This window comes from Pangasianodon hypophthalmus, chromosome 17 (assembly GCF_027358585.1).
Source record: "Pangasianodon hypophthalmus isolate fPanHyp1 chromosome 17, fPanHyp1.pri, whole genome shotgun sequence".
Lineage (NCBI taxonomy): Eukaryota > Metazoa > Chordata > Actinopteri > Siluriformes > Pangasiidae > Pangasianodon > Pangasianodon hypophthalmus.
In genome coordinates this window covers 17,377,505-17,665,862 of record NC_069726.1, presented here as the reverse complement: position 1 = coordinate 17,665,862, position 288,358 = coordinate 17,377,505, and the positions used below count along the sequence as shown (strand labels likewise).

General features: G+C 37.9%; 5 protein-coding genes and 2 long non-coding RNA genes across 13 annotated transcripts in view; 4 read left to right on the top strand and 3 right to left on the bottom strand.

Moving 5' to 3' along the window:
* Positions 1–14,657, bottom strand: part of LOC128320981 (uncharacterized) — a 17,854-nt gene extending 3,197 nt beyond the window's left edge. The window contains exon 1 of the long non-coding RNA XR_008304570.1: positions 14,532–14,657. This is a non-coding gene — a long non-coding RNA (uncharacterized LOC128320981). The remainder of the gene's footprint in view (positions 1–14,531) is intronic.
* Positions 14,658–57,230: 42,573 nt separating this feature from the next.
* Positions 57,231–75,400, top strand: grin3a (glutamate receptor, ionotropic, N-methyl-D-aspartate 3A). The gene is made up of 9 exons (XM_026942760.3): positions 57,231–58,466; positions 64,743–65,317; positions 66,440–67,490; positions 67,619–67,764; positions 68,528–68,643; positions 70,516–70,667; positions 70,811–70,969; positions 71,159–71,229; positions 73,786–75,400. The coding sequence occupies exons 1-9, from the start codon at positions 57,756–57,758 to the stop codon at positions 74,138–74,140; spliced, it is 3,336 nt and encodes a 1,111-aa protein (XP_026798561.3). The 5' UTR covers positions 57,231–57,755; the 3' UTR covers positions 74,141–75,400.
* A 3,616-nt stretch (positions 75,401–79,016) lies between these two features.
* Positions 79,017–120,306, bottom strand: plppr1 (phospholipid phosphatase related 1). The gene is made up of 8 exons (XM_026942846.3): positions 120,110–120,306; positions 102,407–102,495; positions 89,597–89,785; positions 85,502–85,634; positions 84,233–84,483; positions 82,601–82,777; positions 82,213–82,344; positions 79,017–79,725 (listed from the first exon to the last, which is right to left on the bottom strand). The coding sequence occupies exons 2-8, from the start codon at positions 102,464–102,466 to the stop codon at positions 79,693–79,695; spliced, it is 975 nt and encodes a 324-aa protein (XP_026798647.1). The 5' UTR covers positions 102,467–102,495; positions 120,110–120,306; the 3' UTR covers positions 79,017–79,692.
* Positions 120,307–167,328: 47,022 nt separating this feature from the next.
* On the top strand, positions 167,329–252,258 carry palm2akap2 (PALM2 and AKAP2 fusion). Of its 6 annotated transcripts, none has more exons than XM_026942714.3 (13): positions 167,329–167,528; positions 176,425–176,470; positions 187,730–187,810; positions 190,840–190,970; positions 202,008–202,122; positions 202,578–202,599; positions 203,301–203,402; positions 204,144–204,860; positions 211,697–211,782; positions 239,029–241,168; positions 244,688–244,881; positions 245,788–245,826; positions 248,609–252,258. In XM_026942714.3, the coding sequence occupies exons 1-13, from the start codon at positions 167,491–167,493 to the stop codon at positions 248,726–248,728; spliced, it is 3,831 nt and encodes a 1,276-aa protein (XP_026798515.1). In that variant the 5' UTR covers positions 167,329–167,490; the 3' UTR covers positions 248,729–252,258. The 6 variants fall into 6 exon arrangements, with proteins under 6 accessions (XP_026798515.1, XP_026798517.1, XP_026798512.1 ...); XM_026942711.3 differs by lacking the exon at positions 167,329–167,528 and adding an exon at positions 176,006–176,311; XM_026942716.3 differs by lacking the exons at positions 167,329–167,528; positions 204,144–204,860 and adding an exon at positions 176,005–176,311.
* A 2,629-nt stretch (positions 252,259–254,887) lies between these two features.
* Positions 254,888–262,796, top strand: LOC113544023 (thymic stromal cotransporter homolog). Its single transcript, XM_026942596.3, has 4 exons — positions 254,888–256,061; positions 258,776–258,859; positions 261,770–261,926; positions 262,044–262,796. The coding sequence occupies exons 1-4, from the start codon at positions 255,077–255,079 to the stop codon at positions 262,090–262,092; spliced, it is 1,275 nt and encodes a 424-aa protein (XP_026798397.2). The 5' UTR covers positions 254,888–255,076; the 3' UTR covers positions 262,093–262,796.
* Positions 262,797–262,931: 135 nt separating this feature from the next.
* Positions 262,932–285,122, bottom strand: snx30 (sorting nexin family member 30). The gene is made up of 9 exons (XM_026942595.3): positions 284,848–285,122; positions 277,170–277,358; positions 275,864–275,974; positions 275,408–275,566; positions 273,856–274,045; positions 272,982–273,181; positions 270,989–271,075; positions 269,471–269,623; positions 262,932–267,340 (listed from the first exon to the last, which is right to left on the bottom strand). Exons 1-9 carry the CDS (start codon positions 284,986–284,988, stop codon positions 267,269–267,271), a joined length of 1,302 nt encoding a protein of 433 aa, XP_026798396.1. The 5' UTR covers positions 284,989–285,122; the 3' UTR covers positions 262,932–267,268.
* On the top strand, positions 285,115–287,034 carry LOC128320884 (uncharacterized). Of its 2 annotated transcripts, none has more exons than XR_008304479.1 (2): positions 285,115–286,205; positions 286,733–287,034. It is a non-coding gene; the product is annotated as an uncharacterized LOC128320884 (long non-coding RNA). The 2 variants fall into 2 exon arrangements; XR_008304480.1 differs by having other exon boundaries at positions 286,405–287,034.
* The last annotated feature ends 1,324 nt before the right edge of the window (positions 287,035–288,358 follow it).

Genomic DNA, 288,358 nt, shown 5'->3' with positions numbered 1-288,358 from the left:
AAACCCAAAGTGCCTGTTTTTTGTTTTGTTTTGGTTTGTTTTTTACTTAAATATGAATCCTACCTATATATCAGGGGAAACACTGGAAACACCTTAATCTTAATTTAGTTCTAATTAAGGAATAATACAGTACTAATTTAAATGTGTCCCTGAATATAAAATGGCCCAAGTCCACATTTAAGAATGTGATCTTATCTGTCAGTTCTGTTTGATTGAAATGAAAATCAAGGCTCTAATTCCACAACATGATGTGTTAGGAACAAAAGATACTGTTTCAAGTAGTTATAATCACTTCAGTTATCAACAATATTTTTTTTTTCAAAGAGCCAGATAGTTAGATTTTCACCAGCATCTTCAAAGTATTAAACTATCAAAAACCAATAAGAGAGATTTCTTTTAATTACTCATATGTGTTACTGCAAATAAATTTTATTGTTTAATTTTCTTCTTAGGTAATGCGCATGCAGTATGATAAATATGATGACACAGTGCGTTGTCAGATTGCCTAGTGTGTATCATTTTATAGATAATATTGCATAATAATGAAAGGAGAAATTCCCTAAAACACATACTTAGGCAATTAGATGATGCAGCAATTCTGTTCCCCACTTTTCTTCCCAAGGTACTGCTGATCCATTTACAGATTAGCTGGAAATCACTGGCTCTTCCTTTAGCAAATTGAAATACTCTAAAGCATAATTGCATTCATTTTCAGGGGGTTTCTACATTGCTAAGCTTCTGTCAATAAGACCTCTATCACCATCCGATTGAATAGCTGACCATAAATATTAGCAACTAAGTTCCTTTAACGTTCAGCAAAACCTGGTGCAAGTGTGTGTGTTAGTGAGGCAAATCAGTTTACTGTGGATTCTTCAAGAAGGCTCTAAATGAATCAGTAGGTCCTGACTGAGGTTAATGGGTGGCTTGCCCAGTCCTTGAAAAAAAAACACTTAAAACATGAAAAAAAGATTTATGTACAAGGTGACTAAATGAAAAATGCCACACAGCTCTGGACTGATTGTATTGACGTTCTGCCATGATCTAGTAGATTTCCAAAATGAAATGATTTCTAAATGATTAATAAAATGTGTAATAAACATGGATGATGCTGTTGTTATACTTTAAATATCAATATCGTAACAAACAAATAGATAAATTAATTGATTTCATTCAATTTGATTTAAAATTAGATAAGCAAAGATTATATTGGATTAAATTTTCAAATAAAAGACATTCATATGCTTTATTATTATTATTATTATTATTATTATTATTATTATTATTATTATTATTATTACTATTATTATTATTATTATGGTATCAGTAATCAATCATCTAATTTTTTTAAGAACATGTTCTGGAAATGTCTGGTTAAGATCTTCAACCTCTTGGGAGCTTAGCAAAGGGGAAAAGCAATTTACTTAAAAGCCTCTGAGTTAACAGTGTCCATGTGCACTGGAATGGATCATTGTCACTGCCTGAAAACGCTCACACAGTGTGTGAGTTGCGATGTGTCAGCACAGGCATATCTCAGCTTTATGACTGCATATGAATGCATGATTGATAACTGTGGACTACATACCAGAGCGATCCATGTGCATGAAAAACTCAGAAACCTTAACATTTACAAAAACGAGACTTCCCAGCAAGCCATTTCCACTAGTTTCCCCGAAGCATCATCATATATATCAAAAAGGACATTCTGAAAAATAATCAAATGGTTCTTTGCCGTGGTCATTTTCCTCTTTTAAAGGCACATCAGTGCAAACAGCTGGGCTGTCTATGGGCTAGGCAGGACACAACAGTGGAACAAAAGGCCTGCATCAATCTTTTCAGACTCCTGCCTTGTGTTTGCTTTCTTCTTCCAGCACCAGAGTTCCATGCTACAGGCCAATCTCTTTATTCTGCTACTTTGCTGATTGCTCATGCCCTCCTTAAGCACCTCCATTCTCCACGGCCCATATATCAGGCGCTAAACTCGAGCAGTCCACTTTGAAGAACACGCAACATTAGTGCTTTGCAAAGAAGTGCTCCTATATAAAGATGCATCTTTCTTCTTGTTGTCTTTTTAACACTCTAAAATGTAATTTAACTTGTTCAAAGTGCTAGAATGTTTTCTTGAGAAACTGACAGATGCAGAGATGTTTAATAATGTGTGGACCAGGCTGATTAACTTGACTGACTTCAGGAAGAATTAAGATGAGTTTTGAGATAAGTTACTGTCCGTAAAATCCAGTAAAATCCGATTAGAGGTGTATTTTAATTAATGCCTTTTGGTTTTCCAGTCACATAAGTCACATACTAAGTTTTACACCAGCACATGGTTGAAATATCTACTACTTCCTGAGTTCAGAACAAAAAGCAATGCCAAAGTGCTTTGGAGGGAAGTGTCAGCAATTAAAATGAAGCAGTGTTGCAAACAGAGCAGCAGCTCAGGCTTGTCAGCCTGCTGGGATCTGCAGTCACATTAATCTGATAGCAAATGCTCCCACATTTTCAGACTTCAGGCTGAGCCATGGCACCTCTACCTCTGCAGTTTAGATGTCAATTATGAGGGGTGGCACCACACGGGAGAGACATTTTTTCAGCCAAAGGTCATTATTGTTATGGCAACCTGAGAGTCTCGCTGTTGTTTTCAATTTCAGTGCATATTAGCTGCGGAGATTTCATTAGCGTAGCGTAGTGGAAATAATATGGCTCTCAAACTCTGCTAAAGACGCTAATATCTATGAAAAAAAGAGAGAGAGTGAGAAAATAGAACTTCCTTGGTAAGCAATGCTAAATGACAATGAATAGGAAATGCCCTGTAACACTGAAACAAGGTTAATTTCCATTAAATTATGCAATATATACTGTATAAACAGGTCTCTAACTTGTATATGGTGAACCTGCTATATACCATGAGACAAGATATACACTATAATATAAACAGAATGACACAGAGTTCACAAGTGGCGCTGCACGAACAGCACATTTTTCCCTTCTTATACACAATAAACAAGATGCATGCTATATTTATTCTGCAGTCTAGGTTTCAAACCAGTCTAACCTCTGACCTCTCTCATCAACACGGCTTTTACGCCTGCAGAACTGTTGCTTACTAGATGGTTTTTGCTTTTTTTTAAGCCAGTAAAATACAGTCTTTTATTATACTGCACTTTAAAAATGCTAGGCATTGGTGGTGTAACACAATGACACTATGTGTATTTGTATTTGGTTAGTGCTCCAACCAAATGTCCATTATATGAATTAGGATTTGGATGTGGCCTAAATGGAAAGTTTTTGTTGTTGTTGTTGTTGTTGTTGTTTTTAATTAAATATGAACCTACCACCATGTCCCCAGAAACACTGGAAATCACTTGATAAATGTCAGCAATCTCAGCATATTGTATGAATTCTGAATTCTCTAACAGTTCCTCAACCTCAGCTACATCACTCCAGTTCATAACTGGTCTCAACTAGAGATGATTTTAATCCAGCTCGCATACTTATTATTTTAGTTTGTACCCACCCATGACATTTTCTTATAAATTTAGTTCTATTTCCCTAAATATAAACAAACTTGAAGCCTACTTTAAACCACCAGGACCCTGACCACGCAGTTACTAAGATACGTTGATGAACGTGATCTTTATATGAGCTTCATATCTGGCAGCTCACTCACGGCCACATGAAAGTAAAAACCTGCCACTTGTACATAGGATCCCATTCCTGATGCATGAATGTAGTTTTTCTAAGAAAAATAAAAAATAAAAATAAAAAATTGCCTCCTATTCATATCTGTATTTGTATCTGTATCATATCTATCATATATCATATCATATCGAATAATGTATTTGTATATCTTTCAAAAAATTTCACAACCTTGTCCATAGGGTTCATATCACAAAAGTTTGCGCACACCTGACCATCACACCCATGTGTGATCCTTCCCCTAACTATTGCCACAAAGTTGGAAGCGCACAATTGTATAGAATGTCTTTATATACCATAAAATTACAATTTCTCTTCCCTGGAACTTAGGAGCCCAACATGTTCCAGCATGAACATTGCCCCTGTGCACAAAACAAGTTCCATGAAGACATGGCCTGCACAGAGCCCTGAGCTTAACACCACTGAACACCTTTGGGATGACTTGAAATACCAACTATGTGCCAAGCCTCCTCTCCTCTAGCTCTCTTCCTGCTCTCTAATGTTCTTGTGGCTGAGTGGGCAAATCCCCACAGCCACGCTCCAAAATCTAGAGGAAAGCCTTCCCAGAAGAGTGGAGGTTATTATAACAGCAGAGGAGGACTAAATCTGGAATGGGATGTTCAACAAGCATATCACCTGACTGTGATGGTCAGGTGTCCACAAACTTTTGGCTATATAGTGTATGTGTTAATGAATTAATCTGGTTTGGACATCTGAGTGTTAATATTTTATATGTAGGGCAAAAGTGCAGAGACAGAGCTGGAATATTTATAGAGTACATCCTGTATATAATTCAAATCTTAAGATAGTTCCAGGATAAAGATACTGGAAGAGAAATTGGCAGACACTCCAAATTCTCAGAATAATGCTCTAAATTATTATTCTTTTCAAGAATGCTTTACCACTGAAGAGTGATATTTACACAGGGATATAAAGCTGCTTCCAGAGAGAGGGGAAGAAATGGTTCCAGACATTACTGGAAAAATCGATTGTGTGTCATATATGTGACAAAAAAAAATCGCTTTGGCTGTCTGTCAAATCTGTCCATCATCTATCAAAGGGTGATCATGCAAACATTGTCTAAATCTCCTCATAAGCTTCTGCCCTGATCTTCACACCGATCTCTCTCTCTCTCTATGTGTATGTATGTGTGTATGTCTCCTATGCCCCTATGAATGCTGCTGATTGACAGCTGTGTGAATATATGAATAAATCTTTTGTTTGCTTCTCATCATATGGATGTAGATTAAGTATGCTGCAGAAGGCTGTTATTTGTGTTGCACAAATAGTATAAATCCTATAGATTTTATCTTGCTGTGGCTACAAGTTAATAATGAAAAGTAAATTCATCAAATCTCTGTCACTATTTAAGTGTTTGATATGATTTGATCCTTAAATTCAAGTGTGTAATTTTTTAAAAATGACAGTCTAGGATTGACTCAATGGTAATTATACAGCATAAATGATGCATGAAAACAATTCATAAAGGTATAAAAAAAGAACTATAAAAAGACGTTGCTCAAGGATAATCTCACAGGCCCAAGAAGGGGGAAAAAATTATCTCACACCCCCATGACGCACTAGTATCTGGCTTCTGTAGATTCTCCTCCTCTCTGGGGACTACGGGCTCTCCTGGGCTGCTGGCCCAAAAGCTTGTTCTGCACAATTATATCCCAGCATTCCTCTGCTGGAGTGGCCCTGTGTCATTTCTCAGTCGTACACAATTACATCCATGCAGCCTTCTAACAAAATGTCTGCTCTCCTTCTTCAATTCCTATAACGCTCAGTTAGCAAAGCTCTTCATCATCCAGGCACAAAACCTCTCCTCTGTGATAGCTGATGGATAGCACAGTATAACAATGTCGTAAACAACCACAACCTATGGGCACGTTCAGAGTTACATTCCTTTCCTGGTAGTTTTACTGTAGTTACTGAATAATCTATAGGTACTACATAATATTATTTGAAGTAATGACTGCAACTATTTCTCATTATAGGACTAATCAGAAAATCCAATCATTATAATCAAATATTCTTAAGAACAGTGAAATATAATTAGGAAAATTAAACCTATTTCTAAACATTTGTAGTAATTTCAGTTTTAATTGTTTTGTTTCAGGGAAACAAAAATCCTGAAAGAAACATAATTACTAAACTTCTAATTAGCAAAAAAAATGTCTAAAACATTGTAATCAGTTTGTAATTGTTTTAAATAATCCTATAATAAAAAATAAGAACAGTTTTCTAATTTTTACATTAACCTCAAATGAATTTAATGTAACCCAACATTACAAGTAAACAGATTTTATAGGAACCATTTAATTAAAAAAAGTCCATCACTAGACGTGAATAATAAGGTGTAATAATAAATCATGATATATAATATGAATAAGTATTTGAAGTTGCATTTAGTAATTAATTTGCTTGTATTTAATTTCATTGCGTATGGTTGATACTGAGCTATTTGGAGTCTGTTTTGCAGATATGCACTCATACATGAAGACTGTTTAAATTCCAATCAGTGTTAATGGAACTCCAGGAATCGAGAAAATGATTTTGTGCATCCTAAGGATCGTTTTCAATCTTGAGGCTCACTGTCATGCAGAGCTATTTAGGTAATTGACCACTTTTTGTCATTATCAGTCCTAGTTAAATAGCAGAGTATTCATTCACATACGCCAGCTACAATTTGTGAAGGTCCAGATACGTAAGATTTCTTGCTTACAAAAGGGTGGATAAACAAATAACATGATTAAATAGAGACAAGAGTTGCAATGCTTCACCAGTAATGATTAGTTCATGGCTATAAACAAGGCATCAATTTGAAATGTTATGTTTTACACTTGCACTTCACATTACCACTTTTGACTACTGCCATCGGATGAGATGAAACATCTGTTCTGAACTTATCTTTCAACATTTGGTTTTCATCAACTTCTTTTAGCAATCCATATCATCACTTCACTAATTAGACCAGAGTGGCTAAGTCTATGAAACTCTCTGAAAAGTCTTCAATTGCTCAATGAGCTACCTTCAGCTAAATAAATGCATCTGATTGGACGCAACAGAGGATCTGCTACAGAATCCACATTGTTTCATGTTTAGAAAAATGTTTAGTCGCTGAACTATGGTCAGGGTCTTTTTTTTTTTTTAATACATCCATTCAGTTCTGCTACAGTATTTTTCAAGTGCTCTATACAACCCACTGCATATAATACTGGCTAGGCTGATGACCCCTGACATACATACATACATACATACATTTGTAATCTGAACCACAATTAATTTTGCTAACTGACGTACAGTATTCCCAATAGCCATTTATACCTGCATATTCTCACAGCAAACCAAAACCAAATGATCACACAGATCCATGCAGCTTATCTGGAACACTAGGACCCAAATAGCCAATACCAGTCCAGATTACAGAGTTATCAGGCCCTAAACAGAGAGTGTGAATTGGCAGAGTATCACTTCACAATCAGAGACACAAAGCAGAGACAGACCCTGAGCGAGTATAAGCTCAGTGGCCACTGTCTCGCCATTGAAAAAGGAAGGCAAAGGCAAACACTGTTGAAACAGAGGTGCAATTTTTTCCACCACTGGGAACTCACACAATATTCATTAATAAAATAACAAAATACCAATCTGCTAATTAATTAACAGAAGATGAGAAATTGAGGATTATCTTGAGAGATGAACATATTGCAGCCTTCACTGCAGAATTTGTCACAGAAAGTCAGAGCCTGAGGGACAGTGAGAGCCCATATCCTACCAACACTCAACTCGATGATTAATCCATTGTAATATTCATTCATTTATTCATCTTCAGTTACCACTTTCTCTTGGTCAGAGTGGTGGATCCAGAGCCTATCCCAGAAACACTGGGTACAAGGCTTGAATACTCAAGGAATACGTACCAGTCCATCACAACATATCATGAATACACATTTGCACACTCATTCACACCAAGGGGCAATTTACCATAGCTAATCCACCTCCCAGTATGCTTCTGGGAGAAAACCAGAGAACCCAGAGGGAACCCTTCTGGGCACAGAGAACATGTGAAACTCAGGAACCTGAGCTCAGGGATTCTGGAGCTGCTGGAGCTGGAGGGGTTTTGATTTTGCATGTAAATATAGAGTTACGTTAAGTAATAGTTTTTCATTTAAATTCACTGCTTGCTTCAGTAGTAAATGTCATTCATTTCAATAAAGCATTGAATATACAATCTAAATATATAATCCAGGGGCAATAAAAAGTGGATTCAATTAAATTACTAACATAAATAACACACCGTCATTACACAGTATTTTTCCATTCTAAAACCCTTAATATGTAAAGGTTTTTAAAGGTAAAAATCCAATGGGATAAACTCCATATTTCCATTAATGACTGCCAGTTTTCTTAAATAAACAATTAGCACTTTATTATTTTACTTTCCCTGATGCTGATCCATGATGCCCTTAGTTTATGTCTTGCAGACCCTCAATGCCGTAGAGGATGTATCTTTAATTATGGGCTAGAAAGTTTTGCACCAAATTGCAGGGTCAGGATAAGGTTTCTTGAAGTTCAATCCTAGTGATAATTATAATTACAAAAGGGTTCTCATGAGGGGAATCTCATTAGCTTGAACTCCAGATAAAACCTGACGAAGGGTTCCTTCTGCAGTCAGGGCATCTTTCATGCGCTTCAACCAATTACCTGTATTAATGTGATTAACAACTGGGATTAAGCACCAATTTACAGAGGCACATTAGCTAATAAATGCATATGGTTATCCATAAGAAATGAAGTGTACATTTTATACTGAGAGATCATGCTGTTAAGCCATTCCAACCCTTCCCATTATTATCAAGATTAGCTGCTTACTATATCTTGAGCTTCTGTGCTAAAGGAATTCAAATTTTGGTATTCACAGGTGGGACTATACTGGAAGTAGGTGAAGTTTTGGACATGCAGCTGTGTAAAAAAAAAGGAAATGTTTTTAACAACTGTCGTCAAGTTGTTTAGTTTGCCATGGAGGCTACACTGTAAATCATGCCGACTGACACTGTTGATCAGGTGGAACATAGGGTTTTTTTTTGTAGAGTGAAGATACACTCAGGGAGCACTTTATTAGGAACACCTATACATCTAATCATTCATGCAATTATTTAAGTCGCCAAACGTTTGGCAGCAGTGCAATGCATAAAATCATGCAGATACAGGCCAGCAGCTTCAGATAATGCTCACATCAACCATCTGAATGGGAAAAAATTGTGATCTCAGTGATTTTGACCATGGCATGATTCGTGGTGCAAGATGGGCTGGTTTGAGTATTTCTATAACTGCTGATCTCCTTGGTTTCTCACACACAACAGTCTCTAGAGTTTACTCAGAATGCTGCAATAAAGAAAAAACATCCAGTGAGTGGCAGTTCTGAGGATGGAAATGCTTTATTGATGAGAGAGGTCAATGGAGAATGGCCAGACTGGTTTGAGGTGACAGAAAGGCTACAGTGACTCAGATAACCTCTCTTTAATGAGCAATTGTAATGAGCAGAAAAGCATCTCAGAATGCACAACACATCGAACCTTGAGGTGGATGGGCTACAACAGCAGAAGACCACATCAGGCTCCACTTCTGTCAGCCAAAAACAGAAAGCTGAGGGTGCTGTGGGCACAGGCTCACCAAAACTGCACAGTTGAAGACTGGAAAAATGTAGCCTGGTCTGATGAATCTCGATTTCTGATGAAGCACACAGATGGTAGGGTCAGAATTTGGCACTAACAGCGTGAATCCATGGACCCAACCTGCCTTGTGTCCAGGCTGGTGGAGGTGGTGTAATGGTGTGGGGAATGTTTTCTTGGCACACTTTGGGCCTGTTAATACCAATCAATCATCGCTTGAATGCCACAGCCTATTTGAGTATTGTTGCTGACCATTTGCATCCCTTCATGGCCACAATTTACATCTTCTAATGGCTACTTCCAGTATGAAATGCACCATGATACTAAGCAGAAGTCATTTCAAACTGGTTTCATGACGTTCAGTGTTCTTCAGTGACCTTCCCGGGCTCAGTAGAACGCCTTAGGGATGTGGTAAAACAGGAGATTTGTAGCATGAAAGTGCATGATGCAAACTGCATGATGCAATCATGTCAAAATGGACCAGAATCTCAAAGGAATGTTTCCAAATTCTTTTGAAATCCATGCCATGAAGAATTGAGGCTGTTCTGAGATCAAAGGGGGGGCCCTACCCAGTATTAGTACAGTGTTCTTAATAAAGACCTTGGTGAGTGCATATTTCTAGAATCTTCAACTGGTAATTTCTAATATTAGTAATAATGGTCATTTATTTAGCATTTTATTCATAGCATAATGCTGCTATGAAACACTATGCATACCATACAGTGCGTCAAAAATAAAGAAATAATTGGAAAATTAGGATAAGGACATGTATAGTATCAGTAAAGATACTCTGTATGAAATCTCCATGACATCACAAGTTTTGACATCAAATTGCCTTTGCAATTTCAGAACTGTTTATGAATGTGTCATGATTATGTCATGAAGGTCCAGTGTAGGTCTTCTCCAGTGGTAAAGCCTTGTGTGTCAGCATGAGCTGAGGAAGTGTGTTTAGTTTATATCTGTGCCTGTAAATGCTTTATTCGTTTCTATTGTTTTTGTAATTATTATAGAAGCCCACCTGGGATTGTCCAAACTGCTTTACTACTCAAGCACTAATCCTTACAAGCAATGCTTTCTCTCTTCCTCTCACCACTTACTTTGATTGATCCATAGGCTTAGAGCAGTTGTTATCTTGCTCTCTTCACTGTTAGCTTCCTCATTAGACAAAGTCAGCCAGTGTCTGGCCTTCGGGAGTGCTGTTTAGGCACTTTGAAATCCCAGTGCAGAGCTGACAGACTTATAATAATTAATGTCACATCTGTGCCACTTGGGTGGCTGGACTGACAAGCGGATCATGGAAGATATATATTGCCATGTCCTCCCTCTGCTGCCTGTTTATTGCGAATAACATCTTACGGGCCTTTTGCTGCAGATGCAGGGACTCATAACAGCGTCCAGGCACATTATACCTTTCGCTCCAGTTCAGTGAAAGTTTTATGACGTGATTATATGTTCAGGGAGCAGGTTGTGTCCTGTTTGAAATCCATCATCTTTCTGCTTTAGGCTACTGACTTGACTTTTACTTCTTTACTTCTCCTAATGCTGGTTCTGCCTTGCTCTAATCTCCTAATGGACGAGGGTTAGCAGTTTTGGCATTGGTTGGGGTTCGACCTGTACACTGGTGTTACATTTTCATTACCACAAGCAATTATTAATGTTAATGATCAGGTTTATGGGTCTTTTCTTCATGACATCAGTATTTCTAGAGCATCTGTAGGAATCCTTTTGGCCTTTACCACTATGCAAATATTAATACAAGGAAACCTCAGTCCTGCAGGAGTGAAAAGTTGCTTTATTCATCAGGTTTTTATGCTGGCTCCATGACAAGCTGCTATACGTAATCTGTGCAATGAAGAGATGGAAAGATTAACAGTCTTGTGATCAATAAAAGGCCATAAATTACAATACAATTAATCAAGCTCTTCCGCCCAAAGACGTGGGCATGTTTGTCAGACTTGCAGACTACATGCATTGATGTACGAGGCATTTAATTAAAATAAAAACAGTAATATTCAGTAATATATAGTCTGTGAGTGACTTCTGTGATATATATTTTTTTTCTAGAACTTTATAGTGATGATACTGCATACAGAACATCCACATCAATCTGTAGAAAGTAATAAAAAGTGTCTCATTTACTGTTTTATGGTTAAATCTATCCATCCATTTTCCATTCATTCATGGACAGCCTGGAGCCTATACCAGGGGACTCGGAGCACAAGGCAGGGGACAACCTGGACGGGGTGCCAACCCATCGCAGGGCACAATCACACACCCATTCATACACTACGGACAATTTAGAGATGCCAATCAGCATATAATGCATGTCTTTGTACTGGAGGAGGAACCCAGAGTACCCGGAGGAAACTTCCAAAGAACAGGGAGAATATGCAAACTCTACGCACACAGGGCGGAGGCGGGAATCAAACCCCCAACCCTACAATATGTGTAGTGGTGTAGTTGAGGCCATATGCATGAACACAGCAATATTTTACCAAGCAATTTGTGTACACTGACTTCTAACAGTTTTGTAATTAAGACTCTTATCTCAGTCAACAAGACTAAGTTTCATACCAACCAAAACCAAGACATAACCAACCCATACTGACCGAAAACAAAACTAGACCATCCCATACCAACTGAGAGCAAAATAAGACCAAGACCATTACCAATGAAAAACAAGACCAGCTCATGTCAGTCAAAAACAAAACAAGACGAAGATTCAGACCAACTGGAACCAAGACAAGACAAAGAACCATACAAATCAAGACAAGACAAGACCAAGACCCATATCAAGCAAGACCAAGACCCATACCAATAAAGACCAAAAAACATACAACCTGAGACCAAGACCAAAAGATATACAAACCAAAACCAAGATATGACCAACACAAATATTAACTGATAAGAAGACATGACCAATATCAAGAACCAAGTACAAGACCAATATCAAGACCACTCACATTTTAGAGACTGTAGCTACATTTTAAAAAATGTATGTAAAAAATAGTAAGTTAAAATTATTTAGCATTGTGGGGAAAAAAGCGAAATTAGCTAGCTGGCTAGGTTGGCAACTTCAAAAATTGCACATTAACATTAGTTATCTATGTTACAGGTTGATGGCTCAGAAAAAGAAAGATAAAAACAGATATCATATGGCAATTAGATAGCTAAGACAAGCTAAATATGTTTGAATATTATTAGAACTAGCATATAATTCTAGCTAATGCAGTAGTTTCTGTAGAAACCCAATATTGTCCGAGCTGTTTCTATGATTGCCTTCCCAAAAATAGATGCAAACAGCTTGTGTATTTTCTCGGTTCTGCTTTTTATGCTTTTTATGGTTTACAAATGAAAAGTGGACAAAGACAAAGGTGGCAAGACCAAAAACTCAAGAAAGCAAAAACTCTGGCCTTGACTTCTGATAATGATTTTGGTCATATTTCAGCCTGAACTATACACCCAAGTATGTAAACTTTTGTCAATATAACATGGAATATGGTTTTTATTATAAACAATGGAGTTTATACAGTGTGTGCATTTTCCAAACATGCTGCAGACTATGATGTAGATGTCAGGATTTATTAGTCTTATTAGGACAGGTTAACTAATAACTTTAATTTTATCCTGGGTACAAGACAGAACAAAAAGAAATGCTGATCAAGCAGTTTTGGTTTGGAGTCAGAATTAAGTAACTTGCAAACTAAATTACTCCATTGATATTTATGCTGAGAGAGCATGTTCTCCTCACTGTGCTAAACTTTGGGCTGGGAAGATTGATTAGTGTTTAAAGAGAATGCACAGATTTGCCATATTCATGTAAGAGTTTTCCATTTACCATTGTGTGTGTTCTTTCAGTTTGTTTTGTTTTAGCCAAGGCTCAGATGGCATGGTATCCACTGCTGTACTGTGTGTGTGTGTGTGTGTGAGTGAGAGAGAGAGAGAAATCTTAGCATTTCTTAAATCTATTGAAAATAATCTAATCTATGTTGAATAATATTTGTAATGCTTCAGGGAATCCTGTAACCCCGCCCCCTCCCCACCCCCAAGCACTCTGTTTATGCTGTACTACATTATAATAATAATAATAAAAAAAATAAAAATAAAAAAAAAAACAAGATGCTACATTTATTCCTGTATTTTACACTGACTCTCAGTTTGAAGACAAAACATTTATTCACCAAAATCTGAGAATTATTGATGCATCACAACCCTAACTTCAGTCTTCAGCTTGTGTTTACTGACATTCAACTGTATTTTACTTTAGGTAATATTCACACATAGCTAGCTGGCTAATTAAGTGCTAGCAAACTAGCTTGCTTTTGTCACAGTAGACTCAGGATGGATTTCAGTAGTCATCAGTAGACCTGTTACAATCTACCATAACAACCACAATTTTGTTTACGAGTAACAGCAAAATTAGCTAGGAAGTTTCTGCGGTTAAAAAAATCCAGTTACGAATATATCCATGAATAATTGATAAATCAGACTTGCTAGGTTCAAGACATTAAGCCTAGTTTGTGAGATCACTTGTCACTCCAAAAAAAAAGTAATGACAAAGATTTGAATAAAAAACTGTGAATTTCTCACTTAACAAATTTAACCCTTATGCCAATCTGTGTCATTTCAATTGAAAATTGCGGGATTATTATTATTACTATTACTATTATTATTATTAATATTGTTGTCGTTGTCATGGTTGTTGTTGTTGTTAAAATAAAGAAAAAGAAGAAGAAGAAGAAAAAGAAGAAGGATCATGCTATTTAAGGGAGAGCCTCTAGCCTTGGTCAAAGTTAACAGGTTTTGGATTCTCCAGATGTTTCTTTTAAATATGTGACAGGAAAATATGAGAGAATTTAACAGAATTTTTAATTATGCTGCCTCAAGCACAATTCCGTCATGCCACAGTGGCATAAATTTCTGTGCCAAAAGACACATATCCTGAAACATTGAGAAGAAACAATGTTGAGTATACATAACATATAAACACAATCATTTGCAGAGAGGATCTATTACTGTTAGGAACAACAGTAAAGTCTATCAGCCGGAGAATTTAGGAGAATATCTGTTAATGATCATTTCCGCCCTTAAATATTTATTCTGTCAAATAATAAGCTCTGTTGCTGGAATATTAAGCTATATAACCCTTGAAAAGTTTAAAGCTACCTTTTAATCAGCATCCTGTTGCATGTGAGAGAGATGAGGTACTGAGAAGGTGAGACTAAAAAAGAACAACAACCACAAAGAAAGTCATTCCGAACTGAATATCTACTGCAACAGGGACAGTGCAGGGTAATGCTCAGAGAAGCATGCAGACTGATTGCATTACAGTTCTGTGTGTGTGTGTGTGTGTCTACTGACAATCAATATTACAGAGAAGGATCTATTCCAATCACCTCCATTACAGAACCAAAACAAATTGAGCAATAAAGCACACAGACGTCATTTTATATTGCACAAAATACAATATCAATTTATATAAGCTTTAGCTTAAATGCTCTCTCTGACTCTGTAAACCAAAAAAAGGAAAGGATAGCAATCCATTTATCCTACATTTGCACATAACATTTATTCCACATTCATATAAACTATTTGCATGCATAACAAAAGAGCTAATTAGATCGGTAGAGGGCATTGTTTATAGGTGAGATTAGATTAGATGTATTGTTTTAGAAAACGTTGCAAAAAGTTAATCATTATTGGAATGAAAACTTAATGATCCTTTCCTTTATATGCAGTCCAACCATGTCTCTTTAGTCCCTCACTCTCTCTATTCTGATATTCCTTTTATAAATATAGTACTTACTATAAACAGAGTTAGGCAAAAATACATCATACACAATTCAAAATACCTAAAATGTACACATATCTAAATAAACTACAAAATAATGTGTGTTATAGAGACGACATGAGCTCAGTACCGCTACTTCAGAAGGTAATCTTGGCAATCTTGGCATTGGGATGATGGGTAATGGAAACTATCCTTCAGGAACAACATATGGGATCAGCACTACTATAAATGATGCAGTCAATCAATGATCTTTTTTTTTCAAAAGTATTACAGTGTCACACATGTTAAACTGTATTATATTTTCTCCTGTGTTTTGGTGTAAAATTAACTTCACTACTTGCACTAATTGCAAAATAGTATTTTGTACAAGTGTGTTATACATTACTAGCACTGGTGAATCAGTAAAAAAAAAAATTGTATTTTTATTTATACCGGCAAGACTATGAACAGGCATCATCTTCCAACACTACTCCCAATATGCTCACTAACCATAAGAAACTGAGACTCCGTGCTTTTAAATTGTTAACTTCCTGCTACTTTGCTACCATACCAACATAATAAGAGTCTCAAGGCAAACAAAGGAACTACAAAACTAGCAACAACAACAAAAAAAACACAAATCTGTAGTGCTATCCAATACAAACCTTACTTTTGAAATTTAAAGCTTATTTCAAGACTACATATTTACATATTTGCAAGTAAACTCAAATACAGCTTCTACAACTGATGTATAAAAAAAAAACCTGGTGTAAATGGGGCACAAAAATAGTTTAGCTACAAATGATCTTGTGAGTAGCTAAAGGTGTCAATAGCAATATAGCTAAGCTAAGCTAAGTAATCTAAATTACATGAGTAAATAGCATGATAAATGAGTGCATAAGTTACCGAATGCCTGGATATGTAACATTTTTTTGTTCACAAGACAAATTTAAACAGTAAAGAAATGGAAAAGTCTGTTGTAGAGGTGTTCAAATTTATATATGCATGAGAAATGTTTTAATATTGGTATTAAAATCATTGAGCAGGCTTTGTAATTTCTACACACACTCCGATGTTTTGGTTTCATTTCCTTTTTGGGAGATTTAAGTCTTAATTGGTGCAACAGATGCCTAGAATTTCCCTGCTGTAATCCGCACACTGAATGTCAAATGTCAATCAAATATCATAAATACTGCCCTAGCATGGACAAACGGAGTCATTATTTTCAACAACTTGAGCTGGGTATTTTATACAGTTTTAGTGCAGCTTGGGCAAATCAATCACAACATGAATATCAATAGCTGAAACTGTACAACCTCTAGCATAACAGTCAGAACCTTGATTTAAATAAAATACATAATACATGATGTCAGGTTCAATCCTGCATACTAAAATCAGCCTGTACTGAATTAAATATTACATCTACTATTGTTAGACAAGTTAGACATAAACAGGCAATGTAACTTCATTCAAACATATAAAAGTAAATTTAAAATATTTGTGTTAATTCAATATTGCAAGCCATTATTAGTCCAACAGTTAAATCAACACCAAGATTTCATTCTACACTCGCAAAGTTGTTTTGTTAATGCTGTGTTTCTAAGAGAGAACTCGACACTGCTAATGTTTATTGAATATTGTAGGAGTTGTACAAAGGAGATATTTCTATAGCACTTTTAACAACAGACAATATCACAAAGCAGTTTTACAGAAACCAGGATGGAGAATTAGATCCCCAATGACCAAGCCAGAAGTGACAATGGCAAAGAAAAACTTTTTGATATGACACAAGGAAGAAACCCTGCATAAGTTACCGAATGCCTGGATATGTAACATTTTCATGTTCACAAGACAAATTTCAAAAAGCATAAACAGTAAAGAAATGGAAAAGTCTGTTGTAGAGGTGTTCAAATTTATATATGCATGAGAATTTTTTTTATATTGGTATTAAAATCATTGAACAGGCTTTGTAATTTCTACACACACTCCGATGTTTTGGTTTCATTTCCTTTTTGGGAGTAAACTCGTCCTCTTCTGGGTGACACTTGATAGTAAGTTTATAAATCATTACAGTATACAGCTGTAGAAGAGTAAAGATGGGGATGAGCACAGGACAGTCTTTATGATTACAGCAGCAGTTCTTAGGTACAAATCTACAGTGCAGTCCAGGTGAAATTATCCACTGAGGCATGAGTGAAACTGGTGTAAATTGGTTTTAGGAAGTTCAAATCTTTAGGGTATCCATGTGGGTAGCCATCGACAGCAGCAGAAGGTGAGTCAGAAGTGTAAAAAGCCCAAATTCAATTCATTGTAATATTGCACAGAGCTATCATGTTTAATCAATACTCTAAAATATTAATACAACCCTGTAGATGCGTTTTCAACAATATCAACATTTTCAAGCCAACATTGTAGGAGTTAATTCACCATTGAAAGCCAAATTGACACTGAAAATGTCCAGTATTTGGTCTCTTATCCATCCAATGTACAGTAATTGTACATTAGTATGACAAACACTGAATAAAAGAGACAAAAGTTAGGGTATTAGGAAGGACAAATTGCATCAAGATTTCTACTGAAAGCCTTAAGCAATGGCTTTGCCTGGATGTGACAACTGATTAGCCCCAAGCAAGTTAAAGTCTTCCCCATACATTTTTTATAGCCTTATCAGGCTTCATTCCCCTGACAGCCCCATTCCATGAAAATACATATTTACAAGGGTAACAACATCATAAATATAACCCTAGGAAATTCCCCTTCAGCTGTACTAATGCTGAATTCAGCTTCTAAGCATTAACTGCCAGCCTCCACCTAATAACTAAACATTAGCATTAGACACAACTGTTATCTGCAATTACTTGCAAGTACTTGCACTTTACTGCATTATGTGTCATCATTACTATTATTTATCAGACTTGCACATTTGCATTTTATCCACTGTATGTATCCACTGCATCATATTGCATGCATCATGCTGCTTATCTCTACCTGTATACTGTTTATTTCAACTTACTGCATCAGAATTCTTATTTATTCTATTTAACTTAATTGCCATTTGCATTACTGGTATGCATCATATTGTTTACTTTTACCTGTACATTGTTAACTCATTGCACCATAATCTTGTTTTAACTCATTTTAACAGATTTGCTATTTGCAGTACTGGTTGGATGCTAAGTGCATTTCGTTGTCTCTGTACTCGTACTCTGACAGTGACAATAAAGTTGAACCTAACCTAACCTAACCTATGAAATATTAGCAGCAAAGAAAATATGTTTTATGAAAATATGTCAAAAATATGTTACACCATGCCTCCACATTTCACTGTTGGAGAAGAATAATTTGGTATTAACACAGTATGTGAAATTTTTTTTTTATTATTATTATTCAAGTATATAGCAAACAAATAGAACCCATTTCCACGTCCAAGCGAACATGCCCAGTGTCAGTATTTCCCACTAATGTGAAAATGCCAAGCTCATGCGACGTGTGCTAGCATTTAAAGATCGTTATCATCACTCAAATTTTGGAATCACTATTCTCAATGATAATTATTATAATGATTTCATTACAGATACGTAGTGGTGTTCATAGAGCTTCAATGCACCTACAGTACATAAGTCCTCCATGAAATGTAACATACATCTAAATAAACATTTATAAAGTTAGTCAGGTGTCGGCTAAAATAAACTGCTTTTATCATTTTTGATGTAAAGTCATATTACCTGACATAGATATTTTTGTAGTCATAATGCTGTATTATAACACTTTCTGGGCTGATTCATATTGTTATAACACAACATGGTTGAATTGTATTATTTTGCATTATTAAGGTGTGCATTATTTTTGCATAACACCACTGATCAGACAGTAGTTCCGGCTGTTACATGACTGATAAGTTTATATTATATATATATATATATATATATATATATATATATATATATATATATATATATATATATATATATATACGTACATATATATATATATTATATGTGCCAATCTAATATGTTATTGTTTCTATAGTAACAGTTCATAGACAGGGACTTGTATTGCTCCATATAATCTAAGTCTATTAGCAAACAGATTTTTAAAGGTGTTGTTTCACAAACAAACGTATAATCTTTGATGTGCATTTTTTTTGTTAGGAGACACAACAACGCCCCAGCGTGAATTATTTCCATATACAATAACACCATGGTCTAGAGTGTGTTATTCCTTACATAACTGACTTTGAAGTCACTATACTTCTGGTGATATGGTAATAATGAGACATACATAGCTTTAGGTTTGCTGGAAAAATTAACAGCCTGGAAAGTGGTAAAACAAAATAATTATGTCAACTTGACATCAGAATTGAGCGTTTATGACAGCTGACGTTTCCTGGGATAAGTCTTTATTAATGTTTATGTATGTTATTATATCAACTGTCATGGAAGGCTCTACAGTAAGGTATTAACCATGACACTAATATGAGCTAGCACCATGCAACTTTACCGGTTTCAAATAATTTGCTTCAAAATGGGAAAAAAGAAGAAGAAAAGGAACAGAGGAAAAACAATGCAATAAATATAATGTACAGCAGTGCAAATGATTCCAAAATGACTGAAAATATCAACAATGATATTAAAATTATTATCCAGCATCACTTGATAAAGCAATGATGCATTTCTCCAACCGGATAATATAAAGAGAAATTACTACACATAGATATCCACAGTATATTATTCATTCGTTTATTCATCTTTAGTAACCACTTTATCCTTGTGGATCCGGCGCCTGTCCCAGGAACACATGGATTTTATGGTCTAGATTATATGTGGCGCTAAATTGTATATGTTTTAATGTATCAAATAATAGGTTAGGAATAATGTGTGACGGATGATTTCAGGTTTGAACAGATATCCACACTTAATGCTTCCCCCTGACAGAGAATAGTTCTTTTTACCAAATCCAAATGCTGAAGCACTGTTATCATACACTGCCCTCATCCAGATTGCATTGTGCTCACTAAGGCTACTGAAAGTGAATCAGTGAAGGGTAAATACAAGCATAACACCTATAAATAACCCTAGAGACCAAACTTAATATAATCTCTGTAATTGCTTTAGTGGTTTATTGTTTACTAGACAATACACTGAGAATTATACTTGCTGATGAAATGATTCAGCTGGAATTTCAATCTATTAGTTCAGGTGCACACTTTATCATTTATTAATCATTATTTTTTAGTCATGATATTGGTCTTTGCAGCACTCATAGTGTGTTCCTAAATTCCAATGTCCCAGATGAGTGTGAATCTGAGAATTTATATCATTTATGATCCAGCACAACCTGTTTCAACCTGTTTCATATTGCAATCCCTGTTGCATAAATCTCCTATACTGAAACACAATCAGTGCCTCATGATGCCAAAGAAATCCCTGCAACTGCTTTAATTACTGCCTGGTTATTGATTCCATCCAACAGGATTTGGCTTGAGCTCTAATTGGTGAACTCAGGGAAGCTAATGCGTCACTGGGCATTGGATTGACTGAACTATCGTGGAAGGCACCCATAAATTGTTGATTTACAACCAACAGGGAAGATAAAAATCACAGTAATAATCTTGAGCAGGTAATTCTTTGGCTGAGGTAAAAGGGATTTCCTCATGTGGCCATTTTGGTTTGGCAAGGTAATCTCAGAGGAAAGGCTTGATGCAAAGCTTTTTGACCAAAGCGACAGCAGGAAAATAGAGTGAGAAGTGTACTCCACTAGGAAATTGAATGAGATATTGGGTATAAGTAATGGAAAAGAAAAAAAAAATTAACACTATACATTGCTGTTCTTAGCACTCACAGTATTTATCAGAAGAGGAGCATTCATAGGCTGATTCAGGTTAATGTTTTCTATATCGAAAACCCTGAATGTTTTCTAAAGCACTAAACATGGAAGCTGCTGCATCACAGACAAAAACCAGAAGCAAATAGGGTGGAAATTTTTGATTTTAAAATTGGAGATGGAGTTTGTTCTTAAAGTTGTGCAGTGCAAAAACACTAATGTTTAATTTGAGACATTGCGACTTTATTACAAACAAGGACAATCAGGTCAACTGGCAGACAGCGGTCTGGATGCAGACGTAGCAAAGCATTTGAACTGAGCAAACTGAGTACTCGAAAAATACTGAAGCAGAGCCAATCAGTGTAGGCTGTGAAAACTGGAGAACCAGGAGGTAACCCATGCAGACATCGGGAGAAGCGATGAAACTCCACACACATAGCAACACAAGCTCAGGATTGAACCCTGTAGCCATGAGGCAGCAACGCTACCCAATGCACCACTGTGCAGCCCACGGCATTTTATTTATATTTAAAAAATATATTGTTTTCTTTCAGAATACGGCATGTAACTGTGGTGCATACTAGTGGAATACTGGGAATAGTGTGAAATGCTTGACACCAAGTGGGATCTACAGCACCATACGTGTAAGCTCGGGTTTCTTTGGTCTCACTCTAGCTCTGCCTTGTCCACATGTCCTCAGCATTAATAAGGACTTAAAGCATTGACAGCTGCAGCCGTGGCTACAACATCTACTACGGCAAAAATCCCAGTTTACAGTAATTAGTAGAATGTGAGATCATTTCACATTTTTTGTTCAATAAAATTATATTTCCACTATGATAATGATACTATCCTTTTAATGGAATTACAGCATATTTGTTGAAGGCCAATCACTACCTAGTTTAACTGATCTTTCTTTTTTGCCAAGCTGTCCCACTTCAGTAACACCTTTATCCTGGAACCCCAACTGTCATCTAAATCTGATGTTATTAATAAAAATCAGTTTCAGCTTCAAATATCCGTATCTGGATTTAAACATGAAGTGGGTGTGGCCTAAACCAGCAAGTTGTTGTTGTTGTTGTTGTGGTCTGTGAATTCATAATTGGTCTCAACTAGAGATGTGCACTGGACTGTTTTTTGTTGTTGTTTTTTTTTTTGTTTGTTTGTTTTTTATTCGTTCACACCGTTATTGTTTCTGTTTCTACCTGTTCACAATATTCTCTAAGGAATTTAGTTGGCTGTACTTCCAAAAATATCAAATACGAACAAACTACTAGCCTAATTTAAACTACTGTCACCCTGATACACACAAGAAAGTAAAAACCTCTCACTTACAGAATGTTTTTACTGCATCCCGTGGGATCCCAACCACGATGCACACCTCTAGTCTCTACCACATGCCCTCTGAACCATTCAGACAAGCTTTCTAAAAAAAATAATTGTATCTGAATTTGAACCTGTTTAGAACACATTAATTGTTCAATCCAAATAATATATTCATATTCGGTTACATCCTTAACATCTATATACACTGTTTATCTTGCATATAAAATTGAGCTATGTTTTGCACCATGTTTAGATTTTCATGGTGCCTGGTTCTCTTTCTTCTAGCCATAGTGTCTTTTCTTACACCTGAGCTCCCCTAAGATTGTGTGCTGTGATTTTGAACCTGTCTTGTCTTTCTAGAGTATAATAAGGAATTTGCCTGTTCAAAATGCCTGTAATCTAAAATTTCATTCACCCATTTTCTGTGCTGCATAGAAGAAAGTCTATGGCCCATAACCTCATTCTGGTGGCAATTAATGATAAATGATATGGCATATGTATGCGGGTCAGAACCAAATTAATTATCATATGAGATGAGACAGAAGCTCAGAACCTCTCTCAAGTATCATCAAAAATAGACCCCAATATAAGAATGTTAATCAATAGGGGATTAAGAATTCAGTTTCTTAATAGTTTTGACTCCTTCTGTCTCAAGGTTCTGAAATGTGCAGTGAATACTCGAAGTCCTACATAGATGTGAGAAGCATGATAATCATACTGCAATAGGTAACTTGTAAGGAATGAACCCAGGAAAAATGTGAGCCAATTTGTTGGATTGAGTTGAAGGAAGACTGCTTCAGAGTTGCATATGCTCCTTGGTTGTCCTCATTGCTCGCTTTCAACAAGAGCATGCTGTTTGTTCACTCAGCAAAATCATAATGCTGTCAGCTGTCCATACTATGCCATCCATCAGGGGAGAAACTGTCCCTATCTAGCAGTGCTGAGCTGTGCTGAATATGAAGAGGCGTAGGTCAACACTTACTTAGAGGTAAGCTCACCTCATTTATTCAATACCACTTTATTTATTCCAAAATTCCCAGCAGCTCTTCCTACACAGTGCTCCATTCCATTTCACCATAACACACTTGAGGGCATAAGAACTGAAAATGTGAACGTTAACAGAATATGGATCATTTTTGAATCAGCAGTGGTCATGAGACATTAAAAAGGTTGTTTATTTGATCTCAGAGCATAGCTGTTGCCACTCTCATTTTTAACAGTTTTTTATTTGAAGGTGAATTGATCATAAAGGTCAATAATGCCTAAATATTTAATGGGCATGAGGACATGGGGGTCAGAGAATTATATCAATTTGTGCATGTATATCACAGGCTAGCAATAATGCTCCAAAAGAATCATCACATCAGAGCATCTCTATAGTAATGACAAATTTATTCCTTTTATACCCCTTTAAAATGTCTACTCCCTATAAAAGCTAACGCTAAAGGGCTTTAAAACAAAAGACCTTGAAGCTCTGTCAGCCATTAGGGAATACTTCAGTTTGAAAGCACATCAATCTTTCTTTTTATTTATTGATGAGCTATCAGAGTAATGCATGTTGTCCCTACAGTGAACACAAAATGCTTGTAAAATAAAATAGAAAATGAGGAAGGAGATAAAAACACAAATTTAAAGGAATAAAGGTCAAATGGAATGGGAAAATTAAAAACTATATGACAGGTATTTTTTTGGTAAATTAATAAAACATCAATAAGATGATTTCTGACCTTAATTTGTTCTTACAAAGTTGGTAGAGAGATGATGGCAGCTATGACTTGTACTGTATATCCAGAGATCATTTTTCTATTAGGGTGCTGCTCCTCAAGGTACTGAGACTGGTGCTTTTTTAGCACCTGACTGTTCCAGTCTAGTGGCTTACATCAAATAGAAAAGGGTAAGTGCTGAAACTGTGTGGTACTGCGTTGGAAAAGAAAAGTCACAGGATTTCACTGTAGTTACAAAATCATAGTAGTTGATGAAATATATTTGAAATATAATTTGTAAGGATTAAGTAGGAAAGTAAACAAGCTATATGTGCTATTGATATATGGCAGTTTGGGGTAAACACATAATAATGCAAAGATATCATGGCTAATTATTACATTAACTTTATTTCCTATTAACCGAGACATCTGTATGGTTTCTTTGGTAATTATATATTTTGGTAACTGTGGGTTTTATTTGATAGAAAATAATCTAGAAATCCGAGTGTCTTATAATATCTGTTACTGTTACGTCCACGTGTGTAACTGCTGAAGTTGCAGACTACAACTGCCATGATCCTCAGCCCCCAAACTCAACACATGACCTCCTGTCAAGCACCTATGCCAGCTCAAAGTCTTCTGATTTCTGATCTGGAACTCACCCGTTTGTAATCACACAACTACTTCTAAAAACCCAGACTGTTATTTTGCAAAGTTTCCCTCCACCACTGTGTCTGTGACTATTCCAAAAATGTGTTGAAAACTGTTTTGACTATAGCCTATAGACTTAGTCTTGTCTGGTTTATGCCTGCATTACAATCACCTGACCACTGGCTTGTCTAATGTCTCAGAGTATCACCTAGCCCTTTGGTTGTCTGCTACACCAGTTTTAATAAAAACAGAAAACTTGCACTTCTGTATATCTGTCAGCTTCATGACAAAACATTTCTGAAAACCAGGACGAAACAGGTTTCAGTGATATCCCAGCAAAAGCAGACAAGCCCTCTCTGCTCATGGCCATGTAGTCGCAAACAGCAAATTTCCATTACCTATGCAACACTATGAAGCCTCTCCTGCCAGCCAGCCTGATGTCAAGATCTTGTGATCTTCCTGGACAACTCTCAGATCTCACCATCTGTTACTGCACGCAAACTTCAGTAACCATGGACAAACAACCGTCCTTCTCACTAAACTGATTTGTGCATTGATTGTTCAGTCCTTTGTCATTTTGAGACTGGACGACTACAAATTGCTCCTGGCAGGTATACCTCAGTGTGCCACCTGACCTCTGCAACTAATCTAGATTGAAGCTGCACGATTTCTTTTCAACCTCCCCACATTCTCCCACTTCACTCCATTACTCCCACCACAGGCTTCTTGTAGCTGCCCGCATCAGATTTAAAACATTAATGCTTGGTTACGATGCCAAAAATTGACCAGCACCCTCCTACCTTAAAGCACATAACACACCCCACATTGGACAACGCTCACTTCGAAAATCGAGTACTGTTTGATTGGACCCACCATCTCCCAGGTACAAGGAAGACATGTATCAAGTGAGCTCTTCCTGTCTGCCTCATGTCTGTGAGTACTGCCTAGCCCCCCAGTTCCTAACTCTGCTAATGAAATATCCCCTGTCCTGCGAATTTTAATGTTTTCCCTCCACTAGGTCTGCTAAAATGTGCAGGACAAGTGGTACTCCAGGATCATGGCTGGGAACCCTGTGGCCAAGCCTTTCGGTTTTATAGCCCAAAACCTGCATTTGAATCTGTCTTTATACTTTATAACTTCATTTGTACTAAACACATTCCAACATTTCATTTGTAGAGTGATCTAGCTGACAAATGTCTAAACTATATGGGTGTAACAAGGTAACTGAAAATGTTCATAAAGGTAAATTAAAACTCTGCTAATGCTGTATAGTTCCTCTAAACCCTGTGATGGTGAGTCATTGGCTGATGCTTCTCCTTTCTGACAACAGTAATAGCACAGTGAAGAGGCCACCCTATCACCCTCATGCCCTGCTGTGCACAATTGTGTTTTATGTTCCCTCAGTGCCTTGTGATGAATACAGGGCACAGGATGCACACACACCGGCACAACTACAAAATCTGGGACTATAATAGCTATTATACAACAGGTAGCACAGCAGGTGGTGTCCTCTATGCCCACTAGCCTCCAGCCACATAGTCCCTGTGTGCACACAATCAATATGACCTTGCTACACAATGAAATTGTTCAAATTACATAGCAACATGCACAGTTGGAATATGAGAATGGAATGACTCCTATATCAGCTCCACTGAGAATTATTTGTTAATAATACTTGATAAAGAGGAAGGAAAATGCAGGCATATAGATGGTATTCAGTAGTCAGTTTCAAAAAGCATAAATTGCCTAATTAATATCTATGAGTTCATCCAACACTGAGGTGGGACTGTCAGGATTCAGATAAGGAAAATGCATGCCCAATTTGGTTTCAAAGCACTGGTCCATATGTTACATCTGACATAAAGTTGAATTATGGTACAGGACATAGATAAATTTGAATCCAAATTTGTGGTTGAACAACTTTAGATTTAGATTCATGGCAAAAGAATTGCATTCCTATACACACAGGGGAAAGCACAAACAGTAGAGGTACAATTTGTTATAGAATGAGCAGTCAAGCTAGACTACAGGTTTTGGCTGTGGCAGTAAAGAAGGTGGATAAATGATTTTAAATGGGTGGATTTGGCTTGATAAAAAGCTAAATCCATCGATTTAAAATCATTTATCCACCTTCTATTCATATTATGAGTATTTTATCAATTATTGTAACTCAAAGTGTGTTCAGTTTTGGTGGTTAAAACAAAAATAATGCCATCAGGAGAAAGGCTTTACATAGCATTAAACCTACTTCAACCTTAATTATAGAAGTGCAATATAATTACATTAATGGCATACTTAGCATCTACTTAACAACTAATTTCTTGTTCTGTATCAAGTTAACTGTAACAGCCAGTTAGTATTAAAGAGCCAATGAGGATTATATGGTCTAGCAATATAAGAAACTAGCATTTTTAAATAATAATAATAATAATAATAATAATAATAACTCAAAGCTATCTGCTTTTTAAATATTAGATTTACAATGTGTTTCTGAGAATGAACCAAGACAGGTCATGCTGCAGAAAATGAAGCAAATCTTGACAGAAAATGCCAACATTCGAAAATCCAAGTCTTCCAAATCGTCATCACACCGTAAGGATGAAATACAACCAGGCTTGAATGACATTATAACAAGACACAGGTGAGGGTTCAGAGCCAAGGCCAGCACTATGTGGTCGAAAGAGGGTTCCACGTGATGCTTTCTGATGTCTAAGAGCTCAGTGGCACTTTTAGAGCAGATTATTCAGCTCAGTTCAAAGAGATGTGATTATGCTCCACTTCAAAAAAAAAAAAAAAAGCACAAGAGGACACAGACTTTACAGATGTTAGAGGAACTGTGCTCAACACATGATGCTGAAAAAGTGCCTTCATAACAAACATTAAGTAATTTCTGTATTCCTGCCTTACTGTGTGTGAGTATTGACTGAACAACATTAATATATATATTTAATCAAGCTTATACATAGTAAAAAAAAAAACTTTTACGACTATTAAACACTATTAAATAGTTATCATTTTACCAGCATTTTCACAGTAGGGTACTTTTTTTCTGCAGTATTTTACTGTTGAACACTGTGCATTGTGGGAAAATCTGTAGCATGTTTACAGCAAATTACTAGAAAATCAAGCGCACTCTAGCTAGCTCAGCTGACAAGTTAGTAAGTGGCTGTTGTACATTGAATTACTGTTAGCAAGCCAGTCCTGCTACTTCACTTCCACTAAAAACTTTTTGAGCTAATGTAGGTTGACCTCTGTTCTTTCACTTGCATAAATAATGAGTTTCTGGGTTTCTAGTTCTAACAAACATCCAGGTTTCAACTTCAGGTCACTAAAAGAACATTCGTCATCATAGTTTCCAAGCCAACTAAATTAGCATTGAAATAAGTATAAATGATATTAAACATGATAGTGTTTGGAAAAAGTTCTAACTGCACATTTTTCAATACAGACAGATTTTGACAGTGGTTGCTATACTATATAATAGAGGTGAGATGTTGTGCAAGGATCAGAGTACAGTAAACAGTTCTGTCACACCCTGTAGTTTCTTAACTGTTAGCTCACCTTGCTTTCAGTGGGATGATCTTAAATTATGTAAATAAGTTTTTATAGCATCGATAAAAGCTTTTCCCCTGTAAACCTGTTTAATTGGAGCAATTATTTGAATACAATACCACTCAGTCTTTCCCTTTGGGTACATTATGTGTAAGGACAAGCCAATAAATTGTTGAGTGAAATAACAGGAGACATAAGGTCAAATAAGGAGATCTCATCTGTTTTGACTTTATAATGATAGAAGAGCAAAGTAACTGAGAGAACTGGACACAGAGGACCTTTAGCTACTAAGAAGCTGGACATAAGTAAGGATCATTTTTTTCTAACGTGACGTGTAAAAATATGACTATTTCCTGTATTTCCTTAAAGGGGATCTAACACTATGGCACTATCTGTACCTGTATCTCTATTTGGATTTAAACTGGGTGCAGTCTAAACCAGAGGGGTGTTTTTTTTTTTTTTTTTAACCCTACCACTGTGATCCTGGAAACACTGGACATATAAAAACAGAGGTAGAAATTTCAGCACTGTCAGCTTGGTGAGTGAATTCTGTCTCTAACAGTTCCTCAACCTCAGCTACATCACTCAAGGTAATAATTAGCTCAACTTGAGATGTGTGCGGGACAGTTTTTTCATCCCACTCGTTATTATTTTTGTTTGTTTGTTTTCTGAAGAATTAAGTTTTTCCAAAAATATAAACTAACTGGTAGCCTAATTTAAACTGCTATGATCCTAACCAGGCACCGACTACGGATGAATGAATGAACGCTGTATATACATTGCTTGTCTAACGAGCATAACATCTGATCACTGGCTGCACTTGCGCCTGCATGAAAGTAAAAACCTCACACTCATGCAACTTTTTTTCTCTATCTGTACAATGGTTCTAAAGGGCTGTAAGTAAGAGCAAATAGTAAAAATACCCTAATTGGTTTTATACAAGGCAGTAATTGAATAATCTGTCATTGGCAGCTTCTAATAATACACAATGGCCACATTTATTAAGGCTGATACAAGGCTAAACAAGGAACTGCATTTTCTGTATAAAAACAGCATTATATTAATGTGACACTTTTCCCATTGCCAGTGTAATCAAGGATTTAAGTGTTTCATTTTGTCAGTAAAGTAAATAACATAATGTTATTTGAGTAGATAACACAATCAGAGCAAACGTTACGCTTGACTTCAAAATCCGAAGTAGTTTCTCTCAACTGTTAACTGGTGAATGCTATCAGCGTTTCTTTCATGCAATTGCACTCTGATCAGTCTAGCCGTACATATATATAAAGAGCTTAAATAAGGAAGAGCACTTAAACCATCAGTCACTGTAAGAAGTGGAAGATGTCTGAAATAACATCAAGGAGGAAAAAACCTAGAGAGGAGGCATTAAGACAAGGTTTTCCTGAGACCAAATTAAAGAAAATGAAAAATGATATTTTTGCAAAATATTTCACTGCAGCTTAATTAAGATAAGCTTTTGGTCATTTTCCACAATTTGCTACAGTATAAGTCTCGCTGCCTCGTCTGTGGGATATGAGCCAGATTCTACTCAGAGCTACTCATCCAGAAATTGTGAACTCAGTTAAAGTTTACTGTGCATTGTATTTCAAATAATGAAATCAATAGCACTGCATTGGGACAGGAAGGCAGTAAAAAGCTAGGGGTCAACAGATTTGCAAAAATCAATACAACGTTCAATTTTATGGGCGTCCGTCAGGTTTCCAATTGTTGAATAAATCTTTTTTTGTCTCAATGGGCAGCTGAGAATAAAAACAGCTTGTAAGCATTTCAAACACTCAGTGGAAACTTGCTTGTGTGTGTCCTGTGGCTCTTGGCAGAGTTGTGTGCATGTCACAATCTGAACAGAATGAGTGTTAAAAGCCTTCCTGTAAGCCAGTGCTGGCCATCCAGAGAGACAGATAAAGAAAGCACATTTTCCCTCATTAACAATGGGGAGAGAAGAAGGAAGAAGCTCCTGCGGATCTTTCCTTCAATTAAAACTGGCTTCATAAAGCCAACTGAATCTCTTGATACCTGCAGTGACCCTCACCACCATTGCCTTTTCTTCAATGAACACATCTGATCCAATTACAGAACAGCCATGTGGCACCTCAGATGTACAAACTCAACTGACCCCTTTATTGTCAACAAGATTTCTACATGATCTATGAGCATTAAATGTCTTTATGCCACAGCACTGTTGAATTCTCTGATATTTTTGATTAATTGTCTAGAACAGCAACTCTGACAGTAGTTCTGGCTGAAATGTAACTTACAGGATTATATCATGCACTCGTTATTGTTTTTTTTACATGGTTTTGGAGATGGCTGTATGTCATTACATGTGTCTTTCTATTAGTGAACAGAGGCATATCTTTATTCTTGGTTAAGCCACAAGCTCAGAAACCGGGGCATACACATGCAGGACTTTTCAAAGACAGACAGATAAAGGGGTATTCATACAAAAAAAGATCAAGGACATACAAACTAGACACAGGGAGCTTAGTAACAGATGCTAACAGTAATAGGATTCGAGCTGGAGAAACCATGAGGTAAAAAGGGAGAGAAATCATGACCACCTGTGGTTAAAAAAGATAGCAATAAACTAATCTTTTAACATTTTTTGAGTTTTTACTCACCCAAATTTCATATTCCTGAGGTTTATTCACCTGGAACAATTTAGAGCTAAGTTATCAGGGATTTTTTCTTAGTTCGTTTGTTTGTTTGTTTTTTTCCCTTGGTTAATATTGATCTATATTCACATTGCACGCAAAAGTGATGCATTCAATTTTTATATAAAAAAAAAAATTTGCCAGAAATGAGACAAAAGAGCTCAGTATCATGTTTGCATTTTAAAATCAATTTAAAATCGACTAGGGTACTGCATGTTAAATCAGAACAGTATATTCAGTATTATACAGCACTGTGCAAAAGCCTTAGGCACCCTATTTTTTTTTTAGTACAAACTTGGCTTTAGATTTTTTATTTTATGACTGTACATTATCGAGTCAATAAAAACATTTTAGATTTCCAAACATTAGTTTTCCAGCACAAAATTAACTGTTACAGAGAAATGTTTGTATGCCAGTAAAGAAAGCAGCAAATTAGGTTAGAGACCTCTTTTCAAACAAAAAACATAATGAAGGCTGCTGGGTTTTGCTGCAGAAATAAGAAGCAAGTGTGACAGTCAAAGTCTCCAGAAGAACTGTGGCTGCTTCTGCAAGATGCTCAGTAACACTTACAGCTCATTTCCTTATAAAACTGCACAAATTGTACCTGAGACTACTTTTTGTTTTTTAAAGCAACAGGATGTTAAACACCAAATACTGACTTTGTTTCAGTTAGTACTGTTTACTGCTCTTTATAGCATTTTTTTAATGTAGAAACATTTAATCTCATTATTTTTGAAGGTATCGTTGCTCTATAGAATTTCTTTGCATGTGCCTAAGTCTTTCGCACAGTACCTATTTAATATTTTATAGTAAAATATTTTATAGTACATAATTTTGGAACTTTTTTTCCCTAACATGCTGTTGGCATCATCCTGATTATGGTAATCTTTTGAAAATGATTTAAGATACAATTTCCTATGGAGTGTTGACATCCTAATCTTTTAATTGCTTATTAAATGACTGTAATTTTTCGAAAAACACATTTGGCTGCTGAATTACATTTAAACGTCTGAAACAAAGAGCAGTGGGGGGAGATCATTTTTAAGAAACTGTGATCTGTGGGACAAGTGAGCAAGCATGTGTGTGTGTGTGTGTGTGTGTGTGTGTGTGTGTGTGTGTGTGTACACAGGTGACAGGCAGGAGAAGGTAGAGGGCAGAGTCTATCAGTGCCCTCCATAATAACCTCATCACCAGTTCCATGTCTGTGCCCACAAACTATCACAGCACTGGAACCAAGCCATCCATCCATCCACAAACTCAGCACTCAAGCATACATTGTTACAGGACATAAATCATTCAGCCATAATTTAGATAGACACTTACTACCTTAAAAAGATTCTTTTAGCATTTATTAGACTCTGAGTTATTCACAACCTGCCAGTCCATGCAATCTGTGCACTATTATTTATTTAACCACATTTAGCAGTATTGAGCTATTAAGCTATTAAGCCTGCCATTCACCCAACTATCATGTTAATGGCCTGGCTTTCTCCTCCAGTCATTATTCCACACCTGCACAACTGAAATATGGAATGCAATATATCAGAGGTAATTGAAGAAACAGAGCTGCTTGCCCAGTAAAAAGTTGTTCATGCTATTCAAAACTGCTGGGGAATACACAAAATAACTGCATAGTATTATAGAAACTGGGCATTTTTCTATCCAAGAAAATAGATTTAAATCTAAATTAGTTCATGGGAGCTTTTACTTTTATTAATTATTACTGGGGATTGTTTTTTTGTTTGTTTTTCTATTAAATGTCTTTAACCTTGTGTTACAGTGAAATTCATAGTGCTATTTTTAATACCATATACATACTGTTAACAGTGAATACAGGGAATGAAACAGTGTGCTATGAGTAAAGTATAAAACACTTCAGGTCCTGCTCTTATAGGAATATAATCATTGATAATAATCAGGGTGGTGTAATGTCTGACACAAAGCAGAAATTCTGTTATCACACTGAAGTTGATTATTTTCCAATACCAGCACATCCAAAAGTGTTTTCGGTTTGTAATACCACAGCAATTCATTTTCCAAAAAAAAAAAAAAATTTTGATTTATTAAAGTATGATACATCGTATGTTTATCTGTTTACAGTTGCATTTAGTGTTCTGGAACATCTGTGAGACAAGTAAGCTCCTGTTGTCATTTATGTTATATCTGCCATAAACAGTGGTTGATGTTAATAAGACAAAAAAAAAAAAGCATAGATTGTCACATTACAGAAAAAGTCCTTCGGCCTCAATAATTTCTCACTGCAGACAAAATACTGATTGTTTATAAAGTGATACTGGACACTGCAAAGTGAGACTGGAGACTCCTTCCATAAATGTTAATAAACATCAACAGAAAACTTCACAATATAAATGATTATACATGTTTCTTTGCTAAATAACATGTTTTTATTGCTATCCTTAGATCATGTAGATCGATCGCCATACCAATGCTTGTGAATTTGCTGTTACTATAAAAAATGATACCATGTTAGAGCAAGTGCATTAATATAAATCTGGAATTTTGATTACAGGCAGGACTAATCTCAGACCTGCTGTTATACAAGATTAATCAATACATTCTGACTAATCAGAATCGAAAATTTAACAGAGCTTTGGTATAATAGAGTCACAGTCAAACATAGTAAGATAGCACAATGCTTTTTTGCAAATTAGGCTCCTTAAATTGTTGTTAGTCCAACATATATATTATACATTAATATTATTTTCCTCTGAACATTAATTGCTATTTATCCAGCACTTTTTGAGGAGCATTAGATGTACATGTAGCTGTGCAATGGAGTGGCAAAGTGGCTCGATGTCTATTTAGGCTGCTCCTCTCTCCAGTCTGTCAATCATGTGGAAATGTCATTTCAGATGAATAGCTCTATCTGACCTTGGGTTAAAACTGCTAAATCTTCTGAATCTGAGGATATAATAGACAATTGTACTCTTCTCCAGACCTGATCCAGGTATAAGTGTGGCTCTTTCTTTAAAAGCCGAGCAAAGATGAAAGCACTTTTTTTGTCAGAGAAAAACCTGTGAGCTATAGAGGAACATCAGATCACCAATAATCACATCTTATTCTGAGCAGATTGGGCTAGATCATAGGTATAAAATGTTAGAAAATCTGGATCTGGATCTTTTTATTATCATTTTTATTTCTTAAATTCCACCTCAGTGACACTGAAGCAACTACACTGATCTCAAATCAATAATCACTCATAATGAAAAAACAGAAAGAGCAATACCTAAACACAAAGGTTGAAGCAAATGCTAGTTCCCAGTAGTGCTACAAACACTAGCCATAAAGTCAGTCAGACAAAAAATATATTTTTTATGTATCTTGATGGATGGAGTTGTGTACACATGGAATTTGGTAATTAGATTGTAGCACTTTGTGTGATCCATGAGCGTACCATCAACAGGCACCCTGATTTCAATATGGTGTTGTAATCAGGCTAGCTATAGAGCCATGGTCCTCAAAATTAAAAAAAAATGTTGTGGTGGAAATCCCAGCCCACAATTATCAACGTTATTACATCTGGGCTCTTATATAGTTATTAACCAGTTTGACATGTCACTTGTATTGAAAGGGTGTAATTCAAACTTCAATAACTCAAAAAAAAACAAGTCCGTGCATAAATATATCGACTTGAATCCAATTACAATTCTAATAATTTTTAAATGTATTCTGTGAGTTGAATGTTTTGGAATGAAAATCAATCAATATCAGCTAAAATATTATTGTGTCCATTTAAATAATGTACTCTATATTTCAGTATACATATAAATTATGTTTATATAATAAATCAAATTTATTTTAAGAACATTTAAAGCTACAGTAATGAAAGGGTAGTATAAAGAAAATTAAATGTGCAGCCATCGCCCTATGCTGACTTTCCCCTTGTCACTGACATTTGTCATGTCACTGTATCAGCCATTATTTTCTCTCTCTCTCTCTCTCTCTCTCTCACACACACACACACACACACACACACACACACACTCAAACACACCTATCACACTCTTCTATTAACAATGTAGGGCAAGAGCACTCTGACTTCAACTTGTCCCAACAATTCACTTCAAACAAATTGTGACTGAAGGCTGAAAGGTTCTCTCAATTTTTATTTCAGTCATGTGTGATTTACAGAGTGGTTCACAAAACCTTATTCAAACTAAAATTATTTATTTCCTATAACCATTACAGATATTTTGGACGCTCCTTATATTTTATAGCCAAAAAAGGCTCTATCTAGCATCCTTAAAAGTTCTTTTCTTTGTCAATTTGAAAGAAACCCCTAAAGGATCTTTCTAATGGCTTTCCTTTTAGAAAAGATCACTCTTTAAAACCCATTCAAAAACGTTTTTGTATGATTTTAGTAAATACTATTAAATGTTAAATGAGTTTTCCAACATGGACCATCATGAACTACTTTAAAATGTGTTGAATCTTTGAAACTACAGACATCAAGTCTTTGTTGTAAGCCAAATAATTGAAATAAATCTAATCAACTTCTAAAAAATAAAAAATAATAAGAAGCGAAACTTAAGTAAAGACAGCATTTACGTTGTACAGAAACTTTTCTTTTGTAAGACATACTGCAAAGATTGGGAGAGGGAAAAGGGGGATATGGCGTAGATAATGGTTGTACCATGCAATGATATAAAAAAAAAAAAGATTGCGAATTGCTGCAAGATTGCTGCGAGATGCTGCAAAGAAATGAGCTCATTTCTGACACAAAGGTTGAGGTTAAGAGGAAAAATGTGTCTCCCTTTTCCAATGGCCAAATTCTTTTGAGCTGAAATCAGTTTCAGGTGATTTTGTGTGTTTTTAAGATGCGCTTGGGCCGAAACTTTTGCTAACACTTGGCAACTGTGGCTCTAAAACATATAGGAGTCTCTAAATCCAGTCCTTCAGCACTGTGCCTGACTTGCATGTTCAAATAAACATGAAGACAGTTCTGTTTTGGTGCTGGCATATACTCATCACTCTGCTTTCAGCAAGCTCACTATTACAAGACAAGGAGTGCCAATTTGTAGGCATGTTATCTTCCCTCAAGTGCCCTTGCCTGAGGCTGGTGTAAACATTCCACAGAAAATGTTTTCATTTTAAAACACTGAAATAATATCTGTCTGTCATTGCAGTGCAATAAATTGCATTACATTTATTTGTTTGACAGGCTCTTTTCATTCAAAGACATAATACAATCCAAGCATCAAGCTGTTATAACTATTAAGTTAGAGCAGTTAGTGCAACAAAAACAATACAATTCAAGTTTTTTTGTGCGTGGTGAAGAGACACGTATTCAGTTCAGAAGTTCATTCCACCACCTGGGTGTCTGTACAAAGAATAGTCTTGATACATGTATTCTTTGTGTCCTGAGGGATGATGGGTTGAGTTGAGTGGCACAAAAGTCTCGAAGGGAATGTGGTGCAGAGCGGGGTTTGATAATCTTTCATCTCTTGTTTCCTTCTAATCTCTTGTTTTATTGTGCGAAAGCAACTAAACGTTATCAAGCAACTAATAATCTCAGTTAAGCCTGAACCCATGCCATGATCTAGTACATATACATATTACATTTAGAAGTCTTCAGATCTAGCCCTATAAAGACTAGAACATGGAGTTAATGTTACATAGAGTAAATTTACCAACTTCTTTATTTTTAGTTAAACACAGTTGGTGTCAATTGATATTTGATGATATATAACCATGTTATCTGTGTATATATGATATGATGATATTTGACTGATATTTCACCATGTTATCTGTTTTATTCTTGGGTCAAAATGACACAGATATAAGCTGTGTAATATAAATATGAAGAGGTATAGCCAATGTTCCCACTAATATTTTTTACTTAACAAAACCTACACTACATAGCCAAAAGTATGCAGATACCTGACCATCCTACCCATATGTGGGCCTTCCCTTAAACTATTGCTACAAAGTTGGAAGCAAGCAATTGTCTAGAATGCCTCTGCATGCTTTAGCATTCAGATTTCCCTTCATTGGAACTAAGAGGCCTAGCTCAATCTCGTTCGAGCATGACAATGCCCTTGTGCACAAAGCAAGCGCCATGAACTCATGGTTTGCCATGGTGTGCTCTGGCTTGCAAAGAGCCCTAACCTCAACCACACTTGGGATGAACTGGAACTCTGACTGCACACTATGCCTTCTTCCCAACATCAGAGCCTTCCCTCTGTAATGGTCTTGTGGCTGAAAGAGCACAAATCCACATTACAGAATCTAGCAGAAACCTGTCCCAAAAGAGTGGAGGCTGTTATCGCAGCAAAGGGGAAACCAAGTTCATATTAATGGCCATGGTTTAGGAATGGGATGTTCAAGATTAGATAGGGGTGTGATGGCCAGGTGCCCACAAATTTTTGGCCATATAGTGTATTTCCATTGGCAGACCTTTCTGCCATTGGAGAAGAAATGCAGCATGAGCCACACTATTTATCATTAGCCGGCTAGCCTCAGAAGACAACTCTTGGCAGCACTTCTATGCTAACAAGACAGGTGATTGTCAGGTGTGTTGAACATTTAACATGGCTTGCTAAGCACACCATTAATGTTGTTTTCAACCTAGGATTACTTGTGGTTGGGAATTCTGAATTTGACATGAATTCCTGACTGGGCTTTCAAAAAAAAAAAAAGAAAAAAAGAAAGAAATACTTAATGAAGTTATGAGAATTAAGTGAAACTATGGCTCGTACAAACAGCACTGCAATCACTTGTCAGTATATTTCAATTGATTAAATTTTTTTATACACATTTTTGATTCACTGTTCTGAATGGATTTACTTTTTTCTGCATGGGAGCATCATCAGAAGTCCAGCTTAGAGGGAACAGTGGGTATAGCATTCATTTATGAAGTCAGTTTGAGTAACAACAGGGTAGTGGTGGATCCAGAGTTTGGAATCACTGGGCTCAAGGCTTGAGAATTCACTCCAGATGAGATGCTAGTCCATCACAGGGCAACAAACACACACAAACGCGCCATGACAATTACCTCATGTTTATTGGTTCCTGTTTATTTGTTTTACAATGTACTGAACTGCACCACTGGTTCTCATTGGGTTGGAAGCCTCAAGTCTATCTACTTCATACCCCTGAAATGGAATTTTTCACCATAGAAACTGAATGCTGTGTACCTTTAAAACTTATTTAAATTACAGCCATTGTTTTATGGTTTAAAGATACACACAAAAGGTACAAAGACAGTACCCTTGAGGTTGGCAGCACAGTGACAACCAAATTAGTACCTTTTTTTGTGAGAACATCACATAATAGGGATGCTGATCTAGGCTCAGAAACAACTTCCTTCAGAGGCTTTGATAATGCAAAAGCTGATTATTTAACAACACTTTTACACCAAGCAATAATAGATCCATATAAGCAAAAACCTGCAGTGTGCAAGTGACAGAACAATCTTTTTTTTTTTTATGAAAATGACCAAGGCCTGGGAACAAAGTGTTTCGTTTAACAAATCTATTTAACAAAGCTATTTTCCTGCATTATTACTATTATTCTCAATATTTTTCTGACTTGAACAACTCTAATCGGTGACCAGGTTATGACTGTGTTAATTCTGAAGGTTTTTTTTTCTAACACCCCTTTCTTACAAAAAAAAACAGCAATGGTTGCTAAATCAGATATTATATGTAATCTTCATGTTGTCTGATGTTGGCTCTTGAACTAATGAAGTAAACTGTATTTTAAATGGAGTGTTGTTGTTATCAGAAATCTCTCTCTATAAGCATGTATTTCTCTTTCCACCACGTTGCCAACCTGATTGAAGCATAGGATAAGATTGGCTTTAAATCAGGGAGACTTAATTAAAAACAGAGATAATTTTGCTGAGACGGTACACACGAACAAGTCAGGTGGCTTTGGAAACCAGTTGGTGATTAGATTACTGTCAACTCTGAATAATTACAACAGCGAATAACTTACTGCTACATGTCTTATACACTAATACACTAATAATCAGTATGCCCAACTCTATCACTTAAAGTACCATTCAAAAATAAGTTCTTAAAGAACTTAAAGTTCGCTATGTGTTTTTACTTCGAGTTTTATCATTTAGGCTTTGGGACTTTTACTGCTTTAAAGAAAATCTTTAACAATATTTATTAATTCAGCATGAACTTTTATCCTAATTGAAAGACAGAATACAACAGGACTGACGAATAAATATAGCTGAAGGTCCAACACTGGCTGTGTGGTAGTGTTGGGTATCCAGCCGTCAGGTCCACTAATACAGAAATGCTTGTGAACTTCCACAATGTGTCTTTTTGCACAGTTAAGCGTGAATAACATTCTTAGTCTATACCACATACCATAGACACTAAGTAAGTGGCAGGAGCTGTCATATTTTTATGCATATATTTTCTTTTGCACATAATTAGGGGGATTTTTATCTGGTTTATTATCTGGGTCATGGCCCTCTGCTACTTGAACACCCATGAGAGGACTTGAATTCACACTCCTTGACTTTGGAGTGCAGTGCATTAAGCATTATCCTGGATGTACTCCAGACAAATCGCCTGAGAGTATTACCAGATCAAGATGTACAACAGTGCTCAATGTAATAACAGCTTATAATAACGGGTCCCATACAAGAAGAAATTTTATACTCTAATATTCTATTAAAGACATTTACTCGTACAACTATTAGGTGTTTTGATACTTCACCAGTACATTTTAGTCAGTCATAGCATATGATTGAGCAAAAGATATTATTATATTATATATATAAGATATTATAAAGATATATCTGCATTCTGTGTTCCCTGATTAAGACAAAACCTCTTGCATGGGAATGCTGTGACAGCTTTAACCACCATTGGAGTGAGAAAATCTCCAGCATATTAGTGAAACCCAAAACAGATTTTTTTTTTTTTCATATGCTCATTTTGTTTCACCAAAATTACATTTTTCAAACATTATCAATTGCTAAGCTATAATATTCATATAAACCTATAAAACTGCATCCCCTCTTTTTGATTGGTGTAAAGCAGGCACACATACAGTATACTGAAGTAGATGACATTTTATGTGTAATGCAGTAGGCAATCTCTAGGGCAGTATGTTTTGTGGAATTTTATTAAAAAGACAAATTGAGTTTGTGATTTTCTGGCATTGTCTTAAAATTTGCTTATGTAAGGAAAAGACAGAGGGATTTTTTTCTCAGATGGATAATAAAGTGCTATGTATTTTTACCAGGAGAGGGAAGATAAATGTAGCAGATACAAGTACAAATAGAAAGCCCTGTCTTAAAAGTAGCTATGAGCACCACATGAATTCAGAGGGGGGTTGTAAACTCTTCCTCTAACATACTTCTCATTCTACACACATGTCCAGTGCAAATATAAAAGACTGCTTTTTTTCTGACAGAGATATTACGACTCAAAGAAAAAGGCATAGTCATCAGAAACTGTGCCACTGGACAGCTGTGACCCAAAGCTGCCATCAGCAGAACAGGGAATTTTATCCAGAATTTGTTTGATGTCCACAGCTCACTTTTATAAACACTCCTTTCATAATTTTAAGACGTAAATGCTGAAATCGTTCCACTCGGTTGTTCCAGCAAGTCTGTGCAGGTTGTTATCAGAGACGTCCATCTGTGAAGCTTACGCACAAGTGATTTGCATCAAATGACTCAGTCCACTGGCTAATCCGACAATTTGCATCCTCTGATTAATACTCTGGAAACAGCTGGCATATTTCAGCAGGTACCTGAGAGCAATCTGACATGAATTTGCATGGGTCGTATGAAATGATTCATCCATTTACAGCTCCCTGCCGTTTAGTTGATGTGTGTATATGCGTGGGCATGTTTTTATATCTTCATGGGCATGACTTTATGGGGACATTCGGCTAGTTCTCACATGGAAAACTGCTTTTTTTATACAATAGCTGTAGCTTAAAAAACAAAAATAAAAAATAAATAAAAGAGCCAAATGATGTCCTTTAAGTTACTGCAGTCAAGGTTACGGTTACGTTTAGGTCTAGCAAAGCATTAAGGATCTTCATTTATTTTTGTTAATGAAAAGTCCTCACGAGTATAGTAAGTCAAATGTGTGTGTGTGTGTGTGTGTGTGTGTGTGTGTGTTTGTGCACTCTATAAATTACCTAATGCTCTGAGGATGTGAGCAATGTTTGGCTTAGCTGACTGTGCTTTCATGGATTTGCTTATACACACACTGAAGGCACTCAGTATCTTCTCCTAACCCCAAAAACTCTGAGTGTTTCATCCTCCGTTTATAACAAAGCCAAGTCTGTGACCTGGAAATAAGGAGCCTGCGCAATATGTCTATTTAAAGAGGGAAGATTGCTTTCCTGCGAAAGATCATTCACAGTTCAGAGATGCTGAAATTACAGAAATATTTCCCAGGTGATCCAGAGCTAGGAACGGTGCTTTAAGAAAATTCCATACCGAATACTTCAATCATGAAAGTTAATGATATAATGATACATGATCTGCGCATGCAGCCTGTTCAGGTTTACATAATAGAAAAGTGTACAAAGAAATATATTTTGTAATAATTACAAGCTGTGTGTTTTATAATGTTACACTGAGGAAGAAGGATCCAGTGGGGAAGAAAAAAAAACATCCAAAAAATGTCTTCTTTTTGAAGATAGTTAGCAATTTTGGCTCAAGTTTGCTGAAGCTAGCTGTTTTGAAACTCAAAATGCAAACAAATACAGCATTTCCATTCAGTTTTTCTATTCAAAATTGTGCCCCAAAAAACTTATACACAAATACTTTGGCTGAGACACAAGCATTTAGACACAGACAACAGATGATAAGCATGTAGAAAAATAGAGATGCCTTCTTGTGTTGTGTTGGATAAATGTGGTGCTCTTTATTATTTTTCAGCTTACAAAGCGATTCTGTGAATCATCACAGAAGCTTAATTTTTTATTTTTTTTCTGAGCTGATACTTAAATTTTATTTAAAAATGACTAATTATGAGATGAACCAAATGTTAGTGTTCAAAATGTAAAAAAAAAAAAATCATTGCACCTTTAAACATATTGATAGCACTTAAAGATGAACTGAAGCAAAAACCTGTAGCTGCTTGAGAAACTGGTCAAACTGGAGGTGTATCAGATACAGGAAATAATATTTATTTCAAAAAAGAGGAAAAGTGATAACAAAACCATGTATTATTACTTTTATACAGCTGACACGATGAGTGGAAGGATGTGACAAGGGTCATTATCTGGAACCTCAACATCCATATATCAGTGCCATTACTGCTCGGCATGTGGATATTACACTGCTAATGTGATATTTTTCCTAGCATAATGTGAATGTTGAATCTGACAGACTTCTTATGATTTGGACATTTCCAATATGAATGAAAACAATTCTTTCTGCTAGACATGTCATAACTTGAGGTAAAATAGAAAGCAGAATGATCATCCTATCTATATATGCATGTGCAGTGAGACAAAATCTTTTGTACCACAGTGCTGGTGTGTTATCAGGTCTGATTAGTCACAAGGTGGTGATTAATTTTCTATAACAGCAGCTTGGTTGGTAGTTCCAGCTGCAAGTTTTAAATTAAAATGCACTCTCTAATTCTACAGTAATAGTTTATTTAACAATTTTGGAAGAAGTCTACAGTGTCAGTGCTTTGTAACAGTCAGTACGTTTTCCACCACAAGAAAGTCTTAAAGGTGGAGGCTTTGTGGTTTCTCAGCAACATGGCAAGTGATATTTTTACTCCAATTTGTAGCAAAACAGCTTGTCTGTTACTGAGAAACTGGAAAGCCCAAAGCCCTCTGTTACTGAATGTTACAAAGCTTCCCCTTTAAGTGCTTAATGAATGTGAAAGTAGTGGACATTGATATGTTGTGGAGAAGTGTTGCGTGGAGGGTCAGAAGAGCTCGCTCTTTTGCGGTGTAGTCAAGACCATTTAACCCCGATTCAACACCTTTTCCATTTTTCTCTCAACATCTGAATTAATTAACAGAGCACTGTGTGAGCTATGAGCCATACTAATGTAGCGATTCCCTGTAGGTCTGCCATTTTAGTACAACTGCAGAGATAGTGGTCAAACTTGTTATGTTGAATATGTTTGTTTGTTTTACTTACTAAAAAGAAAGAAAAGAAAAAGGGAAAAATAATAATAAAATAAAGTACTATTACAATAAAGAAGGAAAGGAAAAAGGGAAAAATAATAATAATAATAATAAAGTACTAGTATATTAGTGCTAACAAAGTCAAAGTCAAAATCAAAGTCAACTTTATTGTCAATTCTGCTATATGTACAGGACACACAGAGGATTGAAATTTCGTTTCCCTCAGACCCATGGTGTGAGAAACCAACATAAGACAAGTAACTAAAAAAAAAGTAAAATAAAATACAATAAAATAAAATAAGATAAAATACAATATGTACACTAGAGACATTCACGGCACATGTGAGTGTGTAGATATTTACATTTTAGTGCAAAACAAGAGAGAGCAGCAGCTGTGGAAGTGGACCTGGTTACACTGTAGTGCAACAGAGAGAGCAGCAGTAGTAAAAGTGGCTTGTGCATTTGTGTGATTTTGTGTGTGTGTGTGTGTGTGTGTGTGTGTGTGTGCGTGTGCGTGCAGTTACAGTTCGGTGACTCTTAGGGCAGAGGGCAGAGAGGGGAGAGCGTTCAGCTTTCTGACAGCCTGGTGGCTGAAGCTGTTCTTCAGTCTTGTGGTTTGGGCCTGGAGGCTGTGAAATCTCACTGGAGATCTCACAAAAACACTGGAGACTCTTTCAATAAATGTTAAATAAATATCTCCTTACACAAATACATTCCTTTAATAATCATTCAACATAGATGTTTTTAAGCCATTTCTTATCAGCCTTAGATTATGTGTTGTGTACACCATGCAAATCCCCGTGAATGAGCTCTTACTATGGATACAATTAGAATAAGTGCATTAATATAAACCTGTAATTTGATGGAACTACTATCAGAACTGCGAGTACAGAAAATTAATCAACACCTTCTGAATAATCAGATTCAAGAATTCAATTGCACTCTGATAGAAGTAAGGCTTAAAAGGGCTTCACTGTAAAACCAGAGATGTGTACCAAACCTAAGCAGAAAGCTAAAAGCCAAAAACCAAATTTGCATTGTGGACATCCAAGCTACAGACATCATAATTAAATGGAGAAGATGAACAGAAACTTTCATTCACTCTCAGTGAACCATCAGTGAGCTGAGCTGGCATCATTAATCTCTCTTTAAAGATGTCTGGACTAAATATAATCATGACCTTTCCAAGTCTCTGGGTGAAACCTAATTAGCGTTTTCTGACTGAGTAATTGAATAAGCACAGTCTAGTGGCTTAACACAAAGCAACAAGAGCAACAATTATTATATTCAACCTTGTTTCATTAATACATCAGGACATATAAACCAAAGAATTTTAATAAGCCAAAGACATTTTATTGAAATTCAGATGAATAGTGAGTCTAAAGAAAAATGCAAACTGCTCATAGATTTACATACAAATTGGCTTATGGAGAATCTTGAATTTGCAGTAATAAGACAGTGTTGAGTGAAAGTGTGATAAACTACCATGATCACCCAAGATCTTTCCCATGGTTCACATAAGCGGGAGGTGACTTTTATGCTTAATTCTTCCCAGTGGGTTTACCGACAGGGATGAGAAGGTCGTGTCAGATTATTGGTGACGTGCATGGGTGCTCCAAGGCAGGCTCTGCTTTGACAAGGTGAAATGAGAATACAATGTGACAGCAAGGCCAATTCTTTTGTTTTTGCTATACACTGAGGACATTTGTGTTTGAGATCAAAAGATTAATATGAGATGATAGATCAGAATTTCAGCTTTCAGCCCTGATTTTTGCCTGTGAAGACGACATTTGTTGTTAAAAAGGATAGACCAACATGAAGACCAGAAAGTTGTCTTTGGGAGAAAAGCCAGCCATTCTGAAGCTGGGAAAAGAGTGAAAATTGGTATACTAAAAACCAGACATTGAACAGGCAAGCCAAGGAAAACAACAGCAGCTGATGACAGGAACATTGTGAGTGTGAAGAAGGACCCAAAAACAACTGTCAGTGACATCAGCAACAACCTCCACAGGGCAGGGGTGAAGGTATCACAACCCACTGTTCAAAGAAGACTTTGAGAGCAGAAATATAGAGGAGCACTCATCAGCAGTAAGAATCAGAAGGCCAGATTGGAATTAGCAAAGAAATGATCCAAACATATGAGCCCATCATTCAAGCACAGTGGAGGTAGTGTCTTGGCTTGGGCTTGCAGGGCTCCTTCTGGAAGAGGTTCACTAATCTTTATTGATGATGTTACTCATGATGGTAGCAGCAGAATGAATTCAGAAGTCTACAGAAATCTGTCTGCCAGTTTACAGACAAATCCATCCATCTAATTGGGAGGAACTTCATCATGCAGCAGGACAATGACCCAAAAACACACTTCCAACACAACAAAGGACTTCATCAGGGGAAAAGGTTTTAGAATGGCCAAGTCAATCCCCAGAAATTAACACAAGTGAGCAGGCATTTCATCTCCTGAAGAGGAGACTGAAGGGAGAACCCCCCAAAACAAAGTGGTCAGATGTGAAGCTTGCAGCACAAAAAAGCCCATGTTCATTAGCATTAAAGTGTTACACTGCATGATGCATTTACGGCATCCTTAGTAACTTCCTGATGAAGGTCATAGAGAGTTACTGGCTACTAGTTTGTTTATACACTGCCTGGCCAAAAAAAAGGTCGCTGTTTGGGTTTAAATAAGCAAATACTTAAGAGCTTATGATTGGATCATTACTGCAGTGATTAATATGTTTCAGCAGGCAACAGTTCTTTTAACCTTAACTGATGCAATGTGTAGCTTCTCATTTCTTAAATAACCATGGCAGATTACGTATCCCATGGTCGTGGAAAAGATGTTACTGAAGGGGAAAATTGTTGGCCTGCATCAAGCAAAGAAAACAACTAAGGAGTTTGCTGAAATCACTGGAACTGGGTTATGAAATGTCCAGTGCATTATTAAAGCCTGGAAGGATATTGGTGAACCGTCAACTTTACAGCAGAAACGTAGTCGGAAAAAAATCTTGAGATCTTTAAAACGCTTGGTGATGTCACATCGTAAAAAAATCTACAGGAGAACTCACGGCTATGTTTAATAGTGAAAGTAAGAGCATTTCCACACGCACAATGTGATGAGAATTTACAGGATTGGGACTAAACAGCTGTATGGCCACAAGAAAACCATTTGTTAGTGAGGCTAATCGGAAAAAATGACTTCAATTTGCTAGGGAGCATAAAGACTGGACTGTGGAGCAATGGAAAAAGGTCATGTGGTCTAATAAAATCAGATTTACCCTATTCCAAAGCAATGGGCATGTCAGGGTAAGAAGGGATTGGCCACCACAGAGTCCTGACCTTAACCCCATTGAAAGTCTTTGGGATGTGCTGGAGAAGACTTTACGGAGCGGTTAGACTCTCCTGTCCTCAATGCAAGATCTCAGCCAAAAATTAATGTAACTCTGGATGGAAATAAACGTTGTGAAGCTTCATATGGTTGTTGAAACAATGCCAGGACGAATGTGTGCCGTAATCAAAGCTAAATGCAGTGCAACAAAATATTAGATTGTGCGACTTTTTTTTTGGCCAGGCAGTGTATATTGGGAAGTAGAACCAATTAAATTTATTAAAAAATATCACAGAGAGGTACAAAAAAATTGTATTGAGAAAAATAATAATAACCTCATGCACATCTCTAGTTGAGATCAAACTTGAGTGACCTCGAGTAGCTGAGGTTGATGAACTGTCAGAGCCATGCTGATTGTGCTGCCATTTCTAGCTCTGGGGATTTTTTCCCTGTGGTTTTCAATGTGTTTCCATGTGTCTTCATTTATGATCTTGAACTGATAATGAACACCATTAGTAAAATATGTATGATATCAATATTTACCTGCCTCTAATAGATGGGGTTGACAGACAGAAAAACAGAGAATTTAAGGAACATAAAGTAAAAGTGTTTAAACTAAATGGCAGAGGTTGCTGCACTTACAGAATTCACACAATATAATTCAATCAACCTGGATGGAGGGCTATTACCCTACAGCTGGCAAACAGCACGAGAATATGTCAGCGTGTTAAAATCTATTTTGGAGTGACATTTGAAATACAGAGGCTGACATTATTGTTTCAGTAGTGAAAATGAAAAAATGTATTAGCTAGCTCACACTGAGCAGACTGAAACAGAAGACCACTGACTGTACTTAATGATCTGTAATGATAATCTGCAACAAATCCTGAAATCCCTTCAGCAGCTTATATATGAGGGGGACCCAAAAATTTCCAGAATTTGAATGTGGTATGTGCACTCGGCATGCACACCTAAACAATTTTACATTGAAGTGCTTAGGCATCTACAGGAAAGCATCAGGAAAAAACATCCGGAGAACTGGTGCACCCTGAACTGGATCTTGCACCACGTCAATGCAGTTGCACACACTGTGTTGTCAATCAAGGATTTTTTAACCAGAAACAATGTGGTTATCGCTTCACATCCACCATATTCGCCAGATCTCACTCCTTGCAACTCCTTTTTGTTCCCATAATTAAAAATGAGATTGAAGGGGAAAAGATTCGCCACTGTGGAAGAAATCCAGAAAAAAACACAGGAGGCTCTAGAAATGATGACAAAAGATGACTACAGGAAATGTTTCCAGAAATGGGAGAAACACTGGGACAAGTGTATCGCATCACAAGGAGAGTAGTTTGAAGGGGATTAAAGGAGAAATGCTGAAAGTTTTATAATGCTAGTTTTTTTTTGTTTTTGCTTTTCCAGGATTTTTTTTTTAGGTCCCCCTTCTTCCAATACACATTTTTAGGTCCCCCTTCTTCCAATACACAGTGTTCAGAAACTAAGCCTCTGAATTAGGTTTAGGGTAATTTCAACATTCACATCCTATCAGAGATAACATTGGAAAAAGCTGAATATTCACAGATTGTAAGGGAAATCTGAATCTGTAAAGAGTATAAACTCACAATAAACACATAAGACAATGCCACAAGACAATACATATGGTACCTTGGTAGGTGGCACAGTGGCCATGGCTGTAACTAGCTGTGAGGACGCAGAGGTCCAGACGCCTGTAGTTTTGGAAGATTTTGTTTTATTTTAACTTCAAATTGCCCAGCTGTCAAATTAAGTATGGAAACAGCAACATCCTGATAATGTAGTGGCTAAATGAAGCTTACTATGCTGAAAAACTTGCTTTCCAAGACTGAAAGGCTTTCAACTGACCAATATTTGTCTGTGTCATGAGGAGGTTTTTTTTTTTTTTTGCCAAGAGACTTAATCAGCCATTACGTTTGGCTGTTTGTTTTTGTTTTGTTTTTATTTAGACTAGTTATAACATTGCTAGCCAAATCAGCTTACGAACTGCAGGAACATTAGTTAGGTTATGCGACAAGCTCTTTAGTTGCATATAAATAAACACTTAATATTAGTTCAATTTTATGTTGTATTGCAGTTGTATTTCAGCTGTAATTTTAAGTTGTTACTTATTAAGAACACATAAGAACAATAACTAAAAGCATGATAAAGTTCATTATTAACTATTGTATGGATGGCATAGTATCCTGTAACATCATTAAGAAGCCAACAGATAATTGAGACTCACTCATTCACTTTCAGTAACTATACACACGTGCACACACACACATTTAAACATAGAGACAATTTATATCAGTCAGTCCACCTACTGACACGTTCTTGGGAGGTGGGAGGACTTCACACAGACAGTAGCCTGAGCTCTGGATCCTACTTGGGAACAGAACATGGAGGCAGCAATACTACCTGCTGCAATTAGGCTGTCTTATAAACCAAGCTATTTATTCAATAAAATGAAATAGTCTAATTTAAGTCAGACCAGTTTATGTAAGAAAGGAAGATTAACACATCAGAGAATAGAAATTAGAAATTGATGTATTTCACAATCTGCATTGTGGTTAACTACGACACATTTCTACAATATAGACCTCATTAAAATTTTGATCCGGGTTATCTAGTATTGTGAAGGGTTGCATGTCCTTCTGGTGTCCACATGGGTTTCCTCCAGGTTGCCCAGTTTCCTCCTACCTCACAAAAACATGCCATCAGGTGGATTGGATACTTAAATCTGTTCCTAGGTGTGAGTGTGTAATGTGCATGGTGCCTTGTGATGGACTGGCGTCTCATCCAGGGTATATTCCTTTCTAGCACTAAGTGTTCCTGGGATAGGGTCACCCTTGAGATCACCCTTGAGTACCAGGTGGCCCTTAACCCTCACCTGCTCAGCTCTAGATACAGAAGAAATGAAAATATTTGTTTAAAATAACTTATTATTTTACCAGTACCACTTTTAAAACCCCAGTGACAAGCTATGATAACCATAAGGTTGGTCATTATTAGTGCAGTAGCAGATGTCTGACCCAGATGTCCAAGTCCAGTGCTGGAAGTCCTCATAACAGTGTCTCATGCGGTCTTGTCTATCTGATCCATCCAGCAAGTAATTATCAAGCTGTTTGTATGTTCAACCAGGTGCCACTGATAAACAGAAAGCACTACACTCTGCATTTCTGTGGCTTAACCAGCTCAGATTTGATTATAGTTCACTAACAACAATCTTATCAGGCTACAAAAAGTAAAACACACTTTATGCGCAAGGTTTAACCCCTTAAACTCATTGGCAGGTGCTGAATTGCTTTCCTTGCTTTTGTAACTACATGCCTTTCCTATTAGTTTCACTGTATTTCCTGAATAATATGCTTTAAGATAAATAACTAAATAATGATGTGAGAGTTTCAGGGATTAACATGAAATATGTTTTAATGTTTGGTCCTTTAGGTTCTCCTACAGTAAGCTTATTGCCTTCTACATTTTTGTCCTTCAATATTTGATGGCCTTCAAATTCATCGGCCAGATCCATTACATTAAAATATGTGTTTGTGTGAATACATATGGGTGTTTATGAAGACATCTTTTCTCCATTAATGCTATGTACAATCTATCGATCCTACTTTCCTTCTTTGCTTTGCTTATGTGCCGAGGTCCAGAATGTCAGCTGAGACACAGGGAGATGTGTCAGGGGAAAGATTACACTTGATGGGCATTTCTACTCTTTACTATGATTTGGAACATCTATTGATGTGTCCCTGGCTGCCTCAAAAAAAAAATCAATTGGAAAGTATGGTGTAAGGAACAAAAAGCAATTACAGGGGGCCAGGAGCTGTATGAACATTTACATTTGCCATACAGGGAATGGTATGTTATTCTAATTAAGATGACAGAGTTGGACCTCTTTAAAGAGCTGAACCTCCATGGGTGGAATTCTTAATGCATCCATCTAACAAATTTCCAAAGGTACGTTATACTGGGTATTTTAGATGCAATGTTGTACATTATGGAAAGCATAACCTTAAATTTTGCATATATGACGGAGATATCTCTCTGTCTGTCTCTGTCAAGCTATGACCCTGCCTCCTTTTGCCCTCTGTACCAACCTGGCCCATCCTGATGCTCTACCTCTGCTTGGAGCTTCCTTCACCTGAATCACTTGCTGCTGTTGAGAATGGCCCCACATGTATAGCCTAAAGATAGCTGTGGATTGAACCATAAGGATACCCTAAAGATTGCTGTGCATGGTCTCACTTGGACAGCCTAAAGATTTCACTGAACTGCACTATCCAGTGGTACCCAGAAGAGGATGGGTTCCCTTTTAAGCCTGGTTCCTCTCAATATTCCTTCTTCTTTTCATTTCTGTTTTTTTTCCTTCCCTCTGGCTTGCTCATTAGGGATCTAACTCTAAATCTATATCTGAATTAAATAGAATTGTGTTGAATCTAGGGATCATGATTTTCTTCAGGGTCATGGTGGAGCCGGAGCCTATCCCAGGAACACTGGGAGTGAGGCGGGGACACACCATGAGTGGGACACCAGTCCATCACACCTACTAGGACGAAACCACTGAACCTGAAGGAAACCCACACAGACACTGGGAGAACATGCAAAACTCCACACAGACAGTAACCCAAGCTCAGGATCAAACCGGGGATCGTGGAGGTATGAGGCAACTTTACCCGCTGTACTGCTGTGCCACCCTTACATGATTTTCTCCACTACTGAATACATCCAATGGTAGCTCAGTTAAGGTTCTGTGCTAGAAACTAGAAGTATTTATGAGGTTCCTGGACCACCAGATAGCCATTATTAGCCCTTATAGCCCATATAATAGCCCTTGCATATGGACCTTATACTTCAGCTGCTACTTTATTCCACCTTACACCTGTATGGTGCTTATGGTGCTTAGATTATAATGTCTGCAAAATGAATAAATGTAAAGTGTCTTAAAAGGACAATGTATTCAAAAAGATGGTATGTAGAACTCATAGCACATCTTGTGTTGTGTCCTATTTACAAAGTAAAACATGTCAGTGTTTTGTTTTGCGCACTAAAGTGCTTGACTAGTGCATTCAGAGCATGCAAATCCCCCAAGATTTGCTTCTTCTGAGCTCTTTACACTTTACACTTTCTTGCACATGTGCACAACATCCAAGGGCATTGTTTACAGAGTTTGTTTACATATTTTACATATTTTTTCTATAGAGATAAGCTCCCTCTCCTCCTTAATAGATTTTGACTAGCTTATTGTTCTCCGCACTGTGTTTCTCACAGTGTATATCCATTACATTTATGTTATCGGTAAATGTTTGTTTTTGCCATTTCTGCTGAAATTTCCCTCTGGATCAATAAAGTATCTATCTATCCATCTATCTATCTATCTATCTATCTATCTATCTATCTATCTATCTTCAAAGACACTGCAATAGAGCACTCTGGTTTATGTATATAAGTGATTAGTCTGTATAAATTGACAGATGTGTCTGTACTGTGTGATGCATATGACACACTTGTGTTGTTTGGAGGATTTTGGCTACTTAGAGTGCAGTTATCTCCCCTAAGACTCGCTAAGTCTTGTTACACTTTTTAAAATGACACAAAATGCTGTCAAAGAAAAAGACAGCCTTGCTTTCCACTCTAGGGACTTACAGACAAGACAAAATAGACATGTCGGGCCTAAGAGAAATGCAGATGTGTATGCGATATGCAGCAACAATTACCTATCTTTAGATGCACATTTTGACTCAACTCATAAAGGGACATAAAGGGATAATGTCTCTGTAACATACATATCACAGGTTAAAAGCAAGCTTGTATATACAGACTCTGGGTCTTTAAGAATTATGTTTTGAATTATGTGACCTTGATAGTAAATTACATGATCAAATGGAAGTTCAGATCTAGTCTAAGACCCCCCGCATGATTTGCAGGACTTTATCACTATCTATAATGCTAACTATATGGTTTTATGCCTTATACCCCTATAGGTAGTGGCCTAGGGAAACCCTTCACACAGTCAAATTTTAACATTTTCTACTAGTTTTGAAAGCTGCATGTTTTCCTGAACTGAAATTGATGTCGTCTTTGAACATATCTCAAGCAGAAGTAAAGTCATATCATTTTAAAAAGAGAAAAAAGGAGAACATTACATTTAAATATTCTGACTCCAGTGAAAGACCTGCCGCCTATCTCTACATTTATAACCTAATCTACTTATGTAAAAACAATGTTACTGCCAAATTGTAAAGAATAATAAGTTTATGATAAGAAATAAGTTCTCACTTTAATTATCAGCATCATCCACTTCAGTCTCTTTCTCATCACTTGAGGTAAAAGTCACTCATGGGGTTTAAACACCAGCCTCCTTGTTGTCTCTTTACTCAAATGATCTCGGTTCACAATAAAATCAGTGGAGAAATAATCACTGATTAGTTCAGTCAGTGAGTAAATTTCTTGTTATTAATGTCTTATGAGGTTATTTAAACACTTAAAAGTTTATCTGCTTTCATCTGTACAGCGTGTGTAAGCGCTCTTCATTGTTTTGATGATGATGTGATGTAGCAAGAGCATCACAGACATTTTGACATTGGACTGAACTATCCAAAAACTGATCAAATCGTGACTCAAACTTAGATAGCAACATTTTAGATATCTTTAAGTAGACTGACTGCATTTACCACTGCATTTGTTAAACTGGCTCCTTATATGATGGGAACTTTTCAGGCAGAAACCAAGGCAAGGTTATAAAGTAGCCCAACTAAAAATGAGTTTTCTTAAAATAGTGGCGTCAGAGTACATTAGTAGAAGAAAAAATCAAAAACAGTTATGTGCAATCTTCTGCACAAATTTTTCTGGCTGTTTTCCAGAATTCAGCCACAGATATAATGTCATATCACTACAATTACAGAGATACAGGGGGTTTAATCGAGGTTGGGACTGGGTCCTTTCAAAAGAAACTTTTCATAAATGCAAGTTTAGTAAGATTCCAAATGAAATTATACATGTACAGGGAGCACACATCTGTTGTGCTTCTTTACAAATTGATTTTTGCCGGTTTAAGACCAAAGGAAAGATATGAATAGTTAGGTTCTTATGTCAGAGACACGATGCCGAGCTTTAAATAAGAGAAAATTAATAAATAAAATGGTTTCAATCAGAAAGCAGCCTCACAGGGAGAATTATTCAAATCTGATGTGTGTAAAAATGAAGAAAGTTGTGTAATCCAGTTGCCCTTGAAGAAGACCTCATAAATGTTAAAAGTATGCAGTTCATATCTTCAGGTGTTTTAATCAGCCATCTTTCAAACTTGTACCTGATTATTCTGAAATGGTGACTATTCGTTTCTTCTTAAACAGTGACTAAAATTACCTTACCATATTGAATGCCTTGAAAATGACATTTCTCTGTTTTATGTTGTATTGTATTCTATTGTATTGTATTCTATTGTATTCTATTCTATTCAAAATTTCACAAGGAATAAAACACAACAGAGTATGCTGTTAGAGGAAAATAACCAATGATGTCATGGTGTGTTGCACTGGTTATTTCCCTATAACTGCACATGATGTCATATAGTGTTTTATTCCTATTACACAACAACAATGTGCAAACAATCACAATTGTAATTTATTAATGACCAACATAATAATTTTTTAACTGTTTATAGTTACATTTAATGTAGAGGAACATCCATGAGACAAGATATATCCTGTTGTCTCTTACATTATAACAGCTATAGACAGTTATTCCCTCACCAGCCTCCCTTTTTTCTCTTTCTTGAAGTTAATAAGACAAAAAAATCATGTTACTGAGAAACCACAAAGTATAAACTCGTCTGTCCTGAAGCCTGTCCTATTGAGGAAAATTTACAGACTGTTACAAAGCACTGAAACTGGAGCGTCCTTCCATAAATGTTAAAAAAAAAAAAGGCTTCTTATAGAAAACTATCAATGATTAGACGTTCCTCTTTGGTAAATAACACCACATTTTTAATCTGTTTATTATTAGTCTTAATACAAGTCCATCATACAAATTCAGTGAATTTACTGTTACTATAGAAATGATAAAATATTAGAACCAGTGCATTAATATTTACACTGTTTGAATTATTGCCAATAATTTTGTGAGAGCCGTTGTTATAGAAAATTAATCAACACCTTCTGACCAATCAAAATTGAGAGACATATGGTATAATCCAAGACACTAGACTGAAAAAGCCTATGGAATAAATTTCAAATTATTTTATTAATGTGACTTCAAAACCTAAAATAGTCTCAGAATAAAAATCTTTCAACCACAGGCAGTGAGCTCACAAAACATCAAACTGATGCACACCCTCCATTGTGCATTGTGCTAGATTTGAGCAGTGGACAGTTCTTGAAGAAAGGGATTGCCTTGACAAACTGTTCATGCCACTTTTCTTTTTAACTCAAAAAATAAGTGACACTGAATCACTGGGAAAGAAAAACAACATCCATTTAGACCAAAAATCAAATGCTCAAGTCTCTCTAAATGCAAAGTTAACTTTTATATGTGTGCTTTGCATTCCGATTAGTGACCTGAAAAAGGTGACAAATGTGCTGACATTTTTATGGACCTGAACAACCCTCTGATACTGCACCTTCAGTAGCTCTGAAAAGGGCTACGTTCTAATTTCTGCTGCCTCATTAAAGTGTATATTTGGACTATGTGGACTGAAAATATATCTGCACAATTTTACATTTATTTAATTGGGATGCAATCCAGCTATGTAGCTAAGAATCTGAGGGTTAAGAGACCGATAATGGCTCTCTGGCAATTCTGGGATTTGAAGTCATTTGTAAAATATTGGGATAGTAAGATCACATTTTTAACACAACAGAATACAGTTTTAATCATCTCTCTTATATTATTGCACTTTAATAGCACTCTAATGGTGCAGAATCATTATCATCTCCTGCGTGAAAACATAACGTTGCTCATCAAGATATTCAGTTCAGATGTGAACAAACATGAACAAACACATTAACACACGCTCCTAGGTGACCGCTGTGAAATGTGAGCATGAGATTAATTGCAGTGGGCTGTCACTAAAAGCCAAGAGGTCAGTAATGGAAACTGCAGCTTTCCATTGATTAAGACTGGCACATTGCTGTTCTCCACACTGCCTAATAAAACGTTCCATCTACTGCCTTAAAACGATCCATGAACCCATTTCACAGTGTATGCACATTAAAAACCAGACGACTAAGCCTATTCTGGTATTCAGCTAAAAGGGTACACATGTCCTGTCATATGTAATCAAATAAATAATGTGATTGTCAGATAAATCCTATGTAGAGAAGAGCACTTTTGCTCATGGTGTAATAGTATACCCATAAGTGTGGCAGTCTGGGAAAACACTTTACATGGTTTCTGATATCGACTATATAGTTCAGAAAATTACAGGCTTTGCTAAACTGAAATTGGTGTCTCTGGTACACATATCTCACCCAGAAATTCATTTCTAGCATTTTAAAATCAGCCAAAAGTGTAAAAGGAGAAATTTGCATTTAAAATTTTCATTCCAGAATTCATTCCATTCCAAATTTGCATTCCAAAATTTTCATTTTCATTACACAACCCATTTATAACCTAATATATTTATGTAAAAAAAAAAAAAAAAACCTGCCAAATTATAAAGTATTATAAGTTTTTTATAAGAAATGAGTTCTCACTTTGATTAACAACATAATCCATGTCAGTTTCTGCCTCATCACTTGAGGTAAAAGTCGCCTGCAGCATTTAAACACAAGCCTCATCATCTTCTCATCACTCAACTGATCTCTGTTCACAAAAACACCAGTGGGGAAATAAACACTAGTTAGTTCAGTCAGTGAGTAAATTTCTTGTCATTAATGTCTCATTGGATTATTTAAACATTTTAAAACTCCATCTGCTGTAATCTGTACAGAGTGTGCAAGTGCTCTTCTCTGTTTTGATGATGACGTGAAGGCGCAGGAGCATCACAGACATTTTGACAACCGATATCTGATTACAAACTGAATTGATCGATGGTCTCTATGGTCAGTTTCATTACCCAAAGGCTGTCCAACGATTTGATCAAAGTGTGATATTCACTGCGTGAGGAAATCATATTTAGCTAGTAAGTTTTAGACATCTTCAGTCAGACTCATTTCCCCAGGAAGAGGCAGATAGCCTAGATAAAGTAACCTAAATAAAGCAGTACTAATTCAATGAGATTAATTCAGTGAGTTATGTTCTGTAGGCTGTTCTTGTTATTAATGTCTTTTTATTAGGTCATTTAATTGTTTGTCCATCTTTATTTGTACAGTGTGTAAGTGCTCTTCTCTGGGTTGATGATGATGTGATGGTGCAGGAGCATCACAGACATTTTGATAGACAGGATCTGATTACAAACTCAACTGTTTAGGCTTAGGTCAGGTTCTAACCTGTAAGTCCTACAACTTGATCCCAGAGTGATATTCATTGTGTGAGGAAATCACATGTAGCTAGTAAGTTTTAGACCTCTTTAGTCAGACTGATTTTCTTTGTGTTTGGTAAAATGGCTCCTAGACAGCCTAGGAGGTTGTAAAGGTAATAAAGTAACCTAATTAAAACATTTCCATGTGTTTTGGTTTTCATAAAGGATATGGGCATGGAGAATCAGAAACTGTCCTTCTGATTAACCCTTTGATCCAATGTGCAAAGCTTCCCTCAGTAAACAAGGACGTGACAGTGTGTTGATTTTTCCAGCAGTGCTGAGGGGAAGCTCTGACTGTGTCGGATATATTTGCGACATGATAATTTGTCCATTAAATTGCATTGGACCATTTGGATGCAGTCATGGCTAGTGTCTGTCACGCCAGTGTAATGATGTGCTGCTGCATTAGTGATGGACAGCGCAGCTTCACGCGCACCTCACTACGGAAAACGGAGCGTAATTGATGAGCTCGCGCGCCGCCTGAGCGTCAGTGAGTCGTGCCTAACCCTGCACCGCTCGAGCTCCGCGGGGGCGTCGACCGCCTCCTGCCTTTAGGGATATTTGGAAAGACTTTGGATTATTCTTTAATCCGCTTTTCCCGTGCGTAAATGCGCGTAAAAAATAGACTGGATCCTATTTTGTGGTTAACATGCAAATATCATGAAAATGCATACAGAGGATGGGAACAGCACGATTATTTCAACTGAAAATTGAAATCTAAGCAATCATAATCCTAATCCTAATCAATACTTTATTCTCAAATTCTTCTGGAGATGAAAAACGGCTGTTTGGAAACGCGTCTCGCGCGCGCGCCGCTCCCGGTCACTCGAGATCCCGCCGATCGCGCGGAGCCAAACTTCCCCGCGTGCTGGACATTACCGGAAGCGCGAGCCAACCGGCGCTGGACGCGGAGCAGGAGACGGGAGCGCGGACGCGGACGCGGACGCCGTCTTTTTCCCGAGCGCGTCGAGAGCAGCAGGCTGCGTTGAGGGATGCCGGCTCCGGGGATTTGGGATGCGCTGGGCAGGTCGGTGCTGCTTCTGTTGCTCGCGCCGGGCGCTTTGGTGCTCATTTTGACGCCCGCGTGCCTCCTCGCGCACCCGCAGCCATGTCAGATCCTGAAGCGGATCGGGCACACGGTGCGAGTCGGAGCTGTGCATCTTCAGCCCCGCGCTGTGACACACAGCTCCCTCAGGAGGAAAGGACTCGAGTGGGACTGGGACGCGGACAGAGAAACGGCCTGGGAACAGCTCGAGTTAGTCAGGAAAAGTGTAAGTGAACAGGGCGCGAGGGCTGTTAGGACTAAAGGCTCTACTACAAAACAACAGAAAGGAGCGAAAAACGTGCACAAACACGTCGAGAGCGCGTTTCTACCCAGAGACTCCATACTCCTGGCCGCGGAGACGCTAAACCGGTTACCGAACCTGTTACCCTACAACCTGTCGCTGGAGATAGTCATAGCTGTGGAAATAGGCCTCGGAGAGCTGCCGGCTTTCTCCTTCTCCTCTTCACCTCCACCTGTGCGTTCCGACCCCATGTCGTTCCTGCAGAGTGTGTGTCACACGGTCGTGGTTCAGGGCGTTTCAGCCATCATGGCGTTTCCTGAGAACAGAGACGAGTTCATCAAGCTGGAGTTCGTGTCCTCCTCGCTGCACATTCCGGTCATCAGCGTCGTTCAGCACGAGTTCAAGCGCCAGAGCCGGGTACGAGTTTCTCTTCCTTCCTCACTAATGCCTAATCCCTAATGCCCTCTTACCTCTTTTGGACACGGCTGAATGTTAACATCCTACAAGCTGAGTATGATATTCTCACGATTTGGTGATATTCAGTAGATCCTGTAGTCCTGGAGCACTCCATGTCCTGTATATTCAACTATTCAGCTAATTACCAGCCCTCTCTGAGTGAAGTGAGTGTCAGGCAGAGGCGAGCCTAGATTATGTGGGGGCCCCAGGCAAATTAAATGCCGGGGCCCTTCTGACAGATTTTTGTTGTTATTATGTCTTCATGTTTCCCAGAGATATAATTATACAATGTACATTTAAAAATAGTAAAAACACATCTAACAGAACATAAAGTGTTTATTTTTTACAGATTCATGGTGTGTTTTACAAATAGGAAATCAAACGTAAGTGAGGAAACAAAATGTCCATCTTCAACTATTTACAGTTCATTGTCACCTTAAAAACGCTGCTTACGAGCCTTAGCTAAAGCGAATGCTGCATTATTTTAAGATGAAAATTTCTGATTATTTAAATGATCAGCCCTCGGGGGCCCTCTTAGCCCTAATTGCCTGCTTTGCTTGCCCTGTAGCTACGCCTCTAGTGTCAGGGAAGGAAAACACTAAAATGTGCAGAGGGTACTCCAGGTACTCCAGGACCAGGGCTGGGAACCTGTAATACAGGGACAGAATAGCACACTGCGATAATATTTCTACACCTCGGGTCATGAAATGTGTTGCAAAATATTAAAACAGTGACACATCCAGATTTATAGACACAGAGTGGCAAAAGGGGGCGGGTAAGAGCACACTAAGGGGTGACACCCTCTAATTAAGTAGTGTATATGCCTTATATATGTTCCTTGGTGCACAATAAATGGCCTTAGTTGATTTATAATTCTTAATACTGAATGAATTTGGTCAAATCACCTACAACACTGCAATGGTTTTCTAAAGCTGGCTTTACACTATGAAAATTTTTGGTTCGAAATTTTTGTTGTCACAGAAGAAAATTGTTCTTTGGTCGCCAGTCTTAGAACACCTAATGTGAGGTATTTACTGGCAGCCAATTTAGTGCCATTACCACCAAAGCAACAAAGTTGCTGGCAGTGCCAGATGTTTTTAGGAAAATCTCTGTGTGAATGCTGCTGTGATGCTCGTCTAAAAGCCACCAATAGGAGGACGGTATAGGAGGACGCAAAACTCAGGAACGGCTACAAACACAGTAGTGGCGATGGTGAAACGTAAACAAAACGTGCTAATTGGCAGAAAAAAAATCCTTTTACCTCTAGCTCACTTTGACAAATGTTTGTGCTTGTGATTGATGACTGTAATCACAGAGTCATCATTGTAGAATTTGACAGAGAACGTTATTGCACAGTCTGGTATAGAATTCAATAGAAGACAAGAATTTATTGGGATCATCTTGTACAGTGTGTCAAGTAATTTTAAATCTTAAAAGACTGCTGAATTCAATAAATCTGTGTAAATTGCATAGGTGTAATAGCCTGTGTCTCTCAGAGATGAGAGTTGGGGTGGGAAGGCGTATTTCGAGGGTGTCAGCTGCCACTCTGTGCCAACCTTTTGGCCACACCTCTGATTAAAAAAAAGTTGCAGTGTTTTACAGTTAAAGACTGGCTTGCATTAATTCATCCATTATTAATTCTGTTTTGGGATCATGCCAGTGCACGATTTATCAAAACACCTGCAAGAAAACTTAAATCTTGCAGGGGAAAAAAAGAAATTATAAGCTTAGTGCTTATTTCATATTGTAGGCCTTTTCAACAGCAGTATTGAAAAGGCCAATATTGCGATATCTATTTGCAAATAATATATTGTACAGTCCTGGTATATGAGCATATAAATAGTATGCATATATTACAGAAGTAGGACTTGATTCATTATGAATGTAGATAATTGTATCTATAAGTGTAAACCTACTATATAATTTACTGTATATAAGTTAAAGGTGACAAAAATGTTTTAATTCACCATACAAGATGTTCACCATATACGCTCTACCAGAATAAATCAGACTTATTGTTGTTCCATAAAAGCACCAGTTGAAAACATTTTCCTCCCTCAAGATCTAAATATTAAATAGAGAAGAATGTTTGATCTAAATGGGTGGCTCATGAATGACTCTCTTATATGTTTCTCATAAATACATCCAGCATGTGATTGTGTAAACCTTCCGAAACCTTCGCTGTGATGGTGGGAATTGTTTGGGGCTGTCAGTCCACATGAACGTAGCACCATCTTCTGGTCAGACAGCTCTGTGTTTACATGTGTTCAGGTGAAAACAAGCCCCGAATTCAATACAATGTCCCAGTGTGCATCCATCAACATCAAACGCCAATTAATCTCTGTCAAGGTTGAGCGACTCTTGTTATTGACCTTTGGCTTTGTCTGGTAGAAATAGTGATGGTCCCTTTTTTCAACTTAGACAGAAGGCAGATAAAGACAAGTGCTGGGTGTCTAGGATAAAGGCTGAGTCAAGATCTGTTTTGTTCCCTTCAGATCTTCCTACTCCAGATGCTTATTCATTCAGCCTATGATGCACAAATATGTGGCTAATTGAATTTATGAAAATCAAGGTCTTCTAAGGAGGTTTGTTATATGAATGGGTGTGCTGGTATACCATGATGAGGAAATATTAAAAAAATATATTCTGGGAAGTGCTGCATGACCGTTGAAATATGTTACAAAAGAAGTCATATTCTAGAAGTTTTCCTAACTAAATCATTTAACCCTACACATTGCTCATGTCACATGTAATTTGTCAAACAACACAGAACATGGCACCTGTGGTGGCAGACCACCCAATTTTTAGGTGAGCAAAAGTATTGGAACAGATAGTCTTAAAGTAAATAACACTTCATTTTTGGTTGCATATCCCATATTCTGCTGTTACCATCAAGAGTTACATCATCAATAAAGAACTGTGAGCCCATTCCAGGAGCAGCCCTGCAAGCCCAAGCCGTGCCACTACCTCCACCGTGCTTGACTGATGAGCTTGTATGTTTTGGATCATGAGCAGATCCTTTCTTTCTCCACACTTTGGCCTTTCCATCACTTTGGTAGAGGTTAATCTTGGATCTCGAACTTTTGTGGCCCATCTCTTTGCAATTTCCAATCTGGCCTTCCAATTCTTACTGCTGTTGAGTGCTTTGCATCTTGTGGTATGGCCTCTATATTTCTGCTTCAAATGGTGGATTGTAATACCTTCACCCCTGCTCTGTGGGGGTTGTGGGTATCACTGACTGATGTTTTTGGGTTTTTCTTCACAGGTCTCACAATATTACAACTGCTGTTGTTTTCCTTGGCTGTTCGAGGTCTGGTTTTTAGTATACCAGTGGTTTCTTTCTTTTTCAGGGCATTCCAAATTGTTGTATTGACTATGCCCAATGCTTGTGCAATGGCTCTGATTGATTTTCCCACTTTTCTCAGCTTTAAAATGGCTTGCTTTTCTCCCATAGACAGCTCTCTGGTCTTCAGGGTTTACCCTTTTTAACAATAAATGCAGTCTTCACAGGTTCTTCCCAGGGCTCCATCCAAGAGTAGACATTCAGAGCTATTTTGTGTAAACAATCAATCGAACAGGGCACACCTGGGCAACAAGAAACACCTGTCAATCATATTTTTGTTCACTTGAAAAATGGGTGGGTTCAAACAAAAGGTGCCATATCTAAGTTGTTTAACACATCTAGATGTAAATGTCAGGAAATGAAAGCTCAAATTCGGATCTATCATCTCAAACACACGTCTCCAGTGTATAGAAAAAACACATGAATTCACCGTGCCGTTCCAATACTTTTAGAGGGGACTGTATATTCCATCTAAATATTGGGGAAAAGGTATCTACATAATGTGCATTTAATGAGGATTGCTACAATTTCATTTTTCCCTTTCTACAAAACAAAAGGATTGTGTGCTGAAGAGACATGTAACCACGAGACATTTTGCAACAGCAACATGAGCAGATGTGATTGGACAGACAAGATTCACCAGATTGTAATATACTGACTTAAGTGAGGAGATAAGTGAGGAGAAGCTTAAGGTGGATATACTCTATAAACCTATAGTATATAGTACAAAATATTTATACTACAATAATAAAAACTGCTCAAACAGCTGTAGTTCTTAAGCCTTAAAGCCTTATTCTTTTCTTTTTTATGGCAATAAAACAACTCACTCTGATTTGCATTTTCTTTTATTTATTTGTCAGACACCTTTATTGACTTTTAAGTGATTTCAAATTGATGAAGAATACAACTAATGTTTAGAGCTAAGCAGCTTAGCAAAGAAAACCTCAGGGATTAAATATTGTATACAACAGCATTGTTGAATTCTTGAATCTGATTGGTCATATGATGATTAATTCATTTTATAATTCTTTTGATTTTATAATGTAATGAAAAACTGGAACTAACTTGCCTCACAGCCATTTTTTACCCTTAAATGTAACTATTGTAATCCATTACCTGGGTTATAACAGCCCCAAAACGGATATCACACCACCCCATCATGGATTATTTTCCTTCAACAGAACAGCCTGTCCTGTTTTATTCCTTACTTATTCAAAGTGAGTCCCTTAGCCTTTGTCTGGCTATGCTGCTTTGAAGAATTTGTACATATCAAACACAAACATCTCTCTAAACTCATGATCAAAGCTGGACTACATGCCATACAGTTTCCTTCTCCATCCTTGGTGTACACTGAATGTTAAATATTCACAGGAAAAGTGTTTATGCAATAAATCATTTAAAAGAAAGGGACACCCACAGATAAAGTCTAGCTCAGAATCATGTAGCTATTCAAAAATTCCGAGTAAACTGTAGGTAGTAATTACAGCTCAGCAGAAAGCTGGATCAGTGGGTACATATCATAATAACTTATAAATAATAAATAATAACTTGTGAAAAAGAAATTTTCATGGATTTATTTCCAAACAAAAGAAGTAGTAAATCTTCTTTTGTTTGAAAAGAAATCCATGCAAATTTCTTTTTCAGCTGGTTATGATTAATGTGTTTTCTGCTGCCACTTAAATTGGTCTGCTAAGCATTTCATCAAGATGCGTCGATGAGGGATTTAGTGAGGTGGCACAAGGTTATTCAATAGTATTATATTGATTAAGCCTCCAGTAGTAGATTAAGATAGACTGACGTTTGTGGATATCATGAAAATTCCAAATATTCCAGTTAATCTTAATGTAATTTATTTGCTCTTTGTTATCTATGTAAGTGTAAGTACAGACAGTGTATCTACAATGTACAGAATCATTTCTGTTGTAAGATAAATAGCAAAGTTCAGGAGAGGGAAAGGGAGGTTATGGAGTGGATAATGGCTGTAGTAGGCAATGATTTAAAAAAAAAAAGGCATTTTACAGATAGTGCTAAACAGTATACAGTAACCTTGGTTAGGGGCTCTTTTCTTGTTCTTTTGGGCAGTTTTTGAGGTGTAGTTTGGCTGCAAATTATGCTGAGACCTGGTAATCGTGGCTGGAAATGACTAAATGTTCCATAGAGGTATTAAGTGTCTTGGAAGCTTAGTTAAATATTACCACATTCTGCATATACATTTATTCATTTGGCAGGCAATTTTCCCCCAAAGACACTTCAAGTTCAGGGCAGCAGTTGTTCTCTGGCAGTGGAACTTCAATTCACAACCTTCTGATCATGACCTCAAAGCCTTAACCACCGAGTTCAGAAAAGCCCTCAGGCCTTTAGACCTTAACAACATTCATACTGACCTTCATATTTAAATTCCAAAAAATACACCATTCAAATACCTACACAGTTGCTCAGTTGAAATGTATTATTACCTTCTGCAGTGGAATATGACAGGCACTTTGAGGTAATTGCTTAGATTTTCTTTGAATAGTGAAAGCATCAACCTATACATAATAAAATGTAATTATGCCTTTTCAATGATAATGAAGACACTGTAAAAATGAGGGATATAAAACTGTTTTCTGTAAAAAGTGTTTTCAGGCAGCCGATGACTATTCACCAATAAAGCATTAAGTGGTTTATGATCATCACTGAACGATTTGGTATACCAGATGCCAGTGCTGATTGGATATGATAATATGATACAAAAAAATGTGTGTCGGAAAAACTGATTTTCACCGAATGGGAGTAATAGGCATTACTATTAGGTCCTGCTGTTGTGTTACACTCCAATGAAAGACACAAGCTACTGTATGTCTGTCTCTTTTGTAGCTCCATTAACTGTTTTCCTCTTCATTCTCACCCGACAGAACTCGCTCCATTTCCAGATGGCCATGCAGAATCCCCAGACTCCTCAGGCAGACTTAATCTACTCTCTCCTTTCCATTAATAATTGGTACGATGTGAGCCTGCTGATGTGCCAGGAGCAGAATATTTCCCAGTTCATCTTTCTGCTTCGCAACAACTCAAAATTTCACCTGGGTTCCATAGTCAACATTTCCACCAACATCAGCAGCAAAAGTGACTTTCAGACATCCCTGCAGAGCCACATGACCTCCATCAAGGACATAACGTCCACCATTGTGACTTTTGGATGTGATATTCGGGACATAAAGAGGATCTTTATAACCATAGCAAAGCTTGGTTTGGTGCTGCCACACTACCACTGGATTATAGGGGACTCACAGAATGTGGAGGTGTTAAGGACCGAGGGGCTTCCAATGGGCCTTATGGCGCATGGGCAAATGAGGCAGCCTGCTCTGGATCACTACAGGGCCGTTGGATCAGCTGCCACTGTGTCTCCAGAGCTGGCTCTTATCCCTGGCATCACAAACTGCATGGTGATTGAGGATAAAAATCTCACCTCAGGAAAATATCTGTCCAGGTAGCATTTTATGCATGCATTCACTTAAATTCCAAGCTTCATCTCCTGCATCATTGAATGTCTATGAATGTATTTTCTCATCTTTAAATCCTACTTTATTGTGTTGTCAGATAAGAGTTAACTTCAGGGGCAGTTCTTCTGAAATACCTTTTAGTACTACTTTAAGCAGGAGGATGGGCAATTTTTCTCTAGCCTTGCTTCAGAAGTAGATTTTCAAGCACATACTTCATAGGGCCATTTTCATATTTATTGAGTTTCCTGTCTTCACATAATTTCAGAATGTTTTTTTTCTCCCAAAAAATTTATGTCATTACATAAGCCTCCTTTTCAGGTCCCTGGAGGACTAGTGGTTAGGCCACAGTACTCTCACCACTGTGGCCAGGGTTCGATTCCCGGACAGGGAACCAACCCCGGCCGCTGGGGTTGTGTGCAACAGTGCACTCTCAGTGCCAGTCCCAAGCCCAGATAAAAAATTGGGGAGGGCTGTGTCAGGAAGGGCATTGGGCATAAAACTGTGCCAAATCAAATACGTGGACCAATGATCTGATGTGGTTACCCCTAATGGGAGCAGCCGAAAGAGGAACAACATAAGGCTCCTTTTCAATCTAATAGAATAGTGTGGCTATATCACTAATGCCATAGAAGCGCGTAACATGAGAGATGTGATGTTTTCTTAAAAACACCTGATTGACATTTTGCTGATGATTGTATTTCTATGCATCTACAAAGGACTATCATCTACATATAAAAGAAAAAGCAACATGGCAGATTTTAAAATTGGCTCTTTCTGGGATAAGCCAAAAGGAGAAAATAACGCTTTCCATCTACAAGACTGTTATCATAGTGATTAGACAGAAAGCTGTCAGGGGCTGTAGGGTATGACACTCTAAAAGGTAGCTGACATGTTCATAGAGCTAGCAAAGCAAAATCGTTTTTCTGAACCAGATATTCTTTTTCAACTGCCAGAGGCAATTTTTAGATACTGAGCTCCATGCTCATTGCAGATTAGACCCCAATGTTGCTCTGACAAAGGTAGAAAACTATAAAACTGAACTAATGTAAAAGAAAGAAAAGACTTAAGACTGAAAAAGACCCTGAAACTGTTGTACAATTGTTCCCCAGGTTCATGGCCAACACATCATTTGATGGGCTAAGTGGATACATTCATGTTCAGGATGGATCTACCATTATCTCCGAAAGCCATCACTTTATTTGGAATCTGCAGCATGATCCATTAGGGAACCCTGCATGGACGCGACTTGGTAGCTGGAAGCAGGGTAAAGTGGTACTGGACTATGGAGTTTGGCCTAGCAAGAAACGTTCACACCCAGGTGGTGATTGGAGGCATTCGTCCAAGTTGCATCTGCGGGTAGTGACACTGGTAGAGCATCCCTTTGTATTCACGCGAGAGGTGGATGACGATGGTCAGTGCCCAGCAGGGCAGCTGTGCCTCGACCCACTCACCAACGACACAGCGCTTCTTGATGCCCTCTTCCATGGCCTGCAGTCTGGCAACAGCACAGTGCCCACCGAGCTCAAGAAGTGCTGCTATGGCTACTGCATAGACCTGCTGGAGAAGCTGGCTGAGGATGTGGGTTTTGACTTCGACCTCTATATTGTAGGAGACGGAAAGTACGGTGCCTACAAGAATGGCCGCTGGACAGGCTTGGTGGGTGACCTGCTGAGTGGCGCCGCACAACTGGCAGTCACTTCATTTAGCATTAACTCAGCTCGCAGTCAGGTTATCGACTTCACCAGTCCCTTCTTCTCCACCAGCCTGGGCATCTTGGTGAGGACAAGAGACACGGCAGCACCCATTGGCGCCTTCATGTGGCCATTACACTGGAGCATGTGGCTGGGCATCTTTGCATCTCTCCATGTTACAGCTGTATTCCTTACCCTGTATGAGTGGAAGAGTCCATTTGGGATGACACCCAAAGGCCGAAACAGGGATCGTGTCTTCTCCTTCTCTTCAGCACTCAATGTTTGCTATGCCATATTATTCGGCAGGACAGCTGCCATCAAACCACCCAAGTGCTGGACAGGCCGCTTTCTAATGAACCTTTGGGCCATATTCTGTCTGTTTTGTCTCTCAACGTACACAGCCAATCTGGCTGCCGTGATGGTGGGGGAAAAGACGTATGAGCAGCTTTCAGGTATACACGACCCCAAGGTAAGACCATCCTAAGTTTCTTTTTCCAGAGTGTTTTATAAATGGCTTAGGGATGGACCCAATTCCTTCCTAATTTGTGGTCATCAAAGTCATTGCTCCTGCTAATGGGAATTATCCTTTCCTTTAAGCTCCATCATCCATCGCAGGGTTTTCGATTCGGAACTGTACGGGAGAGCAGTGCTGAGGATTACGTGAAAAAAAGTTTTCCAGAGATGCATGAATACATGAGGCGATATAATGTTCCTACAACACCTGATGGAATAGACCACCTTAAGTAAGTCATAATCATTACAGAAAAGGACTATAAGTCAAAACCTGAATCTTGCGTTGTCCTGTACTGGGTACTAACTATGTATCTACTAGATAGCAAAGTAGAAATTGAGTTACAGTGATACTTGGCAATGCCATACAGTGCCATTAGGGAACGTCGTATGGATGGAGCTTGGTGGCTAGAAGCAGGGTAAAGTGGTGCTGCACTGGAGTTTGGCCTAGCAAGATAATCAGATAAACCCTTTAATAAACACAGGAATGTACAGACTAGCATCTAGCATCCACAAGCAAATTCAGTTTTCCTGACTGCATCAACTGAATGTGTTCTTAGACCTATGCTCTTTTGATCTCTCACATCCTCTTTTAGGCTTTTCTCGAATCAAGTGTTCCCAAAAATCTGCTAGTATGGATTTTCAAAATCCTTCAAACAGCCGAAGACATAATGGGCTTCAGGATTTTGTAAACAAAATCAAATAAAATGTAGTGCATGCCATTTTCTAAAGTCCAGCTGCAAACCCTGTTTCCAAGATAGCATGCTGTTGAAATAGACTACTACTAGAAACTAAGTTTGTGACATAACTGCCTACCGACATCTTTTTTACATCTTAAACGATATTTGAAAGATTATTTATTCTATGGAACACATTCAAATCAATGCTATGTCCAGGGTAAATACCAAGATATGCTTTTTTGATAATGCACTCTTTCTGACAGAACTGATAATTCATAAATAATGCATAATAGGCATATTTTATTTATCTTTTCAGGGATGATCCTCAAAAACTAGATGCTTTTATTATGGACAAAGCCCTCTTAGACTATGAAGTGTCCATTGATGCTGATTGTAAAACTCTCACGGTGGGGAAACCGTTTGCAATTGAAGGCAAGTTAATCAGTGATTCTTTTATATTATTAAGATACTGAATGAACATCATTATGTATCAAACCACCATATGACAAGAATTGATTTGCGTAGGGGAAATGTCAAGAGGAAAAAATTTCCAAACAAATACCCATAAATGTATAAGGGTATTCTAAAAAGTGGTGCATATACAGGGTTGATAAGGAAATGTTGAAAGTGTTTCTACTTTTACACATGAATGTCTTTCACCTTTAAACTGGACTAAAGGTTACGAATTAATTAAGCAGACACTAAAAATCTGTATCTGAATTTTGTCAGTATTGAAACAAAGAAAAAATGTGTAATTTTCTGTGTTTCTTAAATTACATATTAATTATTTACTAATAATTTATTCATTTTTCTATCGCCTGTTAGCCTTTAATTTATGTAACTAACATGAGAAATATGTCAAATCTATTTATAATACAGAGATACAATTCCACATGCACCATTCTAGTCATAATATAGAATTTTAATAATCTTATTTTGAAATGTTCTTAAAAATATGTTTCAGTCATAGCTCTTTTCAGTTAACAATATACACTGCCTGGCCAAAAAAAAAGTCGCACAATCTAATATTTTGTTGCACTGCATTTAGCTTTGATTACGGCACACATTCGTCCTGGCATTGTTTCAACAACCTTATGCAACTTCACAACATTTACTTCCATCCAGAGTTGCATTAATTTTTGGCTGAGATCTTGCATTGAGGACAGGAGAGTCTAACCGCTCCGTAAAGTCTTCTCCAGCACATCCCAAAGACTTTCAATGGGGTTAAGGTCAGGACTCTGTGGTGGCCAATTCATGTGTGAAAATGATTCCTCATGCTCCCTGAATGACTCTTTCACAAGTTAAGCCTGATGAATCTTAACATTTTCATCCTGGAATATGCCTGTGCTGTCAGGGAAGAAAAAGTCCATTGACGGGATAACCTGGTCATCCAGTACCTTCAGGTGCTCAGCTGACTTCATTTTATTGCCGCACAATGAGGCTGAGCCTCGACCTGACCATCTGAACCCCAGATCATAACACTGCCTCCACAGGCTTGTACAGTAGGCACTACGCATGACGGGTGAATCACTTCATGCATTTCCCTTCTTCCCTTCCATTGTGCATGTGGAAATGCTCTTACTTTCACTATTAAACATAGCCATGAGTTCTCCTGTCGATTTTTTTACGAAGTGACATCACCAAGCGTTTTAAAGATCTCCCATCACCATCATTCAAGATTTTTTTCCGACTACGTTTCTGCTGTAAAGTTGACGGTTCACCAATATCCTTCCAGGCTTCAATAATGCACTGGACATTTCATAACCCAGTTCCAGTGATTTCAGCAAACTCCTTAGTTGTTTTCTTTGCTTGATGCAGGCCAACAGTTTTCCCCTTCAGTAACATCTTTTCCATGACCATGGGATACGTAATCTGCCATGGTTGTTTAAGAAATGAGAAGCTACACACTGCATCAGTTAAGGTTAAAAGAACTGTTGCCAGTTGAAACATGTTAATCACTGCAGTAATGATCCAATCATAGGCTCTTAAGTATTTGCTTATTTAAACCCAAACAGGGACCTTTTTTTTTGGCCAGGCAGTGTATTATACATAGAATTATTGCATAGAGATTTATTATGTGTGGCAACCTGGGAAAACACTTCACATGCTGAAATTTTTTACTGTATATAGTTCTGAAAACCTATTTTGGCAAAAAATAAAAAAATAGCCACAGCAACATCCAACAGGTTTTCCCTGACCACCATGCATGTAGTATTGCTATGTTAGAACATCTACATACTGTATCTATTTCTTGTACTTCTTTTTATATTCATTAAAAACCATTGCAAATAATTGAATTCCCAGGCTATGGCATTGGACTCAAACAGAATTCGCCTCTGACTTCAAATATCTCTGAGCTGGTTAGCCAGTACAAGTCAGATGGATTTATGGACATGCTGCATGATAAGTGGTACAAAGTGGTGCCCTGTGGGAAAAGAAGTTTTGCTGTGACAGAGGTAATGAAATATACATGATATAACAAACCCAGTAGCAATATTTGTCATCCATTTAATCCCTCATTCCATATGATGCTGAATTTATGGGATTTTTTTTTTATCTCTCGGATTTAATCTAATTTGCACTTTGTTCTGATATCTAGACTTTACAGATGGGGATTAAACATTTCTCAGGGTTATTTGTAATGCTGTGCATAGGAGTGACTTTGTCTCTCCTCACCACTATTGCTGAACACGTTGTCCATCGCTGGGTGATACCCAAGATGCAGAACAAGCCACAGTACTGGCTTCATACAAGTCAAGTGAGTCTATCTGTCATCTTTCTGACTGATGACTTCAATCTAATACAATAATACTATAATCTAATTTCATTTCAATGATGTATTAGAGCATTAATGAAAACGTGAGTCAGTTAGAAGTAATTATATTACCGTATTCCCAGTTGCTCTCTGTGTTGTCTTTAATAACACTTAATACAATTGCTTTGTCAGAGATTGCATCGAGCACTTAACCCAAACTTCAATGAAGACAAATTATCAACTGTTGCAAAACCAGAAAAAAGGTAAGAAGCCATTATTACACAGCATGTCCAGAGAGTTCAATAGAAAATCTCAGTGGCTGTAATTACACAGGTACCATAATGGAACAATCTGTTAAAAAAAAAAACTCCATTTATATTTTTGTTACATGGAATCAAGCCAAACTGATGTGCATATGACTCATGCCATTTAGTGTCAAAGGTACCAAAGCAGCCAGAAGATTATGAGTCCAGTCAGTGTTCACAGTAACGGCTCAGTTTTCAAATGCTTTGCTTGTCTTAAATCCCATATCTACTTAATTTCATAATTAGCTCTTTACTATTAGATACAACATCTGTGGTAAATTTAACATAGACTAGAAAAGACAGCTGAGATTCCTACATGCCTTTATAGCGTTAGCGTTGTTCCTGATTTGTTTACATTGATTACTCTCTGTATGTGACAACAATCTCTCGTATTCTTCACATGACTGGGCTATGGGGTATGGGGTTTGGACAGAAGCCCTTTCCCACAAAAAACATTCATGATCAACTAAATCACCCCAAACCATGCGGCAAAAAAGGTCTGCTGAGACCAATTCCAAAAGGAATAATAATTCCATAATTCCAAAAGATATGCTTGGCACAAAAAAAAATCACCAAAAGAACACCATATCCAAGGTGAAGCATGGTGGTGGCAGGATCATGCTTTAGGGCTGCTTTTCTTCAGCCAGAACTGGGGCTTTTCAAGGTGGAGAGAATAATGAATAGCTACAAATAGCAGACAATTTTAATGCAAAGTGCTAGTAAGCTGAAGATGAAAAGGATTTTCAACTTTCAGCATGACAATGACCCAAAAGCATACATCCAAATTAACAAAGGAATGGCTTAACTGAAAGAATATCAGTGTTTGTGAATGACATATCCAGAGCCCAGACCTGAATCCAACTAAAAATCTGTGGGGGTGACCTGAAGCAGGCTGTGCACAGCAGGTGACAGCTCTAGAATGTTTTTGGGAGAAAGAGTGGGAACATATTGCTAAGTCAAAATGTATCATGCTGATAGAGACTCAGTCTTTTTGACTAAGACTCTATCAGCATGATACATTTTGACTTAGCAATATGTTCCCACTCTTTCTCCCAAAAACATTAGCAACTAGGTTATTGTAAGTTTTTTATTTATCTTTTGTATATTCACTGTGAAATTTTTAACAAATACATGTTGAATTCATGCCAGGATCAGTTTGCGCCTTTCCGAAGTACCTGTATATCTGTTTATTAATCTGAATAGATTACTGCTCAAAAGAATTAATAGGTTCATCCTTTTTCAAAAACCAAATATAAGCTGTATAAGCTTGAAGCTTGGCCCTCCTTTCGTCCTCCTTTCACCTTGTTGGGTTCTAGATTCCTAAAATGTTTCCATGAATAATTAAACTCACTACTGTTTTTTTAAAAGTAATATAATAATGAAGTAATTAATTAATAGATAGCCTAATAAATAAATGAATTGATATTTTTCTGTGAATATCTAAGAATATTATATTAATATACCTAAAGGAAAACTTCTATACAAAATGTAATAACTCATGTGAAACTGTCTGAATATCTTTTTATAACATACCAGGAAGAAAAATAAATACTCACTTTCCATTCTGCATATTTGCATACTTTAGTGTATTTGTCAAATTCAACAGCTGCAATCCTGCAACTTGTGGTACCAAGTTGTGTAATGCCTTCAAGAACAGAAAACAATTACGCATCTTTTTTGAAAGAGAATTCAGCATTCAAACATACCACGGTTGTGTTACCAATAATCACAGTTGCAGGTTGGAAAAAAATGTAATATTTTTATGCATCCACCACTAGATGGTGAAGGCATTATGTTTTCGGTTTGTCGGTCCACCCCTGCTTCTGCCTGTCTGTCTGTGCATCCCTCCGAGATTCTTGTTATCTCAAGAATGAGTGGTTAAATGTTTGTAAGATTTTATGGAATAATAACCAGTCGATGATCTGATACAATTTTGGAATTATTCCAAACAGGGTGAAGGTCACAGCAAGCTCAAATGTCCGCATTAGTTGTTCTTCAAATTTATATTTTGCATAAAAATTTGTAACAAGAAGGACTAGACTTGTTGGTGGTCGAGGCATACAGTACCTGTCGAGTTGTGTTCTACATGTTTAGTTTTAGAATTTATTCATAAAGTTTTCTTTAGACCTCATTACTTGAGACAACTTTTAAACAACTTGGTTAAATTGTCTAAAATTGTCTTAAACCTTGCTAGCTAAGTGTGTTTCCCTTATACAGTGAATGTTACACTTTGATCAAGTTGTGGGATAAACTAAGTGCCAGAGCAAAACAGACATAAGCCTAATCAGTTCAGTTTACACTCCATTTACACTTTCGGAGGCAACCAGATTTCAAAATGCTAGACTTTACTTGTAAAATACATGCAAAAGAGAAACATATTTCAGTCTTTGGAACTATTTATAGTAGAAACTCCCAAGATTTCTAACAGGTCAAATTTTTAATATAATAGGTATTTAAGCATAAAGACATGAATTTGGACTTAATCATGCTTTCACCCCTTTGCTCTGTGAAAAGGTGCAACATTGGGAACAACCAGCAAAATCTCTGGAACGTCTGTGAAAGCTCCGTTTGCCCACGTCGTCGCCTTTCCAACCAAGAGGAGCAGCAGAACAATCTGGAGTGTTTACAGTGTAAAGAGCTCCCTCCTCCTCCTCCTGTTCCTCCTCCTCCTCCTCAGCTGAAGAGACAGCTTCCTCTGCAGTCAAATGGGAAAACGGACCTACTGGGCCTGGCACACAACCCCATAGTGCAGGAGCTGACTGACCTGGAGACCCACATTCAGATCATCAAACAGCAGCTGCAGCTGGCCATGAAGAAGAAAAAGGAGCTGGAACAGTACCAGAGAACCAGCATGGCACCCGAGTCCTAGAGAAGTATCTGGTGCTGTTTTTGAAACATCTGTGACTCTGCGAAGTTTTAACAATGGATTATTTTGCTTCCTAATTCGAAGCTCTTCATGTTCCTCTGCACATATTTTTAAAAGAGCATTGTATTTTTCTCTGTTATTTATTTTTCTCTTTTTGAATGCTCTTCTTAGCATTTCTCTGGACCAGTTGTTATAAAGGATGTGAAAGGATGGACAAAGCAGTGAGAAATTTGGATACAAATCCTTTCTCTAAGCTCTAATTTATCTGGAACTGTGTGTGCGCGTGTGTGTGTGTGTGTGTTTGTGAAACTGCAACGGGCAGCGTGACAGTGCAAGGGGAAAAGCGCTCTGTGCATCAGAGCGATAGTTATTTATTTAAGGTGTCAGATTGTGATGTATGATAGCACCTCCGGCATATCAATATAAAGCACTAAACCGTTTTATATAAGGAAGCATGAATGCTGTCTCTCGGGCTGCAACAAGAAGAGTCTTCACCATGAACTGTGAAACGATTCTGAATCTCTTAATTAAAACCAGCTTGGAATACATTAAGATCTCAGAGGCTCAATCCCATCATTCATTTGCACTACACTTGGTCTGGGTGGATTTATTTGGATTCCAAGGTACATTCTGTTGGCAGGTTTTACTAAAGTGAAACACAGAGACCACATACTGTACATTGGGTCATTTTATTTCAGGATTTATGATTTTATATACAAAAGTGATGGTTAAAAGAGATTTAACTAAAATTTCATAACAATTCACGATGTCCCAGATGAAACCGAAATTCTGGCCATACTGTGCAAGCCGAAAAGAACAGTTGGTCATCCATTCCAACGAATTCCATTATTTTTCTAGTTTTACTTGGCTCTTTGTCACTGTCGTTTGTGAATTTTTTCATCAATCCAAAAACTGGCTACAGATGCTAGTAGGTACTGATCTTTAGCAGGTTATTCTGTATTCTGTGTATTGATGGGATTGGGATGGGATTGAGGGGTATTAGACAAGCGACATTAATCTTATAAATATCACTTGTCTAATGCTCTTTGTAGAAAACGTGAGATGCTTCCACATGGCCAGTATTTTTACTGTTGATCTGCTGCTGCTCGAACAGTTGAATATGTAGGTATAGGAGAATAAAGGAAAGAGTGTTTTTAACCACTTTCTAATCATTATTAAGGGTGGCATAGTGGTGCAGCAGGTAGCATTGCTGCCTCACATCTTCAGGATCCCCAGTTGGTATTGTGTGTGCAGAGTTTTGCATTCTCTGTGTCCATGTGGGTTTTCTCAGGATTCTCCTGTTTTCCCCATCTCCCCAAAATATGCTGGTAGGTGGACTGGCTATACTATATTGCCCCTTGTTGTGAATAAGATTGTGAATATATACATTATAGGTTCCCAACCCTGGTCCTGGAGTACCCACTGTCCTGCACATTTTAGTGTTTTCCTGCTCTAACACATGCACTTTCACTCAGGAAGGGATGTTAATTAGCTGATTAGTTGAATCAGGTGTGTTTGATGCAGGACAAGCGGTACTCCAGCATCACAGTTGGGAGCCTGTGTATTACGTAATAACACGTGGCCCAACACAAATTGGTTATATTACGGGAATTAATCACACCATGCAAAATCACAACGTTTGATGCAGAAACCATCTTTTGCATTAAATAACTGGAAACATGGAACGACACAGGAAGTCAAGTGTTATTAGCTGATTTGCATATCTTTTGTAATACAAAAGTCAGATTTCAATCCAAGTAGAGACAAGAAGAGGAAATTAATGGTTGTAGTTAATATCTTATTCAGAATACAATACAGATGCTGGTTGCATAAACAGAGACCTCATCATGCCCTTATGTGGGTCTTCCCCAAACTGTTGCCACAAATTTGGAGCACACGATTGTCTAGAATGTCTCTGTATGCTGTAGATTTAAGATTTCCCTTCAGTGGAACTGTTCCAGCATGACAATGCCCCTGTACACAAATCAAGGTCCATAAAGACATGGTTTGCCAAGGTTGATGTGGAAGAATTTGAGTGGCCCAAGCCCTGAGCTCAGCCTCAGTGAACACCGTGGGATGAATCTGAACACTGACTACACCCCAGGCCTCCTCACTTGACATCAATGCCCAACCTCACTAATGCTCTTATGGCTGAATGGGCACAAATCCCCACAGCCCTGCTCCAATATCAAGTGAAAAGCCTTACCAGAAGAGTGGAGGCTGTTATAACAGCAAAGGGGGACTAAATCTGTGTTAAAGCCCATGATTTTTGGAATATGCACATATAGGTGTGATGGTCAGGTGTCCACATACTTTTGCCCATGTAATGTAGCTAAAACAGATCGCAGCATCTGTGCAATAGACACTGCATAGATTCTCAGTGCCATAACAATCTACTGTATCTATAATACACACTTTCCATTTTAACCCTGTAGTTAAACAGGCATCAGATTGAACTAATCCCCTTGGGTATGTTATAAAAGGTTAAGCTTGAAGGCACAGCAGCACCTCTTGTATGGAGTGTAGTAATATGGAGTGTAACTATCACTGTAAGGACCATAATTTGAAAAGAGGGTGCTTGTTCAACAAACGGTAAGGAACACCCTAGTCAGGTTGCAGAGTTAGTACATGCTCATCTCTCATTCAGTATGTCAGAGTGTCACTTTGCCAAAGTGTGCAGTAAACAACACAATAAGACTGACACACTGAAATTAGCAGTAAAGCCTTTGGGCTACACTGAGCTTTGAGTTGTAAGACTCAGAGTAAACAGAGTTGAGGTTTAAATATTCTCTAAATGTTTGTCTTTATTCTTTATTGCTGGGCCATTTGTAGGGTTTGCAGTAAACAAGTGCAAAAAAATAAAAAGAGAGAGAGAGCACATAAAGTCGTGGTCCTATAGATTCTAGTGAATCATTGTTACCTACATACATCCCACAATGCTTTGCTTAATCACGACTGGTTATATTCAGGGGCGTGGGTTTTCCACTATGTGGTGCCCATGTGGAGGCGTTACATTTGGGCCCTTTTTACATTGTCTTTTCAAAAAAATGTATTTGCACATAGCATATATACTCCCACACTTTAATATCTCATAAACAGTGAGTAGTACAGTGTAGCAGCCTTGTTATGGCTCATAGTACTATACTCTTTACACCGGATTAACATCCAACACTATCATTGCAAAGCAGAAACCTAGCATGACTAGTCATTTACACAGACACAAATAATGTTGTTGGTTTTTTTTTTTTTTTAACCCACTGCAATATTTTGGTTTAGTTAACATGCAACAATGATAGCTGCTATAATACTACTCCTGAACAAACAAATGAATGCCTTTGCTAAGCAAATATTGGTATTTAATTAAGCTACAAGAAGACACACCAATATATAAATTGCACATATTAGCTAACTATTTAGTAGGTGAATTAAACATCCCAAACCATTTGCCTTTGCTAACCTATTTATAGTATTTATGGATAGTTTGCAATTTACCAGAGTTTGGTGTTGAGCAAGGAGACAAGGTGCCAGAAGGATCAGATATTAAAACTACACCTAATAGTGGAACCTTTGCCCTGTACAATTCTTTCTCTTTCCTCTCTCTTCACTTTCAGGCACTCTGATATGTTTGCTAAGTAGACTTCTGGCTTCTGCACTGAACCCAATAACTTCAAATAAACAAAGTGATGTAATTGGCCAAGCCATTAGTGACTTCTAAATCACATGATGAAATTACATGTATCCTATTGGATCTCTACATAGTTGAGAAAACCATATATTAACATTAGCACAAAATAAAGCAATATTTCTTAAGGAAAAAAAAAGACACATCTGGATGTAAAGTTGTGATGCATTAGGAATAATAGAAAAAATGTAATCATGAAGTATATTTATTTGGCTTTCATTGTCTGCTTCTAAAATGTGGAAGGAAGAACTGGAGTGGTTAAATGGTGTAATGTAAGTGTTGGATAATGCCATTATTCACGCTTCCACAGTTAGGAGTAAGCAATTACACACACAGCGGTGGCAGCTGTTTCTAAAAGCAAACCTAAAATTAGTTAATAAGCACCTTTGCGAACTGGACAAATGTTTGGTAAAGCAACAACTGCTAGCTTGTTTACACAACTTTACACTGAGTGTTAATAGACTTACAGGCCATGCTGATGATTAGTCCATGCTGATTACAGGCTTCCATATGATACGATACAATTAGCCTCAGATCAATATGTGAGCAAGTCTGGGCAAGTCTGCTTCTAATTCACAAATGATGATGACGTAGAGAAGGAATATTTGAAGTACGAGTGTCACAGGCAAATCACCGTACTAGCCTGTTTACACATCAGTTTTAAAATATGAACATTTTTATACACTAGTTGTCTGATTTTTGGATAATGATCAATTAATAATCAATTATAATTCAAATATATTTCATAATCAAATATAATTTGTAATAATGTTGCCTGTAAAATGAATGCATCAATCCAAGTCATCCATCTGTTACATCCCTAATCATTACTGTAACTTACTGAAATGCCCTTCAGTAGAATTACTCATCACTTCTTGTGAAAGGAAACCGTGTTCTCATCTCAGCAAAGTTGATGCTGTTGTACAGTGTAGGCAAGTATTATCAGATCCATTTCAATACATTTGAAGAAGGGTTTAAATGACCGTTTTTTTTTTTTCGTTTGTTTTATATCAGAACCATCAGCCCAGAGTCCTTATTGCAACTTTCTGCCGAATTATCTGCATGACAAACATTTACTTAACAAAAGCCAATAAAAATGAAATCCAAGAGGTCTAACACCTGATACCTATAGATACCTAAATGATACCTATTTATGCACAGATATCAACTGTTCTTCAAAAATCAAACAGTCCAAGCTTTCAACTACAGACTATTTATTTGACAGACAAATCAAAAAAATATATTTGGCATTTCAAAAGAAACCTTAAAAGGAAAACAATACACAAGAATGAAACGTCGTCAAATGCCTGTGTACTTTCATGCAGTGGTAATGACACTTTAAAGATGCCATTAGGAAAAAAAACTGCTTTTCACAACTCATTGTGTATCTTTATATTACATCAAAAAAAATAAGAATACCAAAAACATTCCTGGAGAAACAGCAGGCAATGTTGATCAAAATGCTTTATACAGATAAAAATAATACAAAAAAGATGATCTTTGTCAAAAAATTGACAGGAAAAAATAAGAATAAAGTAATTCTTTGTACAAATACCACATAACATCAATAGTTGAGTAACATCATATATAGACTTGATTTGACTTTGTGATGTAGAACATGACGAGGAAAGTGTAACTCCTGATGTGGAATCAGAAAAAAAACAGAAGGATAAGCTACAGCACTGTGTTTTACAAAATGTACAAAACATTTGCCTCTAACTTGGTCCAACATAATACTATTTTCTTTGATTTCTTGTCTTTTTTTTCTTTTTTTTTCTTTTCTTTTTTTTTTTACAGTATGCGACAGTACAAAAACATCTTGTGCCTAGAAGTGTTGAGGTGAAGTGAAGGTGACTCTGTGCCGGCCCCTTAGTCAAGTCACTTCAGTCATGGATGCTGAATGGTTCTGAAAGAAAAAAAAAAAAAAGATTCATGGTGATACACATCAAGGACACAGTTTCATTTGGTGTGGAACATTGCACTAAATTTCTCTTAGATGCTCCCTCGATCCCTGATAATACATCAATCAGAAGAAAAAGAATATGCAATGAGAAGAGAAAGCGATATGTCGTCGTCTTCGACCCCATTTCTTCTTGAATCACCTATTTCATCCATCTTGCTTGTCCTGATAAGAACCACTGACAGTGTGGAAGATGTCCCCCACAGTGCTTACCACACACGTCCAATTCCATTTCACTGGGCATTTCCCGTAACGACCGTTCGCAAACTGCGCTAGGATGACGAGCTTGTGTCCTTCAGCGTTTGTCAAAATTAAAAAGAAATACCGCTGTGTGTGTGAGCAGCGCGGCTGTTTTTCTCACTCGCTCTCAGTACAGCTGTCTGGTTGGATTTCCTCTACTGCATGCGATGGCAACATCAGTTCAGAGAAGAAGGATTATATTTCCTGGTTGTTCATCATAAAAATGGTGGCATCAATGTTTTAAACTGCTGTAGTTTAGCAATTTAGCAGATATACACTAGGGCAGCTGTGCTTTGCAGCAAGATGAATAGCATCATATACTGTGATTTAAACCACAATGCTATTGAACGCTTGATTCTGATTGGTCAGAAGGTATTGACTAATTTTCTATAACAGCAGCTTGAACAGTAGCTCTGGCTGTAAGGTTTATATTAATGTGCTCATTCTAATACGTTATTGTTTCTATAGTAGTAATGTACTCAGGGGCTGGTATGGCAGACATGCCACATAAACAGATTAAAAACATCTGTAATTGTTGATATAGTGAAGTTTTCTCTAAGATGATGTTCATTTAATATTTATAGAAGGAGTCTCATAACAGTCAGAGAAAAAGCTGAAATTTTACATTTCTGACACAGAGGGCTCTGCATTTTCTCTGTTAAACAAGCAGCTGTGTTTTTTTCCTGTCTTATTAACTTCAAGAAATAGGAAAAAAGAGACGCTGATGAAGGAATGACTTTATAGCTGCTATAATGTACGTGATAACAGGAACTAACTTGTTTCGCATTAAAGAACGACACGTCAAATGCTTAATCAGTTTTTAGTTACAGCTAATGTGTAACGTCCAAGAAACATGTTAGTTCGCTATGAACAGTCATTCTCTCACCAGCCTCTCTTTTTTCTCTTAATAGTTATTTTCTTTTTTCTCTTAAAAGTTAATAAAAAACAAAAAACTTTTGTTAAAGCTTGTTACTAAGAAGTGTGCTGTGACTTTTACAAAGTGCTGTAACTGGAGTCTCCTGTGATAAACTTAAACATCTCTGTACAGAAAATTCAACCATATCAACATTCACAAACATTTTTTAAATCTATTTTTGTGGCGCATCCGCCATACGTAAATCACTACTCTAAAAACAATAACGTTTTACAATAGATACAATTTTACAGCCATAGCTACTGTCCAAGCTGCTTTTATAGAAAATTAATCAACACTTTCTGACCAATCAGAATCAAGCACTTTACAGCACTGTGGTTTAAACTGCTGTAGTATAAAGAGGAATAAAACGCTTTGGGGGGACATGCTGTTATTGGCCACATCACACCACCTTGTCACTGATTATTTTGCTATACCAGCATGTCCCAGAGTGTCTTATTTCTTAAGTATTTATCACAATATCAATATTATATATTGACATCACTTATCCCAGCTACAGCATATTTTTGCACAGTAGCAGATGTTCAGACTTATGCATTAACCTAATAATTATAATATGCCCAATGTAATAATAATGTTTTTATGGTAGATGTGCTATCCCAGGAGTTAAGGTTAGCTTGGTGCCAAGAATCCCATAGAATCCCATTACAGTGAACAGAAAAATGAAAGCTACTTAAATAAAAACGTAAGGGAAATACAAGGATTTCGAATTAAATGTTGCTGTGTGACTTCTTAAGTGTGCATACAGCAATGTATTATCCAAGTCTGACAGGGATTAATAGCAGCACTGTCAGCTCAGGAAACAATACAGCACTGACACTTCCTGAAAAACAATCTAAACTAGACTATAACAAATAGCAGCCTGGAGTGCCGTTTTACAGGTAGAATAAGTCTTATGTGAAATAAAATGCATATTACATAATTCAGATGTAGAGCCAAGTATTGATTTAGTTTCACTCTGGCATGAATTTAGGTGGATGAATCTTGTAACCTAGAGCAATTTATTGCATATAAATCCTTCACAACATGACATATGAAACATAATCTCTTAACAAGCATGTCCGATACGCCTCCGCCATGCTCCCTGCTTCAAACAGATCTGGCGTAGCTATCATGAATCATGCCTAGAAGATGAATGTGGAGGAATCAAAACAAGATTCACCCATGCAGGAATAAATAAGACAAATGTTTGTACTGTTACAACATCAATTACACCTCTATTTGTATGAAGATGGTGATGATGGAGATGGAGGCTCTACCTGTGCGCTGAGGGTCTCCAGTGGGCTCTCCACACGGGGGAACGTCATGAGCGGGAGGCCGCGGTATTCCTCCGTCTTCCGTTTGGTAGGAGTCGAGTGAGCACCTTTAAAGTTATTCACCACACACAGTCCCTGCAAAGCGAAACACTGATCAAGTTTTGTCGTGATGCCTGATTCATATTTAACTATTTGGGACATTTGATTTCGGTAATTAACAACAATGATAAATGACTATTCTTTATAATGTCATGTGCAGCATTATAGTTTAAGCAGACACATAAAAGACATTAAACGTTAATCATGACTTTTTGTATTACACAATCATCAGTCAGCTATTCAGAATTGCGACAAGTCTAGTCATGAATTAAGCGTGCACCATCAGACTGACCAAAAACAGAGCGATGGAGGCTCCCAGGATGAAGCCAGCGACGACATCCGAGCAGTGATTACGGTATTCTGACACCCGCTTCAGGCCGGTGAGAAAGGCAGCACACAGCGTCCCCAAACACAGCACAGGCTTTGCCAGACGACTGCTCTTCGTCCTGATTGTGCTCGTGATGTACATCTGAAACACACATTCACGTACACAAGCACGGACACGCAGACACATACACCATGGAGGATTCTCCCTGCTACGTAAATGCATACAGCTTAAAGAGATTATGTTCAATTATGTGGGAGCAAATTAAAAAAAAAAAAAAAAAAAAAAAAAGTATTTCCAGAAGGAGATGCCCAGCACAGCATTTTAATCCAGGTCACGCAGAGTCATTTCTTCTGAATTGTAACTTAAGATTACTGCAGTGCCATGGATTTTCACAGCAGTCTTGCATGCAGGAAATAGAACAGCCTAACACAGATACATCTACCAAACCAACTACTTTATCAATATACAAGCACAAATATTAACATAATACATACAGCTGCATGCAAATTTTCCTTCATCACCCGAAGTAAAAATACAGCGCATGTTAAAATATTAACAGATAAAAAAACTAAGTTTGCATCTAGCTTTCTAAATGTGCAAGAAATATACCCTAATAATATTAAAAAATGGCACATCATACCTTTTATCAATTTGTAGTTATATCCAATGTTATGTAACATCCACAAAACAAGTTTGTTCCTGTTACCTCTTGTTATAACAAGTTATAAATAGTCATTCTCTCACCAGCCTCTCTTTTTATCTCTTGAAGTTAATAAGACAAAAAAAAATGCAGCTTGTCAAGTTACCGAGAAAGCTCAAATGCTGCATTCAACTAGAGGGAACTCATAATTCCCGAACTCCAACCAGGAAAAAAAAAAAAAGAAAAAGAAAAGAAAATGCCCATTCAACTCGAAACTCCTACTCCAGATCTCAGGATAGTGTTGTGTACTCTGAGTTCAGCAAGTGAGGTCAAATCAACATGGCTGCTCACAGTATGACCAGCAAATAAAACAGATCTTCTTACCTTTAAATGAGATATACTGTAAAATACTATACAAATATTTGCTTTAGATCATATAGTCAATATAGATACATATTTGCTTGTTAAATCTATAACACTGATTGTACAGTTTGCTGTTTTGAGGAGGAAAATATACATCAGTCATCAGAGTGAGCTGGCTAGATGTGTTGTCATGTAGGTGTCAGTGTTTTTTTTTTTTTTTTTTTCTCCCCACTTTGTAGCTCAAATGCACTGAAAGTGACATAATTCTGAGCTCTGACTTCCCACTTCCCACTGCCACTGTAGACTCCTTCCGTAAATGTTAAATGTCTTCTTCCAAAAAATGTAACCACACCAACATGTTAAATAACGACACTTTTTAATCCAATTTATTCGTTGTGATAAGTTGTTACTTTAGAAATGATAACTTATTAGAACAAGTGTATTTACATAAACCTTTGATTTGTCTTGTAGCCAGAACTACTGTCAGAGCTGCTGTTTTAGAAAATTAATCAACACCTTCTGATGAATCAGATTCAATAGCTATGAGAGTCTAATGAGCCATATGCCAAAAGGAGGAAACGTGAGACTCTTACAGTGACATAGACGGCTGAGTAGACGCTGAGCGAGGCGTCTTTGGACGGGAAGGACCTCCTGGCTCGCTCCACCACCGCCCGGTTCCCTGTGCAGATGTTGCCGTTGGAGATGAACTGGTGGTTAAGGCGGCACTCGTTGCCTGTGTAATTGGGCTGGCAGACGGTGAGGAAGTACGGTGCCAAGCTGCCCGTCACCACCTGCCCGGCGTTCACAAAGATGTCTGTCGCAAACAGGCCAAACGCAAACACACCTGTGGTGGGAAAACGCCAGCACATTCATTAAGTCTTGCTGTTCTCAATCAGGACTCGAGCAACACAGCCAAACAGATTAGAGATTCTTGGAAGCACATGTGCAGATCTACTGATGGCAAGGCTTTTTTATTCCTCCCTGGATTTTCTCGTTTCATCAGATGGTATTGTCCCACTGGGCAAATTTAAACATGCAACCAAATGTAAGCAGGACTGGCAAGAATCATGCATTGAAGAGAGTCATTAAGAGAGTCATTTCTCTACTCTTTCATTTTTTTGACCTTGTGATGCAAGACATTATCTGCCTTTGCTCCAGCATGAAACTGTATATCGATGAGAGATGTGAGATAATTGGTGGAGCTTCTCGTTGTCTGCATGCTGCCGACGAGCTAGAAGATAGACGACTGATGACTACGACCTCCGAAGAAGGACAGAAATGTAGAGGGGGAGAGCGAAAAGCTCAGCCATTCCCTGTGTCTAGTGAAAAGAATTGAATACAATGGTCCACATCAGTGCAATACCAAGCCTCAGTGGACATCATTACCGGAGTCTCTCCTGAATTATGCACCAGGGTCAAGTAATGCTGTAGGACTAAGCTCTCTCAGCCAGACCCGAGACGGATTTTTTTTTTTTTTTTTTTTTTTTAAAGACGTGAAGCCACATCAAAAACTCCCTATCAATATTCCTCAAGTAGGAGAAAAACAGATATGCCAGAAAACCTTACCAGGATTAAACTCAAGGTCATTTTGTTCTTATTAATATTGATATTTTGGAAACTGGACGTTGAGAATCAGTGATGTTTCGTTAATGGCGCCAGTGTTCATGTTTCCTCATGTAACGTCCACTCATTCTGTAAACCCTGTCAGAACCACGCAGTCCTGCTCACTATTAAAAACCAGAGCAGCGGATAAGGTCATGTATTCCTGTCTTTCCTGCCCTCAGGCTGACCAGTGCTTCTCTGCCTCAGGGCGATTTTTCAAAAGGAGCTCATCAAACAACACCACAAAAGAAGAGGCTCACCGATAAACCTGATGATCCTACGAATGAGTGGATTCAGGTAGCAGCATTCTCCAGTAACAATCATCTTCTCCTGGGCAATGAGAGCCTCTCTTGTGGATTTCATCATGTACATGGAGATCTCACCAATGAAGATCTGCACACCAGTAAGAATAACATGGGCAATTAGTTAAAAAAATAATAATAAATATTTAAATATGTATCTGTGCTTAATGGAGTACTGTAGCAGCTTTCATCATCTCTATGCACAACATCTGTAGAGTACCGGCGATTACCAGAGACAAGATTTTTGACCAGAAACACCTAGAGGACAGTCATTATGGATGAAGTAAAACATGACATGATGTGTGGTTGTAGGGAAATAATCAATGACCAGGTGGTGCAATGTGGCCAGTGTTTTATTCTGCTTATAGCACATTTCAATTTATTAGGAGAAAGACATGCACATTATATCCACTTATAGTTCCATTTAATGTTGTGCAAAGTCTGTAAAACGATTTTATTCCTCTTATCACTTGTGTTACAGCAGTTCTAAAGAGCCGCTCCTTCACCAACGTATCTTCTTCTTCCTCTTAAAGTTAATGACAAAAAAAGCAGGTTGTAATGTTATTGAGAAAATGCAAAGCCCTCTGTCCTGAAGACTGTCAGAAAACTTCAGATTACAGCTTTACCTCTGTCTGGTACAAAGTGCTGACAGTGGAGACTCCTTTTAAAAATGCTAAATGCTGAAAATGTCTCCTCGCAGTAAACTTATTTACAAATGCGTTTATTTGTTATTATCCATTTATCTGGAAGATGTTACTATAAAAACAATGACATATTAAAACAAGAGCATTAATATAAACAGACCACTTAGTATATATCATTAAAATGTGAGCACTAATCGGAGCTGCTGTTATAGAAGATTAATCAACACACTCACCAATCAGTTTAAACATTTTTTTGTACAATACTTAAATGAATTTTTCTGCCAAATAAGCTGTAAACCTGTATATTTTGTCCTTTCATGGATTAGACTAGTTTTTCAGAGGAAAGAATTTGTGAATTTGACTGCACATGGATACGACAAAAGCCACAAAAAAGCACAAGTAAACAGAATTCCTTTTTACTGCGAGGTCTCTCAGGTCTGTCTAATCCTAAATTGAACGTTTGTAACTTCTCAGAATATAGTTGCATATTTTGGATATTTATTCAAAAGACAGTCCTTAGAATTTCATTACAAGTAAGTTTTGTGTAAGCAGGTTTCCAGAAACATTAATTGTACATTTTCGGTAAATGGAGATTAAAGGGAAAATAATACAACAACAACAACAATAAAACAAAATGCTGGAGCATTCCTTTAACCTTATCCCTTAATCTCATGTTGTGTAGATCAAATGTTATTTATTCTAGAAGTGGAGGCATGACAGCTTCCATCGTGTGAATCAAATTTGGTGAATAATCTGATCTGCTTAACAATATTACGCCATTTGTCTTATTCTGTTGTTCTGTGCAGTTAGCCTGCGCTGCCATTTTCTCTAACGTCCTCAGAATTTATTAGATTCTGCTACACTTGTGGGTTTTTTTAGTTTGCTTGTTTGTTTTTTTTTTTTAAATTAAAACTAAACAAGTCACATCAGAATACTGGTCACCAAAAAATTTGGACTGAAAATGTCCAAAGTTGAAAATGTGTATTCAGATGAAAATTTCAACCGATAGCGTTAACCTGTTTTTCCCCCCAAGACATTTCCACTACATAAAATAAAACAAATGCATTAAAGAAAATGTAATACATTAAATAAATTTAACTAGATAATAAACAATAAATAATATATATATATATATATATATATATATACATATATATATATATATATATATACACATATATATATATATATACACATATATATATATATATATATATATACATATATATATATATATATATACATATATATATATATATATATATATATATATATATATATATATATATATATATATATATTTTAAATCTAGCTTGATTTTTTCAGTATCTGTCTACGTTCTAAGAATTTTTCATTTCCGTGCATCACTAACTGAAACTATAGTTTCATCCTTGTTTTTGTCTTACACTTTTGTCATACATTACTTACTACTTGCGCCACTTACACTTATGTAACACTAGCTCCGGAATTTCCTCATATATCGGATTCCCACAAACCAAATATTTCATCTGACTGTGTGTCTCTTTAAACTATTCATAATCAGAATATTTCACCAATATTGGTGAAATATTCTGAAAGTTTATCTGAAAGTTAGGCTGATAAACAAAAAAAAGCTAAGATTTTATAGCCACCATGTTGTGAAAGGAAGAAAGAAGGCCACCTCTTAAGTGCATTTATGCCAAGAGGAATGGAACGGCAAGAAAGTCCGCGCTAGTGGAGAAAGCACCTGCGGGCTCTGCGAGCCAGTCTGGCGTTAACGCATTTTTTACTCCTGAGGGCAGCACACTGTGCTCCTAATGAAAGCTCATTTCATCAGCTCTAGGCTTAACACAGTAAAATAAAAATGTCTCACAGCTCCAATGATGAGGCATACAGTACATACCTTTAGCCAGGATTTTATGCTTTTTGTTAAGGAATGATATAGTTTAAAATTAAGTGGTGACAGTTTTTTTTGGTGACAAGTGCACCAAGGACAAGCTATGGGTATTAGTTATGTAAGAAATAAAACACGACAGGGCCTGCTGTTATAGAAAAATAATCAACAATAAGATGGTATATGTTTTATTTTCATACTACAGCAATTTGCCAATGATTACAATTATTTGATTTATTAAAGAACGATATCATACTTTTCATCTGCTTATCATTACATTTCTGCTATAAACAGTTGTTCCTTCATTAAATACTCAGCCTCTCCTTTTCCCTGACAAGCAGCTTGTTACAGATAAAACTGGAAAGTCCTCTAAAGACTTTCCCGCGGTGGAAAACTTGTAACTGACTGTTACAAAGCACTGACACTGGAGACTCCTTCCATAAATGATAATAAATATCTCCTTATAGAAAGCTTCACCATGTCAACGATTATACATTTTCTTTTCTTTATACTTTTCAAACACGTTTAAATGGTTAAGATTATGTGAGTGCTTGTCCTTGTGAATTAGTTGTCACTATAGAAACATGACCGTATTAACTGCTGTTAGAGAAAAAGAATCACCACTAATCTGAGAATTCAGCAGTGCTGTGGTATAAACAGATACATCAACCTTAGTTACAGCTGTAGTCAGAAAGTTATAAAGGCCAGAATCTAACAATTTACAATGTACAATTGATTACTATAAAATAATCCAATCCAATTTTTTTCAATCCATGTTATTTCAATCCACCTAAAGCAATTAGTCAGTATTGTGCTTAATGTCATGTGATTTGTTCAAAACTGCTTTTGATAACATGTGCAAGAAACATATTACAGACTGTCCAATAAGATAAGAAAAGATAAGATAAGATAAGATAAGATAAGATAAGATAAGATAAGATAAGATAAGATAAGATAAACTTTAATGATCCCACAGTGGGGAAATTCACTTATCACAGCAGCTCACAGACAGTTAAAGTGCAGGAAGAAAGAAAAGGAAGGAAGAAAGAAAAGTTAAAACTATAACTATATATACACCCTTAGGAATAATAAAAGAAATAAAATTATATAAAATTATATAAAATTTATAAAATATTGCACATATGAACATCACAGTAATACGGTGTTGTAAAAAATAAAATTATATAAAATTATAAAGTATTGCACAATGACTAACCAACAGATTTAATTTCATGTTAATGAGGTTCACCTTGATCTACAAAGATAAACTCCAAAAGGAAAAGTGCAACTAGTCCTTGCAATCTTGGCTAACAACCAACATTACCATGTGGAGCTGGATTCTGACCTTCAGCGTGAGTTGCATGCTGTGCGTCATGCTTACATCTGCAAATCCTGATCACTGAGCGCCCTCTTGTGATGAAATCCTGTAGCACATGTGACACCTTTCCAGAAACCTTTACAAATGCTTCAGACTCACCTTCCCATTTAATTTAACACATGTTGAATAAAAAGTGTGAACAGAAGGACTTTACTCACGACGGCGGTGGGAACTGCAGCCACTACGCAGTAGAGAATGAGCGGAGGGATGAAGCTGTTCTCCTCAACTCCAGGGTAGGGCTTCATGAGCTCGGCGTCGTTGCAGAAGAAGCCCTGGATGTGGATGCCGAATATATCGGTGCACTCAAAGTAGTAGGCCAACAGCACCGTGCCTGCCATGATGACCAGCTGGAGAGAAAACACAGCACCAGACATGTCCATTACCTTCATATCATTCTACTAAATCAGCTGGATTTCACCTAGCCACATTTGCAGTAATCCATCAGATTTCATTAAAGTATCTGCTTTTTTCCATTGCCCGAACTGGTGCAGCACTCCTTTATGTTTTATTCCCCTTCCCGTCCTGTTTAAAGCGTTACATAAAAGCTTTGTCTGCAGGCTGCTAAAGGAGGTCACTATGAAAAAAAGGCACATAATGCATAAAGCATGGTAGAACAAGGTCATCTTCATCCAGGGGTGCTGCAGTTAAAAAATAATGAAAATATTCCCAAATAAGGACAGGAACATGCCTTTATTTGGCTAAAATACATGTCACGTTAAAGATGTTCCTGTGTTCCTGTCCACTACAGCATAAGCATGATGTATAGTAATGAATCAGTTTTACTCTCAGGTGAATTTTCTGGACACAGCCTCATCAAGCACCATTTCCGTTCCAATCAAGAGCCATTTTTAGTTCAGCACTTGGCTTCCTCTGTGTCCAGAACATCAGCTGTGTGACTGGAGAAATTAACACCTGTGTTGGGATGTTTTCCTGATGGCAGCTGGTGTTTTGCTTTGTTGAAGTGCATCTGGATCACAGTGTAGTTACTTACATCACGTTCTTCCAAACACTGTTTTAATGACGTCCTTAGAAAGCAAAGCTACTAATTACTAAACTAGCCCTGGAGTCTTGTAGTAGACTGGGACATGCAGATTTCGCTTCAAGGCTTTATTATTAGTTCTATATTCAATGAGGAGGTTCAACAACCAGAAAACTCCTTATTGACTTTCACATAACAAAAGTTGTTAATTTGGTATGTATAGTAGCTATGTTTAAACGACTTTGCAAAACCCCAGATATAAATGCACAAGTTATGAGGCAAATTCATAGGTTGCCTGTTTCCCCCAGTATTCTGCTCACCACTTGTGATATATTACTCGTCCACTGAGAAACATCACACTTCCAGCTGAGCACTGCAACACTAGTGCAAAAAGCCCAACCAACAATCTGGAGATAAATCAAGGAGTTCAGTCAGATGACTGAATCCATCTGTCCACTGGCACAGCACTTTTTCTTCCAGTAGGGGGTAAAAAAAAAAAAAAAAAGCACCTCATCATCACTTTTCTTTATATAATCCCAGTTCAGTAATCCCTGATTGTAATGCTGCATATCTACAATCAGATCTACCTTACTTTTTTGAAACAGCCCTCCTGCTAAAAACAAACAAATAGAACTCGAGTCTAGAACACCAAGTCTAACCCTAGTCCTTCTTGTTACAAATATGTGTGCCTCAAATACCCCTAAAATAGACTTCAAACAGGAAGGAAGCTATTGAAGAAAAACTACTTAAGACATCTAACCCTGGTGTGATCACCCTGATTCATCCTGTTTAGATCAATTTCAAAATCTAATCAGTTCATCTACTGATTACAATTACAATTATAATTCCATACAAATCCTACAAACATTCGACCAATCATTCTTGAGATACTGCACTAACGAGAAACACAGACAGCACGCATGGAAGGACAACCAGAAAACACCACCTAGTGGCGGAGGCATAAAAACAGATCAACCATGACATGACAAATTCATGGTATAATAACTATTCAAGCCAATATCATATAACATGGCTTAAAATGAGTCTCAGACCTGAAGGGTCTTGAGCGATCAGACTTAAATTATGCGGATAATCCTGATCTGGATATAATCCTGATACTCAAACTGCAGGAAATGGTCAAGTATAAATACTGGATTTTAACTCAAAGTTTCAAGTCATCTAAGCCAATGGCATTCGGACTAATTTTTAAATCACCAGCCAAAAAAGGAGTTCACTTTGCCTTAAACTGCAGGGTAGTGAGTGGAATCAGTGAGTTTCACACAATATTTCAAACAGTGCTGGATTCCTACAGCAGACACTAAAATGTGCTGATCACTTTTAGCATTTTCATCAGCTGCAATGTGACTGCTGAAGCGTGGCTGATGAAATCGGCTGCCAGCGAGTGTTCTCTCATTTGTGGTCAGGTGATGGCCTGACATGATTTCCCACCTTTTCGACAATACAAATTGGTGGACGAGGGAAAAATGTGCTGGCAGAGCATTTTGGTATTCAAAACTGTGCTAAAATATCTGAGTCCACCACAGGGTCCAGTAACAAGTGTTTCCCAACACAATTAAATCATTCTTTTTTTGAGTGAAAGATGTAAGGAGGATGATGAAGAACATAAAGAATGCCATATTTAAGGTACAGTGGGTAGAAACAGAGCTCTAGTAGTTACCTGGTGAACTACAAAAGCATTGTATTGATCTGTTAATTCCTTGTAACCCCTATCCATGGTCATGTATGCGAAGCCCCGCCTCCAAAAAGCTGCGGTAGCTACCAAAGTTCATTTATATCAGTTCTGTACACTGCTAGCTAATGCCCAAAATACAAACCAAATGACTTTCTGACCTGTTGATGTAAGACAGGTATAAGGAATACCAAGGAAGAGAGCAACTTTGGAATAGCAGGTTTATAGCAGTGATCCAGGTACATAAAATAGGCTCTAAACATTCAGTACCAAGGCTCAGGGAAAAACCTGTATTTTTCACAATTTGGACCAACATATTTTGTTCAAACACACTAATTCTACAACACTGGATCCCTTTGTGCCAGGGACAACTTCCCCAGTCTCCAGTTTATAACTGAAGTCTGCCATCTTGCCATTTTTGATGTTACTATCCTAAATGCTAAAACCGTTCATCCATGAATAAGCAGAGGTCCATTAGTCATAGGAACATGCAGGCAGCTTCCTTACAGCACAAGCGCAGCACTCATCTAACAAAGCAGAGTGGATGCTCTGTGCTATAGAAACACAGTGAACCAGGTTACAATATACAGCCTGGTTTTTGAGTAATAGACATTATTTCATGCGCTTGAGAATCAGTACAATCCACAGATTTAAACATGTGATTACACACGACACTTAAGATTACTCTGAAACATAATTTGGTAAAAATGTAGAAGCATAAATCCAGCCGTCTATCCAAGCTACACCTGACGTCTAAAACATTTTGCCATGACAAGGCCTCTTATGATTATGCCATTCTGACTTACAATTAGTTGTTACTGAGATTAATGAATGAGATTAATGAATGAATTAGGCCACTTTATAATATAATCATAACAAAAATAATAATGCAATATGTAATAATGTACAGGTATTTATTAACAAGATAGACTGGAGTACCATCCAGAGTGTATTCCTGCCTCACCCCCAGTGTTCCCGGGATAGACGCCGGACCCACCACGAACCTGATCAGATGAAAAAAAAAGGGATAGAACTGAAGATGAGTGAGTGAAAGACTGAATGAATGAATGATATGGCCAAAAGTATTTGAACACCTGACCATCACACCTACATGTGCTTGTTGAAAATCCCATTCCAGATTTAGTCCCCCTTTCCTGTTATAAGAACCTCCACTCTTCTGGGAAAGCTTTCCACTAGATTTTGGAGCATAGCTGTGCAGAACATACGAAAAAAATGTATTGCACTGTTCAGGACTAATGCAATAAATCTTTGTCATCTCAATTATGTTTAACGGATGTTTTTATAGAAGCTAATAGGAAATATCCAACTATAGTCTTTATCTGGAAACATATGGTTGTGGAATATAATAATTAATTACAATGACCTCAAATAATGTGCATCCCAATTAACTGTAATTATGTGATTATGTAATGATTGTGATGGGTCTAGTCATAACACAGGCTAGAATTGCCTAAGTTTAGAAACCGTATGCAAAATTTTTGAAGCAGCCAACATCTTTTGTGTCAAACAGCTGGAAACGAGGAACCACACAGGATGCTGTGGTCGAGTGTTATGAGCCAATTTGCATATTGCTCACAATACAGCAATCAGATTTCAATCCAGCTAATCCACTACAAGCGTAGATGGATGCGGTTAAAAACTTTTGAGGATACAATTCAGATTCAAGATGCACGAAACGCCCAGATGTGAGCAGGGTCATACACTAAAACTCCTCTCAAATTAAGCACTTGAAGTACTATGTATGCCTCAGGCACAACCGCAGATGGAGAGCTGATGTTTGCCAGTTGCCTGGAGGTGTGTTTTAATCCTGTCCTGAGTCACCAGAAATCAAACCTTACAATATGTGCTTATATTTCCAGTGTTGGTGAAGCTAATGAAAGCAGATCTACGTGCAGTAAATGAAGCTTATGCTACAGCACTGTTGAATTCTCCAGTCCTCAGGGTGGTAACAGTAACTCCGCTTTGCGTCCTGCTGTGTCACACCACCACGTCTTCGATTATAGTCCTATATCAGCACATACTTAACCCACTCATATAAATATTGATTGCTTAATACTACACTCCTGGGCAAAAAAAATGGGTCAAACCCAAAATGGAAAACATTAAGCTTTTAATAGTCTTAACAAATTAGAAAATTAGCAAGAATTAAACGAATGCACTCCTGAGACCTCCTGTGCCACCATTTGCTGGTTTCCTTTTGCTGCAGTGAACTGTTTGAGGAAAAGCTAGAAACAGGGAAATTCACTTATATATTAGTCTTCTTCTACACAAAGGTAAAGTCATGATACTGATTAAAATGTTTGATGTAAAATTCAAACTAACACATGTCTGTGTGTACAAAAATTTCCAAAAATATCTTCTGGAATGTTTTTTTTTTTTCTTCTTAAAAGATCAGTCATTATGTGGTTAACTGCCACACCTGATGCAGCCCGTCAAGGGCCACAAGGCTTAAACATTTAAAGAAATCAAAGAGAAAAGCTCCCATACTAAGTTCCTTTATCTATTTGTTTAATTCTTGCTAATTTTCGGACCAGTGATTTGTTGTTAAGAACATTAAAGCTTAATATTTTGCCATTTTAGGCTTGGCCCATTTTTTTGCCCAGGAGTGTATACTGCATTAATTAATCTCAAAACCATTTGTTAGTAATAATCGTTTATCACAGCTCCTGCAATTCACAGTATCGCTATCTCATAATCTTGCTGTATAAAGAGTTACGACCAGCAGATGGTGTGGAATGAAAACAGGGATGGTGTTTTACACAGGCAGCTTTATGGCAGAGAATTATATGCATCCAGACCCTCACTTGCCAATGCAATGTGTGTGTGTGTGTGTGTGTGTAAGTGGAGACACAGACAGACAGACAGACAGACTGACAGACAGACATACAGACAGAGCAACCATGTAACACATTTTCCTCCAGTAGGGGTCAGTAGTTGACTAAAGACAGAAATTTAGCAGCTGAAAAAGAATATATGACAGAGCAAGAAAGGTAGAGATAGCAGATGTCAATATAAATAAATTGATATAATAAAGATTTTATGACAAAATGTCAGTTGATATTCTTAGTTTAGCATTAACTGCAATGTCAGCATCTAAAATTGACACTCTAATGCATGTCTCTCCTTAAATCCATCATCACACGAATCAATTTCTCCATTTCTTGGTCTGTGTTTGTCGTACACACCACTCACATCTGTATAACGACTCTGGAGAGTAAACAGCACAGCTCAGGGCTATGTGGGGCTGGATGCAGGTTCAGAGATAAATAATTCACTCAGTGCACTGGAGCGCAGCTGTTCTGGGGCAAACAGCTCGACTGTAACAAGCGTTGAAGAGAGCTGCAGCAGTGTGAGCTCAAAAACGCGCTTCACACACCTTGAACAAAAAAAATGCCTGCTGTTGAAGTGAAGACAGGATCAGGCCTACTGAGGTAACGCTATACACACTAAGAACATTTTGTATAAATATGTGATCAAACTCCTTGTAGTTTAAATATCTGAGTTATATACAGATTATGGGGGACTCTGGGACCACAAAGACCCTCAAGTTCCAGCCAGAGGTCACCTATTTATCACCAAAATTAGACCATAAAGAGGTCTATGTTTTTTATTTGTATCAGAAACTAATTATCTTAGAAACGCCAGCATGCCGGCGCATCTCTAGATCCCTTGGAACAGGGTTCAGCTGTTACTGAAGATGAGTGAGTAAATATATTCGAAACTAATACATACTAAATTAAATGTAAACTTGCCTTGGGTGTATTCAAGAGTTTTCATATCTGTATATTTGTCTGACAACAGCAATAACGTCTGTAGCTTCTTGCTAGAGGCTCTCAGATAAACAACACTGACAGGGAGTCAGAAACACTAAAGAGATGTAGTCTATTTCGTATAAGCTGCCGAGACAGCGACTACAAGTACTGGTGCTTTCTTCTTTTATATCAATTCCCAGTCTGTCTGTTCCCAGCAAAGATTCCTAGGCTAGGAGAACATTTCCTATTACAGAGCATCACAGTTATGGTTTTGGTTCAGTGTCATGTTTTCTGGGTGTTTTGAAGAACTTTTGTAAACGTTCCCACAACAATAATGCTCTTAGTTGTTGAAAGGTTAGCACTAATGCTTTAGGGCTTTCCAAGTAATGCAACAAAAGCATTCGGCAGCCTATTGTCCAGAGTTCATGACAACGATATCACGATATCAACGATGCCACAGCCGTCTGTGGCCAGGTATCCAAGAGAGCAAAACTGGGTGTGAACTCTGGGTGGAAGGGATAGTATATTCTCTCTCCCCTGTCAATCATAGAAAGACTAGCCAATCATAGGTGTCTGTGAGCTCATGTATCTGGAAGAGGGCAGATAGCACTTTCCTCTGTTTTTGTTATGCTACTATATCTTAGGAACATAGTAGGAATATTGTTTTAGGAACACACACTGAACAGGACAGTCATAGGGCACCATTCACACACATATATTCACATATGTTCACACCTAGGGGGCAATTTGAGTACCCAATACCCTACTGGGAGGTGGGAGGAAACCGGAGAACCCTGAGGATGCTGGGAGGTGACAGCAATACCTGCTGTTCCACCATGTCGCCCGTTTGGTCTAGATGTTAAACCCAAAGTGCAAGTTTTTTCCTGCAGATTGTCTTCATTCTCTTAAGTGTAGCTACAGGGTTGAGGCCTGTTCTCTTTCTGTCATGCTCTGTGTTGGTGTTATTTAAATCCCCTGTTTTGGTTAAATAATAAACCGTGCGTAGGCTGATACAGGCTGACTTTCCTAAATACAACACAGAGGCTTACAAAAGAAGCTGTGAATAATTTAACCATACCCCACTATGTTTTAACAAAATCACTGGGATTCACTACAAAATATCATTTGTAACAACAGGAGTGGTGTCAAGTCAGCTGTCAGTCAACACCTCTGAGTGTACTGAAACACGGGCATTTGGGACTGCAGAACAGGGCTCCTATACACCACGCCATCAATCAACTTGCTATTTAACTACAGTAAGTAGGGTATGTATTTGGCCTTCCAAAATGACACAATGGACATAAAGTAGCCAGTGGATAAACGCTAGATAAACCACCTTTTTACATTGCACGTAATGTTGGATAATGGGCTTAGATTTTATAGGATGGGGTTGTGTGAATGACAGCTTGAGTTAAATGTTTCTCCATATAGTAAAAAGTGTAGTAAAGGTGAAGTAAACAAGTTGTCCCAGCATTATTATACTTCATATTGTAACTATTAAAGCTCTTATTCTGCCCAGTGCCACTTTAAAATGAAAATTTTGTTAAATCACAATGGAATTTGAGCAATTTTTATCTATGCTCACTGACAAATGACTCTTCTAATAAGGGAAAGAAACACTACAAAGCTTGCTACTATAGGAAAACAAACAACGATGGGGTGGTAAGATACAGCTCAATACAAAGCGAAGTTACTGTTGATCATTTTCCCAAAACAGCACATCCTGAAGTGTTGTATTCCTCTTACAGACCACAGCAATTTGCCAATAATTACAATATTTTATTCATTAAATAACAAACACATGGTGCTTTTAATCCATTTATAGTTTAATGCTGTGTGAACGTCTTTGAACTTTCATGAAAGAAACTGCCAGCTTCTCTTTTTCTCCTCTCTCTTGAAAATTAGACAAAAAAAAAAAAACAAATGCTCAAGACTATCCCATATCCAAAAACTTAGTTGCAGTTTCACCTCTTATTATTAAAACATGTGATGACACTGGAGACTCCTTCTAAATATGGGAAATAAATCTCTCCTCACCATATCAACAATACTCACATTTTTAAACCTGGTTATGTCTGAGCCATGATCTAATGGATGATTAATCAACATCATCTGATAAATCAGAATTAAGCATTCAACAGCACTGTGGTATAAATGCCTTTAGCTGATAAAGATGCCTTGAAATGGCGACAGGGAACCTCAAGAGGAAATAGCAAGGGGAAGTAATGAAATCAGCTCCCCATTAAAAATCTAGCCGTGTTGTGTGCTACAGTTCTGTTCCACTGCAAGCTGCCTGAAAGGCAGGCAATAACAGATGGCTCAGGTAGGCTGGTGACAGAGGCTGTAAATGCTAGCGAGAGCATTCAGCAGTTTGCTGCATGTATTTTTTACATTTATTTATAGAAAGCCACTGTTTAGTCAGTGCTCTTTTAAAAGTCGGGGCTGAAAAGCCAGGAATGATGGGTAGAGGTGTCAACATCCACTGCCCTCAGGGGCAACAAGGGAAAAAATCCCTTGCTCACACACATACAAGCAGTGATCTAAGGAAAGAAACTTCAACTAGCAATGCTCAAGCACTAGATCAGCATTCACAATGTCCACTCTAAGCTCTAGGATTGAAATCCGTCAATAGAGCATTAATCCACTGAGCCACTGCTACTTGTTACAGTGAAATAAATAATATGCACAAACCGCGTACGATCAACAATTTGTGAAGAATGCACATAAACTGCTGAGCTCCTCTCATTTTAGCCCTTGACTGCAGAATTAGAAAGACCAGCACATGAAAATGGACAGCCTCCAACTCTGGCTCAGTAGATCTCAGGAGGGGAAAGGAGCGAACATATGTCACCATATTGCTCAGGCTTCAGTGAGGAGGCCATTTCATAGTGAGGATGTTTGAGTCATACAAATTAAAATGTCCGCGTAATATCTGACGTAGTATTTTTGACCTCTATTTTTAGTTGTGGCACTGGAATGCAATGTATAAACCCAAACTGCATTACATCTTTGCTTTGTTAGTCATTCATTGATAAATAGAGGGTTATGTAGGTCTTAGTTTTTTTGCCATGAACGTGCCAACACAGAAAACTTGAATTTCCTTTACTGTCATGACCAGCCAGGGTCTGAAGCTCCAAGCATGTGCTCCAGTCCAGAGCCTTCTCTTCTAGTCATCATAAGTGTTATATAAACTATATATCATAGCTCTTTACAAATTCTTCTTCCATGTATGGGAAACACAGTAACTTCAGAATACATGACACACACACATACAGAATATACATACACCATATATGGATATGGAATACACTGAATCTTAGGCCAACATGCTTCAGGCTAACACTGTCCAAACATACACTCACTGGCCACTTTAATAGGAACACCCCCCTACACCTGCCCATTCATGCAATTATCCAGTCAGCAGCACAACGCATAAAATCATCCAGATACAGGTCAAGAGTTTCAGTTACTGTTCACATCAATCATCAAAATGGGGGAAAAAATGCGATCCCAGTCACTTTGCCATGGTTATTGATGTCTTATGGGCTAGCTTGAGTATTTCAGAAACTGTTGGAAGGAAAAAAAAAGTCTAGTGAGCAGCAGTTCTGCAGATGGATATGCCTTGTTGTTGAAAGAGGTCAGAGGAGAATGGCCAGACTGGTTCGAGGTGACAGGAGGGCTACAATAATTGAGATAACCACTCTTTACAACCGTGGTGAGCAGAAAAGCAGCTTAGAACACACAACAGCACTGGGTTCCACTCCTGTCAGCCAAGAACAGGAATCTGAGCCTACAGTGGACACAGGATCACCAAAACCAGACATTTGGAAGAACATCGGCTTATCTGTATCCAATGTTCAACTGTCCAGCAGCCTTTCTGTCAGCTCTGGCCATTCTCCTCTGACCTCTCTCATCAACAAGGCTAATTAAAAGTTCATTACTACCAGGAACCTAAAAAGAGACATAATGTTGAGAATCATACATCAAATTAAAGTACATTAAAGTTTGATGTTTTGTTTGATGACTGTATGTTGACTTATGATGACTTATGTACACATCATTTATGAACTTCTAAAGACCTCTTAGAAAGCATATGAAGTTGTCTCAGTTTAGCTAGTTGACTGGGTGTTAGCAGTGACAATTGCAATAAAATGACTGAAGTGCATCATAAAGCTGTATGGTACATAATATATTTTGTGCATCTTAAAGCCATATGAGCATGTCTTTCTGCATTCTGCACTAAACACTAAACACCTGCTGGGACAGAACAAATATAAGGAAAAATAAGAAATATTTTTGTCACTGCTAGCTACGACATTATCGTTTCTTTTTCCTTTCAGAGCTTTAGAATGTAAGCAGCTTGGGGAATAGAACAGACGGATGAAGAAATGAACAACCATTTTGTCAGAGCTTGTGAAAACGAAACACATCTCTAGCGTTCACAGCGTTAGAGGCACTTCAACAAGATGCAGAAGATCACTGTGTGTTAGTTACTTCTGTGACAATCTCCAACTGAAACCACCTTGCATAGCATTACATGGGTGCCGTTTATCCCTTGTAACTTCAAAACTTTTTTTTATTATTTTCAACACTTAATATAAGAAAACATGCATTAAAAATGCGTGTTAAGAAAATGTTTTAATCCATCTCAGACAATGTCAGTTTTTACAAGGTTACTTGGCAGAATTTTGCTCTTAAATGAGTAACAGGGTTGAAAGTAACATGGTTGAGTTTTAGTATAGAATTAGCAAATACACAAAATGTGGTTAACTACATCTATGCTAATGACATGACAACTTACTTTCAAACTATACTTTAGGTAACAGGGTTGTACTTTTCTTCTTCCGATGATCCTCAGGAAATTCAGTTAATGCAACTTCCTGGTCAATATCTGACTACAGTAATATTCCGAATATTTCATGGGGGTGAAAGTGTTCAGATAACAGGGTTGAGTGAATATTGTGGGACACTAAAAATGTACATTTTTCATAAACAATAATGGATGTCTCATGGAAAAGCTAATGTTTGCTGGATAATAATACAATCTGCAAAGTATTTTAATGATTATTTTTCCAAGTGAAGGGTTTCTGATAGTGGGCTGAGACGGGCAAAATGTTGTTTTCCAAGTGCTGTACATTGGTTTTATTAAGCTTTATTTATTTATCTGAAAAATACACATACACCACTCTAAGGACACTCTACCTACACTATATGGCCACACTATAGGTTTGTGGACGCCTGACCATCACACCCTTATGTGAACCAAACTGTTGCCACAAAGTTGGAAGCACACAGCTGTGTAGAATGTCTCTGTATGCTGTAGCATTACAATTTCCCTTCACTGGGACTAAGGGGCCCAAACATGATCCAGCATGACAATGCCCCGTGCACAAAGTGAGGTCCATGAAGACATGGCTTGCCGAGGTTGGTGTGGAAGAACTCGAGTGGTCTGAACAGAGCCCAAACCTCAACCCCACTGAACACCTTTGGGATGAACTGGAACACCGATTACACCCCAGGCCTTCTCGCCTGACATCACTGCCTGATCCTACTAATGCTGAATGATTACAAATCCCCACAGCTATGCTCCAAAATCTAGTGGACAGCCATCCCAAAAGAGTGGAGGTTATTATTAACAGCAAAGGTGGGGGGGACTAAATCTGGAATGGGATGTTCAACGAGCACATATGGGTGTAATGGTCAGGTGTCCACACACTTTTGGCCATATAGTGTGTGTTTACAATGTCTTTTCCTTTTACTTTGCATACATATTTATAAATGTATATCACTGGGACACAAATGACACCACCATCAAGGAATCACACATACATACACACACACACACACACACACACAATACCTCAGGTTGTTTCTTACTCACACTGTCATCACTTAGTTAGGCTGGCACTAGGACAGTTTGACAAGACTACTAATGTCAAGCAGCTCAGTTTTACTCCAGGGTGATAAAAGAGACAAAAATCAATAGCGTCTGACAGCTAGGGAGTTATTTAGGTGGCAAAAATCTGAGACGAACAATGATAAACTGAAATGTCAGAAGGAGGACGATGGTGTCTCCATGTGTTTGTGTGTAAAGACAACCAAAGGACTGCCAAATGCAAACCCTGCAACTCACTCACAGTTGGAGCTAAACATGACCTTGCATGGGTCTGAGCGAGCAAAAGCATGGCACTGTATCAGCACTGTACAGCTTTGAGTATTCTACATGGATATCAGGCACAAAAAACCTGCTAGAAGTGATATATGCAGAGCAAGTCTCTTGATGAGAAGGCAGCTTTGAAGTGTTGACGGTCCTCAGCGATCAAGGGGCTTCAACACAAATTTTAATTAAACACCCAGCCAGCACAGCGAACAGTCTCAGGATTACAAAAAATCCAGTTTTCACTGTGCAGAGAATAAAAAGTGGCAGCAAGACCTGAATCACAACTGAGGAAGCAAATGAACAACTGAAAAACAAACTCATCAGCATCACGTTATACTTTGCCAAAACCAAAACCCAAAAACGTACCTCCACAAATATGAAGCACGGTATGATGGAGTAACTACGCTGCATGTTGTCCGAGGCCATTTTCCCAACACGGTCACGTTGATGATGGTCTAAAGGACAGAAGAGAAAATGCAGTCGAATTAATGCACAAACCAGATAAACTAGAACTATAACAAGATCTTCTGACAATGATTGATATTCCACAAAATGCCAACAGACAGAAGAGAATGATGAATGGAGGGAGAGAGAAAACGACTGCAGGAATTTATCAACGGGAAACACCAATTAAATAAGTAAGGACTTTATTCATGTACCACAGCTATATTCACTGAATGAAAAAACAATTCATATTTACTGTCAATTTCTAAGCATAGAGACTACAGACAAAGGTTTAAAAGCCCACTACTGACTAACAGAAAAGATTATACTGTACAGCATTAAGACCAAGGCCTTTCATCAGATTTTCAATGAAAAAATTCACTCAGTGGTGACTAAACAGGAGACCGGGAACAACAGAAAACCCACGCCATGGGCTTGATCAGAGGAAATCACTTGAGTCATTTAGGTTTGTCATGGTGCATTTTTCATACATCATTATGTGGCAGGCTTTTGACATTTATTTTTCAGGACTATATATAGTTCTGACAAACAGGCTTTGTTTCTCTTCTGCATGTATCTCAAGTTCTGGCATTGTAAAGGTGTAGTAGTTGTGTTTTTTTTTCTTACTAGTAAAAATAATCTGGAAAATATGTAGAACGTGATGATAAGATAACTGTTAAGCCTCGGCACCTCGGCACAAGTGTATTACGTGGCTCTGAAAAACCTGTTTGGAAAACTGTGGGTCGTGATGGTTTGCTTGTTTGAGTTTACATGGGCTTCTTTTTATAGACACACCCCAGTGCCCCTTCACTCCACTCCCATATCAGTCTGTTCGGGGGGGGGGGGGGGGGGGGGGGGGGGGAACTTGGCTGAAAACAGTATGCGCTCTGCAAAGTCAGATACTTTTACAGTGAGGGGAAAAAAAAAAAAACTTTGTGCTTTGAAGAAAAGTAGTAAAACAAAATAAACATTGGCTTTTGGCTTTTCCAATATGTAATAGCTTATTACTGATGATGAAGAAGCAGAATTAGTGATGTTGCTCCTGGACAGCTATGTACACACAACCTGTATAAAGCTTTGATTGTTTGAATGGCTGACTTTATATAACCAGTCAAGTAGATACCCTTTTCTCTCGTAGAATGCCAGGTAAAGTAATGCTTTGGATGAACCATCTTGAAATGTACGTAAGGTTAACTAACTCCCATCCAACTAATGATGCCAACACAGGAGGTGACAGTCAGTTTAAAATCCTATGAGAGCTCATTAGAAAGAAAAAAACAGGACAACAAATGCACTCTCTCTTTGTCGTAAATCAGTATGAGCCAAATTTAGTGCATTTATAGTGTTATAACTTGATTTTCAAGTGGCTGAATTGCTGTGAGAGCAAAAAAATCAAGGCTAAAATGCTAATACCATCAGTCAGCACTGTAAAAAGAAGATTACTTTTTAACATAATTAGACGATAAGTAATAAATTTCATCAATTTCATCCAACACAATAAACCAACACCTACCGAAGGAGAGATCTTTATCTAAGAGCTAGGTTTCTGAAACCACAAAAACCACCAAGACATAAACTAGCATAAAGCCTGACATAAACTAGCATACTGCTAACAACTTGTGAAATTGTTGTTTTAGCTATGAAAAAGGACCGCAGATGTCCACTTTGCTAAAAATAAACAAATAAAAAACGTTAGCATAATGATAGCTAGGTATTTAACTACTTGTGAGGTAATATCTTACCAAATATGCTTCAACAAACATTAGGTGCATTTTAAAGGTTTTTGTCTACTCTACTCGTGTTGTCTGTGATGCGTGAGAATTATTTGTCCCTGACCACTTTCTGAAGTCGTTTGAATGATCGGATCACACTGCGTCTCCAGCATGACTCTAAAATTGCATGAACATAATGCTGCACTTGGTACTGTGGCTTCTGTGTCCATTTCACTATGGCGCAAAGCTATGCAACAACTTGATCGAAGCTTTACATTCACTGTGTTAGAAAAAAAACACACTTAGCTAGAAATGTTTTAGACATCTTTAGACAGACTGACTGCATTTACCACTTCACCCAACATGATCTTTGCAGGAAGATTAGTCAGGGCAAGATTAAAAATAAACAAGTCTTTTCTGCATTATTTTAGTGAAATATATTTATGGTTTCTTACAGTTGAGGTGTCAAATGTAGGAAAACATTTGGCCAAAACCTGATTTCCCAGACTGCCCCACAATTTAAATAGAACTGAGAAAAAGCCAAAAATGCCAAATTTAAATAGTGATTTGTTGCTGGTTCCATATTGCACATTCATATAGAAAATGAAAGCTGTTTTCTGAAACTCCACACTGACAGTAACCCGAGCTCAGGATTACACTGGGGACCCTGGAGCTGTGAAGCAACAGCACTACCCACTGCGCCACCATGCCGTCCTGTAACTTTCTTTTGCTAATTTAAGTCAAATACAATGCAAATCAGGAAATCATTTGAAACTCATAGAGGGTGCCTGCCACCTGCCAATATGCTTCATGTCTAAAACTAAATACTAACTAGCCTCATGGAGAGGATTTATTTAGTGCTGCAGCCTCAGTAGGAAGACAAAGCACACAAAACCTAACTAGCTGCTAAATAAAAAAAAAATACATTTCTTTTCTATTTAATGAAAAGAATTCAATAGAAAAGAAAGTCCCCTTTCAATTGAAAAAGCCTGCATTTTTAAATCATTCATTTAACATCAAGCTCATTTCAAACCTTTAAAAACCTTCCTTCTTTGGAAATCAGGCATTTCTTTAACTTACAGGCAGAACCATGTCATGAAGAAAAAATGCATGCGTGGATTAATTTACAAATTTCATAAGAGTATATGTATCCTGGGTACCGGGAGGACTAGTGGTTAGGCCTTGGCGCTCTCACCGCCGTGGCCCGGGTTCGATTCCCGGCCAGGGAACCAGTGCATTCCCAGTGCCAGCACCAAGCCTGGATAAAATTGGGGAAGGTTGCGTCAGGAGGGCATCCAGTGTAGAAACTGCCAAATCAAATATGTGGACCAGTGATCTGATTTGGTGACCCCTAATGGGAACAGCTAAAAGAAGAACAACATAACGTAAGAGTGTATGTATGCTACTATTTGTGAACTTCTATTACACCTGTGTTGGGGAGTATTTAGCTACAAATAGCTATGCTTTTTCATGCTTTATTATTTTCAAAATAACCTTGAAAATAAAAAAAAGCAGTAAACTGCTCCTTTTTTCCTGGTCACATAATCAGTTCAGTTTTTGGTCTATCAAACAAATCACAATGTGCAAGCTGTTGTATCCATCAGGAACAAAGTTCGATATTTCTAATTAGTGTAGAATGCTGAGTATTTTCTGTTAAATTATTGCGATGATGCGATGAATATCAAAATAGCTAACTGTTTTGATGGAGCATGCTTTTTAGCCTAATAGCTAGCATCAGCTAATATGAAATAACAAGCAGTGGTGACAAGCATTATGATTCATATCTCAGGAAACAGCTCAACCAAGCTATTTAATCCAATGTTATCTGGATTACCGTATATCATTAACGTTAACTAGCTAGCTAGATATTTCCAGAAACTACCTGAACCAGGAGTATTGGAATTAACCCTCTGTATTTTTTTTTTACAGTAAGGTAACTGCTTTTTTAACTGTAACTGGTAATTGTTTTTCAAATATAAAAGCAAAATCTGTTATGGCATACCCTGTATAAAGCATGTACATGTTTACTTTGTGCAATTACATTGCAGTGCTACACAAATGAAAATGTCACAGTCACTTTTCCTCAGTTTTTCTCAGTACAGTTAGCTTCAGTAGAAAAAACAAAACAAAAAGCAGCTTCAGTGTAGTTAGTTTTTTTTCCAGTTTTTTTTCCCTAGGAGCTTGTAGGGAAGCTAGCTGTAGCTTAGCTACTATAAATCATGATTAGCTTATAGCTTGACAAGTTATTTTTAATTGCAAAGTAGCTTCCTCAACACTGCAGCCTAAGTAAATCTATTAAACCTGAAGTGAAGAACAAATATCACATTCAAAATGCTACAAGACAGCTGTGATTTAGTGCCGTTACAATGAAAAGCTGCACGTACTCGGTTTACTTTGGTAAGGAAAAAAAACACGTCTCTCCTTAAAAACAATTTCAAAAGCAGACTCAACAAAAAAGATGGGCTGCTGAAAATGTTTGGGCTGCTAGGGCTTTTAGTCCACATCCTTTTAAACAGCTCCTTTATAGAAAATATCACAAATAATAAATAATCAGGTTGTGAGGCTCCTTCATATCCTGTCAACAGCAAGCAGAAACTTAGCCAAGGAGGATAAAATTATTTCTTTGCCTGTGGAAGTAGACATATGCTGATATTGCATTTTCTTATCATGATTATTGCCTTTACATTATTCTACTAAAAACAGAAAAAAACAATATTTTAAAAATATGTTCTAAAATGTAAGAAAAAATACAATATTATAATATTTTTTATATTATATAATATAAATATTATTATAATTATTAAAGCATATTTGTTTAATATTTGTTTAGACTTTGCATAAAATGCTTTTAAAATTTAATATTTTACATTTATTAACACAAAGATAAAATAGTTACAATGTGAAAACCTATTGATTAAATACACAATGAGAAAGAACTGAAATGACTTACAGTAAATAAGGGATAAGGGAGTGGGGGTATTTTGAAATGACCACAAGAATCAATCAGGATATGCTTTATAAGCATAAAGAAACACTAAATCATAATGATTACACAACAATGCAAGCAAAAGCTGTTGCGGTGGTTTTAAGTAAAAGAGTAAATGAAAACAACTTCATTAAAAATGATTTGTTCGCGCACTCGTTTGTCATCTCTTGTGTTTGTAATTGCATAGCATCGATTCCCAGACGCCTGGAAATTGAATCAGTCCTTCTGTTTGGGAAAGGGATGTACCATACATACAAGCCAGTCAAATTCCTCTGGTAAATAGAAACACTACAGAGATGTGACAAGGTGAGGCCTTCAGGTATCATGTACTATCTATCTTGATATTCTGGACTGAATCCAGATGTTATTACATAAATCACAACAGCTGGGATGTGACCAAAATACGCAAATGACCGAGTGCCTGCCACTTTTGGTATGAAGATGGATACAGTGTAGTATTTTTGTACATAAGGCAATTCTTATTCAACTTCGCTTCAGTATTGGTGCAAATAAAGAGCATTACGTACAATTTACATTCTTATAGTCATAATTATTCTGATGTTCCATTAGTGAGATCCAAATTTGGTAAGATGGCTATTGTGCCCCAATATCATGAAATGACTTGCAAAAAACATCTGAAACTAGTGAAATTAATTCCATTATCAGATTTTAAGCTATTTATAAGGCAATTGTTTCAGTATGTTTTTAACTGTATAGAAGAAATGTTATAAATGTCATTTGTTATGTCTTGTGTCAGATGTTTTCAGTGGTAACTCAGGCAGCGTTCTTGGCCAGGGCTTGCTTGAAAACGAGGTTTAATCTCAATGTGAGTACCCTGGTTAAATGAAGCTTAAATAAGTGAAAAAAAAAAATAAAATCTAAAATCTAAGTTTCACTATGACACAGAAGCCACAGTACCAAGTGCAGCATTATGTTCATGCAATTTTAGATCCGATCATTCAAACGACTTCAGAAAGTGGTCAGGGACAAATAATTCTCACGCATCACAGACAACACGAGTAGAGTAGACAAAAACCTTTAAAAATGATTTTAAAGTAAGCAAAAGTAATAGTCATAGTAAAAGTAGTACTTTTACTTCAGGTAGTAGTAATTTTTCAGATAGGTGTTTTATACAACACTTGATACTCTTGGCAGAATACTGTAAATAAAATAAATAATGAATCAAAGTATGATACAAGTATGATGTTGCCTCTTTCTTTGCCTAAGAAAGTAAACTGCTGAGGTATAAGAGAAATAAAACACTTCTGTAAGAAGCGTGCTGCTGTAGGAACAATCAATAGTCGTTGTGTGATTAGTTTCCTATAAGCGCATGCCCTGTTGTGTTTTATTCTTTACGTAGCACATTACTACCTGCTTCTGTCTAATAATGCCTAGAAAAACCTAGAAAGAAAAGTCTGATCAAAAGTGGTCATTAAAGATGCAGTCGAATTCGGATTAGAACTTGTAAGTCACATCAGATAAAAGCATACATTGAGTGAGTAAATGAAACCGTGTCTAATGCTGATATGACTCAATGTACATAATGCCTACTGTCATCATGATTTCTTTACATGTCCTTGGCACAGCTCCAGCAGGAGGCATTTTATCTCCTAATTGTGACAATCTCCTGTATGTGTCAGCTCAGACCCAAACTTAGCTCCAAAGTGTAAAGTATCAGAGCATTCACCTTCTGCTTCCACCTTTACACACCCTTCTGTCATCACCTTAACCGAATCATACACACGACTCTGTCCTTTCAGCTTTACTAGACCAAGACTTGCAAGACATTTTATGAAGGGTCCAAAATATCATGTTCAGAAAACAGTATGATACATTTGATGTAAAAATGCATGCTGGCATTCTGGATTTAGATCAAAAAAGTCATCATTTAGTATTCTGTCCTTTGGGAAAAGAAGCTGCAGCTGTTCAGGACAGATTTAGCAGGCAATGTTGGTCTTGTAAAGGAAGAACAGCATCTTTCATTCTCCCTGAGCATGTTCATATTTCAATAATTACCTAACCTTTCTTCACAGTTTACAATAAAAATCACAATATTTTAAACAGTATTTTTTTTTAATCATGTTCACTTGTATCTAACCTCATTAGACTGCTTGTATTTATTTATGTCACTGCCTTCTGCAGATTTGTGTTGCTTAAATCAATTTTGACCTAAATAAGGAACTTTGAAGATAGACTGTCAGCATGAGGCCAGCTATCTTGGGAACACAAATTCTATCTAAGACTGAATGAAAGACAGAAAGTGTCCATGATATAAATATCCTATTCTGTAGCATCTATTACTTCAGTATTGTAAATATTACAATACCTCATCAGAGATTATTGATATATAACCAAGTCTCACATAACAACGAAGAATCAAATCGCAGAGAAGTATAATCTTCAAGCGTTCTTCGGGAATCCTTAAAGGTTCTGGGTAGTTAAAGGTTCATAGTTTTCTAAAGGTTTCTACTTAGAACCCTACAAGAGAGTATTTTCTTTTCAGAGAGGGCTCCAAGTAGAAACCTTCAGAAAGCTATGAACCCTTAACTAACTAGAAAACCCTTAAGGAACTTCTGTAATGTCTCATATTTACAAACTGTGGATTTTCATGCCCAGATTATTGCAAAACCTTTTGTTATGGTTTAAATTATTGTATACAGAAATTCTTAATACAGTTTTAAAAATGTAGGAAAAATCATTTTAGATAGATAGATAGATTCAGTAATTCAGTAAGCAGTAAACCAATCTCAGTTCATTTCTAAGAACAGCGTTAGACCGTACTCCGGGTAATTAAAAGTGCAGTACACACCGCTTCCACTGGTTACCATGCTAAACCCTGTATTACTGCTGCCTTCGACTGAACTCGGAAATGTGAAGACTAAAGTCAGATTTATGTCATTTTGCGCTCAGCTTGTTTGAGCTACAAAATGATGAAAAAACATGAGTCCAAAAAACGCGCCTGCATAAAAGCATGTTTTGCTAGCAATAAGTTGGCATTAGTGATCATTTAGAGTTAGAGTTTATGAAGCACTTACTTTCAAAACAGCATACTGTAGATAGATAGATAGATAGATAGATAGATAGAAAATGAATTGATCTCTAGGGAAATTGCAGCGTTACAGTAGTGGTAAAAAGACAAACATTTACAGGTAACCATATGGTTATGGTCAGTGTTGTAGATTTAACCAAGTAAATACTACTAATTTATACACTCATTTAAAGTAGTGAAGTGATATTTGAAGTCAGGGTTGAGGACAGCTTCCCGACTCCAAGTCGAGGGGACGATTGCTTTGTTTTTTCCTAGCAGTCGGAAATTCCAAGTTATTTAATCAAACATAGCATTATTTCTGCCCCAAGCTTGTGTTCACGGGCTGAGAGTAATCCAGAGAGTAAGCAATAGAAAGAGACTATATGTGCTAGAAAAGACAGCTAAACACTAGCAATGCAACTGCAATGAAACTATTAAACTATTAATACCAAATTTTCAGGAATAACACAAGGGGAAATGTTGGTATCAGTGAAAATGTAAATGATCAACCAGGTCCACACAGGAGCAATAACAAATGAGGACTAGGGTACAGCCTGGAATTTCTCAATGTGTGGCATGATTAGGTAAAGTCACCCTTTGGCTCGTACCGTTCCACGCTGATGCATCAAATCTCTACGCCTGTCTCTAGAGGATTCCTGTATCTCTGACTCTGTGATCAAGCCTTCTCCTGAGGGACTGGCCATGACTCACCTCCCATCTAAACCCAGCAAATCAGCAAGTCTCCCTGACTGCCATCAGGGTAATGTGATAGCAGTAAGCACACAATCCTGGACACTGAGGTTCATGAGCCACCTTTAGGGACAGCTGGGAAAACAAACCGTGTGGACAGATATTTTTTCTTTCAAATGTACTGAGGGATAATAATAATAATAATAATAATAATAATAATAATAACAACAGAATTTCTCAGTAAAGGTAAAGGTAGTAGCAGTAAAGGTACCTCATTATACCCATGTAATCATGTGCTAGGTAACTTTCAATGGTTCATGGACAACCACAGCCCATATTTTTTTTGGTTTTGTCCAATTAGTCATGCAGGACACTTCTAATCAGTAAATGAATATTGATGCATTAAGAACTGCTGAGGTAATGGCTGAGGTAATGAGGTCATTATAAGGGTAATAACAATGTATGTGTCAGTCTATGTTGGCAAGCATGACATCAGGATTATCACATCGGGGTGGAGAAATCAAATTCAATGAGTTAATCTAGCTAACTGGACAAGTCAAAACTCCAACGTTCCACCCTGTCCCATGATATGCTTGCCTGGAATCTAAAAAGCAGTAACTCACATAATTTAACTCAAAATTATGACAAGTATATGCACTGATACACACTCTGGAAAACTATGGAAGATAAGGGAAATATAGTTGAATCCCTGGTAGGGGCGACGTTATGTAGTCATAGACTTTATCCTCTATCCTTTCCTGATAATGCATTGATAATGCTTTATCCTCTATCCTTTCCTGATAATGTCACTGGTGTGTGTATGTAACAAAGCTTGATGGGGAAACTGCACATTGAATCTCATTGTACTTGTACAATGACAATAAAAACAGTCATACTGAGAGTAATTAAAAGTTTCCTACCAACAGCCAGACCAGATTCTCTGTTCACATGCGGGGGCAGTCGTGGCCTAATGGATAGAGAGTCGGACTTGCAACCCGAAGGTAAACCTGAAAGTTGTGGGTTCGAGTCTCAGGTCCGGCAGGGATTGTAGGTGGAGGGAGTGAATGACCAGCGCTCTCTTCCACCCTCAATGAGACCCTTGAGCAAGGCACTGAACCCCCAACTGCTCCCCGGGCGCCGCGGCGCAAAAAAAAAAAAAAAAAAAAAAAAACGCTGCCCACTGCTGTGTGTGTGTGTGTGTGTGTGTGTGTGTGTGTGTGTGTGTGTGTGTGTGCGCACACATGCGTGCACTTGGATGGGTTAAATGCAGAGCACAAATTCCGAGTATGGGTCACCATACTTAGCCACAAGTCAAAATTTAAAAAAAAAAAAAAAGAGCAGCTTAAATATATTATCCGATTTGAGGGTGTTATGTTTAAAGCAACATATCATATGTTTTGCTTTTTTTTGTGAAAGTCAAAGGGAATTAGAGTTTTTACTCTCTCTGGTTGTAGGACTAACAACTAACTAACAAACAACTGTCAGACAAGTGCGAATGAAAACTGATTTTGTCCACCATTTGCCATTTGTCCACCCATGCACATGATAATGACAATCATCTTCTTTACATTGTATGTAAAGTGCAGAGTATGTTAGATTAGCTCAGGAGTCTTGGTCCTAGAATCTGATTATCTGATAATATTCATGAAGTTAGAGATGTTAGAACAGGGAACTATATAGGACTAGAATTAGAGTTGTGTTTAACAAAAGAATAATGCAAAATCTTCATGTTTTATTAAGAAACCAAATGCAATTTTAGTCCAGAACAACTGAACAAATATCGTGAAATGCTGTGTGTATCCATCTGACCTGTTTACAAAATGAAGGCATACTAATGAGGGACTCGGGCAGTCAAGTAGAATTCTGCATAAATCTTTTTTGCTGGCATGAATGCCAAGCTCCACACAAGAATAAAACGCCTCAAGACCTCTGTACTTCAAGATCTATTTACATTCAATACAATCTAACAACAGGAGAAAAACCCATTACTGACTCACACAGGGAAGTCAGAGTGTACCTGGTAAAGCCGTTCTGCAGGGAAATGCATCATCCCGTATGCAGTTCAAGTGCTGGGTAATTAAAAACTTGACTGAGGTGTTTTACATTAACAGCCTCGAAGAATTAGTGTGCGAGATAGAACACAGGGTTCTCAGTGGATATGGAAACCTGCTATTTTGCAGACTCAGTGCCATTAATCATCTGGTGTCTAGTCAATTTTGCACTGGCCTTCACACCTAAGGAACATTACATCTTGCACGGTTTATCACATCTCCAATACAGCTGGGGATTTTATTATGACTGAGCTGCTACATAACATGTTCTTCCACAAGTCTCTGCAGTCACTTACAACACAACAAAAGCTATAGCAGGGTGCCATTTGTGTCCACTGATACGACATTTGCAAAGTAAATGTAATGTGGAAAGTAAAGGTAAAATACACTGTGAGCAAAAGTAAAGTGTCCTTCACAACAATCTGTGTGCCTGCTTCAGTTAAATACCTTAAAGTATTAATAATAAAAAAATATATACATTAATAAAATCTACACTACATAGAATCCCACCCCACTATAACCATATTTTACCTTGAAATATAATCATTAACTTCAAAATTTATCATCATCAAAACTATTATTTTTAGATTAATGTGCAAATCCATTTACCACCTCATGCTAGAAACTTTCATAAGTTATCTATTATAGGTTTTTTTTTTTTTAAATGTACATTTTATTGTCTCATAGTTCATTCACCCTTATGAAATATTTGGAATGTTCCACAAGTCACATGTTTGAACAGGAAGTTGCATCGTCTGAATATCCTGAAGATCATGGGAAGAAGAAAAAAATTGTTCTCTAATACTTTTTTTTTTTTTTTCTCAGTGATAGTGATATTGACTGATGAGGTGACTCTGAAAGAACAACCATGTTACGCAAATTATAGATTGAAACTAAATTATTGATTAAAAAAAAAAATGGCTATTTCCATGCCAAAAAAAATAAAAAATCAATTCTGTTATTTATTTAACAGCAAAATGTAGCTAAGAAATCGTGTAAAAAATGAGATTGTTGCCTGGGATGGGTTAACACATGATTGAATTGTTAAATGCATGCTTTCTTAGATTCAATGTTGGAAAATTATTTTAAAAATTCATTTTTAAAGAGATACAAGGGCTAAATGGCACCCCAGTCATGGAAACACCCCTCACAGAAGTAGGCACAAGGCATAGAAATGCCAACAAGAAAATAAAAAACAAACACCATTTGTCTTATTTCATTCAAACAGCCGGACCGGACAAGTACTTTCCAACTTCACCTCACTGACCACTGCAACCACCTGGCTCGAAGCTAATTCACCATTTCAGTGGCCTACCTGAAACACATCCCTGAACAGCAGATTATTACCCACAGTTCAATAAATTAGTGCTAATGTATTTAAACAGGTTTAAATGCATGTGATGGCAGCAACCCCCCATTTGTACAGCATACAAACAAATTCTGTGTTAAGCAGTAACACTAACTGAGCTGGCTATTGAGTCAGAAACATATTCAAGTGTGTATTTTTATTACCTTGCTCTTGTTTTAATCCTCAGATATATGTTTCACCAAGTACTGTATGCAAATACACCCAGTAGAAAAGAGGCTGTATACTATATAGCTATAACTATATACCTAGTTAAGAGGAAATATCTAGTACTGCACCCTACTAAGAACCTGTACCTTCATGTCAATGCACGCACCTTTACAACTGCAACTGATAATTTTATTTAATGATGAGTTATGTTTAATGGGAGGTAGATCAGTTAGTGAATATTGAGGACAACCAATTTCTACTATCCTGTCAGAGATTTCCTCCAAAATGAACACCTTTGGATCCTACAGTGTACCCTTAATCCTCTAGTGAAGGAAATTCTGTATTAGCTGGCTGTCTGGAAGAACTTTACTGCCTACGCTTCTGAAATAATTCCTAAATAATAAAGTATATGACAGGTATTCCCCAGTTCTAATCAATGATTAGGTGTGAATGGCCAAAAAATAAGCAAAAATAACTGGAGGTTTCTGTTATTCTTCCTGTACACCTGGGTATAAGCACATCCTCATGTAAGGAATAAAACACAATTTAAAGAAAATAATCAACAACAAAAGGGTGTTACGATGTGCCCTGATGTGAACCCACGTTATTGTTACCCATCCTTAGTTTCAACAGTAGCACATCCTGAAGTGTTTTATTCCTCTTATACAACTGCAATTTGTCAGCACTAACTTTTTTATTTATTGAACAACAACATTTTTGTACACAGTGTATAGTAATATTGTGGAATGTCCGCAAAACAAGTTAGTTGCTGTTATCACTTACATTATAGCAGCTATAAAGTCATATAGTTGTTCCCTTGCCAGACTCATTGCTCGTTCTATTGAAATTACTAAGACAAAAAAATGGAGCTTGTCATATTACTAAAAACCCTCTGTACAGAAGACTTTCCCATATCAGAAATCTTATAAAGTCTCAGAAAGTTATATCTTGAATTCTGACTAACCACGCACCAACACTGAAGACTCCTTCCAAAATGTTTTAAAAAAATCATCACAGAAAACTTTACCATATCACGATTGCATACATTTTTAATACATTTACATGTACTGTCTGCCATACAAATCCCTGTGCAAGTTGTACCTTCAGAAACCATAAAAATTAGAAAAAGAACATTAATATATACCAGTTAATAGAGTTTAATCAACACCTTCTGACCAATCAGAATGGAGAACAGCACTGGGGTATTATTTAAGCAATGCTGCACGAGCAAGAGTGTGGCAATAGTGAATATAGTGATAGTGATCACTATAGTGATATACTGATTGCGAGTGCAATATTGCTATTATACAAAAGTTCTGTAAACAAGAAATTAATAGAGCAATATCAAATGACATTGTGACACAACATGGCCAAACATTTTGTTTATTTTTGCTCCGCTAGTGGAAATACATCCCAAAGAAGCCGCACTCACTTTACAGCCCATCGGCTATCTGGCTAGCTAGCTCACATTGATTTGTCCATTCCCGTTAAAGGTGATTTCCGGTGAAATTGGCTTCCCTTCTTCCTTTTCATCTCCATCTGACAAGCTTTCATATATTAAGCTACAAGTTCTAAAAATGTATTGTTTGCCATGTTTACGGATGATGTCACTAATTCTACTTTAGTAACCCTTTCGAGCCTATCACTAGAATTGGAGTTTTATGCGGCAAACACAGATGAGCAGAGTGACACAAACAATGAAACGTCCCAGTGCAGTTATACTAAATATAAGCACTCTTGGAATGCCGCTTGTCCAATGAAATTAGCGGACCAGAACTAACCGTTGTATAATAGCATTTATCTGCACCAAAAGTTGGATAAAGAAAGACAATTCCATCAGCGAGGAACAAAACTTACATGAACCTACCAAAAAAAAACTCTCATTCTTAAACCTATCAATAGCAAACTAAAGCATGACATATGGTTGACCACAACCACAGGTTCACATTTCACCCTTAAGTGATCTTCTCCACATGGTTCAAAAGCCTGTTGGTTTCCGTTCTCAAACACAGTTAAGAAACATGATCATTAGCAGATTAGCACACAGCAGGTGTGTTTGACAAGGAGGAATTAACAAACTGTGCTGATCTCTTGATATACACAGCTGGGCCTCCCTGAAGGGTCATATCTGTAACAGAAAACCAATGACCACCAAGCCAACCATGAAGAGTTTAGTTACAACCCAAACTGAACCCATCAGATTCACACTCAATATGTGGCTACTCAACATGCTTGTGCATTTGGGTTAAAAATGAAATTCTGGAAAATGACTGATCTCTAGGTTGGTCACTGCTGCACTAAACAATTACAGAAGCCAAGGTTTCTAATCTGCGTTCCTGTGAAAGTACTAGTGTTTCATGTTTTCACTACTTTCAATCCAGATCATCAATCTACCTGATCTGTAGAAGCGAGTGTGTTAGATTCAAGCTGGAACTCAATTCTGGAGCTAGATTGGGTTACACTGGGTGTGCTCTCAGCAGGAAAACAGTGAAACAGTGTAGGGCAGTGAATCTCCAGGGGGTCTGCTCCAGAAAGTAGGATTTCTAGTTACCCCGATAACGTAAACTGAGATTAGCCAAAATCCAGAGATTTGTCTTCCAGATACAAGGATTAAACCAAATCAAGATCAGTTACCTTGAAAATGTATGCTCTGAAGTGAACCTGCAAAACAGCCTGCAGTATTCAGGTGCAGAGAATCCAAGCATATGTTTAATTAGCACTGGAAATTTACACCAAAAAAGAATTTAAAAAACCTTCAAAACCCACTAGGCTTCCATGTAAATGTTCTGCCTTACTTCACATTTCTGCTTTAATCAGTGTGGTAGCTTTATTTTAGATGGTATACACTTTTAAACAAAAAGGTAATGTTTTTTTCCCACACTACTGACAAGATTTCTCTGTTTTTTTAATTATTATTTATTTATTGTTTAGTCATATGAATTTAGTCTTAGGTTGATGTTATAGGTTAATGTACATATGATGGTATCTCTTAACAAAATGGAAACCTGCTTGCCTTGGAAGCATTCAAATATTAAAAACAATCCTAAGGATTTTAATTTCAATTCCATTTACAGAAGTAGGAAAATATGAGCTACTGTTTTTTCAGGATTTTAAAAGGATTAAAAAAAAACATTTTTGTAAAATTACATCGTTATAGTAAAACCTATGAAACGCCAGTCTAAGCAAGTGGATATGGCTCAGGGCCACTGATCAGAAGGTGGCTAGTTCAAGCCCTGGCCTGCAAGCTGCCACTGCTGGGCCCTTGAGCAAGGCCCTTAACCCTCTCTGCTCCATGAGTGCCAAATGATACACTCCAACCCTTCCTAACAAGCTGGGATAAGCGAAGAATAGAATTTCACTGTACTGTACATGTATATGTGACAATAAAGGCGACCTAAATACTGAATGCAAGATAAATAGGAGGACAAAACTTTACTTAAGCATTAACTTCCAGCAAACTTTTTCTTATGTAGTCTTTGTAAGAAATCACAAAACCTACCAGACTCCCGTCGGGAAAAAAATATGTTCTTTCTTCAATGGTAAGGGATTTTAAAGTTCACAGTGAACATGCACATTCCTGACCTATATGGGGTTGTGTTACCCAACTAATCTGTTTTTATGGAATGAATAAATCCATAAACACTGAATTTGGCAAAATCAACTAGGAATTCGAGATTGAATTTAGGTTTTTCAAGCCCCTCTTGCTGGAATGGACCCAAGAACTGAACCCGAGAACAGCTGCCTTAAAAAGTCAGGTGGTCAAGTAGTTCTGAGAGTACCTTGATAGCCAACTAGGGACATTCTGTTAAGGTTGGCCACCGTTCAGGGATTGAGATGGCTCCCAGAACCATCAGTCCGAGAATCGTGCTGCAAGAATCTTGAATGGTTCTAAGCTTATAAGAAGTTATGATCTGATAAAGAGTATAAGTATTGGGGCCGATACTGGTCTGAAACGCTGGACTGCTATCAGCTTAGGTTGGCATCTTTCAATCCAATACACTGTTGTGTTTTATGCCATGAAAACTTGACCAGATCATTCACATGTACAGAAGACATAAATTGTCTCTAAGCATACCAGCATCATACTCATGATGTTTTCCCAAACTTGGGAAAAGTAACTGTGCCATGTCTGTACAAGCTTCCGTAGCTAAGAGGATGGCAGTATCAGATATACACCAAATCCCTAGTACTCTGATATTGGTATAATATTGAAAATGGAAAAAGTGAGATTGGTGTGTTAGTTAGTGTAATGTCATCTGAACGATGAAGGAAACACTCACAAGACAGGCTATGCCCTCCTACCAATTATTAGCCTCATAACACCCATTCTCACATGATTCTGACAATTGTGTATTTCCCAAAATGTACTAAGAACTAGTGATTATCATACAGTACCTACCACTACTTCATCAAGTGCAATACAAAAGAGAAAGGGGACAGTGACAGTACTCCATGGAGTGTGAGTGTGTTATGGCTCATGTGTGACAAAGCCATCTTTAAAAGGCTTAAACAGGGAGCTAGTGATTCACTATGGACAAGATGACTTTTAAAGAGCAAGTGTTTTTAAAATGAGGATTTAAAAAAAAGCCAGCATGATGGTGCAGCACATAGCATTACCACCTCACAGGTCCAGTGTCCCGGGTTCGATCCTGAGCTCGGGTTACTATCTGTGTGGAGTTTCACATCATCTCGCTGCGTCTGTATGGATTTCTACCGGATTCTCTGGTTTCCTTCCACCTGCCAAAAACATGTGGGTAGGAGGATTGGCTATGCTAAATTACCCTATAGTGGTGAATATGTGTGTGCATGGTGCCTTGTTTTGGACCTCGTGTCCCACTCAAAGTGTCACCCCGAATCACGCCCAGTGCTCCCGGGCTGGGTTCTGGATCCCCTGCAACCCTGACTAAAGCGGTGACTGAACATGAATGAATGATGAATATTTTCCAAAAATGGTCTACAAGCCTCATGTCTACATCTAGCAACATACTGCTTGGTTTAACAACACACTTTGGGAAGGGGAAAAAAAGGGTTACTCATTGATTTTTTTAGATTGATCAGTGGTTCTAGCATTGTAGAGATTCTACTTGTAACCTTTTGGTGAAAAGGAAACCCAATATTAACAGGTTCCTGACAAGACCTTTAAGGGTTTCCTCACTGGGCCACACCAAGGAACTCCTATTTTTAACCTTCTGTGCATGGTGTAAGGTTTGGAGAAACATGTTGGGTAAAAAAAAAAAACATTAAAAAAGTGTGAAATCTACAACATTTCAGGTGATAAATGGAACTCAGAGTGAAATCTTCCACGGACGAAGCACGCTACGGAGACAGGTGTGTGTGTGTGTGTGTGTGTGTGTGTGTGGATCTTCCCTAGTCACACAGGGGAAGCTCCCTGGGAAAACATGCTTGTCTCTAACATGCAATCTACAGTTACATCCTTAAAACAAATTACTTCAGGATCCTGCTTTATAAACCTTCCTGCATCTAATTGCACATCTTGTACACAACAAGTCTCCCGATTGTATTAACACGGAAATTAGATGTAACACGCAAAGCCCAGGACGCACAATGGCAGGTTGCAAGAACCACAACAGCGAATCATTTCGTCCCTCTGAGCTCGCGCCTTATCTCATCTTTCAACTTACCGCGCTATTGCTGTCTCCTTACACTCCAGCCAGGATGCACAAGCCATCAAAGAAAAATCAAGAACTACTCCATGGTGGTTTGGGTGCCACAGTGTTGCCTCCGAGGCTGAGCTCGGTGATTAGACGCCGTGGTGAACGCTAGAGGAGCTGATATTCACACACGAGCACGAGGAAGGAGAGAGAGAGAGAGAGAGTGTGTGGGGGCGCGCGCGCGCTCTCTCTCTCTCTCTCACACACACACGCACACACACTTCTCACTCAAGCAATCAACCAGAACATCCCTGCGATGCCTTCCCAGAGTGACCAGTGCATAATCGGTTACACGGTAGCTGAATTTTTATTCTATTATTTTTACTTTTGACTGGCGCGTTGGCACCGTGCACGCGATCACGACGTTCAGAGACCAATTCGTGACTGCAAACGAAAGTCACGCGTCCGTTTTTACATCTAAATGCGGATGAATTAGGATTACTATTTGTCACCAGACTCATACTGCACTAATATTGCTCGATTCGCGAAAGAGTCGATTCTTTGTGAACGACTTTGTGAATCAGTTCAATTCCAGCGCGCGACGAGCTGTGCTTCAGATCGCGTGCTATGATCTAACACTTACAATGTAGGACGTCTGCTACACTAGTTTAGTAGCCTAAAGCATCCTTTTACGTTGGTTGATACATGATTTTTTAAAACATAAATGAGTTTCATCAGGGTTCTCTGGTTTCCTCCCACCTCCCAAAAACATGCAGGTAGGCAGACTGGCTATGCTCAGTTGGCCCTAGGTGTAAAAGTGTGTGTGCATGGTGCCCTGCAATGGACCGGTGCCCTGCAATGGACCGGTGTCCCATATGAGGTGAATTCTCCTGCTACACACCCAATGTTCTCGGAATAGGCTCCAGTTCCACCACAACACTGACCAGGATAAAGCAGATACTGAAGATGAATAAATGAATGAATGACTGTATGAGTGATATATATGAATGAATTTCAACCGGACTTAGTCATCTATTTTGAAAAAAAAAGACCCTTTAAGGATAATCTATGCAAAAATCATACATTTGACAAGAACATATATATACACTCACTGAGCATTTTATTAGGAACACTGTACTAATACTGGGTAGGGCCTCCATTTGCTCTCAAAACAGCCTCAATTCTTCATGGTATGGATTCCACAAGATGTTGGAAACACTCCTTTGAGATTCTGGACCATGTTGACATGATTGCATCACACAATTTCTGCAGATTTTTCAGGTGTACTTTCATGCTACAAATCTCCTGTACCACCACATCCCAAAGCTCTTCTATAGGATTCAGATCCAGTGACTGGGAAGACCACTGAAGAACATTGAACTCATTGTCATGTTCATGAAACCAGTTTGAGATAAGTTTTGCTTTGTGACATGGTGCATTACCATGCTGGAAGTAGCCGTTAGAAGATGGGTAAGTTGTGGCCATGAAGGGATGCGCATGGTCAGCAACAATCCTCTAATAGCGTGTGGCATTCAAGAGATGATTGATTGGTATTAAGGGGTCCAAAGTGCACCAAGAAAACATTCCCCACACCATTAGACGACCTCCACCAGCAGGTTGGGTCAATGGATTCATGCCACTGACGCCAAATTCTGACCCTACCATCTGTGTGCCTCAGCAGAAATCGAGATTCATCATATCAGGCTACGTTTTTCCAGTCTTCAAATGTACAGTGTTGGTGAGCCTGTGCCCACTGCAGCCTCAGCTTTCTGACAGAAGTGGAACCCAACATGGTCTTCTGCTGTTGTAGCCCATCTGCCTCAAGGTTCGGCGTTTTGTGCATTCTGAGATGCTATTCTGCTCACCACAAATGTCCAGAGAGGTTATGTGAGTCACTGTAGCCTTTCTGTCAGCTCAAACCAGTCTGGCCATTCTCCGCTGACCTCTCTCATCAACAAGGCGTTTCCATCTGCAGAACTGCCACTCACTGGATGTTTTTTCTGTATTGCACAATTCTGAGTAAACTCTGTTTAAACAACAGTAAACTCTGAGACTGTTGTGCATGAAAATCCCAGGAGATCAGCATTAATAGAAATACTCAAACAATCATGCCATAATTTTGGTTTTGCTGTCGTATTTCTGAATTCGCTGCTGTGTATCCTATTTTGTTGCTGTTTTTTAAATTTTGTTTCTGATTTCTGATAAGATGCAGACAGTGAAAGAGAACAGCACTATCTATCTGAAGCTTAAACTTCAACTACTTATGTCATTATTTAAAATTTTCAAATTCCTAATTCACTTTTTATTGTAATTGGAACAGTTATAATCACTACATTAGTCTTTTTTTAAATAGTTGACGGATTATTTGTTTATAATAATTGTTTCTTGCAGTGCTAAACATATGAGTAGTACGTCTATCTTCACCCATTTCAGATTAAGAAATGTACATGCCTTTAGTTTTCCTAGTATTTCTTGGTGATTCAAAAGAATCAGACTTGTGAAAGAGTCGAATCAGAGAAAATGTGAGTCGGACTGCCCATGGCTGCAGCAGGCGTGAGGACAAAGAGCGGAGGAATGCAGATTAGCGCGTGTTGCTGTGTTTGAGCTGGCCACGCCCCCAGTCCTGCTTACAATGCCTCTAAAAGGGGGCTTCCCCTCCTTTGTGCTTAATCATTAGCCAAGAGCTGGTGACTTTTTGTATCCTAAGGCTATGCTAAATACTGCATAAATGCTTATTAAATAGTATAAATTCATACATCACAATGCCCATATCACACTGCAGATTAATTTATTTGTGTATTATTGCAATATTATTGGCCTTTACAATATCAATATCACAGAAGTCAGCTGAGCCCTCTAATCAATCATTAAATATTGTGTGTGCTGTGAGCGTACTGATACATTCAGATGAGTCTTTCTGTAGAGATGTTAATGCAGGCTATTCTCTAACAATGTCACAGCAAGACTTCATCAGCATACCATATTAGATTGCAGTTGCATGTAGATACAGTTATGTAAATTATTTTGTTCATATGCCACAGCACTGTTGAATTCTCAAATCTGATTGGTCAGGAGGTGTTGATTAATTTTCTACAACAACAGTTCTGATATTAGTGCCTGCTGCAAGGCAAATCACAGGTTATTGCACTTATTCTGATGCATTGTTATTTCTATAGTAAAAACAATACACACAGAGACATGTATACTAATCATAAGCTTGTATAGTAATCATAATCTAAGGCTAATAACAAATGGATCAAGAAATATGCTGTTATTCAACAAAGAATGACATTTAATCATTGATATGGTGAAGTTTTCTGTAAGGAGACATTTATTTAACATTTAAGGAGTCTCAACTGTCAGTGCTTTGTGATGATTAGTAAGTTTTCTGCCATAGGAGAGTCTTCATGACAGAGGACTTTGCAGTTTCTAGTTTCTCATTGACAAAACAAGCTTCTTTTTTGTCTTAATTTCAAGACAGAGAAAAAAGAAAGGCTAGTGAGGGAATGACTGTTTATAGCTGCTATAACATAAGTGATAACAGGAACTAACTTGTGGATTATATTGATAAATCATACAATGCATAGTTATAATTGTTGGCAGATTACTAAGAGGAATTTGGCAGAGGAATAAACATGACGGGGCATGCAGTTATATAAATTTGCAAGAGGAATAAACATGATGGGGCATGCTGTTATCCAAAAATAATCAACTTCTGGGTGGTAAAAGTAACTCCACTTTGCATTGAGTTGCATCACACCAACCTGTCATTGATTATTTTACTATAACAGTACACCCTGTGGTCTTTTATTCCTTTCATATCATGTAGCCCTATTCAGGGTATCATTATACACCAGACTTTTGACATAAAAATCTAACCATAAGTTCTTTTCATATGCCAGCTTGTCTATATGACTGATACCCAAAGCAACTACACAGCTTGTGAGATGAAGCCTACTCTAAAAAGATGCCAATGGTTATTTAGAGATAAAGCCCATAAAGAATAAAGTGTGTTTAAAATCCGTAAAGAATTTACTGGTTGCAAAATTGGAGGGAGTCATATGTATGTAATGCGTAAAGAAAAATGTTAAGCTTTTTTACAAAGAGTTTTTTAATTGTGTGTAAATTTAGCACACATTTACCCAAGAAGTGTACTATTTACTGCAAACATGAAGAGACCCATTGCTGATTACTTAAGGAATGCAGAATACAAAAGAAATGTCATTAATTTTACCATCTGTGTTCAAGGTTACAAACTTTACAGACAAAAATGTTTAAAAAAACAAATGTAGTTTTATTTAATGCCAGTAATGCTTTAAAAAATTACTATTGATGTGTTAGAGATCTTTAACACTATTGATGTGTTAGAGTTTTAATGATCCAGACACATGATCTGTGTGCTTTTAGCACGGAATGAATATAAATTGTGCTATTTAAAGCTAACTAAATTCAGTGAACCAATAGCATTAATCACTTTGTCAATGTCAGGGCCAGCAAGGCCAAATGGGTAATGGAATGATGGAATAGTCTTAACTTAATTTATGGTTTAAGTTAAGTTTTTGAGTGGTATCCATATTTCATGCTAAATGTCAATATTACATGAATTTGGCCATGTTTGCTATATTAAAAAGCCATATTAGATCGTACTTTGGTGCCTATATAAGAATACTCATATCTTTAATTACGAACATAGTTATTTTCCAGCCTCGTAAATTTCTGTGCATGCCATCTCTGCCAGACACATGCATTGATACAACCATAACATTCTCTGGAGTATTGAGCTTCCTTACCCAGTAAGTAAAAATCCATGTGTATGATGATGTATAATATGTAGCAATATCAGACTTATTAAATGGTAAATTCAACTACAGCAGCTCGTATTACATTACTTGAGTGTGCTTTTGACTGTATTCACACAATTTGGGCACCATTACACTGCAGTACATTTACTTGAGTCCATTTAAAATTAAAAGATCCTCAGGGTAAAATGCTGACAGCCAAACTAAATGAAGCCATGACTGAAAGCTAATAACCTACAGGTCTGGCATCAACCGAGCAATGGGAATCTTTGCTAGATAGCCACCCATCATCGAATAGATACCAGCAAATGCTGGAATTAAATACTTTTATGTAATACTTATGTGTCAGCTAAAAAAAAATCCAACTAATCATTATATCCGTGTTTACATTTTGTCAGGAAGCTGATTTTGTCTTTCTGGTCATATCATTGTTTACATTTGTAGTAGGCTAATGCAACTGTGGTGGATTTTAACAAGAAAAAAATACACCCCATCTCATCAGTATGCAAGTGAAATTACATTTTAACCTTTCTGTACTATACAGTATAGCACAGGAGTGTAGTATTCCATACATTCAGTATTTCATACACTTGACCTGTTTCCTGCAAATAAAACAGTAAAAGAATACATTACACTTCCCAGTCATGTATTAAATATGAAGTTATTTGTTATTTATTCTTTTTTCATCAACACTGCTTATGTGACCACATTCTTTGTGATTTACTTTAAAATCTCAGTAGGTACTAAAAGAACCCCCCAAATGACATGAATATTGTGAATAATGGTCAACAATGCTAATGCCTTGACTAAGCATTCATATTAGCATACACATTCAAACTTCTGATGTGAGGAAATATATTAATTTATTGTTCTTGTGTGTTTCTTTGCTTAGTACAGTTCATCTCTAGACAAATATTACTAGCACTCCCAGAATTAGAAAACCAGCAAAAGTAGAATGGCATCATGGCATTGTCCACTGGCTTTTCAAGAAACAAGACAATGATATGGTAAGCCTACTGTTTTTAAAAGTGTATTGTTAGATTTTAGCTAACAATATCTACCTTCCAAACACAATCCACATTGCTAACTTGTACAGTTTTGTGTACAACTTGATGATTAGAATGAACAGTCCTGAGACCACACTGAAAATGTGGGATTTAAAATTGGAAATATACAGGTTTTAGAATTTTGAAATATTTAAAACAAAAAATATATATGTTCAATATCTTGAATATTTAATATTCAAGATTCTGTAGTATTTCTAGGTCCTTTTTTAAATGTAAGCAAATTTGTGATATTGACCATATTAACTGCTTTGTACAAAAGGTCAGATTTTCCCCATGCACAATCTCTTCTATTGAAGCATGTGTTGAGACGACATTCAGATGGATTTGATGTAAAATGGATCATAAGGTTTGGCAAAAACTTGTGGAGTCCAAATGGGAAAAATTGGACGTACACTAAGAAACTCTGAAGTTCAAGTAAATATATAAAGATTCTACTTTTTACTCAAGTTGTTGTCAATAATATAATTTGTAATGAAAATTAAATTAGAAAAGAATGCAAAATAGAAGCATTTTCACTAGTGTTCTTAGACTTTTGCACCCCAGCATAGACTGTCTATATTGTCTCTACTTTCTCTAAGAATCTTGTAAATTGTGGCAGTCAGAAGCTGCACAGGAACAGAATAATAGTGCATGAGTAATTTACTTTCCCAGACTAAGCTAAGCTCCACAGCAACCCATTTCATTTTTTGCTCCATCTAAAAAATATTGTTTGTATTATAGTGTAGTCTCCTTTACATGGCCTTCAAATGGCTCTTGCACTTCCACGACAAATCCAACACTTAGTATAATAATAATCAGTCTATACTCATTGTAGTTAGTGTTGATTTAGCTATTGAGTGTGTATGGTACGGATCTGAGCAGCCCCGGTGCTAAGTGGTTACTATGGTGATACACGCTGGCATGGGCTGAGGGATCTCTGGCCTCGGCTCTAAATCAATGTGGAGACAGGTTTGGCTGAGCCAATATTTTGCAAATGAGACTCTGGAGATGCAGGTCATCCATGACAATGAGGATTCTTTTTCACACACATTTTCTCCCGCATACCAGGTCTACGTTTCCCATGTTCTCCTGATGCTTGTAAAGAATCTTCAGCTTTACAAAGCTCTGTCTTTTATAATGCCTTACTGTGTGCTCAAGCTAATGGAATAAAACATTCACAGTATATTAGATTCATTTTCAGTACTATCCTGTTGTTGAACCTCTCCATAGACTAATATATAATATATAACAATTGCTTAGGATGTGGTACAGTATTATTCTATATTAGTTAACAAATGGAACAAATACACTAATGGTAAAAAGCAAATTACAAAATGATCCTTTTTTTTTGTTTTATTTGTTTATTTGATCTTTTATTGGTTGGTTGAACACTAGAATATCAGAATTGATTTCAACGTGAATCTGTTTTACAAAAAAAAAAAGACATAATGCAAATGATTAGATAACCAATGAAAGGCATAATACAATAACAAAGATAAAGCCAAAAGAGATTTCTCCATGTGGGAAAGCACACATGCCATGGAAATAAATGAACTTTCCCATGATCCACTAACAAACAAACCCCTGTGTGTCTAATATTTGGTCTGCTGCATCTGTAGCGGTCAGATCGTGTGAAAGGCAGGGGAAACCAAATTTCATTAGAGGAAGAGAGAAAAAGAAGAGAACAAGACAGTAGAAAACATATATGTCAAAATAACAATTTCTCCCTGAATCTCACCAAGACTAAGGAGATGAATATTGATTACGGGAGGAAGCAGGTGAGGAAGTACAGCCACAATTCAGAAGGTATGTAGCTTCAAAAACCTTGGGGTCCACCTCACAGAAGACCTCTCATGGACAACACACACAAACAGCTTGATGACAAGGGCGCACCAGCATCTCTACTATCTACGACGCCTGGCCAGGTTCAAGGTCTCCCACAGGGTGCTAAAGGCTTTCTACACTGGGGCTGTGAAGAGTCTTTTCACCAGGAGCATCAATGACTGGTTCAGAGGCACCATGGTTGCATCAGGACTTTTCTCCCCTGCATCACGAACATCTACAACCAGCGATGCAAAACCAGGGCCAGGAAGATTATCAAAGACTTTCACCACCCTGGATACAGTCTTTTCTCAGTGCTACTGAATGAGGACACTTGAGAGAGTCTGCATATTCCTACCTCACACACAGACACACATACACAAACAGTCTGCACTATAGAATTTTTTTTTTTTTTTCAATTCTGTATATTTGCTCTTTTTTTTTTTAAACAAATTCTATATATATGTGTCTACATATTTTTTCTATAAGCTGCTAATTTTTTTATTATTATTATTATTATTTTATTATATTCTGTTTTTGTTATGTGTGTATATCTAGTTCGTTGCTGGTTCTGTTCATTGTTGCACTGTGGGACAAGGAACTAAGGAAAAGCATTTCACTACATTACATCACATGTATGTAATATGTATGTGAAAATAAAGAACGTTGAACCTTGAACCTTAAACTAGAATCCATTTTATACCATGGGATCATTTTTCACACCAAAGTCAGTTCAAAAAATGAAATAACAGGAGCAAGACAACGGGATTTGATTTATTGTTTTGTGAGAGGCTTTGTTTTAAGATTACTCCCATTCCTACGCTGAGGTAACTGATATACTGATATTTCACTGCCAATCATTAAATCAGAGTTTTAAGGATAAACAAAAAAACACTTGAGTGTAAATTTATGTTTTACATTTTATTTATGATTGAATTTCATCCAGGTAATATACATCAAGATGATATGTATGTGTAGCGACTCGCATCAGCGGCAGGCAGAACACAGACACAGGCAGAGACTGGACCGGTAAAAAAGAGGGTGTTTATTTCTTTAAGTGAGGGAAAAGAGGGAGGATTGGAGTGTAAAAGGTGTGTGGGATGCTGTTTCCAGTGGCAGTGGGCTGTGTTGGGAGTGCTAGGGAGGCGCATGGTACTGGGAGCCATGGGCCAGGCGTAGTGATGTGGTGGTTTGTACGCGTGGAGGCCCGCTGTCACAGTAACCCCTTCAGCTCCAAGCCTACTGTCAGCGGTGTTTGCGCCCAGAGTACTGCCGTGAGAGTCTATCAACATTGCCGTAGTGGGCCCCCGTTCGATGTTGCCTGGAACGAGAAGTCCTGCAACCCACCAGGTTATTCGTGCATTGCTGTCTTTCACCTTTGCCGTCCATTGCAGGGGGCATGGTCTGTGACCAGAGTAAAGTGTCTGCCAGAGAGGTAGCATCATTGTTCCTCGACAGCCCATTTTACGGACAGTGCTTCTCATTCCATGGCAGCATACCGCCATTCTGCAGGGGTCAGTTTTCTACTCACATATAGGACCGGGTGTTCTTCCCCATTGAAGGTCTAGAAGAGTGCTGAACACCATCTTGGGTTTTGAATCCGGGGCTAAGACTACCTGCCACTACCCTTTTGTAAGGTCTAAGGTTGAGATGAACCGGGCTTTCCCCAGGCCCTCCACCAGGTCATCCACCTGGGGAAGGGGGTAGCCATCTTACTCTGATAACTGGTTCAGTCTCCAGAAGTCATTACAGAGCCTGAGGCTTCCGTCATATTTTAGGATCACCATGATGGGGATAGACCAGGGGCTGGCAGATTCTTCTGTGATGCTGTCCCATAGCATCTTGCTGACTTCCTCCTCAATAGCCTGGAGGTGGGCTTCTGGGACCCGGTAGGGCTGATGTCGAACCACCACACCAGGTGGAGTCTTGATCTCATGCTGCACCCAGCGTGTCAGCCCTGGCTCCATCAAGAACATGTCCGAGAACTGGTCCAACAGCTCAGCTGTGAACAGGTAAGGTCTTCTCCTGTTTGGACCAAGGTACGCCTTGGTAGTTCTGGGGGACATAAGCTGACAAGGCGGGGGGAGGTTTGACCCACTTTTTTAGTAGATTAATGTGATATAATTGTTTATATATACTCTTATTCTTACTTCTGCTGAGGTTGTCTCTGTTGTCTCCTGGTTCTTGTAGCCTTCATGGTGGGCTCTGCAGGAAACCCTAACCAGCCTCTCCCTACAAGCAGAGGCACAGGTAGTTCAGGCACCAGCCCAGTTAGTAATGGCCACTCACTTGTCCGGTTCCCAACCTGGACCTTGGCCACAGGAACCTCCCAGGTATCCCTGTGTATGCAGGAGACTCCCATATGCCCTAACAGCCCAGGGTAGGACCAACAGCCGGGCTAGGGTGACTGTACTTCCTGAGTCTAACAGGGCTGGGACAGGTGCGGGAACTACTTTGATGGTGATGGGGGGGTCTCGGGATTGGGAACGAGTATGGACAGAACAGCCAGCTAGCCAGGTTTTGTGGGGGGGGGGGATGGGTCTGGCTCCGTGGGCAAGGGCTCGTCCGGTGGTGTGGCATAGTTGGGGTGGCTCCTCTGGGCTCTCCTCTCTCCACTGTCACCAGGGTCCTGGTGCCGGGGTGGGAACTGAGGAAGGATTCTCTTCGCTCTTCTCTGCCGATTGCCACGGTGGCCTGCGGATTGCATGTCGACGGCCTTGCATTCTTCTGGTGGCAGCAACCTCAAGAACTTGTCCATAGCCACCCGCTCCATGACCTTGGTCACCGTCCACCTCTGTGGCTGCAGCTACCTTTTGGTGGTGTGCAACAGGATGTCCATCTGGTTCCTGGGAGTGACCCTGGTCTTGTAGACCCATTTATTGAACTCTGCCATCGCATCTGCCATCGAATCTCTTCCCTCAGCATGTCACAGTCGGCAGCATCCCCAGGAGGGAGGGTGTATTAAGCTAACTGGGTGACCCCTGAGGGGAAGGGAGTTATGATCTGGGCCCAGTCCCCCTTAGGCCAGCCTTCGTGGGCGGCAATCTGTTCAAAGGTATGCAGGTATGCCTCTGCATTGTCATCCACAGTCATCTTAACTAGAAGGTATTGGGCTTCCCGGCAGAGGTTAGGTAGTGCTGAGGGTTAGGGTGACTGCAGCCATGCTATGTTTGCAGAGGACTAGCAATTCTTCTGTGGCAGTGCAAAGCTCTAGCCCCAGTTCCTGACTGATCCCCTGCTGCTGTAGATTGGTCTCTAACAAATGTTTCAATAAGGGTTCCATGGTGTGGGTGGGGTCGGGGTCTGTGCTCATGCCCGCATTCTCTACCAGTGTAGCGACTCACAGCAGTGGCAGGCAGAACACAGGCAGAGGCTGGACTAGTGAAAAAAGCGGGTGTTTATTTCTTTAAATGAGGGAAAAGAGGGAGGATGAGAGTGTAAAAGTTGTGTGGGATGCTGTTTCCAGGGGCAGTGGGCTGTGTTGGGAGTGCTAGGGAGGCATGTGGTAGTGGGCACCGTGGGCTGGGCATAGCGGAGGGGCCCGGCAGCAGGGTGTGGTGGTGGCTAGAGGTACAGGGTTTTCCCATAGGTGCCGGGGGTGAAGGCTTTTGGTGTGTCGCAGGGGGTGAGCTTTGCAGTTGTCGCTGTAACCGGTATCTGCAACATAAAAAAGAAACGGATCAGCATGGTCTGGGAGACAGAAGCTGCTCACCCTGCTGAGGCTGTGGTGCCCTTTTATCCTCTCTCGTCTTCTCTGTGAGGGTGAGGAGCAGCAGTCATTACTGGCCTTCAGCTATGCTCTATTCCTCCACCCCACCCTGTGGCCATGTGCTCTTTCACGGTCCACAACAGTGGTGCTGAAGTGGCACTGTCCTTTCAGCACTCGGGCGGCAGTCATGTGAGCAGTGTGCGGTGGTTTGTGCACATGGTCTGGACGCCTGCCATCGCAGTATGTGTATAATATGTGTTTCGATGAACGCTTCCTGTTCCCCTTTTGCACAAATAATTCCTTATAATTAGTCTTGTTAAGTCTCATTAGTCAGTGTATTTATACTCATTTGTTGTTCTTTCTTGGAAAATCTTGCATATATAAAAGTAAAAGTAACTTTGAGATTAGTATTGTCATTTCTTTTTTCTATGCCCTTGCCCTTACAGAAAAGTCACATGAACTTCACATGTGAATAATCACATGACTGACTTGTGAAACTTACACACGTTTTTACACACCTCGTGTTATTTCACACATTTTCTTTCACAGCCTCTTTCATGGACCTTCACATGTACTGCGTATGTTTTTTTATTTTCACATGTGATTTTTTTTGCATGTGAATTGTCTGATACGTGATTCATGATTCATTTATTTTTACATGTAACCTTTCACATGTAAGGCACGTGGTTTTATTTTTCACATGTGATTTCTCACATGATTATTTCATTTTTACGTGATCACGTTATTCACATATCACATGTGTTTACTTGAATTCATGTGTGAGTCACAAGTGATTCTGCATTACTCAGATAAAACAGTGGGCTCAGAAAAACCAATGATCTTATGTAAACTGTATGAAATACCATAAGGATAGTTTTGTAAATCTGTAGCTTTCTGTCAAATAACATACTATGGTCTAATACAGAAAAGGATTTACTGAAAGATCAGTACACAGAACATATTTTTATGTGGATTCTCAGATGGGAATTTTGTTAAATTCAAATGCTAATCCCCAGTGCTGGACTGCTTTCAATTCTATCTGATGTTAGCTAGCTAATTTTGGCAGAAATGTATATTTTTTATCTTTATTTTGATGCACTTCATTAGCAGCTACAGTTAGGAGACAGAGATAAAAGTAGCTGTATCTGCTTTATCTGTTATCTGCAATTAGCCCCTCTCCTTTTAGGTTAGGTTAGGTTAGGTTTAACTTTATTGTCATTCACAGAGTACGATTACAGAGACAACAAAATGCAGTTTTTCTTAGTGGCACATGAATGGGAATCGATACACAAATGGGAGCATACATAAGAATTTGAATTGAGAGTGTGCTTTCATAGATTACCCAGTTTTATTTGTCCTTGTTTTTTAGTTTCTATTCAGTAGTCCTAGTTTTTAGTCACTAGTTCTAGATTCTACGCTAATAACATGAAAACAGTACTTTATTGTATAATATTTTTACAACCTTAGTTAAGTGTGGCACAGTTCATTTTATCTCCAGTGTTGTTTGCTTTGCTGTTCGTCATATTTTTGGCTACCATTTTGGCATGAGCACACCTCTCTAAGAGGTGAAAATATCAGCTTGTGGTGAATGCTGGCAGATGCTATAAATAACCTGGACCGAGAGAAGGTAGCCATGGTAACACCACAACCGGCTAGGGGCTCTTCACAAAGCACTGCTGAATCGGGGAATGGAAATTGTGAAGCTTTGTTTCTCAAACACACACACATACACACACACTCCTTCGTTACTGCATGGCTCACTGTTGTAGCCTGTGGTGTATCACATAGCTGATGATGTATCACGCAGATCATGGAAGCTTGCACATACAGTAGGAGCATGATTTTAAATACAGAGGAACAGCAGGAATCATGAACAAGTTTTTAAAAAAACAGTTAAGTCATAAAAAGTGTGGATAACATTATTTATTTCTGGTGTCTGTTTAATTGTGTCCATTTGTCCATTAACTAATGCTTGTTCCATTTATGACTGAAAACAAGTCAATATAAATTAGCATAAAACTACAGCATGTTGCTAAATGATGCCTATAATATTGGTTGATGTGGACTGAATACACAGCTGAATACACATTTTCAGTATTTGGTTAATTTGGTTCATTATTTAAAAAAACCCATTAATACAAATAACTAATTTCATTAATAATGTCATTAATGGAGCCTCAGTGTACAGTGTTACCTTATTACAAGTCTCAGCCTCAGATACTCTGCCCACAGTTCACTGAGCATCTGATATCTTTTGTGTTTTGTACACTTCTCTGGCTACATGCTTCAGAATCATGATGATTGCATTCTTCTAAATGGTTGTCCACACTGCCACCAGGAAAATAAACTTTTGAACACTGCAATACAACAAACAATTTGGAGCAAGATATATTCACTGGAATGAACGGCATCCCATCTTCCAAGCTATTAGGGAGTTTTGTTGGAAGCAGTTAGTGTTTGCTAATCAGTCTCACTGTGAAAGTAGGCACTTCTGGGACATGTTTACTGATGCTGTATCATGTATCATGCTACCTTATGAGCATTACCATAGCCAACATTTTATTATGTAAATTAACAGAATATAATCTGAACTGTATTTTTACAATTACAGTACCTCACCAAATTACACAAAAATTGGCACAAATGCCTAGCATACTATTTACTTTTTTACCTGTAAACTGATGTCTCATTGTATATTATATGTATATAAACTAGGTTTTTTAGCCCATTTCCTACATCATCTTCCTAAAGATTCAATGAGCTTAATTTGTGTGACAGTTACTGTGACAGTTACAGTTACTGTTCAGCACACCTTTCCTTACGATCCATTGTTTTGATCTGCATAAGCGAATGTGCCTTGGTTTCTGAATTACCACACGGCTTAAAAGGAAATCTTATACAGGGCTTTAATGGGCTTCCATTCTTAGAGGCTTCCATTCAGTCTCCAGGGATTAAGTGTGTATCACACTATTTGTGTGTTAAAGCTGCCTTATCCCTCTTCTCTTGAGATTACTCAGCAGGTCATTCGTTTCGGGTTTTATGCCTAATGCCTGAATAAATCACACAAATATTTAACACTGTTCCTTATTTTATTAGATTTACATATATGACAAACAATGCAATCTGTTGGTGTAGTAATTACATGACAAATCTGTTGCTTATTTTATTGCTTATAGTGTAAGTTAAGGCCTCTTGATCTGGAATGGTTCAGGGACATAGTCATGGTGTAAAGCAGCGGGTTTGTTAATTGTATTCAGAACTTTTATGTTCCTTTAATTAAGAGTGGAATAATATTTGGGCAGCATGATACCATGATGGGTAGTTTTGCCAGCTCACAGCTCCAGGGTCCCTGGTTTGATCCTTAGCTCAGGTTCCTGTCCATGTGGGTTTCCTCCAGCTTCTCTGGTTTCTTTCCCAAAAACATGCCAATAGGTAAATTAACTACTCTAAATTTGCCCTATCTTCCTCCATGGTCCTAAGTAGAATAAAGTAGTTACTGAAGATGAATGAAAAAAAAATATTTTTATGATTTAATATGACTTGACTTATGATGAATAAGACTGGGAATTTAGCAAATCTGAATAAAAATAAAATCGTTTCTGATCTTTTGTTAAAGATCTCCAGCCATACTTAGTATTCGGATTCAACAATTTCAACAATTTCAATTTCAAAAGATTCAACAATGGACATTGTCATAAAGCAGCTTTACAGAAATATATAATTTTTAAAATTTAAAATTTATCCCTAATGACCAAGCCAGAGATGATGGTGGCAAGAAAAACTCCCCGAGACAATATGAGGAAGAAACCTTGAGAAGAACCGGACTTAAAAGGGAACCCACCCTCATCTAGGCACCGTGTAGTGTAATTGTAAATACTTTCCCTTCTATAACTGTATACTATATAGTCAAAAAGTGCAATTTTTTAACCAGGACTTATGAGCTTATGAGCAACGTACAATATGAGCATCAGAGCATTTCTGAATTCATTATAGTTCTAACTTGAAGTGTATTTTGTTGAAGTTATTAACTGTTCAATGATGGAGACTTGAGTGTAAAACTGTTCATAGCAATTCTAAAACATCCAAAGCCATCTTTATGGTTTCTATGTGATACCATCTACAGTAATCTTATGGTGATCTTTAGGTTGTCCATGTGAGGCCATCCTCAGCAGAAGCGAGTGATTTTCAGGCAATGAAAACTCCAACCAGAAGTAGGGGATTGGATGGATCAGGCAGGTCCAGAGAGCAGAAGAAGTCAGGATCACTGGTATCTCAGGAATAGCATGTGTAGCTTGAGAGACAGAGAGAGAGAAACACAGATTATAACATGTCCATGGATTATTATCATTGACAGTAATAGGATAGTCCCTCACAGCTGACTTAAAACAAAACTAAAATTCTTATCCTAATTTCCTAAAACTTCTTAATGAATTTGATTTTCTCATAGCTCAAATATGACAATGCTACAAATGCAGATGCTACACCAGCCACTTTCAGTTATCGTGAAACCTGTTACTACATCTTTTTTTTTTTTTTTTTACACCATTTCTGAACAACTGAAATGTACCACATGATTATTTCAACCCCAGATTGACTCATTATATTATAATGAAAGTGGGGGTTGAAGTTGTTGGGTAAGTTGCTGTCCCCCAGGACTCATTCATACCAAAGCGTAGTTGTAAGACCGTAGTTGTAAGATGCATGTTTGCATTATGTAGTGTTTTCTAAAAAAAAAAAAAAAAAAAAAAAAAAAAGACAACTCATCTCCTCCCTTATCCTCCTCTGATGGATGACTCACACTGATCAAAGTGTGTGTGATGAGGCATGTGCTGTTGTGTGGATCATGCAAACAAGATCTTGTCTGAATCATCAGAATAAAATATTTGATTTGAACCCTCAGTTTATATCTCTCTTTATATTTCATTCCATGTTTCAAACATGCTGCATGGCAATACAGAGGGAAAACCAAAAGGACTAGGCCATGTTCTATATTTCGTATTTAAGGCATAAATTCGCTTAGAAATATATTTTTCCAAATATTGCAGTTTACTTCCACCAGGTGTCAAGGCATGTGTAGGTTAGTATCATTATATGCAATGACTTTTGGCGTTGGAGAAATTCTTAGGAAACTCCCACATATAAAAATTAGCTTTACGCAAACAACACAATTCCTCCAAAGCAGCCTGTGCTGTTGCCCTTGTTCCAGTTTACTCTAGATATAATTATGCACGCTGCATTTTCCCCTTTCACAAATAATTAAATCTCCATCTGCTGGCGCTCCATATTGTCTATGCAGCCTTTTGCCTTTCTCTATTGTTGTTGAAAGTAAAAAATTCCAGGACCCTGTTTATTCCAGTCCTTGTTTATCTGCCTCCACCTGCCAAGTGAAAGGACAACCTTTGGAGAAAGAGAGAAAGAGAAATGTGCTAAAAGAAAGACAGAGGACAAAAGAGAGTGAGAAAGAAATGTCTTTCCGGGTTGCATTTCTCACAACCTGATGATAGCACAGGCAGAGAGTGCTCACACCCCAGCCTGTCAATTTATCTGATTAAAATCGCAATTCAAATAGGAAGGAGCAGTACTATTAATCTTCATTATAGTAGGAATGCAGAAGAAAAGACAAGGCTTTGACAGAAGACTGCGCAAACAGCACCATGTGACTCATCAACACAAATGAACCCCACTCATAGCTCTACAAGGCGCCACATGAAGACAAGTGTGAATGTGCAGCAGCTCAAAAGAGACGCCAGGTTCATTTAGGAGACCAAACTGCCAATGAGCAAATAGAGTTTGCCATGATGGATGTTTTAGAGTTTAATCAGTCACTCCTACTGGCAGTGACAGTGACACTGTAGTTACAGCTATTTAATCAATTCAAATGATGCTGATTTTCGTAAATGGCAGCTATTATCGGATTGATATGTATTATGTAAATCAGGTTTTTATAGTTCTTAGGAAGGAACTGTGAATTAACAGTGTTAAGGATGTTCTGAACACCATCAAGAGAGGATGTTGCATTGGGAGCGTTTTATTATTACTAGACAAAACAGACTATGATACAGCCACATTGGTTTACAAGCCTAGATCTGGCTCAGACTGAATCATATCAAATTAACGTATATTGAATCGTTACTTGTTTAACTGTATCCTCTTTGTATCATATCGTAAACTACATATCAAGATGTGTAGCGTATCTGAAAGAGGAGAATTCATGAGCAAGATATATATATAGAGATAGTTTATCTATAATTATAAAAGCACAGTAAAAATGTTAAATGAAAAATATGACCTAGCAATAGTATATTAATATGTGCAAGAAAAAATTATTGGTTAAAAAGCAAACTTTTGATTTTCTGTTGTCTCTTTCTTAATAAAAGGTTTCTGGGTAGGAAATAGATGGAATTTAAAAGTACTTATTTACTGGCTTGGAAAAATATTCATTCATTCAACTTTAATGACCGCTTTATCCAGGTTTGTGTGGCAATGAATCCTGAGCTTATCCCAGGAACACTGAGGTAGGTTTGGGACTAGAAAAATATGTTGCACTCTCTCCATAATATTTAGGTTAATAATATAAAGGTTCAATATCTGCTGTCTTCAGACCTTCCCTTATTTTCTGCTCTAAAGCAGACTCTAGAATGCATAGCACATTTCATACTTTCCCTTTTCATGCTACAGTTAATTAATTATTTAACTAATTTATTTTCATTCCTCCAGATCCGGAGCCAAAGCCAATCCCAGGAACACTAGACGTGAAGGCGGATTACACAATGGATGGACTCCAGTCCATCACAGGGCACCATATACACAAATTCACACCCACAGGGCCAATTTAGAGTAGCCAATTCACCTACCAGCATGTTTTTAGATAAGAGGAAACCAGAAAGCCTGCAAGAAACCCAAACCAACATGAAGAACAAGCTAAACTCTACACACAATTGCTCCAGCATGACACTCTGATGCAGTTAATAACCTTTAAAGATGAGCAAAGGAACATGAAACCTGGAATGTTTAAAACATCAATCTGGAAAAATGAGAAAAGGGCAATAAATCTGCAGCAGACTGTTGCAGACAGTGTTGGCAGTAATCCGCTTATAAACACAACAGACCTAAGGTAAGACCTAAGCTTTTTTTTTTTTTTTTGAAAAAAAGACAAATAACTTTGCATCTTTTCAGCTCACTCACTGTTTTCTGCTTTGTGCTGCTCACAGCCATATATACACGCTCAGCTCACTGCTCAGGGAGAGAGAGAAAGAATGACAGATCACATTAATATATGAGGAAAACAGAGCTCATGTATGCCAGGTTAATCATTAAACCTGTAGCTTTCCCCTGAAATGGCGTTCTCTTGCAGCAGATCCCTGCTAAACCATACCCCCACCTGCTACAACTACATATTGAGAGTATTTAGCAATTTAGGCATTAATTGCTTTGTAATTGTAGTCTGATTTTTGGGAATTATTATTATTATTTTTGGGAATACTTATAGATTATCACATGCATGCAAATGTGTTTGTTGTAGGCTATAGCAGCACACACCCCCTTACACAGCTGCTGCGCTGATGATAAGCTGAAGATGGAAAGAGTTAAGTGTGCATGCAAAAGTTAAAAATAATGGAATTCGTGCCTTCAAAGCAAATGAATAATGTAATTTAAAATGCTATTTGCCTTTTCTGGTGGGATCTGAACCTATCATAGACCTTTTGCAACCAACCCTTGATTCTTTTCTTCTTCCTTTTTTTAATTTTGTTGTTTGTTTTTTTTTAGATTGCCTTGTTGCTGTTTTATTTCTGGAATGTACTCAGAAAATTTGTGTTAGAGTCTAACATTTGTGGCATTCCTGTCACACTCTTGCAGTAATCAAGGGCAAAGCTGACTTTATCTTGCCTCATAAAGGCCGCAACAAAAGCTCTAAACAATGAATGCACCATGCTGGGGGGCTTAAACTGAATACATCAGCACAAAGAAAGCGTGGTCATGCAGCAGAAAGAAAACACCTCTGAGCAACAGAGCAGAGTGGAAATGGACTCTGCCAGAGGAAGGAAAAATGAGATTCCAGTTGTCCAGGTTCATTAACAAGGTCTACAGCAATGGATGACCCCAGAAAACAACTTGATGTGTCTTTTGAATGAAGTAGGCATTTTCTATTCTTCTCCAGATGTCTTATATGATTATACAATTCGTACGCATATATTACACTCTAATAGCTCATCAATCAAGAGTGAAGTGTTTAGAAAATTGAAGTCACATGCTTTTGCAGCTTGAGGCATGTATTTATTATAGAGTACATATTCAGTCCACTCGCCTCCCAGAAACTATTTTTCCCCCATGCTCGATTTGTAACCAATGCAATATTGAATTTTCCCTTGCATTCGAAAGTGCTGTTTTTCAGCATTATTCTGTACCTCATTTAGAATACACTGCCCTGTTTCTCAACACAATTCTTCCATGCAGGAAATAATGCTTCTGTCCATCGAAACCCTAAATGTCACATATTAATAGTGTTCCAAGTCAACACCATAAAGCTAATGGCCACAGAACTGCAGTGGGCACCTTATTTATAATTCATGCCTTTGGTTTTTATATGAGACTGTTGGTCATTTCACATGGATTAAAATATGTTCAAGTGTTGATGAACTGGCAATTTAGCAAGGAGGTCTTGTGAATTAAATTCTGGTTAAGCTGTCTAATGCAATCAGAGTCAAGGCTGGCAGGGTGCTTATTCATATTTCATACACTACAAACAACAAAGCAACATTAGCTTTGTGAAATAAACTATAACAATAACATATGTGCATGCTTAAAGACAAGCAGTGCATGCTGGGAACCATGACGTGCTGTGAAAAGGGTAATTCTAGACATCTGTGTGTATTTAAAAGTTACAATTTACAGGGAAGGTCCATAGACCCTTTATAGCTACTTAGTCAGCTATTTTGTCTCTGTCTCAGCGTGTTGAGTGCATTCTGAGATGCTTTTCTGCTCACCATGATTGTAAAGAGTGGTTATTAAGAAATTTCCCACCTGGATGAATAAACTCAATTCTTTTCTTCTCTTCTCTTCTCTTCTCTTGAGTTACCATAGCCTTCCTGTTAGCTTGAAAGAGTCTGGCTATTCTTCTCTGACCTCTCTCCCATCCACCATTCCACTCACTGGATATTTTTTGTTTTTCGCACCATCCTGTGTAAGCTCTAGAGACAGCTTTGTGTGAAATTCCCAGGGGATTAGCAGTTTCTGAGATTCTCAAACCAGCCCATCTGGCACCAACAAAAAAAAACACACACACACACAGTCAAAGTCAATGAAACGACTTTTTTTGCTCATTCTGATGATTGAACATCAGAAGCTTTTGACCTGTATCGGCATGATTCTATGTATTGCGCTGCTGCCACATGATTGGCTGAATGGATAATTTCATGAATTAGCATAGTGTTCCTATTAATGTGGCTGGTGAGTGTATGGTTAAATATAGCTCTGCAATTTCACCTGTCTGAGTATGTGGCTTTCAGAGTCACTTCTTGGTTCCAGGTCAGAGTAACATGACATTTTCTGGCCTTTGTCACAGAACTTTCAAGAAGAAAAAAACAGCCTTGATCCAATGTAATTCCATATCTAATGAAACTCTATAAGGACTATATGAAAGCAGTCAGTTGGTGATTTATTGGCTGTGCCATTTGACCTTTTCAGGGTAGCAGTGTAATTAGATACGGGCAGAACATTGTAAAAGCCCAGCCATATTACACATGAGGTAGTCACAGTGCTGTGTTGGCTTTCTGTCTTTGGGGACAATGGGAAGAGTATGCATTAGATTAAGCGGTAATGTACAGTATCAACTGATACCCCATTGACAAGGGGTCAAGAAAGATCTAAATTATGCATTGTGCAAAGAAACACATATATAGTCAGTGTAGGTTTTAGTCATCTGCATGATGTCATGTACATCATATAGAGAATATAAAAAGCATGCAGATTAGGAACTGATGCCTGCAGTCTAACCTTAACCCAAAAAAACCTACTGTATTCAGTCTTTTCATTAAAATGAAATGAATCCCTCAAAAACACTCCTGAGTAATGGCTTTGCTGCAGAAATATCAATGTGTACCTTAACACCTACAGTTTCAATATTATGACTTTTATTAAATCAATATGAAATAATGTTCAGGCTGGTGGCTTACTGTTGTTCTGGATGAACTTTATACTCCTGGGGAATAGAGGCACCATTGCTCTAACCATGTCTACATGACTAATAACTTACAATATGTCTGATATTTCAATACTTTAAACATATACAGATCTGTGCAAAAGGCACATGCAAAAAATGCTATAAAGATGCCTTCAAAAATAATGAAATTAAATGTTTCTACATTAAAGGTACTATATAAGAGCAGTAAACAGTATTAAACTAAGCAAAGTCAATATTTGGTGTGATAACCCTTTGGATTTAAAAAAAAAATCAGTAGTTGCAGGTACAATTTATGCAGTTTTATTAAGGGAATTAGCTGATGAGTTTTAGTGGGCATCTTGGAGAATCTGCCACAGTTCTTTTGGAGAATTTGACTTTCACATTTGCTTCATTTTTTGCATGCAAACCCAGCAGACTTCATTATGTTTTGTCTGAAAAGTGGTACCCTTATGCATCAAAGCCATTATATCATTAATATCACGAGAGCCTGTTCCCACCATAGCCTCAGATTCCTGTTCTTGGCTAAAAGGAGTAGAATCTGATGTGGTCTTCTGCTTTTGTTGGTTTGACATGTTGTATGTTTTGAGATGCTTTTCTGCTCACCATGATTGTAAAGAGTGGTTATTTGAGGTACTGTAGCCTTCCTGTCAGCTTGAACCAGACTGACCATTTTCCTTTGACCTCTCTCATCAAAAAGGTGTTTCTGCCCACAGAATTGTTGCTCACTTTATGTTTTTCGCACCATTTTATGCAAACTCATGAGATGAAAATTGTGCAGGAGATCAGCAGTTTCTGAAATTCTCAATACTTGTTTTGTTCTTCTTATATATATATATATATATATATATATATATATATATATATATATATATATATATATATATATATTATTATTATTATTATTATTACTATTGTTATTATTATTATTATATTGAAGATACCTGCAAATTTAGTAAAGCACTGAGGCTGCTTCATCCATACAGCCTCTGACTGCTTTCTGACATCTCCGTCCCATAATAAACCAAATGAATGCAGTTTGATTTATGACACCACAAAGCTTTCATCAGACTTTTATTGCCTGTTTCACATCCATTTACCTCCTATAATTATTTATTCATTCATTAGAGATCCTGGCTTATTTCACTTTCACTGTGCTTTTTAGTGAGACCTCACAAAGGGAGTGATTATGAAAATGATTTTCCTTTTAGTGCAAAGGTGTCACATTCATTGAAGTCTCTCTTTTATTGGTTTTGGAGACTTAGAAAAGGCAGAAGGGCTGAAATAATCTGAATAATATTTCCAGCGTTTCATCTTTTCCATTTAATGTAGTGGATTTGATTTTTGACAGAAGATATGCAGATAATTACAAAATTACATCTTAATTTGATGTACTTTAGTACTGTTGCTTGGTACCCAGTCATTCCGCATGGATGCTACAGTAAAATGTCTCCCATCCCCCATTTCCTTTATTCCCATTACCCTGTAGCTTACCTACACACAGCCTTGTGGGTCCCCAGCTGGAGAAAGCAGTAAGGCAATTCACTTCTTATCTCCTCTCAGTCAAATGCATATCAGGGGACCATGAAAGTCCTAAAGGTCAGCTGGCTGCCTCACTGCATGCTTATTCATCTAGAGCAGAGGTATTCAGCTAAAACTGTGAAGGCCCAGCTATATAAAATTCCTTCCTTATGGATAAAGGTCTGGATAAGCAACTAACATGACTGAAAGGAGACAACAGTTATCTGTTAATACTAACCATCAGTGTTTAAATCCAACAATTCCACGTGGTTATTCTTTGTTTTCCATTGGCACTTCACGTTATGACCCTCAACAGAGTAGACATTTGCTTTGAACATTAAGCTAAGAATAAATGCATAGATTTCTGTCCAATCATCTTTAAACACTCTGTTATCATCATTACATTTTCTAAGTCATACATAACAAGTCCCTTCACTAATCAAACCAGAGAGCATAATGAAATTTGGAGTAATCTATGAAAGTCTGTGGAAATTCTTCCCTTTCTTGCTGAGCTGCCTTGCATATGATTGGATAAGTTGAAATAAAAGATCTTGGCAAAAGCTGAAGGAAACTGGAGTTGCTGAACTATGGCCAGGTGTTTTTTTTTAAATATGTTTATCAGTTCTTTTACAGTATTTTTCAAGCGTTCCTCTGAAAAATATCTGTCTGGTTTACCAGGTGACGATGCCTGGTTTAAACCATCATTGTCTAAAAACACGGTCACAACTGCAAATTCTTATAAATCTGCATGAGCAAACTCAAATGAAAAGTTACAGACAGTTAAGAGTAAAGGTGAGAAACAATCTCATTTGTGTGAGCTTCAGAGAAACCACTCTCGCATGTTCTCACAGAATTCATACAAATTGCAATGGTGGTCAAACACCATGGGCTGATCTTGCTTTAGAATTACAATGAATTAATAACAGAATGGGAAAATGCAATATCAGGAATTTGAAAATGGTAGCAATAAACTGAGACTTATTACTGCAAATATCTCACATCAGTACAGCTAGGGGGAAGGCCTACATGGAACCTGTCTTTAAAATATATGTGCTACATTCCTCTGGGTGCAGCTATAATTAATTATATTTCTCTGATCTGCATCTCAATTCGTGAATATGGGATAATCTCTGGTTATATGGTAATATGGGATTAGCTACAGCCAAAGAAGCTCCTCATTAAAAGCCTTGGTTAAGATTTTTTTTTCTTAACTCCAGAGAAATAAAGAATCTCTCAGTGCTGTGTTAATTAAGAGTCACTGACTCCTTAAATTCTTAAACTGAAAAAGGAGATTAATATCCTCCTTAATGTAATTTTTAAGAGTAATTAGAAAAGTATAATATCTCATTATACATTGGTATTGAAAGCTAAGACTTAGATGATATAAGACGATGTCAACACCAATACAGATACTTTTTAAAAAGCTGTTTTCATAATTCGACGTTAGAATTTTGCTTAGTTTTTTTAAAATGCGTTTCATTCCTTATGTTTTGCTGTGAGAAGACAGGAAATCACATGCTTTCATATGTGTGCTAGAGAGCAGTTTTTTTCTGTGATTGAAAATGAATGGTTGGAAATTAGACAATGGCACAAATTAGCTTTATAGAAATCCAGGTGCTGATTTATATTTACAGCCCTAATGGACAAGCCAGAGGTGATACTGGCAAGGAAAAAAAACTCCTGATACATGAAAGAAATCTTGAGTGGAACCAGATTCAAAAAGGAACCTATCCTCTTCAGTGTGACACTAGATAATGAGATTATAAATCATTTTTCTTATACAACAGTATATTATAAGTTCAAACAGTACTGTTGAAAGGATGTTTATTATGAGCATATTGTGAATAAGAGTCCTGGGAGAAGCACAGGACGGCCTTTATGATTACATCAGCAGTTCTTAGGTACAAATCTACAATATCTAGGTGAGGTTTGCTCATACACTGTTTTTGGGAAGGGCAAATCTTTAGGGTATCCATGTGGGACCATCCATGTGGCAGCAGAAATTAAATTAAATATAGTATAGTAGGTCCCAGCAGATGTACTCAGTGCTTTCAAGTGCACTCGTATTATGGTCTCAGCATTAAATCATCTTTCTTTTTTAATGACTGACATACATTAGTATTAGACATACATTGGGAATTCAAAAGCTAACATTGATCCAAGGGTCATTTCTCAGGTGCAGATTTTTTGAAATATATTCAAAAGCCACACTGGTTTCAAACAGGCCTTGATTATATATAGAAAAAGACAGCAAGATTAATAGAAGGTCTATTTTAGAATATTTCTTTCCTGTGGGTCAGATTCTAAAGTCTAAGAACAGATGGAAATAATCACACATCCTCTGCCTGTAAGTGCTGAATGTTTGGCTTGATGATAAACAGTTTAATTTTATTTGAAGTCTAACTCGGGGCTATGGATGAATTTATCATACGGCTTTAAAGTTTGTATGCACTAGTGATAGTGTGTTTTGGGAAGACAAGACAAATACCAAGAGGTTTGTTAGAGCAGAGTTGGAAGAAAAGAGAACTTCAGAGCTGTGGCTTTGTTTACTAGATTTCATGGGTAGAGTAGAGTTCATGGGTTCACCATCCTACAAATACAAGCTAAACAGTCATTTTTCATTCATTTTCCTTAAACATGTCAATAAAAAGGTCTCAGCTTATTAGAATAAATAAAGCAATATTTACAGTACTATGCAAAAGGCACCCGAAATGTTTTATATCATTTTTATCTTAGAGATTTATTTTATGCCTTCTGCATTAGTATATCAGTAGAAAAGGGATGATATTAAATGTTACAGAGAAATGTTGTTCAAAAAGGACATTAAGTATAAGACCACTTTTCAGATAATAAGATCCTCGTCATCACTGTCTTGCACTTGCAGAGGCAGAAGCAGGTGAAAGCTAAAGATGCTTCGAAGAATTTAATAGCTGATGTCCTTATAAAACTGCACAACACTGTACCTGAGAGAACTGATACAAGGCAAGGGGCAATATTGTTTTGATTTTGTTTTTGAATCATCAGTAGTCGTTTTTTTACTCATCAATTGAATTTTTATTTATATAGCGCTTTTGATAATGTACATTGTCAGAAAGCAGTTTTACAGAAATCCTAATGTTGATTTAGATCCCTAATGAGCAAGCCAGAGGCGACAGTGGCAAGGAAAAACCTCCTGAGACAACAAGAAGAAGAAACCAGACTCAAAAGGGAACCCATTCTCTTCTGGCAGACACCAGATAGCGGGTTTATAAATCATTACAGTGCAGGTGTAGAAGAGTAAAGACAAACAGTACTAAGTGTGATGAATGCTGTTCAGAATAAGAGTCCTGGGATGAGCACAAGCCAGTCTTTATGATTACAGCAGCAGTTCCTGGAAAGTACAATTCTACAATATCCAGGTTAGTTTGTTTTTTGCTATTTATACTCAATTTCTATATGCCAATGGCTATGCTCTCTACTGTATCTGGCTAACATAGATTATATCTGATTATACTAACAGAGAGCATTTATTATCTATGTGGCAGATTGCTTGTATGATGGCAAAGATATACTTTTGACCATGATGAAATATTTGCCACTGTACTATGGATTATACTTGCTATTAAAGGACTTCTTTTTTCAAATTAGCCTAAAATAGATAACTGAATACATGCGCTATTATGTACGAAGACAGTGGGGTGACATTGTGGTTATTTTTTAAAAAGGTATGGCCACAAATTAATTTATTAAGACCATGTGTTAAGTTTATTGAGTTCTATTTCATGGCTATGAAATGCTTAATTTGTGGTGAATAGCATATTGTAAAAAAAAAAAGAGTAAGACAGAAATCAATTGAATTAGACCATTGTGGCCACAGGAACCTAAGCATACAGATAACTGATTATTATACTTTACTTCAATCTTGGATTGACGTATAAAGATGCTCCCACATACTCTTTTATTTTCTAAAATAACAAATAATAAGATATTAGCATAATAACAACATATTATGGGCTCCAGTTACACAGTGCATGGCTGCAAAACAAATTATTATGCTGTGGCCACAAGACAATTAGCTTGTGACCTTGCAATATTAACTTGTGGCCTCAAAATATTAAATTATGGTCACAACTTATTAAAAAATAACCACCATGTCACCTCAGCAGCTCTGTAATCATGTAAACAACGTTAAGCTAAATTCAGTTCCAGAGGTATATTGTTAGAGCCAAAATACTAGGGCATTAATAAAAAAATTTTTTTAAAAAAGCTTGGTCACTGGACTTGCAAAGGTATCTGCAAGCTGCTTTAAAGAAAAGATCTGCACTGAGAGTCATTTAATGGGAAGTCTCTAAAGACATTCAGGCCATCAAGCTGCCTACTAAATCAGGGAATGTCATGAGAACAGACCTCCTCATGCATATTCATGAAAATTTAAGCACAGAGTACTCAGTGAGGCGGTGAAGGGAAGCAAGTTTAAATAAATCTTTAACACAGGACAAGGCATTGAGAGAGCAGAATAGAAGAGCCTGGGAAAGTTTCTAGCAGACTTATGCTGGGCCACTTTGCCTGTACAGTAAACATGTAAGCTTTATTTGGTTAGAGAAGACTTAAATAGAAACGTGGGGGTGGACAATCTACTTGGGAAAGGCCCTTTAGAAAGCACTCAATAGCAGAGCCAGTGGATCACTTGGGGGTGCGCCTCATTGATCCAGACTTGAGGAAATCAATGCTAATTTTCTCTGCTTGTCTTAGGAGACACATTTAAACCCCATGGCTGAAGTGGTCAGCAGTCAAGATATATATGTGTTGCTCATTTTGCAAAAAACACAACTTAATATGACATATCTCCAATATTTTGAACTCTTACCTTTTTTTCCTCAAAGTGTATTAAATAATAAGCTATTCAATTCTAATTGGTCAGAAGATGTTGATTAATTTTCAGGAGCTCTGGCAATAGTGGCAGCTGTAATTCAAATCAAAGGCTATATTAATGCACTTGTTTTAATATGATATCTTTTTGTATAGTAACAACTTGTAAGGCAAATGCTCCACATAATCTAAGCCTAATAATAAAGAGATTTTTAAAATGCTCTGTTATTTAACAAAGAAAAAACTCTAATAGATGATATGGTGAAGCTGTCTGTACGGAGATGTTTATTTAACATTTGTGGAAGGAATGTCAGCTCTTTGTAACAGTACATTCTCCACCATGGGAGAGTCTTCAGGACAGCAGAGTGTGCACTTTGTGGTTTCTCAGTAACATGCCAAGCCACAGTTTTTTTTAGTAACTTCAAGAGAGAGAAAAAAGTATAGCAGAAGTTATAACAGGAACTAACCTGTCTTGGAGACATTCTACAATTTTAAATGTAACTATAATAGGATAAAAACCACACACATATACCACATGTTCATTAATATATATTTTTTTTAATTTCCCATTGGCAAACTGCTGTAGTAAAAGAGGAATAAAACACTTTGGGACATGTTGTTGTTGGAAAATAATCACCTTTGACATGGTAATGTTATATTTTATTCCTTATGTGGCAGTTACAGCATACCAGCCCTAGTGTGTTGCCATGCATAAAGTGAAACACTTGATAAAAAGCACAGTGTGTGAGTACTCACTCATGTCAACAGATTTTCATATTGATGTTGCACAAGTGGCTTGTATAATGCATGCTAAATTGTGCAGTTCAAAAAGTCAAATCAATTGAGTATTTAAATATAGAAGTGGCTTCCATTAAAGTGATTCAGAGAGAGCAGTGACTGTCCCAAAGCCCACAGCGTTTACATACAGGGCTGGGGATTACAATCAGCCAGCAATCTGAAGGACTGTGAGTGTATGTGCATGCATGTGTGTGTCTGCGTGTGTGAGTGTGAGTGTGTTTGTGTGCGCAGTCCGTCTGTGGCTGTGAAGGCATTCAGTGCAACACCATGTGCACACACCCTCTTTTTGTAATAGCAATTCCTTCAGTGCTTTCCCCTGTCTTTGTCACCATAGCAACTGAAACCAGCGCGATGACATTGCTGTCCCCCGGGACTCGGCCTTGTTCTCCCACTCACACACATCACAGCTGTTTCATCCCCCCACTGAAGCAATTAACACAAACAGGGATTTTCTCCTTCAGTATCGGGGCTCTCTCTGTCTGCCAAAATAATCGTAGTGATCCTTCTTCTTCTCCATCATCATCATATGGGCTTGAATAATCTTGTCTGTCCAGGATATGGATGAAAGAGACAAAGACAGTGAAAAGTGGCAAAATTAGGTTGCTGTATTTTTCAAATGATTTCATGGAACAGTCTGAATTCTCTTTATATGAAAGACGTAAAAGTCACAGTGTGACTTCTCTGTGACCTCTGTGTTTATCTGCAAGCTTTCCAAACTGTATGTTGAACAGTACCAGATAATTAGTTAATTATCCTGATGTGGTGCTGCGTGTGATCTGAACAAATAGCCCCCAGCCATGTCGCCCTTTAAGATTTTAATTTGCCTGTTCTTCTGCCAACGCGTACCGACAGCAGTTTGACATCCAAATTTAGAAACTTATCAAGTCAAATCAATTTTTATTGTCATGCTATCCACATAAACACATATAAAGTGCAAAGAAATATCAAACCTCTAGAACCATGGTGCCTCATATACAATACAGAGACTAATATTGTTATGACCAGACAAGAGCTTTGGAGCAGAACCCAGACTCGAGGACAGGAGGTTAAACGGGCTGATCAATTGGGAAGAGACGCGAAGTGGAGAGCCATGCCCAGAGACACACATCGACACACAAACAGGAAGCGAGGGAGAAGCAAACACATTAAACATGAGAAAGGGGAAAACAGAAAAACACAAGGAAACAGGGAAACAAACGGGAGCCTAGCCAACCCCGGACCATGACAAATATACACAGAAATACATGAAATGCGAAAGTACAAGAATAAGACAAGAACAAGAGCACAATAAAATAATTCAAGAAACAACAAGCAGCACAATATAATAATTCAAGAAAATTGAGCAGAAGTGAATATATAAAATGAATATCATAAGCAAGGAATGACATTTTGAGAATAAATATATGATAATGTTGCAAAGTTTTATAATATTTTTTTCAAACACTAATTTTTTCAAGGGCACAGCAGGTAGCATTGCCATCTCACAGCGCTAGGGTCCCTGGTTCGATCCTGAACTCAGGTTACTGTCTGTGTGCATGTTCTCTGTGTCCACACGGATTTCCTCCTGGATGTCTGGTTTTCTCTCACCTCCCAAAACATGCCAGTAGTTAGATTGGCTAAGCTAAATTGCCTCTACGTGTGAATGTGTGCACAAGGTGCCTTGTGATGGTGTGTTTCATCCAAGGTAGACTCCCACCTCGTACTCAGTGTTTCCGGGATGGGCTCCGGATTCACCACAACCCTGACCAAGATAAAGTGGCTACTGAGGGTGAACAAATGGAACATTTTCTCATTTGTCCTGCACAAAACTGGTTTAAAAAATAATTTGCACCCAAGAATCAAGGAAATGGAGTTTCTGAATGCCAAGAGCAAGATTTGTCCAAAGATGACAAACTGTTTACATTCATTTAAACATTTTATTTGATTATATCACCCTGACTATATAATGATAGAATGATATTTAAATATAATGTCATTAAAATACCACAGTTATTATTGGAATGATCTTTGGTTAGAGGAATGGTAAATAGTTTTGTAATGCATGAGTAAACTAACCCTTATGTGTAGCAAACATAAAAATGCATTTTACAAGTCTATAATATTCATTGATTCCCTGTAGGTACTAAACTACAACATGAGTGGAAGTAGACTAATTATGTTTCATTTAACATCTAAGGTCTTTTTACATGCAGCCTTTTTATGTGTAGATAAACATTCATAAATATGTAAGATGCTATGAATACTTTATGTAGACACTCTTTATATAAAGTTCCACTGTAGCAGCATATGAGTGCATAGCAGCCAGAGGTGGTCAAAGCACCCAAATTCTTTACTCAAGTAAATGTAATTACCCATGTAAATAAATACTCTGGTAAAAGTTCTTCACTCAAGTTAAAGTAGAAAAGTATAAACGTTTCAATTTACTTCTCAAAGTACAAGAAAGATTCACAAAAAATAGATTTTAGTTACTGATGGTAATATTAGTGCCCCTTCCAACAGGAAACCAAGGAACGGAAGAAAACATTAGCTAAGACTAACTAACAATATACTCTTTTCTGCTAATGTCTCACATGTTAGCAAGGATGATATTATCTCTGACAATGCAAACTAGCTGGATGCTAATAGCCAGCTGTCATAATACAAACTGTCTTGATAAATACAAAGTGTACATAGCAGCAGATTGATGTCTTTATGTCACATGTTAAACTTTAGATTTCTCACGAATTTGAAGCTGTATGATGCTAAAGAATAGCTAAAGAGAAGTGTAGTGATGTTGAGTTTGAAAAAGTGAGAAAAAGTGTCTTGAAAGATTATGAGAGAGAAAGTGGAGCTTTTTTTCTATATTAGGTGAAAGAAAAACTCAAGTACAGATACCTAAAACACAGACATAATTACAGTAACAAAGCAATTTGATGTGACTGATGTTGGATTTTGTTCAATTTAATATGAATGGAATGCTTTCCTTAAATGTAACCTTAACTTTTGTACACTTTCATATGATTTAAGTGGTGTGGCTATGATAGTAGGAGCATATAAAGAGTATACATAAGTAAACATTACAGTTAGAGGGAAGGCCCTGCATTATAAATGAGTCCTCTTCAGTAATAAAGTGTTGCAGAGAATAGTTGTGTTTCTTTCCAGTTGACTGTGAGACAGAACTTGACTTTCTCCAAGTACCTGCTAATGAAAATGATCAAATCAAACCACATCCATAAACTCAGTCTTCCATATCTGACAAATAATTAATGTGATGTGCAATGACTAATGAATTATGACTGATATCACTGCAAGGTAGCATGGCCTGTCAGTCAAAATGTGGGAAAGTCGTTAATTTATTTCTCGCCATTCATTTATCAAAGCAGATCTGCGGGATGACATTTAACGACCCTTTCAATCTGCAAAGGCTGCCAAAAATCCTGCCCATCATGCTTGCGGTTTTCATAACACTTTTTTTTTTAAATCAGAGATTAGCTGGAGGAGCAAAGTATTAGCACACTGCTTATATATTAGCCTGAGCTGACAATTTCTTTTATATAAAAATAACATAAGAGGAGAGTTTGCAAACAGCCTGTGCATATTTGAAGTCTGAGGCAAATGTTGGCTCTTGAGCTACTTTCACTTCATTTGCCACAATAATAACCCATCCTTTACTTTTAGTTAGAGTAACATGACTTTCTGCAAATCTTTCTCATAATCTTTCAGGCATATTTTATGATAGTTTCTATTAGCATTAGAGGAACAGTTCCAGCTAGCAACTTTTTTGCTAGCTCTCAGTAATACAAATTTTTTGAAACATTGTTACAAACCATGTACTGTATTAGACAATGAACAGTGTGTATCCCTAAATATCATTTGCTAGGTCTCGTAACAAAGGAGCACAACTTTTTTTCAATCTATTCCATCTACTGTTCCTAATTGCCATTGCTAACTATACATATTATTATTTTCGTTTGAACCTGCCTGCAATATTTTCTAACTGCTCCTGAGTGGCACAACAGAAAAGCATTCACTCTATTGTCTGGAGTTCTCAAGCTCAAATGATGACACTGTCACAGCCATCCATGACCGGGAGTTCAAGAGAGCAAAATTGGCAACACTCATGCATGCAGAAGTGGTGGATAGCACTTGAGTGTGTTACACCACCAGCATGAGCAGCAGTCCAAAAGATGCAGTCAGTGATGGCTTCACGTGTCTCAGTGGAAGCACATATTAGCCCTTCCCCTCCCGATTTGGTAGTTGTTGTATGATAGGAAAGAGCTGGACAGTGGGTGGGAATTGGGCAAGACAAAATTAAGGAGAAAATTGGGCAAAAAAAAAAGATATTTTCTAACTAACATAGTTACACTACTGCCTAAGATACAAACAAATTTGTAATTTCAACAACTATGACCCTGACCAGGGTAAAGCAAGATGAATGAACTTGATAAATTTGAATGACTTGATTAGTTCTCTTGTGGCTGAATGGACAAATCCCCACAGCCACACTCCAAAATCTAGTGGAAAGTGTTCCCAGAAGAGTGAAGGTGATTAAAATCACTGTCATAGTGTCATAGTGATCACTGTCCAGTGAAGGTGATTAAAACAGCAAAGGGGAAATAAATCTGGAGTGTGGTGATCAATAAGCAACTGGGTGTGTTTTGTCAGGTGTTATTTATGTTAGTTGAATAATTCATACTAGTTAGTCAATAGGTGAACAATTGTACAATAAGGTGTTAAATTGCAAACATCTTTGACCGTAGAGTTCACAAAAGCACTTCAAAAAGATATAGGTCTTGCATAAATGTTTACTGGTGGAATTTAACACCTGGTTTTAGACTTCCATTATACTTCAGTCTGGTGTAAGTAAATAAGTAAATTTGGTCTGTTGACCAAAGTGCTGTCTAAACTGCATTAGACTGCTTTAGACAAAAACATATGCAGACAACATGTACATACAAATCATACATACACATGCAATATGCACCCAACCATTCCCAAAGGCTATGGATTAAAAGTATACTTTGAGCTTTGATTTAAAAAGGATTTGAATTAAAAAGGAATTGGAAAAAAAAAAAGAAAAACCTTTTTTGTTTTAGTCAGCAGCAACTGTGTGATGGATCTGAAAGGTCTAAAAGCAATATGTATCCCAAGCATGTCTACAATGTCAAAAGGGGCGAGTCCATTTAGGGCTTGAAAAGCAAACAATAAAACCTTATAATGAATCCTAAAAATGAACTGGAAGCTAATGAGCCAATAGTGGCAGCTGTGCAACAGACGACTGGCTGGTCACAATACCAGGCTTTATAATAATCCTAAAAGGATGAAATAAAACCATGAATAACTTTTTCTAGGTCATGTGAGGAAAGAAATGGATTGCTTTTGGTGACTGGTTTTCTGTTCCTTTCTCAGAACAGGGAAGCATTTCTAAACTCTTGTCAGTGGTAATCATACATTTGTTACCATAAGTTAAATAGAGATTAAGTTAAAAAAAAAATTTAAGTATTCCTGAATTCAATGAACTAGTGCACTTACAACTACACTAAGTGTCACATGACCGGTCTATAGTTCCTCTTCATACATCAGTCCAGGAGTGTAAGAATCAAGTCTCATTTCCGGGTGTTCCAAGTGACTCAAAATCAAAATTAGACACTTCAGGTTTTGAATAAATTATTCAGGCAGCACGCTTTTGGAAAGGTTGGTCCTCCTGCACAGTGACTGTCCACACTGTGTCTGTGTGTGTGTGTGTGTGTCCCAACACTGGGGTCAAATCAATAACAAGACAGCAAGGTGAGATGTACTGAGAGATGTGAGTGCAGTGTGCAAAACAACACTTATGCAGACTACAAAACTAGAAATTTGCTTCACAAAACATCTATATGTTGAGCATTAATGATCTGAAGATAAAGATATTAAAAAGATTCAGAAACTGATATGAATTCAAAAGGGCCTTCAATTTAAATACGATGAATTATTAAGCCATATGCTCATGCATATTTCATGACGCCAATGAGAGAAAGAGAGAAATAGAATTTGAGAATAAGTGCTTAAAGCCTAATCCACACCTCTCCCCGGGGGGTAAACTAAAATGTTGGATTTACTGAATAGTGAACTAACTGATTCAGTTTAAAATCTTAAAAGTCATGACTTGATAAAAAAAATTATTTTAAAGGAGCAGTTAGTCATTTTTAGAGCTCTGTGCTGCCTGCGAGGCAATGACAAGCCTTCCCCTTTCGTTGACTGACCTCACCCCTGAGCAGAACTGATTTTCTTTGTTGAGGCTGGAGATCATTTCTGGGCCAGAAAAATGTAATCAGAGCCTAAAATTAAGGTTTCCAATAGTATCTTAGGTCTGAAATTAGGTCTGTTTCTGAACATTTGGGAGCCTTAAGCACCAACTTACTCAGGGGCCCAAAATATTTTCTTAAAGCGCCTGAAAATGACCATTAGACCATTAAGCTACTTAGCATGCTAAAAGGTTTGAACTTAGGAAAATCATTTCTTCATTGGTTGTGATCATCTGAGTTGCTGAAAGTTCTGAATAGAACTGTAGGTAATTGATGTTTTGACCACCTGAGTGGTGATTATCTTGAAAAATCAACATGCTACATAGCTAGTAGCAATTACTTAACATTTGCTAGCCTACCACTTCTTACTCTAGCTACTTGTTAGCTAGCTAGTTATCCATTACCGTTTTCCACTTCAATTATATCAACAAGCAAAGGCATGAAAGTGGACAGATTCACTAAATACAATTCATTAGCATTCATTTCTTACCAGTGTTTTGGGTCCATTTCACCTCTTCTGCCCTTTTTTTTTTATTTTCGTGTTTTTCTGCCCCAGATAGATATGAACACTTCACGATTGTGGCTTCTTCATGATCATCTGACATTGTTATGTTAGTTACCTAATTTAGTTATGTAAATTGCAGACTGCCTGAGCTACATAAACCTTATGACTCTAACGTGGGCTTTTATTTTAAAAGTCATGGAGCCCGCTAGTGGTTCGGAGGCTCTAAGTGAGCACTTACACTGCTTATACTGCTTACAGTATTGGAATTATATGATATTAGAAACACTTTTAAACATTACAGATGGCAGCTTTAATATTATGCTGAGTCAGAAATCAGAGACTTGTTGGTCATTTATGATTCACTTTTGAGGAATTTGATTTCTCAGTCACTCATATGGACATAAGCATTAAAAAAGGTAAAATCAAATAATATTAAATATTAGAATATGGAAGACTGAACAGTAACTACAGAGTGTAATTAAGCATAATTACAATTAATATATGCTTATATCAAAGTATGTACAGAATTACAAGCAAGTGACTTGGAGTAAATTAGTCTGCAACTGTATAATTTAACTTTAAATGATCTAACAGAAGTCATAGCCTCTGTTGCTGAATCACCAGCACATGGTGTTAAGCTGATTGCATTAGATTTTTTTTTCATTGTGCTTGTGTGCGTGTGTGTTTTGTGTGCATGGCATCGAAGCAAGAGATCGTGGCCCAGCCTGCTGGAGTGGAAACTTCAGCTGTGCACTCACATGTATTTGGAAAGAACCAAATGTGACAGTTGGCCTGAGGAGATGCGTCACACACCGGCAGAATACACACACACACACAGTGCTCCTTGTTTTTGAAGCTGTTAGCCTCCTGAGAGCTATGCAATAATTATTCATTAAATAAAGCTTAATCACTGTAACAGCTTTCTAATATGACAGGAGGTTAACACTTGAGTTCAGTCTATGGTAGAGGTTATTTTCTGTCACATTGTTCATATTTTGCTTTATAAAAATAGTGCGTCAAATGTAAAGAATGTGAAAATGAGTGATTAGTTTACATAATTTCTTTCATCTAATCATCTGTTTTGTCAGTGGTTGATTATATAGACATTATAGTAGGTAAATGGTTTTAAATAATCATGCATCTCACGAAACTACTGAAAAGTGCTCATTTCTGTGCATGACTGCGTGAATTAATCCATGAACCATATGAACTGATCATACAGAGAGCTGTGATAGCTCAGATAGCTATGCCTTCTGGATACTGTGGCATACGATTATGAAAAGCTTGTGACAAGCCTTTACCAAATGCCTTGCCAGCACAAATGTGCTGGTTTGGATCCACCCTCTAACTCATGGCTATTTCCTAAAAAGTCATAGAAATGCTGCCCTCTTCTGTTGATTTGAACTATGTACTGACCTAGTCCCAGATGTCAGTAACACCTATGATGTACAGTATGTATTATAACTACTAGCAAGCGTACTGAGATATTACTATCATAATAGATTGATGTAGCCCTGCATATTATAGTCACATGGTCTGAGTGGAACAGACTTATTTGTCACATGTTGTCTAATATTTGAATTAGTCATCTCATGACTGAACTGGATCTGTTTCACACAAATGTAAATTCTTAACCATCTGGGCAATGCTGTGACTCTGTCTAGTGTATTTATACAGTTGTAAACTAAAACACTGCCTATCACACATTCATGTCACAGTTATAAACTTTACATAAATCTTTTATAAAAACAATGGTGAATGATGCTTTTCCTGTAGTATATTACTGTTTACATTAAAATGGTCTAAATTCTTGTGGGTCAGCAGTTCAAGATTGTTGTAAATTGAAAAAAAAAAAAGAAAAAAAATTTGGAAAAAAAAAAGCACATTTATGAAACTTTGAGACATCAGCTATGAAGTGTCCATATCAGCTTCCCTACAGAAAATGTATTTACTGTATATATTTTATATAGGAGTATGAACTCGGACTCACCTGAACTGGTGTCCATTTGCATTCAAAACTATTATGAAGCACCTTTGCAATGTCACTTATTTCACTATGATAAACCTATATATCAGAAAAAGTAATGATTGTCACACCCTCAAACTAAATAGATTTTGCATTTATAACACAGTTATAAAGAACTAATGTATCCCTTCTACAATATCACTTATTAATGTTGACCTGTATGTCAACTAAGTTAAAAGATTAATCAGATTAATCAGGCTGCCCATAAAGAAAACTGAGGGCTCTTTTCTCTATCAAGATACATAAAACATCAAATTTCACATTCCCCAGTTTTGCAATAAGCCTTTCATAGATCTTCCACTATACAAAAAAATGCTTATGAACATAGTACCATTCAAATACAGTTCAGTGTTATACAATACAATAACCAATGAGCGCAATATTCACTAAGTGAATGGTCAATATACTAAAATAAGTACATACATATAATCAGTTAATAATCATGTAAAGCAAGCCCTAAACATTATGTATTATGGTTACATTGGGTTCACATTGATACATATTGTGACTGTGACATGCCATGAGATTGTTGCCAATGAGCATATGTTTTCTAACACAATTAAAATTTGACATTAACCTTTTTTTTCACTAATATTAAAAACCACTTGCTCTTTTATGTTATTGTCATAGAAAAGTAATAAGACTTCATGATCCTGACATGATAGTATGCCCGCTGAGTTGCCATGAATGTTAGAAAAGAGAATAATTTAAAAAACTGGCACAGCTTCCATGCCATCAAAAATTATGGCATCTGTCACAGCAATTACCAGTAATAATAACATTGTACTCTCATGCGAACACTTAATGTGTTTATATTATGATTATGTCAGTCTTATAGTGCTGGGTATGAGCAAGGTGTTGCATGTAAATCCCTAATAAATTCTTTATAATAATAAAATACTTAAAAACTCAGATATTGATTGTGTTTGCATTAATTTTGTTTGTAATATCATATAGAGGCATTAATTTTTTCAAAATGACAGAAATTCAGGGTTGTCTAGATGTTCACTGCATAGTGTTTATTTGCACAGTTTAGCCTGTTACAGCCTACAATAGACTAAACAGCCTGTTATAATAATAGCTGTAATATAATAGCCTGTAACATAAGCCAATATTGCAATAAACTGTTAACAATCTATTTTGCATCTCTAGTTGTATTAGTACTGTTCAAGTCAAGAAAACAAAAAATGCTATTAGCACCTTTATCTAATGACAGTAATTATGCAGTGTTCAGCTTTACCCTTTATTTCCCATTGAGGTGTTTCTTGCCTGGAGACTCTTTGTTCTCATTAATTAGCACAAATCTATTAAGTTTTATTAGTGTCCTGGCATTTTAAAGTGGAAATTTGTTGTGCTTACAACCCGTGTGCTTTGCTCATTAAACTGCAGTGTGATGAAATGGTGATAGTGACCACAGTGGCAGCTTTAAGTTGGACAAACCTTTTAAACAAATGCCACCTTGTAAAGCAGGGCTTCAAAGTAAGGCTAATGTAGCAGGTCTTCTGCTTTAGTGGCAACAGCTCATGAAAGAGCCATTCAACCAGGTTTTACTGATGTCTTCTTTCATCATTGAAAGCAAAATTTTAGATGTAAAATAATATATACAGTTGTCTAAATTGAGAGCTCTGGAGAGCTTTGACACAAAAACCCAAATGTAGCATGAAAACTGCCATGATGCAATGAATATCTGAAAGATTAATGCACAAACCAGCAGCTGTTATTTGTTAAATACTAATTACAGCTAATAGAACAAGTAAGAAGGTGACTATTGTTACTCAAGTTTACCTTTGATGCATTTATGACATGATGCTGCAATTATAAAGACTGTCCTTTGCTCATCTCAGGACTCATCCCCAAACATTCTTTCATCACATTTAGTACTGTTTGTCTTTCCTTTTCTATACCCTATATACTACAATGGTTTATAATCTCACTGTCCTATAGAATAGGAAGAGTTCTCTTTTGAGGTTCCTCACAAGGTTTCTTCCTCATGTCGTCTCCGTCTCCGGGAGTTTTTCCTTATCACTGTCACCTTTGGCTTGCTCATTAGGAATCTAAATCTGCATTTGGATTTCTGTAAAGTTGCTTTGAGGCGATATTTATTGTTAATCTCTTAAATATTTGTTGCAAAGTTTATTGATAACTCTACAAATAAATCTGAGGTAAATAAATTTACAATTTAATTAGGAAAATGGAGGCAAATGAGACAACGACAGCAGTAGGAACATCCTGTGATAACAGCTATATCCTGTGAACTATTTGTCCTCAGTTAAGTGTTTATAGAGACATGCAAGAAAAGTGAGTTCTAGTTTTTACTGATGATATTGTTGACATTTTTGTTCTCCATCTTTAAAGAAGTGCTAGTAATTTGGAGAACTAGAAAATGCACAAAACAGAATTATAAACTCACACCATAATGGATTCAGAAAGTTCTGATCCCTAAACTGTTATATAAAGTAATGTTCTTGTTTTTGTTTTGTTTTTTTTTTAAATCAGAGACATCTTATTCTGTCTAGCCTGGTTCAAAACACACTGAATCCCAAGAGCTTTCATCATTTTCTATTGCCTGGAGTAAGCGTAAGTGGGCTTTGCATGAACATCAGCATAAATGCAGCCATCGTTTTGAGGCATATTTGATTTCTGACACTGGATTTGTGCAGACTTCAAAGCAATGCAGTTTGTGAGCTTCAAGTCAAGAGGCTTTTATTGTCATTTTTATTGGTACCGTACACAGTGAAACAAAACAACATTCCTCCAGGACCATGGTGCTACACAAAACAACACAGAACTACATTAGACTACACAGAACTAACTAAGACTACACAGACCTACATACATAAAGTGCACATGTACAATCAGCACAAGTCAAGTACAAATTTCCTAAAACAGGACAATAAGCACAGTAAAGGACGGTGCAGCGCCAACAAGTACACAGTTTTAGTGTGGATAAAGTGGACAGAGTGCCATATGTAACAGGTTGTGCAAAACGATATAACAATATAATACTAAAATGCTGTAAATGTAAACATAACATACTATGACACTATGTATTTACTATAATAAATACAGTCTTAGCTGCAAGAGTGCAAGTGGTCAATACAGTATTTTGTGTACAGAGTTTTAGCAGCAATTTAAGAAAGAAATGTACAAAAATTGCAAAGGGAGTAGTGTTCAGTTGAGTATGAGTGTGAGCGTGAGTGTGTGTGTGTGTGTGTGTGTGTGTGTGTGTGTATGTGTGTGTGTGGGTTGGTGTCAGTCCAGTCTCTGAATATTGAAGAGTCTGATGGCTTGTGGAGAATAAACTGTTGCACAGTCTGGCCGTGAGGGCACCGATGCTTCAGTACCTGATCTTCTCAGATGTTCTCACTATCCACTGCAAGGTCTTGCGATCTGAGAAGGTGCAATTTCCAAACCAGGCAGTGATGCAGCTGCTCAGGATCCTCTCAATAGTCCCTCTGTAGAATATGGTTAGGACGGGGGTGGTAGATGGGCTTATCTCTGCCTTTGCAAAAAGTAGAGACGTTGCTGGGCTTTCTTGGCTATGGAGCTGGTGTTGAGAGACCAGGTGAGGTTCTCCGCCAGGTGAACACCAAGGAATTTGGTGCCCTTGACCAACACCAAGGAATTTGGTGCCCTTGATCTCCAGGGAGGAGCCAATGATGTTCAGCGGAGAGTGGTCTCTCTGTGTTCTCCTGAAGTCAACAACCATCTCTTTTGTTTTGTCCACTTTCAGAGACAGGTTGGTGGCACTGCACCCGTCCATTAGTCGCTACACCTCCTCTCTGTATGCTGACTCGTCGTTCTTGTTAATAAGACCCACCACTCATGTGTCATCAGCAAACTTGATGATGTGATTCGAGCTGTGCATCGCTGCACACTCATGAGTCAGCAGAGTGAACAGCAGTGGACCATCTACCACCTACCTTATTATATATATGTTATTTGATAGTAAAATTCAACATTATAATATAATTATCATACTTTTTTGGATTTTTTTTCTTTGAATTTGGTCCTACTGATTTTTTTCATTTATTTTGGCATAGCAACATGGAGGCTTTGCATTTTCACATTTTCGAAAGAGCAATACAGCCATATGTTTTCTGATGAAGCAGCCACTGTTAAATGGCTAAAAATTTGATTTGATTGCCAAGAACCGAAATAATAAAGGCAGTGTGTAACGGGAACTGTCCCACCTTTACTTTTTTCCATGGCTTTCTTCTTATTTCAAGGATGCACAACATTTTTATCAATATATTGTGCTGTTGCGAGTAAAATGTGTTTCTCAAATTGTATAAGACTTCATCAGAACAAACCCAACAGAAAAAATAAGAAAAAAGAACAGAATGTAGAACCAGGCTGAACCATAAAACATAACACTTTTTTAACGTGCTACTCTGAGCTAAACCTGTATACAGCAGTGTACGTGCCATCACCAAAACCTGGGCTTCTCAGACAATTGAGAAAATACAACTCTCTCAATTTTGGCTTCATGATCTGAAATTTTTTTTGCTACACATATCCTATTCATTTTACCAACACACTGTGCTGGTAAATGACAATTTGAAGTTATGTGAGGTACAGCTTCATGATGTTTCCACTCAATGTGTTTCTTTACATTTTTAGAAGTTAGTTCAATTAAATTCATTTTTTTCAATTCAATTTCAATTCAATTTTTGTCAACACTTTTAACAGAAGAAATTGTCACAAAGCAACTTTACAGAAATAAATACATTCAGGATATAAATTTATAAATGTATCCCTAGTTGGCAAGCCAGAGGTGATTGTGGCAAGGGAAAATCTCCCTGAGACGATTTGAGGAAGAAACCTTGAGAGGAACCAGACTAAGAAGGGAACCCATCCCAAAGTGGGATTTTTGCCCAAAATGGCAGAATAATTGACGCACTGGCTTTAATAATTGTGTATTAGCACTGTGTCTGTTCCATCCAGGCTGCACTGTTCACCAGAAACAGTTTGAGGTTAATGAATGAACAGTGCGATATTGCAGTGAGATATTTGCTCATTTGATCTTCTCAAATATTGAATTCCATCAAGATTGATTAATATAGACACTTTGGTAAACATTTCATTGTCGCATTTTTTATGAAATTTTAGGGGAAGCCGGGCTTCCCATGTAGTCTTTAAGCAATCATCTGTGACTGTAAAATAAATGATAAAAGAATCATTTCTTAATGTGTACAAGGTATCCAAGTGATTCTCACCACCCCCTAGTGGTTATCCAGTGAACCACAGTATTCTCAGAACTACAGTTACATAAATAACTAGCAATATGTTCCTGTGTATGGATTTTTTAAAGTTTTCTTGTTTGTTTGTTGTGAACCACTTCTAAAAAATAAGCCATGTATACTACATATGCGTAAGCACTCTCACTTAAGGTGTGCAAAGAAAAAAATGTTCAGATGCAGCAATAAATTCACGCATGTCCACAAGATGGAGACGATGTACTACAGGCACAGTGTGTGAGGACCTTTAAAAGCAGCGAGGGTTGAGGCGAAAGATGTTTGGTTTATAAATGAGCTGTTGATGGAGATTTTTATAAATAATATGTTTTATTCAAGGCTGCAAAAAGCCGTTTTGTTGTTTCTCAGTAACGTGAATGTCCCGTAACCCTCTGGACCTGTAGAAGTAGCACTAAGCCTCAGGTGACCTTGAACAGGTCTCAGATGAGATGACAGCAGCCACAATACCCACTCACTACTTAAACAAATGAAAAGCTGCCTACCCTTAGAGGGCGAATTCCCCACAGGGAGGAAAACAATGCTAACATTGTATTAGACAGTGATATTTGTTAGCTCTCTGTGCACAGCCTTGTTACTCACAACACTATTTTACAGTTTGTCCATGTTTTTTTTAACTGCAGACTCTACAACAACTGATTGAAACATCATTGAATCTTGCCTAAGACCAAATAATAATCCATAACAACATGATATTGCCAAAAACTAGAGCCTCTGAAAGTGTGTGCGTGTGTGTGTGTGTGTGTGTGTGAAGCTCTGCAGGGAAATGTAGGAATGTAGGACCTGTAGGAATGCAGAAGGTCATGTAGCACTCTGGATCTCATGGACATCAGCTTATCAGCAGACCTGTGAGTAGCTGCTACTTCAGCTCCTGCTTTGTTTGGCCTGCTCACCATTTCAGCTATCTCTGGCATGCGTCTTCCTCTCTCTGTCTCTCTTTCAGGTGCATGATTAATCAGCTAGCATTCCCTTGGTAACAGTTCTTTCTCTCCATCCAGTCAGATTAAATAACACAAGTTAAGAGTCCCTACTCTACATTTTTAGACTCCACATGATTAATAAAGAGGAATGCCACTGAAATGGTATTTCTTTATCCATAAGTGTGTGTAAAAGCACATAACAGCCCGTACATGATGGCTTACAAATGGATATGATAGAATTAACTGGTAGGTGTCAACAAAGGACTAACTGCAGGGTGTGCTGTTATTAGAAAATAATCAAATTCCGGATGGTATCAGTAACTCCGCTCCACACCACCATCTTACTTCATCATTGATTATTTTCCTATAACAGCATATCCTGTTGTGTTTTTCCCTTTACATAACAAATAGGAACTGTTGATTATAATTATAACTGATTTATAAATAAAACTCTTAATTGACCAAAACTGGTATAAAGCAACTTTCCTATACTTTCTATACTTACTGTTTGTTTTCTTTTTTAACCCTTTTTTTAACTGATTTAGGTGCCAATGATCACAAAATGCATGTTCTGTTTTTGGAAAAATGCAGCAAAATCACAACAATGGGTTTTCCACATTTCAAATGTTATTGTGTTTTAACAAAATTTAGACAGAATTATTGACTTTCAAACACTCTACATATTCAACTTTATAAACTCCTTTTCAGCGGCATTCTAAAATGGTTATTACTTACAGCATATCACAATTTTTTTTCACTAGGTCTACATTAATGGTTATATTATAGAAATAAGGAAACATATCTTTCCATAATCACACTTTTAAGTACTACAGTACATTTGATTTATATTAACTTCTTTATATTTTATATAATCATAGATGGCATTCTTTTGTATATAATGCAAAAAAAAAAAAAAAAAGCTAAGACCTACTGTTGCATTTTTGCAGCATTCAAAAAACATGGCCCAAATTGGTATATGTACACACTTTATTTAACAGCTCTATTTTTATATCTCTAAACATAAACATATGTTAGAAAGTGTGGCCCAAAATAATCACTGAAGGTTTCATCAGGAGGAGACCATGTTGTTTTCCATTAGCATACTGTGAAACTCAGGATTCTCTACACAAATCGTCTATAAATAGAGCCAGCTTGGTTGTTAGTGGAAAGTTCATAAATAAAAAGCTGCAGGGCTCTAATAAATATTAGCATACACATTTAAATAATATTTATGAAATAAATCCGTACTGAAGGGGAGCTATTTAACAGCTGAAGGGGTTCCAAAGTTTTTGAGGCAATTTTCCAACCAAGGGTCTCTAAAGGTTAAAGGAGCAGTTAGTAATTTGTTAAAGTTCTCTACTGCCTAATTGCAATTGCAGTGAAATATTGTCAAGTCTTCCCCTTCTCCCTAACCAACCCAAACTCCATTTGTAAAAACTACATATGTTTGCTTTGTGAATTGTCTTTTAAGGAAAGATTCAGAGTTCAGTAGCCATTTTTCATCAGGCAGCAACACTACATTCAAGTCCAGAAAAAATTTAAGCAGAATCCTTAAATGAAAAAATTAGCCAGATATAAAGATGGCAATATTAGGAATTACAGTTTTGCTAAGGTATCATTGAAATCATATTATTATTATTATTATTATTATTATTATTACATCTAAGCTTAGTTTACACATTACTGACTGCACCTTTGATTTTATATTACACCAGAAGTTATAATCAGCATTTTATTGGCTAAGTAATGTTTTGACTTGGCATACCAATATGACACTTATATTACGCTCTTCATTTCTTTTTTTAAACTAGCCGGTGATTATGTTTGACTCATACGACACTTAGCAGAAGATTAAGGAACAGCAAGCACTTAGAAAAGCCTTACTCTTACATTCCAGACAGTATGATAACTTTCTCCTAAATGGCTATCGTAATCTCCAATGTCCAAGTGACTGACACACGGGCATGCACACAGCCTTGGCCATTAAGCGAAATGTGACCTTGGGTTTGTCCTCTAAGATCAGTTAAACATAAAGAAACTGTCTGAAGGCCCTTATGTGTGAAAATAAGTTCAGACAATTGTTACAGACAATAAGCAACATTGGAAAGTAGCTGTTTGTCTTCATGGCTGTATCTGTACCGAGGGACTAGAGGGATGTAATTTGAATTTTTGAGTTTTGAACAAATTGTTAAAACTTAAAGGATCTAATGTTGTTGAGCCGTTGTATGGTCAAAGTTTGTTTTATCTCTCCTGTAAAGTTGGACAAATTTTGCTTACACAGTTTTGGGTGCAAGCCATTGCTAGGTTTCCAAAAGCAGTTTTGGAGTTATTGATCCAAGAAGATTTTGGAGAAGATATGATGTATTTGTCTTTTTAGGACATAGGCTTAAAGTGAGAAAGAGGTCAATATAAAAGATAAAGCTTAAATAATATGATTTAATAATATTTGACTCCTATGCTCCTAGAAAAAAGGGTTCATCAGAGTTTTTCATTTAGAGAGTTATGAGTTCCTCACTCCCAAAGAGGTTCTACTTCTCTGATAAGAAAAGACTCTGTTGTAGAACCTTTACGGGTTCCCATGAAGAACCCTGAATGGTTCTAGATACATTTTGTTCTCACCACTATTTACAAACCCCTTACAGGTGTATTCAGCCTGCTCGTACAGGCCATGTGACTTGTTGCTCCTGCATTAATTCCGAGTTCATGAAGCTGAATGAAGTGCTGTTCTTGGACAGTTAAAGTGACAGGCGACAGCTGGAACTCTGCATTCACTCTCTGCTGTCATGTGTTTGAATAAATCACAGCCGAAAATTGTGCACAGTAAATCCTGCAGTGTGCTGGTGCTCTTGTAATGCTACTGTACTCATGTACAACTGTGTCATATATCTCAGTGAATATACATGACAATGCAAAGTTTAAAAGCCATTTGTGTAATAGCACTTATTATTTCACAATAAATTATAATAGAATAGTTACTTATGAATACAAAACATGAGATTAGAAGGTGATATTTTCAAATAAAGTACCTGGTATTTTAAGCTGATTTTGGAAATGAGGTTTTAATGTTAGACCTCTGGTAATACGATGCATCACGCTTCTCTGTGTACGCTCAAGATTTTCTTTAAGAAGTTTGACTTAAGAATGAGTCCTGACACTGACATCAGCAGTTTAGATGTCTCAGATTAAAGTTATAGGCAGCAGCAAGTTGTTTCATTCAGAGCTATGAAATCACTCTTATAAATGAATCAAGGCTAGCATAATATTTTTAAGCTACTTAAGAAGCAAACCCATAAATCCATAAAGTTGATGGTTATGTGAGCACTTTGACTGATTTCTGCTTAATTAAATCGAACAATTAGTCATCATGGTTTCCTGTATTTGTGTTTGAATGCTTGTAATATACTAATTTACTCTATCCATGACCATGAGACAATTCTACAGCATTGTCTTAATTCTACAGTGCATAAGATGGTAAATGTTAGCATATTGTCTATAGTAATAAAGGTAGACCCCTCCCTCCTTTACTCCACTTTCTCTCTCACTTGCTGCAGGCGAGTCGGAGGAGATGCTCACCGCTCGCTGCCACCCAGAGCCTGACTGATTCTGCAAGAAGGACAGTCTCTCGGTCTTCCAAAAGGTGAAGGAAGCCTAAGAAAGCAGAGTGAAAGAAAGGACAACACGAGATATTGCGAGAGAGGGGAAGGGAGAGACAAGGCAGCCATAATGGGCACACCCCTGAGGAGGAAAGCCCCGGCTTCTGAGTGAGTATTTCCATTTTCCCGTTTCCTTCCTCTAGAGGGTTGGACATGATGGCCGGGTTGCCATAGCAACAGCAGCCGGGGCAACGGGAGGATGGTGATGTGATGCGGTGGCTGCTGTCTGTTGTCGTGGCTTCCTGTATTTGGATGCGTGCTTGTCTGTGTCTGTGTGTGTGCATGTAAGAAACATGAATATGACACTGGGGTTGTCTGAGACGCACGCTGCATTTATATAGAGCGAGACAGAAAGCTGAGACTGCCAGGGGATACTTTTGTACCTTACACGAAGGAGGTTATAACGGGGCGTTGTCTCCATTCAGCTGATTGACCCATGCTTGCCTAATCGAAGCATATCGGGATCCAATTAACAGGAACGTTTCAAGGTGTAGTGAATACTAGCAGGTATGCAGCACATTATATACTTTATACCCTACTGTGTGTAGCAGAGAGTAGAGACAGATCAATGTGCATAGCATTACTGAAATGTACATACAGCATTTTCAGCTTTTCCACTCTAAGTGGTCAATGTAAATTCAGAATATTCTGTCTATCTGTTCTATTTATCTTCTTCTTTGCCATACAAAACCAACTCCCTTAATAAAGTTAAATGAAATCCATCTTGGTTTAACAAAACTTCCCTTTGCTTATTAGTGTCATTGTGAAATGCCTTTTAAGACAGAGGTCACTAATAAAATATTAAAATATAAATATTATTATACCTGAACACTGTTCATTTCTCGAATCTGATTGGCTAATAATAAACATATTCAACAGTATTATTTAGCAAAGAAAATTGTTGATATGGTGAGATTTTCTGTAAGGAGATGTTCATTTATGGAAGGATTCTCCAGTGTTAGTACTTTGTACTGGTCAGTAAGCTTTACAACACAGAAAAATCTTCAGGACAAAGGAGTTGATGCTTTCTGGCTTCTCTGTGTCAGGGTAGCACCAAAAGGGCGCTGAACTACACTACCCATCAGCCCCAGTACATCTCATGTCACTAATCACTCACACCTGTTTCCTGGTTTAGGTTGACCAGCACCACTATTTAAGTTCAAGTTTTTCAGCGTCTGTTTGTCAAGCGTCTGTTGTCATTATTGTGTTCACGTGTTGCTATGTGTACCATAGCCTGCATGTTTCGCCAAGTATCTTCTGTTTAGTTTTATGGTTCTTGTGGTCACCATTTTAGTTGTTTTGCACTTTCCACAATAAAAGTCTACACCTGCATCCACCGTCGTAGTCGTAGTATTTCTGATGACTGCAGTGAAAACAACAAAAGTGGGCTAATTCATTGGAATTTTTGGACATCAAATTTTCTAGGATATGACATTGACTCCATAACTAAGCCATGCTGAAGCTCTGTAAGTTCAGTCTGTCACTCCAGCACAGCTGCTGTCCAACAGGTGTTAAGACAAACCCAGTGGAGATTACGAGGGCCAGAAGGTATCCTACTAGACCACTCAGACCTCCAAGGACATCACTGTAATTTATGACTTCTCATGAAGACAAAAACAGCTGGAGTACTTCTTTAGCCTTCCTGGCCCAAACCTAACAGAAAAGTCTGTTGCACTAATGCTTAAGGGCTGAATGAGCCAGAGCTAACATCCAGAGCTAGCATAAAATGTTTTAACATGAAGAGAAATAAGAGCTTATCCTGGAAGCATGGTTAGTCAGAACCTCTGTTCTGTAAATGGCTGAAGGCTATTAATGTTTTACTGCATTATATTTTATGAGTTAATATGAACAGTGTGATTTAATGCGAAACTGAATAAGTTGAATCCTATTAATAGCAGGACTGTTGAATTTGCCGTGCTACTATTGTTACTTCCTGGTGCTACAATTTGCGAGAATGTACTGAAGTTTATAGTTAGCAGTTATGACATTGCAGCTGTCACATTCCAGCCTTAAATTAGCATGAGGCATGAGATTAGCAACAGCCACACATAAGACACAGATAAATGTAGTAGTCTTTGGAAAATCACAGGTTCATATATTAAGCATATTATTACCCACTCACTAATATATTGTATGTACTAGATTGCTCAGTGGTTAAAGCTCTGTGATGAAGAATCCTGGGGTTTCTCTCCTATTTGTTAGGTGATTTAAACTAAATGGTCTCAGTAAATCAGTAAAACAAGATGTCATGGCCAAGCGGCAGTCCAGTATTTGAAATTCATATCCCGCATAAGTGACACATTAAAGCAAGCTGTATTATATTCCAATTAGGATATGAGTCAGCTGGAAAGTTTCCTAATGCTCAGTTATCAGTCTCCTTCACTAAGGGATTCAATAAGAAAATTCCTAAGTGGCAGCCAATTTGTGTTTACATTGAGTACAGAGACATAAAGCTATGCCAAGAGCACTGACAAGGTCCAGGACAAACCCGACCATAAACACAGGGAACAGAAGTGCAGGGTTAGACTCCATGGGAGAAAGACCAGAGTTACTGTGTGTCACATTTCCTGGGTCATGCCCCGAATGTTCCTTCTCTATTAACTCTACCATAAAGAAACACTAGTTAGAGAAAATCTTTTCTTAGCAATAGATGAAAGATTGCAAAAACAGTAGCCATAATGTAATCTAATAATGTAAGCTAATTATGTAAAGCATGTAAGCTTACATTTTAATGTATTTTTATAAAATATCTCAGGGTTACTTTTTAAGGCATTTGGGTAAAACAATATTCTGTGTATTTAAGCAATATCTCATGAGCAAGAGTGCGGTTATACTGAATATCGTCACGGCTACGATTAGGCCATAGGTAATCTCAGACATGCCGATATTCAGTATGCAACATTACTTTTATACAAGTTTTATAAATAAGAAACTAATAGCGAATAACTGACATTTCGGACACAATATGGCCAAATAATTTATTTATTTTTGCTCCACAAATGGAATCCAGAAGGAGCCAAAACTTCCTGATATCCATCGGCTAAGTGGCCAGCTCACAATGATTTGTCCATTCCTGTTAAAAGTGCTTCTGGTGAAATTGACTCCCCTTCTTACTTTTCATCTTCATATGATAAGCTTCAAATCTTTTTTTAAGTCAGAAGAAATATTCATGAAAAATTCATGTATCATTTGCAATGTCCACTGATGATATTGCTAACTCTACTTTAGTAATGGTTTCAGTATTACAGTTTCAGTGCTGTTGCTAGAAGTGGAATTTTACATGGTGAACACAGACAAGCGGAATGATACAAACAGTGAAATATCCCAGTGCAGTTATAATAAATATAAGCACTCTAAGAATGTCGCTCGTCCAATCAAATTAGTGGACCGGAACTAACCGATGTATAAGAATAAAATCAATCAATAAAATCAATATGGTAACAAAGAAGCCTTAAATGTGTCAAAGTACAAAAGTAATACAATTATTTACATTAGTACTAAAATTATCATAATTGGGGCAATATTTTACAGGGGACATAATACATGATAAATTTGTGTTTTAACTCAAACAGGCAATGTACTTGTCCCATATGGACAGCCCTTACATTATGTACGTTTCATGTGATCATATGCTTTTCCACATGAGATTATGAGAGTAATATGTGATAAAATGAAAAACAAATGAAGGTGCTTTTTAACCTGTTAAGCCCTGAAAGTGCATGTGAACCCATGTTCTGAAGTTAGTGGGAGTTTTCTGTAAGGGAGCTCAAGTTTAGAAAATTTTACTACTTCTAAATACTCATAAGGAAGGAAGTACATAAGGAGGTAAGGACAGAAGGAAGTAAGGATATACATATGTAAGTATGTAAGAAGTAAATAAGTAAGTACTATGTACATAAGTAAGTAAAAAGGAAAGAAGGAAATATAAGTATGTACATAAATACATAAGAAGTAAGTAGGTAAGTACATATGTAAAAAGGAAGGAATGAAGGAAGTATGTACGTAAGAAGTAATTAAGTAAGGAACGAAGAAAGAAAGGAAAGAAGGAAGGGAGGGATGGAGGAAGGGAGTCAAGTGTTTGATTTTGCACTAATCTATGGAAATGATTAATAATCAAAATAGATTATTAGATATGGGTGATACAGTGATGTTTAATACATTACTTCACACAACATAAATATTATGTACTTTAACCTGTGTGTGATCAATTTTCCACAGTGCACAAAGGGTTTGACTGTCAATCAGTCAACTTCAAACAGCCAAATACAACAAATGAGGCACTTTATGAAATATTCATTACAGTGTTAGTACATTTACATCTCAGTGCAGTGCTAATAATCTGCATATCTTGGGCACATTAAAGAAAACCACATCAGGCATTAAAGATGACACGTTGACAGTGTGACCGTGAAGTCGCCACTGTTTGAAACAGAGCTTGAAAACATTGGCACTGGCTCACTAGTAGTGTGTTTTGCTTTAGATGAGTTTAAGGGCCATTCATTGTGTGTTTATTTGGTCTCCGATTCCCAGATTCTGCACATCTGGAAGGCATTAGTCTGCCTCGCTGGCTCGAGGGATGAAGTCACTGTGCCAGAGGAACAAAGTTGCTTTTGTATCTTGATGACGGTGTGGTCAGGGACTGCAGGCAGGAAGATAAAGCAGCCAATCAGAATGCTCCGAGAGCTGAGTGAGAATGTAGGGCTTTTCTTGGCCCTGACCTCACTTGTAAATATGTGTGTCGCTAATTAAATATATTTCAAGAAAAAAACTCTGGTGTTTTCCACAAATATAAATAAGTTAAAGCATTATAGTTCTATCAGGATATTAGATAAATAACAAGTTGGGCTCTCTTTTTCCTGCTAATGCTTTCAGGCTTCCATTACGTGGTGTGTTAGGATATAGTGCTGACAAGTCAGCCTACTGTACTGGGAGTTACAGACCTGGCCAAACAAGCCAGCGAAATATGTTACACAGGGGCCTGCTGAATGATTTAACTCGCCATTCTGCAGTCGGCAAAAGCCTTCTTAAGTGTGGAGCTGGAGTTTACAGGAGCTGTATGTTTTGTGGCTTTTAGCCTGTTTCCAGTTGTTACGTGAATGACCAGGAATTTCCTGTCCTCACCAGTGCAATTTATGGTCCACCATCCAGACAGACCTGATTTTTTTTTTACTGTGTGAGCAAGCAAGGGAATTCTATTACATCTCTTATGGAATTTGATTATTTATATTATGTAGACCTACTGACAGAGCCTGCTGCATGCTGCAGAAAGAAAATCTATCTCCTTGTCATCCCACACAGCCAAGTACTCTTTGGCATTCTTCCATCACGTCTAATGCTAGTTGACTGGCACTAAACTTTGGCTGGAAGAGATGTCCCAGGATCATAATTACCCAACGTTATTAGCGCCCCCTCTCCCTCTTGGACGATCAGCCAAATGGCTTCTGCCACTCAATTATTAATGCTACATTAAGAATTACCTTGTGGCTCTGTGAGCTTTGGATGCTCCCAACATGCTATTAACTTTACTCCATCAGCTCACATTAAGGTTCTGCGTTTAGGTTATTCTTTCACAATTTTTACATTTCCTTACAGAGAATAAATCATTGTCAAATATTAAATGCTATATAGGTATAAGCTCAGTAGGTATAAGAAGTGACGAAGTCTACTATATTTTGTAGTTCTGGAAATTTCAGGCATTCCTGAACTAAAATAAAGTACAGTATGTGTTCTAGCATTTTAAAGTCTGCTTGCCACCAAAAGTGAAAAATGAGAAAATTGAACTTAAAGAGTTAATTCTATAATGTGCAGGAGCATCGCAGACATTTTGACAGCTGGTATCTGATTGCAAACTGAATTGATTAGGCTTATGTCTGTTTCACTATAGCGTGTAGCTCTCCAGCAAGCTGACATTCAAAGCCTGACATTCAGTGTGTGAGGAAATCACACTTAGCTGTCAGGGCTTTAGACTCTAGACTCTAGGCTTTATATCTGTGCAGACTGGTTGTTTTTACTCCTTATTCAATATGATCTTTACAGAAAGCCTAGGCAAGATTAAAACGTAAATAGAAATATTCCCAAATATATTTATATTTTCCTAAAGTTAGGTATAAAAACCCTTTTTTTTTGCTAAACTTGAGTTTGATATTTCAGTTTTGTACATCTGTTTTGGCTGTTCCGAGGAGTTTTACCAGGTCACAACATACATGTTTAAGTGGTTGATTCCGGACAGTTAGAGGAATAAAGTTTTAATTAAAATCAGGATAGGCAAAAGTGTCACTTTTTAAAGTTTATATATTTCATTTTATGAAGGTCATGCTGTTGATTGAAGCTTTTAATTAATGAACTACAACCTCTATTATTTGAAGTAGTTTTAGTTTGTTAATAACATCAGGTGCTTGTTGTCAGAATGCACAAGCAGCCATTAGCATGGTAATACTTGTGGCTGGAGGATGCTACAGAGGCCACTTCTCTGTTCATTTATAAAACTTTCAGCATGACCAATAAAACTAGACCTGTGAATAATGCATGAGGAAAGAGGCAAGCCCCTTATTTTTTCTTTTTTTTTTTGCTACAGTACAAAAAAAACTGCTGTAGTGCAGTACATTTATGTTGGAATCACATCTAGTGCATTTCTAACTATTCCCACAAGCTTCTGACACACACACACACACACACACACACACACACACACACACACACACACAGGCACATAGCTCAGCCTTTTCCATATAAGGACTTTTCGTATTCCTCCAGCTGAGAGCATGGATGGAGGGAAAAGGGCCGGTTGGTCCCGCGTCCTGCCGCCCTCGGCTTCACAGCAACAGTAGTAAAAATGGAATTCAGTGATCACTGGGAAGCTATTAAAAGTTAGTGGCTGTAACTAATAGAGTTGTTGGCTGCATTCTTGTTGTTTTTCTTCAAAGATGATGACTGATCCATGCCTGTAAAGTTAATACAGTATCACATGATTTACAAGTTGATTCAGTCATTGTAACTGTTTAAGAAAGGAATCATGGGAATTAGGGTAACTGCGTGCTATCTTCTTAAAATTCTAAATAGAGCTAGGCAATATGAAAAAACCTTGATTAAATGATGACAATTAGAGAAAAATCAATACACTCACACTGTTATCCAAGCTTGGAGATCTTAAAGTTCATATGCTATGTTACATTTCTCAATATGGCAGAATCCCAACAATGTAGGCAGAGAATAAAAACAAAATTTTACCACAAAGACCCTAGCATATGCTGGTGGACACTCCATGCTAACAGCAAATTGATAGATAAAACATTCTAACCTGTGCTTTAACTGACCAAAGACCACAACTCCACCCTTTTTTTTTACTACTGAGCAAGGGTTGTGAATTCCATCCATCCGTTTTCTGTACCACTTGTCCTACACTGGGTCATGGGGAGCCTGAAGCCTATCCCAGGGGACTCAGGGCACAGTGTGGGGGCACCCTGGACAGGGTGCCAGCCCATTGCAGGGCACAACTGCACACACACTCACACATCCATTCACTCTCTATGGACAATTTTAGAGATGCTAATCAGCCTCCACCACATGTCTTTGGACTGGAGGAGAAAACCACCAAAGCACGGGGAGAACATGCAAACTCTACGCACACAGTACAGAGGCAGGAATCAAACCCCCAACCCTGGAGGTGCAAGGAAGACATGCTAACCACTAAGCAAGGTTGTGGATTCACAGGATAAATTTCACCTAAAGTCAGAGTAAAGCAAAAGTAACTGCTACCAGAAACATGCGCATGTCTTTGACATCCCACATCCTTTCCCCTTCAGTGAATTAGCTTTTCCATTGGGTGAATTATATTCATGTTTTTTTTGACAACTGCTTTAGCTGAGAAAGAAGAAAGAGTCTTTTATTAGTAATTTACCATCGCATCTGAGGGAAATGTTAATATTTTCAATGGTTTTGCATTCTTTCAAATTCAATCTGCCTTTATTTTGTCCATACTGTCCAGAGTCAAATTCAAATTTTATTGGTCACACACATAACCATACACAGTACAACATGCAGTGAAATGCTTCAGATTTAATAGCTATGTACTACCTAGCTAAATTGCTAGCCTCAGTCATTGGCTACCTTCCATTTCCCACTGCATAGCTGCTTTTTTTCTCAATTTTTATCATGTATTGGGTTTTTTCAATTCAATTCAAGATTTTCATTTGAATGCAATATAAGAAAAGTGATAGACCTTTAACTGAAGGTGCAATAAGCCCCGCCTCCTCTCAATTTTAATTTGTTGCTATGCCTAACGAATTTTCTTTTTTGATGTCCCCAGATTTCACTAATTGGCTGCTGGCAGCCAGAGAAATAGGGGGAAATGTAGAATTATATGAAAGAGAAGAATAAATTGAATGTTAGCAATGCAGTTGCAATGTATTGTCAGAAATAATGACAGTAAGATAAATGAAATGTTGGTATAGAGAGAGAGAGAGAGAGAGAGAGAGAACAGTTCTTTCCTCTTCTATCCCTAGTGTAAGGCACACCTCTCTTCTGCCTCCCAGCAGTCTCTCTCCCATACACACAAACACACACTCAGCTGTGGTAGCAGTTAGACGAGGTGTGACATGCCGTTGTCCTTTCGCTCCTCCTCAGTGACAGCCCTGCGTGTCTCCTAGCAGCTCTGTCTGAAACGTCAAGAGGAGGAAAAGCCAACTATCCATCTCTCCCTCCCTCCCTCCTTCCTCCCAGCTGCCCTCTCCTGCTGCACATACATGGCCCATGACTGCAAGGGAGGGAGGTGGGAGGAGAGAGAGCCAGAGAGAGAGAGCAAGAAGCAATCTGGCAGGCACATGGCCAGTGAATGAGAAGAACTTGCTCTCAGCACACAGTCTCACTGGATTTGAGAAAACTACCAAAGCTGTGTGTGTGTCTACTTCTCCATCATTATCTTACCGACTTCCAAACACACACACACACACACACACTGGAAGAGTGTACCTTACGGTTACTGAGACCTCTACCCTTGTCTTTCCAGGATGGCTGAGGCTGAACTTCATAAGGAGAGGCTCCAGGCCCTAGCGGTAAGTTCAATAACTCTGTAACTCTCTTGTGTTTTCCTTTGTTCTGCTGACAGACGCTCACATCTGTTGTAGAGTTAGAGTTACTACTGGTTATGGTTTTGTTCTGGAGTTTCTTAGGTCCATTAGATGTGGGCTTTGATACAACTGTTGCGCTCGCACAGATTTAGGTGCAAATCAATCCTCTAGTTCTAAAAATGCAGAGAGCATGATTGTAAACTGAAGGACAGGAGTTGTAGCTTAGTATGGCCGTGCGTGGCTAATTTTGGTGGCAGCCGCAGGACTTCAGTACACACTGGAGTGGCGAGCAACAGATGGAGAACTATTTTGGCTGCGTCGCTAGCATCTTTACGATTCCGAGGTGTACATGTCTCAAACAGAGGTGGTACTAATGTAGACACGGGCAGGGAGGACTGTATGTACAAACGTGCTGGCTGTTCAGTCTAATACGATAATAATATAGAAAGGTAAATATTTAATCTTTGTTGAAGATTACAGTGCAGACAGCCTAATGACTTTAGGATGTTGACTGCTATGCTAAAGGTTAAGTATGGTGAGACAGAGGAAGTGTGAATAATTGAAGTTAAAAGGGGTCTGCCAAGCAGCTCAAGAGCCAAGAGAGGAGAGGAGGCTCTTTTCCACAAAGGTTTTCAGACTTTTTTTTTCTCTCAATTAAATAGAACAGTAACTGTAGCAGATAGTCATCTCTCAAAACTCTGAGTCTGAACAAAAGAAGTCCGGGAAAAGACACAGACATTCAAATGATTCAGATCATTACAATGGTATGCTTGACAGTACCCAGGAAAATGAAATGTTTAAACGAGAATGTCTACAGATGGAAGGAATTACTACATGCAAAACTGTGTACTATGTGCTCATTCTGTGGAAACAAAGAAAAATGACTAGTTATTGCATCGTTCCTGGAAATCATATAACAGTGATTGCAGCTCATCCACTTTTTAGGTCATCCATTCCAACACACTCAGACAGACAAAGCTGCAGACATATCAAAAGTCACATGAGTGCCATTATCCACGCAGTTTGAAATTCATTTTTGCGTATGGTCAGCCACAACAGCACGGGATTGAAGTTGTCAGATTTTATTGCATTGCCTGTTCTGACACCAACTTGCTGGAAAAAGAAAAAAAGGCCCACACACTTCTTTTAATGGTGCATGGCAACAAGGCTGAGTTATGTTAAATCATACTAATATCAAGCCAAACATATAATGCTAGCCAATTAATTCCACTTTCCTGCATTCTGCTATCTTTCTGTTTAATTACTGATATTGGTATGGAAGTATGAAATTACGAGCATTTAGAGCTGACCGCATAGCATGCTGCCTTTTTTCATATCTCACTCAACCGTCTACTGTGTTGAACGGTCATAAATAATTAAGAACTTTCCATGTGCTCGTAGAATGAGTGAGGGGCTGATATTAGGTTTCTCAACAACAGCCAACAAGATTGGCATGGCTGAGTAGCCAAGACAGTTTTACTACATACTATAGAGAGGAGCTCGAGGCTGAAAAAAGATTCAAACCCTACCACATCTGTATGTATACACACAACAAAACATTGCTTTACTTGCTGTGTCTGACCGTCTTTTGAGTTGACTGAGTTTTCTAGGAAGACAGTAAAGGATTATGGACTGTTTCTCTCACTTTCTCCAGAGTGTATTTTATCCAACCATATAGTTAATCCGAGCCTCCTTCTTTTCCCATGCTCTCAAGAACACCAAGGACTGTGGGCTGCTTGAAGATCACCAAGCAGTCCAAAAGCGGTTGTGCTTCTGAAGCCAACCAGCTCTGAGGCTATATTTTAGCAGGATTTAATTTGGCAGTGATTATAATTTGCAGGATTTTTAGGGCATGCTATGGATTTGTGTATTTTTAAGGTTTTTCACATTGCAAGTGAGCATTACATCACTACTTAACACTGTGTCTACCACACCAACTTAGATGACTAACTGAATGTTGTGTACTTCTCAACCTGTGATTATCACATCTCAGGTTTCTCAAGCTATTGTGTTCTTTTGGTGCCTGTATATAGATCAGTCTCACAGGCTCTAGCATACATTTCTATTCCACAACTTTAACCCTTGATCTGCAACAATCCAGGCCAGCCAAAGCCAAAAACTTTGGCACAGTTTGGCCACAGAATGAGACAGTGTCTCTAGCCTAACTAGCAATCTAGTGGCTTGCTGGTTGCAAAGCACTGGGTGGAGGAGGATGTATGGCCTGGAAAGTTAAACCTGGTCTACACACCTGCAGGAAACAACCCAGACATAGAGTACTTGCTGCATATAGATGAATTTGAGCAAACCAAAGTCCAATGTTGCATAGAAAGGGCAGGGCCACTATCATGAACAAGCTAAATTTAGCAACAGCTGTGTTGGCCAGCTTGACTAGGTTTCAGCATATTTGAAAAGGGTGGAGGCATGGGAGCTCCATTCAGGTGGGCTCAGCTTTCTGTAGCTGCTGGGGATTGAGGCCCAGCTGCCTGTCTTCCATTAGCACATTATGTAGGAGTCAGAGAGCAGAAGTCAACAGTCTAAGACCTCAAGTCTGAAGGACGGGCTACAAAGGAAAGGATGGTGTCTTGATGCATTTGTCCTGTAGTCAGAGTCATTTGTTAAAAAATTCTTTATTAATTCAGTTATGCATTCAATAGGAAAGTGCAAATTTCATTATTAACAGTCGGTAGAGAGAAAAAAAGTTAAGATCCCGACAATGCCACAGCTATGCCTGGGAGTCCTACAGAGCAAAATTGACAGTGCTCTCTGGGTAGGAGGGATGGCATTACTTTTTCCCATGTCAATCAGAGCAACACTAATCATTAGTGGGTGTCTGTGAGCTCAAATATGCAAAAGTAGGTCAATACCGCTTTCCTCTAAACTCGTTACGCTGCCCTGTGATGCGGTAGTTGAAAAGATGCTGTAGTTGAAAAGATGCGGTAGTTGGCTTCCCATGGCTCAGAGGAAGCAGTTGGAAACTGTGGTGTGATAGGAAAGAGTTGGCTGGTGCATGGGGTGACCAAATTAGGGAGAAAATGGGGGAAATGTTTAAAAGATCATTCTAATCGTTCAGGGGAAATATACCAGTTATGCTTGTTTTAATGATTAAGACTTATTGGTCAGGATGGAGTAATAGGAGATACATTGGTTTAGACCTCCTGCCTTCACAGACCCCAGTGGTGGCTTAGTAATTCTAATTATTTATTCCTGGGGCTGTCAGAGAACCACTGCTAGGTCCTTGAGCAAGACCCTTAACCCTCAACCACTCAAGTCAATCATACATCACTTTGGATAAAAGTACCTGGCAGCTGCTAGCTTTGAGATAAGCCTTTTCACTTCAATTTCCCCAACAATCTGACCTTAAATCACATTTGAGAGGCATGCAACTGATTCAGACTCATCCTATCTAGCTCATGTTAATTTAAATCATCATTGTAGTGTCGTAGGTATTTTGACAGAATTCCTTAAGTATTAGGAGCTACTGTATAGAGCAGCTAGGAAGCCAATACCGTAACATCATCATGTGACCATTCATTTTGCACCAAGGAACATATCAGATGTCTTGCAAATGCAATTTTGTCCTATACGTAATATGGAAGTTGAAGCACTTAGTGTGCTCTTGGCCACCCAGTATCTAAAATGGTTCTAGTCTGAAAAAATAAATAAATGCAAATAATCTATTAACCAGTGATTATGCCAGGGCATAGTTTATTCATCACAAATGTCAGCAATCTCATAATTTCCACATCGCCAAACTAGAGTTCAGACTTGGGTTCCTTAACTCATTCTTAAAGCACAACGTTATCATTGCTAGTATTATTATTATGCAGTGTTTTCCATGTAGTTACTATAATAATTAGAAACATACTTTGGTAATGCAAATGATTAATAAAGATGAATTATGTCAATGCATATAATTTAGCTGAATTTGGTTTATATATTCAAATCTACACTCTGTGTCTTTACTAGATACAACGCAATACATTTTTCATATCCAAATGCAGGGTGTAGCTTGTCTACTACAATTCACATACTGCGGTCCATGATCAAGAAAACCTCAACACTATGCTCTTGCATCATTGTGCTTTCACAGTTTAATGGAAATATCTTTGCAATATGGCTTGAGTAATTTGATTTGCAGATGACAATGTGAACGTGTAAGTGATAGCTTTAATTGAATCAAAGGCTACTTCTTATCTGGACATTTTTTTGCCACCTGGGCAGAAAGAGTATTTTAGGTTTTGATATTTGATACATTTAAGTCAATAACCTGCTGGTATAACAGTGCTGATGCATTGCAGTGTGAGGTTCTTTGGACAGGCTTCCACACAATAATATAATACTAAATGGGCATTTATAAAAGCAGTCAGTAATAATAAGAGCAATGTATGATGTTGCATAACCTTATTATTAATGCTAAGAATTAAGTATTAATTAGTCATTTATTTTGGAGAAAAGCATGTGGCATGTGCAATCTTTATCCATTTACACTGATGTTACTGTGTAATGAGAGGAAACTATAGGAAACTAGAGTGGGCTTGTTGATATGCAATATACACTATAAGGCCTAAGGTCTGTGGACACCTGACCATCACACCCATGTGTGGTTCTTCCCCAAACTGTTGCTACAAAATTGGAAGCACACAATTGTATAGAATGTCTCTGTACGCTGTAGTATTTCAGTTTCTCTTCACTGGAACTAAGAAGTCCAAACTTGTTCCAGCATGTGCACAAAGCGAAGGTCCATAAAGACAATTGTTTGCCAAGGTTGGATCCACACTCCAAAGAGTGAAGGTTATTATAACAGCAACTAAATCTAGAATGGGATGTTCAACAAGCACATATGGGTGTGGTGTCCACAAACTTTTGGCCATATAGCGTATCATAACCAGCTTTGATAGAAAATGTTGCAAAAGTATCTAGATCAGGGGTGCCATGAATTCCAAAAAATTCAAGAAAGCTAGTCTCTGTTATTCCACTAGGAGCAAAATACAGCAATAAATAGAGGACCATAAACTCAGAGACTGACAAAATGTGCTACTGTTTTGTAATTCTTCATTAGCAAGCTAAACATTTGACACTATAAACAAACTAATTTAGTGGTTTCACGGCAACAGAGGTGAATACTTAAGCAATCAAAACTATCTTTATATATATATTTTTGTAATCCAAATTATGACCATTTCAGTTCCAGGTTCTAATACACCAAATTGTGAAAAGAACACATTTTTAAAAAAAAAGTTGTTGATGTGTTATTGGTCAACTTAATTGGTTACTTTTTTTACAACAGTGTTGTAAAACATTAACATTATACTAGATAAAAAAAAATTCTTTATATTATTTAAACATATATATTAGTCAGTAACTATTTCTGGCCTCAAAGAGATTTCTCTGCTGTATTTCAAAACACTTTTCGCCATTACTGTTGTAAAAAGCTGTTTGTTTGGAATGCTAAACTCATGCTGGACAGATTTGTAATTCTCTCCTAGATTTAGCACAAATGCATGCCACATGGATCTAATCAACGACATACCTTCATTTGGTGGTCAGAGTATGGACTCACTCAAGAATGAACCACTGATGCTGTATTTTGCTGTAGTTCTAATTAGCTGTAGTGTGTGTCGGTTTGAAATGGTTTCTTGCTAACTGTAAGGCTTTTTTGTATAGGCCTGGAAGTTGGATTTATTTCACTGCTAAGGATCATGGGAACATTGTTAACGCCCACATAAAAATGTTACTGACCAATAAATGGTAATATGTTGCACTCACAACTCACATCTGGTCTCTTAGCTCAGACTAAATCATTTATGATTTACTGTATACTGGAAAAGTTAACTCGGATCACTCGACTCAATTCTAATCCTATTTGAGCTGCTGCTTCTTTCCAAAATCACTCACAGTGATCAGATTTGACTTTGGTAGTTAGTGTGTAGTGTTAGTGAAGAAAGTGTCAGGTCTTTTTTTCCAACCTGAAAGGTTATTTTCTTGGATTATATGGCAGTTTATTTGTGTGGTTAATCACTACAGACATCTAACATACTTAAGCAAATATCTAAAGTACTTGTGAATATATTTAATATGCTGCATGGATTCTTGGTTCGTATATTTATGGTTCTATTTTTTGTTTAGAGAAATAGCAGAATTACTGAATCATATATCCACAACACAACCTTCTGTAGTTTTTATTGTGATCTCTTATTATGATTATTGTGGCTTTTTATTGTGGTTAAGTACTGAATTCATGTTCAGAACCAGAGACACAGAGACTTAAAAAAAACATCAAATATTTAGCTGAAAACATGTCTAAAAAAGGTATTTCTGCAGTTTCCGTTCTCAAACTGCTTTTAGTCGGAAATGTTTGTCTGCTCTATTTTTGTCCACAGAGATGAGTGCTTGTGTCTGTTTCGACAACCAGGCACCTTCACCCTGGCTGTTGCTATCTTCTACACTGATAAGACTGTGGACAGGTAGAAGTGCTACTAACTCACTGGTTCAAAGTGCAAACCTGTTACAAATATATGATGCTTGAAATAGCTAAGTAAATAGTGTGTAACCTGTGAACGGCAAATTTCACAAAGCATAATGGTCACATTATTGAATGGGGGGCTATTTGGGGCTATTTCACAAGGCAGATATGCAACACCATTTGTTTTTTTTTCCACTGCTATTTTTTGAAGTCATTTCTGGTGGTCAGCTCATTTATTGAAATCATACAAAACTTACATTTCTGTTGTGTGTCCCATGGTATAACTTGTAGTATGGTTGGACAATATTTGTCTACTCTATTTACTTAGATTGTCTTCCAAAGGCATTTTTGAAAAATCAGTGTTCAGGAAAGTAATTGATGTCATTCCTGTTGTATGTAATTAAGTTTCAGCAAAGTGTATTGAAACAGATTAGCCCCAGTGCACACAAAATCTTATGTGTGTTTCAACAAATGTAACACACCAAATGTTTCAATGATAAGCTGTGTGAATCTACAGCCTGGGCTAGAAAGAAATCAGCCCCAGCTTTTACTTTATGCCATTCTGTGTATGTTTACTTTGGACTATTAGTGATGCTCCTCTTTAAGCCATTTTTTACAGCAAATCCAAAAAAAATGGATGCCAAAGTTTGTGCCTGTATTTAATGTATTCTTTCTTCAAACTGAGGGAAGCCTTTAACCCTGTTAGTCCATTTATACCACCCAGACCTGATCATAGTCATATGCTAATTGCAAAAATTGTTACTGCAGTAATAATGTCTACACATTCAGGTCAGTTATGGTATTGTTTGCCTTTTTCAGTAGATGAGGGAGGGACAGTCATTAGAAAGGTCAGCATAGTTGTCAGTGGAGGCGTAGAAGTTAACAATGACACATCGCAAATCTCAACTCCTACTTAATGGAGTGTGTCATTGCACTATGTGTCAACTGTAGTGTGACATACTGGTGAAATGGTCAGTTTTCTAGCATGCTGGTTCCTAATAGAATTCAATCCGATTAGATGAGCTTTCCACTGAGAACTGATGTACTCCGTTTGTGGCATTTTGGCAGATTGTGACTGGCGCAGAACTGGCCTTACTAAGTCCAGACATATGCTTAGTTGTGTTAATCTGTGGATTAGACTAATGAACCTTCAACATAGCCTTATACTTTTACACTCAATGTGGAAGGTTACAGTTCAGTCATCAAGGGGAGCATCGTTTACAGGGATTGCTGCCAAGAACATTACCAAGTTGCTATAGGAAGCTACAGTGGCAGGACAAGATTTACACCGGAATAACACTGGCCTCAGTCGGGTTGTTATCCTTGGTAGGTTTGGCTGGTGAGGTTTTCAAACCACAGATCTTAAGCAATCTTCCTCAGACATTCTTGTATTTCTAAAAAGTGACTCTGGTGTTGCCAGCACAAAAAGAAGTGTTGCTGCATTACTGCAAAGCAGATGTTTTCAATCTTATCCCAGAAACACCAGAAACAAGATGCTCTTTGTTTAGTCATTATCCACTCACCAGGCCCTACTAATATGTCTTTACTGTGAATATTACCTGCTGTCTTGCACAGCCTATTTTACCCAATTCGTTGCAGATGCAGAATTCGGTCTGGAAATTAGGCATGGCTAACTCTCCAATGACCTCATATTCTAGGACTATATTTCATGACATGCTGGTCATACCACCAAAGTCCATGATGAAGAATGCATCTTGCATGCTGGTGTACAGTGTTGCTCCTGGCTCGGTCAGTATTTTAAGCCAATCTTCAGTATGTGTCAGCGTGCTTGGCGAGAAATAGATCCTCCAGCGGTGTTAGGTTGGGTGTGGAGGCCACTGCCATTCCGCAGTGAAATTTCACCAGCCACGTGGTGAAGAATGAACTGTTAAGCTAATTATAGCCTCTTGGTCAGAGGAAAACCATGAGAGGTAGGTCATGAATACTAATAGATGTTTGTTGTTGTGCTGTGCTGTAACCACTTGGGGTCCGTGATCCATTATACTGGGTTTAACCAAATATTTATTATTTAGGCTTAGTCAGAAAACAATGTGAATGAGTATGTGAATGTGTGTGCATGGTTTTTTGCAACAAACTGGCATCCCATCCAGGGTATATTCCCACCTCGGGGCCAGAGTTCCCAGGATAGGCTCCGGATCCACCATGACCCTGACCAGGATAAAGTGGTTAGTGTAGAAGAATCCGTGAATGAAAGAACATAGTGAAACCATGAAACATCAGGTTTTACCCTAGCAATCAATGACCTTGGCAATGTACCAAGTAAAATAAGTGAATATTTTTCAAATTTTATCTGCATCTGTGTGTGTGTTTAACATCTGCACTCCTGACAGTCTTGGAGAAAAAGCTGAAACACTTCCATGCGTTTTTCCAACTCTGAAAAGGTTTAACATCAAGGAGTCAAAGTTTATACAGTTGCTGCCAAACTGGTAATCATCAGTTGGAGTGTATAACCTGAGGATTAAACAGAGCTCGCATGTGTCTGCTAGGACAAGGACAGACTTTGCATCGGGCCAAGAACGTGTGAGCGATTAATCAATCTAGAGACAGATCTAGTTCCCCTTTAATGCTACAGCTACTCTGTAGAATCAACAGTGCATGTTTGTAGATGAGTGTGTGGATATGTGACCAGTCCATGATGTTTGTTCAGGGGTAAATAATTACCAAGAGCAGTCGATCTAAAATAATGAAGGTCCTTCCATGTCCTTTCTCATGTGACATCATCAACTGAACAATGGCCTACATAAAAAAAGACGTTTTTCAGACCACATTTGCTTTTCACTGACATCTGGAATCCATATTAGTTCACATTCGTGAGAATACCCAAGGGAGCACAAACTCCAGCACTGGAATGCAGCCGTGAATCGGTGTCAGCACAGCCGTATCCATTTGTTCAGATGGTAGAGTATGAGAATAGCCTACATATGGGGCAACATGCTCCTTTGCTGGACCTTTTTTGGAATTTGAAGAGAGGAAGTGAATCATGTGTGGTGTTTACTGTGGAAAAAAACTACATCTGTTGGACATTTGAACCAGTCAACATCACAGCCCCCACAACTTCCTTTGTACACTCCATGCATCTTGTGTTTATAAAAGATTATTAGTGTTGCTGAATTGGTATTACGCAAAGCACCACATTGTGTTGGGGTGTGGAATTTTAGGAGCTTGTGTTGTATTTTGTTATTGTGTAATTTAAAAGTGTAGGTGTCTACATACTTTACTGTGAGCAAAAAAACTACACTGTGCTTCCAAGAAATTTAACAAGAAAAGTAATAAAACTTGATGAAATATGGGTAGTGCTCTTCCAAACTCAAGAAATTTATTACTGGTGAAGGGGATGAACATATTGTTATCTTCCGTACTGCGGTACAACAAATGTTAAGTTCTTTTATCATCTATATCTAAACAGCGAAGTAAGGCAATGTCCTTAATATACAGTCTACCTCATCGCTTGAAAGTGATGTCATGACAATCCTTGGGAATGCTGACTCTAACTGATCATCTCTGGCCACTGTAGTTTCTGGGGGCATGGCTTTGTGTGCATTGGCAGGAATGTGAGTTGGGTTCAAGGATTAAAAGATGCTTCCAATATTGTGGAACCTCCCCTACTTAATGCATAGTGACCTGACAAATCTTGACTATTGTACCTTTAAGCTATGAGGTCACATTTTTCTTACAATTATACATTAATTATTTTCTGAATGGTAATTATAAAAGTGATTTATGAATGACACCCCTTAGTGCTGTGACACGACACTGACTTCCTGCTCATTTTTGTTTGTTGACGTGAATTCAGTCACATTCCCACAGGAACATTAACTTTTCACATCTTAGCTTATCAAATGAAAAAAATGAGTTGAAAAGGGAAATATTTGGTTTTTGAGCCCAAAGGTCCCATCTAAATCTGCCATCTTTTTTGCTCATTGGAGGGTTGAAAGGAACTGTGGGAAAAACTGCTTATATGGAAACACATGAGTCTGAGAAGGCAGGATATAGTGAGTGTATAGAGCCTCTCCAAGGGGTTATTAGACCCTTGAGGATCCTTCTGAGATCCTCAATCTGTCAGATATGGCTGCATGTATAATGGATGTGCTGTTTGTTTGATTTCAGTAAATATACAGCATTATTATCTTTATATTAGGATATAATAAACTAAGGAAGTAACTGAATATGCATATATTATTCATACTGAACAGATATTTTATTCTGAACAGATACAAATACAGATATGAATAGGAGGTGCACTACCACACACTGCACGGGACAGCATCTCTTCATAATGATTTCTTCATCATTATTGAATGATAATATTTAGAAAATCATACAGGCATTATAATGAAATGCTGCTTAATGGACCCCATTTTGACTAGCAGCAGCAATGCGTCCCAGCTTCATAGTACATTCTGATAGTGCATCAGTAAATGTTTTAGTTAAAAATTAAAAGTTCATTAGCTGAAAATAGTTCTGCAAATTGCTATTTGTAATTAGATTTTGTAAATGAAAATTGACTTCTTTTCCAAGTACACATTCAATTTAAAAAAATAAATAAATAAATAAATATAATATAATCTTCCAGTACAGAATATGCCCACTTTCAGTTCAAATCCACATCCAGACACAGATATAAACTTTGGAGCACTAAACAAATACAGACAGGACAAGTAAGCCCACATCATAGTATATGAAATTAGATAGACATAACCTAAATATCTGCTCTGAATCACTGAAATTCATAGCATCTTTCTTTTTTTTTTTTTTTTTAGGAGAAACGAAAAAGACAAACAGAGATTGAGGATAAAAGAAGACAGTTAGATGATCTTGTTCTGCAACTTCAACATCTTAAGGTAAGAAATTCTTCTAAAAGTCTAAAGAAAGTCTTCTAAAAGTGTTACATTCAGGTTTTTTGAGCATTTGGCCAGACTTGGCTAAGAAATTAACTGACAAGCCTGTGTAATATGTTACAAGTATGAAGAAAAGTGTGACGTAGTTGGAAAAATAATAATGTAAATCTAAAAAGTTGACTGTTAAAGTTACCTGTTTCCTTTAAAAAAATTATATTTTGGTAACCTTGTCATTGTGTTAACAGTTTGATCCTTGTGGGATTATTTTAGATCTTTGAGATTTCTTTTTTATGTCCTGGTGGTTTGTTTATAAAATAAGATGGCGAGGATATGGCAGATTTCCCACTCTAAACGGCTAACTGTGATCTGCAAACCTTTCTTTTAGGAATGTTTAATGCATTATCAGATAGACAGCGGTTCGCCTCAATTACACAGAATAGCTCTGTGGTGTAATTGCCTGCATTATATGCTAGTTTGAATTCACAAAAAACAAATGGTCCAAGTTTAGTTTGACTCTCTAAAGAGGTTTTGTTCTTGAGCTCTCTTGAGAAAAGACAACTTTAGGGCAATGAGGCACTGGTTTTGAGAGGCTGGGAAACATCTGATAAAAGAAATTATGCCTGGAGGACATTTCTGAGGACATAAGCACATTGGGCTGAGACAGGGCTGAGACAGAGCATAAACAGTTAAGGTTTTCTAAGACTACTTTCACACCATGTGTTTTTCTCAACTGCCAGTGCATATTTTACATGTAATTCAACAGGAAGTATCGCAAAGTGGGAGGACTGCAGTCAATGTTTGAACATCAGCAAAGATTCCAGAGTTGAAAAAAAGCACTGAGTGACATCAAGCACTTTTTTTACTCTCTAACAAATCAGGTCACAAGTTTGAGGGCGGGAAAAACAAACACGTTAAAAGATAAAAGATTGGTTAAAAGATTTGTCTTTTTTTTTTTTTGAGCCAGCATACGGAGATTTACGACACATTAAATTTAAAATATTTCATTGCCAATATTCCAATGTGGGAATGTAACTAAAAAACAACAACTTGGCTATTTCTGGGACACTGCTACATGATTTCATGTAGCAATTGATGTGCCTAGATTTAAAGCACACTAACAATACATTAGTGACCAGAAGCTAGCATGCAACTGCTAGCAGCTTTTTGACATCTAGCCTAGTACTCACACCAATTACCACATTATGAAAATTAACATGTAAAAGTAATTGAATTCACTTAGAGTGTTTATACGGAGACAGATGGCGTGTGAAGGCTGGGTAAAGTAAATGAGGGAGTAGTTTGGGCTGGAAAAGAAGGACAGATCCAGGAAGTGGAATGTTTCTTTTTTTTTAGCAGTGGGTGTTTATGGAGTCTGAACCAAGTTTTCACTGGAAAGTTGCAAAAAGGAAATTTCACCCAGTAACGCATTTGAAAGCACGGGGTTGTTTTTTTTTTAGATATTTCCATTGAAAATGTGGAAATTGATACCCAATTTTACTTTTGCATGGAATATATTCAATTTTTAAACAAGACAATAATGAACTTCAAGCTGTGCTTCATAACAAGCTATTTTCTCCCAGCAGTAAAATATATGAACACAAGGGTATGGTCAAAATATTTACTTGATGCTTCTTGGGGGCTTGTTGTACCTAGCACTTTGAAATAGCAGAGAAGAGCAAACCTCAGACATTTTTACACTTTATAGAAAATTCTCCATGATGCTCACCACTTCAGAGTTACAGTGTTTCCCACAGATCTGAGATCAACTTGGGGATGATCTAGCACAAAGAGTGCAAATCAGAGGTGGAGCTTTCTGATATTAGATACATACTTAACCATGTGTAGTTGAAATTCTAAATATAAACATGCATTTCTGTAAAAAAAAAAAATAATAATAATAATAATAATGGTTTTCATGCAAAATTGCTGTTAAAGTTACCTTACCTAACTGTTTTGTAATGCATTTTTATAATCATCTGATGGTCAGTACATATACTCGCACATTATAACAAATTGTAAACAATAATAAACCACCTCTTATTAAAAAATACAAGTCTTGTGTGATTATTTAATGGGATACTGGGAAAGTATACTTGGGTCTTCAGCAGTTTACTTTGGCGGTGCGCCCAAGTATAACCTATGTGTGGGAAACTGTCTTATGACGCTCTGTGCAATAAATGCAGCTTTAAATACTGGCATACCCTAAGCACAAAGCATTATGATGTTGGCTTTCACTTCTATGCTGATGATACACAGTTACATTTCTCAGTTCACTGCAAATCAGCAGAACAGCTACGTAAAATGGAAGACTGTGTAAAAGACCTACAATTATACTGTAATATTATTGTATAAGAATATTACAATAATATTATGCAATATAATATACAATATACAATACTTTTAGCATTTACATTTATATTATCATTTGTTAGGTATGAAATAGCACCACAGTCGAAACCAAACATGCTTTCTTGAACTTTACACAGCATGTATTCATTTCAGCAAACCTTTCAAGCTGCTTCATGGGTCAAACCATGCACCAGGGTCTTCTTACACAGCAAGCAGGCAGCCCTGAAATCTCAGAAGTTGTGCTCTGGTTGCTGCTGCATACCTTCAACAGGTTGTGAAATGGTCAGGAGCATTCCTGTGTTCCCAGGGCTGACCGTCAACGTGAGGCCTGCTGACTGGAAGTGAGGGGCCTTATGAGGTTTCACAACTCCAGCAAAAACTGACCACAAAAACCCTGCCAATGTCACCTCACCAGAGGACCTGCTACAACATCTATTATCTGTAGCAGGCTGGTTTGCATGGTGTTTCCACCAGAGAGTCACATACACATCTGTGTATAAAATGTCCACTGCTGAAAGGAGGGGTTTCTGTGATAGGTCAGGGACCACAAGAATGATTATGTAGGTTAGAACTTAGACCCTCTGGGAACTTAATATATTTCCATTAAAGCGAATAGTTTTGTGCAAAAAAAATTTTTTGGTCCAATATACCAACCTGAGCAAATGGTGTTGTGTATTTTCTAGTCCAAAGCCATGAGGGAGAGGTGGCTTCTACAAGGTACTCCAACGGGGCATGATGAGGAAGACGAGGGACTCAGGAAACAAGTTGAGCAGGATGAGCTACATGCCAAGAAACTAGAAGACTCCATTCAGAGGTATACATACAGTATGTTTATACTCATACAGTATAGTATCTGTTCCACTCCTTATAGTTAGGCCATTTTTATAGAAGCCTCATAATTTTGGACTCTCACCAATGCTGCTATAGTTAGAGCTGTTTTTAACTGCATATGTGTTTATAACAAGATTTTCTGGAACTCTTTGCCAAAGTAGGTACATTTTGGGCCTACACAGCTCATTTCCTTTAATAGCATCCATTTCTTGAACGCTCGCTAACATAGGAGTTACTGTACCATACACATCCACTGGTCAGAGCTGGGATCTGGTTTTCTGGTTAACTTGGCTTCTAATTAAGAAAACCTCAAAGGGGCGTTGGATTCCACGTCATATGGTAAATAATAACGTCATTGCATTAACGTCTGGGTTGCCCAACTTGTGATTGCAGGGTTCCTTCCTATTGATTCTCTGAAGTCCAAACAGATGGTGTTTTCCTTGTTTGTCCTTATAAATAATAAAAACAGAGGTTAGTATATGTAGCTGTCAGCCTCCAGATCTATGACTAATGCTACGTCTTTTATGTCAGTGAAATTTTCATGGTTTCAAGGGCATGTGTCTTTTAGTTGGTCTCTCTAATGCTAGTGTCAAGTTGAGTCCAAGAACCAAAATAAATGCAGAGACATGACTTCATACAGTAGCAAGAGCTTTACTAAATAAATCTCAATGAAGTGATAGTAAGAGTAGATAAGTATAACTCAGGTTTAGGGTTTAAAAATGAACATGTCATCATCACGTCTTGCTTTAGTAGCAAGATAATTCGGTAGCATTTTCCACGAAGGCATATCTATAATAACCTGTGAATATAACATTCATAGCATGTTATAAGGCATTAGACACAATATTGTACTTATTCATGAAAATGCATTACAGTTTATAGCAATGCTTATAATGCATTTATAAATTGTTAACAGAATGCATTCTAAGTAGTGTTTATAGCACATTATATCACCAATACTAAAGAAATCCAGCCGCAGTTTGTTTAGAGCATTATGTTTAGTCATACAACCCTGACACCTGCCAGATTTTTTTTCTGAAACAACAAATTTTATATACTTTTCATTACTGAATATAGATTATTGAGGAACATATTGTTTTATAACCTAAGTAGAATATCTTATAAGCTGTATTTGTGAGCTCTGTGTAAAGTGAAACTTATTTTAAATAAAAAAATAATTATTAAATCAACAAAATTTCCAATGTTTTATCAAGCCCAAAACTACACTGTAGTTACATATAGATTTACAGCACTAAATTTCCCCCCCCAGAAGAAGTTTCAGTAGTTTTAAGGCATGATAATCTGGCTGGTATAATTTATGTAACGGGGACAGAACTTTACACACTATACAAAGTCCTTATTACTGGTGCTATAATGTGTTATGAACACTACTTATAATGCATTATGTTAACAATTCATAATGTAAAATAAAGACAGCTAGAAAGTGTAATGAATTCCAGTGTGACTAGTTTTTCTTTTTCTGTTTTGTTGGAGATCAAATGTACCCACTCATGCAAATATGCCAATGAAATACCTTCCTACGTCTGCTTATTAAAAGCACATTCTTCTTGTCTGTTCAGTGGTGATGAAGTACACTTAGCTAAAACCCAAATCAGCAGGACTGTGAGCAGTCAAACAACACAGAAGCTGTTTGGTTGTCAAAAGCAGCTAAAATGGCCTAATTGGAGCTCATTATGTTTGCATGTGTTTTCATTTATGTGTGTTTGACTTGGGGAGACCTTGAGGCTCCGTGGCCTCACAAGCAATGATTAAACACGGCTTAACGGTGTGTAAGGATGATGTGTGACGAGCCACAGAAGCCAGTCCAGCCATGGGAATAGCATCTTGTTGCAGATTTTTGGTTTCTCTGCTCTGTATTGAAATGTGTTCCAATATTGTGTAGATTTGCGAGAAGCACTTTCACCTGGTTTTGTGGAATGCGTTAAAACAAGCGTTGAGTTATTGTTTTCCATTTTGGCAACCTATCCTGTTTATGTAAGTGATTTTACAATGAGGATATGTCTGACGGCAAGTCTTAATCATTACAGCATATGTGAAATCCATTGGCATTGTGTGGTAATGATAAATGTTATAAGATTAAAAAGGTTATGACATGGCATGACCTCATTGCTGGATGACTGGCCATTTAGCGATATGTGTGGGAAGTGATGAAGTTGTTTCAAAGTTAAGATTATTTTCATTTGTTGGGTGGGATTTCCTTTCATCTTTTCACTAATAACGCAATTTTTTACACACCCTACCATAACAGTTTGAGCAACTAGGTCCAGCAATTCCAAAAGATTTTCAATACCTTGATGAAGGCACTATTTTAAACACATTTTAAAATTTAAATGAAAAACCTGGTCTTAATACTATTACCAAATACACTTTAATCTTTCAGTAAAGTTTTATTGAATGGCTATGTTCACAGAGCTATATAACAGCTATGTAAGCCCTGAATCATAACTGATATAAACCTACAAAAACAGTTATAAATCTTTTTTCAACATTTGTCATAAAGACTTTTTGTTGGCACAAAGTTGTGTTAGGACACTTAATGAACACATTATAAAGTTACGAAGGATCAAGTAGGTGTCGTGTAGCTCTGTGAACAAGCTCATGTTGTAAGGGTTTATCAGAATGACATCTAAATAGCATTTAAATCCATTATCTGAAAAATGACTCCATAGTACCAAACCATTTAGTCTTATTTTCCATCCTTCTAGTATGTAATCCATGCTACCACCTTCTATTTTGGAAAACAAAAGCACTGTCACGTGGTGGTCACTTTAAAAAGCAAACATCCTTGGGCTCCAGGCTCTATAAAAGGAGAATTTTCAGAATGCCGTCTAGCTGCGCTTACAGAGGGTCTTTGGATGTGACCTGAAAGGTGACTGTTTCTGAGCTGAAAGGGGAAAGTGTATGCTCAATTCATGAGCACTAAAAGAAGAGAAAAGCTCTGGCATGACACAGAGGAAATGACTGCTAGGGTTTGTCCCCAAAATAAAAGAGTACAATAAGACAGTTTTCACCACCAATAAATACACTGGGTGGAACAGTGGAAATTGTTCCTAAATTGCCTTGCTATTTTATTTTATAACAGAAAGCTGTTCTACAGAGATCTGTAGATTAAAGAAAGTGTTTGTGTTGCAGTGGTTTCATGCAAATGTTTTCATCCACAATATAAAATAAGAAAAGTGGGTAAAATGAGCCTCATTTCAGCTTCATTTCCCTCATTCATTCAAAATAAGTGAGGGATGTGCTAAGGATAGAGGCGTTTTAAGGTTAAAGTGCCATTGCAGTTGTTTTCAGTTTTAGTTATGGACTTCATCCATAACTAATTGGTAGAAAAATTTAGAATGTACCTCATAGTATGATTCACATCCAAGGCTGGACAAATCATAAATCCAAATCCATTAGCTAGACCACAGGGTGAGTAACAGCTCTAATGTGTTTCTCAGTCCAATGATTTAGTTGCCTGGATACTTTACTGAATAGTAGCTAAAGTAATGTAATAAGGTATGGTGTGCTAGTTAAGTGCCTTATTACAGACTAAGGGAAACAAACAAGTATATGATTATCATTACTTTTAAACATATGAAAAGTTTTGTTTCGCAAACATCAACAAGGTGTAGTTTTTTTTTTCTTTTTCTCGATATTAAACTCCTTTTAGCATTCTAGCTCTCTAAAAGAAGTCTTTTCAGACTGGCACACCGCTTTATGGGATTCTACATAGTAGCTATATGGAACCTTTTCCTCTAAGAGTGTATTATAGAACTAATAAAAAACAGAAGCAATAAGCATGGCATCGAGGTAGTATTTTTAAGCCTTGTTTTTTACCACACTGTTCATGAAATGAGGATTCCATTCACTGTGTGGGAAAAAACTATCGTGTTTATATTTAATACACACTGTCTGTGTATACCGCTGTGAGACCTGATTCCCTAATATGGTGAAGTAGCATGTTTAATGTCACCTGTTTCGCTGAAGTGAGAGTCACTGGTGGGCTGTTTAAAAACACATTATATAATTATAGTCGTAGTGAAGACAAACACTGTCAGCTATTTCTGTTTGAGTTGTTGTGTTATGCAGCTCCTGGATTGTAGTGAACGGTCACTGTAGTTTTAATGTATTAAACTAAATGTTGTTTTTGTTTTAAATTCCTCCTCTCCAATTATCTCTTTCAAATGGCCATCTCATGTGCTAACAGGCATTGTGTGCCTTCTCTAGTACTGACAATTATTTTAGAATTTCTGTAGTGATTGCTTCTGGTTGTTGTTACTGAAATCCCTGAATATTATCCCTAGAGCCATTTAGATCTAGGCTCTGGATAATTGAATAGGAAATGCACTGACCCATGTTATGTCGTGGGAAGAGAGGCTGACTCTGCTACTTGTGTCCCTGCGGTTAATGCTCTGTGGGTGAAGCACATAGTAGTCACACATCTGCTGATCCAAAACGTTCAATTTTGCCCTGGAGTTGGAGTGAACCACACTAATCTAGACGAAGTGACTCGTCTCTCCATAAAGTCCAGATGATGACATAATGTGGATGAGGCCATTCCCAGTGACTGCTCCCACTAATCAGAGACAGCTGGGACTCATGCTGCCAGCAGACAGGAAGTGGGAACAACGGAACAGGAAGTCAGGAGTGGTCATGGAGCACCCTATGTGAGCCTGGCAAAAGGTGGCCTCATGCCCTTTACATGCACCATGGAAAATGAGAGAGCTGTTCGCATCAAAGACTTAGAAACACCCACTCTAGGATGTGAGCTCAGTGGCACATGAAGTATACAGGGTCACTCACTAGCAGCTCAGAGGAGCCTTTCTTTTAGAGCATAGGTATATCGTGCTTTTCAGAACGAGCTCCCGTTGGAGGAAAAAGAACACTGAAACCAGGAAATACTGCTTTAGCAGTTATTAAAGAAAATATCTGAGCCCTAAACAATCCCAACATTTTTAGTGGGTACACAGTGTTAACACTCTTAAAGAGGAACTGAAAGAGGCACTGTATGCCATTTACAGCCAGGCAAGCAGAGACACAGACTGTTTCACCTTTATTAGTTTCAGGTTTACAGCTCTCTTTGTAATAACTGTTTGTGGCCCTGAGCATCCAGTGACGTGGAACAGGCCAATATATTAGTTAAAGACGTCCATTTTGTTCCAGACCTAGGCATTACGCATGACGGATCTATCAGCCATGTTAGAAAAATTGGGGCTAAGACATTCACATTGTGCAACAGGGCTTATATTGGGGTGTATTTCCTCCTCATGCCCAGTGTTCTCGGGCTCTGAATCCACCATGACCGTGACCAGAATAAATAAAACAGTTACTGAAGACTGAATGAATGCTAATACTGGGATTTAGGAGGTGGAAGAGATATTTTTTGGTGCCAACAATGTGGGAACAGCACCATTTAATTTATATAATACATAGAGTTTTTAACATTGATCATTGAATATCAAGTTCTACACGCCTGGGCAAAAATAATGGGCCAAGCCCAAAGTGGCAAACTATTAAGATTTTAATGGTCTTAACAACAAATCATTGGTCAGGAAATTAGCAAGACTTAAACAAATAGATAAAGTAGCTTAGTATGGGACAGCTTTTCCCTTTGATGTTTAAGCCTTGTGGGTAAACTTGCGGACAGCTTTTTATAGAAAGAAGAGTCAGTGTTGTTCCAGTCAATGTTGATGGCTTCAAATAGTTGATGAGTAGTTGAAAAATGTTTCCTGGTTAGTTTGTGTTTAATGTGAGACCAAATATTCTCTATAGGGTTCAAATCTAGACTCTGACCAGGCCAAAACATGAGCCTGATGGACTTGTTCTCAAGCCACATTTTGGTGGTCTTTGCAGTGTGGGCAGGAGCATTGTCTTGTTGAAAAATAACATCTGATTGTTCCTCTTTAGAAAACAAGTTTTCAATTGTGGGAAGCAATATTCTCCTGTATTCCATAGCATTAGTTGACTTTTCACTCACCAGTACCAGCAGCTGCAGAGGCTTCCCACACCACTACACCTCTTCCTCCATGCTTAACCGTGGTAGAGATGCATTCACTATTGTATTTCTCAACAGATCTTTGAAGACACCTCTGTGGAGCATCACCATGCAACTCAAATCGTGATTCGTCACTCCACACACCTCTGAACCACTATGAATCAAACGTTCCATATTCTGCCAAAAACTTCATTCTGTCTTTGATGTTTTTCTGTGATAGCCTTTGTAACACATCTTCTAAACATAAAACCTGCATTAGATAACCATTAGATAGCCATTTTGGGCTTGGGCCATTTTTTTTGCCCAGGAGTGTATATATCTGCCTTTGTCATTAAGGGATGAATTAACTACAATAGGGTGGCCAGATTTTTTTAATATTTCAGCATGTCTTCAGATTTGCCATCAAAACTATAACAAAAAAATCTCCTGTTTCTTTCCTTGCAAAAAATGCAGTAAAGCAAGTTCCTAGACTGAAGGGATGCAATTTGCATCAAGTTTGAAGTGAAAATGAAAGCATTTTTCCATACCACTATGTGAAATCCCATTATTATCACCATTATGGCATGTTCTAATTTCCATTTTCATCACATTATAGTAACAGATTTTTGTTCCACTTGTTGCTCACATAAACATAAATTTGGCTTCCCACCCTGCCAATTTAACCCATCTAATTAATTATGTGCCAAAATACTTTTATAAATTTTTCCCAATTCAAAAGTAATTGTTATGATATCCCAGTTTAAATAGTAAAAGAATTGTTATATACTGTTCTTATATTATTTTATAGTAATAGTATGTTATAATCAACCAGATAGCACTTATTATAACATATGCTTTATTTATTGTTTCTGAATTGATTTTGCTAGTTGGGTTTCTCTGTTTCTATCCCGAAAGCTGCTTGTCAATGTTGATGTATTAGCACCAGTTCACCACTTGAGGGCGCAAGAGAGTTACTGCTCTTTCAGTGCTGCATTCAAAACAGCTCAGCTCTACATTTGCAAATCTCCTCTCCTCCTGCTTCATACTACCCAAGACATCACAATGTTCAATAATGCAATGAACATGTAGCATTTATTTAATGCAATTTCAACTAAAATGTCTAAAGCAAAGGTTAAAAAAAGCCTTACTTTGCAGAGGGAGAAAAAATAGCTTACCAGGGTGAGTCATTTCCTTCTGGGACATCTGACCAAACCCACTATTGAATTAGCCAAAGTATTCATTCACAAACAAGATGCATTGTGTATGATGTCATTCCAAAATCAAACAAATATATGAGCTATGAAGTTACGAAAGAACAGCCTTAGGACAATGTGTTTTTCCAAAATATGAAACAACTGAACATTTATAGCCCAATTTATCCATTGTGTGTTCAACAACCAATGACTTAAAGACATCATTAGGTGCATAAAAAGGTTTCTTCATACTTTTATTGTTTATAAAGAGGCATTAATCGTCAATACAGTAATTGTATTTTGGCATGTTTCTTAGCTGTGTTTCTTCAAGATTTATTGAGCATGCAACTACAGGTGATGCAAATATAAATGCCCTAAAATCTCCTCGTTATAGCATTTATTCTGAGTGTGTGTGTGTGTGTGTGAGAGAGAGAGAGAGAGAGAGAGATCTGTTGCCCCCAAATATGTGAGAGGAAGCAGCTGGAAGCATGTGCACTACAGTGTGTTACTGTTCGCACATCCAGTTCCTATCTGAAGTTTTCATGATAATGTACTGCATCATGTTGAGAGGCTGGAAATAAGGCCTCCTCGATGGGTGTGTGTGTGTGTGTGTGTGTGTGTGTGTGTGAGAGAGAGAGAGAGAGAGAGAGAGAGCGAGAGATGGAAAGAGTATGTGTCCATGGCCATTTTAGGAATCTAAATCTAAATGCAAAGTCAAGTAGCTCAGACAATGCAGTATTTTGAACCACGGTAATCATTTATCTGTATTCTTAGACAGTGAGTGCCTTTTTTTTTGGAGAATGATTGTTAGGAATCGTGGGAAGGCTCCTCTGCCTTTGTTATTGTAAAGCACGTAAGCTCAGTGATGCTAACAATAGCAGGAAATTCACTAGGGTGGAGGCAGTATGGGTTCCTCGGCTGTTGCCTTCCTCATTGGCTGCCAGCATTCAGAATGAGGGAGTCGCTGGTCCACTGGGAAAAAGGAAGAATTTGTGTGTGTGTGTGTTTTATGGATCTCATTCTTGTTTGCACTCAGTGACTGTCTGTATGACCTGTCGGGCAATGTAGCAACCCATTGTAGCATGTTTCATTGATAAAATCAGTGATTTAGCCTAATTCTGCTGACTGTAGTTTACTAGCTCTTCAAACTTTATATAAGCTGCTATTTATATATGTTTGTCTGTTCTGATTAATACATTTATGTATATAGTATGTACAGTTAGTAAGTGCTTTCTCTCATATAAAAAAAAATGTAGATGAATTTGAACAAGTGAGGGAGAATTTGAATTTTATATGAATGCTCTTATATCACAAGGAAAGGTACTACTACTACTACTACTGCTGCTGCTGCTGCTACTACTACTTATTTTTCAAATTTTCAGTACAATTGAAAGAAGATGTATTCCAAGCAACTGAGGGCTAAGGGCCTTGCTCAAGAGCCCAACACTGTTTTGTTTTGTTTTTTGTTTTGTTTTCAAATCCAGTCATTGGGTTTGAACTCACAATCTTCTGATCACTTCCCAGCTGAAAAATGATTAGAAATTATTAGAGATTTCTACTGGTGCCTAATCGGTTTTAATGTGCTTCTGGTGGTCTGAAATGGTAATTTAATGGAATATGTTGTTCCTAATCGGTCCTAATGCTTTGTATAATTTTATTCTGATGGTAATCATCTACCCATAAAAAGGCCTTACTGGGTATTTAATAGCAACTAGAACATTGGTAATGGAAACCTACAGGAAGCTGATGGAAACTGAAATATCAGAGATATTCCTAATGTATTTTAGAGCTTTAAAGGAAAACTCCACCCTGAAATACATTATAAAATAGTTGCAATTTTGCTCCTAATAATATAGCAAGAGCTTATTTTCTCACTCACCATTTTCCAGCATGCTCTATGTCATATTAATGTGAAATCCAGCATAGAAGTAGTGGAGATGGCAAAAGTGGGAGCTGAAAGTTGAAGCTTTGCACCCTGCTCTATTCCAGCAGAATGTACAGATAAGAAGGGGAGAGAGCTGGACAGACTAAAAGACTAAAGCACTGCTGCATCACTCTTTATAGGTAGAGATGAAGCAAGGGCTAATTCCAACTGGCACCACTATCAGCAGGTAGTCATTTTCATCAGCACTGTGAGTAATGTAGGAAATTGTGATTAAAAGTGAACATAGACCAACATGTGCAGGAAAGAAGTTTAAACTAAAAACAAAGTCATCTCAGCATTTCATCGCAAAATAAATCATGGACACCATTGAAGATCATGTGTTAATTATAAAGATTAATGTGCAAGTCATTCAGGGTGGATTTTTCCTTTAACTACTGAGCTGCCTATAACATCTGTACAATTTACAGCATACAGTAGCATATCTGCAATTTCTCCACACCAATACAGTATCACGCCATATCCTTCCAATTCTCTACAGTATGTTATAGTGAATATTAGTGTGCAAGTTAACAAGCTATGCAACTCTGAAAATAAAGCACTATTGCTATTCTAAGAGCATTCAGTTTTCAGTCCTGGCTCCAGCTGTGAGATTACTGCAAGGAATTTAGAGTTCATATTTATCAAAGAGCTCAGACTGAGAATGTTGATGTGGTGTCCAACCCCGCAACTATCCACATAGTTGTCTTTATTATGATACTGAAGAAATAATCCTGGTTTGTGGCTAATTTACATGTACATTTCCAGTTATGAACCTCTATAAATATTTGACTTGGTACAAAACTTGTAGCATCAGCTTTGTAGCATTATGGTTGATTCGTAACTGGGCCCTTTATCACACCTCACGCTGCTAGAACTGAAAATCGCCTGAGGGGGTTTGTTCTAAAGGTGAGGCCATATTGCTCTGGCATACTAAACAATTAGATCAGGAACGTGGGAGCATATCGTCCAGTCCCTATTCTTTAGATTTGCTTGCTGCACATTCAATTAACGTAGCTAATGGAATGGAATACATAGCATATACCGTATAGCAATGTCACACTGCTATTCGGTGAAAATTACTGTTGCCATTATCCTTGTTGCCTTATCTTTGTTGCATTGTTGCAAGTTCACTTCCTACATAAGGAAAATATTAAGAATATTAATAAAAAAATATTAAAATGTTCCAATATTAATCTGATATGAATCAGTTTTCAATATAATAAGCAACTGATTTCTACGCTATTGGCTTCTGGTTGCTTTGTATAGTTTGTACTGGTTAGTGTGATTAGTATAACATTTTATTTTTCAATATAAAAGAGTGGGAAAAAAAACACTGACTCTGTTGCAGCTTATGAGGCATTTTACTGGCATCAAATCAGTTCAAAGTTTTTTTCTGACTGATCACCTTTATCCTATGATGAAACCTTGATGGGAGTGGTCTCTTCCAGGATGACCCCGCCCCCATCCACAGGACAGAAAGGCTCACTGACTGTTTGAATGAATATGAAAATGATCTGTGTATGTGAAGTGTCTGCCGTCTCTATGTAAAGCTACTATAGAAACGATAAGATTTTAGAGTGAGTGCTTTAATATAAACCTGTGAATTGCCTGTTATCAGAGCTGCTGTTATAGAAAATGAACCAACACCTTCTGACCAATCAGATTCAAGAATACAACTGCATAAGTTATTACTATATCTGCAACTGAATAAAGAATAACTTTTGGAAACCATTAGTTCTCAGATGGAAAAATGCTTAATGAAAACCATTTGGCCAATTCCCATTAGGAACTGACAGTATGTCTGTTCTTTATTTCAGCAAGGCTACACTGTCTAGTTGTTGACATGTCTCATGGCCTGATGTATGTATCTGTTGTGTACACTGATATTTATAACAGATGAGATGCTGCTCTTGTGTTTTTTTCCAGACTGGAATCCGAAATCATTCTGCTTGAGAACGAAGAATCACAAATATCAGCCAAAGAGCAAGTGCTCAGAGAGAGACTTCGTGAAACAGAGAGCTCTATTGAAGACCTACAGAAAGTAAGACATTACCACACACACACACACACACACACACACACACACACACACACATTTGTCTTATTATCCTTGTAAGGACCTTCCACTGACATAACAATTACTGCATCTAATTAATGCTTAATTAATTAATTAATGCCTAGATCTAAATCTAACCGCAACCTCAGTAGCCTCCTTTTATTTTTTTAAATAAAGGTTGCAGTTTTCCTTTGGTCCCCATCAAGACATAAAAACATGCCCACACACACACATACACAGGCACAGGACAATGTAGCCAAATGTCACAAGAAAATATGTGGCCATCTTTACTTAGCTTGAGATGGAACAGAAGTATTTTTAATTTCCTTCAAGGCTATAATTAAAGTTCCAAGCCACATAGTGTGCTATGTATGAACATACCATCCATCTGTTTTTGTACCATAAAAAACTTAGTCTTTCTTTTCTTTTTTTATTTGCAGAGTCTGCAGATCCAAGATGGAGGTACAGGTCCATTGTGTTCTTCTAGCTACACTCTTAGAAAAAAGGATCAATCTAGCAAACCTAAAGGGCTCTGGGTTGAAGCTTATGACAGAAAAAGTCCCAAATAGAAAGCTAGAACCGTTACCCATACAAAAAACTCTTGAGGAACCCTTTTTTTTCTAAGCCTGTAGACATAACAAATGATTTATAACATATAATGGGCATTAATGATTTATGATTTAGTCTTGAAAGTGTTTTCCTGAGTTTTTATTGTGATTATGTGATAGTGTAGAAGGATCTACTAGGCAGAGGTGCCAAAGTACATAAACACACAGCACACACACACTCTCTGTTGCCCATGCCCCCCTTGGCTCATTTCCCTCTTGCCTCAGCTAGACTATTGAACTCCACACACAAGTCATTGACTCTGAACTTTGTTTACAATAAGCTGCCTATTCACAGAAAATCCCTCCAATGCAGCAGCAACATTGTTTCACCCAATACACTCACTCAGCTTTTGCTGTCTAAGCATCGAGCTGCTGCAGAGAAATAACGAGAGACCGGAGGAAGAGAAAGGAAGAGATACCTACTCAATACAGCAAGAAGGGAAGGGGCAGAACCTGAGGGGAAGGGGCAAACCCTGGGGGAAGGAGAAAGGGAGCCAGAGGGAGTTCAGTTAACTCAGATTCACTTTTACCACTCTTTTGCTCTCTGCTCAACAGATGCAGTGAATCCTGCCTGTTCCCAGATCCCCAAGCTCTCAGGCTTGAATGCCCAAACTCTGTCCTCTGTTTCGGGGGATCGCCAACACTCAAGAAAACCTGGTAAGTGCTTGGTAGGGGGTGTGAGAGGGGGCAGTGGTGGAGGTGGGTTTGCAAGTAAAAATGGCACACTAAAGAGACACGTCTTCAGTTAGAGATTTGGTGAGCTGTCAAGAGATCAGAACTTAGATTTGATTAATGATGCTAAAATACCTGTGACATACAGCTGCATGTGAAAAGGAACTGTTTGGACTGACCTTACTGAACAGTAGGCTTTAATTTAAACAAAATACAATGTCTCAAGTTCCAGATGAAGTGTATGGAAATTATTATTATTATTATTATTATTATTATTATTATTATTATTACTTATTTGTTCTTTTGCTTTTTTATTGCTATTTTACTTTTAATATTACTTTTTTCCTCTCAATTTTCCCTAAAGCTGTTAATTCAGTTTTAAAATTATTGTTTTTTAAACACAGGCAAGTTAGTATCAATAATAGGTGGAATGATGCAAACAGGTTATAGCAGTGCTAAATAATCACATACATCATTTAATTATGACACATGGTCAAGTAATTCTTTTTATGATCATAAATTAATTATTATCTTGATATTTATATATAAGGTCTATTTTTTTTAAGTGTGCACAATTATTTAAAAATGTATATTTTGTACTGATTCCTGATTCTAACACCACTGGCAAATATTAATGACTTAACAGCTTGCTAACAGTAATGCATGACCAGTCACACTAAGAGAACATTAACCCACCCCCCTCTGCACTTTCCCCCATGTCTGAAGCTTTATACGCCATGGAGATCAGCGTCGAAAAGGACCACAAGACAGGCGACACCAAGATCTTGTCCACTTCACGTATCAGCCCAGAGGATGCCTACCAGCGGGGCGTCAAGGTCTATGACGATGGGCGTAAGGTGATCTATGAAGTGCATTCTGGGAGTTCCACCACAGTGCAGAACGGTGTGCATCCATGGAGTTCAGATGAGGTGGAGGAACTGATACAGCAAGTGGGTCAAGCACGCCACAGACCCGATGTCACAATCACAGCAGGTGAGCCTGGGATCAGGGAGCAGAGCACCATGCCTTCGGAGCTGGAGACAGTACCAGATCAGCAAAGTCATGACGATCAAATGAAGATCGAACAACGGCTCCAAGGCCACAGGGATGATCCACAAGCTCGCCAAAGCTTCGAGGGTGAGGTGATGGAGGCACCTGAGGCCACAGCCGAAAAGCCCATCACTATGATTTTCATGGGCTACCACAGCGTGGACGATGACGAGGAGACGAAGAAGCTGCTGGGATTCGATGGCACCATTAAAGCCGAGATTGTCCTGATTGACGAGGATGATGAGAAGTCTTTGCGCGAGAAGACTGTCACAGACGTCTCCACCGTGGATGGCAACGCCGCTGACCTCGTCTCAGGACGGCCGGTGTCTGAGGCCACCGAACTCTCTTCCGAGGGCCAAGATGAAAGTTCCACCAAGGAGCCGCCGCCCACAGGTACCGAAAAGAAAAAACGCTGCCAGTGCTGTACTGTCATGTGACCTTCCTTCTCCCATTTCTCCCAAAACTTCTCTTTTTCCAGAGCTCCAAGTCTCTGCCTCCCTTTCAAAAAAAAAAAAACAAAGCAAAAGGCTTCATCTTGTTACTAACCGCACCTCCATTTCTCTGACGTCAGAAAAGCACATTCTCTTCTCTGTCTTCTCTGACCTATTTTCCTCAGAATGACTGGCTCTCTCTTGCCAGGTCTCAGGACACAGAACAGGATGTTGAAGGAGTGTTGTCTGAGGAAAGAGGGAGGGCTGGAATATAGCATAGCATGTGTCAAAAAGTTTTGGGCAAAAAAAAACAACACTACTGACAAGATTGTGTTCTATATGAAATCTATAATGTGAAGGAGCACAGTGAACAAACGAGGAAGAAAGTACCCAGAATATTAACATCAGCATAAAATCAACATGGTTTGAAAGGCAGTCTTAAGCCTGGGCAGAAAATAAACAACCTTTGATATTTTCATATAGCTTTATGAAATGCAGTAGCATACTTGTTCATGGAAGTGCATCTGATTCATCACTGAAGTTTCCTATAGTATATCTATATAATATGGCAGTAGATCTGTATATTTGCCATTTCCTATCTTGTTCAGTGGCCTTACTGAAACATTGGACCTTCACCATCATAGACTTGGATAGCCTTTGATTCTCTAGTGTTTACACAGGCAGGTTAGATTTTTTAAATTGAAGATGGCAGCAATGCCATCATGACATGAATGGATTTTGCAGGACATGGTTGTTTGGTACGAGGTTTATTTTTGACATTGTTTTTGATGCTTTTAGTTGAGAAGGAAGGTCACTGAAAACTGAACAAATACTCAAAAAGAACAAGACAATCTTTGGATTTGAGCTAAAGTGCTAGGTACTGCCATTTCCTCAAATACACTGGGACAACAAAAAGCCATGGTCCTGATTTACATAAAATTTGGTGCTGAGTTTTACAGGACACTTTTGGCACTTTAGTCTAATAGTCTAATAAAAGATACTATCACCAAACAGTTTTTGCAGTTACTTGAGGTTCTACAGTAAACAGCATCATCAAGTCCTCAGAATTCTGAACATCTTAAATGATCCAAAAGCCTTCACCAGCAAACAGAGAGGCATAACCAAGTTACACTGCATACGAGGCATCATATGAGACAGAAATACAAAGCATATTTTCAAGACAAGTGACAGTGTCTAGCACCTTCATAGCATTTTGTGCTGTAGTGCTTTCAGTCCAGAGAATTGATTCATGGCTAAGTATGACTCATTGCAAAATATTGTGTAAGGAATCACGAATCAGTGAATACATACAAATACATATAAATAAACTTAACTGTGTAGATAGATTTTACTCTAAACGAGTGCCAATGTGTATTTCCAGAAGTGATTTTAATACAGTATATATGCATAGTTTGTATTTATAATGCACACCTAAATGCCATATAGACTTGGTGTGGACTTATTATTATTTATTTCTAATTTATTCACTCATATCCAAGGCATTGATGTGTCTGTCATCACTCGTGTTTATGTCTCTGTTTGTTAAAAAAAGAAAACACAAATCCCAAAAATTTGTGCCATATTGCTTCATATCGCACAAAAAAGGGTGATGGAGAAAGTAGAAGCATACTGTAATTCAACTGTTTTAGAAAAAATACATTATCTATATGAACTTAAAATGCATAATTTATTATACATTTCAGCGCTTTTATTATTAAATGAGATGCTGCAGATATGGACATTTTAAAAATAGTTTTTCTGAGTTATACTTGACTGTACCAGTTCATGCACAGAATTTTATTTTGTTTTCTGAGAAGGAGAGATGATCTTTATTCCCAGTTGGGTTTTTTGGTTGGTTCACTTTATGACACAAATCAAACCCTCAGTACACTACAATTTAGGTACTAGAATGTCAGTGGTTTTCACATTATCGCTATGATAATGCTGAAGATTTGCCCAAAAATCTGTGACATGTTACACCAAATTTTATAAGAAAAGTGGAAGGAAGAATGAAGTGTGAACAGAACAAATGCTTCTTTAGTTAAATGTGGTTTATAAAAAACAAGTATGCAATGATTAATACAATCTGTGCAAAATGAAAATGTGTGTTATATCCGATATAATATCATATAAACTGGCAAATGTAACAATCATTAAGCTTTCGTTTAGGTTCTGGCTTGAAAAATCTAGCTAGTATCTCTGTGTGTAATTAATATTGCTGCTATAAGTAGTGTTGTATTGTAAGATGTTCATGTATGTTTTAAAGAAACAGAGTAGCAAAGAATTATGTGTAAGAATGGGCATGAATGCAACATATTTTGTTCAGTAAGATTTTATTTAAATTTTAGAGAACATATCTGAATTAAGGGTGAGTTTCCTTGAAACACTCTAGCTTTCAGATTATGCCCTTTTACGATTATCTAAATCCTACAGTGTTTTAGGGATGCTCCTTCCTGAGCATCTCACTCTTTTAAAGCTGTATTTTTAATCCCCCAGCAGACCCTTAGTAAGATGAATTTTATCTAGCGTCCAGTTGCTCAGCATCATTCTGCCAAACTGAACCCATGTGAGTGTGGACCCTCAGTCTTCATGGTACAGCCATGAGACACCGCTGTGCTTTCTAACTAAGATTCTGCTGTATTTTTGTAAAAAACTTTTTTAACTGTTCCATTTCACCTTTCCTTTTTTTTTTAAAAAAAAGAAAAAAACAATGACTACTATAATCACTCTGTGTATCTCACTCTCTATCTACTGCACACTTTCTTCAGTCTGGACTGCCAGCTGCAATGCTGTAACAGTGGCTTTTTTTTCTTCTCCTTGTATCGTAAAACTAGTCAAATAAACAGCATTTTTTTCACTTGGCCTATCGTCTGTGCTATGGTTCTTTCTCTAACTCACTTCAACACAGGACACTACTACTGTACTCTACTAGCACATTTTCCTCCATTCTTGAGCAGTGGCATCTCTCACACCTTCCTTAAACATCACTAACTACACATAGGCCTCCTCTGCTCTCTCTCTCCCTGCCTCCAGACTGCATGCCCATGCCAAACTAAGTTCATCCCATCAGTCTTACCATAATGACTACCAAAGGCTGACTACACTTGAGGCCATCCACACCAGCACAAGGTCAGTACAAGATTCCTAGACTAGGGTGTTAGTGTACTTAAATTTTATTCTTCATTTGTTTTTTTTTAATAGTTCATTAACCAAAATAATGCAGTTAAATATGTTAACACATTAACCCAAATCTATATTCACGTCTAATTCTCGTACAGACCTGTGGTTTTGTCCCAGGAGCTGCTTATAAATAGGCTGCGGTTCTAAAGTTCACAGCAACACCAAGTCCTCAGCTCTAGGAATACATTAGAAGAATAGGTTACTGATTACCATAATTTAAAAATAAAGGACAATGGGCCTTATTTATATATATTTTATTAAACGTGTGTTTTATTAAAATTGTGTGAATGTTTGTGTAAGCCAAAACATATTCAGTATAGATATTGTCATTTTCATTTTAGTGTATGTAGCCTAATTTAATTTCTTTTGTAGGCCTCCGTGTCACAGTTTAGCATTTAGACATCCATTGATGGGTCCTAGAAGTCATACATGGAAAGGCCAAAGTAAAAGTGGAAGTTTTTTTTTTTTTTAAAAAGTTGAACCTTTTGATGGAACACTATATCTGTAACCCATTCCACACCATTCTTGGGACTCAGTTGCTGAACAGTAGACTGGACTAGGGCAGTGGTAGCTTATTGGTAAATGCACTAGGCTGGTGCAGGTTGTGAGTTCAAATCCCCACACCACCAAGTTGCCACTGTTGGGCCCTTGAGCAAGGCCTTTAACCCTTAATTACTTAGTTGTATATTGTCTCAGTTAGTAGCTGTTTTGGATAAAACCTTCAGCCAATCAAAGTAAATGTAGACTACCAATTTGTACTAGTTATCATTTATTATATCTCCCTACCCTTGAAGGTTTTTCATATTTCACACTTCATAATCATGGCACTGTTCCTTCTTCATTATTGCTGAGGCTAGTATTTAAATAAATCTTTAATGACACCTCCATAAAATATAAACTAAACTAAAGTAATCTTTTTTTTTTGTTATGGTCACGACTCACATGAGTTTCCCAAAAGCCTAAAGAGCAAACAAAAACTGTAATGAACACAAATGCAGGCAATATGAGATCCAGGCTACAGTGTAATCACATTTTGCCAACTGCTTGTGATAAATTGAGCTAATATTCAGGTGCGAATTTCACCTAAGAGTATCTCTTCGTTTTTCCCAGATAATTCAATCAGACCTGCTAAGATCAGTTGATATTTTAATGGCATCATTCATTCTTTGCCTCTCATCCACCCTTATGTCTTGAGAATGCATTACAGTTACTAAGGTGTTATTTTGAGTAAGAGTGTAAGACTACTCTGACACTTAACGATAGGCATATTGGTGTATTAGTTAGTACTCATAAAAATGTGCATAAATCATAAGCCACAATATTTAATATGCCTATGTTATCAGTGCCAATAAAACCTTGCATTGTCTGTTCATCACAGCCAATGGCTTTCTATCTGCAGTTTGTTAGTTGCAGTTGGATTATTATATTGACACGAGAAACTCCTGCTTTGAGCTACGGTAATTATAAATAAGCACAGTGAGAACGCACTGGAAGGCAGAATGAGCGAGAGTGCTGACTAAGCAGATTCAGCCTATTGAAGGCTGTGTATCAGTGTATGCAGAAGTGCTCACTCATGAGCACTATGTGTGACTCTAGAAAAGCTCTGCCTGAAATTAGCGAGACACACAACTTGAAATTAGATTTCAGGATTTTATATCATTTAAAGTACTATTTTACATTTTATATTGTATTTAAATTCATGCATTCATACACATTTTAAAATCATATCATTTTCTGTATGCTTTATTCAACATAGAAAATTTTAGAAAATGGTATTTTACAATCATCTACATAAAGTCAGGTTTAAATGCATAAAGATATACAAATGCATGCAGAAACAGACAAATCGAGTGGAAGAAACTACTCATAACAATCTCTTCACCTCTGACCAAAGTGTGTGTGGGCTGCTCTGCTATCAGCATAACGACCTCAGTAGTTACTGAACTCACCCACACCTATTCCTCCCTTCCTGGCCCTTTGCCTATCATTTAGAATGTTTTATTTCACACAGCCTCTATTTCCTGATCTACATACATACAATAATACTTTCTGACACATGTAGCCCAAGATGCTAGTCATTACTAAGGCCATATGAGACTGGCCATGTTGCAGTATGGATTTTGCATCAAAAGACTGATTGAAGTTGCAGATGTAAGGAACATTGACTGATTATGTGGGTTCCTATTAGTAGGTCCCATGTGCACTGATCTTGAGTTGCTGCTAACTGATATGTGGATTCTAACCTATTGATAATTGCTATTGATGAAGCAAGTAGTTCAGCCATAGCCAAAGAGCACAGATGATAGGGATATAACTGAATATGAATACATTATTCGAACTGAACAGATAATGTGTTCTAAACAGGTACAAATATAGATATGAAAAGGAGGTGCACTATTTGTTTTTGGGTTTTTAAGAAAGTATTTTTAGAAAGGTTGAAAGGTTTTCCAGAAAGCTTGCCACAAGGCATGTGGGGGAGACTAGAGCTGAGCATCAGGGACAAACACACACACAAAAAAGTCATGCAAGCAAGTTTTTTATTAATGCAGACACAAGAGAGCAGTCAGATATGAAGCATGCGAGACAAATAAAGACCACGTTCGACATGACCATGTGGCGTTGTGCAATGCATTTACTCCATCCTTCGTAACTGCCTTTTCAGGGTTATGGTGATGTAAATTCAGCTACCAGTTTGTTTATATTTTGGGAAATACAACCAACTAAATTAGTTAGAAAATATTGTGGGCAGGTACAAACAAAACTAAAAACTGCTTGAGTGATACTTAAAAAAAAAAAAACACTTTGGCACACATCTCTAGTTGAGACCATTTATGAACTGGAGTGATGTAGCTGAGGTTGAGGAACTTTCAGAGCCAGAATTCCCAGACCATCCTGATAATCCTGGCATTTGTACATAGTGGTAGGGTTCAGATTTAAAAAATAAACAAATGAACAAAAACCCTTCCAGATTAGGCCATGGCCACTTCAGGATTAATTTCAAATATGGATACAGATGTTTTGGAGCACTAAACAGATACAGATAGTGCCATTGTGTTACACCAATAATAGATGAATAGAGTTTCTGATATAAAAAGCTCTGACATTAGTATTGGTATTAAGTTATGATCTTTGGTATTAATTATGACCATGATGGGAGCATCAAGTCATTGTGTAAGTTGACATGATGTCTGATAACACTATAGAGGTCATGATTGTTGAACCACTCTATAAATATCATATTACTGATAATATATGACACAGATTGCCAACCCTGGTCCTGGAGAATCCCCTTTCCTGCAAATATTAGTGTTTTTCCTGTATTAACACACCTGATTCAACTAATCAGCTAATTAACAACCTAAGTAGAAGTGGGTGTTTTAAAACAGGAGAAACACTTAAATGTAGGAAAGAAGGTACTCCAGGACCAGGGTTGGCAATCTGTGTTAAATGATATTATTGTGAGCTAAATGAACTTATTAGTTAATTATGAGCTATTTCGGCTGTGGATGCTTACAGGAAATCTGCTATGATCTCTGTCTCATGAATACACTATTTAAGTCCTAAAGATGTCTCTGATAGAGTAATGAAGATCTTGATCAGTCTGGCTTTGTGTTGCAGGTAGTGAGAAAGCTCGCTGTGTATTGCTGACAGCAGAGAATGGCCTTTTCCCAGGAGCTGCTGCGAGATCATCATGCACCCAACCGGTGAGTCTAATCTGCACACTCTATCTGCAAACAACCATCTGTCACAGCTGCACACTGATTTGCACTGCAGATTTTTTTTGCAAAATGTTCACTTGCTTTTATTCCTCTCACAGAAGGTGTTGCATTTACACCATTTCATTAAGGAGGCATAACAACTACATATCTAGGCCATTATAAATCTCATGTATAGTAGATGTTTGATTTTGCAAAGCTCCAGGTGTGTAACTTCTTAAAGAAATGACTACATCTGCATAGAAACAATGATGTTTTCGTACACTCTGAGTAAAATTAGTTGATCTACTAAAATAAGAACATGCCTGAAAAATATAACAGGAAAGGAATCTTATTACAGCATCAGTATCAACAATAAATGTTGGTGTTTCCATAAATGGAATAAGAGTCAATCATGAACTCTGTTTAGGACAGCACGTCATAATACATCGAAATTGCTGAAATAAATTTAGAAGCATGATCTTTAGCAACACTCCATCTTTTGTTTATTACCAGTGCAGCAGTGAGCTGTAGCCAATTTATGTCTTGCCAACTTAGTTATAAAAAAAAATCTGCCCAGTACAGAGCACTGGAGTATGACTCTAACTGCTGGTTTGTGTCTGGACAGTGTTTCATGTGCCTGCTTCCTTCCCAATTGTACCATAATTATCATAACCTCATTGCCGTGTCAGAATGATTAGTGAGCTAATAAATTTAGTCAGTGAATAACGCTTTTGTGTGCCAGTTAAGCATCCATTAGATTTGGAGTGTAGTTATAAGGCATTATGCTGTTCATCAGGAATGCAGTTTACAAAATGGACTCAGTAAAGATTTTCATCTCTGTGACAGAAAATCTGGGATATATTTATTCGTAATCTATTTATAATCCAAGCTATTGTGAGACAGCAGTTTAGGCTTCAGTAGTTATAATAGCCTACTTCTGTGTGGTTATTTTTGATTGATTGATTGATTGATTGATTATGAATATGGGCAAGTAAATGCAATGTGGTTGGATTTCATTCAATTTCACATGAATTAGGTTGTAAGAAAGGGTACAAATGCTAACCCCGCCCCTAACCTTAATCTTTTATCTCTGCAACTTTTAGTATAAATTGCACTGCACAGCATATCAGTTTGGGGCCACACAATGTTCTGCAATACATTGTGAACATAGAGTGAGAGAGAGAGAGAGAGAGAGAGAGAGAGAGAGCATGTAGGGGGCATGCAAACAATTTCTGGAAGTAATAAATTTCCTGTTATATTCCCCGAACGGTATGTGAACGTTATTATGCAGACATTCTTCAGATGCCATTGACTCTTTGCAACTTTGCAGGTGCGCGTGCAGTTTGCCATTTCCACGCGCCGCCATTCTCAGTTGTTCCACACAGTGTTTGTGTTCATACAACAAAAGAAGCCGCTTTTCAGCATCCACCATTAACCCACACCTGTCCGCGTGTAGCTCCTATCCGGGCGGACAAAAGCGTTATGAGGGCCAGAGTCTCAGCTGAATAGGGGTAACTGTAACCCGAGCGCGAGGCCGCCCGCGCGCCGCTCTAGAACAGAGCAGAAGCCTCGCGCGCACCGAAGCGCATTCATTATTCATTGGGGCGCGCGCGCGGGGCAGACGAAACAGGGCGCGAGCGAGGAGGGAGCTGTGCGCGCGGAACGTTCCGTGTCTCTGCGTTCAGATGAGCTGCTCCTGCTGCTGATGCACGCGTCCTATTTCTCACTTGTACTCTTCATTCAGACTGCTCACGTGCGAGGCGAGTCCAAGGCGTTGCGCAGTTTCCGTCCGAGAACGGATCCTGTTATTTGAGGAAGTGGAGGAGCAACACTCGATGCCGCGCGCTGTTCAGAGGTAACGGGTAACATCCCGAGCATTACACGCTTCCTTACTCCGGTGAAGGGCAAAGCCGCTTCTGTGAAAAGCGCTTTTAGCTTCTCTAGCAGAAACGTTTCAGTAGACGCGTCTGCTCCTTTCCGATGAGCGTGCTGTCGACCATTCGATTCATTCTTCGATTAATTATTGCTTAGACGCAGTTTTCTTGAAAGACGACAGTGTTTGGAGGTGACTGCAGAGCTTTCTTCTTTGCAGCATGTCAGTGTGACCTATTGATCATACAATTCAACTTATTATTGTTAACCTCTCAGAAGTTAATGCATTGCTGTGCAAAACCCATTTCGTCTGTATATGCACAGTCTGAAGCTATGAACACATTTAATAGACTGTGTGTGTGTGTGTGTGTATTCTGCATTCAGCTATGAATTGTCTTATACATAATTAGGTGTCTAATTCCATATATATATATATATATATATATATATATATATATATATATATATATATATATGTGTGTGTGTGTGTGTGTGTGTGTGTGTGTGTGTGCACACGCATGTAAATATAAATATATATGGGTTTAGACACCTAATTATGTATAAGACAATGCATAGCTGCATTTGCATTTCCTGATGCACCACATTATGACATTACTGTATAGGCTTCATAATTGATATATCATTCCTAATTATCAAGGAATTTGATCATTACCTACAGTTACAACAACATGAGCTAGAATTAATTCAGCCGGAATTATACAGGAGTGATAGACTTCTTTTAGGTCTGAGGTGGAGTGGCAAGACTTATTTAAAGGGTGACAGCTGCCACCCTGTGCCACAGACATGGCCACACCCCTGCTTACTCTACTGTACCTTTCATATTTCTGTTCAGATTTTATCCATATAATTGCTTACTGCATATTTAATGCTTTTAGTGTGCATGAGGGCAGAGTGATGCTTGCAGGATATTCTGCTTTCAGCACATGGCAGACTACATAGTATTGAATTGTAACTGATAATGCTGATCTTATGTGATATCAACACCTCGGTGATCTTACCTTGTCCCAGATAAGCATGTCCTTGTTTAGAACTAGTTGATGGGAAGCCTAAATGTCGTGTCTCATTACAGGGTCTGATGTGTAAATATGACTTATTAGTCTTTGCAGTGTCATCTGCAGGAACAGTGTTAAAAGTGTCTTACTATGCCATTACTATTCCAGTCTGTTGATTTTGTATATGCATTGTTCGGTTAATCTCTAACTTGCCCACCATGTCATACCAGGATATATGAAGTGTGTGTTCTATACATTTTCAAACATGGATTTGCAACATTTCATGCCTATGTACACTTAATGTGCAGTTTAAAAAGATTGTCTTGCCTTGAATTGAAAGCACTTGACTTGCACTTTTCCTTCAGCCACAAGTTAATTGATACTGCATGCAAACCTGAAACCTGAAAGGACATGGAGAAAGCAGCAATTATAGGTTAGTGTTTAATGGCCTGCTGGTGCTAACAAACCCAAAGAACCGTCAGTGAACAAAGACGAATGTTCCGTCAGTGAACAAAGACGAATGTTGAAGGGGCAGCTTAATAGTTCAAATCTGCAATCAGGAATGTTCCAGGCCAGTGGTTAGGATGGCAACAATAAAAACTACCAGGCAAAACAACAGTGCAACAACACCACAGTACCAGAACTGTATTAGAAGCAGGTGTGTGTAAATTCATTTAGCTAGCATAAGCTAAAAAGTGGCGACTAACATAATTTAGCTCAAAAGTGCGACAAGCTAATTAGGTGCATTAATAGAGACTGTGGAAAATAAGAGAGTACCTGAATCCTGGGAGGAGCAACTTTACGTAGCCAGTCTTTATCCTCTTCTGATAATGTCTCTTGTGATGAAGCATCATGTTTGCACCCTTGACAAAAAGCCAGAAAGTCTTTAGCTAACATTTCAGCTATGAGCTCTGGAGTTCTCTCACTGCACATGAAGGTGTTAATGGAGTCTGGCTGGTGTTTCATTTACTCTCAATGAAGTGTTTAATTGTGAGGTGACTGTGTGATGTTCTAGCATGATAGTTTTTGTGCTGCGCTGCTCATTTTTGTCACTGTTTCTGGAAAAATTGTTTAGCATCCGTTCAAGCTAATCAATAGTGAATCAATAGTGAACAGTTCCTACTGAGAGCCAGTCTGTGTCCTCGGTTCAGGTGTGTAGTGCAGCAGGTTGCGAGATTCAGAAAGTGTATTGTGCACCACATCAAGGTCATTTTCTACACTGAGAAATAAGAATACAAAGTCAATAGGTGGTAGAGGGTTTCTTTCTTTGGTTGTTAGATGAGTGAAATAAAAAAAAAAAAACAGGCTTGCAACCATTACATCAACATCCTAATGAATCCACTTGTCCACTGGGCACCGTGAATGAAAAACTAATAGCCTGGATACATAATCTGCTTGTCCTGGTACATGGTAACTAGTGATTTATCGACCCCTGAGTAATACTGTATACCACACTGCTATGGCATTGGTTTCTGGGCTTTTCAATGGGAAAATAAAGCATTTAAAATAAATAACAGCTTGGGTGGCAAGTTCTGGTTTGGTGGTAAGTTCTATTCGGCAATTGATACTAAGCATTATGAATAAAATATCTGAATGTAAATTCTACTAAAAGACTTAATGATCATAGAAAACAGTGTTTCACAGTATCCTGGCCCTTATCAGGCCTGCCACAAAAACAAGATATCCTCTTGATGGTTATTTCCCCTAAAGGTTGTGTGCTCTGTCCACCACACCCTGCTGAACCCTATTGATAGGCAAAGTGATGTGACACTACGTGGAAAATCCCAGTGTCCTTGAAGTGAAAGCAGACTTTGCTGAAAGCTTTGCATTTCGAAAAGCAAAAAAAAAAAAAAGAGGAAGAGGAGTAGAAAACAGGAAGCTGCTGCTCAGAGGAATTTAAAACCATTGCCAGTACTGGATCCAGCTCACCAGCTGCCACCTCTTGCTTTTACTGTCTGCAGTTTGATTTTCTCCAAAATTACAAGAACTAAAAAAATACCTACTTTCTTATATCAATAATCATCCATATAAGAACCTCTGGATTTGAGTCTTATTTATGACACTGTGTTCTAAATGAAAGAGGAAAGCCCACATGCACATACCTAAGCACATATGGAGGCTGGAAAGCAGAAGACACTCAGTGCTGTTTAATACAAACTCCTTCTCGATCTGTTGAATTTAAATTATAAAAAATGTAGTGTTTTCATGTTTGGCAGCTGAACAAGGATTCCACTCTGTCACATCTTACTGGGAAGTAGGAAGGATGTTAGCTCCCTGCTTGTTTTCCTTCACTGTAATGGGAGGAGTGATGGGTAGATGTGAGCTGAGGGGTATCATGTGTGCTCTGTTTAGAAACAGGGACAGTGGAACCTGCAGGCTACATTTGCTTATGTGGTCTACTTAAGGTTCAGACACTAAATGACATTGCAGAAGCAGAAATATTTCTCCCTACTCTATCTTTTGAGGTTGGCCTGTCCCCCTAACCACTTTGAAACAAACGTGCACACACACACACACACACACACACACACAGACACACACACAAATAACTAAGTGGTTATTTTTCCAGAACATTGTTACGTAACTCTCAGTGTTTTAACTCTCATATGAGTGTTTTGGCACTTTTAAATCAGCTTTCACAGTAAACATGACAGGAAACACACACATCTTGGAAGCTGTTGGAGGCTGTTAGTGTTGTTTTTTTTCCTCCATCTCAGCTGGTCTTCTCAGAAAGCATCCTGTCTCATAATGATTGTGAAAACATTTTCTAGCTATGTGTGTCCCAGTCAGCCAGGCAATCTCTGCTACATACATATTTCCAGACAGCTGTCAGTTTTACCGTATTTACTGTGTGTATGACTCTGGAATTAGGCTCTCGGGAGAAACAAATATAATCATTGAAATATTTTTTTGCTGTCCATTTCATTGTGAGCATTCAAGCTTAATACACCCATGAGTTACATATTGGATGCATTATCACAAATACACATAAAATTAATCAGATGATTATCATTTTGAAAGTGAGACCATTTGTTTCACATTACAAGGAAAAGCACTTAGCAGCATTTTTAAAATCTCCTATGAGCCCCACCTTTTTTCGTAAATGTGGGAGTTTCTGAGCATTCCTTTGGTAATTTGCTACAGTTTTCCTGTAGGGATGTGAATTTTGGCTCAGTTTAGGGAGTCAGAGCAATCATTTCTGCTCACTAATAAGAGCCATGTGTCTCCAAATGCCTTCTTGGATTGACAAATATAGTATGAATGTCGAGTCACTGCATTAATATTATTGTGCCTGCTGTGTCTGTACTTAATTTTCATTAAAGTAGAAGCATCAGTTCTATGTAGACAGAAAAGTGACAATAGAATACATCCTGGGAGGCTTTTGTCGTCTTTACTTAATCTGACAAGCTTTGAAAGAGCTCTAGTGGAGCATGCAGAGGAAGGAGACAGTTGTCCCCTCTGGTAGACTCTGAGTAAACAGTTGGAGTTAAAAGCAGATGGCTCTGGTTGTGGAGGCATGTTTGGTGGCCCACCTGCTGTAAACCACTATTTAATAACTTTCTCTTCACTTCCCTTCAAATGCTTAAAACACTGTGGCTCTTGAGCAAAGAACCTTTTTGCACTAGTTCAGTACCACTACCAGATAGTGATTTCACATTGCATAAGGTCTACTACAAAATATCTCGCTTCATTTCTTGTAAAAATATGACAAGGGAGAATTTTAATAGTGTCAATAAACAAAACATAATCTTTACATTCCCTGGTGTTCTAGTGGCTAAGGATCCCGCACTCTCACCGCCGCGGCCCGGGTTTGATTCCCAGGCAGGGAACCAACCCAGCCACTGGGGTGTACTCCCAAGCCGGGATAAAATGGGAGGGTTGCGTCAGGAAGCGCATCCGGTGAAAACCTGTGCCAAATCAAACATGCGGACCAATGATCCGCTATGGTGACCCTATAACGGGAGCAGCCAAAAGAACAACATTTACATTCCTCATATTCTGGTCAAGTACATATTTAGAATTGGCGAAATTATGTTAATATTTACAGGGGGAAACTTACTCGTATTCAGAGTTATTTACACACCTTCTGGGCTTTTCATTCAGATCATTAAAATGACCAACATGTAGTTAATGCCTCTGTGGTTGCCAGTTTCATCTTGAGTAGAAACATCCAAGACTGTGGTTTTCAGTAGTGTCTAAGCCACTACCTTTAAACGCAAACCTTACAAAAATCGGGGATAGAAAATGCGGATTGAAGAACTTTTTTCCTGCCACTAAAATAGATTTTCAAGCAAAACATTTGGAATATGAAAATAAGGTAGTCTTAAATCTGGTTTGGATTAGATAGGCTTCAAGATTCGTGTATGATCCAAGCTAATGGTATAGAGATAATAAGGTGCCAAGCCCATTCACTACTGAATTCCAGGATGACCAAGAATGTTAAGAATGCCAGAATGTTCTAGGTGTGGTTAGACAGCTGAGGTTACTTCACAAGCTTGTTTCATAAGACTCTCCATAATATATAAGATTATATTAAAATAAAAATAATTAGAGACTCCTAAAAAGGTATCTGAAGAGCTGAGTAAAATTTAGTGCATGTATGCCTGGTACTTTCACCCATCAAATGATAATGAAGGCGGGGAGTGTATTCACTCTGGCTAAATAAAGAAGGGTAATCAGTGGTTGCAAATAGGATTGAAGATGGTACACCAGAACCTTTCCCTTTTTTCACACACACACAGATCAGCTCTTCTTCCATCCTGTGCTCGTTAGAGGGATCTGCTGTGTATGGCCTCCTGTTGAAAGATACCCTGGTGACAAAAAGGGCTCCAAATTGGGTTTGGCAGTGCTCTGAAATGAAGGCGATGATAGCGAGATGCTGGGTCACTGTCGGAAATTACAAATGAAGGCAATGGCGTGAGTCATGCTTTAAGGATTATGCTCCACTGCTCAGACCAGAGCTTGATGCTGAGCCAAGCCTCACATGTAAGACCACCCTAATTTTCAAACAAGCATGTAAATTTGTTTCTCTTGTCTTGCCTATTACTTATTTCACCCAAGATTTTCCAGCGCATTGGCCTCAGCTTATTTGATCAATTCTGACTGGACTAGAATCTAGTATCAACAGAAGCTCTATTATCATTCAATCTATATTATGTTATTAGCATATGTTTTCAAGTCCCTTGGCAGCAGGTGGATGGTGTGTGTTATGTCATCTTCATCACTATAAGTACAAATTTGTTGTTATTGCCTTTTTATGGTCTAGGCCAGCTTGTTTCACAGCAGGATTATTCCCAACTAAATTAGCCTTACTATGAAGTGTGGGCTTTAAATGAAGGCTTATACAAAGAAACCACTACTCAAATTGGATGCAAATTGGTACAAACCTTTGATAATAGCTATGACAAAGGTAACTAGGAATCAGTGCTAATTATTGCTCTATAAACATACAGATTGAATGTACATCCAGAATGTCGTAATCTTCTAGTAACATGTGATGCTTTTAATACTATTCAGTACAGTCTACAAACTAAAGGTTCTGAATTTACATACAGCTATTAAAAAGTTCTTGATAAGCTATTTCAGTGTGTAAATGCATAGTACATATAATATTTATGTTAGGAGCAAAGTATCACTCTTAGTGCAGTCATTGTTCCTGAATAACACCAAACTCAACTGGAAAGTGTTCTGTGGTGTGAATCAGAATAGTAATTAAAGATGATCTAGCACATTTCCATCAAAATTGCATTCGCTTCAGTACATGTAATCAAAGAGAAGCACATCATTATTTTTTCTGGTCCTGCATTAAGGAAAGCTATCCAAAGCAAAACCAGTATGCTTAATGAGAAGAAGTACAAAGGCTACTGTGCTGTGGACAGTTGGGCTAATCCCTGTTAACAGTGATCAGAGGCAACATTTCAGTTCTCTATGTCACTGCCAACCACAGGTCAGGTGAATTTAAGTTCAGTTGTTCAGCTGAAGCTGAGAATGGTAGAGAGCAACTGTTGGGTAGGTCAATGTATGAAATTCTGCATTAATCCAGAATATTCTTAGTGTCTTGTACAGGGATGGACGGATGATTCCATCATTAGCTAGCCTCCTGGGCAAAAGAAAGCTCCAATGTGCTCCCTAGCCCATGTTTTGGTTTTGTGAAAAACTAATTTATTAATGTAATAGTAGTTAGGTAGTTACGTGCATTGATAAAGACTAAGGGACATGACCGAGTATGAATTTGTAGCCATAGTCCTTATCCTCTCCTGATAAAGCTTTTGATGTTTTGATGTTGTGTGTGCAATCTCAACAGAAAGTTCATTGGCAAACATTTTATTTATGGGATGTGCTCTCTCCATTCACCACAACTTAAAATATTTGACACTGTTTCACTGCGATGTGATATGTGTATTGTGCTAACAGGAGAGTTATATGACGACTTTGTGCTACACTATTTTGCTTGGTTTTGTCAATGTCCACATACCTGTGTGTTGATTCAGAAATGATCAGCTGTCATCCGTTCATGGTAATCAAACCACCTAGAAAAATTGTTCCACCGTCTACCAGATTGCCTCTGCCGATGTGTGTAGTGCAGCAGGTAATGGGATTCAGAATGCACCAATGACAAAGAACTGATGAACTTATGCTCCTTGAAGAACTGAAAAAGAGATAAAATTTCTTTAAGGCTATAATGCTGGTTCAGCCATATTGACTTACTTTTACTGTAGAGAAGGACTATAGAGCCAAAACTATACCGACAATAAACGTGAAGATAACCAATGCTAGCTTCACGTGTTTCTTTTTGAATGTCTTTTTGCATACTGCAGTTTCAAGCACAGCTTGCATCATCTCATATAAACATTGCTGTGTTTACAACAGCTATGAGGAGACCATAAGGCTCCAGCCATTAGCCAACGCTAGATCACAGCACAGCCATAAATTCTGACTCAGCAGTAAAAAGAGGCCATCATTCATCTCATTGAAGTCTTCATCATGTCTGTGGCATCTTACGTCTATCTGGGCTGAGAGAGGTATTCAGATTTAAGTGCACTGGTCTAGCTGTAATGGCCAGTATAGTTATGCATCAAGCTCCAACAATGAAGAAAACTGCAAAACAAGGCTTTCTTTCATCACAATTGAATTAGGAGTCAGTTTAAGTTTTTCCTCACAGCTCATCAAAGCCTTTTCAGATCTTTGTGTATCACATGAGAGTAATCAGGCTTTAAGGCTACAGGCCATATCAGATCTTTAGAATTCCATCTTGAAAAGGTGAAAATGATGAAAAGGGAAAACGTTGCCAGTGGCAGTGTGACCTCAGTGAATATCATACTCAAATATCCAAGAAGTTGCTCCAAGAATATTACCAAGATGACAGTCCACCCAAGATATATATTTATATGGCCACTTAGAGTGTATTTGTTCATAAGATTACTAGAGAAACAATGAATATTTACATTTTCCAAACCTCTAGTTCACAAACCACTAAAGAGAAGGAGCAGCAGCCCTTTAGTAATTTGGTCTGTCCAGCTCTCCCACCTCCTCATCTGTACACTCTGCCTCAAGTACAAAGTTTTCCAAAGCTTCAAAAATCATGTTAATGTTAATGACCGCAAACTTCTCACAAGAATAACAGAAGATAAAGCACCAACCAACAAATTAGTACCACTCACTAAGCACATTACAAAGATATCAATATAAACACAGTTAATGTAGATTATTCATTTAATTCTTACTTTTGTGGCATTGCTAAAAAAAAAAAAAAAAAAAAAAAAAAACACAGATATTCCAAAAGTAATAGCATTAGATATCGTTAATGATAAAATCATCCATTACCACTATTCTCTGTAGTGCACGGTGGAATAAAATGGCATATGCACATTAAATAGACACAGCAAAGGCCAGAATTAATTACATAATCTGATCTGAGAGGATGGACATATAAATGCATAGTTGAATCTGCACTTGAAAGAGAAATTAACAAAGCTGGCATTTGCAGCTGTGCTTCTGAAACCCAGTGGGACTTTGAGATTCTGCTTTTAGCTCATTTGCTTAGCAGGATGAAATAAATTTGACACACTGTTCTCTTCTCAGTTCTTTTGGAATTTTATAGCTGAGGGTTTTTTTTTTTGCTTTCTTTCTTTTTTTTTTTTTTTTTTTTTTAGTTTTCTCTTCATTTACCATGTTAAGCAAGCAATCACAATTAATCCATTTTTGATTTTTTTTATTCATTTTATTCATGATTTTTCTATTATTCAATGTTTGTGTCTGTGGATTTCAAACTAATGTACTAATGCTTTTTCATGTTCATTCAGCCAATAGGAACTGATGGAGATTATCTAGGAATAGTGGAAAATGTATTACCCTTGTTGATTTATGGAAATAAATCATAATCATAATAACAAAACCACAGCCTACTATGTTTTCATCCGTAATCTTCAATCACTACTTATTTATACTCCAGATATCAATTTGCCTGTGTTTCTATTACAATTGATTTAAAATATATATATTTATGTGCACTTTGCTGTGAGAATGCTTGCTCAGCAGTATGTGCTTGGCAAAGGAAATTCAGCTCAGCCTACAGGCTAGCAGGAAAACATTAGCAGAGACACACCTGGGTACTGCACGATTAACAGTGTTAAAAGCTAGGTTCTAAGAGTGAATTAAATAAGTACTATGCCAAATTTCATTATTAATAATACTATAATATACACTCACTGTCCACTTAGGAACACCTGTGTACCTGCACATTCATGCAGTTATCTAATCAGCCAATCATGTGGCAGCAGCATGATGCATAAAATCATACAGATACAGGTCAAGAGCTTCAGTTAATGGTCACATCAATGGATGAAATGAAGAAAATGAACAGAATAAAGAAGAAGTGCGATCTCTGTGGCATGGTTGTTGGTAGCAGATGGGCTGGTTTGAGTATTTCTGAAACTGCTGATCTCCTGGGATTTTCACACACAACAGTTTCTAGAGTTTACACAGAATGGTACAAAAACAAAAACATTGAGTGAGCAACAGTTCTGCGGATGGAAACACCTGGTTGATAAGAGAGGGGTCAGAGGAAAATGGCCAGATTGGTTCAAGCTGCCAGGAAGGATATAGCAACTCATATAATCACTCTTTAGAACCGTGGTGAGCAGAAAAGCATCTCAGCATGCACAAAACATCGACCTTCATTCTGATGTTTCATATGAACATTACCTGTAACTCTTGACCTGTATCTGTGTGATTTTTTGCATCGTGCTGCTGCCACATGATTGGCTGATTAGATAACTGATAATAATAATAATAATAATAATAATAATAATAATAATAATAAAGTGGACGGTGAGTGTAGATAATGCTAGATAACCACTTTACATGGGGAGGTGTTCATAGGCATCCTTGTTGTCAACTTTTATGTCAATTTGACCTAAAAACACCTAAGTCACATGATTTTTGTTGGTATAAGGTTGGTGTTATGACTTAAAATAAAACATCACGACTTTATAGCTCAGTGTGGACGTATGGTGTAACAGAGCCACATATTGGTTCATGACAGTGTTTTGTAGAATTTCCCTGCCCCTTACTTAAAGTGAATTCAGTTGTATTATTTAGCAAATTTCAATGAAAGAATAACAGTAGAATGTATATTTTCACTGATCCAAAGAGTGATTTGACGTTGACGTTGACCATCATGTGATCCTGACATGCCAGAAATATGATTTTCTGGAAGGGGTCATAACGCAATTTCAACAGAACTCAGATGAATTTTTGAATCAGATGATTTGTTAATCTAGTATCAAATGTGATGAAATCAGTCTTTGTGATATTATTGTGTATGCAGAGTTACGTAACTTATCAAGAAGGACCTATGGTTGATTCATGTAGCACTAGGAACACCACCCATGATATGTATGTCATTGAGATTGCTGTGACTAATATGAAATGCGTCTGAATACACAGTGGATTGTATGACACATGGTTGTGTCTTGCATTTCTTTTGTTTTAGTTTTGTTGAGCATTCAGCCTTGGATACGGACTGGGGTACTTCCTCTCTGACCTCACTTCTCACGCTGTGCTCTGAGCACAAACAAATCAACTTGTTCCTTCCCTCCATCCTGCTATTAATGTGCCCTAAAGAGGCACTGGCATTTTGTACCTGCTCTTTCTGCATCTGGAAAAGAGTGCTTAGCATTGCCTGAGCTATGGTATGCCACAGCTGGATATGTCTATCTGTTAGCACAGAAAATGCTAAATATTTCCTCACACCATAAACAATCATCCATCCTTCCTTAATGTGGAAAGCAGTCTGAGCTAGCTTTGAGGGCCTCTATTGGTAGTTAAGATAATAGAGTGTTTTTTTGCTTGAATTTGTTTCAGTAGTAGTGTAAGTGTGTTAGAGTTACAGGCTCTCTGAATTTGGGTTGTGTGTAGCAAGGACAAACATTCTGATCTATGACCGCCAAATAGATCCAGTTAGGTTGGCAGCAGCACACACACACACACACAGACACAGGATGAGCCACTCTAGCCGACCTCCTCACAGCACTACTGAAGTGTCCGTGACTAGGTGGAGCTATTAATGACCTTGCATGCTATGTGTCCTGGCAATCCATAATGTACCCTGTCAAAGAACATGAATTCCATTCATTTTGAATTGTCACAGAAAGTCAGTTAAGTGTGTCCATTTTAAATCTGTGAGCGGTATTCGAAATTAACACTCTCCCACCTGCCAAATGTAGGTAAACTTGCCACTTTGATGGATAAACTAGCAGTGCTACTCAAGCACTCATCCAAAAAAAAAAGAAAAGAACATCTTATAGAATATCTCCAAGAATTTTTATCTTTATTTCATCAAAGCTGATGATTTTGGCAGCCTTTTTTGTAGTCTTTCTCACCTTGCAGAACATTAGCTAGGCCATATGTAGTGACAAATGGTTTAAATGACTAGGTCAAACAGTGACATGCAACAGACCCTGCGAAAAGGTGATGCTTGTTCTCTGTTTTATGAATTTGGCACACTTTATTAACTTCATTAACACTTTTTGATTTTACCAGAATTCAAAATTGCACATACACATATATTTAAGATGTATAGCATTCGGGTGGTCACGTTTTGGCTGGTGAAAATTGCAGCTAGCCATTTTATTTTCAAGCCGTGGCAATGGGCACGAGCTCATCTAATGCCAATAGTGACTTAAACGCAGTGGCTTGCATAAATATTCAAAATTAAACTTTACCACATATTCTAGAGTTACAAACTAGAACTGAAATGGACCTAATTGGGATTTTTACCATATGATACACAATATGTCTAACATTTGAAGGTACAAAAAATAGTTGATTGTGATAAAAGATTAATTAAACAAAAAAATCGGACATTTGTTGGATAAGTATTTACCATCCAGGTCAATATTTTTTTAGAATATATAGCCCAAGTTGTTTTCTATTGTCTCTGGGGTTTTTTGTTTGTCTCTGAACATTAATTTGCTCAGTCAAGGCATGTCCTGTCCAGCCACAGTTTCACCGAGCTTTGCCATTAGAGGAAGAAAAAGTCACTTCGCTTTTGAACTCAACTAAAATCAGGCAAATTGTATCCTTCTCTGATCCCTTGCCTTAAGAGAACAAGCAGGAGAACCATATAATTACTTTTGATGTTAAGCTCATTTTCAGCTCAAAAGCCCTCCCAGATGACTTTGCACGAATGTCCATAGCTGACGTCTGCAGTAGGGCAGAACATACTCCCAGTGCGCCTGCTTTTGTTTTTCTGTCCTGTGAGGAGGACAGATAGCTGGTGAGCTTTAATTAAAGGAGGAACATACATGTAATGAAAATGCTAGGGAAGTAATTGGTGTTTAGTACAAAAGCCTCAAGGAATAAAAGATCATGCTGAAGTATACATCACCTTGGCAAGTGCTTTGTCGCATAATGGATAAAAGTCTAATGGTAAGAAATGTTATTTTGCTGTATTTTTGCTGTTTTATTTTGCTGTCAATATTAATTATTATTAACGCTATGCTAAATGGCTTGACAAGCCTGCCCTATAAATGTGTTTACTTTCAATAATGAGAAAATGAAAATCTTCATTAGCCATTAAAGTACTTCTGTGTCCTTAATAGCACAGTCCATTGAATAAGGTTTTTAAAAACCAACATGCTGTTTTTCAAATACAAAATAAGAGTGAAAAGCCACAGAATAAAAGAAGAAAAATCTGGTAGTTGAACTCTTCACTTGTTTCCCATCAACTACTTTTTCACTGGGAGACAGATGTGATAACCTGCCTTGTTAAAACGTGTAAACCTGTCTGAACTATGGCAGAACTGTCATGTGGTGTTGACCTCCAGCTTCACAGAAATCCCACAATGTTTCTTTAAGCATATGTGATAACAGAGAAGGATGGTTCTCATTAGGATGACTCCTTAAAGCTATGGTCATTTTAGATGCCTGTTTAATATGGCCTAAAATGTTTTATATAATGGAATGGAACAGTTGCGCACATCTCTGAGCAACTATAGTCTGTACAATAATTGCTTAAATAGTAATCACACTTATCTTGCTCAATATGGAAATTAATTTATTTAAATGCTAAATCTATTCCTACAAATGTATAAGTATGTAGTAGTAACTTTCAGCTACCAAATACAAACAAAATTAGATAGACCATGGACCAACAAACAAATAAATAAACAGATAATGAAGTAAATAAACCGATGTAAATAGGTTGTTGTTGTTGTTTCAGCTGTTCCTGTTAGGGGTCGCCATGGCAGATCATTGGTCTGCATATTTGATTTGATGTTTTTACGCCGGATGCCCTTCCTGACATGACGCTCCTCCATTTTTATCCAGGCTTGAGACCGGCACTGGGAGTGCACTGTCCCGTGCAACCCCAGTGGCAGGAGTTGGTTCCCTGGCCGGGCATTTCATCCTGGGCCACAGCAGTGAGAGCACTGAGGCCTAACCACTAGTCCTCCAGGGACCCCCCAAAGTAACTAGAGTGTTAACACATATTAATATGGATGTTATTATTTAATGCACCAGATAATAATATCTATAACATTATATTTAGTTAACCAATTAGGGAACTGTAGCTAAGATCATCAATTGGTATAATAATTTGTTGGTTATTTAAGAAATAAAGCAAGACAGGGAGTGCTGTTATAGGAAAATAATCATAAATGAAGTGGTGTGATGACATTACCAGCCCAAAATGTGGGACAGCACGTCCTGAGGTGTACACCCAGCAGTTTGCCAAAAATTACAACTCGTATTTATTAAAGAACAACACAGCATAGTTTTTATCCATTTATAGTCACATTTTATGTTGTGGAATGTCCATGTAACAAGTTAACACCTACACTTAACAGCTACAAAGAATCATTCCCTGACTTTTTCACTTTGTAAGAGCTGTGCTGTTATAGAAAATGAATCAGTACCTTCTGACCAATCAGAATCAAGAAAGTTTTTATCATGATAAAAATATGATTACTTGTGCAACCCTATCTGGCCATGCATAATTATATAGTATTTCAGAAACTCAGGTTAGCACTGGTATATTTTAACATAAAGTTTCAATCATTTTTAATACTGTAGTAAAGCTGAAAATGCAATCTGGAGCTTTAAGGGAACATATCTAAAGCAGATTTTTCTGAAAAGCAGAATTCCTTGCACAGTATGGCAGCCTGCTGTCTGATCACCAAATTTAGAGCAGTTGCTAGTGCTCCATTTCGCATCTCCCCCTGGGCCTGCAAAGCAGGCTATGTCTGAGGACGATCCTGGGTAGATCAGTGTACTTTCATAAGTCACAAGCAGGACACAACCAACACTCATCTTTCAGCCTTCTGCTAATCCTGCATCATATCAGATAATATCATATTATTATTGCAATGTTCTCATAAAATCATATTGTTATTGCACTTTAGTTACAGAATAGTAATAAAGTAGGATTTGACTTTATATAAACCACTAGCCTATGGCTGGTAGGGCTATAAATGTCATGTAAAATTGTCATGTGGATTCTTACAAACTTGTAATTGTGATTAGAGACCATGTCAGCTCTGCTGTCTATCTGCAATACTGAATTCCACTGTGGTACTAACATCACTGATGTCTCTAGCATAATGGTCTTTATCTGATTAAGCAGTTGTGATTCTGCTTCCATTGACCACACTGCAGTATCTTTATGTGCTCTGTGTTCTTATCAGTGTCAGTATCAGAAGCACATCAGATCAGTCATACATTGTATCTAATTCATGTAATCTCTCGTAACTACTGAGGCTTATTATAGAAATATCTGTGTGCTAAAATCCAATGATATTTCATCAGCTCTATGCAATGTAGGATTAAATAGCATATTAATAAGACATGGCTGAATTTAGGAAGAGTAAAGACGAGACTGCATTTTGGATCAACACAAGTGAGTTGCAGTAGTCAAGTTTTGAGATGATTTGAGCGAATGAAGAAGAACTAGGACAGAAATGGATCGATTCTCTGGACGTGATATAGACAACAATAGTGGATTATCCAACAATATGGAGAGTGTGCATTTTCAGAAGGAGTGATCAGAAAGTTCTCAAAGGCAAGTGGAAGATCAAGGTGTCAGCATTTCCAAAAATGTACAGCAGCTCGATCTTCCACGGATTCAGATTTAAGTTAAGCGCTGCAATCCTAAATAATTATCAAAATTATTTGAAACCTATGTCACCGATAGAGCTCATATGATTCGGAAAACAAATTTGGTTGCTGATTCTAAACTGTAATGTGTGGTTATACGAGGCAGGACAGAAGTGTGTTAAAGTCGTGTGATATTTATTAGGGTCAATCCATGAATTATCATCATTGTCCACAGCATAGATCAAAGGAGAGAAGATAACAATGAACAGGGATAATTCATAATCATATATGATAACACTGACACAGGTTTATACATCGAAACACAGCAAACAAGACTCAAAGTATTCTACATGAAACACAGAACAGGTGAGTGCAATTGGAAACAGACCAGCAGGGGTGGGGACCGGACCAAAACAAATGCACATGAAGAACAAAACTAAACTAAAAGCAAATGACACAAGCAGAGGACATCACTCTGGGAAACATTCTGCACGCTGAAAGGGGGGAAAACACGACACGAACCTTTGAGCGGAAACATATTTGACAAAAATCATGTCACTTCTAAAATATAAGGTCTATCTTTGCTCGTCTGAAGTGGTTTGTGTGTGCTGCCAGGCTATCTCAGGCTGCTGACAGTATCCAGATGAGCCTCCTACGCTGTGTATATGCAGCCACCTTCTCCAGATTAGAGGTTATATTTGCAGCAGTGCTTGAAGCAGGGTGTGAGGCCTTAGCCTGCCTGTCCTCCCAGTTTGTTCACTTGTCTGCCTCTAAATACACAAAGCTTTAAGGAGCAACTTTTAAGATCTCCATGAATTCTCACCTCTTTTACAGTCTTAAATCATTTGTTCATTCAGTGGAGTATTGGTAAATCAGGATTTGACCTCATTTCTCTCAAGTGCACTTAGCATAATAGTCATGTCGTAAGTGGTGTGTCACTATTAAAAAAGCATGACACAGTTCACAGTTTCAAGCTACTGTGTATATCCAGTAAGAGCTTTATCATGATCAGGGTCATGGAGGGTCTGTAGCCTAACCTGGGAGCACTGGGCACGAGGCAGGAATACACACTGGATGGGAGTCCAGTCCATCACAGGGCACCATGCACACACTCATTCACACAAAGGCGTAATTTCGCATAGCCAATCCAACTACATGCATTTTTTGGGAGCCAGGAGGAAACTAGAGAACCCAGAGGAAATCCACATAGAAAAATCACATGAGGTGGAACTGGGAACCCTGGAGCTGTGAGATGCTACCTATTGAACCACCATGCCACTATTCTTTGGATAGTTAAGTGTTCTTAGGTTGCCTGTCTCTCTGCTAGGAAAACACTTTTGCAGGGTTCAATTGAACCTTCAAGGATTTCTCCAGAGCTTTTCCTCTGAAGGACTTTGTATAACCTATTTCAGAGTATATCCTTGTGCTGGCTAGTATAAATAATTCACATCTCTCACAGACCTCACAGTCATTCCTGTTTCAAGTTAAATGAGTTCTTTTTCGCAGAATCATTGCCTACACTGAAGAGGCGGTATGCTAGTGGATCTAACCTCTGGCCATTTAATTACTTTACCAGTTGGTTTTTTTCTTTAAGGTTTTTTCCTCTAAGAAATGGGTGGAACCTGATTTCTGTAGCTATGTCCTGTCTATTGTTCTGAATAGTGTGTGTGTAACAACCCTCAATGGCCTTGTGTATTGATTTGCTCACACTGACCTACTTTTCAGCAAAACCTCCTAGTCATGACCTTTACAAACCATCCTTGCTTTACGGTTCAAATTGTCCTTAGTTCTTCCTGACGATCTTAAGGCATCATGAATTATGCCGGACACCTCTGCTTTTTGAACCTTAAAGACAAGCATTTTGTGAAGCGTTTAATTTCGTGGTAATTGCATGGTAAGCGTGTCTGAAGCAGTTTCTGCAGCTTAGCTTGTTTATGTTAACTTGTTTCTGCATAACAGTATTGTAGGTCTGTTGTGATGTGTAACACCATCCATTAGACATCAAATGGAGTTTTATGACTAGACAAAAAGGTCTCTAATAAGTGAGTGCGTGCTTATAGCAGTGATATTTGGTACATCACAGGCTGGTGTAATTACAGAGTGTACACTTGGGACCAGCGTAACACTCTAGGTGTTAATTTTAACAATAGTGATTTTGCTGTGTGGGCTGCTAATGGAGGCGGCTCAGTGCCTTGGCAGACAGAATTGTTAGACACACGGCTGTTTTATTCCAGGCGTTGGTGGTGTTTGAGTGAAAAGAAAACTGATAAAACATCAATTTCATGCAGTTTGGTGGTGATCCAGCTGACTGTGTGTTGGAAATACAGGAACATGACATTTTCATGTAGAGCTAATGGGCATAAGATAAATAAGGCCACTGTTTGGTTATTAAAGCTTCTTGAAATTCCTCTTTCAGGGAAATCACAAATATGAAACTAAATGCTGGCTGTGGCAATTAAACTCAGATACTGCTTGGTGAAATTTCCCATGAGTTCAGCTGCTCCACTTTCTGAGTTAGGGGCTGAAAACTAAACTACATGTAGCATATTAATCATGTGCTTTATTATAAAACCTCTTATCTTTTAACATAAAAGTTTTTATCTTTTTAATCTTTTTTTTATGTAAAGCACATTGGGACATTGAACATGAATTTAAAAGTCACTGTATAAATAATAATTATTATTAATCAACTTAGTGGGACTTAGTAATGTGTATCTCTGCAGGATAAAAGATGCAGGCAGAAGGAATTCAAGGCAATCAATCATCTGACTAAACTGAAATACTTTCAATAGATTATAGAACACCTAAAGCTAAAATATTTCAATAATACCATATCATATTTTGGGCTATACTCAAGTTCTGAAAACCAGCTCACTTGGCATGCACCTAATGTTCAGTACAGAAAAGAGATTTCTCTTTCACAAAATGTTCCAAGTACACTGTAAAGTGTGAGAAGTCTGAAAAAACTAAAACCCACTCCTGGCCCTAAAAGGTTTTGTATTTAAGTCACAGTCACTCTTTAGTGACAAAGCTATAGCTATTTTCATAGAAATAGTAGGAATAGTATAATTTGGTATTGAAAATTATATTAATCTCTTTTTATATTTTCATCTCTTCTTTCATATTTTTAGCACAGAGTAACTTGCAATAAATAACCTTGAGTTCTCAATAAGAGCTTTCTGTGACCTTGGTCACTCTTATCAGTACGCAATTGTCTCCCATGGTTAATTTTAAAAAAAGTCAATTCATTCATTATGCCACAAGGACATTAAAAGTCTTAGATGGCATTTTCCCTGGGACGAGGACTCATTGTGCTATTTTTGCTTTAGCATTTCAAAGATAATAATGAGGTCCACTCTATCACACACACAATAACAAGAGTAGCTCATTACATACTACACAACAGAATGGTTAGTGAAATACAGTGGTGTCTAGTATATTTTTGCCACTAAGAATACAATGTTAAGTCTATTTTAACAGTAGTAGCTAGTTTGCTGATCTTTTTCTAAAATTCATTGGTTCTTTGAATAGTTAAACGATTGTAGCTTCCTAAAAGTGTTCTTGGTAAACACTTTGTTGTATTATTATCATACAACCCTTAAGGGTTAACCCAGATGGACAATCGAAGAACCCTTAAGGACTCTAGATTAACTTTTTTAAAGAGTGTATACTGTGTAATTGCAATCATGGTGCATTCAGCTAGTGCTTAGGCTGTGATGTAGAAGAAGGGCTGAAGTGACTTTTACTAGCAACATAGACTCTGAAATGGTGAGCCATTTATTTTGAATGAATAAAATTTTGTTTATTTTTGTCTTTAAATATTTTGTTTTTGATGTTGACTTCTAAACAAGCCATGTCGTCAGTTTGTTCAAAGCAGAGTAGATAATAAAATGAAAAATCTAAGAAAGTCTGTGAAAAGCCTCCCCTTTCTGACTTAATGTCTCTAGCCCTGTAGGTAGGTTCTGGCCTGATGAGATGCCAACAGTAAAATAATTTACATAAATGGATGTGATCGGATGAGAAACAACAGAGAAGCCCTTTTTTTCATACATTTGTCAGCTTTGCTGCAGTAAGTGCTCAGTACTTTGCTAGTTCTGCATCCAGACTACCTGGTGGCTGTGGACATGGCTTGGGGATCACATATGGGGAGCTGTACTGTAATGGCTTGGGACTGCAATTGCTGTAGTGGCTCTGGGGCTGTAGTTACCACGAGCACCTTCGTACTCAGGACTCCATCAGTGGACAGTGGATAGATTTTAACCAACCGGACGTCTTGCAAAAACTATGATGAATTTATTGGTTGCACAATTGCACTATTTGTCCATATAGTACACAGTAATAGAAGGGATTTATTTATAATTGCACTATCCATTACACCCAGATAAGGATGGGTTCCCTTCTGAGCCTGGTTCCTCTCAAGGTTTCTTCCTCATATCGTCTCAGGGAGTTTTTCCTTGCCACCGTCACCTCTGGCTTGCTCATTAGGGATAAATTCACATATTTACAATATATTTTTTGTAAATCCATTTATTTCTGTAAAGCTGCTTTGTGACAATGTCCATTGTTAAAAGCGCTATACAAATAAAATTTAATTGAATTGAACTACACTCCACCAGCTGATGAACCCTGAGCTAAAGGCTTCTGTCTGGTAATATGTCCTAAAAGGAGGATGCTGTAAAAGAGTGTGAGGGTGTGTGTTTGTCTGCAGTGTATGTGTTGGTGTAAATGTGTATTTCCAAGATGAAAGTTTTGGGTCACTCCTTATTCTGTCACAGTCGGAGCTAGAAAGTGATGCTCATATTTAGGCTGGGCTCACTGAGACTGACTCATAAGTTTGCGAATGCAGACTGGGGATCACATTCTTTCTCCACCCAGCAATCCTGTAATCTACTGTTTAGGCGGTATTACTACACCACTGCCTCTGTCTTGGGGTCTAAAGTGTGTTTTGGGGGCTTTTTTGTGTGGTACAAGGCTATGTGTAGGTGGGGCAGAGGGACAGAGGGCTGGCTCTGACACAGGGGTCTTTGTGCATGAGTGTCCAGGGAGCACATTCCCCTTTCTCAAAACCAAACCCCCTCTGCCTATGACATCATAGCCCATAGCCAGACAAGGCAAGAAATCAGAGAGGCAGAGAGAAGAGAGGCATTGTAGGGGAGAGTGGGAAATCAGGAGGAAACAGCACATGCAGGGTGAGTGAGGTGTGCCTCTGATTCATATACACACTCAGAAGGAGGAGGAGGAAAAGAGGGAAATAGAAGGAGTAGCCAGGAAAAGACTTGTGTTGTGCTAGGCAGAGTTTCATTGGCTTTCTCAAAGACCAATAGTACTTTATATGAAGAGCTTTATTTGAGTCATGACTGCCCTGCAGTGTAAGGATGTTGAAAGGGAAATTTGGTCTTGAAGCTAAGAGTTTATCATTTGCCTGGATGGAAAGGGACTTTCAGTTTTGATTCTCCCCTCACTGATTGGAAACTTTGCCAACTGAAGACTAAAAGAGGAGTTGGAGGGAATTCATTATTAAAAGGTAAATTTGGCACATCAATATCTCCATCTTTGAAATGCTGTTTAGCTGACTGTGTTCATGACAAAATGCTAAAATCCGGACAAGATTTATGAGTCTGAAATAATTCTGGTCAGTCCGATGTGGTCAAGTCACATCTCGCTAATGTTTTGGTCATTCAAACCAAGCTGTTGTTTTTAATTCCTATCTTGGTGGGATGTGGTTTCTGTAAAGAGAATGAGAAGGATTCTAATTTGAGGATTTTTCTGTCAGCAGCACTGTGATGCTCCTTTGATTGCTTTCTGTGCTTTCTGTCAGCCACTCAAACCCTCAGAGCGCTGGCCAAAGGCTTCTAGCATTACCAACATGCTTTCAGCAAGTTTTGTTTGAGCAAGCTATTAGAACCCAGTGTGTCTTCATAGAATCACCATTGGCTGATCTGCATCAAGGGACATTTGACTGTGTTAATCATGTGTAATCTGTTAATCATTTCCAGATGCTTTAATACAAACATGTCAAGAATGTTACAAAAATGTAAGGAGTGATATCCATCTAAACACTGTTTCAGATGGTCTTGTTTATTTTGCACACACATACACACCGAAACACATGCTTTCATTAGATGAGCCAGGGCTGCGTATCCTTCATCGCTTGTATTAGGCAGCGGGAGCCTCGAGGACAGCTGAGCTATGCTGGGAATGTCAGAGGCGGCCCAGCAGGCGTCCACATCCCCCCACTGAGAGTGAGACTTATTACAGCCTAAGCTGCCAAGAAGCATGACCAGGACTGAGACATAGAGAAAGTGAGAGAGAGAAGGGGTAACATGCTGGGGTCACAAAACTCTGTATTGGCTGGAGTGGGGACAAGCTTGGACAGGAAATGCAGGGCCAGTGAGCTGCCACAGACATCTCAGAGGGAGCAGTTTGCATCTATCTATCCTTATGCCAAATTAAAAAGGTGATGGAGATTTGAAAATTGCAGCTTGTTTGTGTTGGAATTGTTGCCATATTGATAAAGGGACCATGATATGATGGTGATGTAATTGCATCACCTTGTTGTGGCCTCAATCATATAATATTCACAAACCTTTTCAGCCTTCCTTTTTCTGATGAAAGGAATTAGGAATTGGTTGAGACTAGAGGTGTGTATCAGGACTGCAGGATGCAACAAAAAAGTTGCGCAAGCAGGAAGTTTTACTTTCAATTGGGCACGAGTGAGCAGTCAGATATCACGCTTGCAGGACAGTCAAGTATGTGCAGCATCATATGATGCATTTACAGCATCCTTATTAACTGGTCAAGGTTACAATTGTTTAAATTAGGCTACTAGTTTGTTTATAGTTTGTTTAAAATTTCACAGACAGGTACAAACAAAAATAATGACATCTGTAGTACTGGCATTTCTACATTTGTGTAGAAATCTACACTGTTTTTTCCAGTGTGTTTAGTTTGAATATTAAAGAGATACAGGTAGAGGTAGTGTCACTGAATTACACTCCTAGTATTCAATGAGAATCCCATAATACAATACAATAAATAGTCCTTCAAAAATAGCCCATTAGAAATGCTGTTGCTAAAGGGATTGGAAGCCCATTTTATGTGGTAAGGATTCAGTTTCCTCATTTGATCTACATTTGTGTTGCAAATGTTGTGTTGATTTTTTTATGGTTTGGGTTCAGAGGTCAAATGATCAAGTTCCTTCCAGTCTCCAGATGAGTGTTGCGCCGTCAATAACATTGTCAGAGTTCATCAGTAAAATTACCAGCTTTGAGTCAGTAGATTAATCTTTTGTGACTTGGAGAGGCTCATATGACAGAAATTTTCAACATTGACTCAGAGATATACTTAAAAGCAGGAGGGTGTATCGAGGAGATGGATCATCCTGTGGTAGTGAACACACCCTGAGGCAAAGACGAGTGGGAGAGAACAGGGACTTTCATTGAAAACAGTCTGACGTAAAGACACATTAAAGACATGCCACATGACCCCTGCTAGTCTGTATAAACAGGGCCTTGAAGACAATGAGGCAAGAGTTTCATTAGTATTAGTGTTTCTGTTAAACCAAACCAAAAATTGTCTGGTGCAGATATGTTTTAGGGTTATAAAGGCATTGAAAATGTTTTATGTAGAGAATTGCAGAACTAACACAATATAAAAAAAAATTGCTGTATTTTTACAGAAGTTAGTTTACAACAGAGACCTGAGAATAAATGTTGGAACTGGAATGATCTGACTTCCTGGAAGTATGAGAATGTAGGTTCTAATCAAATTCACATTCTGAAGAGCACTTCAGAATGTTTAAGTAAACATGGCTAACATGATATCTAAAAAATATTATGATGCATGTCTCCTGATTAATATGCCCATTCTTTTTATCCAGAGAACCTTAAGAGAAAAATGTCATGTTTCATTATATTGGCCTCATTCCAGTGCTAGGTAAACTTCCCTTTTTGTGTTCATGGACATGTAGTCAATAGTCCACTTAAAGGATATATGGGCTTTCTGTGAGTTGACACATACCTTATATCCCTTCTATGTCACTACTTGTTATCTGTATGAGGCGTCTTTAGCAGCACCTGTGTTATTTACAGACTAGAGGCCTTTCACAAACACTAACCGTTAACCAACAGGGAACAATTTAAACTGCTCAGGCATGCACAACTACAAGTAAAACGTAATTGCTGAGCAATTGAATTTCTGTTGTTGACTGATCCTGTTGTCACTGTGCACTCATGTATAGAAAGTCACTAATGTTGTACATTGTAAATGTCTTTGAAATTTTACGTCTGTGAAATTCTACAGCTCAATACTGTGTTTCAGCATGAGGCACATTAGAATTTTGAAAAAAAAAATATGAGCATCCTACTACACTATATGCAAAGGTTTTTAGGACAAATTATAAGAAATGAAAAACAGTCACTCTGCCTAAAGATGTCTAAAACCTTGCTAGCTAAGTGTGATTTCCTCACACAGTGAATGTCAGGCTTTGATCAAGTTGCTGGATAACTATATAACATAGCAAAATAAGCCTAATCTATCCTTTTGTAGTCAGATACTGACTCATAAAATGTTTGTGATGCTCCTTTGAAACCAGGCTTTAAAATGATGTAACTTGTTGAGATTCCCAAGTAAAATTCTAGCAAAAGTAAAAACATTTTTCAGTTCATGAAAGCTTGTAGTTTTCCAGAATTATATATAGGAAATATTATTTTATATATATAAATATTAAATTATATATATAGAAAATATCAGAATTTCACTATCTGAAATGTTTCCCATTTACTATACCTCTTTTTTTTTACCTCCTACCTTTTTTTACCTTCTCGTTAATCTAGGATTTTGTGTGCTATATACTGTATAATGCCCATAATTATAATGCTGACATCAAAAACAGTCTGCCTTATCTGGTTAAAAGGCAAACATTTAAAATTGTGATGAGCTCACTCTATGGTATTTTCAACTGAGGACTGATGGGCTTTAGGGTCTCTTCTATATCTCACACATCAGAGACTCCACTTCACACAGCTCCTTAGACAGTGTCAAACCCCTAGTAGGTTATCCCTCTATTAGTCCCCTGTAAACAAAGAAGACTCAGCTGACCTAAAATCAATGCCTCCTTTTCAGTGAATTATTCACAGTTTGGCCATTAAACAGCACCATCTGGAGCAGACAGGGAATTGAGCCAGACAGAATATCCTTTAAAGGTTCCCATTAGTATCACTTCTTTACTCAAGATAATTAAATTATGGAAATTTTCATCTGGTAACAATTCTGACCTTACACTAATATAATATACTGAAAAACATCTTGCAATGCATTCCATTTTCTTGGAATCTTAGGTATCTGGTGAGCACTGTGCTAATTAAACTATGGTGTTAAATTTATAAATAGATTTGAGTATTTTGTTATTCCATAAGAATGGGTTTCTTGTATACTTCACTCTCAGTGGTATCCTATGATTTGATTGTCATTACTGTGGATTCTAAAAGGTTTCCTCTTAAATTATTTATACCTAGGATCAGGTTGCCTGGGTCAGAGTTCAACAAACCCATTCAAACCCATTATCCTTCACATCTTATCATGTTGTATTCCTCCATTATGCATGATGGTCCGATGCAATGCTTCCTTTCAGCTCAGTGCTGTGCACATATTACATAAACATAAGAATAATAAGGGGAGCTTATGTTATGTTCCACAAATGGTGGCTGCATTACCAGTAGGAGAAGTCAGAACAAGTGACTTGAGCTTACTTTTGGTTTCTGTTTGTTTTCAGAAATCCTGCCAGCTCATAGAGGATGACACTGAACTAAAGAGCAGAAGCACCTCAGAGAAGAGCCCGAAGAGTGTCAGTTTCTTAGACCCGGTCAGTGTTATAAGTGGAGGTAAGCTCGACATGGAGGTTGAAGTACAAAGCAAAAGCCAGCTTAATCATGCAACAAATGGCCAGAATGGTGTGAAGCAAAAAGGAGAAGTGCTGGACGAAGGAGAAGTTGCCCAGGAAATACGCTATCTTGACGAGGTGCTTGAGGCCAACTGTTGCGACACCGGGGCTGAGACGACTTCAAATGGAACTTATTCCCCTGTGCTCCAAGCAATATATGTTGATGGGCATGGGCCATCTGTTAAGGTTTCTGATGCATCATCCTCAATAAGTCATGAGGTGGTTGTAGGAGGAAAACAACAGACCACCTATGTTGAAGACACAGACAATCTGAACAGTTCCAAACCAAATGGTCATCCAGGAATAATGGGTGATGACTACAATAGGTCACCTGATAAAAAAACAATCAAAAAAGAGGCCCGATTTGAGCTCCGTCCTTTCTATGAAGAGAAAAAGCCATCCAAGCTTTTTGATACACCAACAGAGAAAGAAATAAGGGTGAAAAAGGTCAGACCTTCAGAGGAGATTGCAGAGCTGGAGAGAGAGCGCTTGGAGCTCATTCGCGAACAAGCAGTCAAGAAAAATCCAGGAATTGCAGCAAAGTGGTGGAACCCACCACAGGAAAAGACACTGGAGGAGGAGCTAGAACCAGAAAAATTAGAGTCACTAAGAAGATATGAAGAGAGGAAGCAGAAGAGACCTGAAGCAAACCGAGTACCACAAACGTCCCCTAAACAAACTGTCTCCTTTGTCCAGCCTGAAATGGGAAATAAGGAGGACATTGTGGTTCAGGGCATTGATTTTTCTGCAGCCCGCCAACAGTTCCTTCAGATGGAGCACAGTAAGCACCAACAACAGCAGCAAGCCACAAAAAGAAGTGTGTCTCCCCAGATATACTCAGCCAAACCATTCTCCAGGACCTCTGATACTGATAGGTCAAGCAGCTCCATTACAGTCACCAGCCATGGTAGAGTCACACTGGAGGATGGCGACGAAATGAACAATGTCAAAATTGAAAGGGTGTTTTGTAGTTCTGGAGATTCTCCCATACAAAGCAGGGACAGTATGTCTGACACTGAAGTGAAAAATGATGACTTTACCTGTGCCCGAGCAGTGATGACCATCCTCAAGGATGAAGACTCTGAATTGCACCAGCGATCCATTAACATTTCCTCTCATCCCGAGGAGATAGACTCTGGATTGGATGACCTATCTCTTAGATCTCAGGATACCACTATGCTTGAGAGCTTTTCCAATGATTTCAGCATGGATAACATAAGTGACAGTGGTGCCTCCAACGAGATCATGAGCGCCTTCTTGGAAAGTTCCCTTGGTGAGTACTCTTTCCCCTCTACTCCAATGGCCACAACACCTATTAATGGAAAGCTGGAGGGCAGCACAAAATCACCAAGCTTGACAGAGGAGGAACTTGAATACCATGCAGGTATCTTGGTCCAAAATGCCATCCAGCAAGCTATTGCACATCAGACAAACAAATTGGAACCACTCCAAGCCGTGCAGCAGTCCTCCCCAATCCCAGAGCGACAAGAAGAGACTTCAGAACCTTCACCAGCAACACCTGAAGAGAAATCTCCTTACATGCCACCTGATACAGAGCCATCCCCTGTGAAAGAGAAGACCATAGCTCCTACAATTACTGTACAGGTGCCTACAGCTCAAGCAACTTCAGTTATAACAGTGAATGCTTACAGGCCCCCAAGTCCTTCTCCGCCACCAAGTGAGAAGCCAGAGTTCAGCTATTTCAGTAAGTACTCAGAGGCAGCAGAGCTCCGAAGCACAGCAACTGTGACTCCTGCGCAAGGCTCAGAAGTCACCGCAGGGCCTTTCAAACTGCGCTCACACAAGCAGAGGACTCTATCCATGATCGAAGAAGAGATCCGGGCTACCCAAGAACGGGAGGAGGAGCTTCGCAGGGAACGACAAGCCTTGCGTCCCATCATCAATCCCATTCACAAGCAAAAGACCAACAGCCTTCCAGCCAAACTAGTCCTTAGTGGGAAGACAGCTCCAGGTATGTCAGTTCTATATTATGTTTATAGTGAATAATATTAGGGTAGCAGTTCTGCCTGTTCTGCAGTTTAAGTGCACTCTGTGTATACTGTGACCTAATTCTTGTGCTAGCCTATATTTTATGGCCATGTAAGGCATATCTGCTAATGCTAATTAATTGAATGCTTTCTACATTCTCAATAATAATTTTCATAGTACTGGGATGCATGGCAAACATCTGTAAAATATGAATGATGAGCTGTTTGAAATGACTGAAGGTAACCAAAATGAAATGGCCTAGAGGGGAATATTAAAAGTCATTGGTCTTATTTGGCCCCATAACATTACCTTTAGATGAATAGCCACAGAGGACACAAGTACAAGTCATAGATTTTGTTGTAAGTAAGGGATCCTACCACTACCTGCAATACTTTAGGATCCCACAGAAGGTAGCACCAAAACAGTGACCTAATTGGCATTACAGCCCAACATTTGACAGTCATTAGCTACCACCTTTGGGTCATGTTTCTGGATTCTTCTAGTTTTAAGATTTTTTTAAAGAAGTGGGTTGAGTTTATGAAAGTTGAATATACTTCCCCACAGGTCAGCAAAAGCCCCTCTTGTGAACTGCTTTTGTGGGCAGAGTTTAAATGTATAAATGTAGCATGCTGTGTGTATCATTCCACTGTCTGGGACAAATGACTGCATTGAGTTTGTTGCCTTTGTTTGTGAATCTTTCAATCTTTCATTTATTTGGCAGCAAGCATTCAAAAAGTTTTAAAAAATATAGGTTGATGGAAAACAGTTAATATTATTTGTCACATTATTTATTGAATAGTAAGGAGTAATAAATGTGTTTCTCTTTAAATCTCAATCAATTACTGCCCTCTGGTGGTGACAGAACGAATTGCACAATATTCTGAATCCCTTTGGTGGTGTTCTTTACAATGGCAAAGACTCAAGGTCATTAAGGGTCAGGCTGACTCAAAGGGTGTCTCTGTACATCAGACCAGTGTTAAAGAACCTTCTGTCAGTCCATATTTTTATCTGTTTCAGATAACAACATACTTTTTAGGATTATGACTACAGAATGATGACTCTCTGGACCATGTGTTGGGAGCTGGTTGGAATACTAAAGTTCAATTAATGGGGGTAATCAAAGATAGCGTTAGAGGCTTTGGAACAAATTATATTTTGTCACTTGTAGACTCTGTTGTTTTTCCACACCTAAAAAAAAAGCATTACCATTTAGCAATGTTTTACTCAATTATTGAGGTTAGGAGTCCAGTCATTGTGATTATAACATATTGTAAACAGGGGTATTTCAGCTGTACTTTTGAAGATATCCTAATCATTGTTTTACTGGGACCTGATTTTGCATACATTTTTAATAATAATTATCAGTTATCTTTGATTAAAACCGTTAAAAACCCAAGTTATGCTAGAGATGTATTTTGCAGAATATCACAAAACAATCAAATCTTATTTTAAAATTTAAAAACAAAATTTTCAAGTGACGGAATAGTAGTACAGTACAGTATTTACTAATATACACTGTATTGCCAAATGTATTGGGACACCCCTCTAAATCATTGAATTCAGGCGTTCCAATCACTTCCATGGCCACAGGTGTATAAAATCAAGCACCTAGGCATGCAGACTGCTTCTGCAAACATTTGTGAAAGAATGGGTCTCTCTCAGGAGCTCAGTGAATTCAAGCGTGGTACCGTGATAGGTTGCCACCTGTGCAATAAGTCCATTCGTGAAATTTCCTCACTACTAAATATTCCATGGTCAACTGTTAGTGGTATTATAACAAAGGTGAAGCAATTGGGAACAACAGCAACTCAGCCACGAAGTGGTAGGCCACGTAAAATCACAGAGCGGGGTCAGCGCATGCTGAGGGGCACAGTGTGCAGACGCCGCCAACTTTCTGCAGAGTCAATAGCGACAGACCTCCAAACTTTGTGTGGCCTTCAGATTAGCTCAAGAACAGTGTGTAGAGAGCTTCATGGAATGGGTTTCCATGGCCGAGCAGCTGCATCCAAGCCTTACATCACCAAGTGCAATGCAAAGCGTCGGATGCAGTGGTGTAATGCACGCCGCCACTGGACTCTAGAGCAGTGGAGACGTGTTCTCTGGAGTGACGAATCACGCTTCTCTGTCTGGCAATCTGATGGATGAGTCTGGGTTTGGTGGTTGCCAGGAGAACGGTACTTGCCTGACTGCATTGTGCCAAGTGTAAAGTTTGGTGGAGGGGGGATTATGGTGTGGGGTTGTTTTTCAGGAGTTGGGCTTGGCCCCTTCCAGTGAAAGGAACTCGTAATGCTTCAGCATACCAAGACATTTTGGACAATTTCATGCTCCCAACTTTGTGGGAACAGTCTGGGGATGGCCCCTTCCTGTTCCAACATGACTGCACACCAGTGCACAAAGCAAGGTCCATAAAGACATGGATGAGCGAGTTTGGTGTGGACGGACTTGACTGGCCTGCACAGAGTCCTGACCTCAACCCGATAGAACACCTTTGGGATGAATTAGAGCGGAGACTGCGAGCCAGGCCTTCTCGTCCAACAATAGAGCCTGACCTCACAAATGCGCTTCTAGAAGAATGGTCAAAAGCTCCCATAAACACACTCCTAAACCTTGTGGAAAGCCTTCCCAGAAGAGTTGAAGCTGTTATAGCTGCAAAGGGTGGGCCAACTCCATATTAAATCCTACGGATTAAGAATGGGATGTCATTAAAGTTCATGTGCATATAAAGGCAGACGTCCCAAAACTTTTGGCAATACAGTGTATCTTTACTCTGCTACTACCTTTCAGGTATGACTGTCTCAATATTTTGCTGAGAACATGACAAAGCCCTGATCTATAGGCCAACAAAGTCCTTCCATTAAAACCCCTTCAACTTAAATGAGAAATGACAGTATAGAGCTACAAGCAAACATTAAAAGTTCTCTCCCCTTCTCTGCTTTCTGCACTACTTACCATCAAGAATGTGTCTTACAGCAGCTTTCTCATTTTCTCTCCTCAGTGTTATCTGATGCTGAAATGTGACATTACCAACTGGAACATATTTTTGTTGGAAAGATTCCAGTACAGTTAGAATTCATTTATTGTTAGTGAGGTATAAATTTACCAACAGGAGTCTAGATCTAAGTAATATTTATGTTAAGAGCTGTCTCTATGATTTTGTCCACTGGTTTTGTGAGTTCTCTCTCAACGTATGCTAACTTGTCATTTGCTCTATTCATTGTAAAAATCTGCCCTCAATCTTGAAACATGTGCTGAATGGCCTGAGACTGATGAAGTCATTTCTGTTTAGGGTGTAACAACAATCAACATGCTTTATATATAAAGAAGTGATTCGGCTAATTTAGCTAGAATCTGGTTCTGTAAGGCGGCTGCCGGTAAACATGATACTAACTGTTGGATCCATTTGCTCCATTAGCATTACTGACCTACTCATTAACTTCTTTCACTTAACATCACCTTGCTTTTTTACCCTCATTTACATGCTTTTCTACTTCCATTGGCTCAGGTAAAATTGAAAAGATCCGTGTTGCCCCGCCAGTATCTCCAGCTTCTTCAGATGGTGCACTCCCATCCCCTCTTTCTGATCTGGGGAGTGATGACTCAGGCGGAAGCCAGCGGCCTAAAAACTTCATGCAGACCCTAATGGAAGATTATGAGACACACAAAGTCAGGCGTCGGGAGAAGGCTGAGGACAACAGTGTGAGTTTCTTAATGAATAGAAAAGCAGTTCTTTTGCATTTAGCAGTTTATCCTCTACAGCAGGGGGTCTTAAGTCCAGTCCTGGGGACTCAAAACACTTTTCACACCTCATGAAGAGTTTGATGATTAGGTTGTTGGATCAGGGGTGTGAGCAGTAGGAAGAATTAAAACTCTGTACGGTAAACAGCAGGTCCCCAGAACTGGACACGGAAAAGCTCTAGAGTATCAAAATATACAGCATTTGACTGTCTTTATCTCACAGAGCTATTTCTTTTAAGTTACATTTCCTCAGCTCATGTCGTAATAATAGGAATTTATTTGAAACAGGTAGTTTTCAAGCTCAACTAAGAGGTACTGTAGATGTGGTACTGGTAATTTTAAGCTTTAAATGAAATGCTTATAATGATTCTGGCCCCATTACCTCACTTGAGAGTGACGCAAGTCTGCGGCTTTGAAGGGCAATTCCTCTTTTACATCACATGTGAACTAAAGGCTTTTCAGACAGGGAAAGGAGAGGGACTTTCCAGTTTAACACCAAAGAGAAGGAATTAAAACAGGCTGAGGCACATGAAAAGCCATGCCATCACAAATAAGTGTCTTTCCTTTTCGGTTTTAAGAAGGGTCTCTGGAAGAATTGAAATATGATTGTAAACAGGGCATGTTATTGCCATCCTGTTTTTCTTTGAATTAATTATTAGAACAATCTAACGTGTTAAAGTAGATTTGCTAAATTCCCATTGCACTAAAATGCATTGCACCTTATTATGGAAATAAAATGAAAATATTATAAATATATTTGGAAAATGAAGAGCACTGTTTTTCTTCATGGAAAATTTGCTTTTCTAAAGCTGCTCTCTATTGCAAGAGTTTTTCATTGACTAACACTTCCTCTTTCCTTCTTGTCAGTATGTGCGTCTATTGCTCGCTAAAGATGTTACATCTGAGGTACTGGTACTTTGCTTGCCTGAAAATTCAGTGTGTCCATCTCATCATGTTCTCGCATGTCTTAGTTTTTCTTTGGCATTTTGCAAATGGGTGTGGCATTTCTGTGGTGTCAAGCACTTTGACATATGAGAAGTTATCAACTCAAATTATGATTCATTTTCTGTGCAGTATCATTTGTGAAATACAGTGCCTTACATAAGTATTCACCTCACTTTTCACATTTTGTAGTGTTACAACCTGGTATTGAAATGGACTTAGTTGGGATTTTACAGTTTGATTTACACAATATGTCTAACATTTGAAGGTGCATTTGAAGGTTTTTTTGTGACAAATTTAATTAAACAGCATACATTTGGTAATTGCATAAGTGTTTACCCCCTGTGTCAATACTTAGTAGAACTACATTTGGCTGCAAGTATTGCTGCAAATCTTCAGGGATATGTTTCTTTCAACCACTCCAGTGTAGTTTTGGCAGTGTGCTTAGGCTCATTGTCTGGTTGGAAGGTGGATTTTCACTCCACTCTCAAGTCCCTTGCAGACTAGAACTAAGATTGCCCTGTATTTAGAAAAATTCAACTCGTCCTCAACCCTAACCAGTTCTCTTGCTGATGAAAAACATCCCCTCAACATGATGCTGCCATCACCATGCTTCATGGTGTTCTCAGGGTGATGAGCAATATTGGGGTTCCACCAAACGTAGCACTTTGTGCCAAAGCCAAAAATTAAAATTTTGGTCTCATCAGACCAGGGAACCTTTTTCCACACATTTGCTAACTCCAACATGCCTTTTGATAAACTCCAAGCAGAATCTCCTATGGCATTTTTTCCAATAATGACTTTCTTCTCACCACTCTTCCATAAATACCGGCTTTATGGAGTGTTTGAACTACATATGTCCTGTAAAGAGCTCCTCCCAATCTGAGCTATAGATCTCTCCAGCTCCTTCAGAGTTGACTGATTCTTTTCCGGACCTTTTTCTGAGACTTAGTCTTCATGATGCTGTTTGTTCAGGAATGTTTTCTAACTAACTCTGGTGCATTCCAGGAACAGGTGTATTTATACTGAGATCACGTGACAATTTAATTGCACACAGGTAAACTAATTATGTAACTTCTGATGGCAACTGGTTTCATCAGAATTAATGTAGGGGTTTCACCTATGCAATCACAACTGGTATGTTAAATCTTTTTCCCACACTTCAATATTTGGGCTTCTTTTTATAGATTTACGACATTCAATTCCGGGTTCTAACACTACGAAATATGGAAAAGTTTACTTGCAATAAAATACAAAGCACTTTATTATTGTGAGCATGTAATGTACAGATCCGTTATTTTTGAAATGTTGTGCGAAGTGTTTGCACCTTGTTGTCCACCTTGTTAACACAAAGGAAAACATCATCTGTTGCCTGTTCTACCTAAACCTCCTTTCCATTAACCCTATCCAACATTTTCACTTCCCTCATATCATTGGCACACAATAATGAACAAAGATTGTCCAGTCTCGTGTATCATTTTACCATTCTTCAGTATGTAACATTTCAGCAAGTGCTATTAAAAGGTTCGACACAGCAGAGAAAAACGTGATTTTCGTCCTTGTGTTCACAGTGCTAGATTTATTGTACAGCTCCTATTTGTAGACAGTATAGTTTGGACTGGACATTCCAGTTCATTGGAAAAAAAATATACAATGACCCCTATGATTGTAAGACCTGGTGAAAGATCGAGATGGCTCATCTGGCATTCTGATGCAGCATGTCTGTATCTGTTCTTCTGCATAGTTTGTAATCAGCCTGTACAGCTTGTGTTTACACTTACTCAAGTCTGTATTGTGTGCTGTGGAGTGTATTATGTTTGATGTGGAGTGTATTTACAGCTCCCCAACTGTTACAGAAGAGATGTAGTGCTCAGTATGTAAATGTATATTAACTATGCGATGTGCATGTGTGAGTGTGTTCAACTTGTCATAATATAACCTTTAATTAATTATTTTAATTTTTATCCATTGCATGAATAACCTGTAAACTGACAGGAGAAAAAACCTGTAGATTTGTTGATAATATGTCAGCGAACTGGTTTTAGCTGTTGGTGCATCATAATTCATGATTACATAAAATTCATGATCTATGTGTCTATGCACCAAAATAACTGCACAATTTAACAACCACAAGTGAAAGTGGCATAAATGTTAAGAAAGGAATAAACTGTGATGTTAAAGAAAAATAATCAATGATGTGGTGGTGTGAGGCAGCCACCCTGAAATTGATTATTCTCACAAAGTGTTTCATTCTTCTTATACCACAGAAATTTGCAAACAATTAAAATACTTGATTTATTAATGACTAAGTTAATAAGACAAAAACACAACTCATGATGTTACAGAGAAAGCACAAAGACTTCTACTCTGAAGACTCTACTGTGGCAGAAAACTTCCTGGCTGTTACAAAGTGCTGACACTGGAGACTCCTTCCATAAATGTTTCCTTATAGAAAGCTTGATTATGATATGAACAGGGACTTATGTGGACGATATGATTATACAGACACAATAAAACATTAAAATGAGCGCATTAATAAAAACCTGTGATTTACAGCCAGAACTGTTATAGGGGATTTATCAATCTTTTTTAGAAAATTCATCAACACCTTCTAACCAAAGACTCTGGAGAATTCAAAAGCACTGTGGTATAAAATAGTTTAATGTATTGCAGTCATACTTGTTTTAAGTTTATGTTCACTCACACATCCACACTAACATCATCTTGCTCTGTGTGTCGGGGGCAGGTTCTAGAGGCGACGCGAGTCACCCGCAGGAAAAGTAACATGGCTCTACGATGGGAGGCAGGAATCTATGCCAACCAGGAAGAAGCTGAGGAGGAAGAGGAGGAAGAGGAGGAAGAGTAAAGCCAGCTCCCTGTGTAACCAACAGGAAGAGTGAGAGAAGACCAAAAGTATGTTGGAGAAAACCAGAAGTATTTATGCTGAGTATATGTATATTGCAGGAACAAATAATCATTGGATCTCCAAATGATCACCACAGAAAGATCATCCAGTCACGTAGTGGGATCTGTGGAAAAGTTCTCACTAAAAACTCAATGCGATGACAATTTGGTATCCAAATATATTATTGTGCTTTCTGTCTCTTTTTAGTTTCAAGCTTTTTTCAGTTGATGTGTGCAGTACTTTGGGACATGTGCAAAGAAAAGGCTTATTTTCATTTTTGGATTGCTTTCCATTTTTTATGGTTGAGTATATAAATTGGCTTTGAATTGAGCATGTGTGGGTTTTCAAGTGGTTTAAGAAAGATTATGTATGAAGATTTGTCAGAGGGTGAAGTATTTCTATACATTGAAAAGGACATTTTGTATTCAAATTGTAGCACTTGATTTAGATGAAATAAAAATGGTGTTTGTTGTGGGAAATTGTACTGAGGATTGTTCCCATGTTAAGCAAGTATTTCAGGTAGAGTGTGTTATCCAGTCCTTGTTAGGCATCTGAGGGTTTGATTTAGGAATAGACACAAATGCAGTTCATGTTATTTATATTACAGAATAGTAGCACAACATACATATTCTGTAGCACAATAGGTCCAACTAGATGTGCAAATAATTAGGTCCTATACATAATTAACAATATTGGATTTAAAAATCCACTGAAAATGAAACACTGCAATGGGAATCTTTTAGAGAAAGAAAATGAAAGTAGGGCACAGAATGATTTGGCTTAAAGACATGTATAAGAACTTGTAGTGGAACAACAGTAGTATTGTCCAGGTTTGTAAATGCACAATAGTATTCAGTCAGGCAACTATTACATTAACATTGAAAAATAATAAATATGGTGATTCATTTCTAAAGCTGCTTTTTACCAGCCAGCCCAGAGAGGAACCAGATAAAGGAATAAGAGCCAGGCCACCACCACATCATGGTAAACTGCAACCTAAACCACAAAGTGCATGTGAACTGCATATACTGTTTCAGTTCTCATGTGTTTTCCCTTTTAAGTAATTACCAATCTTATACTATGTATGTTATCATGTGTGATAGAATGTATGTAAGATATATTGAATGAAGTGAGTACAGACAGGGTTGCCAGATTGAGATGAACATAGCCAACACTGGCAGTTTAAAACACAGCACAACCATCTGCTGTATAGTTTTCTACAATAGGCCAATAATGAAAGAAATCCCCCAATCTGGCAACACTGAGTGAGTACAGTGTGCTGTGCACCATATACAAGAGTGATGTAGGATTTTAGCTTGTGTAATTGAACAGGACATGCCAGGCCATGATATGGAAATAGCAATACAGTTATTTAGAAGCACTATCAATGAAAAAAGAATTCCTTATACCAAAACTCTTTAATCAATCCCTCTCTCTCTCTCTGGTGTTTTATAGCAAGTAAACACTATTAGTGAGCTGTATGAACTGTTTCTCTTTTATACCGTGTATTTGCCTTGTTTTAGCAGATTTGATTAGAATGTGTAAATGCAATGCAGTGAAATAATGTTATATGAATGCTTTGTAGATAATTATATACCTATGAAAGTGGGGAAGTATGTTTCTTAACTGAAAAACACCAGCAATTTGAAGCATATTAGAAAAGCAAAGTTAGATTTGACATCCAACAAGTCTGATGGTGGACACGGACACACCATCAATAAGGAAGAATTCATTGTGGAGAACAAGACAGCAACATCCTTCAGCAAATGTTCATGAGATGCTTTTCTTGACATTAGTTTTGGGGTCTTGTTCCATCCACAAGGAACAAAGCTATGGATTTTACTCCTGAAAGGACAACTATGACAAGAAGACTCATTCAGCAGACTTTCACAAAAGCTTTTTCCATTTTTTACATACTTATATTACATGAAAATGCAGTATTTAATACACACATCCTGATATAAGAAATATGTGTTTTTAGATGTTAGGCATAACTGTGAGTGCAAAACCACCATTTTGTTTAAGACTGCACCCTGTGATGTGAAGAGGCAAGACAAGACAAGAATCTGTACTGAAGCGACGATTCAATAGTAATGAGTTTCAAAAGTGTTTCATTTGATGAAAGTCTGACAAAGATGTTTTTGCAGGAACTGATCTCATAGAGTCTTCAGTCTTATCCATGGTTTAGTGCAGGCTTTCATTTCAACCAAGCAGGAGCCACACCTGATTTCACTTGTTTAATCAGTTCACCTTAGTCACTCATCACCTGTCCAGTGTGCCTCCAATCTGGCTGTAATCAAAGCCCGCAGCCACACAGATAACATCGAAGATTGTTCCAGTATGGTTATAATATACAATAGTGGATTTTTGGACTGTGTGCTATAGTATTCTAGCTGGATCTGACAGTAAGCAATGAATCAAGAACATCATACCTATTGAAATACATTTTTCTTATTCAGATATTTCAATGGGCTATATGATTAGTAGGCAGATGTTTTGAATAATATAAGAGGGAAATATTTTTCTTTGTGCAGTGAACTATTTACAGTGTATCTATGAATGGGACATAGTTTTATGGAGGCTGAAGTTTTATTACCATGTATGTGCATTTCTGCAAGGTATAGCCTTTTGTGTGTGTTTGCGTGAGTGTGTGCATGTGTGCTTGTGGGCATGGGTGTGTGTGTCTGACTAAGCAATTTTTAGATTTCCAGAAATATATGCAAAAGTCACCAGGACATCATGACCATCCTCAGTAGCAACTTGTGTGCTAATTAATTGCCATACATACACGTGAGCAGTTTTGAGTAGGTAAATAAAATTCATAAATAAGTGTTTTTCAAGCCTTCAGGTAATTTGGATTGGGTTGAAGCTTGGATTTTCCAAATAACTGTGTTCTTACAAAGTCTGGAAACAAAGCAGCTTTTGCTTTATTATGACCTGAGGCTAAGTTATGTAAAAAGTGTAGTGTAATAGAAAAGAGGGCATCAGAGGAAACCTTAAATGGACAGATAAGCTCTATAATACATAAAATTATTAGCAACGAGTTTGGAGTGTATTTGACTTTTTTCAGTGCATGATATTTATATTGGGGGGGGCGGGGTCTTCTAATCAGCCAGTGGATCTGAAACAGTCAGAATTGCAGGAAATTTGTCTACTCTGAAATTGTTAGATGCCCCCCTCAGTCCACAGGTACAGATAGTTCAGACAGTACCGCTAGATTTAAAATGACACACAATGAATTTTTTGAAATGTTCATACAATGTTGCTTTGTTTGCAAACTGTTGCTCTGTTTGCCACTTATTTTTGCAAGTAGCTTCTTTTTTTTTCAACTTGTGAAGTGGCAAAGCTCTCATGTTTTTTAAAACCTCTGTTAATTTGTTAACCACTTATTGTATGTTAATATATTCTGCTTATGTTGTTTTATAGTAATTGTAAGGCTTACACTTAAACGCATATATAATTATTTTCTCATTAAAAACAAAATGCATAAACATGGTTTCTTTCTCATTACGAACTGTGGATCTTCATAAAAATGCTTCTTAATTCAAGGAAATATTTTACAAAGTTACAGGTTTATAGTACAAGCTGTGGTACCACTGCCATGACAAAACATCTCAAATCTATAAGCATGAAGTTGCTATTGAAAACATAATATAGTGAACATTCTGAAATTATCAGGTTGAAAATATAAAGCAAGTTTCTGACTACATAATGCAGACTATTGATCACAATATACTATATGGAGATCTTACCAAGAGGATTTGCTCATTAGTGTAGATAAATATGTACAGGTGCCAAATTAAATGGGGGGGGGGGGGGGGGGGGAACAGTGGCTCTATTATACCATGGGAAGCTGGCATGGTTTGGCTGCACTACAAATCAATAAATAGTTCTTCAGACTGAGTATTTTTATCCTAAAATCAAACATTTCTAGTCCAGTACAGTTCCAGTGACGTGTAGAATCCGTGCCATGGTGCATTGAAGCTGTACAAGCAGCCCAACACCTTAATAAGACACTTTACATTGAGTTTTCCTTTAATTTATCACCAACCTGTATACAGACAAGCCATTCAGAGCTTGGGACATGGTTTAACATTTTGCTCACACTGTGAAAAAAAAATTAGAATCTTCCCATTACTTTCATTCAACACAATGTCTGTGTGTTAGAAAGTGCCTAGAATTCTTATGTAGTTAATATCAAAACTGATAACAAAAGCACTGATAAGAGAGGACATTTTTAAGGTTGTACAAAAGTATTCAGAGGTGTACAGCAGTTCAAAACCCTTTAAAGATTCTGGTCTTGTTACCTTGAATCAATGCTTTGCACGTCAGGGGAAAAAAATCAGGACAGACCAGTTCTGCAGAGGAAATCCCATGACCATTTTAAGCAAGTACAAATGCACTCTATTCCATAAACTGAAATAACACACTAAAACATGTCTCTCTGAATGGGTGTAATGGGTGTTTTGTTTTCGCGAGGCCAATCCACGTTCACCCATCGTGTTGTCAGAAACTGAGCGCTGATCAATACCAGGAGGTACATTTACAGGGTGGATCATGTGTCTAAAAATAGGTAGGTAATATTAGACTCGCAAGATAGCTGTCTGAACGAGCTTCTGACTTGTAAAAGGTGCTCATGTCTTTGTTGAACTCTTAACTGGCAGTTTGGGAACTTTTTCTGAAACATTCAACTCCAATATACTGGAACCTTCAACTTGACAGCATGTTATAAACAAAACTGAGTGCAACAGCAGCAGTGGATTCCAAAGTTTAACCATTTAGGAGTCAAGTTTTAACTCTATATGTGCACTATCATTATCTAGTATTGATCACATAATTAGTAGTATAGGTAAGCCTGCTAAATGAAGATATTTAGGTGCATTTCCATAAAAACAACTAATTTCTGAGTCTAAGAACATAAACAACCCTCAGAAGAATCTCCAAGCTGTCATCTTAACAGCCATAATTCTGTCACAGGGGACACTGCTGGCATAGTTACAATGGCACTTAATAGAAGAAAAATTTTCAATGATCTCAAATACACTATATGGCCAAAAATTTGTAGACACCTGACCATCACACCTATATGTGCTTGCTGAACATCCCATTCCAGATTTAGCCCCTCCTTTGCTTTTATAATAACCTCCACTCTTCGGGAAAGGCTTTCCACTAGATTTTGGAGCATGGCTGTAGTAATTTCTGCTCATTCATCCACAAGAGCATTAGTGAGATCAGGCACTGATGTTGGGTGAGGAGGTCTGGGGTGCAGTTGATGTTCCAGTTCATCCCAAAGGTGTTCAGTGGGGTTGAGGTCAGGGCTCTGTGCAGGACACTCAAGTTCTTCCACTCTAACTTTGGCAAACCATGTCTTTATGGACCTTATTTTGTGAAAATGCTTGGGCCTCTTAGTTACAGTGAAGGGAAATTGTAATGCTACAGCATACAAAGACATTCTGTACAATTGTGTTCTTCCACCTTTGTGGCAACAGTTTGGGGAAGAATCACATATGGGTGTGATTGGCCATATTGTGTATGTAGCTAATAACGGTCAGATTTTGCTTTTAGCTCCAGGAAGCAAGAGAGCAATAGCTTCTTTTCTTCACCATCATATTAAAGAGAAAGCTGATGTAGTGGAGATAGCAAAAGAATGCAATTCAGATAAACACAGTTGTGCTGAGTTATGTCAGAGACTCGGCTTAGCTAGAGATGATGAGTGTGAAGGCAGTGAAGGTGGGTTGAAGCTTTTGGCAGTTGATGTATGTGCAGAGTGTGTAGATGAGGAGGTGAGAGCGCTAGACAGACTAAAGGACTGAAGCACTGCTGCATCACAGAGAAATGTCCACTGGCACCATTAGGAAACTGTTAGCCAGAGTGAAGAGACACAAACAGTGAATGAGGTTTAAACCATATAAATACAAGGTCTTTGAATTTCGTCAGAAAATAATATTTTGCACAACTGAAGCCTATTAATAATAAATATTGATATAGTGATCCAGGGTGAATTTTTCCTTTAACTTTGTGTGTCGTGACTAATCACCAAGTCACTTTAGCTTGTGCAACTTCCTCCTGGATGAATAACACGGTTGCTTTCTCCAGCCCACAAGCTGGGCTACAGTCAAAACACGGAAATCTCATTGCTGTGCTTCATTCCCAGCCACAGACTCCGTGCCCAGCTGCTGCTGTGTTGTTTGGATGAGTGCTGAGTGGGAGCTGGCGGTGGGAGTGACGAAACTGCGGAAGCGCAGATAAAGCCGGGTTCCTCGGAACTACACAAACTCTCGCCGTCTCGTTGCTTCCCGTGACTGACAAATGGCGTTCCTCCGTAGCCACCTGGCGCCTGTGGTGTTCTGCGCGCAGGTCGCCAGCTCGTTCTTCGACACCGGTCTCCAGATGGTTGTAAAGCAGCGTTATGAGAATACCACACGCCCCGGAGTCGGAGGAAAGCACGAGCAGAAGTCCATCGCAGACTTTTACATGATCTTTAACATCTTAACCAAGGTGGTGCCCATCATCCCAGCGTTCGTGCTGGCGCGAATCGGAGACAAGGGCCACCGGAAGGTGCCTGTAGTAGTCCCTCTGATCGGTTACTTCGTTTCACGCGCGCTGCTCTTGTTTGTCATAGCGTTTGAGTGGAGAGTAGAAGTGATGTACGCGGCCCCTGTGGTGAACGGTCTCTGCGGCGGCTTCTCGTCCTACTGGCCAGGCGTGATAGCGCTGGTGTCGCTGAGCGCGAGCGAGGAGGTCAGGTCTCTGCGCATCATGCGCACGGAGCTCACCTACGGTCTAGCAGGCTTCCTGGGGAGTCTGGCATCAGGTCACCTGTTCCAGCTTTACGCGCTCGGACACAGACAAGGAGTTGTGCTTGCGTGCGCGAGCGTGGTGCTGTACTTCCTGTGCCTCGTGTACGCGGCGTGTATCTTACAAGTCGGCACGCGCACGGCGTCCCCGGACGCGGATGAGAGGCGTGATGGTGAGAGTGCCGGCATCCTGAACTCCGACAAGGCCAACATCGCGCTCCTGTTCGCAGCAGGGATCCTGTACGACGTGGCGGTGGCGGGTGGAGTGGAGATCCTCTGCGTGTACGTGCTGGAGGCGCCGCTCAACTGGACTGCCACGCAAGTGGGCTACGGCAACGCCGCCGGCTCGGTCATCTTCATCACCAGTTTCCTCGGCGTGAAGCTGTTCACACGCTGCTCTCTGAGCGACACGAGCATGATCATGATAGGCATGCTCTCCTTCCTCACAGGGATCTACTTCATGTCGTTCGTTACAACCACCACCACGTATTACTTAGGTAAATGCCAGTCAAGTCACTAAACGAGTCATTCATGCTTTTCCATTTACGCAGAAGGTAGTGAAGGCGAGGAGTCTAGGCCACACGTTCCTAATCCTGCTCCTGGAGTAGGCTTACAGCCTGTGCTGCACATGGTAGTGTTTTCCCTGCTCTAACACACCTGATCCAACTGATCAGCTAATTAACAGCCCTGAGCTGAAGTGGTCTTAGCTATAGTTTATATCTAGCTTCACATTTAGCAGATGCTTTAATAATAATAATAATAATAATAATAATAATAATAGCAGCAGTAGTAAAACAACTGTTTGTATACAGCATTTTAAAACAGTTTAATGCTTTTTTTTAAAATAGTATACGAAGTTCTCTAACTTTTAAATGGATTACAATTAAGGGATTAAAAGAAGTACAGTCAGAAATTATTCTTTCTACAAATTATTTTTTTAATTGAAACAAAAATAATCCATTTGTAGTGCAATGTTGTTTAGTGTACATTTATTTATGCGGCAGTTGCTTGTATCCGAATCTCACAGATATCAATAATTCATTCATCTATTCATGTTCAGTTCACCACTTTATCCGAGGCAGAGTCATTGTTGATCCAGAATCTATCCTGGGAGCACTGGGTGTGAGGCAGGAGTACACTTGAATACTGAATGGGATGCCAGTCCATCACGGCACCAGGGACACACACATAGAGGCAGTTTAGTGTTGCCAGTCCACCTACTGGCATGTTTTTGGGAACTAGCAGAAAACCAGGGAACCTGGAGAAAACCCACATGGACAGAGGGAGAACATGTTAAAGACCACACAAGTAAGGATTGAACTGGGGCTCTGGAGCTGTGAGGCAGCAACACTACCTGCTGCACCAACATCCCACACATATATTCCATGTAATATTTTTTACTGGATTTTAATATAAACAAGCTCAAACAAATAGGCAAACAAAGCACAGTACAAGTATAAGAGAAACATGAGTTACAGATCATCCACATTAAGATATAAAATTATGTTCAATAGCTACAAGTAGAAGCAATATCATAGCATATATCTTGAATGGATTTTGTTTACCTACCGGAGAAAGCCATAAGTAGAGGTGCAGAAAGGGTTGGCACCATGGAGATAACGTAAGGCTCCCATAATCTATCAAATAGCTCTGTTCTTTCATTAACTACGCAAGTTAAATATTCGAGTGGTAATAATTCCATTACCAGCCCTTCATAGTCGATGGGTTATCAGTAATCTAATGCAACAGGATGTTCTTCCTTGCAGCAAAGGTAAGTATACTGTACAAACTTTTATTACTTGGTGATATTACCTTTCTGCTATGGACTCCCAAGAACAAAGACCAGGGGGCAAGGTGCACCTTGACTCGCAAAATGCTGCTAATTGAAAGAATTATCTTAGCCCTATACATTTGAAGTTGATGGCAGGACCAGAAGCAGTGGGTGAGAGTTCCTATCTGTGTCTTACACTTAAGGCATAGAGGTGAAAGAGATTTATTAAAAGAATGTCTGCGATTGCGTGAGATATAGGTCCTGTGTAAAAATTTGGAACGTTATGTTCAATCATCACTTATGAAAGGGCTAAAATAAAAAAAAAAAACTAACTGAATGCAACATTAAAGACATTTTGCTGTAAAATTATTTAAAGTATGTTAGGGTGTCGCCTTATAGAATACAAGCAAAAATCTGTTAAAAGAGAAGATAGGGATGGAAATTTAGACTAACTGACCAGAAACAAGAGCACAACAGTTCTAGGATGAACAGAGAGCCGCAGCAACACCCAAGCGCTGAAATAAATGCTACTAAGGAGTGCTATAAACACCAGCTACAAATCTGTCTGCAATCTATGAATGATAGCATAGAAGATGGCAAAGAATTTTTTTTTTAAGGAAAACCTCCTAAGATGAAACTAAGGAGGAGTACACAGTGAAAGAAACCAAGATACAATATGTGAGGAGAACATCTGAGAATTATGAGTTGGGTTTTTTTTTTTATATCAAATATCCTAGGCATTCTAATGTGTATAGGTACCAATATACAAGTTATCACTGGAATTATTGAAAAGTATAGAGTAAGTAAAAGAGACAATGTATTTTTACAATTCAGAAAAGTTTAAATGCATATTAGTCATCTTTATATACACATTCTCAGATAGTTCAGATGGAATTAAATAGATTTAGATTGGATTTCCAGCAGCCACAATCCATACATAGTTCCATATCTCCAGTATTCAGATGCTAGTTGAAGGCCTCGATTCACTTGATCCTGTGTGTTGGATTGAGAGCAGGAACTGCAGGAACAGGCTTAGGCAGCTGTGCAGGACCAAAAAAATTTTTTAAAAGCTAGTCCTGCTATAAATCATTTCAAGGCAAGAAAAGCAGGTGATGTAGAAATCATAAAAACACATCAATCTGTGTATCTATATCTATATCTCAATCTATATATACAAATAAGGAACTGAGATGGGGAAGCCACCAGTCAGTGATGTGTGAGTGATGTGAGTAAAACTGCTAGTTTTTTGGTGTGTAGGTGAAATGCATGAGTAACTCATTCATCAAAGGAGTCAAATGAGATCAACCACAAGCCATCATTCAACCTAGACAAATGAATTCTGTTCTAACATATTTAACACAATGTGTTACCAAAGCACTGGACACTCAGCAGAGTTTGTGTATTTCATATATAACTTCTGCTTTTTTTTCTCTTTTACAGCTCGTACACTCACTTTGTTTGCACTCATCCCTATGCCTACCATTCGCTCGCTACTGTCCAAGCAGGTCCGAGGATCATCATATGGTACGTTCTATTCCACCCTTAATAATTCCACCCTTTCTGTTGGCCTTCCTATGTGATACATTATTGCTTTTCGTGAACACGCTGACCCATTGTTGAGTTTCAGGTTGAAGCAGTACAGTTTAGGGCTATGTTTGGTTTAGAAAAGCATCTGTCAAAAGCTTTAATGGGGTTGATTTGATAAGGCTAAGGGGAAAAGAAGAAGTGAAAGTACACACCAGTGCAGTCGAGGGCTCGAATGCTGAGATGTTGTTTTGGTATTCTGGGAAAGAGAGTGTTGCAGTGGCCTGTCTTCATCTCTGCACCATTTGTGTGAAGCCCAGACTAAATAGACATTGGCAAGCACTAAGAGGGTTGATCTACTCTGGAACTTCCCTTTTATAAAATAGAGGTGTGACATTAAGAAGCCATAGTCCTTCCACCCTCCACTCAATCTCAATCTCATCATAGGATCATAGGTGCTGCAATGAAAATTCTATTATATTATGGTACTCTGGCTCTCTCTGTTAAATGGCCTAGGTGATCTAGATTACTTCATTAATCCCATATGTTCATTGCCAAAGACTTCTGAGTACACACAAGAGCATGTTGACCACCAGAGGACACGCAAAAACATCCGGCTAAGAGCATGTGAAGCTGCTTCTAATGAATCACTGCTTCCTGTTATTTATTCTGTATGTGTTTGTGTTCATCTGATTTCACTGGTAGTCAAATTTACTGACTACTATCCACATATTTACAGATAAGGATCCAGTGGTGGTGTTTTTTTTTTTTTTCAGAATAACTTGTAATTTGAATGGATGCACAAAGGCACTATCCCAAATTGTACTCTCCTACTTATAAAAAGAAAAAAAAGGAAAAAATACACCTAAACAACTTACATATTAAATCTTTATCATTACAACGTCATCTTCATTTTAAGATTTATTTTGTAATGGAATTCCGAGTTGATATTTTAAGTTCTTTCATGGACATGTCTGTTTTTCACTTTGGTTAACGGTTTCAGAAATTACCCACAATGCCGTTTGACTACCTGCTGATAGTGGCACCAGTGGGAATTCTTCTCTACTGATTTGACCAATGCTGCAGCGCTTTAGCCCTTTAGTCTTTCCAGGTCTCTCATCTGTACACTCTGTAAATCTTCAGCTTTCATGCTAATACCACCGTCAGTGTCATCATGCTCATCATCCTGTAGATCGCCGAGTAGCAGAGCCGAGTATGTGCTGCAACTTAGTGCAACTGTGTTGTATTGCGGTCTCGAACTTTTGAGTCCAACATTTGCTGTCACATTGTTTTGTTTAGTTTTTTTCATAAGTATGACATTGAAAATCGCTGGAAAAGTGGTGAGTGAGAAAAGAAGCTCTTTTGTTTTTAGGCACTAGCAGCGAAACCTGATTTTTTTTTTATACCTTATGTTTCAGGTTGTTAAAATTTTCTCTCCAATTAAATGCCATCTTAACTGTGCTAGCAATGCCCCCTTTGTTGTCAGAGTGACACACAACCGCAAACTTCTCACAGGCATAAATACAGCAGTGACCAATAAATCAGCACCAGAATCACTAAGCACATCACAAATACACTATATGACCAAAGGTTTGTGAACACCTGACCGACAAACCCATATGTGCTTGTTGAACATCGCATTCTAGATTTAGTCCACCATTTGCTCGTTTAATAACCTCCACTCTTCTAGGAAATCTTTCCACTAGATTTTGGAGCGTGGCTGTGGGGATTTGCCCATTCAGCCACAAGAGCATTAGTGAGATCAGGCACTGATGTCAGGTGAGGAGGCCTGGGGGTGCAGTCAGTGTTCCAGTTCATCCTAAAAGTGTTCAATGGCGTTGATATCAGGGCTCTGTGCAGGCCACTTCAGTTCTTCCACACCAATCTTGGTAAACCATGTCTTCACAGACGTCGCTTTGTGCACAGGGGCATTGTCACGCTAGAACATGTTTGGGCCCCTTAGTTCCAGTGAAGGGAAATTCTAATGCTACAGCGTACAGCGTCTTTTTATAGCATGGACATGGTTGATAAAACTACACTTTACAATTACACTTTTGTCCCTGGGTTAGGCCCCAGATCCACCGTGACCCTGACAAGGATATATGAATGAATGAAAAAGGGGAAATACTACCATTTATAAAATTAAAGAAAAGTAGAAAATTATTACATATGTAAATGCATTAAAGAACTACGAACAAGCAGTTAGCTTTATGGTATTCCTGCTGTATAACATTGACTTTCTGTGCTAGCATGCTCTCGAACAAGATTAAAAAGCACTTTTGTAAGTCACTCTGGATAAGGGCATGTGCTAAATCAGTGGTTCTCAGTATTCTGTTATATCATTCATAGTTTTATGGAAAATTCTTATATTTATTGAGTTCTTATAGTTATTAATCCAAACCTTAAAAATAAATAGAACAATGAATAATGTCAGCTTGTGTTCTGTCAGTGGAAAGTTCAGGAATAAAAAGCTGTATGGCTCTAATAAACAAAAGAAATGTTCCTGTACACATTTAAATAATGTTCATGAATTAAATAGGAGTGGGTCCATGAACTTTTTACAGTTAATGGAGCTCCTTGGTTACAAAGATTTTGAGAACCCCTGTGCTAAATAATGTTAATGTAAATATAATTTTTATTTTATATATTAGTGTTCCCCAGTTCTCATCCTTGAGGGCTGGAGTGGAGGAACAGTTTGGCCATTTTCCCATTCTAACACTCCTACTAACACTAGTAATTAACTGGAGAGATAAATTCTGGTGTCCAAGCAGGAAAATCACCAGACTCCTCTGGACCCTGACTCTCCAGTGCTGGAATTAGGCCACCCTGAACCTCACTTGACCACTAGGTGGTGCTGTGGAGCAGAGTTTACCTTTTTCCCCTAAACTTTGTCCTCTGTATTTCCCACAGGAAAGACTTTCACAGGGCTCCAACTGTCCTTCCAATTGGTTGGTTTAGCTACAACACCTATCTTCACCAAGGTCTACCAGTCCACACGGCCCATCCTTCCAGGGTTTGTCTTCACCTTATCCAGCATCATAACATTCCTCGCCATGATTCCCATCAGGTAAGCTGAATCAACTGGATTTTTCATTATGTAATTCCAAAATATTGTAGTCATTCATCACTAAAACATAAGTGCGCCCATTTATTATTATTATTTATTATTTTTTTTTTTTTGCAGCATTGTTGGGTGTCGTACTGCAAGGCAGGAACGCTACGAGAGATTTTAAGGGAATTGAAACCTCATGCAGGGCAGCTGCAGGGTTCCCAGTTCGAACCTGAGTTCGACTTTCTGTCTGTGCAGAGTTTCACAGGTTCTCTTTATATTCCTCTGAGTTCTCCAGTTTTCTCCAACCTCCCAAAAACCTACTAGTTGGTGTAATCACTGTGATAAATTGCCTCTTGGCGTGAGTGTGTACTTATATGATGCCCTGTGCTGGACTGGTGTCACATCCAGGGTCAATTCCTTTTTCTGGATCCGCCACAAGCCTGACCAGGACGAAGCAGTTATGAAGATAAATAAATGATGAATGAATGAAACCCCATGCATGATGCATTTCCAAATAGCAAGGTTTTTTTTAATTAACAAAAAAAATTAATATGTTTACTGGTAATTTTGTTGTTAATATTTCACTTCACTGGTACTTTGTGGTGTATAAATGTTTCTTGTATATGTTTTGGGCTTTCGTAGTTGTGTTACAGACAGTATTATGTTATTTTATTTGTGACCACTTTGTATGAAAATGTACAAAAAGGCATAATGATCATGCCTTTGAGTACTGTGGGGTACGTTTTTTATTTTATTGGCCACACACTCACCATCTAGTCACTATTTTTTGTATTTTTGATAAAAGATTAATATCTGTTCATATCTGTATTCAAAAAGGAGTTTGGTGATTGTTTTGTTCATTGATAAAGTGCCTTCACTTTTTAAGCACATGCTTTACATTGTGTCATTTACACTGAAAATGTTGTTCGTGACTCAAACGTGAAATCAAGGATAGTGTGTACAGGATATACACCAAGTGTGCAACATGTTCAATAAAACTGAATACATAAACTATCCAAAAAGCATTAACACAATCCTTTTTAATTGGTCCAATATTTAAAATATGTTCGTTAAAGATATAGCTTCAAAACATCAATGTCATTTTCCTGCAATTGAAACATTGACAGTTACATTAATGTTACAGTAAACAAGTCACACAAAGGAAAATTATTGGAGAACTGAGGACTAAAAACCTTTTTGGTCTATAAATTATATTAATATTACAAAATATTCACTGCCATATTTAACTTCTCCCCCTCAGCCTCACATTGACTTTCTGAGTCTCTTAAACAGAAGCCAGTTTTACAAAGCAGTTTCATTTCAACATTACAAAAAAAAGTCAATTCAGACTGACAACGCTATTTACAATCAAACACACCTCAGCGGCTGCTTATTAGTACACATTGCCTTCTGACTCAAGCAAGAAAAAGAGTTTATAAAATAAAAAAAAAAAGAAAGCTTATGAAAGCTTGTTGCTCATGAAAACTGATGAATTTCTAATTTGCCCCATCCATAGTGATAAAAGATAAATTCAGTGGGTTGATTTACATAGGCCTAGTGTATTAATCACCAAATAAATTACTTTTTCACAAAGTCACACACAACTCGGTGTAGTGTAGCTGCCTTAATTATCACACAGATGCTTCACAGAACCTTTAGAGAGATTAAAAGAAAGCAGAAAGATTTGGTTACGAGTGGAAATTAAAACGTGGAGTATCTTTTGTATTGCACTAGAAAAACATGCACACACAGTCTGTGTCTCAGTTATTTTCATGTATAACAGTGATTTCAAATCCACTAATCAAACCATTCTTCGACTTTATGAGCTTAAAGGAAAATTCCACCTTGAACAGCTTGCATACGAATCGTTATAATTAACTTATGATCCTCAGCAGCGTCCAGGATTTATTTTTTTTATGAAATTCTGAGTTGCCTTTTTTTAGATTAATCATTCATCAACATGTTGGTCTATGTTCACTTTATTTAACAGTTTCCTACTTTACCCACAATGCAGTTTGTCTACCTGCTGATAGTGGTGCCAGTGGGATTTAGCCCTTGTTTCATCTCTACTTAACGACAGCGAAGTAGTGGCACTTTAGTTCTTTAGTCTGTTTAGCTCTCTCACCTCCTCGTCTGTACATTCTGCTCAAACAGATCAACTTCCAAAGCTTCAGCTTTTATTCTAATACCACCACACATAACACCAACACGCTTGTCATCTTGTAGATTGCTAACTAGCTGAGGCATAATTCAGCACAACTGCTTCATATAGCCGCATTGCATTCTGGAACTTCGAAACCAACATTTGTGGTCTCCACACCACTTAAAGCGAGTGAGCTAAAAAGCTCTTTCACTTTTGTTTGTAGGAGCTAAAACAGCAAAACCTGGCCATTATCGCTTGTGTTTGAGATGGTTGAAATTTTTTGCACCATTGTAACTGCACTAGCAATGTCTCCATGTGACGTCAGAGAAGCACAAGACCACTAACTTTTCACACAACTACAGCATCAACTAGCAAATTAGAGCCAGAATTGGTATGCATATCACAAATATTTCAATACAAACATATTCAATGTGTTTCAGGGTGGAGTTTTCCTTAAAGAGGTGTCCATATAGTAAAGTGGTAAACAACAGTATTATCATCCAGCAGATGGTGCCAAAGACGCAAGTTTCCAGCCATCATACAGCGGTTATTAACTTTAGGCAAATCTCGCCACATTATTAATGCTTAACCTACATCCTACCTGTGACACTGCAAATCTGGAATAATATTAACATAAGCACTCCTCTGAATGAAAAAAAAGAAAAAACAGACAGGATATAAGGTCTATAAAGCACTTTCCAATGAGATGAGTGCAATTTCTTAAGACAAATACATCAGAGAATTTTTTAGTTAACATTACAGCAGTCTAATTCTTCTCCATTGCACGTTATAATCTCAATTGCAGATCTGAAAAGAGAGAATTCGCTTTCCCTTAAAAATACACACAATAGAATAAGGATCCGTAAGAATCTATAACAACAGCAAAGCCTCTTTAGTTTTGGACAACAGCAGGCCTGTTAACAGCTGCATACAGCTACAAGAGAGACAAACACAGACCCAGTGGAGTACTGGGACATGACTGGCACGGCCTGTAGTTTAAACTGTGAATAACACATGCAGCTTATCAGAGGCTCAGTGGTGTGTAGCAGGGTGCGCAGAAACACTGTACACTGTCACCCTTCATACACCATGTTGAGACTGTCGTTAGACTGTTTGTAACAGTGAAGTGTAGTATGTATAAACTTTCTAGCTGGAGAATAATTCAAACTTTAAACAATGAATCTGTGTGTATTTAGTGATGGCAAATGTTTCCATAGACTGACACTGAGAAAGTCCTGTTCTCCAACATTACAAACGGTGGGCTTAAATGGAGTGCAGGTGTAATTTTTCAGTGACGCTTTACTTGTGTTTATAAGGCTACATGACAAGTGTATATAAATACATCATGGCAACTGACCTAAAGCAATATAAAGATTTATAAAGGCTTAATCAAATATGTAACAGCTGTCAAAAAACCTGTCTCTGTCCATTTTGATGTCCAGTTGACATAAGGTTGTCTTATGACCTGACATAAACATAGGGCAAAATTTATAAGTGCTTAATCCAATATGCAGCAACTTTTATAAAGTCTGCTTTGTCCGTTTGTCCAATTGACATAAGGTTGTGTTGTGACGTGCATTAGAACACCATGATAGATGACTATGTGCTTCGGAGAACTTCTGGTATCTCAAAATCACATATGTCTGCTCAGAAAGTGTCGTGAAGACTTTTTTGTTCATTCTGATGTCCCAACTGACATATGGTTGATCTATGAAGTGTTAGAACAGCGTGACAGATGACAGTAACTCAGTGAACTTTTGGCATGTTAGAGTCATATAAGTCAGTATGGAAAGTATCACATGACTTAGGGGTTATGACATAATAATTGAACTAAGCCCTTATGGCAATTTACACCTGTTTTAATAAGCCTTTATAAAGTTTAGGGTTATACCAACAATCTTGAAGTGCTTATGTACCTTTAAATCAACAAACATATTAAATAACTTAGGTGTTATGTCAACTTGACATAACAAGTGACCAAAATATTCAAAGCAACTTACTCCTGTGGAAATGTGCTTTATATATTTTTATGCAGGTTTATACTTGTTGTCTTGAATTGCTTATGTAGATGTCACGTAGCCCTATGAACACCATCCCTATGGGGAAGAATTATCAAGTTCTCTTTTCTGTCTCTTTCTCCAAAACAGCTTTATCTACAATAACAAAACACCAAATTATCTTAAAGTCCCAGGCTTCTAAACAATAACTCCTAGATCTCAAACACCTGCTTAGAAAAGTATATTAACACAACATGTTTAAATGCCAGAGCAAATCCTAATTAGTACTTATTAATATTAATACTGCCTAAATGAGTAGATTATGAACAAACAAAAAAAAATTCTAAGATCTACTGTTTCATGTCCTGCTGAAAAATGACATTGCTGTGAAAAGAAATTACTCCCCGAGTGGTCTGAATGCAGTTCATATTCATAGCAGCTTTCATTTGAAAGCTACCTTTAATTTAAACACAACAACCTGTGTGAAGCTGGGCCCAACAACCTGGAGTGATTATGAAAAGCATTTGAACATAAATATTTAATGAGGTCATGTAGGGCTGAGAAGACAACCTTCATTCAGAGTCATGAACCAAAACATAAATCACAAATATAATAAAGTGGACATGATCTCATGCCATTTCCCAGCATCAGATCCATAGTGTTCCTGAAATAACACAAAGAAAGAAACAAACAAAAACACATCAAACTTTGGTGAGAGGAATGTGGACGATCCTTGGCCTGTTGCTTCATGGTCACAACGCGCAGGACAACGACGACAATGAGGCAGCGATAAAAGGGAACCATGCTGAGGGCAAGCGGAATTTATAGAAAAAGAAAATCATTGGCAAATGGCAAGTGTCGCTTGCTGTACTTCTCTTTTTTTGTCCACAGTAGTTCAGAGGATAATTCCAGGTCATTCTGTGGTTTGTCTTGCTGTGCTTCAGTGGAACACAAAATTACATGTTCTTCCAGACCAGAGGGAAGGAGGAGGTGCTCAGATGGGATCTCATAAATAAAAAAAAAAAATAATTAAAAAAAAACACACACTTTACAAATCCGAATGCAACAAAATATAATACGGTCTTTGTGTAGCCCATCCTCTTGCTCCCCAGAACTGTTGGGTCCCCAGTGGCTAAAACACACGAGGACACGCCACCATGATCTCACACTGATCTCAGGAGGTCATGACCCTGAGAGCAGGGGATACATACACACACTCAGTTCGTCTCTGCTTTGGCTTCCTGTTTGTCCTGTAAGAGTGGAATGAGGGACTCCCATGCTGCAAGGCACTGCAGAGCAGACACAGAGCACAAGCAGCTGTTAACATCTGCCCATTCTACAGTCCAAACCTTTAAAAATAGGAAGTTTGTGGTTAAGCAGACAATGTTTTTTTTTGTATTTTATGCTAAGCAATCTTAACCTCAGCATTTTCATTACATGCCACAGAAAGCTTATGTTTTTTCTTCAGAGGCTATAAATAATAATGGGGAAACCATGCGAAAGAGCCCTTTGGAAAATGGTGCACAACAGAATCAACATCCATTACAGTGCCTTGCTAAAGATTTCCTCTGTTGGTGTTAATCTATCCAGACTCTATACAGTGCTGTTTATTATACATAGCTATAGCACAAATATCCATTTTCTTAAGACTTAGCAAAGTGCTCCTATACATTCTCAGTGAACTCTGAACAGTAACTTTGCTGATTTTACTGTTTTAACAAAGTCCAGCTCTGCCTGTTCAGCGCAGTGCTCTGTACTGTCCTCTTTGGCTGGTGTGTGTGGAATTTTGCAGAGCTGTGTCAGTGTTTGGCCCAGCTGTGGGGCTAAAAGGTGAAAGAACCACACTAAGCATAGCCAAGCTATTTCAGGACTACGATCAGTGCAGCTGATGACTGCTTTCGAGCTATTGTGTATACAGATGTGATGGATGTTTCCTGACACCACAGGCAGAGCAGTGAAACAAGCAGATTCTCAATCCTTGCGCTGAAAAGTACATGCAACTTGAAACTAAAAATTCTGATATCAGAAAAGGGATAGTTTGGTCAAATGTGAAATTTAAATAATTTTCCTTAAATTTATTCAAAATGTAGTCAATCAGTCAAAGTTTACATCTTCAGTGTGGTCTGGAACTATGACTAAAGGAAGGTTATAAGCTACAGTTTTGCATCTTGCATGTCTACAACACAATGTGGGAAAACACTGTGTGGGACAATACTGTGTGGGAAAACAAAACTTGCCTCAAAAACATTTGGCCTCATTTTTCAAAATTTTAATTAAGTTGTGTGTAAACGTTTTCATAGGCCAAACCACGGTTAAAAACTCCCACCAGATTTACAGAAGTTTCGGTACAACTGATTTTCTTCATACTGCATGTTGATAAATGCTGTTCAGCCATATATTACCAAGCTGATTTGTAATTAGCGATGGCCACAAAACTCCGTAAAACGCAAACTTCACAGACGTGAAAATGGCAAAATGATGACTAATCGATGAATCTCTCCAGTAAAGCTGCTCAGCCGCTGCAGCTCGTCTGCTACCGCACACACAGACTAATTATATCTCCTTTCATAGGGTGCCATTTCTTTTGTCCTAATTTAAAAGTAGTCTTATTGGTCTTACTGTATGGGTTTGTTTTGGATGGCTTTCTTTCAAGTCATTATTATGATATGAATTATGATATTATGAGTTTCACAGATTTTTCACTTAATTCTTGTGTGTAATAGAAATAAATATGTGATTTACATCTGATAAATAAGTGATTTACATTGACAGTGGAATCTGTATATAAAATGGCAGTAACTCGTGGCAATTATATGATTTGAAGCCTATCAATCGAGGTTCACATTTCTTGCTCCTGAAAACAATTTACGAATAAATTTGTTTGTTTATCGGTTGATAAATGAGGCCCATTGTTAGGCTCTGTAATAGAATTTATCTAAAAACCGTGTTTATTTGTCATTGTAAATCACCCAAATCTAATTTGAACTACATATCATCATTCAAATAACTTCTAACATACAATTTTGGCTTATAATTTGGAAATCTGAAAGCCACATATACAGACTAAGAATAAAAGTGATTCTGGTTTTATTACAGTTTAGAACAGCATTTTTATACGATGGTGAGTGCAACATAAACTAGCAGCTGGAAGAATATTTTTCTAGAGGAATTCTAGAGGAATTTAAAGGAATTAAAATTTTTATTTGACTCACCATTGTAGATAGTGGTGCCATAGAGTGACAGAAAAAAATATAATCAAATCTCATTGAGATTACGATCACTTTCAGGGCATAAGCTACAAGTATACAGACTTGGATTTCCTAATCCCCTACTTCTCTACCTTTCTTCTCCATTTTCCTTCATTCTGCCAGTCAGTCATCCACTCTCGCTTGTATTCTCTCTGTGTCTCTGTCCTTTACCTTTTCATAGTACTGGATGTTTTTGTCCGCCATGCCGGTCAGCAGCTGTCTGAAATCCTGCCGCTTGTTGTTCTGCCAGCGCTCCCAGTCAGCCTTCAGGTCGGCGTTGAAGCACTCCACCCGGTCCTGGCACTTCTCCACGTCTGTGGGTACCTACAAGAGGACACAGAGAACATTCTTCTCTACAGCAAATATCAACCTGTTTGATTCTGCAGAAACTTCTGGTTGCTGGCTTCTTGCCATCATGCAGCAAATATTTTCCATATTTCATTTCAATACTTTTAAGATGTAAATACTGACAGTGAAACAGATGAGCAAAGTTATCATGTTCTTGTACACACAAAAAACAGCTAATAAATACATTAGGGTCCAAATATAACTGCGTGGTTTCTGATAAATGATCTTTATAAATGAACACTCACTACACAGGAATACATTACTAAAAACCAAGACTAATCAATTTAACAGGCAGTCCTTAAAATTTTATTATATCTACTATTATATCTATAACTTATACTATTACATTAATATCACAATATACAGTAAAAACATCATGATACACTTTTCTGAGTCTGTAATATCAGAAGCCACTTCTTTCATAACTTCATTGGTACAAAACTGACTGAACATTAAAACATATTTTGGCTTCAGTTGTGTTATTTCCCCTGTTGTTCCTTGTTAAACAACAAGTTTTTCCTAATGTGGCTCGACTAGTTTGCTGGCACATTTAGCAAAACATCTATGCAATATGTATTTTGATGCCTTCAAGCATTGCAATGTGAAATTTTTGCCTTTTTGCACTGTTGCATTCTCTATTCTGATTGGTCAGAAGGGGTTGATTAATTTTCTATAACAGCAGATCTCACAATAGTGGCAACTGTAAGGTTTATACTGCAATGGACTCATTCTAATCATTATTATAATTTGTGAGTAATTTTTTTCTATGGTGAGATTTTCTGTAAGTAGACTTTAATGTTCATGGAAGGAGTCAGTGTCAGTGTTTTGTAATAGTCAGAGGTAAAGCTGCAACTTAAAAATTTTCCAACATGGGACTATCCTCAGGACAGAGGGCTTTGTGGTTTCTCTGTGATATGACAAGCGGCACTTTTTATCTTGACTTAAAAACTGTTTAAAAAAAAAAAAAAAAAAAAACATAGAGGATGGAGAGGGAATGACTGTTTATAGCTGCTGTGACATGTGATAACAGGAACTAACTTGTTTCATTGATTAAAAATAACTATAAACAGAAAAAAGTATCACATCATTTAATAAATAAAAAATTGTTAACATTGGCAAATTGCTGTGGTGTAAGAGGAATAAAACTCTTCAGGATGTGCTGTTATTGAAAAATAATCAGCTTCAGGGTGGTTATTTCTTACATGTCATCTACCCCTGCTAAATATCCTGTTCTGACACCATTTGTTTCAACTGTTACAATATCATATATTCCATAGAACTGGTGTTATTTTTGCCCCGAATAGTGACATACATTATGATTAAAAAAAAAAAGATACTTACTGTTGTCCTCTTTTCCTCACGGAATGCTACAGCCTCCAGTTTCGCCTCATACTCAGCCTGGACTTGGTCCCTCTTCTTTAAAACATTCTGCAAATTGAGAGTAACAACGTGATTGAAACATTGTGTATAAACTTCACAAACCACCTGCCAACTGTCCATAAATTAGGTTATAAAACCAAGATGCCATTATACTCTGAGTCATAGCTGTCTGAAATTAGTTCACAGCTCAGCGTTTGGCATCACTGCTCTTGCACACAGTGAGGCAGCTCCAATATGGAAGCTACTAAAACAGCTTTGCATAAATGCTGGCCTGAAGTGCTTGAGAACTCTAGGGAGAAGAATGATGGCCCTGGAGATTGGAAAAGTTAACAACAAGCAGTCAGCACCAGAGAAGAGCTGAGTCTCCTGGTCGTCTCATCAGACCACTGTCAACTGAAGGATATAAGCATTTTCCTCCTTCTTGAAAACTGAAGCTGTTTTTACTGTTGACTCTGCAATATAATCACTGCTGCAAGGCAATAATTCACCATTTAATAAAGCCAGAATATCTTGTCATGAGATCAGTCCTACAGTATTTCCTGTTCCTGGGCAGTTTACATTTTTATGGCCAATCTTCATTAAAATGATATTAACCACATTTTCTCTATCGTGTTATTTTTTCTCCAAGCAGAGATGCTCCATAAAAAAGCATACATCATTAAGTTTCACAGATAGTTCCTATTATATTACCATATTATATGCAGTTATGTTTTATACAAAAACACAACTTTAGGGTGAGTGTGTGGCTTGTGAAAATTGCATCCTCAATTCTTTCTTGTGTAATACTTCCTTTCTCTTTCTCAGGCTCTTGCACAAATGGAAAGCGGATGCTTCATCATCTGCTGATGTTCAGATTTTTATGATATGCATGTATGTAGGTGACTGGAGGCATTGCAGAAGGTTCAATAGCAGAGGTCAAGGAAGCTGAGCCGTGTGAAATCTGACAGAAATCTAACAGGTCTTGGCAATATGCAGCGATTCCATGACAAACCATGTGACAGAGGTTACAAGCTCTGCAGCTATACTGTTATTTACCCTACTTTCACATTAGCAACTGATAAAAGCTTGACAACTACTTGTTTTCTATGTACAGTGACAAGCAACAAAGTGCCAGTACGACAACTGAATTGAGATTTTCTCAATTCTATGCAAATTATGAACAAGTCCAAATGACTGTGCTCAGTAATGGCCCAGAGAGATCCTGTGGTAAGTGTGGCCCAACAGATCTTCACTTCCCCACTCACAAATTTAGTTCCTACCTGCATGTACTTCTCATTTACTGTTTGACATACAAAAACAGAAGAAAAATTTATAACCATGGTTTCATATTGCCCTGTCATATATGACCTCTCATTAAACATGTAGCGATATTATGAAGAATAATAAAGCTTGGAACTTGGAAAAAAAATACCAGGCAACATTTTTCCAATCAACTGTGTAATTTATGTGAGCATGTGCCCAATATAGCCTCAGACTCCTGTACTTGGCTGACAGGAGCAGAATCTGATGTGGACTTCTGCTGTTGCAGCCCATCTGCCTTAAGGTTCGACGTGTTATGCATTCTGAGATGCTTTTCTGCTCAGCACGGCTGTAAAGAGTGGTTACTTGAGTTACTGTAGCCTTCCTGTCAGCTTGAACCAGTCTGGACATTCTCCTTTGACCTCTCTCCTCTTAGCATAGACAGTCTAGGAGACAGGTTTCCATTTGGATACACATTTTTGTTCACCATGCACACTTTATTAGGATTTGTGAGCCAAGAAAAACATAGGTCAAATTTGTTGGCTCAGACCAAGCCCCTGAAAACCTCCCTATTTTAATCCCAACATTCTCCGACACTCTCACTACCATCTGGCTGCTCTTCAAAGACAGTGGAAGGTCCACTAACACTTACACACTCCTGAACTAACATCATTACCCACAAGACCACACATAAAAATTATGGCAGGCAGTCTACCTTCATGGACTCAATGTAGAGGACGTATTCTCGCAGGACAGGCAGGAAGTCATCACTCATGTCCTCTGTGAGTTCCTCCAGAGCGCTGCAGCAGTTAGCCACGCAGCCTGCCACGCCGTCCAGCGGCTCCTGGAGCTCCTGCTCGGAGGAGGCCCATGAGGAATAGAGCGGCCCGTACTCTCTCAGCTCCACCAAGTACTCTATAGAGAAACATGCACAGTAGGAATGCTACTTAAACTGGGTTTTATTTTGCATTGTATAGTCTCATTAAAGGAGCCATCTGTCATTTTTAGAGCCCTCTGCTGTCTAAGATGCAAATTGCAGCTGGAATTAGAACACTGTCAAATCTTTGCTGTCCCGCTGGTTGCCTTTTAAAGAAAGGGGGCAGAGCTGAGCGACACTGTCCGAGCTGGGGGAGTAACTCTTTTCTGGGACAGAAAATGTAAACAGAAGCCTGATATGATCCAAATAGCTATAAGCAATTGTAGAGCGAAACTGTGACGCACAATTCTTCTAAGGAGTCTTTGAAATTGTGTAATTATTACTAGTCTAGAAAGACTTTGAAACACTTTTGCAGTCCTACTTAGTCCTACTGAACTAAGTGTAAGGTGATGATATTATCAGTATACTCAGTACATTTAAAAACCTGACTGGTCCATTGTTCCTCACAGAAACAAATAACTGACTGGATGTTAAAATCTAGTTTTAAACTGAAGTATTTTAAGAGAATTTTCAGGCTTGAGCATCTAAGATAGCATGAATGCATTCACTTTCACTACTTACTGCTGCTATTAAGTCATTTCAAATTAAAATCTGGAATGCCAGTGTTTTCTAATTGGGATCGGAGAAAGAAAGTGGTCATTGTAGCCCTTACCTGACTGCTCTTTGATGATCCTCTGTGCTATCCTGTCAATGGTGCCCAGCTTCTGCGTGAACAGGTCCAGATAGTCGCCCATTGTGGCAAACTCCATCGGCCGTGCTCTCAGCTTGTAGCCACCCGTCACATACTTCACAGACTCACCCATCTTGGACAGCAGAGCCAGCCCTTGCCTTTTATTCAAATCCTATAACACAAGCATAAAACAGCTAATACCGAACATCCATTCAACATACTTAGTACTGTTTGACTTTACAGTTGTAGAAAAGTAATCATTCATCGTTCCACTATCCGATACTCTTATGAGTCTGGCTCTTCTCAAATGTCCTAATGAGCAAGACAATGTCTACTGTTAAAAACACTACACACAAATTAGTTGAATTAAACTAACAGAGAGAAACTCCAGGTGTCTTGCTTGGACCTGTTTTGAAAGCTTGTGAACTCTATGACACACTTGCAATGCTTTTGAGTTGCATGACATGTCTTGTTAATAACTGCTGCTGGCCATCTTTGAAAGGTTTATAAGAATGATTCCAAAATGGATTTTTTTGTCACAGGATCAGTAATAAAACAGGCAATAGTGTTTTGACAAATGACACTAGTGGCTTTTGTATACGAATGTACAGCCACAAACCACATCATCATGACAAAATTCATTACTAATAATGAGCCCTAAACAGCTGCAGCTAAAGAGCTACTTTAGCAGAGCTGTTTTATGAGTTAATCACAAAGCTATAATATGTGACTATCTTACTACCTGTGTGCCTTTTCCACTGTGTCTGCAGGGATCCTCAAGTTAAATGTAATATGGCTTTTTCAATATAATTTAAAATGTGTAATATGTAAAAAACAGAATCTTCACATCATTAAAGTGTCTTGGTCTAAACAGCTTTAATCAGCAAAAATCTCTGTTGATTTTCAGACATGTGACGTGTCTGTGTATGCTTGCTCAACAGCATATATAATATTCGCCTCACCATCTTAGGAATGTTTATAGCATAAAATCTATGACCACGTAAATTTAAATTAAATGTCACTCATTAATCATCTAATGAAATATGCAGCAATGACCGATATAACCTTTGGGCCAGTAGAACACTTCCCTGCCATAAAAAATTAATTTAGTCTCACTTCGAAAGCTTTGATTAAAGACAACCACAGTCACGTCAAGGAAATGGAAAATGTGACCCATTAGCATCCTTGAGAGACTAACAAACAAAACCGATGTGGTTAAAAAGTCAGGTATAAAGTGGAGTGAAAACTCTCTTGTCAGGACACCAAGGCAAATGCAAAGGAACGCAAATTGCTGTAGTACTGGTGTGTCAAGTTTTTTTTTTTTTATTCATTTCTCTGCCGATAAACTTGCACGTCAAACAATGAGTTATTGTGAATTAGAACCTGAAGCTGCTACTTTGTCTGATCCCTCGTTTACACGTTTTTGGAGCATTGAATGCAGAAAACACGATATAAAATGTGAAAACTGTTTTCTCAGTCTCATGGTAAGTGCCATGGTCAGAACACTGGGACACACACACACACGTTCACTAACCTTGGCAGACAGGAAAACATTGAAGTGCTCGTTGAAGGAAAGGACAGGGTGATCAGCGACCCGTTTCAGGAACTTATCTAGAGCTTTTCTTCTAGTCTCGACAAATTCCTCTGAAAAACGATCCACCACTCCTTTCATCACAAATTTCTCAGGTAGAGGCTTTGGAGACAACAGTATAAACACACAAAGAGAATGAAAAAGACAAAGGTTAAAGTCAGCCAAAACCTGAGATTTTCAGCCCCTGTACACTTAAATTTATTACCGCCTGGAATTAACATGTTTTATCAAGTTTAGGGCTAACATCTTCCCAGCTGAAAATAATACCCATAATCTGCTATTTGAGGTTTTTTTGGTGCAAGTTCCAAAATCACAAAAATGAAATAAGCTTCACTTGGGTTAATACGCTGTGCTGGCTGGTAGATTGATTAAATAACTTATATTTGACGCTCTACCTACTGGAATAAGGTGGGTTGGCTGGCTGTCCTCTAGCTTGTTCCTCAGCCAGTCAAAGTCCTGGTAGCGTCGCCGCACTGAATATTCAGGGAGGTCAAACTCTGTTCTGGTAGTCTATGGATTAAAAATAAGAGCTGATGAGATATTACTGAGAGAAAAGGAAAGGTTGTGAAATTATTCTTCTCTAATTTACAACCACGAACAGTCAGTGGATTTACAAGAACACTGACAAGATTATCACCCCCCCCCCCCCCCCCCCCCCAACACACACACACACACACACACACACACACACACACACACACACACACACACACAAAACCCCAATTTTCTACCTAATTTTAGTCTCTTAATTTTCTACATTTGCACAAAAAACTTCCCTAGAAGCATTACACGGCATTAATAATTACTTACCCGTCAAGCACCTCTATGTAAAGGACAATGGTGCATCAGTGATGTTTAGTTTAGCATCAATGTCAGGTTTGTGAGACACTTAAACCAGTTTCTTTACAAAAGCAGAAGCACTCAAGAGCTCGAAGTGTTTCTATTTTCTCTCTCTGCATTAGGAGAGCTTTATATAAATAATCTGTAATGGAGACATAATGCAGCAGTTATCCATTAACCATGGCACTATTTCCACTACCACTAAAGATTAGTGTCTTGTAGAACAGAAAGCAAGCAATCATGCAGGGAAGATGAATTCACTGCTAATAGTTTGCCACCTGTAGATTTTTTTTATTTTCTCTTCCTGAAATTACCAACAGGATGAAAACAAGCTTTGTACTGAAAAGTCTTTCATAGACTATTGAATAAAAAGTGGTCCAAGCACCAGGATCTATAATTGCTAGCATATTCCAGCTCAGTGACTCAGCTTAACTTAGAGTTTATCTGGTTGCAGTGATATTTCATATTCGTGTTAAACCATGTTCACTGTTTTGTGTTCAGGGCTTGGAAATTCCTGTGGCTGGCAGAACACCTGATATTACGCCATTTCTATTAGCACCTGTGTGGCAGGCATGGTCACATGCTTTGTCTCGTCCTAGTGACAAAGTGAAAAGAAGGTTAAACAAGAACCTGCTTCAGCGAGCACAATGTCACGTAAGGAGATTGACAGAGCTGTAGAAAAATACAACTACCATCGATAACAAAATACATTTATAGAATGAGACTGAATATTACCACTGATAAATGAACTGACATAATAAAAAAGTACTGTAATAGTTATATTCTTTATTCAATCCACAAAAGACGACAGACTTAAATTTACTCATTTCGACCCAATTATTGATATCACATTTGAGCCACTAACCTTAGTAGACACTCTGTATGTGATGTACGTCTCCATGGCAGACACGTGTTTCTTCGGATCGTCCACAGTCACGAAGAGATCCCGCATCTCTCCATCCAGGTCGTCATCCAGTTGCAGGCGATTTAGCAGAGAGGACGAAGAGGCCGGGCTGGACGTGTCCACTGCATTGCCATTGGGGAGACTCAAGTCCTAAAATGCAGCAAAAATGGTGATTACAAATGGTGATTGATGCTGATGAACAGACGTGACCTATAATAACCATATTATATTAAAAAATACAGGGTGTCCCAAATGTCTCCATGCATAGGGGACTGTGTATGCCAGCACCACACCGGTTATGCCTTCGTCGGTGGATGTTTGTGGACGTCCAGTTCTCGGTTGGTCCGGAACACTTCCAGTCTTTTTGAATTTGTTAATAAAGTTTGGCAACATCGAGTCGTGTGTGATGTGCTTGCCATTTTTCCTGTTAAAGTCCACTGCAATCTTGCGACAGCATCCCGATCCAGCCACGAGAATGATTTCAATACATTCTTCTTTTGTCAAAGGCATTCTTAAAGGCTATCTGAAAAAATATATATATAATATAAAATAAGTACGAAAAATTTTGGAAGACATTTTGCTAAAAAATTTTAATTTCCCCTACATATGGAGACAGTTGGGACACCCTGTATATATTCTGGGCAAAGAGGATATCATACCAAACGTTTGTCTGCCATGGAGACCACAGATTTTTTTAACACATTTGCTTGTATTGAGAAAAGAACAGAAAAATTCCATGCAAAACCCTTGCTTCTGTGGATGATCTCTCTAGAATTTGTACATACTGTAGGAACTACTGCTGTAATCATAAAGACTGTCCTCTGCTTATCCCTGGACTCTTATTCACAATATGTTCACAGCCAGTGCACGTACTGATATACTGATCTGATACTTTACTGAAATCCTGAATCAATAGCAGATCGGATTTGAACTGATCCAGTGATGCATTTAATGCCATGAATGCGTGTTAAGTTGACTAAACACAACCACTCCCCAGCTTACTTACTGCATATGTCAGTACCAGTCTGTATTGGATATCAGCATTGTATAGGATCAGTGCATCCTTAAAATTTACAACTGCCTTTGACTAAAGGACTCACGAAAATTGACAATACAGGAGTCTTGTCTAAACTGGGCCAACAACTGTGCTTTGACTAAATAAGTTTTCTGTTCTCTTCTCAGTCCATGGTAATTCTTATTCAAATTTATATTTAAAAAAATGCTGAAGTATTCCTTTAAGAACACATAAATCACTTCTGTCTGTCTGAATCAGGCTTTAGGTCACACTGCTCAGAATATAACTGACAATTTTTAATATGCATCATTAACCACAACGTTTGTGTTAATGATACTATGGAGTAAGTGAATGAGACGTGACGCAGTCAGTCTACAGTCTATAGCCCTGTCCCAGATGGTGTACTACACCCTGTGGTCCTCCTCCAAATCAACACTTTGGCAGCAGCATCAAAGTGCGGACCTACAGTACACAAGAGCTCAAGAGCTTGAGGATATAAAAGCAAGCATTTGGGACACTCCTCAAGACATCATCATATTCCTGAACGTTCGGCACGGTGCTTTCACGATAGCTCACTAGAGTTACAAACTCAGTGTTATTACCCCCTCAAATGTCTGTGAGGATAGTTTCTATGAGCTCCGAATGAGAAATAAATAGAAATAATTGGCGTATATGTGATGCTTGATAAAAACTTAATTTTAATTTTCCATTCAATAAAATTCAGATAATGTATTCTACACTGGCCTTGTAAAAGGGTATTTTAAAGGTGTATAGAAGGCTCTTGTGAGCAACCTTTAGAAAACCAAATTGAGAAATGAGACACTCTATAGGCTCACAGACCTCGGGGGCATGTTCAAACAAGGACTGAAAGACCGTTAATGTGCCATGTGGGACTTGGGGGGGAGGGGACAACTCTGTATGTAAGACAGCCACAGTTAGCTTGGATTGGAGTCACCTTGATGCTCACACACTGAAACCGCAATGGATCTGGGGCGCAACTAAACAGAGCGCACAGCCCAAACCAAAAATCCAAAACATTTCCTAGATGTACAAACAGTGTTAAGAGTATGATTTATTGAGATGTTAACCATAATAGGTCTAGAAAACAAGAAAGCTTCTGGTTTGAAAGAAGTCCTTTGAGACATTACACGTCTCTGGATTGTATCAAATTTCTGTCAGTCTGGGATAACAGCAGGGCAGTGTGTGTGTTGCAGGTGTTCTATGAAAAGGTGTGTGTGTGTTTCACGGTTAGGGATGAGAGACACAGCATAAAAACACTACTCTGGCAGGGGTGGACAAATCACTAGCCCGGGACAACAAGACAGCCTACGGACAAGTAGGCTACCAGTTAAGCTTTTTTTTTTTCTTCTCAGGTTCAACAATAAGAAAAAAAGCTTTTATTTGATATGTATATTTAAGCAAAACTTGCTTCATGGTGACACACCGTTTGCCTGATGCACACACAGACATACACACACACACAGACACACACTTGTCAGATTAATTATGAATGACCTACGACATTTTTGGAATCAGGAACACACAGGTATGTGTAAACACCAACAAAATTGAACAAAATATGTGCCGCGTAAAGCGTATAGCTTTACATATATGCTAGCACAAGACCCAGGCCCCGCCCACATGTATGGAAATATTTTTGTTTTTTACCCCTTGGTTTTCAAAAAAAATCCCATCCACATGAACAGCAGTTTTGAAAGTATCTCCAATCACCCACGCTGGTGTTGGATCCACCAGAGTGGTGGATTTAGGAGCAATACATGGGCATCAGACAACTTGTTTGTGTCTGTATGAACATAGTTACCTAGCTCTCCCTATGTTATTACATGATGTTAGCAGCAAGGTTCATATAAAACACTTCTAAAAAATACTCTATCTTGCTTAATGCCACTGTGTGTGAGGTGTAGCTCTTCAATAACGCAGCGTTAAATTCCACATCACTAACTCTCCTAATTGCTATAAATTTGACCAAATCAGTATACTGTAGAAAGGAAATTTCACTGAAGACAAACTGAGACCTGGAAAAACTTGTGTGTCTTGAAGCAAAGGAAAAAGTTGCTGCAAACACACATTTTTCTAGCCAACATCCTCATTTTGAATCTGGTACTTTTGGAAATGGTGACAGCATTTTCCTGACTGCGTGCCCACATGCACTGAAACGAATTTTCAAGCATTAACACCGTCCAGCTGCGGATCTGTACAAGCCGCGGTGCAACAAGATGGAAGTGAAACTTACTATCAAACCAATTAAATCTGAGATGAAATCTCATATTTTGTCTTGAACAGGAAGTCAGCTGTGAGACCTTCATGTCTGATCTCTATACGAAAACCACTTATTTTACCCAAAAAGCAGAGCGAGGTCCGGAACAGCAGCATTTTGGAAAGAACGCTGACTTCTGAGCGCCAGGCAATTCAACACGTACAGTCTGTCTGCAAACGCACTTCTGATTTCAAAACCATGTATTCAGAGTTTGTTTTGAATATTCTACATGACTAATGAACTAAAACCATGTGTACAGTCTTCACCAGGAAGTAAGACAGGCCGAGATGAGCAACTCATGGTTTACTCCTTCCTCATGAGTGACCGAGCAGAAAATGTGCTGATAGAGAAAAAGCACCAGGTCAAAGTCTTGGGATGTGGCTTTATGCTTCATTTACCTGGGAAAATAATACGGCATAGAGTGTGGCTCGCATTCATCTCAATGTCATCAACTAGTGATGGAGCTGTACAGTGGAAGGAAGACTGCCCGGTCTACGGATCTACTTGAAGGGCGTAAGGAATACAATACTTCCAGGCGTGCAGTTAAAAGAACATAATGAACGACAGTGTAGTGTGATGCGGCCTGACATAAAGCGGAGTTACAGCACATCCATTAGTGTTTTATTCTTCTTATACCATGGCAAGTCGCAAAGGACCACAATTTTTTATTTGGCAAATAACATGTCATACTTTTTTCCAGGTATAGTTCTGTTCTATGTTGTGGAACATCCAAAATAAGTCAGCTCCTGTTATATAACTTACGTACACCAGCCTCTCATCACCCATCAAACTTGATCTTCTTCTCAATGTCATAGTGCAACTAACCAAGCTTGCTGTCCAAAGATACTGAGACAGCACAGACTAACTGATGTATGCCTTACGAAAATGCAGTCATGTCTTTGAAAGACTAACTATTTTAAAAAAACTGACAAAATATCTGCAGGTAGGTTTGAATTTAAACTCTCTAAAGTGAGATACAAATAAAACTGCTTTGTTATAACTTTCCAGGAACAATGTTGAGAGAATAATGATGACACAGCAAAAATATACAGCATGTCTTCCGATCTATAATAACTCACAATGCTGGTTCTATTGTCTGTGTCCGGATGACAGAATATCGCTAATTCAGCAGTGTTTTAGCCATCCACAGCAGCTCATCCACAGTCACGGGAGGATCTTGAAAGATGAATCTTCATCTTTGTTCCAAATGACACACAATCAACAACAGGCTCTAAAAGCAGCCAATTATGGCCACGAGATGAACACAGGCCTGTTGTCACTGTTCATCTGTATACCATATATGTCAAAACAGCAAATTTATCTCTCATGTCAGAATGTGGCCTCAAAACATGATTTAAACCAATGTTACTGTTAGTAATATTGTACATGTAAAGTCCATTTTTACACTGTGCTATGTCAGCAGTCTTTCAAGTTTATTACTTGTCACGCTACGGGATGATCACAGTGTGATACTACATCATGTGCTCATCATGTCAGATTATATAATGAAGATTCTCTAACCATAGACCTGTGCTTAAAGAAAATTACTATGTTCTATCATATTTCAAAGTGAGCTTGAGATAATAAGGATGTTTATCTAGCCATTAACATGGTTTGTTTATGTTTCTCCATCACCACTACTGTATTCATAGCTGTCCCGTGAGTTCTGTCTCATCTGTTGTAGCAGCAGTCACTCAGCTTTTCATGGTTGTGTTTAGTCACAATGGCACCTACAGTGAGCACGTGGCTAAGACCACTTCTCAACTCAAAACCAAAGAATTCTTTTAAAATGTGTGATTTTCGTCTGTAACAGCAAAATTGGGCTGAAAATTGAAAGCGTAAACTCAGCTTAGTAATAATAATAATAATAATAATAATAATAATCATCATCTTTATTTATGTAATACCTTTCATACAAAAAGCAGTTCAAACTGCTTTACAAAATGACAGTTATAGAAAACAGTAAAAGAACAAACTGCAAAGGATATAGCATTTAATACAAGAAAAGCTTAAATGCAGATGTGGTGAACTGGTTCAGTCTGAAGTCCATAAACTCAATGCGTCACTCATCATTTAAAGGCCATTGATTTTAGAGATCTAAATTTAGCAGCCTGAATATAGAGGAAGACTATATCATTAGTGGCACTGGGGAGATGCAGCCCCTGTACTTCAATCCTATATAGTATATACTGTATATACACTATATGACTTAATATAGCCTAGTTTGTAGACACGTGACCATCACACCCACATGCGCCTTTGAACATCTCATTCCAGATTTAGTCCCCTCTTTGCTGTTATAATAACCTCCACTCTTCTGGGAAGGCTTTCCACTAGCTTTTAGAGTGTGGCTGTGGGGATTTTACCATTCAGCCACAAGAGCATTAGTGAGTTTGGGCAATGATGACTGGTGAGGTGGCCTGGGATGCAGCCAGTGTTTCAAATTATCTCAAAGGTGTTCAGTGGGGTTGAGGTCAGGGCTCTGTGCAGGACACTCGAGTTCTTCCACTCCAACTTTGGCAAACCATGTCTTTGTGGGGCTTGATTTGTGCACAGAAGCATTGTCATGATGGTTTGGATTCCTTAGTTCCAGTGAAGGGAAAGTGTAATAGTACAGCATACAAAGACATCTTATACAATTATGTGCTTCCAACTTTGTAGTAACAGTTTGGGGAAGACTGACATATGGGTGTGATGGTCCACAAACCTTAGGCCATATAGTGTACACATACATAAATACATGCATACAGACTTGCTACATACGCATACTACAACTCTGCAGAACCTTGATATTAAAGGGTTTTTTCCTATGTTACCTGATATTAGTTGTTTTCAATTATCTTGTTAATACTATACATCTCACTACTTCACAGCTGAACCCAGTGACGGATGATCGTGATATTACATGGGAGAGCAAAAATCTAATATCAGTCATATTAGGTGAAATGAAATTATTAGGGTGAATATTAGCAATGAATTATATCACAAGGTCTCATAAATGGCATAATGAGAATGGTGTGAAAACTATTTTACACACACCCATACACACCCACACACACCCATACACACCCACACAAAGCAGACAGGTAGTCAGATTTCTTTCAAGTTTGTAATGCTCTAATGTTCATGCTGTGTTTCTTCTGAACACCAAACACAGTAAACAGAAAATTGTAATCCTTCCGTACAAAAACCAAAAAAACGTACTAAACTGTCATTTGTCCTTCTGTGTAAACTGGACAATATGTGTTTTTAGTCTGTCTACTTTCAGTTCATGTTCCTGTTTTCAGGATTAAAAGGAACATAGATTAAATAATCCACCTTGTTCACATTCACTACACCCACGACTGTATTTCACATGCACCTTCTCAAGCACCGCTGACGACGTGTCTGCGGAGCGGGCTGAAAAACATCAGCCCAAAATCAGCCTCAGCTACACTTCTTCAAACCCTTCCGTTATTCTTCTTAGTGGTGATGCTATGCCTGGTTGCACTAATGTCCAAAATAATCACCATGGTTGTGTAGATGCCAAAAGCAAAACCTTCTACTGATGTCTTTTCCTCTGTGACAGATGAGGGATTTGCCCTGCCATCCCACTTGAACCAGCTGACTCAAGCACAGCACTGGAAACACTACGATTATATTACAGATGTTGGCTTTTAAACCCTTGAAGACTCAAAGTCTTACCATAGGTTTGCACTTGGTGTACACTAGGGCTTTGAGATTCATTTGGGACACGACAGCAGCAGCAGTCCTGCTTATGGTCACATGTTGTTGTTTTTTTTTTTTTAAAGCATGGCTGCCAACACAGATAACCTACACTGTGTAAAACAAACTTCTAAACAAAAGCTCATTCCAAGTCTAAAAAGCAATTTGACTCTTCATGTCATGTGAGTATAGGATAAAAGCATTATAAACTCCAAACTGCACTTACTACTGATCTAAACTGATTCTGATCCTGATCCTAACCATGAAATCCTCTCTCTGTAATGTTTACTGATAAACAAGCTGTTTGTTTTCAGGTTGTTTATCAATAAACATTACTGACAAGGGCTTTCATGTTAAGGATCAGGATCAGTTTAGATCAGTAGTAAGTGCAGTTTGGAGTTTATAATGCTTTTCCCAGATCAGTCAGTGGGTGAACACAGGAAACAAATCCACAAGGGTGGAGAAGAGTGAAAATGCAAAGCAGAATGTAAAGAGTCGGTTGATAAATCAGGTTAAGAATAAACGCTCATGAAGCTCACACACTCTCTCACACACACACACACACACACACACACAAAAGCTTCCAGTCTGCTGTGTGTACAGGACAGGACAGGGCTCCCTGTACGGATGGAGCTGCTCACCTTGTGGCCGAGGCTGCTGCTGGTGTTGGCTGCATCTGGGCTGGGTGTGAGGACGGACTCCTCGGCTGATAGCGGGTGGCAGATGTCCTGGATAGATTTCTGGCCCGACGAGGGCAGACATTTCGGGGTGCCGGCACTCATTGTGCTAGCGAAAGATAAAACGCGCCGCGAAATCACTTTATCTTTGCCCCCTCAGGTGGTTGGAAAATCTGGGAACAGCACGTAAACCCGAGTGGCAAACATCTGTCAGCTGACTGGCAACGCGCATTTCCGGAAGTCCACCACGCACAACCGGAAATAAAAAAAAATTAGAGGAAAAAAAATTAAACGCGTTACGTAATTAATTACATAATTAAACATTGCGAAGTTATTATCTATTTATTAAGGATTAGATTCCTATTATTTTTATCGATGTCTGATTTACAAGCGAAAAAATATATATTTGGAAAGATTTGTTTATGGTAACGCGCACGCGAGAGAAGAGAGTGAACTGGACATCAACCTTTTTCTCAGCGGTTGCCAGATTTGTGCAAAAACAGCACCTGTGTAACAAAAACACCTCACTAACGCAATACACCTCTAAGAAGAACAACAAGAAGAAGAAAAACACATTAATAAGATCAGTCAATAATGATGTTATACAATACTTTAATTTTCCGACATTTTTACTTTTTGCTACTTACAAAAACATAGAAGCCAATAGACTCCATTTCTAAACTATATCAGTGTCTTGGTGAAAGGAGGAAAGATTGCCTTATGTATGATTTGTCTTTCATATTTTTCTCCATTTTCCTTCCATAGCTTCCTCTCCTCTTATACTGCCACAAATTCTCAGTCAGACTGAGGTTTGGCCTTTGACTGCACTATTCGAACACATTCAGACTCCTGGTTTTGACCCACTCCAGTGTACTTTCACAGCACGTTTAGGCTCATTGTCCTGTTGAAAGGCGAACCTCTGGGTGTAAAATATTTTTTTATAGGTTTGCCCCATTTTTTTCCCACCCATCCTGCCCTTTCACCAGTTGCTCAGTTCCGTCTGATGAAGAGCATCCCTACAACATGATGCTACCGCCACCATGCTTCACTGTCGGCATGGTGTTTTCAGGGTGATGTGAAGTGTTGGGGTTCCAACAAACGCACAGCTTTGTGCCAAGGCCAAGAAGGCACATTTTGGTCTCATCAGACACTTCTTCATAGTGTGTGTGCTTTGTCCAGTCGCGAGCATTGGGACTTTTATTTTGAAGAGAATACGAGTACTTTTATGATCGCTGTAGGAGTTTGCAGACGTTGTTCGTCTTGTGGATAGCTCACCATCCAGTGTTTAGTGAGGACGGTTCATGCAATGCCAGTCGTTTAGGGTGAGTATCTATAAAAATGTTTTTACAAATATTTATTAAAATTCATGTTTTTTCAGTGTTCTATTGAGATTTATAACAATTTGGGAGAATTATTAGAGCACGTTTTATTTATAATGCACTTAATGTAGCCTATTAATATTGGCCATGTTAAAAAATAATAATAGTATCTAAAATATTAAATTAAAATTCTATATTTTAGCACTACAGCTCATCTGGGGACTTTATTCATGATTCATTGCATTACACAGCAACTGAACAATGCTGGCCACGTGGAGGAGATGACCACGTGGTTGGATTAATAACTTTCTCTTGATGACTTTGTTTGCTGAAACAGACTGAAAAGTGACTGACCCAATGATTAGACTCACTACCCATCTGACCCTGTTTATGGGAAGGATTATTTACTCTAGTATGAGGGTCCAGTCTATAAAATCACCTCAGTGTGTTTTTGTGATAACCAGAGCCTGAAGTTTTCATCCCACATATAACCTGTTCTCTTTTTTGTTTTTTGTATTTTTTTTTTTTAGGAGGAATCTGATGAAGACAAACAAGCCTTGGGATTTTCAGGCATCAACAGACATTCGGGCATTTCAAATGTTATTGTGTGGCAGTTTAACTAATTAAAATACTTTTTGGGGGGATATGTGTGTATATATTTGTTAGACAGGGTGTGTTATCTGCATCACATGAAAATATGACTTGCAAAAGTAACTTTTAAAAGTAAAAAGTTTACTTTCAAAAGTAAAATTTAACTTCTTTTAATGTTTAAATCTTATTAAAAATGGATCTGTGTCAAGTGAAATAAAAATTGGAAGTTTCCACAACTGAGTCTGAATTTTGCATTAATAGAATAACTGTTTAAAAAAAAATAGTTCCCCTTAAAACAACAGTAAAAATGGATAAACATATGGGTGGTGTTTGAGTATTACTGTATAAAGGAATAGGTTGGCACATCCAGCTAACAGTTTTATGGTTAATGGTATGTCAGTGCACATAAAATATGTCAAAATATAAATTAGAAAAAATGTTTTGTACAAACTATTAATGACTAATTTTGTTAGATTGTTGTTTTGTTTAAATTGAATGGGGTTTAATGCACTGTGATATCACTCAAAACCATAGACTTGACATGAAAATATAGCCATTACAATATCTCAAACATCAAACCAGCATAATCGACGTTTTCTGACGCACAAATGACATCAGCTACCTTTTTTTTTTTTTTTACGACAGGGTGCCATTGTCATGGAGCTCATGTCTACTATCCTAGAACTGCCTGTCGATCAATAATAAAGTAAACAACATCTAACTACAAGTAGGCGTTTAGGTTAATGTTTCCACCTGGTTTAACATATCCAAGTTCGAGTGTTAATATGTACAGTACTGTGCAAATGTCAGAGACCAAACTTTTTTGTTTTCAATCAAATGGTAATTCAGTACTTTTGGTTAATTATTTGGTGGAAAACAATATTGATGGGAAAATGTTCAGTAGGTTGACATTAATCAGAATTAGAATGAACTTTATTGCCAGGTATGTTTACACATGCGAGGAATTTGTTTTAGTGACAGAAGCTCCACAGTGCAACAGAATGACAGTGACAAGACAAGACACAGACAATAAAAAGAATAATATACAAATAGACAATGTACAAATAGCAAAAACACTATACAAAATAGACACTTTTGTATGTACAGGTATGTTATGTGCAAATTTGAAAAGTAAATAACTATGTGCATTAAGTAAATAAATGTATGATAGTGTTGTGTGCCATGTTTTATTGTCAAGTGTTCATGAGATGGATTGCCTGAGGACATTAAGTACATTAATATAATAGATTTTCATACTATTTTTACTGTTCAAAGACTTTTGTGTTTTTTTTTTTTTTTGATAACCAATAATAATAATGAACACGAATGATGGGGAATGTATTTACCAGAAAATAACAAACACTAAAAACAGCACTTTTTTAAAATTTTATTTGTGATATTGATCTTCATCAATAAATACTGAATGGCATATTTGCAATATGGAAATTTGTACGGTACTGTGCAAAAGTCAGAGACCATGCTTTTTGTTTTCAATCAAATGGTAATTCAGTACTTATTAATTATTTGGTGGAAAACAATAGTAAAATGTACAGTAGATTAATTCA

What these genes read in the sequence shown, in the direction of transcription:
- grin3a (XM_026942760.3), top strand. Translation starts at nt 57,756, where the DNA reads ATGCCGGCTCCGGGGATTTGGGATGCGCTGGGCAGGTCGGTGCTGCTT. An exon ending in GAAACCGTTTGCAATTGAAG is followed by an intron (nt 68,644 to 70,515) that starts GCAAGTTAATCA and finishes TTGAATTCCCAG; the next exon opens with GCTATGGCATTGGACTCAAA. An exon ending in GTTGCAAAACCAGAAAAAAG is followed by an intron (nt 71,230 to 73,785) that starts GTAAGAAGCCAT and finishes CTCTGTGAAAAG; the next exon opens with GTGCAACATTGGGAACAACC.
- plppr1 (XM_026942846.3), bottom strand. Translation starts at nt 102,466, where the DNA reads ATGGCCTCGGACAACATGCAGCGTAGTTACTCCATCATACCGTGCTTC. An exon ending in TAGGATCATCAGGTTTATCG is followed by an intron (nt 84,484 to 85,501) that starts GTGAGCCTCTTC and finishes TTCCCACCACAG; the next exon opens with GTGTGTTTGCGTTTGGCCTG. An exon ending in CCTCCATCGCTCTGTTTTTG is followed by an intron (nt 82,345 to 82,600) that starts GTCAGTCTGATG and finishes TTCGCTTTGCAG; the next exon opens with GGACTGTGTGTGGTGAATAA.
- palm2akap2 (XM_026942711.3), top strand. Translation starts at nt 176,169, where the DNA reads ATGACTGCAAGGGAGGGAGGTGGGAGGAGAGAGAGCCAGAGAGAGAGA. An exon ending in TCTGCAGATCCAAGATGGAG is followed by an intron (nt 202,600 to 203,300) that starts GTACAGGTCCAT and finishes TCTGCTCAACAG; the next exon opens with ATGCAGTGAATCCTGCCTGT. An exon ending in AGAAGGCTGAGGACAACAGT is followed by an intron (nt 244,882 to 245,787) that starts GTGAGTTTCTTA and finishes CCTTCTTGTCAG; the next exon opens with TATGTGCGTCTATTGCTCGC.
- LOC113544023 (XM_026942596.3), top strand. Translation starts at nt 255,077, where the DNA reads ATGGCGTTCCTCCGTAGCCACCTGGCGCCTGTGGTGTTCTGCGCGCAG. An exon ending in GGTCCGAGGATCATCATATG is followed by an intron (nt 258,860 to 261,769) that starts GTACGTTCTATT and finishes TATTTCCCACAG; the next exon opens with GAAAGACTTTCACAGGGCTC. An exon ending in CTCGCCATGATTCCCATCAG is followed by an intron (nt 261,927 to 262,043) that starts GTAAGCTGAATC and finishes TTTTTTTTGCAG; the next exon opens with CATTGTTGGGTGTCGTACTG.
- snx30 (XM_026942595.3), bottom strand. Translation starts at nt 284,988, where the DNA reads ATGAGTGCCGGCACCCCGAAATGTCTGCCCTCGTCGGGCCAGAAATCT. An exon ending in CATACAGAGTGTCTACTAAG is followed by an intron (nt 275,975 to 277,169) that starts GTTAGTGGCTCA and finishes TTTAATCCATAG; the next exon opens with ACTACCAGAACAGAGTTTGA. An exon ending in TCTACATTGAGTCCATGAAG is followed by an intron (nt 271,076 to 272,981) that starts GTAGACTGCCTG and finishes CTCAATTTGCAG; the next exon opens with AATGTTTTAAAGAAGAGGGA.